We start from the raw sequence: 288,358 nt of genomic DNA, 5'->3' as shown, positions 1-288,358 counted from the left end.
GGAAATTTGGTGTTGTATACATGTTACCAGAAAAAAAAAATTAGAAAAATAAACACACAGGACTGCACAACATAGTGATCCCTAATGTGAACCATGGACTATAGATAATAGTACAATTAAAAAATATTCTTTCAACAATTGTAACACATGGATCACTGATGCAAGGTATTAATGATAGGGTGGTATATGGGAACTCTAGCTTATGCAGGATTTTTCTGTAAACCTACAAATTTTATAATAATAGAAAAATAAATTAAATTTATGAACAACAGAATGTTGATAGAAACAAATAATCAGAGAACAATAGAGATCTTACAAATTAAATATATATGATAGATTAAATTTAAAATACAGTGAAAGGACTGAAAGTTATGCTTGGAACAGAAATTAGAAAAGAAATTGGAGCAAAAATTATAGGACATGGGGAATAGGAAATAAAAAGGTAAGAAAATAAGAGGATTGTTCTGGTAAATCAAATGTCCTAAAAATAGGAGTTCCAGAAATGAAAACAGAGTAAAGGAAGGGAAGAAATTATTAAAGAAATAATACAAGAAAATAATTCACAATGAAAAGCCTTTAGTGTATTATTGAGTGACTCTGGTAGACTGAATAGTGCCCCATCCACTCCTAACAACAACAAAAAAAGATAAAACTTATCTATGGAACCTATGAACGCTATCTAATATGGCAAAAAAAAAAGAAGGTCTTTGGAAATACTATTAAGTATTTTGAGATGGGGAGATTATTGCGGATTGCCTGGGTGGACCCTAAATGCAATCACATGTTATCTCTATAAAGGAAGGCAGAGGGAGATGTGACACCCAGCAGAGGAGGAGGTGATGTGGACATGGAGGCAGAGATTACAGCTGTGCAGCCACAAGCCAAGGAATGCTGGCAGCCTCCAGAAGCTGGAAGGGGCAAGGACTTGCTTTTCCCCTGGAGCCTCCAGTGGGAGCGTGGAGCTGCTAACTCTGATTTCATCCCAGTAAAACTGATTTCAGACTCTGGTCTCAGAACCATGAGGCTATACATTTCTGCTGTTTTAAGCCTCCCAGTTTGTAATTTTTTTGCAGCCAATGGAAACTAACAGAGTAACTTACCTGTGTTGATTTAGATGTATTATGTCCCCCAAAATGACATGCTCTTTGATGCAATTTTATGTGGGCAGACATTGATTAGGTTGGAATCTTTGGATTAAGTTGTTTCCATGGAGATGTGACCCACCTAACTGTAGGTGATAACTCAGATTGAATTACTTCCATGGAGGTGTGGCCCCACCCATTCTGTGTGGGTCTTGATTTAATCACTGGAGTCTTTTAAAAATGCTGGCACAGACCCAGACACTGGCTGGATTAGCTCAGAGATGCTTGGAGTTGTGGATCCCTGATGTTGGCTGCAGCCAAGAGAGATATTTTGAAGATGGCCATTGGAAGTAGACTTTTGCTAGTCCGGAGTTTGCCTGGGAGAAACTAAGAGAACACCCCCAGACGCCTAGAGAGAAACATCCTGGGAGAAAGCCATTTTGAAACACAATGTGGAAGCAAAGGAAGAAGATGCCAGCCACGTGCCTTCCCAGGCAACAGAGGTGTTCCAGACTCCATTGGCCATTCTTCTGTGAAAGTACCCTGTTGTTGATGCCTTAGCTTGGACACTTTATGGCCTTAAGACTGTAAATTTGTATCCAAAAAACCCCCTTTATAAAAGCGAATCCATTTCTGGTATTTTGCATAACTGCAGCATTAGCCAACTGGAACACTACCCAATAAATGAAAAAAGAAAAAGAAAAATTACCACAACAAGAGACATTATGGCTCAGAATATCAAGCATAAAAACAAGAGACCAAAAGCTTTCAGAGAGAAGACACAAATAACCTCAAAGGAAGATGACTGGGACAGGCTTCAAACCTAGCAAATACAACGATTACCCCAACACAGTGCAGTGATAATTTCAACATTCTGAGACTGAAATAACTTCCAATCTAGAATTCTATCAAAACCAATATTATCCCCAAATGATTATATTTTTGGTCATGTAATGTCTTTCTCAATTTACCTCCTATGCACATTTTCTCAGGAAGATACTGGAAGAAATGCTCCAACAAATTAAGGAGGAAACCCCAAACAAAAACAAAAAGGAAGACATGCAATCTAGAAAGAAGGGAGGACAAAATATGGGTGGCGTGATTTTAGTTTCCAGAATAATGGTGAAGGAAAGATCCAAGATGAGATTGACTCAACAATAACAAAAGAAAATTGATAGATTTCTTTTTCATTTGATGTTAATGAGTGAGATTATAAATTTTTTCAAAAAGAATTATTGATATATTTGTAGAAAATATGAAAATATATATGCATGAGTATGTATGTGTGTGTGGTGAGACCTCTATATCTTCATCTTCCATAATAAAATTTAATAGAGAATGTCTTAAATTAAAATATCATTAGAATAGTCACATTGTTTAGAAATCTAAGGTTTTATATTGGAAAAAATATCTAAAAGAGTTTAAGTTGACTCGGGGACATAGGGAGGAGTCTGACAGGAGTCTGTAGTGTTTTTCTAAGGCTTTTATTACTCTTTGGTATTTTTAAAACTTGCACACTTATTACTAAGATTAAAAAAAGTCATGGGTCCCATCGTTACAAATGCCTTTATATGATTCTTGGTCAGTCTTATATGCAGGTATTTTAGTTTGCTAAAGTTGCCAAAATACAATACACAAGTAATGAGTTGGCTTTAAACAATGGGGATTTATAAGCTCACAGTTCTGAGGCCATGAAAATGTCCACATCAAGGCATCATCAGGATGATACCTGGACTCAGAAAAAAGGCTGCTGGCGATCCTCAGCTCCTCTGCCACACAGCAAAGCACGTGGTGGGTCTGCTCCTCTCCCTTCTCTTTAGTTTCCGTTGCTTTCAGCTTCTGGCTTCTCCATCTGGGCTTTCTTTCTCAGCTTCTGTGCGTGTCCTTCTTTCTCAGCTTCTGTTTATTTCTCTCTGTGCTTCATCCTCTTGTAAAGGACTCCAGTAAGAAGATTAAGACCCTCCTGGAGCACATCTCAACTGAAATAACCTAATCAAAAGGTCCCACTCACACAGATCTACACTCACAGGGACGGATTAGCTTTAAGAATTTATGATCTTTTCCGGGATCCATAAAACCTCCCAGCCATCACAGTGGGAAATTATGCTAAGTGTTTTCACATATATCCTTGTTAACTTTTCTCAACACTTGAAACATGTAGTCTAATCATGCCAATGAAAGATGGAAACACCAAGGTTTAGAAAAATTAAGATGCACATCCATGGTCTAGAAGAAGGTCAACCATGAACCATGACTTTCCTAATATGATATATTTATCTTACCAGTCCAGGTTTCTTCAACTTTTGCCCCACTGAGCCAAGAGATAACCTTGTTCTATTGTTCTAATTCACATGATCTCTTTGAAATAGCTATCCCCTTCCCAGCTGGACAGCATTAAAATAAAATAAAAAAAAATAAAGGACTTAGGATTCTTGCAAATACTAACGCCATCTGGGCAGTGAGCAACCTTGAGGATTCTTTTGGGGCAATAAGCTCAGTCCCCACCTTCTATCTGCCCAGATTTGGTCTACAGCTTGCCAAGCCCTGCGACTGAATGGAGGCCAAATTTACCCAGATTCTTAGCATGGACCTGAGTTACCTTTCCATGTGTTTCTTCAGACAACGAAGAACATTTACTCTATGACTGCCCTGTCAAGTATCCAAAATAGAGATACAAGATGAGTCACAACACGTCCTTGCCCCCAAGAAGTCTAGGGACAGAAATTAGGCACCCATTAAGCACTATTGAAAAATAGTTGTTTACACCAAAATGTTGGAGCCCTGAAAAAGCAAAATATCACTGGTGGCAAATACTTCAGAAAAGACTTATTGGGAGAGTGGCATTTACTCTGAGCAATAGTGGTTCAACAATTTCAATCATATTCCTACATTCCCACTGCTTGAAATGCTGGAGTTCTTTCCTGACATCCGTCTCCATTGGCAAGCCTGACAAATTCCTCTTTTTCATCTCAAATATTCTCTCCAAATATTTGTCTTAGCACTCACAACCCCATCGACTCTAAGTCCTTCCAGGGTTTAAAATTTGTCTTAATCTTCTTTGATTTAACCAATAACCAAAATAGTGTGTTTGGCATTTACTAGTATCTATTAAAAAATAAAAAAAAAAAACTTGCTGAGGGAAGGATTAAATGAATAAATGCATGCTCTGTCTCCTGAGCTCATCTGCTAGTAGAACACCTGTGCCATTTCAATGAGGCATTAGAATTACAGAGTTGGGTACAGTCGATTTTTAGCAAATAAAGGTTTCAACAAGAGTTCACAGGTGACTTCTATGTGCTAGAGCCAAATGTAGGAGTCAAGGTGAATGTGCCCCAACTCGTGATCCATTTCCAGTGCCCCGACCAATTTGGTCAAATAAAACAGAACAATTAATGACCGATTTCCTTGGTTTTTGCAAGGGCATCTCAACAAATGTTTCTGAAATTAAAATCCAAAGTCAATGGAAATGAAGGTATTTTTCTCCTTCGTTCAGAACCAGTCCTTTCTCCTGGGACTCCCAAATCCCTGTGAGGCTGGAAACTTGAATGCCAAATTTAAGCCCCATATATCCTAGTGGATTCAGTATGCTCCCAAATGGAAAGACGGTTCTTCTAAAGGAAATCCCCAAGCCCGAGGGGCTCAGCTCATCAGCTCAAGAACTGCAGTGCAGAATGGAAGAGTGGAGGTGTGTGTGTTTGTCTTTGGGAGCATTTCTCCTTGATGTTAGGGAAGAGAAGAGTCTGTTTTTCCACTCCTGTTCACACCAGCTGCCATGAAGCAGCAATAAAGCCCCCCGGGCACTGTGTTCTGACCATAGATCACAGAGCCTGCCCCAGCTGCAGACGGACACAGCAGCTGGTCTAGAGTGGTGCTGGGTAGCTCCCGCCCACCCCCGAGTCCCCCACAAACACAGGCTGGGGACGCCAGGAAGCAGCTCCCTTCCTCAGATTTATGAAGCAGGAAACAGCCAGCCAAAAAAGCAAAACAGAAAAAGGCCCAACTGCTCTCCTATTTTTTTTTTTCTTAAAGCCAACACACTCCTAGCAACATTCCTCAGCTATTAAACTAGTACAAGTCCATCCATCACCTACAGCTCTGTTGGAAAGCAGACTGTGCTGAAACATTTTCATCGTGGACGCCAAGGGCAGTATTGTGTGCAGATGTCACTAGGAATGCCAGGTCACTGTGGTCTGTGAGAAAGAAGACTTAGAAGACAGTAGTTCATATTTATTGCGCACCTATTATGAGCTGGACTGTTGATATAGATTTTTCTGTTTAAACCCCAAGGTTAGGGGGGTTGAGTAACTCGCTCAGATTGGCAAAGTCGAAGATGCTCATTATCAGGGGAAAGAGGGCTTTATTTGAGAGATGACTATGCCCCTCTTGATTTTCTTCTAGATAAACTATTTAATTCACAGTGTTTGAACACTACTATTCACTTGAGACGCATGGAGGTATTTCTTTTGTGATCTCATATTGTATTTTTGTATTGAGCTCAAAAACTCAAATTAGAGCTGGGAATGAACCCCACCCTCCTCATTTTACATGAATTAATAAAGGAAGGCCTTAAGAGTCCAAATAGCTTGCCCAGGCTTACACAATATCTGAGTGGGAGCAGAAAGTAGAATTCAATCTCCCAATAAATATACTTACTCTCTATGCAATTTTTTCTTTTGAAAGTAGCCCCCCCAAAAAGTAATTTAATGACGTGTCAAATATTTAGCATGAGTGCTAAACTACTCTAATATGTAACCATGGGCCAGAAGTCATGATCTAAAAGACCTAACTAGGTTAGCTATTCAGTGGATGGAATGGCAAAGGATTGGAGATAAACTGAACTGACCATGAAAACTAAATAGACTTAAAATTTTCTTTGAATGCTTTTATCACAAAGGGGTTTCACTAAATCTGAGGCTTGAAAATTATTGCATAAATATCTAGATTTGGGGAGTCAAAGTGGAGTTAGGAGGAAACAATGTTATGGATATATTTCAGTGGGGGAAAATACTCAATGGCTACCAGTATGTCAATTACCTAGAGCTGGAGCCCAACTGGATGTGGAAAAGTCTCCACCCCATAGACCTGGATTAGAGCCCTCAGGTACTGCTTCTGCATCCCAATTTCCCTTGTGTGGCACATTCCAATAACACTCTATAGGGGACCTAGATTTGAATTGGTGCCTGGTATGAATCCTTATTTTGTTTCACAAAAGCAAGAAGGATGTTGGTGTGGGGTGTAGCTGGTGGAGTTTTACAGTGACAGAGATGGAAGAGGACGTCTCTTACCCAAAACTAATTAATAAACCAACATTTTCTCATCAGCACAATGAATGCCTACCACGTCGAATTGTGGACTTTTGCAGGAATGCAAAAGTGGACAGCATTGGGTCAGGTGCATAAATTTTCACACAGTGGGGCTGGAAACATGTCTCAAAACTGGAGTGCAGAGCAAGTTATCTAACATACAAGTAGAAAGAGTAGAAAGTTCAGAAGCCATCAGATGAGTGGTTTGAGCCATTGCATTCTCTAAGGCTGGGGTTCCGTATACATTTGACAGGGATGAGTTGAATGCAATGATCTCCACTGAGGACATTGCTATAGAATGGGTTTCCCTTCTACTGGATTGGAGTCAACTGATGACTTTTTTCTCTCCTTCACAGAGTAGGACTTCCTTAAGGAGAGGTCAGTAGTATCATCATGAACCCCCACCCCAGCACAAAGTAAGCCCTTGACTATAATTATGGAATAAATGGTAAATGAATGAATGCACGAAAGCACACACTGCTGGGTGTTCTGAATCTCTCATGTTCAAGAATTTTTAAAATTTTTATAGCCAAACTGAGTTATTGAAAAATAACTTGTTTGCTTCAGAATGAATAAAATTGGTTTCTTAATATGACACACCTGTTGTTTTCTCCAAGCACTGGTGCCCTGGTTTTTCAATCATGGCTGCGTGTTGATATTATCAAGAGCTAGGAAGAAAATATCACTGCCTACCTCTCAGCGTATTCTGATAACTCTCTGGGATATGGCCTTATCATTGGTAGGTTTAAAATCTCCCCTGGTTAAATCAAGAACTACTGAACAAGAGGGTTACATTGTCCATGTTTTAATAGTAGACTTTCACGTTCCGTGCATTTGCTCCTGGATGCATTGAGGGAAGCAGATTGAATAGGTTGTTGTGGCAGAAAGGACACTGCTTGGAGATCAAGCAGATATGAATTGAATTTTTGATTAGGTGCTCAAAAATATTCTTTAGGCCTGTCAAAAATAGGGATTACTTCTCAGCCATCACTGCATATACCTCAGCACACTCTGCACATAGTAGGAAATCATTAAACATTTGTCGAAATGAAGCAAATCGAGATCAAGGAATCAGGACTCCCTATATTTTTGTCCAGCTCTCTGACATTCACCACTACCCGGCATAGCCAAAAAGCTACTATCACAGCCAACAGCTGGAGCATTGCTAGGACAACGTTGCAGAAATTGCATGGCTCATTAAAAAATAATCACATTCTGTAGTCTGATTGTTTTTTTGGTGGTGGTTGTGGTGGTTGCAGTGGTTGCAATTTAGCTACAAGGCTTCTCCCAGTGGATGGCTCAAGTAAAGTCAGGGTATACTGCTACTGGAGACTGACATGCAGCTGTCAAAGTTCACCATTTTTCTCAGTAACCAAGGGCAGGCAGCCAATGCTATGGGTATAAGGCAAATCAGAGCAGTTCTGTGCATGCACTGCACTAACTGCAGGGTTCACATGCTTTTATATATCCAAGTGGGAAATTCCATAATGAAGGAAGCAAGCCTCCTCCCTACATCCCCCACTGACATCCACTCAAAGAAATAATAATAATGATCCTGAGTAGACAGGACTAGTATTAAAATAGGGCAAGTCAAGGGGGTCTCGGCTGGATGGTCTGCTGCCTTAGTGTTTTGGGGCTTCTTTTGGGGATGCCCACACTTTGTATACAGACACCATTGTTCTCCCATTAGAACAAGACACCAGACCCTTTAAGTGCAGGGAGGAGCACCTGTTTTTAATGGCAAATAACTTTGTGATCATTAACCATATCTAATAAAGTGAAACCTCTAAACAGGCTGAAGAGAAACAGATGTTTCCAGGGCTTAATGAAAAAAAATTATGCACCATCATTCAACAGAACCTGACCCTGCTCAGTCACATGCATTATAAAAGAGTCACACGTCTTCGCTGGGTGTTTGAATAAGCATGGTGGGAACGGGCTTAAGTCTAATCAAGTGCACGCGCAAGCAAACATCGCACACTCACCAACACACATCTGCTGCTGTGTGTGTGCCTGTGCCCACACCATACGGCACTGGAGGCTGCTGGTAGGTAACACCTTAATAAACACAACTGCCAAAAAAAGGCCTTCAAAAAGGAGTACCCAGTTGCTGACCTGTGAAAAACTGGATAAATCTAGGACATTTTGGCCAAGAGACATAGAGAAAAAAAAAAGGACCAATTTTGGAACCAGTCAGATCTAGTTTCCACTTAGGAGTGGCATAAACATGGGCAAATTATTTATCTTCAGAGTCTGTCTCCACCTCTGTAAAATCTAAACTGGGTGGTTCTGATGATCAAACATTATCATGTGATGGTTGTGATGATCAAACATTATAATGTCTTGAAAAGAAATTTTTAGATTGCTGTGCTGTAAAAATGCTTTTTTTTTTTAAAGCAGGTGAGCCTAGGAAACTATTTTTAAATGAACATTTTAAATGAACTTCTCCTGTATCCATCACCACTGCTTTGTTTGATCCCAATTTATCTGCTCTCATTTAACAGAGGATCCCTCAGGAGCCAGCACTCTCTTCCTGTATCAATTACCCAGAGACACACTTCCCTAATCCCTGAGCATTTACTCTGAGTGCTTCCTGCCCCGTGACAAAGGGTACTTAAGTTGTCTGAGCCACATCGGAGCCAGTTGGTCCATTTGTACTTGGCACATTGGACACGCCAGGTGCCCCAACAAATCAAGACTCTCCAGGAGTTTCCTTCCCCAGCCACACAGAGGGAAAATGACTCTCCAGGGAGGCTGAGCTATTTTCCCCGCTCTGGCTCTGTGTGGTCTCCTGGCCTCTGTGGAACTGGATTACGAGGTAGCAACCTCCCACCCTAGGCACAGTGCTTGGGCTCCTGAAAAAATCTAGCTTAGCAATATACGCCTGAGCTCAGAGAATTCCTCTGAGCTGTTTCTCCTACCTGCCACTTCATGCTTTCCACTTCCTTCAGGTCACCTTGATTTCCAAGCCACTGGATCCTAATCCTCCCAACTGCTGACAATTTAGAACAATCTACCGGCATCTACACTGGCTTCTCTGAAATCTGCTGCCTTAGATCACTTTCCTTGCCTAGACTCATCATAGCAGGTGAGCAAGGATTACCCTGATTGGACCCTAGCTTCAGATAATGCCTGTGTGCTCCGGTCCAGCTGTCCAGATGAGCCCTATGTCTGTCTGTGAGAGAGCACAGGATGCCTCATGTCTGAGCCAACTTCTGCTATGCAAATTGCTCATAGATTAGATTTAATAGTATAAGGGTTGCATGTGTGTGTTTGTGCATGTGCACACATATGAGCATTTATACACAAATTAAAGCTGCCCCACTCTCTCTCCTAAATTCTCCTCCAAAATTCTAGTGTTCTGGTTGGTTGTCTCCAGCACCATGAACATCATCTTCTCTTCTTATTCTCATGCCTGTGCTGTGTCCCTCATGCTGGATCATCTACGAAAAAGTGGTAACATTTCTAAAGCATCCGCGATGTGCCTCAAAATTGGTAGCCTATTCTGGGACAAAAGAGAAACCAGCAATCCGTAATCTCTGGTGGATCTCAGCTGGAATCTAAATGGTCTACTGATCCTGAAAAAATTAAATGAATGAAAGTAGCATCTCCTGCCTTGGAGGCTTTGCAGAGCTTCCACAAGCTCCACCTCATGTGAGCCTCATGCCAACTCTGAGAGGGAACTTTGGAAGTCGCTATATTCCCACCTGGCAGATGAGGAACCTGATGCTCATAAAGGGTAACTGAGTTACTCTTGGAAATGTCACAAATCTGGGAATCAGGCCTTGACCTTAAGGCTTCCCATCCTAGATTCTCTTTCTACGAAAGTGCTCATTAATGACTGTCATTCACTAACCATGTTAGCAATAGTAAAATCGATACAGCAATAATCGTGAGAGAAGCAGTAGTATTAGAAGATGTTAATAGTGGAAAAAGTAGCAAAAGTAGAAATAGGGAAGCACTGGCCATGGCAGTAGCAGATGGAATAACAGTAGTAATAGTGGCTGAAAAACTAACTCATCCAAGGGCAACCTCTTCCTAGCTCAGAGAGCCAGGTTTTGAATTTAAGCCAGACCAAACCTAAGATTTATGTTCCAAATACCTTGTAATCCACATTCATAAAGCAAAAGCTAAAGGCAATGCATGCAAAGTAGAAACACATCAGTGGCAGAATAGTAATTCAACTCTCTTGTTTCATAAGAAATAAAAGTAGATAAAAATGCATCACAATACAGAAGAACTAAATAACATAATTTGTAAGGTAAATTTAATTAGCAGATATCTAATGCAATGTCATGGAAACAGAAAATATGCATAAATTTCTATTTAAAAATTTTTGTCCATGTAGCAATCCTTAAAAACCCACCTTTTATAAGGCCACAAGTAAAACCTCACTAAATACCAAAGGAATAGAAATAATACAACCAATTATTCAAAAAATTAGAAATCTAAAAAAAAAAAGTTAGAAAAAAATTTTAAAAGCCAAAATAATGAAGTTTAAGAAACTTCCATTTAACAATTCTTGAGTCAAAGAGCCAATCAAAACCTCAAGACTGACATTGTGAAATATCTAGATAGAATTATAAAGAAACATGAAATATCAGAATCTGCACAATATGACTATAAAAGCATTGAGGGGACATTTCTCCACCGTAAATACATATATAGCAACTATAAATGGAAATACTTTAAGTATTCTACTCAAGAAACTAGAAGTAACAAAAAATTAAGGAAAGCAGAACTAAATTAATGAGTAAATGCAGAAATTATTGACTTAGAAAATAGTAGAACTAATTAGTAAATTTGAGTTGGTTCATTTTGAGCATTAGAAAAAATTTTGAGCATTAGAGAACAACAATAACAATAAAAAGGATAAAAAATTTTCTAATGTGAAATAATAATGAAGAAATAAACACAGACGTTACGGGAAAACAAAAGAAAGAGAAGGGCATACTTTATTCAACTCTGTGCAAATAAATTTAAAGATCCAGAGGAAAATTTACATTACCCAAACTGACTCCAGCAAAGAGGAGAAATCTAATAGACCAAAGAATATGGGACAAATAAAGTCCACAGAAAACTAACACCCTTCTTAGAAAAGAGTACCACATCCGATAATTTTAACAGGAAATTTCTGACAAGTCTTTGAGGAACAGATTACTTCAAAAATATTTAATGCTTCAGCTCAGAAGAAGTAGGAGGAAGTAGAGGAGAAAGAATGAGGGGAAAAAGGAGGAAGAGAGAAGAGGAGCAAAGAGGAGCAGGGAGTAGGAAACAGAAAGAAAAGGAGGGAAAAGGGAAAGAAAAAACTCCAAATCATTTTATAAAGCTAGCAAAATATGAAACTCAAACCCAACAGAGGCAAAAATCAAAAAAGAAAATTGTGAATCAACTACACTTAAAATTAATTTTTAATTATATTAAATTAATTATGCTAAATTATACTAAATTATTCATACTAATTTTTTAAACAGTTATTTCCAAATGTAACCCAGTGATCCATTCAAAGACTACCACCATCAACAAATGGAGCTCATTCTAGAAATGAAAGGCTGGTCCAATATTAGAAAATCTACTAGTACAATACACCATTTTTACCTGTCAAAAGGAAACATATATATTTATAATCATTTCCAGAAGTGCTGGAAAGTCATTTGATAAAATCAAAAATCAATTCTTGGTTTAAAACTCTTAACAAAGTAGGAATGGACAAGAATATAACATTTTTCTGTTTACAAAATTTTAACTTAAGACCTTTCATAGGCTGCATGAAAGTTGTCTTCTGGAGCAAAATCCCGTCAACTTTGCCTGGGAATGCAGGTGGCAAAACTGGGTAATGCACTATCATTTGAGTTTGGGCAGCCCTCAGGCTGCACAACTGAGGTGTGTGTGTGTGGTGCTTAGGTCTGAAGTGTTTTACAAATACATTAACATATTCTGTCTCATAAATGCAAGAGTAGCAAATGTTTTGAAACTAGTAATAGGATGAGTATCATCATCCTGGAGATAAAAGAAAAGGTAACTTTTAAAATGAAATTGTGAGAAAATTGGCACAATGTTGCATGAAAATAGGATGAATCTTTAAAGGCTGGGAACAATTCCTAAGGATAAAGAATGGATAATGCATATGTAAAAAATGTCTGTGCAATGGATAATAATCATTAAGAGAGGATGAAAGAAAAGCTAATTGCACCATTTTAAATTTACTACCCTGCTGTGATTTCAGAAGAAAGCTAGGAATTTTTTCCCAGAGTTTAAGGGCCATGGGTGATTTTATGGGTTCACTGCTCTTCCAAATCAATACAATATTGCAGGATAAAGTGGGAAGGCAAGTCTAACAAGTCGGTCGCTCGTAAGAGGTTCATGGCAACACGGATTGAGGAAGCAGATTTTCAGTGTAAATAGAGCAGGCCTGGTTGAAGAAATGATACCTGGGTGAATCTATTTCATCAGCACATTCTTTTTAAAGGTTTAAAATGAAATCACTCTCCTATTTGATGGAAATATATCTGGGAAATACAACCTTAATTCCTTTATAGTCACTTTTGTTTTTATAGATAAACGGACTTAAAATTTGACAAGTTGTATAGTTTCATTGGTGGGCCTATATCCTACTGGGTACCAGGTATACAGACGGTTCTGCAAAGTGCTGAGAATAATTAAATGACCCACAATTAACAGCTGTTTCTGTAGAGGACTTTATGTTTTTTGGTTTTTTTTTTAAATTTTTATTGAGATTGTTCAGATACCATACAATTATCCAAAGATCCAAAGTGTACAATCACTTGCCCCTGGGTACCCTCATACAGCTGTGCGTCCATCACCACACTTAATTTTTGTTCAATTTTTAGAAACTTTTCATTACTCCAGACAAGAAATAAAGTGAAAGATGAAAAAAGAAAAAAAGAAACAGAAACTCTAATCCTCCCCATCCCTAACCAACCCCCCTCAATTGTTGACTCGTAGTAATGGTAGAGTACATTTGTTACTGTTTATGAAAAATGTTGAAATACTACTAACTGTAGTATATAGTTTGCAATAGGTATATATTTCTTCCCTATATGCCCCTTTATTATCAACTTCTAATTGTATTGTCATACATTTGTTCTGGTTCATGGAAGTGATTTCTAGTATTTGTACAGTTTATCATGGACATTGCCCACCATAGGATTCAGTTTTATACATTCCCATCTTTTGACCTCCAACTTTCCTTCTGGTGACATATATGACTCTGAGCTTCCCCTTTCCACCTCATTCACACACCATTCAGTGCTGTTAGTTATTCTCACATCTTGCTACCAACACCCCTGTTCATTTCCAAACATTTAAGTTCATCCTAATTGAACATTCTGCTCATACTAAGCAACCACTCCCCATTCTTAAGCCTCATCCTGTATCTTGGTACCTTATATTTCATGTCTATGAGTTTACATATTATAATTAGTTCTTATCAGTGAGACCCTGCAATAATTGTCCTTATGTGTCTGGCTTATTTCACTCAGTATATTGCCCTCAAGGTTTTGTCATCAACCCGTTTTTTTTTTTTTTTAATATGGTTTTGTTCACTCACCATACATTCCAGAGGACTTTATGTTTTAAGAAGAATTTTCACATCCGCCATCTCCATTTGATCTTCCCAAAAAAAGCAGGTGAGAGTCCTGCTTCAAAGATAAGAAACTGCGGTCCAAGACCTAAAGTGAGTTGCCCAAGACCACCCAGTTGGAAGATGGCAAAGAACTAGAAGTAGAACCTGGGTGTCCTGGTTCTCCCCTTCCAATCTGAGTTGGCAACAAGCCAATAAATTGCCTTCAGGTCCCAACCCAGAAGCCGTGCTAAGCCACTTAGTATAAGTAAGAATGATCTGGAATCACTTTTCTTACTCTGCAAAGACGTTCTTAAGTGTGATAACAACTTGCTTTGTAGCCTAAATATCTCACCCTTAAGAAACAAATGTTTCTGCCTCCTTAGACTGAATGGAATCTGGCAATCATAAGCATAAAATAGGAAGTCCCTTCATCAAAACTTAAAATAGGTCTCCTTGTCATTCATGCAAGGGGTTAGTAATCAAGTTAGATTTTAAGATATTACAATAATCCCTATAATTACTAAGCCCAACTTGATACACACCTTCTCAATTAATGCAACCCTTAATGGATTTGTATTATTGTCTATATCTTTTTGCATATAGAACAGATATGGAGCCTGTGGTTCAGAGAGCTGAAGTGACTCACCCAAGGCATTAAATGGCTGAGCAAAATGGAAAGCATAATACCCAGCTCAAAGAATTCTCCAAAGGATCAGAGGGTATAAATGATTTAAAGCACTTGGCAAAGAGAGCTAGCATTGCTGGTTTTATTTTTCTCTTCTTCTCGCAGCCATGGGGGATAGAGCACAGTAGGTGAAACATTTTCCAGATAACATCACTGAAGGTCAGTGAGGTTGAGGGGCATGCCGGATGTTACACAGGGACCAAGCTCGAGTTAGGGTGCATGTGCCTTTGGTGGCTCTTTTCCTTCCTATGACTAAGAAAGGAGTCAATGGGGAAAAATGATTGTTGAGAAAAAGGCAAATATGTCCGTAAGAACAAAATCACATTATTCAAGGATTTCTAAGGTGAAATTTAGTTCCATATGCCATTTTTAAAGGGGGAATGCTTTTTAAATGGGGTTGCATCTGGAATGCAGGAAGAAAAGGACCACGGAGCATGGTGAATGGTAAATCTCCACCTCCTGTTTCCGAATCCCGGGCTTCCCCAGGCTAAATTTCCAAATTCTGCAGTCAGTGATGACTCCTGGGCACAAGGCTGGGCAAGTGGCCACAGATGTCCTGTCTCCAGGTCACAGGACATGGCGGTGCATGCAGCTTGCAATGCAGGGCCCACTTGGCTGGCCCCAGAAATCACATTATTCTTTTATAAACTGAGAGCTAAGCTTTCTTTGCTGCCTTGCTTATTCTGGTGACTCTCAGGGGAAAATAGGAAAGTATTCTGAAAGTGGGAAGGGGTGGAGGGCGGGTACAGAATGGAAGGGCAAGGAGCAGACACAAAACTCCACCATCAATGCCAAACACAAAAAAAGACCCAAATAAAATAAAACAAAGCAAAACAAACAATGAAAGAGAGAACAAACCGCACCACGAAAAATGGATAAGTGAAGTACTAGAGTGCCACCTGCTGGCTGTCTGTTGGAGCTGCATGCTCTCTGGCAGTGTGTGCTGCCAACTCTTTTTGTTGTTGCTCCCCCATGTTACAATCACTAAATTCAGCTCCCCCTAGCAAACAGTGTAAATCAAAGGCTTCTCTCCCTCCAATCCAGTTGCCAGAGAGTCTTTTTGAAGCATCTTGATCAACTGTCACTTTCCAGTTTAAAACCCTTCAGTGGGTCCCATTTCATATGGGAGCAAATTCAATTTACTTAACATGGGACACGAGGCCATCAGAAAGGAGCCTTAATCTATGCTTTCAGCCTGGCCCCCCTCAGGCTCTTTTAGTTAAAACACTAGGCTTTTTCTAGGCTCAATTCAAAGGCCTCTACCTCTATATTGGAAGTGCGTTCTGCCTGGTCTGAATTTTCCAGCACTGTTTCCCCTTTATTTATCACACTGCATGGTCACTTTCCTGCATCATCACCCTGTAATTTATGAGATCTCAGCAGAAAGTATCTGTCTGATGTCCCCAGAACAAGGAGCACAGGGCCTGAAACATCAGAGGCTTCCAATACATGTCTATTTTTTAAATATTTTATTGAGGAGTATCATAAAAATAGACTGAGTGCAGAGATCCTCAATGTAGAGTTAGGTGAATTTTTACCCACATATACACCGTAGTCACAACCCAAATCAAGATATAGAGCATTTCTAGAACCCCAGAAGTCACCCATGTACTCCTCTCACAGCCAATCTCCCAACAGGTAATCACTATTCTTCCTCTTCTCACCATAGCTTAGTTTTACCAGTTGTTGTATTGTACTTCAAATACATGAATTCATAGAGTATGTAATCAGGCTTTCCCCTCAATATAATTAATGTCTGTGAGACTCATTATGTCATGTGTGTATTCCAAGACTATTCTTTTTTATTGCTGAGTGGTATTGCATTGTATGGATATACCATGATGTATTTGTCCATTTTACTTTTGATGAGATTTGAGTTGCTTCCAGTTTGGGGCAATCATGAGCATTGCTTATTTGGTTTTTAATTTTTTATTGTAGCAACACATATATAGAACTCAAAATGTCTCATTTTAACCGTGTTCAGTTGTACAATTGAGTGGAATTAATTATATTCACAATATAATGCTACCATCACCAATACTCATTGCCCCAAATTTTTCATCATCTCCCAACAAACTATGCACTAATTAAGCAGTAACTGCCTCTTACTCTTCCCTTGCTTACTCCCCACCCCCAGCCCAGGATAACCGGTAATCTACCATCTGTCTCTATGAAGTTTGCTTATAAGTGAGCCCATACCGTATCTGTCTTTTTGTGTCTGGCTTATTTCACTCAACAAGATGTCTTCAAGGTCTACCCATGCTGTAGCATGTATCAGAACTTCATCCCTTTTAACAGCTGAATTCTATCGCATTGTGTGAATATACCACATTTGTTCATTATTCATTTTGGTGGACACTTGACTGCTTCCACCTTTTGGCTATTGTGAATAATGCTGCTATAACCATTAGTGTACAAATATCTGTTCAAGTCTCTGCTTTCAGTGCTTTTGGGTATTTACCAAGGAATTGGATCAATGGGTCATTTGGTGATTCTGTATTCAGCTTTCTGCGGAACTGCCAAACTGATATCCACAGTGGCTGCACCATTTTACAGTGCCACCAACAATGTATAATTTTATAATGTATAATGTATAATTCTAATTTCTCCACAACCTAGTCAACATTTACCTTCTGTTTTATTAATAATAGCCATTCTAGTGGGTGTGAAGTTGTATCTCATTCTGGTTTTTATTTGAATTTCCTTGATTGCCAATGATGTTAAGCATCTCTTCATGTGCTTCTTGAACATCTGTATATCTTCTTTGGAAAAATGTCTATTCAAGTCCTTTGCCCATTTTAAAAATTAGATTATTTTATTTATTGTTGTTGAGTTGCAGTAGTTCTTTATGTATTCTGGATATTAAACCTTTATCAGATATGTGCTTTCTAAATATTTTCCCTAAATTGTGTAGTCTGTATTTTCTCTTTCTCAATAGTGTACTTTGATTTACAAAAATTTTAATTGTAATGAACTCCATTTTATTTATTCTTTTTCTTTTGTTGCTCATGTTTTTGGTGCCATATCTAAGAAATCACTACCAAATCCAAAGTTATGAGGGTCCTCTCCTCCATGTTTATTTCCAAGAGTTTTATGGATTTAGTTCTTATATTTAAATCCTTGATACATTTAGAGTTAACTTTTGAATATGGTATGAGATAGAAGTCTAACTTCATTCCTTTGCAAGTGGATGCCCAGTTTTCCCAGCATCACTTATTGAAGAGACCATTCTTTCCCTGATCATTGAACTAGGTAACCTTGTCAATAACCAGTTGGTCACAGATGTATTGATTTATCTCTGAACTCTCAATTCTATTCCATTGGTCCATGGGTCTACCTGTGTGCCAGTACCACACTGTTTTGATTACTGTGTCTTTGTAGTGAGTTTTGAAACTGGGAAATGTGAGACCTCCAAATTCATTCTTCCTTTGCAATATTGACTCGGCTATTTGACGCCTGTTGGAATTCCATATGAATTTGAGGATTGGTTTTTCCATTTCTACAAAATAGGCCGCTGGGATTTTAATAGCTATTGCATTGAATCTGTAGGTTGCATCTATTAATATTTATATCTTAATGCTATTACTTCTTCATATCCCTGAAGATACAATGTCCTGACATTTATTTAGGCCATCATTAATTTATTTCATCAGTGTTTTGCAGGTTACAGTGTTCAACTCCTTCACCTCCTTGGTTAAATTTATGCCTAGATATTTTATTCTTTTAAAGACTGTTATAAATGGAATTTTTTGTCATTTCCATTTCAGAATATGCTTTGCTGGTGTATAGAAACACAACTGATTTTTGTGTTTCTTGTAGCTGATAACTTTGCTGGATATTTTTATCTGTTCCAATAGTTTTCTTGTGTAATCTTTGGGATTTCCTGTATTAAGGATCATGTCACCTGTGAATAGAGATCATTTTACTTCTTCCTTTCCTATTTGGGGGTCTTTTATTTCTCTTTTTTGCCTAATTGCTGTGATAAGGACTTCCAATACAATGTGTGATGGCAGAGTTGGAAGCAGGAACCCTTGTCTTGTTCCTGACCTCAGGGAGACGGCTATCAGTGTTTCACCAATGAGGATAACATTAGCTGTGGGTTTTTCATACATGCCCTTTATCATGTTGAAAAGTTACCTTCTATTCCTAGTTTTCTGAGTGCTTTTGTCATGCAGGCATGTTGGATTTTGTCAAATGCCTTTTTTGCATCAATTGAAATGATTGTGTGATTTTTTTTTAGTGTAGTAGTATAATACATTGATTTTCTTAGGTTGGACCACAGTTGCATTCCTTTGATAAATCCCAGTTGGACATGGTACATAACTATTTTAATATACTGTTGGATTCAATTTGCGAGTGTTCTGTTGAGGATTTTTGTATCTGTGTTCACAAGGAAAATTAGTCTGTACTTTTCCTTTAAAGTGATGTCCTTATCGGGCTTTGGTAAATGGGAAGTTTTGGCCTCATTAAATCAGTTAGGAAGAACATCCTCCTCTTCAATTTTTTTGAAAAGTTTGAGAAATATTGGTGTGAATTTTTCTTTGAATATTTGGTAGAATTTACCACTGAAGCCATCTAGTACCAGACTTTTCTTTGTTGGGAGGTTTTTGATCACTGTTCAATCATTTTATTTGCCATAGGTCTGTTGTGATCTTCCATTTCTATTTGAGTCAGATTAGGTAAGTTGTGTGTTTCTAGGAAGTCCGTTTCCTCTAGATTATCTAGTTTATTGGTATATAATTGTTCATGATAGTCTCTTACAATCCTTTTAATTTCTGCAAGATCAGTGTAATGCCACCACCCTCACTTCATTTTTGATTTAAATTATTTGTTTCTCTCTTTTTTTTCCTTTGTCATTGTAGCTAAAAGTTTGCCAATTTATTGATCTTTCAAAAGATCAAAAAGAATTTTTGTTTTAATTCTCTCAATTATTTTTCTGTTCTCTATTTCATTTATCTCCACTCTAATCTTTCTTATTTCTTTCCATCTACTAATTTTAGGTTTGATTTGCTCTTCTTTTGCTAGTTCTTCCTGATGTGAAGTCAGGTTGTTGATTTGATATCTTTCTCTTTTTAATATAGGCATTCATAACTATAAATCCTCCTTTGAGCACTGATATTAATGCATCCCTAATTTACCTTGTGATCTCTTCTTTGTCCTTCTGATTGCTTAAGAGTCTGTTGATTAATAGACACATATTTGCGAACTTTTCAATATTCCTCTGTTACTTATTTCTAGCTCCACTCCATTATGATCAAAGAAGATACTTTGTAGAATTTAAATCTTTTTAAATATTTTGAGACTTGTTTTGTGGCCTATCATATGGTCTTTCCTGGAGTATGATCCATGTGCACTTGAGAAGAACATGTACTCTTCGGTTGTTGGGTAGAGTGTTATGCATATGTCTATTACATCTAGTTCATTTATAGTATTATTCAAATTCTCTCTTTCCTTCTTGGTCTTCTGTCTAGATGTTCTATCCACTATTGATAGTGGTGTATTGAAATATCCATCTATTGTTGTAGAGCTGTCTATTTCTCCCTTCAGTTTTGTCATTGTTTGTTTCATTCATTTTTGGGGCTCCATGATTAGGTGCATATATGTTTATAATTGTTACATCTTGTTGGTGGGTTGTCCCTTTTACTAATATATATTATTCTTCTTTGTCTCTTGTAACAGCTCTTGACTTAAAGTACATTTTGTCAGATATTAGTATAACCACTGCAGCTCTCCTTTGGTTGCTACTTGCATGGAGTATTATTTTTTTATCCTTTCGCTTTTAACCTATTGTGTCTTTGGATCTAAGGTGAATCTCTTGTAAACAGCACATAGTTGGATGATGCTTTTTTATCCATTTTGCTAATCATGTCTTTTGATTGGAGAGTTTAATCCATTTACATTCAAAGTGATTATTGATAAGGCAAGACTTACTTCTGCCATTTTGTCTTTTGTTTCTTTTAAATCTTACGCCTTTTTTCTCCCTCATTTCCTCCATTGAAGCCTTCTTTTGTGTATCGTTGATCTTTTTTAGTGAAACAGATCAATCCCCTTCCTATTTCCTTTCCTGTATACATTTTAGATACATTTTTAGGGTTACCTTGGAGTTTATATTTAGTATTCTAAATCACTAACAAATTGTTTTGAAATAATACCAACTTTACTTCAATAGCATACACAATCTCTGCTCCTCTGCTCCTATATCCTTCCATCCCCCTTTCTATGCTGTTGTGGGAATTTTTGCCACATTCCCTCTGTATATTCTGTGTGCTCATAACATAGAAATATGATTATTTCTTACTCGATTGTATCCTAAATCTTGTAAGAAATAAGAAGTTGAGTTGCAGACTGAGAATACACTAATACCAGTATTTGTATTTACCCATGTAGTTACCTTTATCAGAAATCATTAATTCTTCATAGAATTCCCTGCTACTGTCTATTGTCCTTCCGTTTCAGCCTGAAGAACTCACTTTACCAGATCCTGTGGTGATGAACTTGCTTAGCTTTTGTAGACTGGCTCTGTGTTAAAGCTCTTCTTCAGTGCTTAGCCAGTTTATACTGAGCTCATAGAATTGCCCATGGTCAAGAATTAGGTTCTTCTCAGGTCTCTCTGTGCCTGCATCTTGCCCAGGGTGTGTGCAATAACTTCCAAAATTTCCCTAGTATGAGTGACTGCTTCCCCCATAAGAAAGGAGCTCCTCTTCCCAGATTCTTCTCTTAGGGTCCTAGGCTACGATGTGTGTTCTAAATTACAGTTTTTCTTCCCTGGCAGCTGCAGTTAGTTCAGCTCTGCTCCCCATCCATTGGTCTGCTTTCTCACTCCAGCTTTCAGGACTGGGTCTAATTCATAGCTTCCCAACTCAACTTCCCCTTTTTGCACTGCTTTTCTGTCCCCAGTAACTTCCAGATTAGGGGATCCAGACCTGCATCTGAGTCAGTATTTCATGGAGCCAGTTGAGGTCATTGTACAAAGACACTTAATATTTTCATTTAGGTGCACCAGTTATCTGGCCCTAGGAAACAAGGCTGTTAATGCATGTGGGCTGCCAAGTCACTTCTGTGGATTGATCAGGCCTTAGAGACCTGCACTTGAGTGCACACAGGCTACCAAGCTGTCACCATGAGTCAATCACGTCCCACACTTGAGTGTGCCCAGCCACCAAGCCACCTCCATGAGTTGCACAAACTGTACAGCAGATCTGAATGTGGGGGAGGAACTGGACTGCTAAATGTGTCCCATTGCTCTTCTATAGTTTTTAGGTATTTTTTGTTTTCCAATTCAGTGTTCTTTGAGTTGTTCTCAAATCTATAGTCTTCTTGCAGAGTTTTGAGAAAACTGATTATACCTGTTTTTTGTTGTTTCTAACGGAGGGAGGTTCACCAGTGCCTAGCACCACCATCTTGCTGACATCACATCTCCAGTAAATGTCTATTGAATTAATATCTGTCTGCTCTATATTTAAAAGCATCCAATTATATTCATTTTAAGCTAAAACTTCAAAGAATTTTAAGCACTGACTATTTTCCACAATGAAAAAGGGATGACAAAGAGCCCTCTTCCCACACACCAGGCTTTACTCCTGCTTTAAGATTTGGTGATCTACCTATCACCTTGAATCTTGGAGTCTGAGGTGAGAAGCTGCACTGAGGGGAATCACAAAGGGTGATCTGCTGACAGGCACAGAACAGGAGCAGATCAGGCACTGCCTATGCCCCCCAAAACTTCTGCAGAACAAGCCCCTTGATAGCACTTCCCTGATTTATTGCTTCCCTTTGTCACTTCCTTTCCCTTGAGCTGAGTCCGCTCTCCCTTATTCCAGGATTTATTTGCTTACCAATCTTTCTCCCTTTGCCCCACCCAATACACTTATTTAGGAAACAAGTCTAGCCTTGACAATAAATCTCTTTTACATGGGAAAGATTCACATATGTTTCAAAGTATAAATCTATATCGCCAACCCAAGAATCTCTCCTGCAGTTTAGAACCTAATATTCAGCCGATCACCTTTCCACTTGGATGTACCTCATATTACATGTGACAAACCTAAATGCACTACCTTCCTGTTCCTTTCAAACATGCTCCATCTCCTGAGTTCCCCACACCAAGCAGGACACAGACTGTTTACCAGTGTCCAGAACAGAAACTAAGGGACCCGTCATTCACACCTACTCTACCTTGCTCCCTTCATCCTTTATTCACTCTGTGTATTGAGCCAACCTTCCTAAATATAACCTTGCAGAGTTCACTTCTTCCCATCACCACTGTCCTTTCAATCGGGTCTCTTGCATGTCTGAACTAGACTATTACTATGTCCTCCTCCATTAGGAGGCATAGGTGCAATAATCAGAAACCAGTTCAGGCCATTGTCTCCAGTCTCTCAGAAACCCAGAAAAATGTGACTCAAACCCCAACTCTACTCACTGTGACAGCTCCAAGTCCTCCCCAAATTTTTCACTTGCAAACTTCTCTCTGCTTGGCATGATCCTTTCTCTTCAGACTGATGTTTAGTTTCCCTCCTTACCAACACAAACCCTTCTCCAGGCTATACCTGCACAGGTGCACACACACATGCATGCATTTATCTCACTTCAATGCTTTATGAGATTAATTAATGACCAAGGGATGAGCTCTTGAAAGAACATGGTGCTTTCCCATCTCCTGGATCCCTCCCCTTCTCCTCTTCCTTCTGCTCCCACGTTTCCAGCACAAACCAGCAATTCTTCTCCTTGCTTTAGAGATGCAGACCTCATAGAGTTTGGGGGGGATTCTTAGCTTCTATCTTAAGAGCATTTATCAAGGAAACTTTTCCAAAAAGAAAATAACAATGCTCCACAGAGAGGGAATTCTCATCAAAACATTTTATTCATGCTTATTGCACTTACCTAAAAAGGGGGAACACCACCACACCTAGAAGAGATGAGATCCTAGAACTAGAAAGCCACTAGGAACTTAGGCATTGTCCTCTCTCAGCCTCTCCCTGCCCTTTTCCTTTTATTCAATTCTCCTCTCACTGTCAGTCTGTAGGGTAGATTTCTTTCTGCTCCTCAGACTACATGGTGAAACATGGTGATCCACTGATCCCAAATTGTATCCAGCCACAAGAAAACACTGAGCACTAATTCAAACCTTGAGAAGAGACTGAATTACCCACCATGGTTTTCTATCAAATGTCCAAATAATTGTGGGTAGATGGGAGTGTGTATAATATTTTACATGAGGACATCTACAGGGGCCCTTTTGACTTGGTAATTGTTTGAAAAGGTCTATGATGCCTCCTAGAAAGGATTCCTGCAAGCCATCCTGCTCACCTCCAGTCCGAAATCAGGGGCTTTCAGAATGAGTGACTGCGTGAACAAATGAATGAATACAAAGAATTGTTACTATATTCTCCACAATTCTTACACTGTCTGGAATCCATTTCAGGATCCAAGATTCTCACCTAGTCCTACTCTCTCTTTTAAAACTGTGTGAGCCAGAATTAAAAAAAAAAATCGGTATAATTATAAACACAATAAAGCAAACAGCATGCCCACACTTGGGGCTAAGACCATAATGTGAAAATAGATTTGGTAACTTAGACTTAATTTTTTTTCTTAAAAAGCCTGACCCATGACTGTTTATAAATTTTCTGAAAGCCATGGGGTGCATCTATAGGTTTCGGAGACAAAGCCCCATTTCTGGTTGCCAAGAAGCAGCCCTCCAAGAATTTTTATTTGCCATATTTCTGAATACGCTTGTTTGATTTTTTTAGGTGTTGCATCATTGACTAAACTAACTCTAATTATGAAGGAAATGGTCTTTCTAATGGGAGAAAGATGGCCATGAAATTTAGCATTGCTTCATTCTGGGGATCAGTTACCATTCAGATCTACAGTTATTGTGGAGTTAGAGTGATACTATTGCAGCAGAATGGGGGAGGCTTGTAAGGAAGAAACCTACACCCTCCTGCTTACAGGCTTTTTCACCTATAGGGTGGGAATAATAATAGAATTTTTTTCCTGGGATTTTCCCAAGAATTGACATTAAATAAGTCTTAACCATCATCATCATCATTGTCGTCATCATCATCATCATCATCATCATCATGATTATTGTGCACCATAACAAAATCAGAGTGGAGGAATTAAACAGTGAGACAGGCCAGCAGAGTGTCCAGAGGGAGCCCAGGAGGAAGTCTCACCAACAAGACTGGCCCCACTGGGTCCTGGCACACATCTGAATGGAGGTCATCATCAAGCAAGCTTCCAGGGCACTCAACCCCATATGACATCAGCCAGCAGTGTGAAATAATGCTATCTTTTCTCTGGGGGCTGCAGATGCAAAAACAGACAGACCCCCTCTCTGTTAAGGGACCCTCCTGAATGCTCTGCTCCTCCTCTCTCCCTGGAGGTGTTGAACATGAAGAGGTCCTTGGATCCTGTCGGGCCATGTCTTCCAGCCCTGCTCAGAGGACTGCTCTACCTTCCTTCTACTCAGGGGCCCTTTTGACCTTCCCCTGCCCCCTCCAGACTGGATAAGGACTGCCAGTGGCCTCTGTCATCATTAAACCTGCAAACATCAATCCCAAACACCCAGACCCAGTTATTCTGAGAGCAAAGTCAGAGGTCACCTCTTTTTGGGATGGAGAGATGTGGGTGCCAGGGAGCCCCAAAGATGGGCCGTTCCTCATGTGCATCACCTCATTTATGCTAAGATCATAGACAGGGTGTTTAACCTTCCAGGGCCTTTGCCTTTGTCTCCACATTTACAAAATGGGAATAATGGTAATAACCATGTAGCAGGATAATTGCAAGAGTAAAATGAAAAATGTGCCCAAAGCACAATGCCTAATCCCTGGCATAGAGATGCTCACTTTCCCTGTATCTTCTTCAGCCTGCAAGAGCACGATTCAGAGGAGGAAATATTTGGCTCTGAGGAAATGATGAGATGCTTCCTTATACAAAACACAGGGAAGAGCTTGGCGGGTTGGTGCCACTGAAGTCCTGAGACTCAGGGGCCAGAGAACAGAATATCTCAAGTTCCTTCTTCTTTACATGATCTCAGAGCAGTAGGGAACGTGCGGTACAGAAAGCAGGAGGCAGAGCTCTTGCCTCTTCCCAATCCAAATCCTAAAATCACCAAGGCTCACTTACTAGAACAGGGAATAGGCTTTTCATTAGTGCTAAAATGAAGAGGACGTTTTGATTCTGCCAATTTTGGTTTTCAAATGCTAAATTTATTTAGTACTTCTAGTAGTTTTTGGGTAGATCACTTGGTGTTTTCTACATAAGCAGTCATGCTGACTACAAATAAAGATGGTTTTACTTCCTACTGTCCAAGTCTTTATCCCTTTTATTTCACTTTCTTTCTCATCACATTAATTAGGAACTTAGCACATCATGCAATAGAAATGGTAAGAGTCCATAACCTTAACTTGTTCCCAATGTTATGGGAAAAGCATTCATAATTTCAAGATTAGTTGTAGGCTTTTTATAGATGTCCCTTAACAAAGTATAGCAATCCTTGTATTCCTAATTTTCTGAGAGTTCTTATCAGAAATGAAATTTAATTTCTGCCAAGTGTTTTCTCACTATCTACCAAGATGATTATATTATTTTAATTTTTATTCTGTTAATATGGTAAGTAATTGGGATATTTTTGGATTTGATTTGCTAATATTTAATGGTTTTTGAATCTATATTCATATCACTTTCTTTTATTGTACTCTTTGTATAGTTTTGATATCAGGCTTCTGCTGGCTTTATAAGGTAAAGTGAGTAGTATTTACTCTTCATCAATTTTTTGAATGAGTTTGTGTAAGTTTTTGTTTTTTTAAAAATTTCATCTTGAAATATTTGACAGAGTTTACCAGTGAAACTATCTGGGATTTGTTTTGTTTTGTTTGTTCGCTTTGAAGGTTTTTGCTCATGAATTCATTTTTATCCATAGCTATAGGTCTCTTTAGGTTTTCTATTTGTTCTTTGTTACCTGTTGTGATGGAAGAAAGAAAAGAAAGAAAGAAAGAAAGAGAAAGAAAGAAAGAAAGAAAGAAAGAAAGAAAGAAAGAAAGAAAGAAAGAAAAAAAGAAAAAGGATAAAGGTGACACTTATTTGAGGATAATTTTAGTCTGTATTGTTTTATCTTTAGTGTCAAATTTTCAGGGTCTTTCCAACTTAAAAGCAAAGCTATAAAGAGACAACAGTTTCTGAGGGATGCTCAGTTAAAAGTTTCTCTGAGAGTGATGAGAATGACTTCTTAACAAAATACCCAAATCTTCTTTCCTAATACCTGACATGAACAGAATCAAACATATGGCAAAGCCAACTGAGATGTTTGAGCAATGTCTTGCCAAGGAAGTTTGCTTTCTTTGCCTAATGTCTGGCATATATGGGGAGATTGGATTACTTCCAGCTCTCTGCTAGTACAAGTAAAAACCTTGTCAGCCTTCAGGGTTGTGCTGGTTTGGAGCTGTTATGTACCCCAGAAATCACCATGATCTTTTAATCCATCCATGTGGGTGCAGATTTATTGTGGATGGTACATTTTGATTAGGTTGTTTCCATGGAGATGTGACCCACCCAATTCAAGGTGGGTCTTAATCCTTTACTGGAGTCCTTTGTAAGAGAATAAAGGGAGAGACATTTGGAGAGAGTAGAGAGAGAGAAAAAACACCCCAGTGATGCTGGGAAAGAACCCACAGATGCTCAGAGAGAAAGCCACTGGAATCAGAAGCTGAAAGCAATGAAACCTGGGAGCAAAGGATCAGCAGACCCCAGCCATGTGCCTTGCTACCTGTCAGAGGAATCCTGGATGCCAGCAGCCTTTCCTCAGAGAAGGTATCTTCCTCTTGATGCCTTAATTTGGACATTTTCATGGCCTTAGAACTGTAAAATTATAACTTAATAAATCCCCATTGTAAAAGCCAATCCATTTTATATATATATTCTTTTGGTGTATTGCATTCCAGTAGCTTTAGCAAACTGAAACAAGGGTTGACCACCGTGCCTGCACAGCATGATGGCTACTCTCTTACCTACATTGGCAATAACAGTAATCCCTTTAACCTTTCATCTTCTGAATCTCTTCTTGGAAAATCAATGCTAAGCCAGGAAAGATATCAGCCTGGCAGATAGGCTAAAGTCAGGCTGGGTTCTAGGGTCACAATGATTTAGACTAAATTGGAAACTTGCAGCATAGAGCAGGGGGAAGAGACCTAGGCCCCACACTGTCCCTGTTCTGGGAACCAGTGTCCAAGACAGAAAAACAGAGTTTGTTATAAAGTATAAGGAGAAAAGAAGAGCCCCTAAGTAAGACTCTAGAGCTTCTACAGAAACTAGGGGATATTAAGCTGAGATCCTTCCAGCCACCAGGGCCAAGGAGCAGGGAAGAAGGCAAATGTGGGGAAGTCTGAGATAGTCTCCATCTAGCTACAGAGCTGGCATGAGTTATCTTGATCACTGTCACATGCATCAAGTCCTGAGAGTTGAGACTTTGGGCCTGGGTTCAAATGGGTTTGAAAGCCTGCCACTTTCCAACAATGTCATCTCCTGTAATTTTTCTTACAGTTTCTGACTCAGTTTCTCATCTGTAAAATGGTAATGCCAAAACCCACCCCACAGGGTTGGACAAAAGATTAGAAATATTAAGGAGAAATTACTGAACCCAATAGGTGCCGCATAGAAGGCCTTGGATAGATGGTGGCTTCCAGCACGTACTATGAGGGCTGTCGCATCATTCGCTTGTGTGTGGAGAGAGCAGCTGGGACCTCCTGCCAGCCTGTTACAGCAGAGCACTTTTTTTTTTCCTTTCATGGGATAGTCATCGGAAAACAGGGTTGCAAGAGGGAGAAAATTCCAAGTATGTGTCATCGCTCCACTGCTCTGTGCAGCTGTTTCCGTAGGCGCACAATGGTGTTGTGTTGTTAGGGAAGCTCACTGCTGAGCAGCAGCACAAATAAAGCATTTAGTTTTATTGGGTTATAGTACAATAATTATGGAGAATAACGGGCCCCAAATGTTGTTCACTCACTGGGGAAGGACAATCTCCTCATTGTCCCATGGCCCGTGGGGCCGGGAAGATGGAACCATGACATCTCTGGCCCAGCTCCTCCATGCTGGCTACCTGCGTGATTCTGAAGCTGCCCTGCACGTGTCTATGGAGAAAGGGCTTTCTGTATTGACTAAGGAAGTCAGGAAAAACTGATGCCAAGACCTGTATTAGGGAGGCTCATGATATCATGTTTTGCAATTTAGGTTAAATAAGTTTTAGAATTGAAATCTCGGAGGACAGGACTGCTTGTCTACTTTTTTCCCCAAACTTAGAATCTGGGCATCAATAACCAACATGTGATAGATCCCATCAAGAAGTCTCTCTAAAGAAAGTGCTTTTTGAAGCAGAACTTTGGAAAAATAAATATTGTAGAGAATTAATGATTCCACATTCCAGAATGAGAAATCTATTACTTTCACCAAATTGGTACTTAATCATACTTTTATGTAAGTATAAGCTCCCAGCACTGGGTTTCTAATCTAACTTTCTACTCCCCCTCTACTAAGCAATAGGTGAGAATCTCCTCGTAAGTATCAGGCTATTTCCCAATTAATGCAGAAAGTATCTTTGTCAATTAATTTTCCCAGACTGGAAGCATCTGCATTCTTTTGTCTGTCTGGTAAATTCCTCATCTTTCAAGACTTAAACATTAGCTCCTCTGACAAAATTCCCCCACCTTCTCACCTGAGGAGGGTTATTCTGTTATAATTATAGGTTGGTAAACCAGGAAACATCAGTTTGTAGGTACCACATCAGTTTTTATGTACCTCTATAATAAGTCTCCCATCGCTTTATAATTATTTGTTTAATATCTTATCTCTGTCTTATAGATTAAGGTCTGACACATAATATGTGCTCAGTAAATGTTTGCTAAAACAAATGAACTGGTACCTTGAACAGGACACTGTTAAATTTTGCAAGATTCTACAGTGCTGGGGAGAAAGTGGCTACTTCAAAGCCAAATGGTAATACTATAAGACAATGCTCCTGTCATAAACTAAAACTGCCACTGACTACAATGATCCCTGCAGAGGAAGGGATCTTGGCTAAGCCCCTACAAGTATACCTCAAGATAGGAGGCCCCACAATCAGCCACCTGGGAGCTACCAGCCTCCCTGCAACCCTGTATCTAGGTGTGGTTACACTCACCACTGCATGTGAGAGTCCAAAGCTGGGCTACATGCTAATTAGGAATTATTCTGCTGGTGACTGTTTAAGTTGCTCCACTTTAAATCTTCTCTAATTATATTCAGAAAGAAAAATATATCCATGCTGATGGGCTTTGGAGTTAGCTTAGTCCCCAGATCCTGGTCAAAATATAGCATCCTATAGATTGACAATATGAACCAGGCACCTTTAGGATAGTTTTCATCTCCTCTGAACTATTTATTCCTCTTCCAGGAAACCCTTAAGGAAATAATCAGGCTAATAAGGATTTCTGTGTTATTTCAGGATCATTTATAACACAAAATGGGTAAGACAAGTTATATTTGCCAAGAATTTCTAGTAAATCAAGAAATCACAGTGTCATTTTTAATCCAAAATGGTAAGCAATTATATTAATAAAGAACTTGTTATAAAGTAAGTTTCTTGATACAAAAATTTCCAAACACAAAATAAGAAAAAAAGAGAGCATTCCCTCCACACTGTCATTCTTTGATCACTCAATCTCATTTCATGCTAAGAAATTCTAAAGATATAGTAATTCCTTCCTTCCCTCCAGAAATATTTATGTTCACCTCCTTGTTTTAGGCACTTTACGAAATACTGGGTTTTCTAGTTTGCTAATGCTGCTGGAATGCAAAACACCAGAAATGAATTGGTTTTTATAACAGGGGGTTTATTTGGTTACACAGTTACATTTTTTTTTAATCATCATTTTATTGAGATATATTCACATACTACGCAGTCATACAAAACAAATTGTACTTTCGATTGTTTACAGTACCATTACATAGTTGTACATTCATCACCTAAATCAATCCCTGACACCTTCATTAGCACACACATAAAAATAACAAGAATAATAATTAGAGTGAAAAAGAGCAATTGAAGTAAAAAAGAACACTAGGTACCTTTGTCTGTTTGTTTGCTTCCCCTACTTTTCTACACATCCATCCATAAACTAGACAAAGTGGAGTTTGGTCCTTATGGCATTCCCAATCCCACTGTCACCCCTCATAAGCTACATTTTTATACAACTGTCTTCGAGATTCATGGGTTCTGGGTTGTAGTTTAATAGTTTCAGGTATCCACCACCAGCTACCCCAATTCTTTAGAACCTAAAAAAGGTTGTCTAAAGTGTGCGTAAGAGTGCCCACCAGAGTGATCTCTCGGCTCGTTTTGGAATCTCTCTGCCACTGAAGCTTATTTCATTTCCTTTCACATCCCCCTTTTGGTCAAGAAGATGTTCTCCATCCCACGATGCCGGGTCTACATTCCTCCCCGGGAGTCATATTCCACGTTGCCAGGGAGATTCACTTCCCTGGGTGTCTGATCCCACGTAGGGGGGAGGGCAGTGATTTCACCTTTCAAGTTGGCTTAGCCAGAGAGAGAGGGCCACATCTGAGCAACAAAGAGGCATTCAGGAGGAGACTCTTAGGCACAAATACAGGGAGGCCTAGCCTCTCCTTTGCAGCAACCGTCTTCCCAAGGGTAAAACTTATGGTAGAGGGCTCAACCCATCAAACCACCAGTCCCCTATGTCTGTGGTCATGTTAGCAACCATGGAGGTGGGGTAGGCGAATACCCCTGCATTCTCCACAGGCTCCTCAAGGGGGCACTACATCTTTTTTTTTTTTTTTCCTTGTTTGTCTTTTTTTTTTTTTTTTTTAACTTTCCCTTCTTTTTTTCAAATCAACTGTATGAAAAAAAAAGTTAAAAAGAAAACAAACATACAATAAAAGAACATTTCAAAGAGACCATAACAAGGGAGTAAGAAAAAGACAACTAACCTAAGATAACTGCTTAACTTCCAACATGTTCCTACTTTACCCCAAGAAAGTTACATAATATAGCAACATTTCAGTGAACTTGTTCCTACTACATCCATCAGAAATTAACAGACCATAGTCATTTCTGGGCATCCCCAGAACGTTAAATAGCTTATCTGTTCTTCTTGGATTATTGTTCCCCCTTCCTTAATTGCTCTCTACTGCTAGTTCCCCTACATTCTACATTATAAACCATTTGTTTTACATTTTTCAAAGTTCACATTAGTGGTAGCATATAATATTTCTCTTTTTGTGCCTGGCTTATTTCGCTCAGCATTATGTCTTCAAGGTTCATCCATGTTGTCATATGTTTCACCAGATCGTTCCTTCTTACTGCCGCGTAGTATTCCATCGTGTGTATATACCACATTTTATTTATCCACTCATCTGTTGAAGGACATTTGGGTTGTTTCCATCTCTTGGCAATTGTGAATAGTGCTGCTATGAACATTGGCGTGCAGATATCTGTTCGTGTCACTGCTTTCCGATCTTCCGGGTATATACCGAGAAGTGCAATCGCTGGATCGAATGGTAGCTCTATATCTAGTTTTCTAAGGAACTGCCAGACTGACTTCCAGAGTGGCTGAACCATTATACAGTCCCACCAACAATGAATAAGAGTTCCAATTTCTCCATATCCCCTCCAGCATTTGTAGTTTCCTGTTTGTTTAATGGCAGCCATTCTAACCGGTGTTAGATGGTATCTCATTGTGGTCTTAATTTGCATCTCTCTAATAGCTAGTGAAGCTGAACATTTTTTCATGTGTTTCTTGGCCATTTGTATTTCCTCTTCAGAGAATTGTCTTTTCATATCTTTTGCCCATTTTATAATTGGGCTGTCTGTACTATTGTCATTGAGTTGTAGGATTTCTTTGTATATGCAAGATATCAGTCTTTTGTCAGATACATGGTTTCCAAAAATTTTTTCCCATTGAGTTGGCTGCCTCTTTACCTTTTTGAGAAGTTCCTTTGAGGTGCAGAAACTTCTAAGCTTGAGGAGTTCCCATTTATCTATTTTCTCTTTTGTTGCTTGTGCTTTGGGTGTAAAGTCTAGGAAGTGGCCTCCTAATACAAGGTCTTGAAGATGTTTTCCTACATTATCTTCTAGGAGTTTTATGGTACTTTCTTTTATATTGAGATCTTTGGTCCATTTGGAGTTAATTTTTGTGTAGGGGGTGAGGTAGGGGTCCTCTTTCATTCTTTTGGATATGGATATCCAACTCTCCCAGCCCCATTTGTTGAAAAGACCATTATGGCTCAGTTCGGTGACTTTGGGGGCCTTATCAAAGATCAGTCGGCCATAGATCTGAGGGTCTATCTCTGAATTCTCAATTCGATTCCATTGATCTATATGTCTATCTTTGTGCCAGTACCATGCTGTTTTGGCAACTGTGGCTTTATAATAAGCTTCAAAGTCAGGGAGTGTAAGTCCTCCCACTTCGTTTTTCTTTTTTAAAGTGTCTTTAGCAATTCGAGGCATCTTCCCTTTCCAAATAAATTTGATAACTAGCTTTTCCAAGTCTGCAAAGTAGGTTGTTGGAATTTTGATTGGGATTGCATTGAATCTGTAGATGAGTTTGGGTAGAATTGACATCTTAATGACATTTAGCCTTCCTATCCATGAACATGGAATATTTTTCCATCTTTTAAGGTCCCCTTCTATTTCTTTTAGTAGAGTTATGTAGTTTTCTTTGTATAGGTCTTTTACATCTTTGGTTAAGTTTATTCCTAGGTACTTGATTTTTTTAGTTGCTATTGAAAATGGTATCTTTTTCTTGAGTGTCTCTTCAGTTTGTTCATTTCTAGCATATAGAAACATTACTGACTTATGTGCATTAATCTTGTATCCCGCTACTTTGCTAAATTTGTTTATTAGCTCTAGTAGGTGTATCGTTGATTTCTCAGGGTTTTCTAGATATAAGATCATATCATCTGCAAACAATGACAGTTTTACTTCTTCTTTTCCAATTTGGATGCCTTTTATTTCTTTGTCTTGCCGGATTGCCCTGGCTAGCACTTCCAGCACAATGTTGAATAACAGTGGTGACAGCGGGCATCCTTGTCTTGTACCTGATCTTAGAGGGAAGGCTTTCAGTCTCTCACCATTGAGTACTATGCTGGCTGTGGGTTTTTCGTATATGCTCTTTATCATGTTGAGGAAGTTTCCTTCAATTCCTACCTTTTGAAGTGTTTTTATCAAAAAGGGATGTTGGATTTTGTCAAATGCTTTTTCAGCATCTATTGAGATGATCAATTGATTTTTCCCTTTCGAGTTTTTAATGTGTTGTAATACATTGATTGTTTTTCTTATGTTGAACCATCCTTGCATGCCTGGAATGAACCCCACTTGGTCATGGTGTATGATTTTTTTAATGTGTCTTTGGATTCGATTTGCAAGTATTTTGTTGAGGATTTTTGCATCTATATTCATTAGGGAGATTGGCCGGTAGTTTTCCTTTTTTGTAGCATCTTTGCCTGGTTTTGGTATTAGATTGATGTTAGCTTCATAAAATGAGTTAGGTAGTGTTCCATTTTCTTCAATGTTTTGAAAGAGTTTGAGTAAGATTGGTGTCAGTTCTTTCTGGAAAGTTTGGTAGAATTCCCCTGTGAAGCCATCTGGCCCTGGGCATTTATTTGTGGGAAGATTTTTGATGACTGATTGGATCTCTTTGCTTGTGATGGGTTGGTTGAGGTCTTCTATTTCTTCTCTGGTCAGTCTAGGTTGTTCATATGTTTCCAGGAAATTGTCCATTTCCTCTACATTATCCAGTTTGTTGTCATACAGTTGTTCATAGTATCCTCTTATAATTTTTTTAATTTCTTCAGGATCTGCAGTTATGTCACCTTTTTCATTCATTATTTTGTTTATATGGGTCTTCTCTCTTTTTGATTTTGTCAGTCTAGCTAGGGGCTTGTCAATCTTGTTGATCTTCTCAAAGAACCAACTTTTGGTGATATTTATCCTTTCTATTGTTTTTTTGTTCTCTATGTCATTTATTTCTGCTTTAATCCTTGTTATTTCTTTTCTTGTACTTGGTTTAGGATTGGTTTGCTGTTCATTTTCTAGCTTCTTCAGTTGATCCATTAGTTCTTTGATTTTGGCTCTTTCTTCCTTTTTAATATATGCGTTTAGTGCTATAAATTTCCCCCTTAGCACTGCTTTTGCTGCATCCCATAGGTTTTGGTATGTTGTGTTCTCATTTTCATTCATCTCTATATATTTAGCAATTTCTCTTGCTATTTCTTCTTTAACCCACTGATTGTTTAGGAGTGTGTTGTTTAACCTCCAGGTATTTGTGAATTTTCTAAGTCTCTGATGGTTATTGACTTCTAATTGTATTCCATTGTGGTCAGAGAATGTGCTTTGAATAATTTCAATCTTTTAAATTTATTGAGGTTTGTTTTATGTCCCAGCATATGATCTATTCTGGAGAAAGTTCCGTGAGCACTAGAAAAGTATGTGTATCCTGGTGATTTGGGATGTAATGTCCTGTAGATGTCTGTTAATTCATTTATCAGATTGTTTAGGTTTTCAATTTCCTTATTGGTCTTCTGTCTGGTTGATCTATCTATAGGAGAGAGTGATGTGTTGAAGTCTCCCACAATTATTGTGGAAACATCAATTGCTTCCTTTAGTTTTGCCAATGTTTCTCTCATGTATTTTGTGGCACCTTGATTGGGTGCATAGACATTTACGATTGTTATTTCTTCTTGCTGAATTGCCCCTTTTATTAGTATGTAGTGGCCTTCTTTGTCTCTCAAAACATCCCTGCATTTGAAGTCTATTTTATCTGAGATTAATATTGCTACACCTGCTTTCTTTTGGCTGTAGCTTGCATGAAATATTTTTTTCCATCCTTTCACTTTCAGTTTCTTTGTGTCCCTGTGTCTAAGATGAGTCTCTTGTATGCAACATATTGATGGTTCATTTTTTTTGATCCATTCTGCGAATCTATATCTTTTAATTGGGGAGTTTAATCCATTTACATTCAACGTTAAAACCGTGAAGGCATTTCTTGAATCGGCCATCTTATCCTTTGGATTATGTTTGCCATATTTTTCCCTCTCTCTATTAATATCCTTTATTGTACCCATACCGAATCTCTTTAGTACTGAACCTTTCTCCAAGTCTCTCTGTCCTGTCTTTGTTTCTCTGTCTGTAGGGCTCCCTTTAGTATCTCCAGTAGGGCAGGTCTCTTGTTAGCAAATTCTCTCAGCATTTCTTTGTCTGTGAAAAATTTAAGCTCTCCCTCAAATTTGAAGGAGAGCTTTGCTGGATAAAGTATTCTTGGCTGGAAATTCCTCTCACTCAGAATTTTAAATATATCGTGCCACTGCCTTCTCGCCTCCATGGTGGCTGCTGAGTAGTCACTACTTAGTCTTATGCTGTTTCCTTTGTATGTGGTGAATTGCTTTTCTCTTGCTGCTTTCAGAACTTGCTCCTTCTCTTCTATGTTTGACAGTGTGATCAGTATATGTCTCGGAGTGGGTTTTTTTGGATTTATTCTATTTGGAGTTCGCTGAGCATTTATGATTTGTGTACTTATGTTGTTTAGAAGATTTGGGAAGTTTTCCCCAACAATTTCTTTGAATACTCTTCCTAGACCTTTACCCTTTTCTTCCCCTTCTGGGACACCAATGAGTCTTATATTCGGACGTTTCATATTATCTATCATATCCCTGAGGTCCATTTCGAGTTTTTCAATTTTTTTCCCCATTCTTTCTTTTATGCTTTCATTTTCCATTCTGTCATCTTCCAGGTCACTGATTCGTTGTTCAACTTCCTCTAGTCTTGTACTATGAGTGTCCAGAATCTTTTTAATTTGGTCAACAGTTTCTTTAATTTCCATAAGATCATCCATTTTTTTATTTAGTCTTGCAATGTCTTCTTTATGCTCTTCTAGGGTCTTCTTGATTTCCTTCATATCCCGTACTATGGTCTCATTGTTCATCTTTAGTTCTTTGAGTAGCTGCTCTAGGTGTGTCTCTTCTGGTCTTTTGATTTGGGTGCTTGGGCTTGGGTTATCCATATCGTCTGGTTTTTTCATATGCTTTATAATTTTCTGTTGTTTTTGGCCTCGTGGCATTTGCTGAACTTGATAGGGTTCTTTTAGGGTTTGTAGACCAGTTGAAGTCCTTATCTCTAATTTATCAGATCTACAGCTTCGTGGAGTACACTTTCTCTAACTAACCAGCAGGTGGCGTCCACGAGCCACCTGTTCTCCACAAGCCAGATCTCCCCTGCTTAGCCTTTTTGGTGAGTGGGGGAGTGAGTCTTGTGGGGCCCAATTGGTGTACCAAGCTTGCGTGTGTAGTTGGTGTTGCCTGCCCTGTATGTGGGGCGTGTTTCTGGGCAGTCGGGGAGGGGGGTGGCCCTAACAATCAAATCTCCCTGATGATCCTAGAGTTTTAAAGCTACTGCAATAGTCTAATCCTTCAGTTCAGTCCTGCCACAGTTTGTCTCTGCCACTGACCCACAAGTCTTTGGTATTGGCGTATGGCTCCTGAGACTTGCAAGTGGGCCCCTCTTCCAGGCTGTGCACCCCGGGTCCTCTGTTGAGGGATGACTGTGCTATGTCACAGGTGAGTGCCGTCCCCCCAGGGCAGTTCTGGGCTGCTGGGCTGTGTTGGGAGGCTCCCAGTCTGCTCAAATGATGGCTGAATGAGGCTCTGTTAATTCACACTGCTCCCTCTTCCCAGCTCTGGGACATTCAGCTGAGGTTGCAGGGAAGGCTAATGTCCACGCCCAGTTTTGTGGTGTGTGCCTGTTATTTGAAGCACTTCCGTCACACTGGGTTGTCTGGGGCAGCTCTGGGCTATGGGGCTGGCGATGGGCAGGAGTGTTTCCTGTCCACCAGGATGGTGGCTGTGAGCGGACACCCCCCTTTTCTTGGGAAGTTGTGTTGTTTAGTGAATTTTCTCAGCCACTGGAATATTGCCTTTTGTCTCAGAGCTCTCTTAGTTCTGCTCTTGATTTGACGTGCCCAAATTTCAATTCTTTGAAGCTTTCTGTATTGAGCTTCTTAGAGTAATTGTTTTAGAAAAAGCAAAAAGGATTTAAAAAAATAAAAAATAAAAAATAAAAACGGCCCTCCTCAGAGATCTAATGGGTTATTGAAATGCTAATAGACAAAGCAACCAGGGCCATTAAGGAAAGGTGCACAGGGCAGAGAGATCAGCCTTGCTTCGGGATTTGCATATGCACCTCAAGGCCTGATCTCCGCCCTTCCCCTTTCTGTGTTCACCAGAACTCCAAAAATCCTCTGCTTTTATTTTGGAGTTTTTCGTGTTGTTTTTTTTCTATGCCTGTCTCCTCTCTGCTGGGCTGGCTGCTCTCAGAGTCTCTGGTGTCTTGTCTCAGTCTATCTATGGTTGGAGTTTGAATCAGTAGAATGAGTTTCCGATAAGAGCAGCCACTGCAATTCTCCCTTCTCCTTCCTGGAGCTGACAGCCCCTCCTCCCCCGGGACTGAGCCTGGCAGGGAGGGGCGCGGGTCCCCTGGCCGCAAAAACTTACAGATTTCGCTGATCTCAGCAGTTCCACGTTTTCATGAGTGTTGTATGAAGTATGCCCAAAGACAGATTGCTCTGTGGTGTCCAGTCCACGCAGTTCCTGGCTTTTTACCTACTTTCCTGGAGGAGTAACTAAAACATACAGCTCACCAGTCTGCCATCTTGCCCCGCCACCACACAGTTACATTTTTAAGGCCATAAAGTGTCCAAAGTAAGTCATCAACAATTGTGTACATTCACTGGAGGATGGCCAGTGGTGACCAGAAAACCTCTGTTAGCTGGGAAGGCATGTGGCTGGCATCTGCTCTGGAGTTCTGCTTTCAAAATGGCTTTCTCCCAGGATGTTCTTCTCTAAGCTTCAGCTCCTCAAAAATGTCATTCTTAGTTGCTTTTGGGGCATTTGTCCTCTCTTAGCTTCTCCGGAGCAAAAGTCTGCTTTCAAAGACCATCTCCAAAATGTCTCTGTAAGCTGAAGCTCCTCTCAGTTCCAGTGTGTTCTTCAAAGTGTCCCTATTGGCTGTAGCAAGCTTGCTTCTTCTGTCTGACCTTATGTAGTGCTCCAGTAATTTAATTCAGACCCACCCTGAATGATTGGGGCAAAAACTCCATGGAAATTATCCAATCAAAGGTCTTGTCCACAGTAGATTGAATCACATCTCCATGGAAATACCCAAAGGATTCCAAAATCTAATCAACACTAATATGTCTGCCCACACAAGATTGCATCAAAGATAATGCTGTTTGGGGGGACATAATACATTGAACCAGCACACTGGGGCTCCAGAGGTGAAAAAGACACAGATGCCCCTGCTCCACAGAGCTTATTATCTAGAGGGGAGGCCAGATATAGAACAAGTTTTAACGAGTTCAATACTTCAGACATTAAAGAGGAGTATATGGAGCATATAGTTTTCTAAGGAGCTAGAAAAACAAATTTTATAAGCAACAACAAATTATTGGCTACGAAGTTTAAAACAAACTATGAAATTTAATTTAATGTGTTTTTAAATGTCTGCAAAAATCACATTATGTCAACTAGTAGCTGCAACTCAACTCATATAATTACACATTAAGATTTTAATTTCATATCTTGGGGAAAATGAAAATGAAAACACAGCATACCAAAACTTATGGGATACAGCAAAGGAAGTCCTGAGAGGGAAATCTGTAGCTTTAAATGCTTACATTAAAAAAGTAAGATCTAAAATCAGAGACCTAAACTCACAACTGGAGGATCTAGGAAAAGATGAGCAAACTAAATCCAAAGTAAGAAGGAAGGAAAGAAATAACAAAGCTTAGAGCAAAGATAACTAAAATAGAAAACTAAAAACAAAAAACAAAAAAGAAAAAACAAACATGCACACACACATACAAAATACACAGAATCAATGAAACCAAAAGTTGGTTCATTGAGAAGATCGATAGAATTGACAAAACTTTATGTACAATGACAAAAAAGAGGACATATATAACTAAAAACAGAACAAATCTATGATCCTAATCCAAGATGTTGATAATAAAGTGGTATGTGGGAACTATTTTATGCATGATTTTTCTGTAAAACCACAAGTTCTCTAAAAATAAAATAAATAAATGAAGGGGGGGGGCATTACTACTGACCCCACAGGAATAGAAAGGACTATAAGAGGATACTAAGAAACTGTTCACCAATAAATTAGATATATCACAAATTCCTGGAAACACAAAACTACCTACACTGACTCAAAAGAAATAGCAGATCTCAGCAGACTTCCAACAAGTAAAGGATCAGTCGTCAAAACCCTCCCAACAAAGGAAAGCCCAGGACCAGTAACACTGACTGGAGGGTTACTTCTTAACACATGCTATGAGCCCAAAATCACCCTGATAGCAAAAACAGATAAAGTTACCACAAGAAAAGAAAATTACAGACCAATATCCCTTATAAATATAGAAACAAAAATCTTAAAAAAAGTACTAGCAAACTGAGTTTAACAGCACATTAAAAGAATTATACACCATGAACAACTGGGATTAATCCCAGGTATTAAGGGTGACTTTGTACTCTGGGTAGGCTTAGAACTCCTGATTCCTTTTTGACTAACAGCCCTTCTATCAATTTATATCTTTACTCTTAGATTTTACAATAAGCAGCAAGAAGAAACCAGACCACGCCTCCAACACTTTGGTTGGAAATCTCCTCAGCTAAATATCCAAGTGTGTTGCTTACAAGTTCTGCTTTCCATACTCAGCAGTAAGACATAATTCATCTGGGCTGCCTGACATGATATAACAAGGATCATTTTTCCTCCTGTTTGCCCCCACCAGAAGCACCTTTAACATCCAAATTTCTGCTGACACTAATTCAAGGCAACTTTGGTTTTTTCCATCAGGCTTCTTCAAGTTTTTCTAGCCTCTGCTCGTTTTTCCAATTCCAGATGCATTTCCACATTTTTAGGCATTCATTACAGTGGGGCCCCAGTTTTCTTTTTTTTTTTTATTCATTTTATTGAGATATATTGACATACCATGCAGTCATACAAAACAAATCATACACTTGATTGTTTGCAGTACCATTACATAGTTGTACATTCATTACCAAAATCAACCCCCGACACCCTCATTATGACACACACAAAAATAACCAAAATAATAATTAAAGTGAAAAAGAGCAACTAAAGTAAAAAAGAACACTGGGCACCCTTGTCTGTTTGTTTGTTTGTTTGTTTTCTTCTCCCACCTTTCCCCTCATCCATCCACAAACTAGACAAACAGGAGTGTGATCCCTATGGCCCCCCCAATCCCACTGTCCCCCCTCATAAGCCACATTTTTATACAGTTGTCTTCAAGATTCATGGGTTCTGGGTTGTAGTTTGATAGTTTCAGGTATCCACCACCAGCTACCCCAATTCATTAGAACCTAAAAAGGGTTGTCTATATTGTGCATAAGAGTACCCACCAGAGTGACTTCTTGGCTCCTTTTGCAATCTCTCTGCCACTGAAGCTTATTTCATTTCCTTTCACATCCCCCTTTTGGTCAAGAAGATGTTCTCCGTCCCACGATGCCGGGTCTACATTCCTCCCCGGGAGTCATATTCCACGTTGCCAGGGAGATTCACTTCCCTGGGTGTCTGATCCCACGTAGGGGGGAGGGCAGTGATTTCACCTTTCAAGTTGGCTTAGCCAGAGAGAGAGGGCCACATCTGAGCAACAAAGAGGCATTCGGGAGGAGGCTCTTAGGCACAATTATAAGGAGGCCTAGCCTCTCCTTTGCAGCAACCGTCTTCCCAAGGGTAAATCCCATGGTAGAGGTTGAATCCATCAAACCACCAGTCCCCTATATCTGTGGGCATGTTAGCAACCATCGAGGTAGGGCAGGCCAATACCCCTGCATTCTCCACAGGCTCCTCAAGGGGGCTCTGCATATTTTTCTCCTTGTTTTTTTTTTTTTTAAACCTTTTTTCTTATAAATCAACTGTATGAAAAATCAAAAAAATTTAAAAAACACACACACAAAAAAACATACAATAAAAGAACATTTCAAAGAGACCATAAAAAGGGAGTAAGAAAAAGACAACTAACCTAACTACTGTACTTCCAACATGTTCTTACTCTACCCCAAGAAAGTAACCTAATATAGCAACATTTCTGTGAACTTGTTCCTACTATACCCATCAGAAATTAACAGACCATAGTCATTCCTGGGCATTCCCAGAACATTAAATTTACCCACGATAGCTTATCTGTTCTTGGATTATCGTTCCCCCTTCCTTAATTGCTCTCTATCGCTAGTTCCCCTACATTCTACATTATAAACCATTTGTTTTACATTTTTCAAAGTTCACATTAGTGGTAGCATATAATATTTCTCTTTTTGTGCCTGGCTTATTTCCCTCAGCATTATGTCTTCAAGGTTCATCCATGTTGTCATATGTTTCACAACATCGTTCCTTCTTACTGCCGTGTAGTATTCCATCTTGTGTATATACGACATTTTATTTATCCATGCATCTGTTGAAGGACATTTGGGTTGTTTCCATCTCTTGGCAATTGTGAATAATGCTGCTTTGAACACTGGTGTGCAGATATCTGTTCATGTCACTGCTCTCCGATCTTCCGGGAATATACCGAGAAGTGCAATCACTGGATCGAATGGTAACTCTATATCTAGTTTTCTAAGGAACTGCCAGACTGACTTCCAGAGTGGCTGAACCATTATACAGTCCCACCAACAATGAATAAGAGTTCCAATTTCTCCATATCTCCTCCAGCATTTGTAGTTTCCTGTTTGTTTAATGGCAGCCATTCTAATTGGTGTGAGATGATATCTCATTGTGGTCTTAATTTGCATCTCTCTAATAGCTAGTGAAGCTGAACATTTTTTCATGTGTTTCTTGGCCATTTGTATTTCCTCTTCAGAGAACTGTCTTTTCTTATCTTTTGCCCATTTTATAATTGGCCTGTCTGTACTATCATCATTGAGTTGTAGGATTTCTTTATATATGCAAGATATCAGTCTTCTGTCAGACACATGGTTTCCAAAAATTTTTTCCCATTGAGTTGGCTGCCTCTTTAACTTTTTGAGAAATTCCTTTGAGGTACAGAAACTTCTAAGCTTGAGGAGTTCCCATTTATCTATTTTTTCTTTTGTTGCTTGTGCTTTGGGTATAAAGTCTAGGAAGTGGCCACCTAATACAAGGTCTTGAAGATGTTTTCCTACATTATCTTCTAGGAGGTTTAAGGTGCTTCCTTTTATATTGAGATGTTTGGTCCATTTTGAGTTAATTTTTGTGTAGGGTTTAAGGTAGGGGTCCTCTTTCATTCTTTTGGATATGGATATCCAACTCTCCCAGCCCCATTTGTTGAAAAGACCTTTATGAGCCAGTTCAGTGACTTTGGGGGCCTTATCAAAGATCAGTTGGCCATAGATCTGTGGGTCTATCTCCGAATTCTCAATTCGATTCCATTGATCTATATGTCTATCTTTGTGCCAGTACCATGCTGTTTTGACAACTGTGGCTTTATAATAAGCTTCAAAGTCAGGGAGTGTAAGTCCTCCCACTTCGTTTTTTTTTTTTTTTTTTTTAGATTGTCTTTAGTAATTCGAGGCATCTTGCCTTTCCAAATAAATTTGATAACTAGCTTTTCCAAGTCTGCAAATTAGGTTGATGGAATTTTGATTGGGATTGCATTGAATCTGTAGAGGAGTTTGGGTAGAATTGACATCTTAATGACATTTAGCCTTCCTATCCATGAACATGGAATATTTTTCCATCTTTTAAGGTCCCCTTCTATTTCTTTCAGTAGCGTTATGTTGTTTTTTTTGTATAGGTCTTTTACATCTTTGGTTAAGTTTATTCCTAGGTACTTGATTTTTTAGTTGCTATTGAAAACGGTATCTTTTTCTTGCGTGTCTCTTCAGTTTGTTCATTTCTAGCATATAGAAACATTACTGACCTATGTGCATTAATCTTGTATCCTGCTACTTTGCTAAATTTGTTTATTAGCTCTAGTAGCTGTATCATCGATTTCTCAGGGTTTTCCAGATATAAGATCATATCATCTGCAAACAATGACAGTGTTACTTCTTCCTTTCCAATTTGGATGCCTTTTATTTCTTTGTCTTGCCGGATTGCCCTGGCTAGCACTTCTAGCACAATGTTCAATAACAGTGGTGATAGCGGGCATCCTTGTCTTGTTCCTGATCTTAGGGGGGAGGCTTTCAGTCTCTCACCAGTGAGTACTGTGCTGGCTGTGGGTTTTTCATATATGCTCTTTATGATATTGAGGAAGTTTCCTTCAATTCCTACCTTTTGAAGTGTTTTTAAAATATTAGATTGATGTTAGCTTCATAAAATAAGTTAGGTAGTGTTCCACTTTCTTCAATGTTTTGAAAGATTTTAAGTAAGATTGGTGTCAATTCTTTTCGGAAAGTTTGGTAGAATTCTCCTGTGAAGCCATCTGGCCCTGGGCATTTATTTGTGGGAAGATTTTTGATGACTGATTGGATGTCTTTGCTTGTGATGGGTTGGTTGAGGTCTTCTATTTCTTCTCTGGTCAGTCTAGGTTGTTCATATGTTTCCAGGAAATTGTCCATTTCCTCTACATTATCCAGTTTGTTGCCATACAGTTGTTCATAGTATCCTCTTATAATTTTTTTAATTTCCTCGGGATCTGCAGTAATGTCACCTTTCTCATTCATTATGTTGTTTATATGGGTCTTCTCTCTTTTTGATTTTGTCAGTCTAGCTAGGGGCTTGTCAATCTTGCTGATCTTCTCAAAGAACCAACTTTTGGTGTTATTTATCCTCTCTATTGTTTTTTTGTTCTCTATGTCATTTATTTCAGCTTTAATCCTTGTTATTTCTCTTCTTCTACTTGGTTTAGGATTGGTTTGCTGTTCATTTTCTAGCTTTTTCAGTTGATCCATTAGTTCTTTGATTTTGGCTCTTTCTTCCTTTTTAATACATGCGTTTAGTGCTATAAATTTCCCCCTCAGTACCGCTTTTGCTGCATCCCATAAGTTTTGGTATGTTGTGTTCTCGTTTTCATTCGTCTCTATATATTTAGCAATTCCTCTTGCTATTTCTTCTTTAACACACTGATTGTTTAGGAGTGTGTTGTTTAACCTCCAGGTATTTGTGAATTTTCTAAGTCTCTTAGGGTTATTGACTTCTAATTGTATTCCATTGTGGTCAGAAAATGTGCTTTGAATAATTTCAATCTTTTTAAATTTACTGAGCCTTGTTTTATGTCCCAGCATATGATCTATTCTGGAGAAAGTCCCGTGAGCACTAGAGAAGTATGTGTATCCTGGTGATTTGGGATTTAATGTTCTATATATGTCTGTTAAATCCAATTCATTTATCAGATTGTTTAGGTTTTCAATTTCCTTATTAGTCTTCTGTCTGGTTGATCTATCTATAGGAGAGAGTGATGTGTTGAAGTTGTGGAAACATCAATTGCTTCCTTTAGTTTTGCCAGTGTTTCTCTCGTGTATTTTGTGTCACCTTGATTGGGTGCATAAACATTTATGATTGTTATTTCTTCTTGTTGAATTGCCCCTTTTATTAGTATGTAGTGATCTTCTTTGTCTCTCAAAACATCCCTGCATTTAAATTCTATTTTATCTGGGATTAATATTGCTACACCTGCTTTCTTTTGGCTGTAGCTTGCATGAAATATTTTTTTCCATCCTTTCACTTTCAATTTCTTTGTGTCCCTGTGTCTAAGATGAGTCTCGTGTATGCAGCATATTGATGGTTCATTTTTTTTTTATCCATTCTGCAAATCTATACCTTTTAATTGGTGAGTTTAATCCATTTACATTCAATGTTATAACCGTGAAGGCATTTCTTGAATCAGCCGTCTTATCCTTTGGGTTATGTTTGTCGTATATATTTTTTCCTCTCTCTATTAATATCCTTTAATGTATCCATACCAAATCTCTTTAGTACTGAACCTTTCTCCATGTCTCTCTCTCCTTTCTTTGTTCCTCTGTCTGTAGGGCTCCCTTTAGTATCTCCAGTAGGGCAGGTCTCTTGTTAGCAAATTCTCTCAGCATTTGTTCATCTGTGAAAAATTTAAGCTCTCCCTCAAATTTGAAGGAGAGCTTTGCTGGATAAAGTATTCTTGGTTGGAAATTTTTCTCACTCAGAATTTTAAATATGCCATGCCACTGCCTTCTCGCCTCCATGGTGGCTGCTGAGTAGTCACTACTTAGTCTTATGCTGTTTCCTTTGCATGTGGTGAATTGCTTTTCTCTTGCTGCTTTCAGAACTTGCTCCTTCTCTTCCGTATTTGACAGTGTGATCAGAATATGTCTCGGAGTGGGTTTATTTGGATTTATTCTATTTGGAGTTGGCTGGGCATTTATGATTTACGTATTTATGGTGTTTAGAAGATTTGGGAAGTTTTCCCCAACAATTTCTTTGAATACCCTTCCTAGAACTTTACCCTTTTCTTCTCTTTCTGGAACACCAATGAGTCTTATATTTGGATGTTTTATATTATCTATCACACCCCTGAGGTCCATTTTGATGTTTTCAATTTTTTTCCCCATTCTTTCTTTTGTGCTTTCATTTTCTGTTCTGTCATCTTCCAGGTCACTGAATCCTTGTTCAAGTTCCTCTAGTCTTGTACTATGAGTATCCAGAATCTTTTTAATTTGGTCAACAGTTTCTTTAATTTCCATAAGATCAACTATTTTTTTATTTAGTCTTGCAATGTCTTCTTTATGCTCTTCTAGAGTCTTCTTGATGTCCTTTATATCCTGTGCCATGCTCTTCTTGAAGTCCTTTATATCCTGTGCCAAGGTCTCATCATTTATCTTTAGTTCTTTAATTAGTTGCTCTAAGCACTGTATTTCTTCTGATCTTTTGATTTGGGGGCTTGGGCTTGGGTTATTCAAATCATCTGATTTTTTCCTATGCTTTAAAATTTTCTGTTGTTTTTGGCCTCTTGGCATTTGCTTAACTTGGTAGGGTTCTTTTAGGATTTGTAGACTAATTGAAATCCTTATCTCTCATTTATCAGGTCTACAGCTTCGTGGACTACACTTTCTCTAACTAACCAGCAGGTGGTGTCCGCGAGCCACCTGTTCCCCTCAAGCCAATTCTCCCCCACTTTGCCTCTGTGGTGAGTGGGGGAGTAAGTCTTGTGGGGTCCAGTTGGTGTACCAAGCTTGCGTGTGTAGTTCGTGTTGCCCACCCTGTATAAGGGACGTGTGTCTGGACGGTCAGGAGGGGGACTGCTCTAAAAACCAAATCTCCCTGGTGTTCCTGGAGTTTTAAAGCTGCTGCAATAGTCTAATCCTTCAGTTCAGTCCTACCACAGTTTGTCTGTGCCACTGACCCACAAGTCCTTGGTATTGGCGTGTGGCCCCTGAGACTTGTGATTGGGTCCCTCTTCCAGGCCTTGCACCCCTTGGTCCTCTGTTGAGGGATGACTGTGCTATGTCACAGGTGAGTGCCGTCCCCCCAGGGTGGTTCTGGGCTGTCAGTCTGTGTAGGGAGGCTCCCAGTCTGCTGAAATGATGTCTAAATGGGGCTTGTTAATTCCCACTGTTCCACCTTCCCAAGTCTGGGACAACCAGCTAAGGGTGCAGGGAAGGCTAATGTCCACGCCCAATTTTGTGTTGTATGCGTGTTATTGTAAGCACTTCTGTCACATTCGGTTGTCTCAGGCAGCTCTGAGCTGTGGGGCCGGTGACAGGCAGGAGTGTTTCCTGTCCACCAGGATGATGGCTGTGAGAGGATGCCCCCCTTTTCTTGGGAAGTTGTGGTGTTTAGTGAATTTTCTCAGTCACTGGATTATTGCCTTTTGTCTCAGAGCTCTCTTAGTTCTGCTCTTGTCTTGACCTGCCCAAATTGCAAGTCTTTGAGGCTTTCTGTATTGGGCTTCTTAGAGTAATTGTTTTAGAAAATGAAATAAAGAGGGAAAAAAAAGGGCCCTCCCGGCAGATCTAATGCGTTATTGAAATGCTAAGAAACAAAGCAATTAAGGCTATTAAGGAAAGATCCAGGGGGCAGAGAGATCAGTTTTTCTTTGGGTTTTGCAAATGAGCCTGCGGGCCTGAGCTCTGCCCTTCCCCTTTCTATGTTCAGCAGAACTCCAAAAGGCATCCGCTTTTATTTTTGAGTTTGTCTTGCTGTTTTTTTGCTATGCCTATCTCCTCTCTGCTGGGCTGGCTGCTCTCAGATTCTCTGGTGTCTGGTCTCATTCTATCTATGGTTGGAGTTTGGATCAGTAGAATGAGTTTCCGATAAGAGCTGCCACCGCAGTTCTCCCTTCTCCTTCCCAGCGCTGACAGCCCCGCCTCTCACGGGACTGAGCCTGGCAGGGAGGGGCGCGGGTCCCCTGGCCGCAAAAACTTACAGATTTCACTGATCTCAGCAGTTCCAAGTTTTCATGAGTGTTGTATGAAGTATGCCCAAAGTCAGATTGCTCTGCGGTGTCCAGTCCACACAGTTCCTGGCTTTCTACCTACTTCCCCGGAGGAATAACTAAAACATACACCTCACCAATCCACCATCTTGCCCCGCCCGGTGCCCCAGTTTTTGATACCAAAACCTATATCAGTCAGAGACAGAATCAGCAGTGTATAAGAACTGGCTCACACAATTTAGGGTCTGGCTAGGTAAGGCCAAAATCTGTAGGGAAAGCCATTAAGAAGGGGAGCCTGGAAACTCTCAGGCAGGAGCTGAAGTTGAAGTCCAAAGATACAATTTCTTCTTCTGCAGGGAAACCTCAGTTCTGTCTTTAAAGTCTTTCAATGGACTCAATCAGGCCCACTCATATTACCAAAGATCATCTCCTTCATTTAAAGTCAACTGATTTTGAAGTTTAATAACATCTTCAATATTAGTTGAATTAGTATTTGATTGAATAACTGGGGACTGTACCCCAGCCCCTAGTTGACATATAAAACTGACCATCACAAAAAAGATAATCCAATTGGCATTGCAAATCCCCTAGGAAAACAGTGCTGGGAATGAATTTATTTTATATTTAGTAAATACCAGGCACAGTGCTTCATTTTATACACACATTAACATTTATCCATCCCAGTAATATCATCATACAGGTACTGTGATCAAATTGAAATATGTTTTCACCCCAAGATCTTGTCCAAAAAAAAGATGGTTCACTGCCCCACACTGTGTCTCTGATTTTCCGGTATAAGAGGAGCCCGCAGGTCCCTCCCATTCTATGCAAATCCCAAACACTGCACATCACATCTTCTCCTGACAAGCACTGAATATGCAGAAGACTCAGCCAGCAGTAAGAAACTTTTTGCAAAGCACCCACCATTTTGTCCCTTGACTTCATGTTGTCCCTTGTACAAAAAACTCCTTTGACTCTCTCTCTGTGCTGAAAGTGGTCTTTAGATAAAGCTCCATTTTTCAAGACGCCTCCTAGAGTTGCAAAACTCAGCCTGGTTAAGCCTGCATTAGCCCTGTTACTTGGAAAGCACTATGGACCTTCTCATCCATATGGTACATTTCAACTGAGACACATTGTGTCATTATTTTAGCACTCCCCCATGCACACAAAAAAGACAACTCATAACCTTGAAAAGTTCAAGCAAGAGAACTGTTGACAACATATTGAAAAATAAGCTGTTTCTTGTCATTAAAAGCAAAATTTTAAAATATTTCAGGGAGTTAATCTCTGGAATGTTAAGAAACTTCCATAAAACTACTTGTTGGAACTGCGTATCTTCATCGTATTAAGTGCTGAGTTCTCTTCTATCTGAACTCAAATTCCCTGGGCTAATCCCTCCAAAACTTGGGGGAGAGGGGAGAGTAAAGAGGGGGGCAGCAAACTCAGTGAGTAGGTTTATTTACAAAAGGCTAGAGATTCCCATAAGAACATTCTATTCCAAGCCACAAGAATAAGAGCAAGAATATCAGGAAGAGAGAGAATGAGAGAGAGAAAAAGAGAGAGAATAGCATATAGACCAAGAGACAGGTAGCAAGTGGTACAGTGAGAAATGGAAAAATAGAGGTACACATAGGAAAAAGAGAAGGCAGGGGAGAGAGAGAAAATATAAAAGAAATGAAGGTACTCAAGCAGGTAAATAGATAATAATGTTGAACAATGCTAAGGCAAAACAAAATTTGGTGAAAACCTTTTTATCGAACAGTCTTCTTGGTGCCCAAGCTTGTACTCAAAATAGGATGGATTCATTTCTAAAAGGACGATAGAGACCTGTTACATACGGACCCTAGAGCCAGTCCCTCCAGCCTCCCTGGAGAGTGTGGCAGACAAGCCAAGCTGGCTTGTGTAGAAGGCAGCACTGGCAACTGGGAAGGCTGCTCCAGGTGTGTTTATCTTTAGGTGTGCTGAGCCAGCATCCTGTGCAGCTACCCACAGCTCAACACCTACTAGAGGCATCTGACACATCCCACATGAAAATAATGGGCTTTTGAGGCAAACTGAGCTGGATTTGTTTCCTTGCTGTGCTACTATGGAACTAGGGTAAATTAATAAATGCCTCAATGTGAAATGGAAACAATAAGTGCCATGAAGATCTAAATGCACCTAGCTCAGTGGTGGGAACACGGTAAGTGCTGGTTAACCTCCACCTTCACATCTGTTTTGACTTCATCCTTGTCAAAGATGCTCAGGTCTTTGCAAGTTCTTCAGGTCCCCAAGTCTCCATTTCCAGTGGGACGTCTGTTAAAATGTCATCACTTCCGGAGAGTTCCCTCCAGAACTTGATAGCTAAAATCCCCCTCCCTGACTGCAGCCTCTTGTTTTTCGACTTCTTCTAGTCCTTCATTCACACCCAACTGGTCCTTATGCCTAAGACAAACTCTAGTCCTTAGACTCCTGCTGTTACTTTCAATTGGCTTCTCTCATCCGAAGTCGAAGACTCTGTCTAATCAGCCATTTTTAAATGCCACTCCACTACTCTTGATCACCTCAGAAGACACTAACATATACTAACTTGAAATTGGAATTATCTCTCTGTATGCCCGACGTTTCTGTTCTCTGTTTCTGTTAGTAATACCATCCTCCAGTGCCAAGGGATCCAAAGCTCAACTCATCCTTGATTCTCTTTTCTTCCACTATACCTGAAAGCCCATCATCAGATTCCACTATTATTCTTACTGTAACATTTCTCTTTGCCACTACCCATATTACTTAACTTCCCTGCTTTAGTTTTCTCATCTTTAAAATAGGACATAAATTACCACCCTTATGGTGATGGCACAAGAATGAAGCATTATGAAGAGTGTACATTAATGTATATCTCTAAGAGTTTCATCACCTCATCCCACTTTTCAGGGTCCTGCCCCTCCAACTCTCCCAATTTGGCATGGTCAAAATGGGAATAACCATCTCATACAACAGGTCCAAGCCCCCTGACTTCAGTTGATGGGAGGTGCCTGTTCCAGTTTGGTCTAATATGAGTTCTTCTCCAGGAATTTGGATTTTGCATTAACCTAAATCTTCTCTTGAACAGAGGAAATAAATAAAAAAAGCTGCGATTGAGAAGCCAAAGACAGAGAAACTTACGTACAGGAATCTTACGAAGTCGGTCTTCAGTAACTGAGCAAATTTTACATGCAAGGGAAGCGCAAGAACTTTATGAATTCACTAGAAAGCCCACATCTTTTTCCAGTCCCATGCTAAGGACCCAACTGCAAACCAGCCTGAATCGCTGTGAATCCAGCTCCCTCCCTTTTGTTTACTTAGGTTAGCTTGATTTGGTACTTGCAATCCAGAGTCTGAACTAATACATCATGTAAAGGGATCATCATGTACTGGTTAGAGGGGCTGCCTCTGAAGTCAGAGAATCTGAAATCCAAGTCCGCAGCACCACTTAGCTATTTGACCTCAGGGCAATTACTTAACATTTCTAAGTCTCACATGCTCAGTTATAAAGTGGAAATGAGTGCATGGACCTTATGGTGTTGAAAGAATTAAATAAGAGAATGCTTCTAAAACACTAGGCACCACACTGAGGACATGTTAAACACTCAATAAATGTTAGCTTTACCATTAGCATTGGTACAACCAAGCAAAATTCCTGACACATAATAAGCACTTTAAAAACGAGAGCTACGTTTACTGTTATTACCAACTGGTGTTCCTGACTCCATTCTCTCTTCAAATCCATTCTTCCTATTGCTGCTAAATTAATCTTCCTAAAATATAGCTCTGATCAAGTGACTTGATTGCCTAGGAAATGAAGTAAAATCTCAATGCAAATGCTACCTCTTCCATGAAACTCATCTTGATTCCCTATCCACAATGCTCATTCACTCTCGGCCATGTGTGATAAGGAAAGGGCACTGAGTGTGAGCAGAACTCCCACATGGAAGTTCAAGACCCAGCCTCACCACTTATTAGCTGTACGACCCAAGATGAATTAATTAATATCTCTATGTTTTGGTTTCCTCAGATGTTAACTGGGGATACTAATGGTACCTACCTCATTAGATTGTTAAATAATGTTAAATACATGCAAAACAATTAGGGTGGTCCCTGGCCCATAGTAGGCACTCAGTAGACATTAGCCATCCTGTCAGAGAGAAGCCATTTGGATGTGCTCCCAGAGAGTAGAGACCATGTTTCAATTATCTGTTATGGCCAGAGTAGAACTACTACTGCTCTGTGTTCTCAGTGCTTATAGATTTAATCCAACACAAAGCAACCAGAGGTGGTTCTGTTCACTCTGCTACCTCCATATCTGTCTTCAGGGACTCTGGTTGCTGCTGGGATCCTCATGAATATTCCTGTCAACCTCAATGGTTATTTGTGGAAAAGATAAATCTGTTTATTCACCTTTTAAGGGCAAGGTCAAATGTCATCTTTTATTCTTCCCCATCTCCTGATAGTCATAATCTCTCCTTTCCCCATCCTCCTGAGCTTTTATCGAAGTAGTTATTAGTAGCTCCCTTTAAATCTACTGCCCAAGTTTGCATTTGCTCATCATCCTGTTTCCCTCTGGAACTAAAACCTTGTTTTTCCATTCCCCTTTGCTCCAACCAGGAAGGAGACACTTTAACTTTCTTTCAGCACCACCTACAAATGTACCTGCCCCCCATACAGGCTAGCATCCCCTCCCTCCTGTCACAGTAGGAGAGTGTTCCTCTTCCTAAAGTCCCCTCTCTTTCTAGGATCTCCAGTCTCCCCTTGTTCCTGTCCACTTATCAGCATTTAAATGTGTATAAATCTCTTCCACTTTAAATAAAAATTTTAAAAAGCAGTTTTCCTCTCTGGTACCATTCTGTTTCTTTCTCTACTTCTTCATTCAAATATCTTCAAAGCATGGTCTGCGCTTGCTGCTGCTCATTCTCGGGTTTCCATCCTTTTCTTCCATGAAGCTGCATTTGACAGGATCACCGATGATCTCTTTATCGCCATGGGCAATGGATAGTTTCAAAAAGTACAACTTGAAATCTCTGCAGCATTTGACATTGGACTATTTTTTTTCCGTTTCGAAATGCTATATTCTCCCGGGCTTCATGACACAGCACGCTTTGATTCTTCCCTTTAACTTCTCAGACCAATTCCTCTGAATCTCCCCTTCCATAGGTTGTGCTTCCTCTACCCATCCGTTAAATGTTGGTCTTCTACCTTGAGCCCTCTTCTCCTTTTGTAAACTTGCTGGAACTCCTCCTGAATCTCACATCCTTAGTGTCCATCTATGTCGTAATGGTTCCAGAATTAAACCTCTGCCCTGATTACTTCCCTAAGCTTCATTCTCTAACAGCCAACTGCCCATTGAATGTTTCTGCTTGGATACCACATGTGCACATCAAGCTTAACTTTTCCATGACTAAACCAATCATTTCTTCCTGTCTCCATCCCGCCACTCTTGTGTTCACTACCCCAGGGCATGCAGCACATTCATCCAGGGCCTCAAGCCAAACACCAGGTAGTTGCTCGTTTCTCCTTCTTACCTCCACATCTCCACACCTAAGCAACTGCCAACTTCTACTGATAAAAATCTTTCAAATCCATTTCTCTTTTCTCCAACCTAACTGCCAATTCTTTGGTTCTGGTCTTTATCATCTGTGCCCTCTAATCTAACATTAGTGCCTTCACCAGCTATGCCCTTTCTATATTGCAAATCTGGCCATGCCTCTCACCTGCTTAACCCTTGAGCCTAAGGATAAATGTCAAACTTTTTAGCTTTTCCATCTTCACTCAGTACTTGGATAACAAATACCACCGAATGAATTTTTGTTGTTTTGGTTGTTCTGTGTTTCATTTTTCGGTCCAAAAAAAAAAGAGTTTCAAGAGAAAGGAGATGATCTGTGGGTAGCCAAGGTCTCATCTGAAACCATTCCTTCCATAACAATGCTTCTCAAGTGGTGCTGAGCAGAATTGCTGGGATTCCTTTATAATATAGTTTAAGGCTCTTTCTGAGATGCTGGAGGTTGCTGGTGACTCAAAAAAAAAAAAAAAAAAAAAAAAAATTAGAAGACCCCAGGGAAACTGTTAGAGGGTCATTGAAACTTTCTTTCAGGGGTGCTGGGGATTAGATTCTTTCTCTATACGTTTGTCTATACAATCAGAGAGAGTTTAAAACCTTGTCTTCCTGAAGGGGTTGACCAGGTAACCAGGGTCAAGTCATAAGTCAACTGTGGCTTTGTCCGGTAATTCAGGCCTTGGCCAGAGCATCTCTTGAGCTCTCACACCCTGGCAGGTTGGCTCTTTTAGCAGAAGCAGTGTATCTGGGACATCTTCCCCAAAGTGGCTTCTCCTCTCCTATGGAGATTCTCTGAGGCTGGAGCCCCAGGGCCTCAGCCAGTTCCCCCATTTGGAGCCAGAAGATAAAGATAAAAGCAACCCCTATGCCCAGGTAAACCCAGAACAGTGGATCTAGAAAGAACCTCAGTAATGAATCCAGCCCAATCCCTTACTGTACAGATAAAGGCAAGATGCTGCTACAGTTTAACTTCACCTCAGAATTAAGGTGCTGACAATAACAATTAAAAAATGAAGATAGTATTGGGGGAATTATTGTGTTCCAGACACAGGGATAAGCACTTATCCATTTTATCATTTCATGGTAACAGGTGGCAGAGCCTAGATTAAACCCAGACTCTCTGACTGTAGACACCACACTTTAACCCTCATACTGTACTGATAGTCACTTGTCATTCTTCTTGAAAAATGGATCATAGCTGTGTATGGAATATCCACTTCTTTCCTGGAGTACCCAGAGTTTGGGACACCAAGCTTTACAACCTGGTATGGCCCCAGGAGCTCATGGCAGGGGCGGGGGGCAGCTTTGTTTGAAAGGAAAGGCTCAAATGGCTGTTCCCTATCCATTTAGAAGTTCTTACTTCTGTGGTTCATGGGAGGAATACATTGGAATAACTAAATGCTGTGTGGTCCATAGGATTTCTCTTCTGCCCAACTTCCTTCTACTAATTCATGCCCCATGTGCTGGTTTGGATATATTTTATCCGTCAAGAAAAACCCATGATCTTTTATTCCCATCTTATGGGATATTTGGATTAGGTTATTTCCATGGAGATGTGAACCACCCAACTGTAGGTGATCATTTTGATTAAATTATTTCCAGGGAGGTGTGGCCCCACTCATTCAGCCCGGATCTTGATTAGTTTACTGGAGTTCTTTAAAAAGAGCCACACAGGCCCAGATGCTTGCTGACACTGATGCTTAGACATTTTGGAGAACACCATTTGGTGTTCATTTTGAAACACAACCTGAGAGCAAAAGATGCCAGCCATGTACCTTCCCATCTGACAGAGGTGCTCCAGACACCAACACCCTTTCTTCAGTGAAGGTATTCTCTTGTTGATGTCTTGGTATGGATATTTTTATGGCCTTAGAACTGTAAATTTGCAACCTAATAAATCCTCTTTATAAAACCCAATCCATGTCTGGTGTGTTGCATAGTGACAGCATTAGCAAAGTGGAACACCCCCATTTCCCTCTGCTTCCCATCCCTATTTCCATGGAAAAGGGAAGAGAGAAAGAAAGAAAGAAGAGCTAGAGGGCTAAGATGGGGAGCTGGAATCCTCAAATTTTTTTCCACTTTTAGTCTTGTACATTTGTGAATCCTTCATTTTAGAATGTTAGAGCTTGAAGAAATATAGAAGGAATGCCATCTAATCCTTTTAGTTCTCCAGAGAATAAACTGATGTAGAGGGAAGACTGCCAGGCCTTTCCCTGATGTGGTACAGTGAAAGCAGTTCCTTCAAAGGCTCTTCATGCTTCTCCACCGGAGAACACTCAGCCACCCCTCCTCCTTCCAGCTCTTCCAGCTCAAGTCAGCCTGTACGGATTCTCAGTCTTTATCATGACTTCCGGAACCCTGAAACTCTTGAAGTATTTCTCATTATTGTGAGTTGGGAAATTTGCAAAGCAATGGTAGTCTCATCAGAATTAAATGAGAGAGATAATTCCAGGCCACAACATTTGGCCTAAATCATGAACTCTAAGGAACGAATGTGCCAGCAACCAGAAAATTCTGACAGCAGGAGACTTTTGCCTGAATCATGTTCTTCAGTTGGCTATTTGGCAATGGAAAATCATGTTAGCCCATGGAAATATGGCAGATTGGTACAGGAGATAAGTAATTCTTAAGAAATGTCTTGGCTGGTGGGCATTATTTTGCTCGTTTTGGAAGAAAAACCTATCACAAATCTTCACCATGTGGCTTGGCTCCCCCATTTTTCCTCAGAATGTGATGAATTGCTCTCAAAATAATAAATCTCTTCCAGGAACAATAGAAGGCACCTACTACAGAATATTCATAAATATTGAAAACTCCCCTTCAGGGCTCCTTGCTTACATTGGAAATCAGACCCCAATCCGGAGACATAAAACTGTGCAGAAAAATATTTATATAAACGCGCTTGGTATGAGTTGTTAGAGTGCCATGCTCTGCTTTTACCTGGACATTTGGAATTAATTTGAACCCTGTAATGAAGCTAATATCTGAAATGACAGCAGCATCTTTGTATTTCTGACCAACTCACTTGAATGCTGAGGGCTGATTAGTGTGGGAAACTGTCATGGTAGACCCCAGATAATCAAAATATTGCTTTAGTTCCCTTCTGATTCCACAGTTTCTACCTATCCTTTTAGAAATCATTTAATGCCCATTTAGCTAACACTAGAAAACACAATGGATTGGACTGAGGCCCTGGTGGCTGTCAAGGAAACTACATTCCAAAAAAGGAATATAGATACATAAATGGGTAATTGCAGTTCAACAGAAGTGCCGACACAGAGATTTGACCAAACACTAAGGAGCACAAGAGGGAGGAGGAGCTAACAAAACCTGGTCAGGGTTGGTGGGTGGAGCGGTGGCTGGATTAACAGGGAAGGCTTTAAATAGGATGGGAGACCTGAATATGGCCTTGGAGGGTGTGAAAGAAGGGGAGCACACTCCATCCTCAGTGCTCATGCAAAAGAAAGTTTTATTCTACTCATTTCTACAGGTCTTTATAGCATACAAGGTAGTCTCCTACATGATTGTTTTCAGGTATCTCCGGGAGGGTACATTTTTTCTAAAGCCATGAGGTGTATTTACATATCTTTAGTCTTAAGGGACAATTTCTTTGGGGGCTAGACGGGAAACAGTGGGGGTGGGAGACAGGAGCATGGAAGGAGCCCAGCAGGAGCTCAGAGACTATTCCCTCATCTAAATTGCAGTCCGCTTTCAGACATGCAAAGCTTTTGGCCTTTTCCTAGCCCAGTGTCCACCTTCAGACACCTGGAGCTTTGGGAAGGCCCTGCTGTATAGTTTATTAAGCCAGGAGGCCTTCTGTGTCTGTACAGGAGGGTGTTAAGAGTTCTTTCAGGTGAGGAGTGAGAGAGAAAAAATCTATGCAGTCTCTGGTATGGTCGTGGAAACACTGAAGGGCCATGTGGCTGGGTTAAGGGAGAAAATGCAGAGATAAATCTAGAACAGTAGCTTGGGACCCCAGAAAAATGCAGTGACTTTTCTCTCCATTTCCTTTTTGGTTTATTCTGGCTGAAGTTTTGGCAAGAGGGAAAGACGGGCATTGGGATATTAGTCTGAGTGACTCCTTTGGAATTTGTGGAAACAAAGGAACGTATACAGCTCTGCAGGTCATCATGTGCTTGGAGAAAATGATGAATGGCCTCTCAGACACACATAGACTTGGAAGAGCAACATGTTTTCTTTGTCATGATCATTTCAGCTGTAGACATCTTTCTGAGAAAGCAGAATGCCAATATAATCAAACTGGAAACCTTAGCATTTGGGGAAAAAAAGTAGAATTATGTCTTAGATTTTCAAAACTTTTGAAGAAAGAACAAAGAGAAGGGGTGGAAAAAAGAAGAGGAAAATGAGAAGGAGAAGGGAAGGAGAGTGTGAGCGACAAAGAGAAGTCACAAACATGGTGATGGAAGCAGATTTAACTGTTAGCTTAGATTCAGATTGGAAGACTTGTTTTAAACCTTCTTCTGATGGACCTCACCCCCCAGAAAATGAATACTGGTCTAGGACATTGATTTGATGAGCAAAAAGAATTCAAAAGTGGCATTTCCAAAGAATTCAAAAATGCCAATCTTTCTACAGATTCACAACAATATACTTTTATTTTTCTACCTCCAGCCCATCTTCTGCTCAAAAATAGAAAATTCATTTCTAAGAAATTCATGTTAAACAATTAATTCAGGGCTGGTCCCACCCAACCCTGGTCAGTTTAGGGTTTATACCCCACCCTTTCTCCCTGTGATTTAGTCAAGGTTCCCCCATGCCAAAGCATTGGGTAGAAAGGTATTGGGTTCTCATTTGTCAGCTTCCCTTCTCTTTAGAATTTATTGAGATATCCAATTCACTGCTGACCTCTGGTTACTGACATCTAGAAATTCTGGCATTATTGGGGTATCTGCCTCCATCTGGTCCCCAGGCCTCTGTCTACACTAGTCACTCTGTATCTTCATCAAAAGTCTCTTTTGCAACTCAAAAGTTGACGTTGACTCTTGATTCCATCTGCCTTTTTGATGTAATAATCCTACCCAGAAAACTTGAGTCTAGGGTGTTCTCACAACTGCCTGATTTGTAAAGTGTTGACTTGAGGATTGGCTGGAGTGAGGGCAGGAGGGGAGGGTAATGGGGCATGATACAAAGATCAGTAAACACTGAAAATTGAAAACTAAAACCTGTGGCTAATACTTTACAATATAATCCTAGTACAGTAACAAAGTTCTTAAACATCCCTCTTCTCATCTATCCTCCCACTTTAAATTTTTTAAATGTATCTCTATATCTAACTACCAATATACAGGTAATGCAGGGGGATAGGAAACATGTTCAAAGAATACCACAGGAATGCAATCAACAATGTGCAGATTGTGGGATATTCTATTGGGCAAACTACTCTACGTCTGCAGTAAAAACACTGCAAGGAACAATTAGAGGGAGAAGAACCCATGTGTCAAAGAGGCTTAGGAGATATGTCCACCAATTGCAATGCATGAACTTTCCTTGTATCCTAATTAGAACCAACTAATACAAAATCTGTGGAATAATGGGGGAAATTTAAATATGAACTAAAGATTTGTTGATTATCAATAAATTATTGAATTTTTTAGATCTGATAATGGTATATATTTAATAAAAGTGCACTTTTATCTTTTGGAAACACAGACTGGAATATTTACAGATGGATCATAAAATATCTGGTATTTGCTTCAGAGTATGAATGTTGGGGGAAATGAATAGGATATAGGTGAACCAAGCATCAATGGCCATGATTTGATGATAGTTGATGATGTCTGTTGAATTCGTAGGGGTCCCATATTCTCTAAACTTTTATATATCCTTGAAATTCATCATATTAAAAAGTTTAAAAACTTCTCCATCTGATCCCTAGCCCTACGTCTTTCTTTTTACTATTTTCCCCACATACATTCTTTTGTTTCATAATTGGGAGCCATAGCTCATCTTATTCCCTCTGATTGGAGCAACCTTTTCTTGATTACAACTCTCTTTTCCTTTCCTCCATTTCTGGCCTAATTCTTACTTTTTCTTCAATTCTCAGCTCCTGCAGCTGTCTCAAAGTCCCCAGAAGAGCTATGCTCCAACAGAAGCCATATCAAGTACAATATTGATCTACCTTTGTACCTTAAATACCTGGCACACTGTCAGTTCTTATAGTAAAAAGAAGATAGCTATTTTTGCACTTTTTTAGTGTCCTGAGGATTAAATAACATTTGGAAAAACCTAGAACGTGTTAGAAGCTCAATATGTTAATGTTTTCATTTGCCTTCTTCGATTTAAACATGCATAACTTTTCAGCACCCACTTTTAGTAGCTCTTCCCCCAGGAAGTCTTTTCAAATTACTGGAGCCCTCACCGATCCCTCTGTTCCCTGAGTACCTTGTGTCCACTGATGAAGATCTGCTTAATGTTTGATTCCCCTATTAGACTGCAGTGAGAAAATGTACTATGATTATTTTCTCTTCCTAGCTGTCCACACCAAGTGCTCAGTTCGGTGCTGGTGGGACTATCTAAAATATATGCAACTTGACTGAGAGCAACTAGAATGTGCAAAGCCTGAGATTGCTAGGAATTATAAGATCTTTATTACTATATCCACAGAACAGATGAAACCCCTCTCATATTTGCACCTAAGAGAAAAAATAGTTGCTTCCCCATCCACTATAATTATACTACCCAAAAGAGTAGTCAGGATAGGGGTTATTAGCACTACTTGGTAAAACAGAAACTTTAAAGTCAGAGAAAACACCAGCTAGTGAGTGTACTGTGGACTTCATTCAGGGTCTTCTGTTGCCCAACACCTCCTGCCTCTGTAACACTCCTTCCTCTATAACATCCTGCCAAGGAGCCACCCAATTTCTGCTCCTCCAGATTAGAAACTCCTTCCTCGTTAAGCTCTCTCTACATCTTGCTTCTGGAATGAACCACAGAGCACTCGTTTAATATATACTTACTGAGCCGGCAGTATGCATCAGGTGCTATGCTAGAGCTGGGTGGGGCTAGATAGACAAAGAGCAAACCATGCCTGCCATTAAATAACCCACAGTCTGTTGTAAATAGACATAATACAATTTTCTGTGGCATTCTATCCAAGAAAGGATATAGAAAGTGCTGTGTGGCACAAAGAAAGAGCAGGATAGTTTTAAACCTCTATTTTGTATGACTAAAGCTGTAGCTTTACTTTTCATAAGCATCTCTCTCACCTCCAGTTGGTGTATGAGCAGTTTCTCTGATAAACACCAGATTGGCGGGAGCTCCCAGGGGTCAGATTCAGCAGTCCCAGACAGGGAATGTCAGGGTTCTCGGCAGATGGAGGCTCCACGGAATGAAGAGCTCCAAGGTGAGGTTGTCGAAGTGCTGTGCCAGGCAAACAGATTGTTAGGGAGTTTTTGGTGTACAAGTTTAATATGCGCCTGAATGCAGTGTGCCTCTAATTGCAATGGATGTAGATACATGAGATCTGCAAACAACGAAGGCATAATAAGATGTCCACAAAAGTAGGTATTGAGGCAAAGAAAAAGAGGGCCACAATGAGGTGGGAAACCATAGAATTTGAATTAAGTGCTAGCTTCATGGATGGAAAACACAACATGTAATGGGAATTCCCTAACAGGAGAGATCAGCTTGAGGGGTGCAGCAGGAAGTGTTGCCAAGAGAATGTTGAAAATAGAAAAGTGAAATTAGGTCAGAGCTACAGGATTCAGAAATGGAATGACCTATAAGAGATTTGAGAGGCCAGATAGCCTAAGACGGAGAATGGTGGATTGGATTGAGAATGGACAGTTGACATGTGGCTGAAGTTTGGAATGAGAGGTGAATCTGGCACTGTGTATTGAGCTGGGCAATGCAGAGATGTCTTGAGATATTGAGAAAAGTGCAAAGTTGCCTAAGAAGTAAATGAAGGGATGGGAAGATGAGAAAGAAATAGGAAGGTAGTAAGGAAGGCATATGGGAAACAGAGTCATGAAATGTATGTGGGAGTGGGGCAATATAAAGAAAACTCATTCTGGGATGGAGATGCTCCAAAGGAATATCAACAGTGAGCATGTCTAAGGAGGTATAATGAGACTAGGGCAGCTATCATGTGACTGCTCCTTTACCTGGTAAGTGAATTTTATAGGTTCCCAATTTCTAAGAGAACAAGGACCACAAAGAAATAAAGTAACTAACCCTGTTGCCACAATCAGCTTATGAGCTATAGATTACCAGAGAACCACTGGACTGGGGATATGGGAAGGAAATACAGCCTCCAATCATCTCTTCAACATCCTCCAGACCTTTTAGTCCCAGAGTTCTTCATTCAGTCTCTTGACTAGTTACTGGGACCAAGTAGAAACTCAGTAAAAAAAAACACTCACTACACTTCATTCAGTGGCAGAAAAGGACAGGACAACACAATTCTGATGGTTAGATGGTTTTAGTGAACTCCATTTCACTGATGAGAAGGGACCCTGGATTCTGAGTTCAATTCCTGAGAACCAACCTAAAATTACAGCACTAAGAAGTGAATAGAAGTGGGAACTTGTAATTTTCAGTACGGTAAAATAAAGAATCAATAAATGGCACATTGTGTGGTATCAGAATCACACGTGCAGCAGTCCTGACAAGAGTGGGCATCAGCTTTGGTTAGACTTATGGCTATGTGGATGGTAATATATAGGATGTTTGGAAGGTATTTAAGGAGTAGAGTTGAAAGAAACTGGTGAAAGACCAGATGCATGAGAGAGGGTTGCATCAAAGATGATTTTGAGAGGGAAAAACAGACTAGATGTTGTCATGTACTGAGTTATGGAACCATGGAGAGAGAATAGGTTAAAGATGGAGTGATGACTTCAAAACTGATTTGAAGCCATGTTGAATTTGAAGAGCCTTTGAGGTTGCATCCAGATGAAGATGCTGAATGTAAACAGTGTTCTGTACAACACTTCTAGCTTATGAAATGGGATCTGGGCTGAGGTGGTATGGGGGGGTGTACTTAAGAGAGTAGGTTGAGTGAGAAGAGATACAAGGCTGAATCGTGAACTGGAAAGAGAAGGAAAATAATGAAAAGGAAGCTGATAAAAAGTTGCCAGAGATATAAGAAGGAAATGAGAGATATAGGAAACCAAAGTGGGAAATACAAGAAACCAATGGAAGAGAGAAGGTGTCAAGGAGGAGGAAATGCAAACCTTAACAAATGCTGATGAAAGGCCCTATAAGAACAGTACAAAAGAGCATTCGTTGGATTTGGTGACAGGAAAGTCGTTGGTAATGTTAGCAAGAGATGGTGGGAGAGTAGCCTGGGTGTGGAAGCTGGGTGAGAGTGATAAAGAAAAGCAAATGAGAGAAGGAAGAAATCCAATTGTGTCACTTCGGATAAGTGTTTCAGATATGAAGCATTAGATTCTAGTACCTGTGAGGGATGTGGTTAAAAAAAAAAAGTAGATTTGATTGCTCCTCCTCAAACTTTAATTTGTAAAGTAGATGGGCCCTAGGGCAATTCCATGTTTATACCCTGTCTGACTCCCTCCCCTTGAGAGTGGGCAAGACCCACTTGCTTTTAACCAAAGCAAAGATGATGAGATGTCGCTTCTATGATGATTAACACACTAATACACACATATGAACACATATGCAAATAAAGGCTCCACCTTGCTAGAAAAGACTAAAGAGAAATTCTCTTTGCTGGCCTGATGAAATAAGCACCCATGTTGTAGAGGCCTATATGTTGAGGAATCGTGTCTGGTCTCCAGGACCTGAGGGTGGCCTCCAGCTGATAGCCAACAAAAAGTTGGAGTCCTTAGGCATCAAGCCATAAGGAAATGGATTCTGCCAATGATCTGAGTGAGCTCAGAAATGGTTTTTTCCCCAGTGGAGCCTCCAGATGAAAATGCAGCCCAGCTGACACCTTTGCAGCCTTGTGAGATCCTCACTAGAAGACCCAGTAGAGCCACCAAGACTCTTGACCCATGGAAATTTGAGTTAACAATGTGTTGTAAGCCACAGGGTTTTTGCTAATTTGTTAGGAGCAATAGAAAACAAAAAAACAACATGCACACAAATCATCTGAGGGTTTTGCTAAAGATTATGACTCAGTAGGTCTGAGGTGAGGAATGAAATTCTACCTTTCTAAATATTTTCCGAGATGCTTCTGCTTCTGGTCCAAACCCACATTTTCAGTAGAAAGGGGATAGACGTCTATCGAGAAACCTTCCAGTTGTAAGATTATAGACCAACTGAAGAAGAATATTGAAGGAAATAGTTTATTGTTGTTTGCAAAGATCCAAGACTGATTTTAACAATTTCACTAAAAAATAAAAAATTATGTTGGGCAAGTTTAAATGCATATGGAAGTATTTCACAGAAATAATTTTCAAGAGATATTTAATGCTGTGTAGGACAAATGAAAAGACTAATGATGAACTAAATGCTGGAAAGAGAAATATAGCAAACTTCCAGCTTAACTAAATATTACATATGCAAATGGTATTTCATACACAGGCTGAGCATAAAGGAACAGGCGGGCCTTCAGTAAATGAGTGACACCTTCCATATCACAACAGAAGCTTAAAACATACCTCCTAAAAATTATGATTTACCCCCCAGAAGAGGAACCTCAGCACGGAGATCACAACCTAGGAGCTTCTCTTTCTAAAATTGCAGGATAGGGACTAGTGTGCAGAAATCACTGGAAAACAGGGGCTTGTACATCAGTTTTGCTCCTGCCCAGTAATGTGTATCTAGAATCTAGCCTCTCTGAGCCATGATGTGCTCACTGAGCCATACCATCTCTCACTTCACAAGAAGCACTGGGTAAAGAAATGATTCCATGGAAAGAACCATCTTTTGAGTCAATGGGACTTATGTTTCAACCTGACTTTGTGAATTACTAGCTTTTGACCATGGACCAGTTAACATCACTGAGACTTAGTTCCCTGTTCTATTACACATGGGTACAAAATAATACACGCTTTTAGCATTTTTGTGAGGATTTGAAAATGCTTTGCACATTGGCTTCCCGTGTTAGCCATGCTTCTCAGGCACGAAGCTGTCTTTTGGACTGAAACATGATGGAAAACAAAAAGATTGGTCACCGACTTGATCATTTCACATGCTTTCCTTGGCCAAGATAATCAGGGATTTGTTTTTCCTTGCTTCAGCATCAAGGTGACATCACCTGCTTTTTGACAGCATGAACCATCACTTGTGATTCTCCCTCTTCTAGGACCCAGCTGCTGAGGCAACAGGAAATGTTTGCTGTGTTTGCATTATTTTAAATTAAGCAATAAAAGCTGGATTAAGTGGGGGGAGAGGAGCATATGAGTAAGGACTGGGCATACTCAGATGAACATATCATTGGGTCCTTCCCAATACTGTACTCTGCATTTTCACAATTCTCTTACAGGTGGGCTCTTAGCTCAGAAAGACCCTGTGGTGTTGAAAGCAGCCAGACAGGTTGAGTCAGGTCAGGAGTTCTTCACCTGGCAGCTCTTAGTCCTAGGAGCAAATTGTCACAACAAACCACAGGAACCAAAGGGCCCAAGTGCCCAGCATCTTTCCAGCACCTCTGGCAAAGAGGGTACACACAGGTCTTGGCTGGCCAAATTGCTTAGCCAACAAAAGAGCAAACTCCTGCAATTTAACCTTTGTTGATCTTATTGATGTGCTATCCTTTCTATTGCCAGTCCACAACCTGGGTACACATTCCCATCTGCTCTAATCGGCACTATTTCAAGGGCTACCTACCTCATCTCCAGGTCTTCATTCTCTTCCCCTCCAAGCTCCCCTACATACAGCTACCATGTCTCTGCAAAGCACACATCTTATCATGTCAACACCCAACCTTACCCCCAGATCCTCCAACCTGGCTTAAACCTAGCTGCCCACTTTCATCTCGTACCATTTGCATTCATTTCCTAGGGCTGCCCTAACAAAGTATCACAACCTGGGTGGCTTCAAACAACAGAAATTTATCCTCTCAGTTCTGGAGGCCAGAACTCTGAAATCAAGGTGTTGGCAGGGCCATGCTCTCTTGGAATGCTCTAGGAGAGGATGCTTCCTTGCCTCTACCCTAGCTTCTGTTGGCTCCCGGTAATCCTTGCAGTGCTTGGCTTGTAGCAGCATCACTGCAATCTTTTCCTTCATCTTCTCATGGGCTTCTCCCCTGCATTTGTGACTGTGTCTGTCCTCTTCTAATATGGACACTGGTGACTGGCTTTAGAGCCCACCCTAACCCAGTATGACCTCATCTCAATTAATTACATCTGCAAAGTCCCTGTTTCTAAATAAGGTCATATTCTGAAGTCCCCGGGGGATAGGAATTTGAGGAGGGGAGCACTATCCAACTCACTACATAATTCCTCAAATTCACCTCCTGTCCTGCCCGCCCCGCCAAAACAAGCTCTGCTCCTTAGGTAAGCCAAGTTCCCATGGAGCTTCTGTGCCTTTGCCTGCACAGGTGTGTGTGCATCGAAATATTTCCTTCCCCATCTGTGTTTGGAGAAGTGCTGCTCTCTTCATCACACTGAATGCAAATTCCACCTCCTCTAGAGTTTGCTCTGACTTCTCTTGCAGAAGTTACTGCTTCTTCTCTGTGCGCCTCACTGTACTTCCCCAGACTTGCAATGTCCATCTGTCTGTCTCCCTCACTGAACTGTGATGTTTTTGAGGGCAGAGACTTGATGTATTTGTGTTGGTCTGCACAGTGCAGTGTCATGGACACTGATGAAGGAAAGAGATGGCCAAAGTTTTAGTCCTTAGCTCTGCCACAAATTAGCTGTGGGACTGTGGGTGAGGCATTCTGCCTCTGAATTTCAGACTCCTCCGCTATAAAATGTGGAAGTTGGACTAGGTGATCTCTGAGGGCTCCTATCAGTACTGTGCTTCGAGTAATTTCTCCCTTGGTAGCTTCATTACAAATAAGTGCTCCCCTGAAATGTAGGTCTACAAGGTCCAAAGACTTTCCAAAGAAAGACCCAACTAGAGAACCAAGAATCTCCGTAACCTTCAAGGTAGAGGTCTTCTGTATTCTCTTAAAGGAATGTCAGAGAATTCAGACTATGGGCATATTTTAATGTGTCAGGATTTGTAAATGCATAAATAAGGAGTGTTGTGGGGTTCAACATTTAATTTTTGAGAAATTAAGGATCCAAAAAAGTAAAAATGACAACATAACTAACATCCATGCACTTTCAACCTGAATTTGAAAATTTTAACTTAATCCTATATAGCTCAGATATACTTTTGGTATATGAAATTAAACATTCCAGACAGCTGAGAAGACTCCTCTAGGCCTCCCATTGCCAGTCTTTGCTTTCCTTCCCTTGTCCTCTCCCCCACTTTTTCCTTTGTGGGAAGTAACTATCATCATGAATCTGTCGGGTGTCTGTCCGTGTTTGCAATATTTCTATCAAACATTTTACAATAGACCATATACAATAGTTTCTATACACATAAATTGTATTTTGCTATACACACCATCCTGCGCCTTGCTTTTCCACCCAGTATTATGGTTTTCAAAGCTAACTGTGTTGATCCACATATAGGTCTAGTTCACTCACCTTAACTGTTGCCTTGTATTCCATCCTAACATTGCCACAGGCCACTTATCCATTCTAATAATGGTCACGTGTTGGGGTCTGTTCTAGTTTGCTAATGCTGCCGGGATGCAAAACACCAGAAATGGATCAGCTTTTATAAAGGGGATTTATTTGGTTACAAAGTTACACTCTTAAGGACTTAAAGTGTCCAAGGTAAGTCATCAACAATTGGGTACCTTCACTGGAGGATGGCCAATGGTGTCTGGAAAACCTCTGTTAGCTGGGAAAGCACACGGCTGGTGTCTGCTCCAAAGTTCTGGTTTCAAAATGGCTTTCTCCCAGGACATTCCTCTCTAGGCTGAAGTTCTTCAAAAATGTCACTCTCAGTTGCTTTTGGGGTGTTTGTCCTCTCTTAGCTTCTCTGGAGCAAGAGTCTGCTTTCAACAGCTGTCTTCAAACTGTCTCTCATCTGCAGCTACTCTCTCAGCTTCTGTGCATTCTTCAAAGTGTCCCTCTTGGCTGTAGCAAGCTCGCTCCTTCTGTCTGAGTTTATATAGTGCTCTAATAAACTAATCAAGGCCCATACTGAGTGGGCGGGGCCACACCTCCATGGAAATTATCCAGTTAGAGTCATCACTCACCGTTGGGTGGGGCACATCTCCATGGAAACACTCAAAGAATTACAACCTAATCAACACTAATACATCTGCCCACACAAGATTACATCAAAGATAATGGCATTTTGGGGGCATAATACATTCAAACCGGCACAGGGTCCTATTCCTTGTCACAATGCACACTGTGATTTCATCTGTGTAAGTATGCCCTGGATTACATATTTATGCAAACATGTTTGGACCAAATACACAAAACAACAATAAACAACAACGAAGAGACTCATTTCAGAGACATGTTCCCAGTTGCAATAGTAGCTAGAAAAGGGTCCTGGGACACATGTGACTAGATAGACGTTATCTTTTTTCCCCTCAATCTTTGCTTAGAAATAACAATCAAATCCCAGAGGATTTATCCCCCCTGCTGTAGCTGGAGTTTTGTTAGTTTGCAAAATAGGGCTGAAGATAGTAATGAGGGCCTTGTCTTGGGACAAGCTACCTCATTCATTCATTCATTCATTCAAACTATAATGAGAATATGCACTGCATCAAAGGTGCAGTATAGTTTCAAACAAGTTATATACCCAAATAGCCTGGAACCTAAAGGGGGAGACAAATCACAATGGCAAAAACAAAAAAAGGGACCAAATGAGAGGGACCAAGCATAAAAGGTGGAAAAATTTGCTTCAACTGAGAATTCAGGGAGGGCTTTGTAGAGGATCTTACATTTGAGCTGGGTCTTGAAGATTTCTAAGAAGGGGAAAAGGATGAAGGGAATTCTCTATTTGTGAATATTGGGGACAGTAGCATAGAGGCATGGAAGCACGTGGAGGGTGTTCTTGTGGCTTTCCAGGTCTATACCCCACCTCTTAGTCCCTTCCAGACAATCATGTCCAAGTCCTATATCATATGACCCAGCATCATCATCCTTGGGAGACCCAAGTCACTCATACCAGAGAAAGATGAGGTGGTATCTGCGCCTGGTTGGAGTGGGGTGATGGGGGGGGGGGGAATCGAGAAAAGCAGGTTGAATTAAGGTGATGAAGGCTCTCATAGTCCAGGAGGAAGGATTTTAATTCATTGCACAGGTAATGGGTGGTTTCAATGGTTTTTAACAGAAGCTTCATGAGATGGAAGGAGGTGACCTTCTAGTGACAGTATGGTGGGAGGAGAAGAGACTGGAAATGGGAAGTCAGGTTAGAAGGCCCCATGAGAGTTCATGAGAGAAAAGAAGAGGACCTGAACCAGGGCTGGGAATGTCAAGGGCATAGACAGGGATCGAGAGTCTGACTCACCAGTGAATCCACATTCCCAACAGAAAGCAAAACTATCCTTATTTCAAAATAATGTCTAGCTTCCCAAGTGAAACCAAATGAGACAACCTAGTAGTGAATGGATTTTCAACTGGGAAAGCCAGGACAATTTTGCTTTCCCCACAACCCTTTTTCATCACACTGCCCCCATCCCTGGCAATTTCCAAAATCTATTTGCATTGGAAGTGCTTTCCCTTCTAGACTGTTTCAGCTTTGCCTGTGGGTTTCCCCCACAGTGTGCATTTTTTTGCAGGTGCATTTGCTTGTATTTTGCAAAGCAGAAGCTTGCTTTGTTGTAACTTTCCCTCTTTTTTGTCCCTCTTCATTGTCTGCATTTCCTAATTGGCGTTTGTAATAAGTCCCAGTTTAGGATCATTTGCAAGTTTCATTAACATACTGATTGCTCCTTTGTCATTAATAAAAACATTAAATTGTTATTTAACATTCATTGTGCATGAACAATGTATTAGGGGTTGAACAGAATATAGAAATAGATTCAGCTCTAACTATAACCTCATTTTTCTTTTCCCTGAAAACTTCTCCCCAAGTAGCCGAGTGCAGTTGAGTTTCTGTCCTTTATATCCCTTGTGGACCTCAAGGGAGTCACTTCTCAGCATCTTGTGTACCAGTTGGAATCAGCAGACAAGATCTCCAGAGTTCTCTCTCCTGAGAGTGAAATTATGTTATTTAATCAGGCACTTCTCAACTCTTGTCCCTGTCATTGATCAAGAATGTGTATCCTGCCAATTACCCCACCTCTCCTAGACTTCAAACACATAAACTATTTATTTGATCATCCCAGCAAGAGATGTTACCTGAGCATGGAATGCTCAGAAGCCACGTGCAGTTTGCTTGGAACACTACATCTTTGCACCTCATTTCTTTATCCTCCTCTGCCTAGAATGCGGGCCCCCACCCCCGCACCCCACATCCTTTAACAGTCAACCCACATGGTATAATCTCAAATGGGAAGCCTTCCCCTTCAGTTCAGTTTGTGCCTCTGGCTCTGTGATCTCACAGGGCCTTACACAATACTCATATAGGGCTGTGATGGGTTTATACTCTGTGACCCACTAGACTTCAAGCCCCTTGAGGACAGGGACCTGGAAACTTTGTATCTCTTTGCTATTTTTGCTCATCACAGGTCTCTCTACAGTAGGCACACAGTGAAGACTCACTAGCATCCAAGGGAACTGTGTTTTAGCTATCAACTGTGTATTTATCCTTGACATTAGGCTACATGGAAACTCTTTTCTGGAATGGGCTGAGTGGACTTTGCCAATATTTAGTTCCATGGTTTTTAATTTCCTTCTGGCTCTTCTTTCTATCCTTTTTCAGTTTGTGGGGAATGGCAATTTCCAAGGTGATCCTTTACTATGAAATACTTCAATGCCTGGGAAACCCGGAATGGAAAGTTCTTCATGGAGTTATTAATCTCCTTAATTCCAAGCAAGGCTGCCCAATTCCAGCCTTTGTGAAAACCCTCTTGGATGCTCTTTGGGGAACCTTTAGCCAGCACTCACCTTTGATGTGTCTTTTGGGTGTCTTGCTTAAGTCCTATGTTCTGTATCTACAAGATGTAGGTTTGGGCTTTGGTTTCACAGCCTACTACTCATGTGTTATTAGGAAAGACTGAGCCTAAATTTCATCACCTAAAAAGTGAAGAACTGTGACATTAATAACATCTTTCCTCACAGGATTGTGGTGCGAATCAAAGATTCTTATCTAAATGGAATATTGTCCCAGGAAGTATATTTCTCCGGCCATGGGGACCTTCTTCAGCCAGATGGGTGTCCAGACAGCCCTGAAAGGTCACTGTGTGATAATTTGGGGGAGGGAAGTGTTGGGTCCACAGTAGACCAAAGCGCGTCATTCCTTGATGAAACGATTTCCTCCTCAGTACTCCCTGGGGCCATTTTTCTCAGGTAGCTGGCTTGAAAATAGTTAGCACTGAGTTCTTTTGCATTCCAATGGGACATTATCTTCACTTACAGAATCTAAACTCTTCCCCAAAAACAGAAAGCACAGTACCACAAGGTGTTGAGGAATGTCTCAGAGTGTGCATGAGGGTGAAAAAGGGAAGGACAGCAATCAAGGTATATTGGAAAAACATTGGTTCAGTAGGGCAGCCATTCTGCCACTTTTCTGTTTATGTACTTATCTGTAATATGGAGATGACTAATACTTTGTAGGTTTGTGAGAATTAAAAATAACCCATGTAAGCAGTTAGTAAAGCAGGAGAGTGCCTGGCTGACAATAGGTTCTCTATTCATGGTAGTGATTTTTAACAACCCAAGGTGAGATTTGAGCTGTTTGTTGTTTTGCTTTGTTGTACCAAATGACCCCAAGCAACTGACCCTTGCACCACACCAAACACACACAGTCACAAACACCTGAAGACAGGAATTCAACTCTTTCATTTAACAAGCATTTAGCAAATCCTCCCATGTGTCAGACAATGAGAGCAGCTGGTGATACAAATATGGAAAAAAAAAAAAACACCCTCATATTTATTCCCTAAACCCCCGGATAAAGCGAACAATCTAGTCCATCTGTCAGAAATATTTGAAATTTATTACCCCCCCACCCCCACCCTCTGCCTTTAACTGTTTGGCTTTTCATAAAATTTATGATGAGCTGAGAGATTCGGAACAGTGAGAACGATGAGTCCTGCTAGATCCTTCTTGTGACGTGAAAAATGCATTCCATTTAGGTGCTTTTTGAATGAATTTTCTAAGTCAAGCATTTTGGCCCTATAGCCACGCATGACTCTCATCCAGGAAGAAAACTAACAAGTAAACAAACAAAGAAATAAATAACATTAAACATAATAATTACTCAGAGGAACAAGTGAATGATTTATGATACCATGGATTATTATTTTTTTTCTTTCACGGAGAATTTTATTTCATTTCCCTTTGCGTTAACAACAGGGTCAGGGTCATGAGTTTTGTTGTAGGAAGGAAAGAGGGACCATAAGCTGTAAGCTTCAGGGGTGTCCTAGAATGAGAGTAGCAGGGAGGAGGGGCCACCAGCGTTTTGGAGATGGAGTTGGTACATCCCCTTGATAGGACTGTCATATGCATCATAGCTGAAATTTATTAATGACTTAGCATATTGTCAAACACTAGACGATACACCTTACTTGCATTTCCTCATCTATTCTTAGAACAATCCTGTGAGGTAGGTGCTATATTTTGTCCTCATCTTCAAAGGCAGGAACTTGGCTCCCTAAGTAACAGGCACGGGGATCACCCACCTGTCACTTGAATCCCAGCCACCCTGACCTTGGGGGCTATACTCTTTTTAAGGTGCTCTTCTGCCTCCCATTCGATGCTGGTTCCATTCATACAATGCACACCCTGAGTAATTTTTAGAAACAGAAGTTGTGAAAAAACAAGCAATGAGCAAAGACTGCTCTTTTTAAATGGCTGAATCACTCAGTGGCTTAGACAGAGCCTACTTAAAATGAGTGTTTGGACCTGTCTGGCAGCCTGGCTACCTCACCCACTCCATTCTCCTTTGCGTAACGCCTGCCAACAAGGACAACTTTTAGAATAACTTTCCACACACTCAAATTCTACCAAAGGCAGTAGTGTCCCCACCCTTCAGTGCCCTGTAATTTGGATTCCTTTATGTCTTCAATAACTTTGCATTCTTGGAAACAAACACAGGAGCCTCTAGATGCCTGCATATATAGATTCATTTTGCTTAAAAGTAATGGCTTTCCCTGCAGAGTGTCCTCTGGGGTTCTTCCTAATTCCAGGTTAGGTCAAAGAATTGAGGTGCAATCCAGTGTGGGAGAGAAGTGTTTCCAGTTTGTCTGAGAGGCTTCAGCAGCAGAAGCTCCTAGATCACTTCTCTGGGCAACCGCCGACAGGCAACTGAGCTCCCACCACCTTTTGTTTTTATCTGCCTTCTCTGATTGGCCTTATTTTGGCAGAATTGCCTACCCATGAACCTTGCTCTCCACAGCCTGTAGAATGAAGGTGAAATTCCTTAGCTTAGCACTATGTGTCTCCCCTGGTTCCAACACACGAGTGACTTTCCATCCCCAACATGCACTCAGACCAAACTACCTGCACTTCTTGGATTGGGCTATTCCCTTGAACACCCTCCCCCGTTTTACTTGCCAGCTTCCCACCTGCAAGACCCAGGTGCAGTATCACATCCTTTGGACAGCCTTCCCTGACCTCCGAATCTGGCTGAAGCGCTTGTGCCTTCTTTCTGCGTCACGGTCACACACCTGTCTTTGCACTTATTGCACCAATTGTGATTTTTTGATTGACTTATCTGTCTCCCCCTTTTATATCAAGAGCTCCTTGAATGCAGCGATACTGAACCCTCGGAGCAGACAATCTACAGACAAGTGAACGATGGAATAACCAGCTAACAAAACAAACCTCCCTGTGGTGGTCTGAAGCTGTATGCACCCCAGGAAAACAAGTTCTTAAATCCAATCCATTCCTGTGGGTGTGAACACATTGTAAGTAGGACCTTTTGATGAGGTTACTTCAGTTAAGGTGTGTCCTATCTCAATCAGAATAGGTCTTAATCTTACTGGTGTCCTTTATAAATGGAATGAAATTCAGACGGAGAGAGCCAAGAAGCTCAAATTCAGTGGAGCCCAGAAGAGAAGAGAGGCCGCCATGTACATTGCCATGTGACAGTGGGGCTAAGGAAGGACCAAGGACTCTGTAGCCAGCCCCAGAAGGCCAGTCTTCAGGAAGAAAGCATCGCTAGGTGATGCCTTGATTTAGACCCTTTTCCTAATCTCAAAACCATGAGCGGATAAATTCCCATTGCTTAACCCAATGCATTTCATGGTATTTCCATGAGCAGCCAAAGGAAACTAAAACACTTGCTCAATCTTTTGCTTAAGATACTAAGGATGGTTTTTAAATTTAAACACAGGGCCAGTAACAGTTGTTTCTTCTTAGCCTTTAGTTTTGTGTTAATGAATTAAGTAGACATTCTTCTATGAAGTTTAGGGGAGGTAAATAATGATGAAGGTGAAATACTCTAATCTTAGGGCTACTACTATTTCACCTATTAAGCAAGAAGTATCCATAGTTACCCTACTTTTTCCCCAGAAGAAAAAAGGATGACTATTGATTTTTTTTAGAACTCCCTGGCAAACCACTACGTAAAAGATGAAAATTTTGCCACGTACTTGTCTTTGTGGATGGAGGCAAAGGATCCAATGTGAGGATGCAGCCTGACACTGCTTTACTGGTTTGGCACCTCCAGAAGGTTGCAGAGAATGGATAAGTAGATTTACTTACCCAGCGACTCAGATAATTTTGGATCTGAGACTTGAGTCCACTCCTAAGAGAGAAAACTTCAGAATACAAATGCTGTTTTCCCAGTGATATAAAATCCCTCTTTCCTCACCCTTCCCCCCTCCACCTCCAAACACCCTGATATTTTCAATCTTTAGGCCAGCAGTCAACTAAGTATCTACAAAAAACGGAGCCAAACAGGATTTACAAAAGTAACCTGTATTCCAGCCAAAATATCTTTAAAAAGACATCCCTTCTAAAGGGGGGACAAACTACATAAGACACAATACATTTAAAATATGTATTGGAATTACAAATCAAACGTCTCCATATGATTCCAAAGTACAAAACACAACATTAAAAGGCATTCAAACAATTCCTTTATACATCACAGTGTTAGTGGCACAAAATGTACTGACATTTCAAAAACACAAACCGAATTTGTTTTGTTTTGTTTTGTTTTACCACCACTTGTCAAATACATAATGTATACATGTACGTGACTCATTCATGCATATTTTTATGCAAGATTAAAAGACACCCATGATAAAATGAGCAAAGGACAAAAGAAAGCTTCAGGTATGTGATGTGTACCTACCCCTAACTGAAGGCTCCTGGAATCTTGGAAGACAGGATTACACTAGTCAAAGGAACGATGGAGATCATGGGGTTTTAAATACCCAAACAACATGCTCTCCTAGTTGTAATGCATTAGCAGTTATATTTTAATGCGGGCCCCTGCATTCCATTTGGCATTTTTGGCAACGCCAGTCATAATCCCTTCAATTTGTTTATTTTCATAAGGGCATGGGTTCATTACAAGAAATAAACAGGCTTTGGTATTTTTTGAAGAGACCTTCATGAAGCTTTATACATGCAAAATGTTTTCCCTTGATAATTTCATTGTGATTTTTATATTTATATACAGACATTTATTAATAAATGGGAATCTGAGAAATATACAAAAAGCCCACCCTGGTTCTTTCAAATTTTTAAAGACTATCAAGGGAAATTTTTTCTCCGATTTGTTATATAGCTCATATTTTTGTAATAGAAGTGAAAAAGATAAACTCATCTTTAAGTAATGTTGGTCTAGCTGATCATCTCTTTCCCCATGAGGCCTGGGTTCTAATCAGGAATTGGCCTGGGTCATAAATAGGGTTTACAGATAATAATTGTAAAGCAATTTGTTCCCCTTCTTAAGATACCAGATCTGACAGATGTTGGTTTCTCAGTCCACAGCTAACCCTGGAGTTGTGGAAGGAGAACTGGTTTTGACAGCAATTCATGCCATCCAAGGTTTTATTTAAATATGTCCAGATATTAAGTCAATCTCTGGTGTGTAAACTTCTACATGGACTTCTTCTCTGGAGGCAGTGGCCTAGTGTGAGGATTGCAAAACTTGGCTGGCTGGGCTACAGGAGGATACAACAGAGCCAAATTTAGAGAAGAGCCAAGCCCAGTATAACCTTGTAACATGGCCAGTGACCAAGGGGACTCAGAAAATTTTCACGTCAACCATGTCCCCCACCACCTGCCCCTGCAACACAGTAAGCCACGGCCATTCCTAACAGTCTTCTACCCCCTCCCCAGGATTTAAGGGCCTTCAAATGACTAAACATACATGTGCTTCCAGAATATCAACATGAAACCCATCTGCATAAATGAATGCCATTTTTAAAGTAAGACAAATTATGCTAAATAACAGGAACAAGTCCATCTACTTAATGCAGAACTCCCCAAGTTGTACTTGGGAGACACAGCAAGGTCAAATTTCAAAAATAGGACCATCATTCATGTTCTATCAATCAATCATGATTAATACATCACCATGAAAAATGAGTATGGCATTCCTTACTAAAAAAAAAAAAAATAAAGAAAAAAATGGAGTCTGCTAAGGAGAAAATGCAAGTTTATGTAAGTCTATCAATGTGAGCTTGCTGATATCTATCTAGGAAACGGACAATTTTAGATTTGTTATTACTAAACCATCGTATACTAAACCATCGTATGCTCGATGCAAAATCTCTGAGCAAACAGGTGATACTTTGATTGCCTTGGTCTAGTAAACTCTCTGGCCCCTATATAAATCAAACCAAGTGCTTATGAAATACACCGATGCTGAAGGCACAATGATGGTTGGGGCTACAGATATGCATAATGGGGCTAGGGACTCCTCTATTCTAGAAGGAAAGCCCATTGCTCTGGGAATCCAGGGATGTGGGCCCTAGCTCAGAAAATGCACCCCTTCCAAAGGCTCTGATTCCCACCCCAAAGGACAGGGGTATATTATATGGGCATACCTCGTTTTATTGTGCATTGCTCTATTGTGCTTTGGAGATATTGTGTTTTCTACAAATTGAAGGTTTTGGCAACTTTGTGTTGACCAAGTCTATTGGTGCCATTTTCCCAACCGCTTGTGCTCACTCCATGTCTCTGTGTCACATTGTGGTAATTCTCATGATATTTCAAATTATTTCATTATTATTATCTCCATTATGGTGATCTGTGATCAGGGACCTGTTATGTTAGTACTGTAATTGTTTGGGGGCACCATAAACTGAACCCATAAAAGATGGCAAACTTAATCAATAAATGTTGTATACAATAAATGCTTCAATATACAATATTGAAATTAGGCCAATTAATAACTCTACAATGTCCTCTACATGTTCAAGTGAAAGGAAGAGTCATACATCTCTCACTTTAAATCAAAAGCTAGAAATGATTAAGTTTAGTGAGGAAGGCATGCCAAAAACTGAGATAGGCTGGAAGTGAGGACTCTTGCACCAGTTAGCCAAGTTATGAATGGAAAGGAAAAGTTACTGAAGGAAATTAAAGGTGCTAATCTGGTGAATGCATAAATGATAAAAAAAAAAAAAAAAAACAGCCAAACAGTCTTCTTGCTGATACGGGGAAAGTTTTAGTGGTCTGGATAGAAGATCAAACCAGCCTCAACATTCCCTTAAGCCAAAGCCTAATCCAGAGCAGGGTCCTAATTCTTTTCAGTTCTAGGAAGGATGAGAGAGGTGAAGAAGGCTGCAGAAAGAGGTGAAGAAAAGTTGGAAGCTAGCAGAGGTTGGTTCATGAGGTTTAAGGAAAGAAGCCACCTCCATAACATAAAAGTCAAGGTGAAGCAGCAAGCGCTGATGGAGAAGCCACAGCAAATTATCAAGAAGATCTAGCTAAGATAATTGGTGAATGTGGCTACACTAAACAACAGATTTTCAATGTAGATGAAACAGCCTTCTATTGGGAAAAGATGCCATCTAGGACTTTCATTGCTAGAGAGGAGAAGTCAATGCCTGGCTTTAAAGTTTCAAAAGACAAGCTGACTCTCTTGTTAGGGGCTAATGCAGCTGGTGACTTCAAGTGGAAGCCACTGCTCATTTGCCATTCCAAAAACCTTAGGACCCTTAAGAATGATGCTAAATCTACTCTGCCTGTGCTCTGTAAGTGGAACAACAAAGGCTGGATGACAGCACATCTGTTTACAACATGGTTTACTGATTATTTTAAGCCACTCTTGAGACCTACTGCTCAGAGAAAAAGATTCCTTTCAAAATATCACTGGTCATTAACAATGCACCTGGTCACCTAAGAGCTTGGATAGAGATGTACAAGATTAATGTTGCTTTCATACCTGCTAACACAACATCCATTCTGGAGTCCGTGGATCAAGGAGTAATTTTGACTTTCAAGTCTTATTATTTAAGAAACACATTTCATAGGCTATAGCTGTGATAGAAAGTGACTCCTCTGATTGATCTGGGAAAATAAATAAAAAACCTTCTGGAAAGGATTGGCCAGTCTAGATGCCATTCAGAACATTCGTGATTCATGGGAGAAGTTCAAAAATATCAACAGTACAGGAGTTTGGAAGAAGTTGGTTCCTACCCTCATGGATAACCTTGAGGGGTTTGAGACTTCAGTGGAGGAAGTAACTGCAGATGTGGTGGAAAAACTGAGAGAACCAGAATTAGAAGTGAAGCCTGAAGATATGACCAAATTGCTGCAAACTCATGACAAATCTTTAATGGATGTGGAGTTTTTTCTTATGGTCGAGCAAACAAAGTGGTTTCTTGAGACGGAGTCTACTCCTTTGAAGATGCTGTGAACATTGTTGAAATGACAACAAAGGATTCAGAATATTACCTAAGTTTAGTTGATAAAGCAGCAGCAGGGTTTGAGAGGATCGACCCCAATTCTGAAAGTTCTGAAGTGGGTAAAATGCTATTAAGCAGCATTGCATACTATAGAGAAATATTTCATGAAGAGTCAATGGATGCGGCAAACTTCAGTGTTGTCTTATTTTAAGAAATTGCCAAAGCCACTCCAACCTCAGCAACCACCACTTTGCTCAGTCAGCAGCTATCAACATTGAGGCAAGACCTTCCGCCAGCAAAAAGAACAAGACTCGCTGAAGGGTTGGATGCTGATTAGCACTTTTTAGCAATAAATTATTTTTAAATTAAGGTATGTGCATTTTTTAAGACATAATGCTATTGCATACTTAATAGACTACAGTATAGGGCAAACACAACTTTTTATATGCACTGGGAAACCAAAAAATTCTTGTGTCCCACTTTATTGCAATATTTGCATTTTTGTGGTGGTTTGGAACTGAACCCACAATATTTCCGAGGTATGCCTACATAGATTTGTGCAATGGGAAGCAGGAAGCCTGTCCTCTTTACCACTGAAAACAGGGCCGCAGGCAATCATCTTTAATAGGCAATTTAGAGGATCCTGGAGACATGGCTGAATCCATAAATCACAGGCTGAGTATCCAGGCCAGGCCGCTTCCTTCATCTTCAGAACTCATGAAGTTGTCAACCCTCTCCAGAAAAGTCCCCCTGTCACTAGACCTGATCACAATATCTCAAACTACAGAAACTCATTGCCCAGATTTCATCTGGAAAGATGGTCTCCGGTAAGTTTTCATTTAGTTACTGAAATTTTAAATTGCAATTATATGGAGTATTTTTTTTAAAGTAACGTGAATTGGACACAGACTGGCTTTGTAAATGGCTTCAGTTTCATAAAGAAAATAAATACAAGAGGTGAAGAGTGAAGTGATACTGTTTCTTCTAAACTATTAAAGTCTAAGAAATAAAGAAGAAATTTCTATCCAGGGAAGGGAAACTGGGACCTGAGATTGATACACAAATGTAGAAGTCAAACATACAAAAAGATTTGAAAAACGTGCTTGCAAAGAGCAAACAACTGTGATAAAAGTTAGATTCCGTGTTTTTTCTGTGGAACTATTAATACGTGTGAAAGAAATCCATTATAAAAAATCTAGAACTTTTGCCTTTCTGTTATTTTTAAAAGTCCCAAGCTCAATGCAATCGGTTTACTTTTAGAAAGCATATGTGGCTTTAAAAGCCATTTTAAAGTCAACTCTCTTTAAAGAATATGCTTTCTCTGCTTTTCAAAGTCAGATGGAGTAATTTGTGTCTTCTTATTGATTAGGGCATTCTGTTGCCATGGTAACACTTATACACGGTCCTGCAAAAGACAAAGTGGTAAAATCCCCAAATGAAAATGACTAAATGGGATGGAAGGCTTTTTAAGTACGGGGGAAACCGTTAGCAACAGGATTCAAAACTTGAATTCTCCAAAGCAACTAAATTATTTAAAGAAAAAAAAAGGAGAGAAAAAGAGAAAATACAGGAAGTTCTACGTTAGCCATCAAAAGTCTTCCAGCCCCTGCACACTGAGAATCAATAATGCTATTTTCTTCTTACTGTCTGCTTAAAGAGACTGAGGCAAGTGGCCAAACCATAATGATTCCAAACAGAACGATTTCCAAGTACAAGATTTGTTTTTAAGACATTAAAACAATAACAACAAAACCTGCTGACACCTGGGAGAGAAGTTATGAGAGCTGTGAGCTGAGCTGAATCACCACAAAAAGAAAAAACAAAAGGCAATTCCAGACCAGTGATGCAGATGCTCCCTTAAACATGTCAGTGACTTCCAAAGAAATGCAACAATATGAGAATCACGTTTATAACAATACACAACTTGCAGCTTTCAAAAAGTCATTGCAACAAATTGCAAGAGAAAGCAAAGAGGGCATAAGGCTTTCTAAATCTCCTGAAAAGTGGCCAAGTCAGAAAAGTCATTTAACCATAACTTCTCAAAATGCAAATTTCAAGAAAGGCATAGGATGGTTTATATGCACCTTGTTGATTTTCACTACTCATCTGGAAAAAAGAAAAACAACACCTTCTACAAAGGATTTTACTAAATGCTATTAGTAATAAAAACAGTTGTCATAAACAGAGTGCTTTTCTTAAGTCGGAATAATCAGATTCTGTCTGAAGTGAGTTGTAATCCTTAAAAGACATCTTCTCTCAACAACACGACACCATCTTGAAGCCACTGAGGAGATGGAACAAGGTTTTGTACGAGAAGGTCTCTTAGGCCACTACCAGACATTTCTAGCGTTTCACCACCGGGAGAAAACTGCCCAGTGTCTGACTTACAGCACCTCCCTTGTCAAGTCCGCAAATACTGATTCTGTGGGGTGTGCCCTACCCACACCTGCCTTGCCTTCCACATGCCTGGTTGACTGCAGCTGGGGCCTCGGCAAACGTTCTGGCGTCAGTCCCTGAAATCACGGCATCCAGCGTGACACTGTGAAGCTCAATGGGGCACATAAGGCAAGAAAGATGTTTAGTGAGAGGGGGACAACAGGGTGGGGTGGGGGAGAGCCGCGCTTCTTGGCAGCAGGGATCTTGTTCCAGCATCTCGCCTTCCTCTAGGTGGGTAAGGGGTCGTCGTCTCCTTTACTGCACTTGCACTTACAGCAAAGCACAAACGGAGTAGCCAGTAGCAAGAAAGGTGAGGCCACCAGGAGCAGGAGCCCAAATCCGGCAAAAATGCCCACGACCTTGAAGAAGAAAACAAAGGAGCAGAGGATTAGTTGTGTCGGTCTATAGGTTCCACGGCTGAACTGCAAACCGTACAGCCAACCATCCATCCACAGCCACCCAGCCACATATCCATCCACTCCTATTCCTTCCTTTACCTCCCTCTCGTCCATCCATGCACCCAAACATCCATCCATCCACAAATCCAATTAACTGATACAGTTCCCCGAGCCAGACACTGCACTAGGTGTTGCAAATACAGAGGAGCCCCCAGCCTGGTGGAAAGAGACCAAGACATAATCAGCTGATAAAACCTTTAACAGGGCTCAAGAGGCAAAGCTCAGCTATGGGACAAAACTCCTCAATTCATTAGGGGGAAGGAGGGTTTCTAATGAGAGATGGCTGAGCTTAGAAAGCCACGTAGGTGGTTATTATACAAGTACGACTGGGACAAGGCATTCCAGACAGAGGAATGGAAAAAAGACACAAAGCACAGTACATCAGGGAATGACCAAACCTAGGTCATTCTTGGAGCTTAATGCACAAAACTGAATTACCAGGTATTTTGTTTTTAGCTTTAAAACAAAATTTTGCCCCTAGGTATGAAGAAATACCAAAGGGAAGAGGTCTCAAATGTGTATGCTTGCTGTCATCTAAATCCTTTGCGGCTGGTCAAAAGAATATGGAATTTGCTCTTTCAACTAGTCACATCCTCAGCTGCATCCCCCACAGGCAGTAGAGAGCCTGGAATTGAAATTGGAGGATGGAGCTCGCCTACCACCTAGTGTTCACAGCATTAAATACACGAAAGAGCTCGGCAAGTGGTTCTAATTCTGTTTCCACTGATCTTAGTGAATTCACTTCTCCCTGGGCTTTTGTTTTCTCAACTATAATATAAGCAAATGTGGTGAAGATCTCCAGGGGCCATTATGCTAAAGCAGTTCAGACATGTGAAGGAGAGGATAATTTGACCTCAGTTTCAGCCTCAACACACACACACTCTCTCTCATTCTCTCATGCACTCTCGCATGCACACGTGATGCATTTATAAGTTAGACTAATTTATAATGTTTAGACTCCATCTTTGCTCTCCATATGGCTAAGTTTATGGAATGTCAGTGGTGGAACCAGACAGCATGGAAGCACAGGGGTACCTTGAATTTGGGTTTTGTGTGAATTTTTGTTAAAATCATGTGCACAAAGGAGAGGCTAGGCCTCCCTATAATTGTGCCTAAGAGCCTCCTCCCGAATGCCTCTTTGTTGCTCAGATGTGGCCCTGTCTCTCTAGTTAAGCCAACTTGAAAGGTGAAATCACTGCCCTCCCCCCTACGTGGGCTCAGACACCCAGGGGAGTGAATCTCCCTGGCAACATGGAATACGACTCCCGGGGAGGAATGTAGACCTGGCATCGTGGGACGGAGAACATCTTCTTGACCAAAAGGGGGATGTGAAAGGAAATGAAATAAGCTTCAGTGGCAGAGAGATTCCAAAAGGAGCCGAGAGGTCACTCTGGTGGGCACTCTTATGCACACTTTAGACAACCCTTTTTAGGTTCTAAAGAATTGGGGTAGCTGGTGGTGGATACCTGAAACTATCAAACTACAACCCAGAACCCATGAATCTCGAAGACAGTTGTATAAAAATGTAGCTTATGAGGGGTGACAAGGGGATTGGGAAAGCCATAAGGACCACACTCCACTTTGTCTAGTTTATGGATGGATGAGTAGAAAAATAGGGGAAGGAAACAAACAGACAAAGGTACCCAGTGTTCTTTTTTACTTCAATTGCTCTTTTTCACTCTAATTATTATTCTTGTTATTTTTGTGTGTGTGCTAATGAAGGTGTCAGGGATTGATTTAGGTGATGAATGTACAACTATGTAATGATACTGTGAACAATCGAAAGTTTGATTTGTTTTGTAAAAAAAAAAAAAAAAAAAAAATCATGTGCACACTGATATTCCAGAATATGTAAAAGAAAAAGAGTAAGGCGTTACTTATCTAGAAGGTACTCACTGGGAACCTCAACTACCAGGAACACAACTGTCAGTCCAGAAGGAATCAGGCAGCCAAGATGATGCTAAAATCCTTGACTGAATGCTCATATTCTTGGCCCTTCAGTGAACATCTTAACTTTTCATTCAGTGTATCTTGTTTCTTAATGTGCATGTTATTTTATATTAGGTTACCCAATCTATTGCAAATTAGTGGTAGGAGGATGCAGATCTTGCTAGGAGAAAGGCAGCCAACAATAAAAGAATGAGCCAGAGAGCAAATATCACAAAACAAAAATGATCACTTAGTGAACATGTTATAAATATGCATTAGGCACTGGATACGATATACGGGTAAAATAATCTCAAGTGCCTGAGGGAGTCACACTGCACCATTTATATCAGCAAACCCTGAGATTTACAGAAATGGCTAACCACTCAGTCGGTGTTCCTTAAACCCGTAGGCTACTTCAGAGAAAAACACATTTTTTTTTTCACTATTGTAAGGCTCAGTGTACCATCTCCTGCCTGTCTTTAAATATATGCTAGTATGTTTATGGAATAAACAAGTTGAACAGAAACTGATATGTCCCAACTCATCTCCCTCTGACAGGTCTTCTAAAATTGCATTCAAGGGCTTGGAAAAACTCAGCTGAAATCAAAGATCTGGTAAAGTGAACTGAATTCCTTTCATTCACTGAAACTTTGCCTTAAAGCATGCCACATATATTTGTGAGTACGTTTGAATGTGGCAGGAACTGGGGATCAGAGTTTCCACAGAGGGTTGTGTAGTGGTGAGCTGAAATCGGCTGGCATTGGAGTCCATTGTGTGATTTTTCTTCCAAATTTGCATTCAGTGACATCACACTGGTAGTGTGAAATGGCCATGATGGTAGTATTTACACCGCAGAAATCGGCAAATGCTGGAAAAATTAGACCCTCCCCAGCACCGAGGCTGGTTGTAAACATTTACTATTTTGTGTGTGTGTGTTTGGGGAGGGGGGAATTAAATGAGATAATAGGGCTAACGGTGTGTCTAGTATGCACTAAGTGTTTAGTAATGGCTTGTTCCCATCTCACTTCTCTTCACCCTTTCTAAATAGTTCAGTCCCTCTTCTCTCTGCTTAAATTTGTTGTTCTGAATTGCATAGTACAAAGAGAATTTTAAAATAAATTTTTGATTCTTTAAATGAATGGGTTCTCTTGTCAGAAGGAGGAGACAGTCACAAATAATTACAAAGGGGTGAAAACGTCTGCGCAAGTCCAGATATGAGACACCTAAAAGAGAAATCAGGAAGTTAAGGGAGCTTTCCTTGAGGAGGTAACAGTTCAAGTAGGAGTCAGCCAGGTGGAGATAGGTATAAAGAATTAAGGCAGAAAGACTTCAGATATAAGAGGGACGAGGTACCAATTTGTACACAGGGAACAAAAAATAGCTAGACAGGAGGAGGCAGGGAAAAAGGCTCAAGTCAGGCAGGACTCTGGATGCTTTCGTTAGGAAGCATCACATTCATCTTGCTGAGAAACCAATGCAGAGTTTTAGATAGAGAAAGACCGTGGTCCGCTTTGTGATTTTTCTGTGTGTGTTTAAGATTGTTCTAGTGACTTTATGGAAGATGGATCCCCAGGGAAAAAAGCTGGAGCAGAAAGAGCACTGAGGCAGCTGTGACACTCATGGGGAGACCTGGGAGATGGAGGGGGACTGTGGGAATAGGAAGACGGGAAGAAGAGGCACAAACTGGAATGTTATTTAGGAAGCGAAAGCAGCAAGACATGCTGATGAATGAATAGATGTGGGAGGTCAAGAAGGGATTCAAGAAGCACTCACCAGTTTTTGGCTTGGGTGAAAGGATCTACAGTCTTGCTAATACCAGAGGAGAATGGTGAATTTCCTTTGGGCTACATGGAATTTGAGAAACCTGTGGGGTTTCCAGGAGATGATATCTACAAAGAAGTTGATACATGAACCGAAAGCTCGGTGGAGAAGTCAGGTACAGGTTTCAGGGTCATCAGCACATAGATGCTGTTTAAAATAACGGAAGTGACTATGTCATCCAGAGAAGGGATATCAATTGAGGAAAAAAAAAAACCTTAAACCATTAAAAGCATGGGTAAGAGAGTCTAGAAAGAAGAAGAAATGTTTGAGGATATAGGAGAAGAATCAGGAAAAACACGGAATCAGGGAAGCCTGGTGAAGAGAATTAAAGGGAAGGAGGGATGACGCAGGGCCCATCAGTACTGATGGATTCCTGATTCCTCTCCTAGGAGGCAGGCTGCAGAGCAGACTGGAAAGAGTACAAATCGGAATTCAGATCCCAGGCCATCTGCTTTGGAGTAATCACAAACAAGCTGCCTCCGATTTGTACACTGACACATCCTCTTCCACCTGCTCATTCATGGGCCTGACAATGTTTGTTGAGAACCTGCACTCTGCTTCAGCCACTGGAGAGACAGACCACCCAGAGAAGCAAGGTCTCTGCCATAATGGACAGTATATTCCAGGTGGGAGGGGAGAAAGGAAACACACAAGCGAATCAATAAATTTTACAGTGATGGTTCTGAAGAGAGAGAATTGCTTTGAAGGAAACAAAATAGAGGGATGAAAAGGAGAGTGGCAGGGAAAGGGTTACTTACACAGCTGATCAAGAAAGTTGTCTTTGGGGATGCAGCACTTAAGCCGATTTCTAAATGATAAGAAGGATCTAGAAAAATTCCCCCAGGGAGCTTATGAATCTAGACTGGTGAGATGTAGTAAACAATGGTACAATATATGCCATAGGGTAATGCATTTGGCCTATTCATGGGATGTTAAATCAATTTAATGGATGAAGTGTATCATTTTAGTAAATAGAATAGAATATATTACATTATATATAAATGGGTATATGGAGGTATATGTTCTGTTTGCAATGTAATATGTATATCTACCTGTGGGTTGGACTGAAATAAAATTCAAAAGCCACTGCTTAAAACGTGCTGTGGCCTGGGCTGGTTAGAGATGGCTGATCAGAGGGTTGAGTCTTAAAAATGGAAAGGATCTGAAAAGAGAGGGAGAAGGAAAAAATAAAGCAGTAAGAGAGGCAGGAGTGGAGAAAGACTGCAGGCTCCCATGGCTAGGGCTTTTCTGGGCAGGGAGGGGGCATGCCATGTTGCCAATTTCTGTTTTGTAGACAGATGGCAGATGAGGATAAATGAGGGATAAATGTCAGATTCTGGAGGACCAGGAATGTCAAGATGAGAAGTCTTCAGGTTACATCCTGTCTGTTCATCTCACTCTACTGCTCTAAAACCTTCTATGGCTCCCCAGTGCCATAAAGACTTCAAGTCTACAGCAGGACAATCCAGAAGCTCCATCATCTGCTCTGCCTTTCCACTTTCGATTATTACTCTACTCCCTGACTTCCCATCAGTTGCACTAGATGCTCCCCAGCCTGCCCCATGTGGTCACACTTCTGAGTCTCTGCTTATATGCGTCCCCTCCACTAAAGAATGTCCTGTCTCCCAACCTCTGATCTTTGGAATTTTTATGGTCTGGCTCAGTTGCCACTCTTTTCACATAGTTTTTCTCTAATCTTCCAGCCTATGAACAAGAAATACTTCTGTGTTTCTAATACTACACTTTGGTTTCTAATCTTAGAAGTTCTATTGCCTAAACATAAAAGTTCTCAATCAATATTTGTTAATTTACAGGGTTGCATTCTGCGGGGAGAATGTAACAACCTACTGAATCTGTGGAGCCTAGTAGGTCAGTACTATGGCAGCACAGATGATGAAAGGGTGGCAGAGGAAACACAAGACGCTGGAAAACCAGTTGGGAGACCATAAAAGAGGGAACTTTAGATGGACCATTTCTAAGAGGCAGACAAAGATGAGTCCAAATAAAGCCAAAGATTTCTAAGCAGAGCGAGCATCCAGTCAAACTACTGCATGTTTGCCACCTGCTCCTGATATTGCTGCACTGCTTGTCCAAACACAACTGCAGCTGCTTCAGATTCCAACTTTTATTAATTTTGTTCCTTCTAGGGTGGGGAACATGAATTATCACCTCTTTACTCCAACTTTTCTTTTTCTCTTTGAATAGTATCAAACGATCAAAATCCTTGTCATCCACTTCTAATGTGGCACCACCAGAAGGACAACCAGGAAATGAAGCAGCTCTCGCAGAATCCCAAGAGAACATGGTTAAGTGAACGGGGGTCATGGAAACCCTTTTCTTCCTGTCCCACCCCTGTGCAATTTTTCCCATGTGCAGAAAGTAACTGAAGGAACGAGGACATTGGTCCCCTCCAGGGACCATGGGCTTCGCAAAGGAAGGCTGCAAATAAATAATAGGGAAGGCGAAATTGATCTTTCACTATTGCATTCGAGTATAATTTCCTAAGCATCTTTTTGTCTCAGGCACAGGACCAGGGCCAAGGAGGTTACAGAAATGAACTAAACAAGTCCCGGATCTCAAGAGTACTTTTGTCTATTATAAGAGAGAAGATACAAATGCAAAAGAAAAAAAATAAGGTATAAATAGGTATAAATAGCAATAAGATGTGGGTCACAGTCCTATGGGTTCTTGGAGGGAGGGCTCATTTCTCAGCTAGAATCATGAAAGATGCCATGTGGAATGTTGCACTTGAACTCAGCTTTAGAATCAGAAGTACAGAGCTGGGTCTGAACAGGAAAAGGCAGAGAAGCAGAGAGAGTGGTGAAGAGCGAGGCAACACCATAGGCCAAGCAGGGAGGCAGGAAAGAGCGAATACATCACAGCTGATTCTTAGCAGAAAAGGCTGGTGAGTAAAGGCAAGAAATGAAAAACGTGGCTGCAGAGATACCTGCTCAAGCTAAAACAGGTCCCCGCATGTCATTCTGGAGCACGTGCACTTTAGCACCTTATGTGCTTATTTTGTAAACACTTAAAAATTGGATGAATAAGTTGATGGACGATAATAACGTCCATGTTTCTGCTTAAAAGGCTTTGCAATACATATAATGAATCGATGCACAAGATAATTAATGTGTTTGCTGATTAGCATACCCCAAGCAAGAAGTCTGTTTGGGGAAATGGGATGGAGAAAACAGATTTGATCTAAAACTGGAAGAATACGATGGGTGTCTTAAACCTTAAGCCTTCATGTCTATACTTCACTTTGAAAAACAAATTTACAAGATAAAAAGAGCCCTTAGGCAATGGAAATATTCTATACCTTGTTTGGGGTGGCGGTTATAATGGATAAAACTAAAGACTTAACAACAGGGCATTTGATAATTTGTAAATGAATGTTTACTCTGGGGAGGCAGCAGGGTTCTGCCACTGCATACAAGTTGCCCCAATAAGTTTCAAGCAACTGGATTTCACCTCCAACAGTCCTTGCAGCTCACATAATTTAGCTAATTTTGTGACAACCTTCCCTTTCCTTTCAACGTTGGTTTGCTCGTACTTTATTGTTTACCCCAAATCCAAGATTTATTCTATGGGATGTCTTCTTTTCTGCTCTATCCACAACCTTAATGTCATCATGAACTTCTAATGCCATAAATAGAGGTGAATGCCTTTAGGAAAACCTTCCACCCTGATAAATTCCACAAAGACTGAGAGCTCCTGGAGACAGGAAGAGTGTTTTCTTTCTCCATGCGTTCCCAGGGCCTAGCTTGGAGTCTGGCACCTCGCAAGTACTCCTAAACAGCCTGCTGATTGAAAGGAGCAGAGAGGAGCTGGGCTGTATTCCTTAGACAACAATGTGAGGGGATGGGCTGATTTCTTCAGAATTCAGAATTTCTCAGATGCCTTGTTCTATTAATAAATGTTATCAGGGCCTGTTTTGAACTCATTGCTGCTCAGAATCCCCAGGACATATAACTGCTAATGAATAAACTGTGGCACAAGTGATACTGGGCAACCTCCCAGGTTGGTTTAGAAAGGGTGATCGGTTCCACCTCGCTCTCCCGCTCTTTTGGGATGCTTGCCCCGGAAACATCCACCCCCTGTGCATAGAAAGCTCAGGCCACATAGAGAGGCCACGGGTAGACATTCAGGCTGATGGTGCCAGTTGAGTTCCTCGCTAACCTCCAGGATCAATTACCAAATATTGGAGGGAGTGAGACTTTGGCTAATTCTAGTGAGCCTTTGGCTGCTTTCAGTTCCAGCCTTCGAGCTGGCCCAGCTAATGTCAAGTAGGTCAGAAATAAGTTGTCTCTGCTGAGACTTGTTCACACTGCAGATTCATGAGCAAAATAAATGTTAGTGGGGTAGGCCAGTAAGTTTGGGGAGGTTTGTTAGGCAGTCATAGATGACAGAAATGCCTTGGGCAGCTCACTTGCTCTCAGCTGGTACTCAGTTTCTCTATACATAAAATGCCAGAATCGGACAATGCGATTTCCAAGGTCTTGCCTTGCTCTGCTTTCAAAGTTTGTGCAGAGGTGCACAGAACAGCTTCCACTCACTCACACAGTGGCCATGAAACTGCAGGATGGCCTTGAGTCAGTACAAATTCATCCCCACTGGACAGTCAAGGAGAAAACAAGCATAGATGAAGAATGTGGTCAGCTGAAGGTACCTCAAGAGAACAGGGACGGCCTTGTTACAGGTTTCTACACTATTCATGTGCAGATGGGACTGTGTGGGTGGAAAGGCTCACACTGAGCTGTACATGCTAGCCAGGGGTAAGAAATGTGATTAAATGTGGCTAAAATCAACGTGTCAGCAAAACTATAGCCCTTGGACCAACTCTGGCCCACATCCTATTTTATTTTGTCTTTAAAACTGCTTTATTGAGATAGTCACATACTGTAGCATTCACCCATCTAGAGCGTATGATTCAATGGTTTTAGTATGTTCAGAGTTGTGCAACTGTGACCACAATCAATTTTACTACCTGTTTTCATAAACAAAGTTTTATCGGAACACAATCATGTCCATTTGTTTATATATTGTCTACAGCTGCTTCTGTGCTGCAAGGTGGAGTTGATAGTTGCAACAGAGATACCTTATGGCCCACAAAGCCAAAACTCTTTACCATCTGGTCCTTTCCAGACAAGGTTTGTGAACCCATGGACCCCTGCCGGGGACACCCTAAGCAGCTTTGTCATGGGTTCAGTACTAGGGATTATTGATGAAGCACAATTACAGGTGGCTGTTTTCCTACTCTGAGGTGAATGCCTTGAACTTCAGTTTATGCTCAACATGCGGAGAGCAGTACCTAACTCAGAGGGCCGTTGTGAGAAATATTATAAATGAGGATAACGGATGTGATGCAATCCTCTTCAAGCCACTCTCTACAAAGCCATCAGTATCTGAATCTCTTCTAGCGTAATATCTTTAGTGGCTTCTCATTTCACCCAGAACAAAATGCAAATGTGTTACTACAAAGCCTATGGGATCTGGCCTCTGACATCATCTCAGACCACTTCCCTCCTCACTCATTCAACTCTGTCCATATGGATCTTTATTCTGTGGTCCAAACCCACAACCTATCCCCGTCTCCTCTGCCTGGAATTTTCAACTTCTGCTCTATTCCACATATTCACACAGCCAGTTCCTTGTCACTCAGAGCTCGGCCAAAGTGTCACCGCCAAGGGGCCTTCCCAACCACATCTTCTAAAGCACCCCTTTCCCCACGATATCACCTCTACAGATGAATTTAAATTATCTGTGTGCTTACTGGTTTATTGTCTCTCTCCCTAACTAGAATGTTGGCTCCAAAGAGAACGACCTATCTGTCTTATTTGCTTGTGTGTCTCCAACTCCAGAACAGTGTTTGGCACGCAGTAGGTAACAAATATGTGCCAAAAGTAGAAATAAATATTAAAGTGAAAGCCTTTTGTAAACTCCAAAGGTGGCACATACATTCCTTCATGGAGATTTTTTTCCATTCTCTTCCTGTTATCCCTTCCTATTACCAATTTGCTTACCTTGAGTCCACTATAAAAAGTTCTACATTAAGGGCTGTGCAAAGATTAACTAAACATACGCATTAGATTGTTACCAAAGCCATGAGAAAAGTAAGCAATGCAAGTCATTTAAAATCAGATGTTAAAAATTCATTGCATGCTATAGGTAATACAGATCTACTCTAACTTTAGCCAGGGCCCCCATAATTGTCTTCTTAGAACAGTAAACAGTAAACATTCTGGCAGGAACCATACTTACTAGTTCTATTTTGTTATACAACAGTTCTTCCATCAATGGCCAAGTCTTCCGGAAATCACAGACACACACATGCGCGCGCACACACACACACACACTCTCTCACACACTTGCCAAGTTCCAGGTGAGTCATGCCTTACCTGTGTCCGATGCCAGATCACAGATGCCCTGGAGTGGCCCAGCTTGTTTCGGCACGGTCCTTTATCATAATGTATCAAGAGGAAATCATCCTGCAAAGGCAGAGGGAGAACAAGAGTTTAAGGATTGTTTCTGCTGAGTTTGGCGAATGATTCCTGAGTGAGCTTTCTCTTTTTGTCTCTCTCTTTCCTCAAAATAAATAGAGATATGAGAGTGTAATGACAAGACAAAAAGGCCATTCACCCACAGACACCTCAGTGCCCTGGCTACAGCGCCGGAGGTCACCAGTGGTTTCTGGGAGCCCACATTCTCAGGGAGCAGCCAAGGCGAAGGCTGAGTGAGAAGCTTCTTCACACCTTGCTGAGGGGAAGGTGTAAATGCGGGCGCTAGAGGGAGTCCTGGACCAGATTTCAATCTTCAACCTAAAGAAGTGCCGCCCTCAGCACAGCGGCCGCCTCTCGGTTTTGGAGTAAAGAATCTCCTGCTGATACAAGACTTCTGAACAAGTGGGTCAGAGGCTCTCGCTGCTCCACAACACGCTCACCGGCTACTGCATGTGTTTCAATGTGTACCGTTTTCTTTTGCATCTTCTTATCCACCTCAATAGTATTGCTTCCTAGGATTCCATGATTTTCATTTGTGTCTGGCCCATCCTCCTCAACTTGTGCTAGACTTCTCCCCGGAAAGTGCTTCCTCTCCACTCAGACTATTAATTTTTTTTTTTTTTTCATTATTCAAGATCTAGCCCAAGCACCATCTTCTAGCCACAATTTCTCTGACTGTCTAGAAGTCGTTAGTAGCTGCCTTCAGGGAAACATCTTGTCTACCCTCACTCACAGCGTTCTCACACTGTGCCTTGACTTCTGATCACCTGTACATGACTAGATGTCACTAGATTTATGTCACACTTAAGTCAATCTCAGCCCACTGCTTTGCACCCACAACCTCCACAAATGCCTACCAACCATGCAGTGAATGGGTTTTTCTATACAAAATCCTCTGCTCCTCCACGAACAGGAAACACCATTTTTTCCCCATCCAGTTGTCAATAAAAGGAAATGGTCAAGATAAATCATACAAATGAAAGGCTGATGACTGCTTATCCATTTCACTCAGGCTGTAAACACACAGCCTCCTTTTGAGAAGGGAATGAATAAACACAGAGTCCAAGGTGTCTGAGAGAACAGGAAGTCACTCATTTGATGGGAATACTTGGACATGCATCACTGCCTTCTTGCCCTTAAAATCAACTCTGCTAGAAATGCACTAGGTGGGTATAGCCAGCTATGCTTCCTCTTATCTTGAGAATGGGCACCAGTGGATCCCTATTTTAAGGGACCTCATAACCTTTGAGTTTGTTGATTCTATAGATTGAATTTCTTGGTGCCTGAATGCACAGTGGTGTTATCAGTAAATCCTGGCATCTTCAAGGCATAGTAAGGACAAGCCTTCAGTGGGGGTTGGAAACCCCAGCCCCTCACTCTGCCTCACCTCCTTTACATAGACTCTTTATCTGTAAAAGGAAGAGTAGGAGTAGATGAATTCAAAGGCTTTTCTAATATTAGTGTTTGTTTTCTATGAAGCTATTTCTACTTTAATCCACTGTGCATTCTTGCTTCCTTGAACCTTAATTATACTTTCTTTACACTGACACTAATTTACCCACACTGCTGCTATTAGTTAATTTGTCATGCTTATGCCTTATTTTCCCAGATTGCCGATCACTGTATCTTGCACAGTAGATTTTTGAACAGTAGGTTCTTGGATAGTATGTGAATTTGTTGGCTGAAACACAGGCCAAATCATATCACACTACCCAGTTTAAATGTCTTCAATGATCTCCACTGGCAGATGTTGACAAACCTGACTACATATGAGGATCACCTGGATGGTTAATAAAAAATGCAGATTCCTGGGATTCATCCCACAGATTTTGACTCGGTAGGGTCTAGGACCAAGTTAAACTCTCTAAGTGACTTTCAACCAACATATTCTTGCACCAGTGCTTGGGAAGCACTGGCCCCTGTGCTCAAGTCCAAACGCCTTAGCTTGACATACAAACACTTTCATCACTGGCCCCAACTTATCTCTCCAGCATTTCCAGCCATACTCAGGCCACAAACAACTTGTTGTCATTCTTTACCATGTCCAGTTCTTTTCTGGTTGCCTGCCTAGGGATATTCTGTTCTCCTTGCCTGGTGAACTCGCAATCAGCCTTCGACTACTCAACTGTCACTGTCCTACCAACTCCCCCAGACCCTGTCAGTTCCTACATCCCCTGAGCTGCCAGCAGTCTCTGCACCCATTATCATTACTGCACTCTTCACAACTCAGTGCTATTGTGTATTATCAGGTTCTTGCCAGGGAGCAATCACAAGCTGCTCCAAAGCCCATCTCTGCAGCCTCCACATCTGGCCCACTGCAAACTGCAGTTACCTGGTGAATGCTTTTTGAAGAAAATAAGAGCTTATTTAAAAGTCACCCTTCTTATACCCTGACGAAAGCATTCTGATATGGTTTTCTAATACACAAATAATTTCACTGTGATTGCTTATTAATGAAGTACTTGGGCTTAACAATCCCAGGGTCTGCCCAGAGTCTAGATGTATTTTTGTAACAGGAAACCTTTCCTTACTATTGTTCAAAGAAGTTTCATTAAATCCTTTGGTGGAAACTGAAAACAATAGAGTGTGCTAGAGAAAGCTCCCATCGGTGAGATGTTCAAAGATAAAAATGCATTCCTTAGAGTAACTCCAGCACTTAAGGTTTAAAATCCTTGGTCAAACTCAGGCTGAAAGCAGCATGGTCTAGTAACAAAGATGATGACATTTAGGGTTTGAAAGATTAGAGACTGGATGCTGGTTCTATTCTTCATTAGTTCATTGAAAAGACCTAGTTAGAAAAGACCCATAACCTCCTCTTTTACAAAAAGGAAATAATTCCAATTCTCACAGATATATTGTAGATATTAAATGAAATGGGTATCTGGAGCCAGATATACAAAACTGGCACATGATAATTACTTTGATAAATATTAACTATCTATTCCCCTTCTCCCAAAAAGAAAGGAATTGCATGTGACCCTTTCTACCGTAAGTAGTCAATGTTGGAGCAGCATTTACAGATAAGAAGCAGGAGAGAGAGTCACGGTCTACACCAGAGGGGCTCAAGGAGGAGAAGGGGCTGGAGCTGGGTCCCTGGTGGAGAGGTTTGGCCAGGTGGAGAGGTGGAGAAGAGAGTGGGAACAACCACCAGGATCAGAAGGAAGCAGTCTAAAATAATCTACAATTCCTGGATGCCCACATGTGCAAGAAATTGTGCCTCAGGTGGAAAAATTCCTGAGAGGAGAGAAAGGCTGGGTGAAAACCCCTCTTTCTTCTTCAGAGCACTACTGGCTTCAGGCCTTACATTTATGTGCTCGTCTTAAATCATTGTTACAGTCCTTGATAAATCTCCTGGAGAGCAGACTCCCTTTCCTCTAGGATCTGTTTTCTATGGCAACAGAGTCATTTTCAGCAGCTCTTCAACTACAAAGAAAAACAGGAAATTCTTGGCCATGAAAATGGTGACTTTCAATGACGAAAAACTGCAGCGCTGCTTCTTCTGTCAGGCAGAAGCCCCTTCCAACAGACTTTGCCTTTTTGCCCAGGCTTGAACCACACTTCAGAGCTTGAGCCAGACAGATCGGGTATCTCTTCAGAGACTAGAGGAAAGAGTAAACAGCCTTGTGTTCTAAAGAAAAAAGACACTTGGACTTCCCTCCCGTTCCCTGGAACCTTATCAAAGCAGTAAGCGGAGGGAGCAGCAGAAATCAAACTTTATGTCAGTCCATTTCAAATCCATCCCTTAAAAAATCTGCAGAGATCTGATAACTGGAAGTCAAATTGGCATTTCACTTCTTTTCCCCTTGGAGAAAAGTTACAAGGAGTGGTAAATTGCACACCAAATATTAGACACTGTTTAATAATTCAATGATCTGTCTTCAAAAAATGAAACACAACAACATATAACGAGGTTTTGATGGTGCTCAAGGTCCTGGGATGCCTCAGAGATATTCCAAACACCCCCTTCCCAACACACAAGGTTAGGGAATCATCTAGTTGTTTGGCCTTAAGCTAAAGAAAACTAATCCTGCCAAACTGCTTTATTAAACTCACTTAGAAAGTGACAATTAAGGCTCCAGAATTGAAAAAAGAGTAATATTTTCCCCAGATTTGTTCAGCTAAACCAGATTCTCCTGCAAATTTACTAAATAATTTAAAGTTAATAACTCTATTTTCAAAGGAACACCCCACAGGAAGCAATGTATTCAATTTTGTAGGTGGCCATCAAATTACAGACATGTGCCAGTTTGGATATATTATGTCCTCCACAAAATACATATTCTTTTAATCCCATCTTATGGGATATTTGGATAAGGCGGTTTCCATGGAGATGTGACCCACTCAACCGTGGGTGAGAACTCTGACTGAATTATTTCCATGGAGGTGTGGCTCTACCCATTCATGGTTGTGTTTTGATTAGTTCTGGAGTACTCAAGAGCTCAAGAACTGACACAGATGCTAAAGCTGGAGATGATTGGAGATACAGACAGAAGGATGTTTGGAGATGCTAAGCTAAGAGATGAAGCCCAGAGTTAGCCCTGGAGAAGCTAAGGGATGACCCCCAGATGCTTAGAGAGAAACACCCTGGGAGAGAGAAGCAAGGATGCACATGAGCTGAGAGAGAGGAGCTAAGGCAGAAGCCCAGAGACATTTTGGAAGAAGCCATTTGAAACACAACCCATGAGCAAAAGACCAGCAGATGCCAGCTATGTGCCTTCCCAGCTGACAGAGAGTTCCAGACACCATCAGCCTTCCTTCAGTGAAGGTATCCTCTTGTTGATGTCTTAGTTTGGACACTTCTATGGTCTTAGAACTTCAAATTTGTAACCGAATAAATCCCCTTTATAAAAGCTGATCCATTTCTGGTATTTTGCATAAGGCAGTATTGGCAAACTGGAACATTACCTTACATAAAATTCCATCTCAAACACACACTCATTTTCTTCTTGACAATCTATAAGCCTGTCCTTCTCAGGCCAACATTTTATGCAGGGAACAGGCAAACTAGCAAGGCTATTCTGCTCGACCCACAGTTACAAACAGTGCCTCTGTCACTTTAATGGCCTGAGTTGACACTTCTCAGCCATTCTGTGTTAAGCTGAATAACTCTGATACAGCCCCTTCCCACTGACATTTATTCAGAAATCGTGCTTTGACATTAGAGTGAGAGTCAACATAAGAAGGAGCAGTTCTTTTGACAGATCCAAAAGGAACTAACAATGTAAAACACGAATTAGTTCTGACCCCACTTTATATTTTAATTATATCTTAATGGCATAATGCTATTACCGGATGAGCTGAATACATTTTTCCCTGCTGTAGAGAACAGACACAAATATATCCCTTTTGTGACATATGACTTGATTCGTTTTCATTATCACTAATTACAATGGTCTTAGATGATTAGCACTGCTATTTAATTATAGTTTTTTTTAAGAAGTTATAAAATTGAACTCTTCTAAAACTAAAGTTTTAAAATCATTATTTTGGCAAGATGCACTCCCCTACCCTGACTTGAGTTAGGAGGGAGAACAGAATGTTGAAAAGAAGTGCCATTTGCACTACCCACAAAGCTCCAGAAAAAGTTTGGTACTTTGGGTGAGAGAGAAAGGTATACTCGCAGGCACTGAGCAAGGGCAGAGACACACAAGAACTGGTGTGTTTCAGAAACACTCAACAAAGTCTCAGCATAGGGTACACCCGGGAGGCTACTGGCATAAGAAGCCAGAAACTTCTGTTGAGATAGGAAAGGACTTTGTGGGGTTTTTTTTTTTTTTTTGCCCTGTAGATGATGTGAGTGTCCCTGAAGTATTGAAACTGCCCCATGACCAACATGCTTTGCAGTTTCCTGCCTCTATTTATCCTGCTATTCTACAAACAGCCCCCTTAGACAAAACCCATGATCCTATACATCCCTTTAAAACCCAGGCCAAATCCCAAGCCTCACTTTATCTTTTCCTCCCCAGAATCCCTGAACTTACTGTCTTCTGATACCACTGCTCTAATTGAATCGATATTTTAATAAACACAGAGAAAAGGTCTAACAGTGTTACTTCTCTGTTTCATGGAAATAGCCTGTCAGGTGTTTATCTCATTCTAAATCAGAGCCCCAAAATTAAAGACACAGATATAAAGCCTAAGGCTATACTCACATCAAGAGACTCGAGGCAGTACCAGCAGAACGCATGTTTGCAGTTCTTGCACATCATCTGGGCGCAGCCTTCATCACGTTCAATGTACACTTTGCACTTGGGGCAGCGTTTGATCGGGGCATCGTCCTCTTCCATTTTGAAAGCAGAACTATGGGGAGAAATTCATTAGGGCTTCAGCCCAGTAGGATCCCGAGAGAGATCTGTCAGCATCAGCTAAGCAGGAAGCATTAGATTAACTCGAGGCAGTGAGGTTATTTTTTTCATTACATGAAACAAAACAAAACCAGACCACCTTAAGATCTAGAAAACACTAACCAGGAATCTGTGGATCCGTCAGTTAGGGTGACAGTGGAGAAAAAAGGAGAAATAGAGGCACATATCTAAATTTGGAAATGTATGGACAGACAAAAGAAAATTTGGCAAAAGGCTCATGAGAAAAAGTAACGGATTTATGGTCAAATTTTATGTTATTATCCATATATTCGCACACTTTCCAAAGTTTCGATGTTTTTACGAATTTTGTTTTATTATCAGAGAAAATGAATGTTACAAATGCATACACACACTAATTGCTTTGTTAGATATACCTAGTTTGTATTTACAAACTTGGTTTCAATGAGAAATCTGGTTAGGTTTGCAGTGGTTAGCAGAGAGGCTTTAAGTGCTGGTTCTTTGAAAGACTAGCTGTAAACTAGTGTCTCTGAGCCTCGGTTTTCCCATCATTGTGAGCATAACACAAGAATATGTTTGAAAAGAGCACAGTGCGGTATTATCAAGCATGGGGGAAGTACCTGATAAATAGCAGCAATAATACTATCTTGCTAATTAAAAAAATAAGATGGATATTTATATATGACTACAGAAAGATGCCATTCCCATGACATTAATGTTTTAAAGAAGGCTAAAAACATGCCTGCAAACACCTGGAAGATCAAACAGCAAACTGTTAAGAGGAGTTATCATTGATTATAGGGAAACATTTGCTATATTGGTTGAACTCATTGCACCAATCAAATATTGCCAGGAGAAAAAATGATTTCCCTTTGGAGAGAACAGCCTTTTAAGAACTTAACACACTTATGAACATAAATGCACCCAAGTTGAGTGAATTCTGGCATTCGGGAGTGCAATATGCCTGAAGGATCTTCCCAAGCACCACAGTCAATATAAGTATTAAATATAGTTTCACTCTAGTATTATCTGATTATTTGTACCGAATTTTCTATCTGGCTGCATCCGGAGGATTTTCATAAGTACACAGCTCCTCCACCGTGAGGTAAACCTGAAGTATACTCCGGCTGAATATGATTCTGTTTTGTCCATTAGTAGAGAGTTTCAGGTTAAGAAGTACTGAGAAGGTAGTAGTACAACCTAGGCATTAGGAGCATGGAATCTTGAGACAGATGGACACATCCTAGCTACCCTACTTTGTAGACTATCAGTCTGATTCTCCTCATCTGCATAAACGAGGATAATACCATGAACCTCAGAGGGGTGTTGTCAGGATTAAAAGAGTTTACAGTTGTTAACCACATCAACCCAGAATAGACAAGAGATAGTGAGCATTTAGTAAATGAGAGCTGTAATTAATACTGTGGCTGGAAGATAATAAAACTGCCCATAGGAGGAATCTAGACCCGGCATCATGGGATGGAGAACATCTTCCTGACCAAGGAAAGATGTTTCATTTTCCTTTCACTCATTTAAAAGGGGAATTTCTCTTTTATATGAATAACTTGATTGCTTCACATGGGCAAATACCTCCAATCTGCCCTCTACTTAACTTCTACATTCTGGAAATCAAGACCTCCTAATTATTTTGAATCCGACTATATGAGAAGTTTATTTCTTCTTGGAAAGTTCTGAAGTGTCTAAAACCCTAAGTATAAGTCAAGTGATTCATTTGAGAGCCTGGTATGCCAAGATTTGGGATGACAAAGATCAAATAAACAAATGATGTCAGGAGCTCAGCCAAACAGAAGAATAAGCCACATCAACAGACGAATTAAAACACATTATGACTAGTAATGTATTCTCTAGAGACAATCTGCAATGGGAACACAGAAATGAAAGTCACTAACCCTGCCCTAGGGAACTGGGAAAGCGTCACAAAAAAGGGGATGTGAGCCATCTTGAAGGATGGCAAAGAGCATTCCAGGAACAGGAGGGCAGTGAAAGGGCAATCCAGGCATAAGGAATAAATGTGCAAGCCACAGAGCAGTGAATGGGTGTGTTCCAGGGATAAGCGTCACTGTAGCTGGAGAGCAAGTCAAGTCGTGGGGAATGGGGTGGGAAGAGGGAAACCGGGGAGGAAACAGGGAGCAGCTAGGTGATAACACCTCTGGCCAACCCACAGGTGGTGGGAGATGGACAGTGATGGGGATTCCTTTATCAAGGACATGGGCTGCATAAGGATGGGGCAGCTTGATATCTAGTTGAACAACATGAAACTGTAGACTCTGTAGGTCAAAAGGAGTTGGATGTTATCAACTTGTTAAGGTTCAACCTAATAATTTACATAGGTGCATATATACAATAATGTACATAGGTACATACATATAACAATGCTGGAGTTTGAACCTCGGCATAAAGCCTGACAATCTGGCTATGGGGAAAGAGGACAGAAATGGAGTAATGTCTCACCATCTCCTTCTTCACAGACTCACCATTTTAGGAAGATGTGGACACCTTTGCCCCCGGTACTCGGCAATCTGATTTTGGTGAGCTCTCTGTTATTTATAAACACTGTCTACTTACTGGGTTCCCATACCCTAATCCCCCATTTTGGATTCCCTGCATCACCATAGAGTCTTGGAAAACTTCTGATATCACAAGACTTAAAATACTTAATAGTAATGCACTATTCATACATTTGTCTTTTCAAGTAGGCAGCACATTACTTGTTTTTTATACATTGTTATAATCCCTGGACTCTGCATAGGGCCTGGCAGTCAGTCAGTTATGAAAAATGAACAAACAGACAAATAAATACATAAAGGCTTGAATGAGACTCAAGAGGATGAGTGTACGATGCAGTCATGTCCTCCCTGGTGGCCTTCAGGAAGGAAGCATGCTTCCTTCTCCCAGCCCTCCCATGTTTTTTATGGCAGCTTGTGCTCAGAATTACCTGGTTTCCCCTGGAAGGAAGGTGATCGGCATGGTTTCTTGGCAGCTTTGGCCCGGGTGCCAGCTGGCTTTGCAGACGGAGCAGAATTCCATGTCACAAGCCTTGCATTGCACCAGCTGAGGGGTCTGCAGGCCGATGTCCTGGAGCTGGCAGACGGCCTGGCAGGTGGACGCAGGGCACCAAGTCCGGCAGGGATCTAGGAGCACTTCTAACATGGGAAAACACAACAGACAAATCAAATTCTGGAGACAGAAGGACGGTGCTGTGTTCCAGGATTGAGGACTCGTGTCGATCCATTGCTTAACATTTTTAGCTGCCAGGATAATGCCCGGATAATTTAGTTAGAGGTGCCTGGCCCTTGACGATTTGGTGCCTGCCTGGTTCTTCAGCCTCCCCGCCAGTCACTCCCACCGTCTCCCCGAACACTCATGTGGGAGAATGACAGATCTTCAAATACCCCAGGGCACTGCCTCTACTGGAAGCGCTCCTGGCTCCCCGGGGTAGCCCCACTTGTCCCTGAGGGCTCAGCCAAGATCCCTCTGGAAACCTTTACCTGACTGCCCAGTCGGGGATTTTTCTGGGTGCCAATGTACCGTGGGCTTTACTGCACTGTATTGTGAGAATCTGCTTTCCTGTGTGCCTCCCTTTGGAGACACCTTTCTCAAGTCAGACATGTGTTTTTAATCTTATATCCTTGCAACCCGGTTGAGTATATAGCACATAATAGGCCCTCAGAAAAATGTGTGTTAAAGGATAGAAAGAAAGGAGGGAAGTAAGATGGCTGCAACAGTTTTCCAATCAAATGGTTCATCTACTTAATACCATCTGACCTCCCAAATTGAAATCTAAGCCACAGGCTAACCACGGCATAGATTTATCACTTTGATGGCCAGGTTTTCCCTCCAAAGTGGAGCACGAGTTACTAAGAAATCCAATCTGAATGAAATTAGAATTAAGAAGTTTATTTTTTAAAAACAGAATACCTTGACACTCATTCCTTCACATCCTGGTTCAAAAATTGCATTTATTTATAAATGATTGGTCCTGAGGTGTCCTTACTTATGAACCTGGTAATTAATTTTATTTACCCTCATGTACAGTGTGACACTGAATTCTTAATGAAAGGAGAGTGGGAGGGAAAACCCACACGGAATGCTAATTCTTTGCCAAAAAGCTATCTGAGGCCAAAGGATTATGGTACTATTTCAAAGGGCTTCAAGTAAGCTGCTGATTTCTAAGCTTTTCAGCAAGATTGTTCTTGGGAAGTAATTGGAGATAATTGAATTTTGCTAGAGGAACTCGGAAGACAAACGGAAAGGTCTTTGCAAATACCTCGGCCGGACTGGCAGCCAGGGCAGGTTCAGTTCACCTGTGGGTTGAAAGCATTATTTATTCTTACTGGGAATCTATTAACATGTCGGGGGCTTTAGGTGGGCCAAGACCTCATCAAAACACATTGCCACAGAATAAACAGCAATTTGGTTACTAAATCATTAGGTGGGGTCGTTTTGACAATATGCGTACATACATACATACACACACACATGCACATCCTTTGTATGTTTTTCCATATTCCTCAATTAAATGGGGAAGCCAGTGCAGCCACCTGCGACAAGCTCGAGTCAGGTATAATCTTAACAGTGGCTTAATCATCTAATACAGGGATGACTAAATGTAATCTAATGGCCCTGTAAAGGAACAGAAAGTCACTTCTTTGTCCTTGTGGGCCACACGGTCTCAGGTAAAACTCAACTCTGTGTTACAACACAAAAGCAGCCGTAGACAATAGGTAAAGGAATGCAAGTGGCTACGTTCCAAAAAAACTTTGTTTACAAAACACACCACGGCAAGACGTGACCCACTGGACATAGTTTGCCCACTTCTGATCTAACGTAAGTCCCCCCGACCCTCTTTTTAAATAAAAGGATGAATTAATCAATGGTTTGAAATTACCAAATTGGAAGGTCTGGCCGAAGATTTCGAGGAACTTGGGAATATAAAGGAACTCTGGAGGGGTGTTAGGGAAAATGTGCTATTCTTTTATTGATGTTCATTATAATAATGAGAAAGCAGCTCATGACATTCCTGATAGTACATAAAAATGAATACAATTAGCTGTGGTCCTCTTAGCTGATATTTACAATATTTGCTCTTTTAAGAATGTTCTTGGCTGTCAGAGCCAATGAACTGGGTTTGTCAAATGTAGTCACTGCCTCTGGGGACACACATGCTGGGCTTGGGTTCTGAGACCCTCCACATGGCACCTATCACACAACTCTGTAAGATGCAGGGGCTCCCTGGGCTACACAGCATAAAACACATTAAGAACCATCTTCAAACTGTTCTTTCCCATCCGACACTGTGTGTAGTGCTGGTCTACCTGAGATCCTAAATGGATAACATGGCATAGCTATCTACGGGACAATTCGTCCGATCCAGAAACTTCCCGTTAAAACTGCTGCCCCTGCCCCTTCTCTGGCACTGAGGAGCCCCTGACAGTCAGGAAGGGGCAGAGTTTCCAAAGCTGTGTCCAGGTCTCTCCATGCTTTTTACTGACATGTGCTATCTCCATTCATCCTCCTTGCATGATGAAACGAAGACGCTCGATGCCACCTCATAATGAAAGTACTGATTATATGACGGATTGGATGAGACCTAAAGTTCCATGGCAACAGTTTACAATTTTTGGCATTTGTACTCACAGAGTTGTGGCCTGGCACTGCCTTTCCCCCCAGGGACAGATTCCCTATTAGAAAGGTAAAGGGCAAATAATCTGTCCAATATGCCTAGAACAAAAACCCTGCCTGTGCTGTCTGGCATTTATTAAACCCCGTGAATACAGCCGAGGCTTAGGGGCTCAGACTTCTATTAATATTCTAAATCACTTTTACCACTGCTGAATTCTGTTAGCTGTGAGTACAGGACATGAATAAATAAATAAGAAAATCCACACCAGGCAACACCAGAAAGTTTTTCTTTTGAGAATACATACACATACCCACATATACTATCCATGTCTACCTAATCTACAATATACATTAGATATGCTATATCTAATATAAAATATATTGCATATAATTTGTTTTCTGAAAAGGAAAACCATGTTTTCTGCAAACTAGAATACATTGATCATTGCTCCAATCTCCCAAAGATATGTCCATAATAGATTAATGAAGCAGGGCCCTATGCCTCACTTATGAAAATGTCCAAGACTTTTTTTAAAGGTGCTTTTATTTATAACAATAGTTTTGTTTTGTTTTTTAAATTTCAGAAGCACACAGTAAAATAAAATGCATCCAATCTACTTTCATGTATTAGCTCTTATCCTACTTCCTGGTTGGTGTATCCACTATAGGACTGAGGTGGATGTTTTGATCCCCTGGTGAGAAAAGTATAATTTTCAGAAATCCTCAGTTTTGGTTACGCCCCTGTTACTGGTGGGTAATGTGGGCAAATTATTTCATCAACTCTTTGAGATTTATTTTCCTTAGAAAACAAAGAACAAAAACAAGAAGACTTGACCATTCAACATCTATTTGACGGGTAGTATACTAGCAATGGGATAAAGAAATGAGTAAGCCATAATTCCTGCCTCTAAGATGGGATGAGTGAAGGAGTGATCAATGTGTCAATCAACACATGCAGCTTAGCATAGCTAGTGCTCAAATAGGTACATGTATACCTTATAATGGGACAAGCCAGTCAACTCTACCTCTCTCGAAAGCCTGCCCCACTTCACAGATTTTGGAGTTATCAAGTTGGGGAAGTAGGTACTCAGAAGGAGAAAACAAAAACATTCCATACCCCCCTTCCTGGTTTCCTGCTTACCAAAGGCCCCAGCTAGTAGAGGAGAGAAGTTTAAATTAAAACCAAAGGTGTTTTATGGAACACTGTATATGGTGTTACATGGGGCATTCTAAAACTAAATGGAGAGAATGCCTGTGACTTAAATTGACCACAAGATGTTTTGTTAACTAAATGTTATCAGAAAATCATGGAAGAGTCTGAGTTTTCTTCTGGGGACACTCTCAACTTACTATATTTTAAAGGGATAGAACAAGTCAAAATTTGCTTTCTGATCACATCTCAAAACTTGTAAATGTACTGGCTATATTTTAGCTCTAACTTTTCCAACATTTTAACATTTCATCCAGACAGATCTTTTGTCTTATTAAGAATCCAATTTTTTTTAGATTTTAGCAAAATGTTAATAAAATGTTTTAAATGATAGATTTGAAAGATTGTTTTAAACCTTTCAAGTTGGCCTGTTCTATGCAAAAGAAAAAAAAATCATCTCTGACTAAGCCAAAGTACTGAAGGAATAACAAAAGTTAGGTAGGAAAATTTACCCAGCTGCATTTTTAAATTAAATTCAGTGTCAGAGAAAGTTCATTTCTTGTAATCCAAACAATTGCCAGTTTCTGTCAAAATTCTCTCTGGAAAATGCTTTTAAAGACACTGAAAATTGCAGAAATACAAATTAATCAATTTTAGATCTCTACATACTTACTTTTATACCACATGGTCTTACATTTAAGCTATAAACTATTGCAAACCAAAATGGCATTTGCCATTTAAAGAAACAAGGTCTTGAAAACAAATTTCAATGTCATCAAAAATCCTATTTTCTACTTTTTAAGTTGGCCATACTTTATTTTTTTTTTTTTTAAAGTAAGCCTTGAGAGGAAACATAGCTATCTTTAGCATTTCTTTTTTTAAAAAGATCTCTGCATTCAACTAAACTAGGAGACTCTTGATATTTTCCTATAGTCTATTTTGCATTCCATTTCCATCTTGACTTTGTTTTTCATTTAAACATGAAACCCAGGGTTGTGTCTCAATAGTGAATGCCTGACAAAGTCAAGAATCTGAAACTAGATCTGAGAAAGTAGCACCTAGATTTAAGGAAGAGGGAGGGTAGATTTCAGCTATTACAAACTATTCTGGTTTACTAAAAGCTGCCATTATGCAAAATACCAGAATGGATTGGCTTTTATGAATGGGGATTTATTAGGTTACAAATGTAAAGTTCTACGGCCATAAAAGTGTCCAAACTAAGGCATCAACAAGAGGATACCTTCACTGAAGAAAGGCTGATGGCATCTGGGGTTCTCTGTCACATGGGAGGGCACATGGCTGGCTCTGCTGAATCTTCTTTCCTGGATTTAGCTTCTGGTTTCAGTAGCTTTCTTCAAAATGTCTCCGGGCTTCTGCCTCAGCTTCTCACTTAGCTTCTCCCGTGGGCAAAATCTGGATTACGTATCTTAGCTTCTCTCCAAAATGTCTCTCTCAGCTTCTCCTTAAGCATCTGGGGGTCCTCTCTTAGCTTCTTTGGGGCAAACTCTGGGCTTCATCTCTTAGCTTAGCATCTCCATACATCTTTCTGTCTGCATCTCCAACTGCCTGGATCTGTGTCAGCCCCTGAACTCTCTTAAGGACTCCAGTAAACTAATCAAAGCCCAGCTTGAATGAGCAGGGTCACACCTCCCTGGAAATAATCTAATCCAAAGGTCCCACTCACAGTTGGGTGGGTCACAAGTCCATGGAAACAACCTAATCAAAAGATCCCACCCATAATAAGTCTGCACCCACAAGACTGGATTAAAAGAACATGGCTTTTCCCAGCTCGGCAAATAAATTCATTAACCTTCCCTCTAGGTGGGACATGACTCGCAGGGGAGTGAAAATCTCCCTGGCCACATGGGACACGACTCCCAGGAATGAGCCTGGCCCTGGCATCCAGGGTTTGAAAATGCCTTCTAGCCCAAAAGGGGGGAAAGAAAGGTAACAAAATAAGGTCACAGTGGCTAAGAGATTTCAAAGAGTCCGGAGACTATCCTGGGGGTTACTCTTACGCAAGCTGCAGCTAGATATCCCAAATGGCCACATTATGCCATGCCCTTACCAACAGAAGTCCTGAAATACCTAGGTCTGTATCTGAGAGTCTATAAAAGTTCTACTCACTAAGTTTATCTCTCAGAAACTTAAATCTACTGGAGAGAGTGTTCCTATACCAGACAAGTCCTAAAACCCAGAGGCAATAGCCTCTTTAAGAACAACCACCAGTTGCAGCCACCTTCCCCACAATGTCAACATCCCTTTCCAACATGAACAAATCAGGGTGGCCACTGCCTAGACATCCCTGAAGATCGAGAAAGTGATTAAACAAGAGGAAGGGGTAACATCAGACAAGACAGGATTTAATGAAGGATTACGAATACTGAATCTTCATGTAAATGTGTTTTTTTAGATGCTAGGGTATTAGAAAAGCTAGAAGGAAATAACTGAAATGGTGGAACTATAACCCATAACATTTTGAAATTTGCTCCATAGCTCCTCGTTAAATTGTACTTAGAAACTGATCACCTTTTTGCATAAATGTTATATTTCACAATAAGGAAATAACTGAAATAGTGGAACTGTAACCCATAACATTCTTTGAAATTTGCTCCTTAACTACTTGTTAAATCACACTTTGAAAGTTATCACTGTTATGTATATATATATATGTGTGTGTTAAATTTCACAATAAAAATGGTATAAAAAAAAGAACATGGCTTTTGTGGGGGACATACTAGATTCAAATCACACAAACTATGCTGAAAGTTTTAGAATTCGGATGCATTATCTTCTCAGTAAAGTTAGGCATAAGGAGCTTCACCTCCACACTTTTGTTATTTTGCTGTTTTTCAGATGAGCCTTTGGCTCACCTGAATATATATGAAAAGAGAGGCCAAATGGAGTCAAATCATTTGTTTAAAATATCATTTAAGATTCTGGAGTATTTCAGGGAGCAAAGATACAGACCTTTCCTGGAGATTCAAAGCATTTTAATGAGTTGCACTGCAATCTCAAAAATAATGTTAATACCAATCTGCCCTCACTCACCAGATGATCTGCTTTCCTGAAGTTGCATCATGCCTGGCTTCAGCAACTGTGCAGAACAGGGCATTGTGGGAAGGGTCAGGACCAAGTGTCAGAGGATCTGGTTCACCCCCATCCACCCCACAAGACACACACATACCTAGCAGGGGTTTCAAAATCAGGCCCAGTCAGCTATCCTCTCTGAGTATCAATTTAATGACAAATTAACATTGCAGAGTTGTATCAATTTATTGAGATAAGTGATTCAATTATTAATTGAGCAACTACTAGTTAGCCTGCACAGGTGGTGAGGCATTAATGCAAACTGAAAGTGCTACACATTTGATTCCTGTTAGCAGGGTGATAGGGATGATTACAATTACCACTCTGTTTAGCCCCAGAAGCCCCTTCCATGCCTTGGTTTCTTTTAAATTCAGGCCCAGTCTAAGAGTTTAGACTTCAATCATTAGGTCTTAAACTGGCTGAGGAACAATGCCCCACAAGGATCATATCTCTTGAAACCACCCCCATATGCCCATACCTCTATGAACAGTGTATCATAAAATTCTTCCTGCTACCAGACTACCAGCAAGGCCTTCAAACATTGAGCTGCACACAGAATTCAAAATGCCAGTTGAATTTCAGAAATGCAGTTTACAATCAGCCTTTTCACTCTTACTGTAGCCAAGTGATGTACAAACCTTATCTATCAAAAGAGTTCTCCCAAAGTTATTCAGATAAGGTGACAGGAATTATAAAAGGCGAATATACTGGGACACCTACCTCTTTCAAATTGTAGCTTTTTATATCTTTGCATAATTTCAGCTGCAACCATGCATTCAATCTAAGGGGAAAAATACAAATTGTATAACAAGATGAAGGCTAGAATATAATGCAATGTAAATCTAAACAGAAACCAACACATCCTGATAAGCTAAGGAGCATATATTTGTACACATTAAAAAATAAAAACAAAAAACCAAAACTTGATGTATTTAATTGCACATGCCTCTTTCTCCTGGAGATGGCCCTGTTTAGGGCAGGCAGCATCAGGGCAGCTAATTGCAGTTTCTAGTCCTTCTTTGATCAAGAGCTCAACATATTGTTTCAGGCACTGAAAGAAAAACAGAGAGGGGGTCTGTAAACATCTTTACTTCCTTAAGGCCCAAGAAGCAGTGATGTATTTAAAAAAAAAAGTGATCGATCAAGCAGAATTGTTCCATTACAATTTTCTGTTTTCACTGTGCAGCCTATAACAACCACCAAATTAGAGATTTTATTCATTCAACAAATGTTTACTAGGTACCTAGTGTGGGCCAGGAACTGCGTGCTTGACAACGAAGCTAGAGCTGTGGGTTAGAGCTCTGTGAAAAATCTTAGCCAACATGAAATCCAGTAACTTCTGACAGTAGGAAGACAGGCAGTGAAGGAGGTTAGGAAATGGTAATTCTCAAATATATATTAGGTGTCAGGCACTGTACTAAATTCTTTATATTACATTATTTCATTTAATCCTTAGAACAGTCTTACAAGAATGTATTATTACCATTCCACCTTTTAGAAGTCAAAACTAAGACACCTAAGAAGGAACTTGCCAGTTTACTCAGCTACAGAGGGCAGAGACTGGATTTAAACCTGTGTTTGCTTGACACTAGAAACTTCATGCTTTTCTCAATGAACTACTTGGGAGTGCTGCTTAAAATCTGGAAGCAAGTCAAAAAAGATCAAATGGTAAACACAAAGTAATAGTTACTATAAAAGATTGTGAGATCTTTCTCAGCACCAATTTACTCTTGCTTTACAAAGTCTTAATAGTATTAGGAATCCAGTGTTTCCCTGAAAATCACATCATAAATACCAGTTTAAAACAAAAATACCAGCTGCTTCAGGTGAGCTCACTACCAAAAGTGACTAGAGACACAAACTTTGAAGGGATTATGTAAGAATTCAAAGACCATGGGTATCTGGGTCATTAAATGAGGGGAAAAGGGAAAACAAGGTACAATATCTTAACAGCAACCACAAATCAACTTTTAGTCACAGCCCCAGTACAGTATTTGGGATTCATAATAGCAACAATATTATAATAGCAAAATGATAATATTATGATAACAATTTATCAAGAAAAGCCTCCGAACTGTTTCCTAAACCCAACCCCCCGACTACCCCCCAGAAAAGTATAATTCTTTTCATTACAAGACTGTGTGGTTATTATTGAAGGAAGAATCTAAGGTGACACAGTTTCAACTCCTACAAGTCTACAAGTTCCATGGTCTAGAACAAGTCACTTCATCTCTCTCTCAGCGTCATTTGCCTGACTTATAAATTGTAGTCGTTTGACCTGTCTCACAGGGGAGTTCTAAGAATTTGATGCAAGGGAGAGTCCAGAAAAAGATAAGGAAAGTATTATATGCTCAATAGATAAAGAATAATTTGCTTTAAATTGATAATTCACTCCACTCTAAAAAACCAGAATATCTCATTCATTAAGGACTCTAGATAGCTATCTCTTTAAAAAATAAAAATGGAGGCAATTTTCAAAAAGAGCCATTTCCCCACATTTTTCTCAAGAGCAATAATAAACATAAAGTTATGGTTTCATGCACAAATTGCAATGTGGCCAACTATAAACTCATGTCCCTGAGTGGCAGCCCGCATTTTTATTTTTTGTTTTGATCTGTTCAGTCTCCCGATGATTGCAGAGGCCCCAAACTTAGATTATTCTCAGACACAGCTGGATTTAGGAAGACTTCTCAGAGTACTGAGTATGGATGAGCTGAGACTTGGAACTCCATTCAAGGCACAAGATAGCAGAAGTTCCAGAGACAAACTCATTCAAACACATACAAACACTGTCCCCAGAACGGGAGGGGCAGAGAATAAAACCAGGGAGGGGTGAAAATGTTGGATCTCCATCAATGAAGTCTGAAACAGGGTATGGGCAGCATGAGCCAATCTGTTTTGGGAGATATTGCAGTGGTGGGACTAGAGTGATAAAGCATGGGGACAATGGCCTGTTTACAGCTGGAAGACAATTGGAATGTCCTGTTTATATCTCAGTGCAACATGAGGAGGTAGAAAGACCATCAGCTTTGGGGCTAGACAGTGTAATCCTTTTTCTACCACCTTCTAGTCTAAAGTCACAGACAAGCTACTTAATGTGCTTGGGCCCCAGCTTCCTCAATGCTAAAATAGGAACACCCATCTTGCCCGGGCTTCTGTGACAGAAATAAAGTAGATACAAACACTAGCACAATTTCTGGTTCCCAGTAGTGAACTAAACAGTGACTGTTATTCTCTGTTGTTTGTCTTTCTGTGTGACATGTTTCTTATAGTTACAGATTTGAAAAAATCAACACCTCAGCAAGAAGATCATTATTTTGCATTCTATAATTAGGTTTGCTTAAATTGGGATTCTGGAGGCCACTGGGATGCCTTAAACTGATACAATGCTGAAACTTGCACGTTATTGTGCAGATCCGTATATAATGAGAGAGCTTGATTCTCCCTAAGAAGCAAAATACAACAGAACTATTAAAACTGGTTTGAAATGTACACCCTGGGGATGTCTAGATCTCTAAATGCCATTGTTCAAGAGCTTGCATATGGTAAAGAATAGTGAGTCATGTCTGGCTGAAAGCTACCAAACTGAATATTCTATGCCATTTGAATGCATCTGCACAATTTGCAAAGTGATTATGTTCTGGAAGCATCAATTTGTTTACTATATAAAGATAGATGAGGAGCTCAGTGCCCAGCCTCTCATCCATCAAAAACAAGCTGTCTTTTTCCAGATATAAAATGGGTCATGACTCACATGCTATGTTTTTAAATCTAATAGCAAAAAGATGTCTTCAAATGAGCATAACAAGTAGACAGAGAGAAACGTCCGTACAAATAAGTACAGTCTATGAGCTTATAATGAGGCATTTTCCTATCATATATCATTAATAATAAAAATAGCTACAGTAATCCAATGCCTTATAAGCACTCTATGTTAATCATTTTACCTTTGTTAGCCTACTAAACAAACCTGATAATTTTAGAAGGTATTATTACCCCTGCTTAATAGATGAGAAAACCAAGGCTCAGGGAAGTTAAGCAACTGGTCCAAAGTTGTAGTTTATAAATTAGGGGATCTAGGACTCAAACCTAGGTGTACCTGACTCCAAAGTTGGTGGCGGCTTGAGGTTTTTTATTTTATTTTATTTTGGGGGCCTCTTTCTCCTCAATTACAAACTATTTTATAAGTAATCTTTTATTAAATATTTTTCATTGCCTGGTAAACTTTTTCTTTGAACAAAGAATTGTAGATACTTTAAACTGGCAAAATTTGCATCAATTCAGATATATTTCCTTCACATGATCATGATGCCAGGAATGCAAAGACGCTCTAAGATATTAAGATATTTACAGCCTACTGTGGGCAAAAAAAAAAAGAAAAAAAAAAACAACCGATAATTATAATACATGATGTTATGTGCTCCACTAGAGGAAAAACAGAGAAGCCCCACCCAGGTGGGTTAGGGGAGGCTTCCAGAGATGAAAAGTTAGCCAGAGGGACAGGGGCATTCCAGGAAAATGGGAATCAGCTGAACAAAGGGGGAGGGACAGTGGCATAAACCACAGAAAGTTCCAGAATGTTCCAGTCATTTCATTTTCCATTTTCTCTTCCAACTCTTCATAACCCTGGTCCAAAAGATGTGCAACCACACTGCTAATTCGTGAGATCAACCTCTATTGTGTCAGAATTTTCCTTCTAAGGAACAGGGGCCCAGGGATTCATATCTGCCTTGCTTAAAACTGCAGCAAGACTGAATTTTGTCTGTTGTCTCCCTTTATGGCTGTTTGGCTGCTGAGGATCATCACAGCAGAGGAAAACACCTGAGTGACTCATACTTATCAGGGATCCATGACTTAAAACATTACATGAAGACATGACCAAACAATACCAGAGGAATCCCAATAAACACTGTTTAAAGAGCAAGGACCCTGGAACCACTCCAAACTGAGTTTGACTTCCAGCTCAACCACTTATCAGACTGCTGGGTTATGTGGGCAAAGTACTTCATCTCTTGGAACCTCAGGCTCCTCAAAATGTGGAGTGAGATAAGCCTGGAATGTAGAAAAGTGATCACTCTACAGCTATGGTGAGGGGTTGACAGCAGTTCCCCCAGAATATTGTTGACATTCTCACTATGTGTTTTGCTTGGCCTTTCTTTAACTATCAGTGGTCCATCGTATGTGCTTCTTCTCTAATGGACTGCAAGTTTTTTGAAAACAAGAACTATTTATGATTTACCATTCTCTGTGCCTAACAGAATACTTGCAAATGAAAATGGATTAACAAATGCTATTTGGATAGACGGATGTGGGATAGATGGATAGATGAGTAAAATATGCATAGAATAGCCACACACCTAAAAACACACAATCCTTTGCATCTCAGCAAAGGAGCAGGGGCCTGAGACAAAAGGTACATCACCTTACACCCTGTAACTGCAAGTTGGCTGAACTGGCAGCCCTGGTCCCAACCAAAGGCTGAAAGGCCAAGCCCCTTTTTGCAGAGCTGTTGTCGAGGAGGCTGGAGCCACAACCTCAGCACAGCTTTCTGGGAGCAGCTTCATACGAAGCCCCTAGCAACTCTCCCTGGGTGGTCTGGGAAGCCTGGACCAAACATCCCAGCAAGCTCTGCAGTGTACTTTCTGACAAAGATCATGTTTTCTCAGGGTCTTAGGAATGCGACTTTAATCACAAGCAAATAAGTTCAAAATATGGAGGCTGATTTTGTAAAAACAACAACAAAATAGACTTTCTCCCACAACTTTGCCAAAGATCAAGTGTGGTGCAGAGGAGAGAGACAGGCTTCACAATCAGCTGTGTTTAGATTCAGATCGGTTCTCTGCTTCTCTGTTTGCTTGGGCTTCTTTCTAACGGCTTCTAAGACTCAGTTGCATCCCTCAGCTGCAAACAAGAACACAACTACCTTGCAGTTACTATCCCTGTTGGAACAATTAGACCTGCCCCCAAACAAAGTAGAGCCTCCACAAATATTAATTCCTTTTATCCCATCCCACCCTTCATGGCCACCCACCAGCCTTGTTCTATCCCTGCAGAAGTTCCACCACCAAAAAGCCTTCCAGCCCGCTCGAGCCCAAGCCCAAGTGGCCAGGGTCACTTGATTGGGCACATGCCACACGCTCTATCTGGGCGCCCTAGCACAGCAGCCTTGCACAGTTAATGCTCACTTGGAGTATCAATGCACGTTTTATCTCCCTAACTGCAGATAAGGTCAGAGGTAAGGACTTTCATACTTCTCTTTAACCCTCACAGGGCCTGCTATTGTAAAGATATGCTCAGTAAAGATATGGGCAGATGGATCTGGGCTTCAACTTTCTTTCAAGAACACCAAGTCAGAAGGGGTCAGTTGAGAGCTTGTCACTAAATGTTTGGGATTTTCAGGTCATTTCAACCCATAAGCACCGAGCATCTACTTGTAGCATGAGAGCATGCCAGGAGCCGTGACAGAGGCAAAGAGGCCCTGGGAGGGCCATCACCACATCTCACAGGGCAACGCATGGAAACAGATGCACTGGGCTGAGAGTAAATAAGATGCAGGCTAAACACAGATGCTATTTATTTGATTTTGTTAAACAGGGAAGAAATGATTAATCCCATGCACGGGAAACTGGGGAAAGCTTTATTTAGCTGGGCCCGTCCAGGCCAAAGAAGCATCATGAGAAAGGCATGAAAGCTTGACAATAAATGGTGTGTTCAAGGAACAGAGTATTTGGCTCCAGTGGAATGTAGGAAGGATGTGGTGAGAGATGAGAATGGAAAGTAATCAGTTAGCAATGGAATTTTATTTATGGAGGCAATGGAGAACCATTCAAAGTGTGTAAGGAGGGGAATTACATCATAGAATCATTCATTTACAAGATTCCATTCTCATCAGTATGAGGATGAACCCAATGGTTGGAAGGAACCCAATTAAAATAGTCCAGGCCAATGGTTCTCAATCAGGGCAACATGTCACCTTGGTTTTGGGAAAGCAGTTGTAAGATATCAGCTCACAAATGGGGAATTGGGTATGACCTGTATTCCAGTCTGCAATCACTAAAATGTGAATGTGATGGTTAATTTCATGTGTCAACTTTGGTGTCCAGTTTGGTCAAGTATTGGAGGGTGTCTCTTAGATGGGATTTACATCTACAATCAGTTCATTGAATCTACTAGCAACTAAGGAGATTGCCCTCAGCAGTATGGTAGTCTCCTCATTCAACCAGTTACAGGTTTAAAAGCCAGAAATGAGGATTTCAGAGGGCTGAAGAATTTCTGCCTCAACTTTGGCATTGGCTTTGTTGGAATTTCCAGTCAGCCAGCTTCCCCTGGGGAATTTGGGCTAAGGACTTCAGCACCACCTTTACAGGAGTTTCCAGCTTGCAGCCTGCCCTACAGAGTCTGAACCAATTATCATAGTTGTCTTCATATATCTATATCTATATATATATATATATTCTCTATCCTGTTGGGTTTGTTCTCTGTCTCTCTGGAGAACCCTGACTATTACAGTGGGTATTCCCCGGAAGAACTGTAAAGCAGTGAGAATCGTTTCTTGTTCTCAGAAGTGCTCTGTTCTGAGACCTGGGTCAGTGACCACAGTGATAAAGAGGTAGTCAAGAGTAATAGGGTTCCATCACTGACAGAACCCAGGGTGTTGGGGGCAGGGTGAGGCTGGGAGGGGATGGTCAGGGAGGGTGTGAAGACAAGTCAGAAGTCCACCTCTGGTAACTCGGGAGGCTCCCTGCAGACTCAGGTAGGGCTTTTCATTGCTTCTCTTTGGCCACAAGAGGAAGAAACTGAGCTGAAGCTGTGCTTTCTCTCTGCTCTTTCACAGAGAACTGTAAACCATTTAACCTTCCTATTCTCTCTGAGGCAGTGCTGGGCTGGCTGAGAGGAAGTGAGAGACTCGGGAGATATGTGGCATCCTCTCCACAGAACGGAGCATGCTTGGCTCACCCTCATGCTTACAAACCGAGCTGCAAGAGAAGCCGTGGCTGCTGACAACACATTCACTGTACTGAATTTGAAAAATCACAGTCATACAGAAGAAAAAATACTGTTTAACCCAAACAAGACTTCATCACAAAGACCTAGCGTTTTAGTTAATCAATACCACACATAAAATTTTTAAAAATAATGAGCAGGTTTTTTGCAAGGGACACGTGCATCCAACTCAAGACAAACCTAGTGTTCGTTCCTGAGTGGATCATTTCATCTTTCCGAGTCACAGTTATACTGCCTGTTTCACAGAGTTTTATGAGCAATAAGTTAGACGATAAAGAAAAACATTTGGTACAAAACATAGTCAACAAATATTATGCCCATCCTCTTTTATCAATACGGTAAGGTCTTAGAGGGATCCTAAAAGTCAGAGACAAAAATGAAAAACATTCTGGCTTTAGCCTATGAAGAGTGTCAGAATCTGAAGTGTCTGGCACAATGTCTTAAGACAACACAGACGTGGAAAATGTTCTGTATACAGAGAGCACAGAAGAGAACTTGCAGAGTTCGGTCTCTACTTGGCGGTCGTTCTGACAGCTGGAAACCACAGCTCTTGGGGCCCTCTCCAGCTCTGGAACTTACCCAGGGCACCTCAGGTCACCCCCACCTCCACCTCTGCCTTTTCCCTATCTGCAGAACAAGGACCAGAATGAGGCTTTCTACTCAGCACAGCACTGGACCAACACCACCTTCCTCCACCTCTGAGCTCTCAGACCACAGAGGAGAGCCGGGGGTCCACATCCCTCAGAGGCCCAGGGGCCCCAGAACCCCCCAAGAGCCAGCGTGCCACAGAGAGATAAATAGTCTAGTCTCTTGGCCCCAAAACCCTGCACTGACAGAGCAGGTCTCGTTCCAACCATTATACATTATTTTAGGCTTTCCTAGAGCCTTTCATTTGAGTAAAGGGATCGTGAGTGAAAGAACCCTGAAAACTGCTCCCTAGGATTCAATCTTACCAGGGCAGGCTGATGCAATGTGGGTAAGATAGAGGTCTATTTCCTCTTAAATCTACTGAGCCTATGATTTTATAGACACATCTCATAAAAGAGGTAGACATGGAGTAGCAGCAGGACAAGTAGTAATAGTAAAAACAGGAACAATAAAAGTAGCATCGTGCTCTTAGTTGCATTAAACCATTTGGAATCCAAGTACATAACATTCAAGCCACAAAAAGATTTTTTGAGTGCCTACAATGTGCCAAAGTTTATGGGAAAACAAAACAAAATAAAATCCTTGCCTTTGAAAAGCTCACCTAGTGGAGGGTATAGATGAGTAAAAATAATTTCAACATAGTATGGCAAATGCTGTTACAAGTTTAAGCACTGGATATAAGAAGAGTTGAAAAGGTGCAAGTAGTTTAGAAATGGTTTGAGTATAGGAGACTGAGGAAGTGGGGAGGAGTGTAAGAAATGGAGCTGTGAGGGTGGGGAAAAATTAAAAAGGCAAGGGCAGATTATGCCAAGGAATTTTCATTTAGGGGGATTCTAACTATAAAAGATATTTTCCAGGTTGAGGATGGAGATGCAATTTTACCCCCTTCCAAGCAGTGTCCTGAACTTCCTCCAATCAACTCCCTTACACATTCTTGGCCAGGTGATCTGGGTGAGACTGATCCCTCCCCATTCTCTAGGGGTAGGTTGTGACTGGCTTAAGCCAATCAGTGTACCCCATTTCAGAAGCCACAGAAATAGGATCAGTGATGGTCATACAATCTATTAGGCTAGAAAGGTACAGACTAGAAAAAAGAAATGTCATATTTATTTTACAGGAGTTACTGAAAGAGACCTCCTCTTTCTCTCCTAATGGACAATGTGGGGTGAAGATGTGATGTTTCGAGCTACTACCATCACTTTGCTACCATGATGGGGAGATCCTGGTGCTGCAAACTTCTAGGGGGTTACCATATAGAGTTTGAGGATGAGGCTGAAAGCAAAGCTGCAGAGTAATGAGATTTTCTTCCTTCAAGCTATATGGATTTGGGTTGCCCGGCACTTGTTATATGAAGGATCTTAATGGATACACAAATAAATGTTGTGGCAGTAGCACTGGAAAATGACAAGTTCATGAATTCTCAAAGATCAAAGATGCCTCGGAGACCGAGTAGTCCAACTTTCATTTCCTAGATGAGGAAATGAAGAGATGACAGGAAAGATTAACGAACCTACCCAAGATTGCCTGAGTATTTAATACCAGAGCCAATGCTAGAATTACCCAAGATTCGTGATTTATATAGTCTAGTGCTCTTTCAACCATAACAGACTATTCCCATAGACTGTCTCAAACTATGGCTACTAATGCAAACAATATCATGCAGAAAAGTTTGTCTCTTTGGAAAATGTGTGCCCCTTCTGGATTCTAACCTTCCTGCCCCCTGTGTGGCTCTGGTCCAACATAGGAAGTGTACGACCTGATGAAGGCCTAGAGTTGGCTGCTCCAACAGATGCCAAAGCAAATTGCTCTCTCTCTGTACATCACCATCCACCATTGCTCCACCTCTATAGTTGCCTCTTCCCCTTCTAGTCCCTGCCGATTATGTCACCATCTTAGAAACGAGTCAAAACCCTAGCAAAAGCCTTTGGATCTGGTCCCATCATGCTATGACACCACTTTCCTTTGCTTGCCTCCACTGTGACGGCTCTATCTGCTCATGCCTTCTTCAAGAGGTAGTTCCAAATGACCTGAGGCTTTCTTTGATACTAGAAGCTAGAATTAATTGTTCCCCTCTCTGTGCTGTCACACTGTGTTGTCCATACTGCAAATACAGCACTTTCCACCCCAAATGAGAGTAACCCACATGTGTCTCTCCTCCTGATCATGAGACCAGGGAGGGCAGGGATTGTAATCTTACCTGTGCTTTCGGAGAACCTGGCACAGGGAGGTGCTCAGTAAATGTTGGAAAATTAAAGTGAATAAACGTCCACTATGTACAGAATATATAATGCAGAGCTGCTAGGTAGATAAAGATGTATACATTAAGGTCCATCATCTCAATCCACTTGATTTCTAGGTGAGGAAATGCAACTAAGATAAATAATCAGAAATTTTGGGTCTAAGAAGCATTTCCGCAGCATAATCGTTGAGTGGCCTTGGCGATGGATAAAAAGAAAAGGAAAAGATATTTGCATTACTTGTAACCAAGCCTGCTACTGCTTGATACCTTATATACGTTATCTCATATAATTTGCTCATGAAGTTGATTGTCCTTTAGAAATGAAGAAACTAAGGCTGGGAGAAATTAAGCAGCTTGCTTAAAATCACATAATTAGCAGATAGCAGAGACAGAATGAAGACCTGGGTTTAAATTCCAAAGTCTGTGTTCAATGACAAGACCCAATCAGCAAGTCCATACAAACTTTACTTTTTTTCTTAAACTGTAAAGAATTGCTTTTATAACCATTATGTCTATGATTCTGTGTAGAAAAGATTTTGCCTACAAAAGCTACACTTTAGGCAAACATTTTTCCATCTTTATTTTTTAATTCCTCTCATCTGGGTTCGAATGGCAAGGACTTTTAATCATCAAGAAATAATTAGTATCAGAGACATAATTCCAGCTCACAGCAAAGGAATTACATGCTTTATGTGGCGTATTTAATTTTGGTGTGGTTAAAATATAATTTTCATTAGGCTGCCCCACCACCACCACCAAGGACAAATAAAGTTGACATTTCCCCCTTCTTAGATCTGTAGGAATCTGTAATCTCGAGTTGGGAACTTTAGTACCTAATGTTTACATTTCCCCAACTTCGTAGGGAGAATACTATTTCTAATTCTGGCCGCTGCAGGACTATAAATGACTTTGGCAGCAATAAAACATCAATATTCTAGTTGCAACTATTCAATGTGACACGTATGGGGGGACCAAAAGAGTCTGCAGAATTGTCAATGAGCATCATGGGAGCACGGGATACTGAAAGATCAATGGCACGTGGCTGCTATAGAGAGAGGAACGTATCTCTTGGTGCCCACCTGAAAGCTCACAGCCAAAGGCCTTTCCGTCAGCTCTCTGAACAGCATTGGAATGGAAGTGCCCTCTCTCCTAGACCCGTGCTCTCAGGCCTAGGCAATTCGGCATCCCACTGAAATGTCTGCCAAGGCTGTGGAAGCCACTGGAAGCTCTCGGCTCGGTCAGCCAGGAGCGCACTACTCAAAGGCTTCCATCGTGGTCTTTTCTGCATTTCTGCCCTTCCACCCACGTGAAGAAACATGAAGCCTGTTGGAAGGCTGAGAAGAGAAGTGCAGGGTGTCCCCGAGGGTCAGGCCTGCGGGCCACAGAGGCCTCCTCAGCCACTGCAGCCCACGTGTCCTCACTGGGACACGACCCAAAGTCTGCCCACACGTCTCTGATGCCCTGAAAAGCTTATTTATATAAGTGGACCTAACATTTCTGTGAAAGAACCTATTTCAGAGTTTTAGGGTAGGAAGATACCACTAAGTGCCTACAAAATTCCCTCTTTATTTGATGACTCTTACATATAATTGGATTGTTTCTCCACTCCTTGAATGCTTTCAATGACAGGAAGTTTACTACAGCTGACTCCAGAGCCAAAAGCCCTTGTAACTTCCACCCACCTGCTCATGAGCTGGTCTCCAGAACCACAGAGCTGGTCTTTTCTCATAAGCAGATCCAGGTGCAAACTAAGAGCCAGAAAACAGTTCAAACCAATCCCTCAAGCATCCTGGCAAAATCCCCACGTTCATTGATAGATCCCTGACACTGGCTGATTCTGAAGCATAAAATATTACCTGAGTACCTGCGTGATTGTCCCATGGGACTGACAAGCTCTTCTGAGGGCTTATGCACACCTTACTCAATTGTTAATTTTTTCCTAATCACCAGTCAGTGTTTTTCTCACTCTCATTACACCGAGCACAGAATGATGTTCCATAGGAGTTTGGTAAATAAAATAGCTACAGGCAAGTGGTTTCATGGCCCCTCACCTTCCTACTCTCTACTCTCTGGACATGTGACAGCCTGTCAATTATTTTGTAAAATGTAACTGCCAAGAAATGACCATGATGCTCCAAATGTGGTCTGAGCGGGACGAGAGGATGGAAACCACTGTTGACCCTGCTGGAGGATTGCACTTCTCCATCCCTTTAAATTAAGTGTGGCCAATAAACTAGGGCAAAATTGGGGAGTCACCTCTGGGAGAAGCCTTTAAGAGCCTGAGCATGATTCACAGAGTTCTTTCTGCCCTGCCACAGTGAAGGCCAACACTTTAGACGTGGAACCTTTGCCATTAAACAGCCTCAAATGAGAAGGCAGAGCCTCCTCCAACCCAAGACTGAATATAACCTGGGCAAGAAGTAAACCTTTTAAGTTCTAAACCACTATGGCTTGGGATTCCTACCCCATTCTGGCTGATCCGGACATCACATAGACAAACACACACAAACACACATATACACACACACTGTATCATTTTCCACACAGCCCAGTGCTTCTCAAAATGGTCCACTCCAGAAGTGACAGAGGAGAATCGGGGAGCCACTGCATACCCCCAAGAGTGAGGCCACATGCCCTGCAGCAAGTACAAAATTGTCTTCATAGGCCCTGTTTTAAGCTTGTAATGTCTTACACATTTTAGATTCTGGTCCATCGGGAATCCCCTAGGCCACTGCACACACAGGGCTATATAACTGGTTGGGAAGATGAAGTGAGATTTTGGCTTTTCTGGAAGGATCACAGCTGCCCTATTTTGAAGTGTGGCAACAACCCTTTCTCTCCTTTTAGTTCTTTTGCACAGAAACTGTTGGTTATACGTATACATATATATATTTTTTTTTGCACACACATATTCAAGTTTACATTTGGCCCTTTAAAGTTTCATTTTCACACTCAGCCAAAATGAACCCTGTAGACATATCCAGTGGGTTTCAAATCTTCAAAGTCTGGTATAGTACCTAGAATATGTTCGGTGCTAGGAAAGTTTGTTGAATCACTGTGACTCTTCATCCAATACACTTACCCTCCTGCCCAAGTCATGTCCCACAGACTACCCACTGCCCAGGCCCTCTGTGTCCTCCTCAAAATCACAGATAAGAAGGCTACACTCGCCCATCATAAAGCCCATGCGCCCTCCAAGCAATTAAACTCTGCCAGAACTTTTTTCATGGCAGTGGTATATTAGTAACTGATAGGCAAAAAAATTTTCGTGCTCACATAAATAAAGGAAATGCAGGTTAAATAAACAATTAGTCTCTACTGGTGGATTTCTCAGTGCTTTCTTCCTTCTACTTGGCCTTTGGAATATCTTGGTAGAGGGTACACAGGAAGGGGTATAGTATGCAGTGTTTAGCAAACCCATTACACCAAAACAAAAATCGTTTTTTTAGTCCATCTTTTAGGGCCAATGTTCCTCAGAACACACATTTGGGAAAAACACCCCAAATTGTCCTCTGTGGTCCTAAGCCCAAACTCAGAAGCAAAATGAGAAGGAGCTAGGCTGAAATGAGAAGGAGCTGGGCCTGTTGATTACCTACCACGTGAGAGACACGTCTTCTGTGTCCTTCCCTTTGGATTCCACAACCACCCTGCCAGGGAAGCCGTTTGTATCTCCACCGAGATGGAGTAAATGAGGCTCTCTGAAGTAAGAAGTGAGCTGGCCTTTCAACCCAGGAAAGCCCGACCCCAAACACCAAGCTTTCCTCAGAACTTAACTGTGATTCTTTGGTAACTACTTTTTTAAGAATGCCTCCTTTCAGTCTTACATCATCTCTCCTTACTTACTCTTTTACACCTTCCCAGGTCTGTCCCCCAGGAAAAGGACAGTTAGGACACCTCTGGTCTTGGGGCCCTTCACCATCGTCTGCCCTGGGCCAGGAATGACTTGAAGTCAACACAGAGAGGGGAAGGCGCATGGCCAAGAAATCGAGACACATGGGTCCTGCACCCCACCCTCATTCTCCATCTGTCAACACAAAGGGGCTTCCTTTGATTCATACCACAGTGATTCACAGATGAAAGGTGCAATATTTTCCACCCCAGCAACCCCTCTGTAAGAAAACAGTACAATTTTCCTGCTTTCACATTCATTGACCTGTGTTTGCTCTGAATTGGAGTTGCTTATTTATCTTTAGTACGATTCTGTAGAAATAAAAAACCTAATACAGAAAGAAAAAAAGAAAGCCTTGCCCAAAAGGACAGGAGAAGTGGAAGGTTTCAAGGAAAGGAACACAAACCACAGCTTCGTGAAGCCATTGTCTGGTGACAATGTGCAGGTGACTTAACAGCGAACACGTCCAAAGGCAAATCTATGAAAGGGGAATCTACTGTGGAATGCTGCCCTTCAGGCAAGACGGAATCAATTTTGCATAAAGCTAATTATTTAATACATTTTGACAAGCTTGGTTTAATCCTAGCTCATCCTTTGGAAATGTAAAAGGAGTCCAATTCATTTTGTTAATTGCAGGGAGTTCTGCCTCCACCATCTTCCAATCTGTCTCACCCCCAACCTCCCATCTCAAATGAACGTCAAAAGCAATTTCCTTTCCTCTAGGTTGAAGTTATTTTCCTGGGGATTTAATGAGGCACATTTTAAATGTTAACTACAAATATTGAAATAGATTCACTTCAATTGAATTCAGTGAGCCTGTATTGATTAGTAATTACGAGTCCTGTTCTAAGGTAGATGTTGGGGGTAGAGGATTCAGATGAGCCAGACATTCTTCTGATCTTAAGAAAGTCAGTCAGGCATAAAGAAAAAAATCATAAGACATAGACCCAAATCATTTGTAAAGCTCAGTCTCTATTCATAAAATAGAGATAACAATATTGGCTGTGCCCATATCACAAGGAGACCATGAGACACAAATGAAATAGTCTGTAAAACAAGGGCAAGAAGAAAGAATACACCTAGTGCAAAAGGCTAAGAAAGACTGAGTGAGAGCTATAAATCTGGGCATTTAAAAATACTTAGGCAGGCTCTCTATAAGATCTATTTATAACAGTAGTTACTAAGAAGCAACTTTTATTTTCTTATAGTTTGAAGAAAGTTCCCTTTCCTTTTTTTTTCTTTTTTTTTTCCTCATTCCTTGAGCGGGAAGAAAGCCAAATGAAATGTGATTAACTGAAAATAAACTCTAAAACCTCATTTTTCTTTTCTGATGGATAAAATCTTGAGTTTGTCAGAGCTAATGAAAAGAAAAGAGAAGTCCGTGTATTCACTGAAAGCAGATCATTTGGCCCTGAACACAATGTTGGCTTCATCTGAAGGAAATCTAAATGTGTTTTCAAGATATATGCATTCTAATTTAGCACCAAAACAATGAGAGGTGACACTAATAACTGAATATTCTAGGTACACACAATCATTATATTAGCACTGCTATAATGTCAATCACACAATTATTCAATTACATTTAAAATGAGGTGTGGGAAAGCTTTTTCTTTCTAGAAAGGAGAACTCATGCCACAGTAAGGTTTTCTAAATTACGTTGCCAGGTTCTGAAATTCTGTTTTTTAAGTGATTGCTTTGGCCTCACAAGCAACATTTACAGGAATTTTCTACTTTGGGAGCCTGACTGAATTAGAGAAGAATCTCCTTAATAAAACCATGTCAAAACCTCAGAAAGGAGACTCCATCATTAAGCAAAAATTAGGCCAAAGGTAGGCCTGGTGTCCATAAAATCTAGAGCAAAATGCATATCACGAGAAATTACTTTCAACATCTGAACCATTCAAAAAGACCAACCAGAGTACAGAAGATGCACTGGCACTGGGCTAATGTCGTCATCTGCTCCACTGGATATTCTCCGAGACAGAGCTTGCAGGACACGAGCGGGTCGAGGGCCAGGTCCCACGTAGGCCGGTACCTCGCTGTGGTCATTGCAGAGCAGTCTGAAATGAGAAATGCACGTTACGTCAAACCTCCCCACTCATGCTTTCCATTCAGAACCAAAGGCAGGGATCACATTCTCCTGTGGGGCAAAGGAGGTGGCTGGATTTTTCTTTCGCTAGGGCTTGGGATTTTAGGAAGAACTCACTGGACTGCTTTGAGAAATTTGAGCCAGGGGCTCTGGCTTGAGTCTTGTGGGTGTCTCCTTTAAATTTTAACAGGAATGTTCATATCTTCTCCTGAAAGGGCAAACCCCAGCCCCATACTTTCACTCCATCCTTTGTTCCCCAAACCCATCCTCCCCAAACTCAGAACTGCATAAGATACAGATAAAATTTCACATGCTCCCTGGCCATCTGAACTCTCACTACTTGATCTCTAAAACTCAGCATCCAAATTGATTTAGTGAATGCAGTGTCCTTCAGCTCTAAACCTGTTCTCTGAACTGAGGAGCTGAACAGATTTCGATACCAAGAGATACCTGCATTCCCTACTAGTTACAGAGGACGTAAAAAACAGGGCTTGCCTTGTCTAACTTTGTCCCGTACAGCACAGGGTTGTGTATATAATAACAAAGATACAGAACATGAAGGAAAAGGAGTACAAAACAAAACATCAACCAATGGCCAGCAGTGTAAACAAAACAGCTCTAGGTTCTTGGCAGTGTGGGAAGATGTCTGAGACACAGTTCCCACCTTCAAATCTTCAGATTCAATTCAGGACCAACTTTGACAATTAAAAAGTTAAGTGATAAGAGGGGACACAATGTGATTACGTGTCAAATTAGTGCTAAAGACACATGGAAAAGATGAGGAAAATGAGGGACTAGAATAGTCAGAAAGAACCTTAAGGGGGAGGTGAGTCCTGAGTTTTGAGGGGAGGTTATATTTCGTATCAAAAGAGCAGGAAGAAAAGCCCTAACATCTTTCACCAGATGGCAGGGGTGGTAGAGGCAGAATAAACTCAGTGCTTTGTGATCAAAACTCATTCTGCCCACAACTGGCACAGTATACAGTTACTTAACCATTTTCAGCCTCAGTTTGCTCAGTTGTATGATAGGATTGCTAAACCCTATCTCACTGGATTAAAAGAGATAATACATATCATATATATAAAGAGCCTTGCATGCATAGTAAATGCTCAATAAAAATCAGTTCCATTTCTTCACTTCTTGAGGTATTTCATTTAGCCACAGTTTTATCAACCTGCAAGAAAGAGTCTGATTTCGCCACCCTTCTCTGCAATTAGGTGTTGAATTTCATCATCATTTGTGTAAGGTAATGCCAGGGTCAAACAGTTGTCCTGATAATTTTATTATTATCATTATTATTACCATTCTTCTTCTTATTATTATTCATTTACATCTCTTTCTCAGGTTTTGTTAGGCATAGGTCCATAGGTCGCTGAGTGTCATCAAGCAAATACTTACTTAGGACACACCACTTGCCAAACTCAGTTCCAATTCCTCTGGGAAAGAGAAAATACATGTGATGCAGAAGGAAGAGACTTAATGTATAAACTCTTACAGGGAGAAGATAAAACTCCACGTGAAAAAGTAACATGAGTGAAACAAATGTAAGAGATAAGAGGGAGGAGATCCTGGCCAATAAGAACTCAAGCAAATGAGAGTAATTATTGAAAGCAAAGTGGTAGCTGAGCCAGGCAGAATCTGGGTTGGGAGTAAGGATGGGAAATAAGCATTCACGGTAGGGAAAAGGGCAGAAGCAAGGACAAAGCGGGACCTTCCGAGTGCAGTCAGAGACTGTAAATAACTTACTCTAAAATAAGTGTAATTTCTATTGTTACAAAAGGACTCTGACACAAACTCAGATAATTTTTGGATTGGTTGGGGACATGAAGATAATTTAAACAAACCTCATAATTTAACCTCAAGCCAACAGGCTCAGAACAATTAGATGATTTGTGGGGTCACACAGCTATCCAGTGGTGCATAGGGTAACAGGATCGAGGCTTCTTACCTCCCCAAGCCCATTTTCATTTGGGACATTTCTGTGCAACCTGAATACATATTTCTTATTAGTATTTCAAATGTCAGCAAGAGTTTTCTGGGTCCCTGGGATCATGGGCTATGATGTTTTTCTTTCTATTTCCCTGCATCCTTTAAATTCATACTTGAATGATGTTTTTTCAAGCACCATATCCTAAAGTTGTTTGAACAGTGTCAATTACGCCTTGACTCAGAATGCAAGCTAGCTCTCAAAGGGGTCTGAAAACTACACCAAAAGCATTGCAGGTTTGCGATGGGCTACAGAAATCACTCAAGACTGGAAATATTTCCAAGGAAGCACTGGCTGGCTATAGGCTTGTCAGACATGTAGAGTTCGGGCCTGTTTGCTTTGACATTGTTGTAAAGATACAGAGGATCTGCAGAGCACAAGGCAGCCATTTTAGTTCTAAAGAACTCACACTTTTAAATCATGCAGACTTGGGTTTAAATTCTTGTTCTGCTATTTGGTTGTGTAATTTTGGACAAACTACTTAAACTATAGGAACTTTAGTTTAGTTTTTTTTTTACACCCCTTCAAACACCTACTACACACCACTATAACTGTTGTGTAGAGGGAGTAAGAAGTAACATATTTAAAGTTTCTGGGACATATTAGGTGCTCAGTAACTAGAAGCCATTATTATATGTAAAGTTGAAGAATCTGGACTTTAACTTATATAGAAAAAAGTGAAGGGAAAAGTTTCTCTGTTGGAAAATTATATAATAAAATGAGTCTTTTTATGTGTGTGTGTTTTTTTTTTTTTAGTCTGATGGTTGCAATTTTTGCTTGAAGCAAACACCAAAACTTCCTAATGCTTCATACTTTATTATCATCATCATCTGTGCAGCATGGTACAAATTAGGGCATCACACCCAACTGCATTATAGAATGCCAGAATTCTAGTGCTTAACCCACTCAACTTCCAGACCTTGAACCCTGTCTCCCATTTCCCCACTGCAAGTCCTGGGCACAATAGCATCATGTGAAAAGTTTCCTGTCACCACAACCTATTTATAGTTTCAATCTAAACCTCTTGCCCCATCCTATCTTGTTTTCCATTTCCCAGACTATTCTCTCTTCCCAGCTTCTGAGCTTGGCTCAACTTCCTGCTGACAGCCTGTCTGATGAGACCTTTCATACAGCTTGGAGGGCTTGACCCCTCTGGCTTCCTTTCTTCCTTGACCATGATTTCTACTTGACCCCTAGACAATGCAACTTCCTGCTACACAGGGACATGGCAGCCCAAGGTCCCTCACTTCAGGCAGTACCACCTCAACATTCTACCCCAACCTCATGAGCGAGTCCTGAAGCAGTTCACATTCTGTTTCTTGGCAGCTGAGTCAGGATTCTCTCTCTCTGGGGTGTGCTCAAAGTCATGATTCAAATGGTGGCAGCTACAGGACTATATTTTATATTAAAAAAAAAAGGTATATATTATCTAAACCCTGCATGCACCTTCCCCACAAACATGATGGGATTAATATGCTTTTGCAAACACTGAACAGCTACAAACTTGGAATAGGAATTTGCTAAGAGAATCACAATGCACAATAAAAGAAATAAAAGCAGTCTTTGGTTTCTTAATGTGAATGTCAAGTCATATGCAGAAACAAACTATTTTAAGAGCATCTGGGCGATTATAAGTATTACTCAATTTAAGCAATTCAAAATGTTTACAGGGGGAGTTGCTGATTAAGCACTACTCTGTGCAAGGGGTTATGAACAGTGATGGAAGAGGTGGGTACAAGGAGGAGAAAGAGCTAGAAGGGAAAAGAATCCATTAAGGGAGAAGGGAGATAAACAGCATCATCAACATAAGACCAAATGTGTTATTTGACCAGAAACTCCGTCCCTGGGCCTCAGTGGACCCCTATTCTCTCTACATTCACCCCTCAAAGCAAAGAAGGGGAAGGAAAAGCCGCTCTCAGTCAGTAGGTATCACTTTCACTCTCATGACTCCCTCCCAACATGTCTCTGCTTTACTACAGATGACTCAATCACACCCATGTTTCTTATCCAGCAAACTTTCCCCTTCTCCATGAACTTCTCCAAATCCTACCAATCCTTCAAGCCGAGCATCAGTCCCAGTTGCTCTGTGACATATTCCCTGATTTTCCTGAACCCCTCAGCTCTCTCTCCTTTTTCCGAGTCTACTGGGGTGGTTCTCAAAATGTATTCCCTGGACCAGAAGCATCAGCCTTGCCTGAGAACTTCTTAGAATGCAACTTCTTGGGCCCGGAGAAATTCTACTGAATCAGAAACTATGGGGGTGGAGCACAGCAGTCTGTGTTTTAGCCAGCCTTTTAGGAGATCTTGAATCACATCAAAGTTTGAGAAGCCCTGGTCTAAATCACTGCACTTGATGCCCTTTCCCACCCAGCTCCAACTAATTCTGAAGCCCACGTGGATTTGAGCACACCAAGTGCAGTGCGTCCCATAAGTACCCCCAACTGAGCAGTCTTTTCTTGTCAGTCGTTGTGCCAGATTCTGCATATGAACTTTCATTTACTCTTTACCATGACTCCCTCAGGGTAAGGGTGCCATTCCAATTAGACCATATATATTGATTTGTCTCACCAACTTGATAAGACATTATTCAGAGGCAAGGGCTCTTTTATACTCTTCTGGACAGTATTAGTCACAGGCACATACTCTGGTATATATACACACACTGCTTAAAGTGCATCAGGCATTGTGTTATGTACTTTCATTCATTATTTCATTCGATCCTCACAATGATCCAGAGACTTTAATTGTTGGCTCTTCTTCCAGTTTGACAGGTATGGAGAGGATGAGGGCCACTTGCTCAAGCCCACACAGCTGTTCAGTGGTCATCTGTATGACTCCAAGGCACAGGTATTTGATTATCCTCATGGACCGACTGAGAATGGAGCTTTTCTGGGTTTGTAGATACACAAGGTAGACTCATTTCAATTCTGTCTCTGAGCATCGAAGACCTACCTTGAGTGCTTCCAGGTTGGCAGTGGCTGTAGACAGCAACATCTTTATAATTTGGAGCTGTCAGGGGCAGTAGAATATGAGAATGGTGGTTGGGTTGAAAGTTGGCTATAGAGCTGTTGACTTATCCAAGCGTATGGTTTCAGGATCCTTTAGGAAAATACTCAGCTATCATCCCCTCCAAAGCAGCTGTCCACAACTCCCTGACAAAACCTTACTATATTTCCAGCAATCATGCTCCTAGGTATGTATTTATCCAACTAATGTGAAAACAAATGCTCACATAAAAACCTGCACAGGAGTATTTATAGCAGCTTTATTCCTATTGGCCTAAAAGTTGAGACAACCAAGATGGCCTTCAATAGGTGAATGGATAAACAACCTGGTACCGCCGTAAAAAAGAATACTATTCATTGATACAAAAGAATGAGCTGTCAAGCCACACAAAGAAATGGATGAATCTTAAATGTACATTTCTAAGTGAAGAGGCCAATTTAAATAGGCTACATACTGTTTGATTTATATTACATGACATTCTGGAAAAAGCAAAATAGAAAGTTGGTAAAGATCAGTGGTTGCCAGTGTGTTGGGTAGAGAAGAAAGGGTTGAGTAGGTGAAGCGCAGATATTTTTTAGGTCAGTGGAACTATTCTGTATGATACTATAATGGTAGATACCTGATGCCATGCATTTATCAAAACCCATAAAACTTCACACAACAGGGAGCAAACCTTGACAGAAGCAGATTTAAAAAAAAAAAAATCATTCAGGAAGTCAGGGGATCCCAGAACATAATACAGAATGTGAGGAAAGAATCTAACTGTATTACACATGTATGAAGCAACCTCACTGAAGGGGTAGGGAAAAAATGCTGACCTAAGTAAATTTTTAAATACTCTATATACTGGGATTGAGAAATCAAGTAAAAGGATAGCAGATGATGGGAACCAGGTTTCTTATCACTGGAGTGGGTTACAGATAAGCAGGAGGAGGAAGCTAGAATAATCTACATGGTAATGGAATAGAGTATAGGAGACATTGGTATGAACTCATGGTCATGATGGTTATAAATAGAAAGCATCCATGCATATATTTCCTTGCTAGGTCAGCTAGTAAGTCTAGAAACAATGCACTCCAGTTTGCGATAAGCACATCTAGCATACATGCTCCAATAAAATGCACCGAAGTCTCTTGGAGAAACAGCTGATTCTAGAACTGGGGCAGTAGATGATGATCCCAGAGAATCTTACAGCACCACAAAGCAAGGAAGTGCTCAAAATAAGCAAGCAAATGAACAAACAACCACAACGATGAGGGTATGTCAAAGCGGTACATAGTGGGGCCAACTGGCTAACACTGGGACAATCTGAGCGACAAACTAGTATTGAAGGATAACCCAAATATAAAATAAATATCCATCAGTCCATACTGAAAAAGAAATGACTGAATATATAAATACATGGAGGAGAAAAGACAAATCTCCCACAGAGAAGAATTTCAAAATATTTGTGTAGCTATTCCACCTTCAAGGATGGATGAATCTTAAATGCACATTGCTAAGGGATCTCCCCACTCTCCGAGTAGGGATGATGCATAGTGACCTCCCTCCAAAGAATATAGCATGGACAGGGGATTAAAAAAAAAAAAAAAAAAGAGTAAATTTACAGTGGAGAAAACGGGCAATCACTACCTGAGCCAGGTGATCAAGGTCAACATCAACAGTTGTGTTGTGTGCCCTCAACAGGATCTGATAAAAATGGCACTTTACCTCTGCGGTTTTCTTCCTCAGTCTAATCATGAGAAAAACACCAAATAATTCCCAATTGAGGAACAGTCTACAAAATACCTGGCCAGCATTCTTCAAAACTGTCAAGGACATCTAGAACAAGGAAAGTCTGAGAAACTGTCACAGCCAAGAGAAGTCTAAGGAAACATGACGACTAAATGTAATGCAATATCCTGGATGAGATCCTGGAACAGAGAAAGGACATCAGGTAAAAACTAAGGAAATACGAATAAGGCTGGACTTCACTTAGTAATCATAAGTCAATACTGGTTCATTAATTATAACTAACACACCACACTAACGTAAAATGTTAATAATAGAAGGAAACTAGGTGTAGTGTATATGGGAACTGTTTGTATCATCTTTACATGTTTTCTGTAAATTTAAAACTGTCCTAAAATTAAAAATTTATTATAAATAATAATAAAACCAAACGAAACCAAAAAAAAAAAAAAAACCCTTCACTATCTCCATTTAAACCCACCCCAAGAAACCTACTAAAAAGTAGATTCAAGTGGGAAGAGTAAATATTTTAAGCCAGCATCTTCCTCAAACTTATTGTGTGACAATAAAATTCTGAGAAAGACTGGATTAAATAAAGTTCAGCAGGTTTGTCTGTTTCTTTTTAACCATCAAACTCTTTGCAGTTTTTGATATGCTAATGGACACCATGATAGTCCTGGAAAAGTGGTGAGTAAAGCTCAATTTGTCCACAAAACATTTTCCCAAGCTCTCAAGCACTACCACAGAAGATAAAGGTTCTGTGTTGGGGGGGAGGGGGAGGCAGGAAAAAAAGAAAAGCAAAAGAAAGCACTGTTCTGGGTTGTTCTTCGTCATCTCACACCGAGGCTTTCCTAAATTCAGATTTTGCAGTCAAGTAGGGAAGGGACAAGCAGGCACAATCACCCAGAAGGACCCAGGCACCAGAGCAACGGCATCAACCTATTGTGCAGTCATTTTCCATGGGGACAGTCCTTAACAGATACACTGGAGAAAGAACCCCAGAAATGGAACTATGTGGAGGTTGTGTGTGCTCTGCACCTTTTAAAATACATCTGCATATGTGAGGGGGAACAGGACTTCAGCCAATTGGAACATCTCAGCTTTGGAGCACAGCAACCACAAGTGGACAGTGAACTCGCTAGAGTGGGTTGAGTGGAATGTCCACTTAAACTGAATGGCTTCCTTTCACAGAAAGGCCCACCACCATGCAGAGCTGTGTGTTGTCCCCTTCGTCCAGCCAAAGCCTGCACTTTCCCACACAGAAAAGCCAAGGCTGGTGAGAGAAGCTGCATGAGCAAGCCTTCCCACAGCAAGCTCCAGGAGGCTTGGGGAGGCAGGGGGTGAGGATGTAAGAAGGAAACGCCACATATACAACAGAAAAGCCTGCTGCAAATGACCTTAGAGAAATTTCAACCAGCAGCCGAGGCTCTTGCCTTGAAATACTTCCCCTCTGGCCTTCAGCAGATCTGTAGCCTTGCTTCCAGAAGCAGCCTCTCTTGCAGACTTCTTGTCACGGAGAAAAAAAAATTGGAATTCATGGCAGAGAGCTCATTTTCTTTTTTCCTAAGATCTTAACAGTTGAAGCAATCCTTCCCTAGAGCTCTGAAAAATACTCCACATGCATGCTTAAAATTTCTCGTTAGCTTCAACATTATGGTCTGCTTTCCACAGATGACCCAGACACAGACACACTTTCTGACCCCTGTTCAGGAATTAAATGCAGAGGAGAACACAAAGAGCCTCTGATTCAAACTCCAATTTGTCCACATAAACATTACACATCTACTACCAGAGAGCAGTGCTTTAGAAATCAAACATCTCAGGATCGTTCTTCATTTTAGAAACAATTTCCTCCGTCAGAGTTGTTTAGGGATTTGCTGAAAGCAATCCCTGCCTCCCCCACCCCAGCACCACCTCTTTCTATCTGATAATGAACTCCCCTTAAGGTATCATTGCCAAATCTTGCTGGTGACATAGTAAGTCATTATCTCTCTCTCTCTATAAATAGGAAAAAGCAGTAGAATATACTGACATTTATGATAAAATTTGCATAGCAGTGTGCCACCCCAGTTCTCTGCTTTGAATTGATATTAATCGTACTCATTCAAACAAAGAACAATTTGTGGGGTGAAGGAGACTGGTTTTTGCTGTCACTGCATTTGTGTGTATGTGTGCGTGTGCCTTTAAGTCCCTACTGGCTGGCGGTAGGAGTGGTTTGGGAACAAGCCTTTGGCTTGCTTCGCCCTGGGTGGTAGCCCAGGCACAATTACTTTTTCCTTCAAGGCAGCAAACAGAAACCTTGTTACTGGGACAATGAGCCTGGGAAATTTCTGGATTTGGAGCCTGTCAATACCTTGAGGTACTGGGACAAGACGTTATGGAGGAGGAAACAAGAAGTAGGGTCGAAACTGGACTGTATGAGGATTCAAGGAACCTGGGTTCAAATCTCAGCTCTGCTGCTAACTGACTGTGTGACCCTGAGGCTGTCGCTTTCCATCCATGGACCCGTGTGACCTCATCTGCAAGCCGAGGAAGCTGAGTGGAAGGGATGCCCCAAGGATTCCTCTCAGTAGTTACTTTCCTTAAGACTATGAAACCCCCACTCCTTATGTACACCTAAAAACCTGTAATTTCTGTAATTTAGCTCACTGGTGAGAGGTGTCATGCTTATGTGGCTGGAGCAACAAAAGACCTTCCACATTGGCAGAGGATGAACCTCAGAGTGACAGAGTGATAAAATATGCTTTCAAGATTTAAAACTCTGTAACTATAGATCAGGGAACAGGATAAACCCGCGACTATGAGTCGTGTGCTCTCTATTAAACCATCTAAATGTTCACCATCCTTGCTTTTCTAAGATCTCACACGTAATTCCACCTCCAGAGGTCCCACTCCCATTCTGAGTCTTATATTTCCATTTCTCTAACTTTTCACTTCTTCACTACTAGTTATTTTACAAACTGGCATTAGTTTTTTATAATATTCTAAACACTGGTCTAAACATGAGATTACAAAAGCCACGGACAGAGCAGCCAACCCACATAATAATTGAAGTCTTTTTTGCTGTAGTTAAAACCTGCCCTTGAAGATCTGCTTGCAAAGAAGAAGGAATGAAATAAAAGGTATAAAATAGGCAAGGGACCTGTTCAAAGAAAACTTTGAAATGACTAGAGTATAAAATGCACACTGGATGGCTGTGGAGGGAGCACTGTGGAAAGGTGAGGAAAGGAAGGTTTAGGGTCCATGGGGGGTGGTTTGTGGGGAGCCCACCCTAACCTACCCAGTGCGGGGATCCCTGCTTATGGTTAGCCCCAATCCTGATCCCCTGCCCCTCCCATGTTTCTCGTTGACTCTAAGAAATGAGAACAAAAGAGGAGGACTGTGGAATCACAATTTCGTTAATATTAAGCTGTGGCTTTGACTTATTTCACTTATTCCAGCCAGAAAATCAGGTAAAATTTGGGACTTCCAAATACACAGAACACATTTCCTACTGCACCGATATTTCAAGTTCTAAATTTCTTATAATGAGTTTACTTGGATTCTGTCTTTGCTTTCTAATAGCTGGATGTGGAACAGATGAGAGAAAAGGGATAAATTGATTTAAACTTTGTAGGTGAGATAAGAACTGAATCATGATTCCTATGAGGGAGGTAAAAATATCTGACAGACTGAAGACAAAAACCAACAGGATGAGATAAGGGACTCAATGAAAGGTTCAAAATAAAGAGGGAAAAATGATTCCCAGCTTAGGTTCTACTAGGAGCCTTCCATGCAACAACCAAGATAATTTTCAGAAGACAGAGAATATACTGAGAAACAAATATCTGGCACACTCCTGTTTTTCAAATCCATACCGATGCTATTGGGATGAATAAAACATCATTTCCTCTGAAAGTATTACTGAATTCACACATGCTATAGCAAACGGCAGACATCTTTTTTCAGGCATTAATTAATTAAACATATTTTTGAGCACTTATTGTATTCTAGGCACTCTTGTAGTTACTAGAAATATAATGAACAGAGCAGACAAATATTCTAGTCCTTGGGGGAAATTATATTCTCGTGGGAATACAGAAAATAAATAAATAAATAAATAAATAAATAAATAAATAAATAAATAAAATAAGATAAATAAAATGGGCAGTTAAATATACAGCACATTAGCTGGTAATAGGTGCAAGTGGAAAAACCAAAGCAGAGGAAAAGGAGATGCGCTACTGGGAGAACTGGTGCTGAAGTTGTGTATCAGGTGTCCTACACACAAGAGGGTAGAGGCAGAAGCAGAGCTACCAGTTGGGAGGTGTCTGCCCAGTATGATGCAATGACAAACGGGGATGATGACAAGTGGCCACATTCTAGATCTATTTGGAAAGAAGAGCCTCCAGAATGTGCTGACAGTTTGGTGATGGGCATGAGAGAAATAAAGGGGTCAAGGGTAACCCAAGGTATCTGACCTAAGGAAATGGAAGGACCATTACTGAGAAGTCTAGGGAAGGAACAGGTCGAGGGGTTGGTATGAGAGCTTCACCATTAATTACCCGCAGGACTTTGGGGAGATCAATGAACCCCTCTGAGCCCAGGCTTTCTCCTTTCCTGTAAAGTAGATGTACCATATAATCAGTTATAAGGCAAGGAAGTTCTGGACAAGATATATGTAACTCCTTAAAGTCTTTCTAGCAGGGGTCCATCAACTATGGACCAGGCTTCCTTTTGTACAGCCCTCTAGTTAAAAACACTTTTTACATTTTTAAACGTTATAAAACAAAAAACAAAGACATTTAGGGCACAAAAGCCAGAACTATTTATTATCATATTCTTTACAAATAAGTCTTCCTATCCCAGCATCTAAGATTCTGTGAATGGGGCCAGTAGAATAGGATTCCTGAACAAGGCTCACAAACAATAAAGCAAATCCTGTTAGACATCTCCCATGAGAGTAAGTTAGGGGTCAGTATGAACAGAGGAACTTGATCCACCCGCATCCTTAAAATCTGCGTAGTAATAGGCTGCCTGATGTTAGAAAGAATGAAAGGAAACACACAGAGATTTGGATCCCATCTCTCACTGTCTCCATACAATGTGACAGTGATTTATGATGTTGAATGTAAATTCTGTTCTTTCCTGTTTTTAGCACTCTAGCTCATACAGACTTATAGGCTCCTGAGAATTTGTTCCAGACAGAGGGTCCACAGCACACACATTTGGCCTCTTGGGGACTTCTTATGGGAAAGAAGACAGGAGCCTTTTAATTCTCCCTCTACTATTTGGGGCATGCTAAGTAGCTCACATTGGGAACAAGAAAACGTAAAAACTGAGATCCACCTAGTAATTGGGACCACGTTCAATCTCCGTGTAATTAAATCTGGAAGCGGTGACATCTGACATCTACAAAGCATGGGAGACACAAGCAGAACCAAGAACAGGAGTGATTTTCACTTAATTGGAAAAGGTTAACATTTCTGTGAGAAATATCTTTCCTGCTATCTCCAAATTCTCATTTCTTTCTTTGGATGTAATCACAGCTAACTTTTAATCACTGATAAATTACAGCCTACTGTGCCATGATTTGGGCAGAGTCTATGGAATTCTACTCCACAAAGCCTCAACTATTTCTCCAAAGTAATGATGGTCTAAGAACTATCTGGAGGTTCCCCATTTTAGTGCAATAAGCCTAAAGCATCCCATGTCATTTTAGCAGTATGACAGCTGTGACAAGAATGTCACTCATCTTTCCGGCTTCTGAAGCACAGCGGCCTGCAGCCCCCTAAAACTCCCACTTCCTTTCAATTACCTGATCACCTACATAAAACATCTAGTACCCCCTACGGCCACCACCCCCATCACTCCATATCCCCTGACCCTCTTTACTCCATCACCATTCCCTGGCATACCATGTGTGACCTCATTTATCATTTGTTTGTCTCTCCCAACAAGAATGTAAGTTCTATGAGGGGAAATATTTTTATAAGTATCTCATACAATTTAAAAGACATCGTCAAAGAAAAATATGGGTCTATTCTGGCTCCTTTACTGCCTAATTAATTAGGGAGGAAAAAAAAAAATACTAGGATCAAATGGGCAATGCCTGCTTTCTAGGAGTGAATAGGACCATTCTCTCCTCCAGTGACCAAAGGAGCCAAGCGAATGTGATACCACGTTATCCCCCAAACTGATAAAATATAAGAGGTTCTCCAATCTACTAATCCCTGATCAACTAATGCTGAACAGCATCTTGTAATACACTTATGATCAGCTGTGGTGGTGTCTACCATCCCATAGAGCACTTTATATTTTGCAATTCATCCAATCACTACTATAGAGATATGGAATCACACAATTATCTTCAACAGATTAAGAATGGAGGCTTCAAAAGGATAAATTATTTGTCCAAGGTCTCAAGGGAACAAGTGGTAAATCCGGGATCCTAACCCAAACCTTGGGACTTGCAAAGCCCATATTCTTTCCACACACTCAACGTTCGGACTCTAGACGCCTCCTGGGTGCACACACACACCCATTTCCCCAACTGCACAATGGTGAGTTAGTGGCTTTTGGTGGAACTTAAAAAGTTTGTTGGTTAACAATAGCTACTCTTTCAGCCCCCCAGTACCTACCTGTTCCCTGTATACAAAGGTGCAATTGCTAAATTGGCTGTTCCACATTTAGAAATACTAAGGAGGCCACCCTTTGCCGGGGGAAAAAACAAACAACAACAACAAAAAAGCTACCTTTTTAAAATGAAAAACTTTCTGCTCCTGAGACGAAAACTTTTTTTGTTAAGCCAAATGCCCTCCAGTTAAATAAGGCATTTGGCTTAATGATGGTAATAAGAGACCATTTATCTGGTTAGATGTAGAGATAAATCTTCTGGGCAACTTCTCTGATGAGAGATTGGATCATAACTACATGGAGCATCTTCTCTGCATTCCCCTGCAGGCAATGCCAGAGAATTTATCTCTTAATAACTGAAAAATTAAAAACAGCCATTATCTCATTTAAATCTCCTAAGAACTCTGTGAGGAAGGCTGGGCCATCACCATGTCCTTGTACAGAACAGAAAACCAGAGGTGAAGAGGTTTGGCCAAGATGGTGAGGGCAGGAAGAGTCCGTGCTAGAAGCAGACAAGGCACCATCCATCACTGCTCCATTCCACCCCTTCAGAAGAGATTTACCTTTCCAACTTTCCTTAGCCCCACATCTCAGCAATAGCCAACACGTCATCCATCCCCGCTTTCCATCCTTTACCTAGACAATATCGTGAACAATGGAAGACAAAAAAAATCAACCACAAAACTTACCCAAAATTATTTCTGACATGATGGCGATGATCCCCAGAGGTGCAGAAGCAAAGCTTTAATTTAAAGAAAATATTCACAAAGAGAGGAGGAAAACCCCAAAATGAACAGGGCGTCAGTGCTCAAACTGCAGAACCAATTAATTTGTTTCCTGAACACTGAGCTTTGTTCAAAGCCCAACCTTGAGGGAATTGAACGTAATCAAATAAACTGATGCAACCTTTCCTGAAGGGAAACCAAGATGTGAACTTCAAATTATTCCCAAGAAAACATCAATGGCAACCTGAAAACAGTCTTCCAAGGTGAGAGAAGTCGTCCTTCTGGGAATATCCATCACAACACAAGTCTAGAAAGCACATTTATTTCCAGGACAATGTCACAACTTGTGTTTTTACTCTTAGAACCTCTGTCAGGTATTCCTGTGCTTGGAGGCATTAGTCGTGATGAACACACATGGAACAGCCTTAAACATCTGTTTTAGGGAAGTACATAGTTGTTGACACAATAATGGGTCTAATGGGACTATGTACTCTTAAGGATGTAAAACTCTAGGCCACTTGAGAATTGTTAGCATAGAATTATAGCTCCAAAAAAACCAAAGTAAGCCCACTTTGTCCAACAGGCCTCCAACACATAAAGGGCCATTTACAAACTTCTTGATAGTCCAGAAAGAAGGAGATCCATATTCTACAAGACTGAGTAAAACCTCAGGTTTCCTTGCCTCACAGCTGTCAACATCTCCCCTTCCAAACTGGTCTGCTTATCCCCTGTGTAAAGACAATGAGGGTTAGGAGGCTGGAATGGCTGCATCTCTGGGTACCATAGCCAACTGCGTAACTGCCAATGACACTATTTCATCAGGCTCTCCCCTACACGAAAACTTCCACTGACTCCCCAGTGATGCCATATTAAATTCAAACTCCTCAACCACTCTCAGTCAATGCTTCATATCTGCCATCACTGCTATACATTTCTTTTCAGCACTTATTGCTGTCTATTGTTTAACTTACCTTGTTTATTTTCTGACTCTCCTTCCAGAATATACACAACACTCTGTTCCAGTTTGCTAATGCTGCCGGAATACAAAATACCAGAAATGGATTGGCTTTTATAAAAGGGGTTTTATTTGGTTACACAGTTACAGTCTTAAGGCCATAAAGTGTCCAAGGTAACACATCAGCAATCGGGTACCTTCACTGGAGGATGGCCAATGGCATCCGGAAAACCTGTTAGCTGGGAAGGCATGTGGCTGGCATCTGCTCTGGAGTTCTGGTTTCAGAATGGCTTTCTCCCAGGATGTTCCTCTCTGGGCTGCAGCTTCTCTTCAAAATGTCACTCTCAGTTGCTCTTGGGACATTTGTCCTCTCTTAGCTTCTTCAGAGTAAAAATCTGTTTCAAAGGCCATCTCTAAAATGTCTCTGTAAGTTACAGCTCCTCTGTCAGCTCTTGTGCATTCTTCAAAGTGTCCCTCTTGGCTGTAGCAAGCTTGCTCCTTCTGTCTGAGCGTATATAGTGCTCTGGTAAACTAATCAAGGCCCATGCTGAATGGGTGGACCCACACCTCCATGGAAATTATCTAATCAGAGTTATCACCTACAGTTGGGTGGGGCACATCTCCATGGAAACACTCAAAGAATTACAATCTAATCAACACTAATACATCTGCCCACACAAGACTGCTTCAAAGATAATGGCATTTTGGGGGACATAATACATTCAAACTGGCACACACTCCATGAGGTCAGTTATTTTTATTTGCTTTGTTCACTATACTACATCCCAAGAAGTTGCACAATATCCCTAGCCCAGAGTAGTTTCTCCATGAATAATGGCCAATAAAACTTATTTGACACTCCCAAACTCACCACTTGGAAAAAAAACAAGGGAAACAATGCTATTTAACCTTCTGCGGTTAAAAGGTTTACTTCTTCTACTACACCAAAAGCTTCCTAGTAATGGGAGCATTTTATACCTATATAATATTAACTACCTTGGGCAACGTACTACATGCAGAAAGTAAGTATTTTCTGAGTGGACAACTGAGTAACTACTAGGAAACAGGTGTGATTTTCTCTGCAGTGAAATAAAAATACTAGCTAAATGTTCAGTGTTGATTTCGGTCCAATGAGTTATGCTAAAATTTTCACAAGAATCATGTCCAGTGGTCTGTGCTTTGACATGCTGAACACATGTAGACCCAGATTCTGTTCCTAGTCTTGTCTTTAGCCGGCTCTGTGACATTGACACATCTCCTAAGCTGTCTGAACTCTGATGTACTCGTGAAAAATGATGGGGCTTATTTTCTACTAAAGGTTTTTAAAATTATAATAATTTGGTTACAGTGATGGAGAAACACAAAAATAGCTTATGAAAATATACTATGTGACAGCACTGTTGACAGGCAATATGCAACATGTATCAAGGACCTGAAATTATTTAAATAATTTCATCAAGTAACCCCATTTCTTGGAATTCATCAATATAATAAAAAATCAGTGGCATGAAAGTGCTCATTAGAGCATATCCTACAATATTAAAAGGCTGACAGTTCATTGCTGTAAATTTTAAAAAGGGATGTCAAAACAGTAAAAAGAGATTGGAAAATGTGTGCCATAGAATGACATTTTGCAGTGTGAACCAATCAACTTTACGATATAATTCTGGTGAGTGAAAAATGAGTATAAAGCCATACGCCCGTATGCTCATTATGATAGCCACTATGGTCACACACATAAAATCACTGTTTGATGAGAATAGTGAGAAATTATTTTTCTTCCTTCAATATTTCATTACATATATAAATTTAAAAAATTTCTGCAAGGCCAAGGAAAGTCAAAACAAATAACAAAATGAAAAAGAGATTTGCAAAACATTCCCCAGACAAACAATCTATTGCGTTGAGTTTTAGAAACTGAGAAGTAAAAGAGAAACAGTTTAATAGAAAATGATCAAAGTACAAGAGGAGACAGTTCAAAGGGAAAAAAACAGCCCTCAAATCCACACGCTCATCAGAAGAGAAGTGGATACTATTTCTCAACTATCAAATTGGAAAAACTGAAGTGTTTGGTAACATATGCTGTTGAGGAGACTGTGGGTTAGTAGACACTTTCTTATATTACTGATAGGAATTCAAAATGATACAACCAATGAAGGGGATACATGTCGATGTGTACAAAAATTGTATCTACATTTACCCACTGACCCAACAATCCCACTTAAATGCACCTGACCGGTGTACAAAGTCAGTCACTGTCATCTTGTTTGTATCACCAAAAGACTGAAAGCAACCCAAATGTCATCAGTAGGGAACTGGTCAAATCAACCATGGGACATTTCCCCCAATGGAATACTATCCAACTATAGAAAAGGATGAGGATGCTTTCTATGCATTAACAAGGAAAGATCTGAAAAATGTATTAAGTAAGATACAGCAAAGTAAAGAAGAGTACAAATTATATGCTTAACTGTGTGTAAGCTCCGTGTATAATTGTACTTGCATAAAGAAACTAGATGAACACCCGAGATTATAATGAAAACAGTTACCTCTGAGGGAAAGGAAGGGCTGGATGATGGAGATAATGGACAGTACAAAGGTGAGCAGGACTTCAATATATATATTTAAATAAATTTGTGAGCCACATGGATATTCCTATTAAAAATGTTAAAGATTTTAATAATGTTATTATGATAATTTAGATTAGATAGATGGTCTCTAACTTCTGTTCTAGTCTCAATTCAATCAATGAAGAGTGATTATTCATTCCATACATCTATTTGAATACTTCAGGTTAGGATATTTATTTCAATATTGCATAAATTAAGAAAAAATTTCCAAGTAATATATTAAAGCTATTTTTCTTCTCTGAACTAACTCAGAGTTCCAACAATGTCAGTGTGTATCTATTCAGCTGCATGTCTTCCTAATTTAAAACTTGAAATTTATTTTATTGAACCATTCAGAGTTTCATCGTTCTGATTCATATGCCTGTCAGAACTAAGACGTTAGTCAGACAAGTGCCCACCAGCTCACAGAGTAAGCTTTCACAGGGTCAACCTTTTGAGGAAAGTTTTATTTTTTCCATAAGGACAAATAAACAGCATTAATTCAAATAAGAATGAAGAAATAATAGGAGGCAACATTTCTTGAGAAATTTCTATGTGCTTTTATATGTACAAACTTCTTAGCCAGTTAATCTTAACAACAACTTGGTTAGGTAGTGTGGTTGGTGGAATTATGTACCCCAGGAAAAAAAATCATGTTCTTAATCCATTTCTGTGGGAGTAAATCCATCCTAAACAGGACCTTCTAAAGATGTTATTTTTTGGTAAGGTGTGGCCCAAATGAATGAGAGTGGGTCTTAATCCTGTTACTGGAGTCTTCATGAAGAGAAAGCCACATGGAAGAAAAACTAGCTGAAGTCAATGGAATCCAGAAGAGAGAGGCACAGACACATCACCATGTGCATTTTCATGTGACAGAAAATCCAAGGACCCAAGGATCACCAGCAGCCAGACTCAATAAACCATGGCCTTCGGAAGAAAGCATTGCCTTGATTACGGACATCCCCTAGCCTCAAAACGTGAGCCATTAAATTTCCATTATTTAAGCCAACCCACTGTATGGTATTTGTTTTAGCAGCACAGAAATGAAGACTGTTTTATACTATTATCTCCATTTTATAATGAGAAAACAGAGGCACACAGAGGCTACGCAGCTTTTCCAATGTCACCCATTCATACGAGACAAATACAGGATATTGACCTCGGCAGTGTGGGTTCAAATCCCATTGTCTTAACTTCATCCTAACCACATTTAATGACTTGTTGAGGTGAAATTAGAATGCACGTGCCCATGATGTCATGAAGCAGCCACAAATTTCTTAACAATGTGCAGAATAATGTGACAATTGCTATTCTTTCTTCTTAAGAATTTTATTATTTTCATTGTAATACTCCTGGTGAGCAGGTATACATTACCTTTACCATCCAATTTCACAGCTATGAATTGAGGTGGCACCGGTAAATCACTATTCTAAGATCAATTAATGATCGCTAGCCATGGCCTAAAACCTACAGACTCTGAAATTCTCACCTATCCTTAATCTGTATACCTTTCCTTCCACTGATAAATAACGTGCTTCCCTAATGCCCAGTAATAGTATAGACCAGAGGTCGGCAAACTTCTTCTTAAAGCACCAGATAATAAATATTTTAGGCTTAGTGGGCCATACCGTCTCCATAGCAACTACTCAATTCTGCTATGGTAGCATGGAAGCAGACACAGACAATACACAAACAGGTGTGACTGTGTTCCAATAAAACCTTACAAAAACAGGCAGAGAGCCAGAATGGGATCAGGGGCCACAGACTGCTGACCCCTGGTGAAAATACTGATGATTATCTGGTCATCATGGAAGTCCTTCTCACCAATCTAATTGTTTCCCTTCTCTAAACACTGTCAAATAGTGTGACACTGTTTTTCCTAAAATTTTATTCCCTCTCCAAATGCCTAAGCCAGATGTGCACAACATGCACGACGTTTTGCCTCCCCATCCACCTGGAGGAACTGGGTCCTGCACAGCTGGGCTGGCCGTGTGCAGCCGCCCTGACTCTGAACATCAAGTGCTCTATTTCAGGCCACCTGCTGTACTGCTTATTTCCTAAAGAAGCTCAGGGTCTTCCCATCCCTGGGCTTTGGCTCATGCTTTCCTAATGGAACAAATTCCACCTCTCTCCTTCTTCACTTAGTGAATCCCCATCACTCAGTCAAGATCCAGCTCAATGGCCCCTGGCAGGACCACCTCAGCCCGAGGCATTATCACCCTCCTCTGAGCTGTCAGGGGCGCTTCCGCCTCAACTGGGGTTACTGCTCCATGACACTGCCAGGATTCTCTAGAACACGACCGTGGCATGTCCTCTTCTGTTCTCGGCTCTCTGTAAGCATTTATTCTGTGGGTCTGGACGACAGTCATATGATGGCCATACCATGCATTATACACATGAGAAACTGTACAATAAAACTAGTCCAACTTGGGTGTGGTGAAACAGTTAACAGCAACGCTGGAACAAGAGCCTAAGTCTCTGTCAAAGGAGCCTAAGACATCCAGGGCAGCCTAAAAGAAGGGGTGCAGTATTGGAAAATGTGCAATCTCCAGGACCAGAGACATCTGGGTTTGAATCCCAGTTCTGCCGCCCAGCAATGTAACTGCAGCCAATCACCTAACCTTGAGAATAACATTAACTGAAAAATTACTATGGGGCTATCTTAAACCACATTAGATGCATATTGCCCCATTTCACCCTCTGAGCAAACTACAGAGTAGGCACTATTGTCCCCATTTTACAGATAAGGAAACTGAGGCTTTGACATCCCATAATTCCCCCAATGTCACAAAATAAGCAAACGTCAGAGCCTCAGAGCCTTGTTTCAAACCCAGGGCAGTCTGGATCCAGAATCCTACTCTTCAAACCATAAATTCAACTGCCTCTTGGGCAGTGCTGGCAATGGTGTTTGTGGTTGTTATTACGATTTTATATCCTCACTGGCAGAGAATGTGCATCTTTCTAGCCAGGGTGGGTAGAAAAATTGACCTCATCCACTTCTCCCTTGCCTGGTCCTGTTTTGCCGCCATGAGCATCTGTGAGACATTTTCTTCTGGGACTTGGACTTCAGAGCAGCCCGGAGTTAGAAGCCCTGGACTCTGCCTCATTAGCAAGTTCAGTGGCCCCACCCCGGGCTGGATACCACCCCGAGACCCAGCTGGCTGCCTTGTTAACCTTGGTGGTAAGGAACATGTACAGGGTACAGCAAATCTCTAAGGTAAGATGTTTTACACACTGGGGAAGCCAGGAAAGGAGAGACCTAGAAAAGGAAAAGGTTGTCAAGGGAAATCTTCCAATCCCACATTCTCGCTCCAAGAAATAGCAATTAGCCCACAGAGGAAACCACCTGAGGCTGTTTCTGTTCAGCTCTGCCCACTCGAAAAATTCTAACAAGGAAAAAAGAAGTAAGTTATAAAAATATGAAGACGTGCAGTTTAAGAGGGTGAGTGGGGATGAACCTAGAGAAGTTACACAATATCCCTTTTGTAGGTTAGGGGCAACTTATCTCCCCAAACTTGACACATGAACAAAGAAGCATGGCAGCATTTGAGATTGTTATTCAATCCTGCTATAGAACAGCCCTGCAAATGAGCGTGCGCCCACACAGGCAGGGCTTGAAATGAGGAGGAGGAGAAGGCAGGGGAGAAGAGGTAGACCAGCTAAAATTAGCATCCACGCTGCCTGTTTGCTTTTTCTCAGGCTTCACCGGAAGTGGCTGGATTAGGTGGCTCCAGCTTGATTTTCAGTTACTTGTATGAGGTTGGAGGCATTCGGAATCCTGGAGAAGAGAGCAACTCCTCGCTAGGAGAATGTGGGAGAAAGAAGCAAGTGTCCTCCTCCAGGGCCACGGCTCAGAACCAATGAGCAACCTTTCCTTTTTGCAAACTGGTAAGGAAAGACCAGAGAGAAAATGGCAATGAGTTCAAAAGACCCCAAGCTCCCATCTGCCTACTTCCTGAACCTACGATAGAGAAACATTGAAAGCCCCGTTCAAGGTTGGAGATGCAGGGTTAAATGTTTGGGAGTGGGGAGTTTAATCCAGGCCAAAAGTAAGTAAAGGTCAGAGCTAGAGAGAGCCTTGGGTAGCAAACGGTCCAACCTCTCCTTCTATGATACCACTTAGAGACACATAACTTTCCCAAGGTCACAGAGTTCAGTGGCAAAAACAAGTTAGAAAACAGGATTCTTAATTCACAGATCTACAATCTTTCCACTCCACCACGCTGAGATACCAGGGCTGCTTGCGTGCAGCCTCATTTTAGCAAGCGGTTCAACAAAGCTGATATGATGGGCAGACGGCAAGAAGTCTGCAAGATAATAGGGTTATGGAAAAAATCTCACAGAGATCTTGAAACTGCATGTTGTGCTCAGCTGGACCCCACCTAAGAGATCCATTTGCCTGTGTGTTAACTAGTACATCACAGAGATTGCTCGATATTTTAATTTTGCATATTCATTCTCTTTCTAACACATATGCTGAACATGACTGGAATTAATGTGAGAATGAAATTAAGTTTAGCTTTCACACAGAATAGGTGTGCCTTGCAGGGTGGGGCAGTTAAAAAATTGGCAGAAGGTTAAAAAGACAAACTGTAATCCACAGTCAGTCCCCCTGCTTATCTGCCCACTATCCACAGTCAGTCCCCCTGCTTATCCACCCACTATCCACAGTCAGTCCCCCTGCTTATCTGCCCACTATCCACAGTCAGTCCCCCTGCTTATCCACCCACTATCCACAGTCAGTCCCCCTGCTTATCTGCCCACTATCTACTATCCTTGCAGGGTGGAGCCTCGGAATAGAGGTTCTCAAAATAGCCTCATAACTTGTTACCAAACTAGCCCAGACTGGCTCTAAAGCGGCCTGGGCATACCCATTATAGTTAAGGGTGGAGATTTGTTCCAGCTGTTCCTAATGTTGCAAATTTGCCAGGGAAACCTATTTCAAATGTTTCCAATTTGGGCGGGCTGCATGTTTCAAATTTGGGCGGGCTCGTTAGGCTTGTCAAATAGAATGTAACCTCTGGAGTATCCAGCCAATGGAGAAACAGGGGAGGGACTTGCGGTTAGGTTTAGGGGATAAATACTGCTGAATCTATTGTTCTGCGCGCCAACCCCCACATTTGGTTGGGCGCCCCTTCTTGCAACACCCTGAATAAATTCTTTTCTTCTCCACAATTGGGTGAGCGTTTGTTCCTTTTTAGGAACAGTGCTTGTTTCTCACATTACCATATATACTAGACACACAAATACTTGTGACCCCCCCCCAACACTGCCCCTACAATGGCTCATGATGCTGCAGATATCAGGCAGACACCAGAAATAAGACAACTGAGGGAATATAAAATTAGGCAGTGGTTCACAGATTCTTGGAAATTGAAGGGAACTTAAGAGAACACTGCAGATTTCACACTTCTCCCCCTGTACAATGTCTTGGTTAGACGTGTACCTCAAGAAAGCTAGAGCTTCTGCAACATGGACAATGCAAAAGGACAATGGGAAACCCAGTGAACACAAACCATAACGTCAAATAAAATTGCACTCAAGTATTTCTCTCTGTCCATAGTTGCCAAATATTCCAGAAAGAATAAGCTATACTTTATAATAAATAAAAAATAAAATAAATGTGGCAAAGGAAAAAAAAATATTTAGGAAAGTAAGATGGAGCCACAAGTGAATTTAGCAAAGGTCATGCTTTTGAGGCAATGAATTTGGCTCAAAACTTCTAATGGGGATAGAGCTGTGGGAGGAAGGATGGAGAAGCTACATGAGAAGACACTGTATGGTGATAAAACTCAGCCCTGCAACCTGTGCAGAAGAAGCCACACATGGAAAACCCAGGAGCCCATCTGGACTCTGGAACCAGGAGGCCTGGGATGACATCCCAACTCCACCATGTGCTCTCCAAGTGAACTTGGACAAGTCACTTAACCTTTCTGGGCCTCAGGTTCATCATCTACAAAACGAAGATAACGGATTAAATAAGTTAATACACGGCACACTGCTAATGGGGCCTGGCACTCAATAAATGTTTTCAAGGAATTGCAATTACTATTATCCCTGATGATGGGGTATCACCTGAGGCAGTGGGCGCTGCACTAGAGTGGGAGGCAGGAGACTTGGAACAAAACCTGCATCCAGACGCTCAACTGGTGGGTGATTATGGGCTAATGACCACCACTTCCCCAGCATGTGACTTCACCCAGCAGACAGAGATAATCCACGCTCCACCAGCCTCATGATTCAATGAGATGTTCTGGTAAGAAAGGCCGTGGCTGTTACCACCCATTCCGATGTTTGAGAAGGATTCGTGGGGGTTGTGGGTTATGGCATTCCCCAATTTCAACATGTCTCATTGGTCCTGAAGAAAAGTTAATTTGTTTCTCCAGACAACTGTGGTTCAACTAATGGGCAAAGAACAAATGCACAGGTAATGCTGGGTGCTCTTTGTACACTTGGAGAAAATGAGTGTTTTGTCAGATATACTTGTTTCCTGTAAAGAGAACAGACCAACCTGGAGTCATAGAAGCACATTTCTTCAACACTAAAAGCCTTGCTGAATATTAAGCACAGGTCCCCTTGTTGTTGGTACAGCCACAAAGCACACATTTCAATTACTGGAGTAGTTTCCTACTTTCCCAGAGTAAGTCACTGGTTTGCCCTGGCTGAGGAGGCGAACAGCCTTGGCTAAGATGGAAGTGCCAGCCGGTAGTTTGCTTTTCTGTCACACATTTTCATTGTCTCCCTCCTTCAAAAAAATATTATCAAAATGTAATTTTCCAAGTAATCCTGGAGGATAGTCTCACTCTGTATTTTCTAATGCAAACAAGAAGAGCCGGAAGGTTCCAGAACATCTCTCTCCCAACCTTCTCAATGGTGGCCCAGAGAGGAGAAGGAACTTGACAAAGGAATATACTCGGGGTTGGCAAGAACAGGGATGTCTTCTGACTCCAAGCCTAATGCTTTTTGCCTGTGCCATGCTGCCTTGACCTAACACTGTCTTAGCAAATAGTTTTGTATCTTCATGTAAAATTTAATTTTGTTTCAGGTTAGTTGCAATGCCCTGGAGAGTAGTACCAGTCATGTAAGAGCAGTACAAAATTTAAAAGCAACTAACAACACCCCTGTAAATTAAGAATCCTTTGAAGAGTGAACAATCTCCTCCAACTCCATAGATAGCAATGATTCACTGCATGTAGTGACCCAGTTCTGGAAAAGCATCAGTTCCTTGAAATGTTACTAGAAAGTCCACCAAAAAATACGTTCCAAAATCAAATAGGTTTGTGCCTTGAGTTTAAAAGTACTTTCGTGCCCTTTTATTCATTTGATTCTCCCAGCACGTCTTGGGTTTCTCTCATTTTACTCATAAGAAAACAGGTCTGTGGGTGTCTTAACTTGGCTTCCTCCAGAAGCAGACCCTAAGACAATGATTCGAGTGCAAGTAATTTATTTGGGACATGGGGAAGTGACATGTCAAGGAAAGGCAGCTAATAAATGATTCATTATCAAGCAGTGACCACTGACTGTGATTACCGGAAGCCCATCCCACGGGGGAACTTGAGAAGCTACTGTCAAACACCCACCTCCTAGTTACGCCATCCCAGACACAAGGGAGCTCCGGTAGTTATCCACCAACTTCTGTTAACCATTGGTTAAGGGGTGCTCAAGCGTCGGGCTGGGTGCTAACTCCTGCACTTCCCGCCTGCCACAGGGGCAGGCAAGGGGCACCTCAAGAAAAGCCCTCAGGCACTTGTATTGGGCCAGTGGCTCTGATGTTGCAAGGGTGGTGATATGGGGGAGGCACTGGCACGGTTAGGAGGTTCCAGCAAATCCTGGCGCTGCTGCCAGCACTCTAGAGCTCCTTCTGCTACATTGCTGAGTGCTCCCGCTCTGTGCTCCAGGGAAGGTTTTCTGTAGGAGATAACAAATGAGCTGTGTCTTTCTGTAGAAAAGGAATTACATGTTTAAAATAAGGTTTTCACATTGAGGACTACCAATTTAGTAGGCTGAGCCCTCGATCTGGGGACTTGCCCTTATGAAGCTTGTTACTGCAAAGGAGAGGCTAAGTCTACTTATACTTGTGCCTAAGAGTCACCCCCAGAGATCCTCTTTTGTTGCTCAGATGTGGCCTCTCTCTCTGTAAGGCCACTCAGCAGGTGAACTCACTGCCCTCCCTGCTGTGGGACATGACTCCCAGGGGTGTAAATCTCCCTGGCAACATGGGACATGACTCCTGGGGATGAGCCTGGACCCAGCATCATGGGATTGAGAAAATCTTCTTGACCAAAATGGGGAAGAGAAGTGAAACAAAACAAAGTTTCAGTGGCTGAGAGATTTAAAATGGAGTTGAGAGGTCACTCTGGAGGGTATTCTCATATGTTATAAAGATACGCCTCTTCAGTTTTAGTGTATTGGAATAGCTTAGAGGAAATACCTGAATCTATTGAACTGCAACCCATCAGCCTTGATTCTTGAAGATGACTGTATAACTATGTAGCTTACTTGGTGTGACTGTGTGATTGTGAAAACCTTGTGGCTCACACTCCGTGTATTCAGTACATGAACAGGTGAGTAGAAAAATGGGAACAAAAATTAAATGCATAATAGGGGAGATGAGGGGATGGGATGTTTTGGGTGTTCTTCTTTACTGGTGTTTTTATTTTTATTTTTTTATTTTCTGTAGTAATGAAAATGTTCAAAAATAGATTCTGGTGATAAATGCACAACTATATGATGGTACAACGAACAACTGATTGTACACTGTGGATGATTATACGGGATGTGAATATATCTCAGTAAACTGAATTAAATATATATAATAACATTTTAAAGCTCAATTCGTTGTAATTTGTCAGGTATATTAGATTCTAAATGGAGGGAGATGAACTAAATACATAGAGATGGATCAGAATTTATTACAATACATGTATGAACTGATAAGAACCTTGGTGCAGGGAGTGACAATGGGAAAATGGAGAAGCAAAGGGTTGATGTGACAGCCACGTTAAAGGAAGATGTTACACAGATATGGCGAATGATTGTATCCAGGAAGAAGGAAGAGTCATAGATGTCTCCCAAATTTCTCACTCGGATGACAATAAAATTGCATGACACCATTTCAAAAAGCACAGAATTTGGGAAAGGGTCGAGTTGAGAAAATAAGTCTGTGCAGGGTAGAAACATGGATAGACAGAAGAGGTTCCCTGTGGAGATGCCCAATAAATAACCAGAGATGTGGCAAGAGGGAATCTGGCAACAGAGCCTTCTGCAGTATTAACAGCCGAAGCATTACCTTAAATGCAGAAATCTGAGCCACTGCCATAACCACTGACTTAATAATCATCCTGGTCACGAAACACCATACCCAATTATTATCCTCAACAAAGTTGAGATTCTCCAGACCACCTCAGAATAGCTTCTGAATCACTCATCCTCTCACACTAATATTTACTAGACCTCAGAAATGCAAGGGGAGGAGGAAGAGGTTGTCATGGAAAGGAATTAGCTACTATTAACCTTACCTTAAAATATTCCTTTTTTAACCGACTGTGCAATTTATTCTCTTCCCCAAACAAACCACAGTGCACAGCCTTTTCGGGCTCTCAGAAGACCAAAGCAGGTTATGCACACTAGAGACTGTTGGGGTTGTGTTGTCGTTGCTTTTAGATTTTGTTTCTGCAAGTGAAGAAATCCAAAATTTTGAGAATAACCCCAATTTTAAAATATTCCAGATCATCTCTGGCCAATGTTGTTATTATGATTATACTCACATATTCAATTTAAGTCACCACTTTTCTCTTACTACAAACATGCTGGTTAAGAAACAAGACCAATGCAAGGCCTTTCAAGAACAGGCATCCAACAACTGCTGGTTGAATGAACACCCTCTCAATACTGAAATACTGAATGTGTGATTTGGTGTTTAGTGTAAGTTTTCCTTTTTTTTCTTGTTTTTTTTTTTTTTTTTTTCTGTTTGTTTTGTTATTGATTGTTTTTATATACTTGAAACTGAAATGCACATCCTGTTTAAAAACTGGAAGCTTAAAAAACTGAAAACTCCAATAAATATGTACTAACCAATTTTGTGTATTCACCAAGTACAAACAATATAGCAATCTGGTAGGGACAAGACAGAGATTTCCACTTAATATTGTCATTAATTACAAAACAAGTAAATGCTGTGCTTATTTCACTGCTTACCTGAAAAGGAAATTCTGCACATAAGGAAACAGCTTCGGCTACAAAACCTTAAACTCTTTCCCAAAATCTGTGCCATTGGCCTATCAACTCCATACTTCCAATTAAGTCGCATACACACATATCTGCTATATGTGCTCAAATTTTCCTTGTCCAAGGCTAATAAAACATTCTTCCTTTATAGGACTTGAGTCCCCAAAGCTCCATGAAGGCAGCTGAAAGAAAATGGGCCATTCCCGAGCAGGGATGGGGGGATGCACTGCCAGCCCACTCATTCCAATGCTTCTTTCTGCTTTAGGAAGTATCGTGAGTCGGTGTGGAGCATGAGCTGGGAGCCTTGCACAGATACCACTGAGCACTTTGGCCTCACAAACAGAAAGGGAAAGCCTGACTCCTGTTACCTCCTCCAACCCATCCTCCTTCAGGAACTAAGGACATTTCCTATTTGTCTATAGAGTATTTTTATATATTCTTGTGACACCTGATCCTCACAAAAGCTCTGCAAACTAGAGGGGAAAATTTGACACTTGTTAAACAAAATTGTCTGTATACAGTTTCAAATGAAACACTCAATACACAAGCAGGACTCTTTTTTTATGTAGAAATCCAACTTTTATACCTAATCCCCTGGCTATCTTGCTAATCTCAAAACCATAGCCCTATTTCATTCCAAAGAAAGAAAACACAGAGTGGAAGCCAATGAGTTCTCTTTTAAGAGTTTTGTGTTGGTTTGGTTTTTTTTTTTTAAGTTTTTCCCCCCTTCCATTTATGCTGGTTTGTACATATTTTGTCCCCCAGTAAAAGCCATATTCTTTAATGCAATCTTGTGGGGGTAGATGTATTATGTTGATTAGGTTGGAACCTTCTGATTGAGTGTTTCCATGGAGATGTGACCCACCAACTGTAAGTGACACCTTTGATTAGGGTGTCACCTCTTGATTGAATGTTTCCATGGAAATGTGGCCCCATCCATTCAGGGCACATCTTGATTAGTTCACTGGCGCCCTATAAAAAGAGCAGCTAAGAGTGGAGCAACTAAGAGTGACATTTTGAAGAGGAGCTGCAGCTAAGAGAGGACAAAGTGCCCCAAGACAATATTTTGGAGAATGCCATTTTGAAATGCAACCTGAGAGCAGGCGGACGGCAGCCACGTGCCTTCTGAGCTAACAGAGGTTTTCCGGACACCAACGGCCATCCTTCAGTGAAGGTACCCGATTGTTGAAGCCTTACCTTGGACACTTTATGGTCTTAAGACTGTAACTTTGTAACCAAATAAACCCCCTTTATAAAAGCCAATCCATTTCTGATGTTTTGCAAAAGTTATCTACTTTTGTAATAGTTTCTGTTCAACCTTACTCCTCTTTTCTGGGCCATTTCATTAGTACCTTTCGGGTCTGCCTTGTGCGCTGGTGAATTGGGACAGTAGGTGAAATGAGGAAAATACTAGACCAATTCCCCAAACAGCTGCTAGAGTGATTTCCTCAAATGCAAAACCACCATCCTGGGTACACTCTTGTATATCTTACTTCTCCCTCTAGTTTGGAGCTTCTTGGAAGCAAGGGACTATGTTGTATTTATTTTAATAACCCAGCACATCCTACAATGCCTGGCACAGAACAGAAGCATGAGTCAGAAACCCTTTGTTTTACCCCTAGATCCATCATTGACTGGCTAGACTTGCCTTCGTCAATTAAAAGGAAAGGAGGGAGGGAGGCAAGAAGGAAGCTACAACACATGGCTTATTCAGTCCTCTTTATTTGTAGCAGTCTTTCCTTCTCTGTTTTGGACAGGGAGGCTCAGGTAGATGGTGACTAAGTAGACACTGTGCATGTAATTTTACATGTTCTTTCTGAGAAAGACAATAAAGCAAGGAAAAGTGGTTTAACTTAGGAAAACAACAAACCAAGGAAGAGTTTAATGTGTGACAACTTCTGAGAGCTAATATAGTGACATAGTTCCAAGAAAGAGCATCATCAATTCCTCAAGTAACAGGGTAAATCCAACATAAATCTGTTGCCAAGAATGTGTTGCACATTTACTTTGCAGATCCAACAAAATGAATGGGAACTCTTTTATCTATAAAATAATACAAGTATTTCAACCAAGATAGCCCTTGCTTGGTCAATGGGGGTGCAGGTACTCTCATCCAAAAGTCAGGCTTGCATTTTAAGTACTTAGTGTCTATATTATCTGATATTACCGGTGACCCCTTCTCTCTAAACCCCATTATCTCTTTATAGAAGGTAGAGTTCAGAAAAGAATGCATTCAAATATCTGGAACACAGAAAGTTGGATTTTGCAGATCAATTTGCTACTGCTAGATCATATTAGCCTGATTCAAGTAAAGATTCTTGCTTGTTCTCTGCTTCTCAGTGTTGGAGACAGCCAACATATGTATTCAATTTTTAACATTACCATTATGATCACATCTGCTTCCTTCAACAGATTAACCCTACCAAAGCACCAAAGTTTCCACATTGCTTTCATGATGGCAATAAACCATGGAGACGAGCATGGGGGTTGACCAGTCATTACCACTGACCTATATGTAAGGGTCTGTGCTAGGCATTGGGTACACCACAGCCCCTGCCTCAAGAAGTTTACCGTTTAGTTGATCAAATAAGACAGGTGCATTTTATTCTTCGAATTATATTACATTATTATCCTGTAACCCATAACATTCTTAGAAATTTCCCATATAACTACTTGTTAAATCATACTTGGAAAGTTATCACCTTTTTGCATATATGTTCTGTTTCACAATAAGGAAATAACTGAAACTGTGGAACTGTAACCCATAACATTCTATAACATTTGCTCTATAGCTACTTGTTAAATTGTAATTTGAAAGTGATCACCTTTTTGTATATATGTTATATTTCACAAAAAGGAAATAACTGAAACTGTGGTGCTGTAACTCATGGCATTTTGGGAGGTTTCCTATGTAACCGCTTGTTAAATTGTGCTTTGGGAGTTGTTAACTTTTTGTGCATATGTTGTGTTTCAGAATGAGGAAATGGCTGAAGCTGTCAAACTGTGACCTATGGCATTCTTTGGAGTTTGCTCTCTGACTACTTGTTGGATTGCACTTGGAGGGTTGTCACTTCTGTGTATGCATGTTATGTTCCACAATAAAAAATGTGATTGAAAAAAATAGTGGGGCAGAGAGGGGTATGATAAAAGTATATGTGCATGCTACTGAAGTTAAGTTGGTATCAAACCAAATATGATTGTTACATATTTAGGATAAGTTTTAACCCCATGGTAATCACAAGGAAAACAAATGAAAAATATATCCAGATAGAAATGAGAAGGCACTCAATATGGTACAACACAATAAAGCAAATACATATGAAAGTAAACATTAACAGAAGTGAGGGACAAAAAAGGTATAAGACTTTCAAAGGCTAAATAGCAAAATGGCAGAAGAAAGTTCTGTATTATCAGTAGTGGCTTTAAATGTAAATGGATTAAATTCTCATCAAAAGGAAGAGATTGGCAGAATGCATAAAAAGTGTGACCCTCAGCCTCTCCAAGAACATCAACTAGATGCATCCCCCTTCCTTATGTTGACACCTGTTTTCAATATGAACAAGTTAGGGTGGTCACTGACATCACTAGACATTCCTGAAGATAGAGAAAGTGATTAAAGGAGAGGAAGGGATAGCAACAGACAAGATAGGATTTAACAAAGGATTATGAAGACTGAATCTTTATATGTATATATTAGATGCTAGGGTATTAGAAAAGCTAGAAGGAAATAATTGAAATGGTGGAACTATAACCCATAACATTCTTTGAAAATTGCTCTATTGCTACTCATTAAATTGTACTTTGAAAGTTATCACCTTTCTGTATATATGTTATATTTCACAATAGGGAAATAATTGAAACCGTGTAACTGTAACCCATAACATTCTTTGGAATTACCTATATACCTTCTTGCTAAATCACACTTTGAAAGTTATCACCTTTCTGTATATATGTTGTATTTCACAATAAGGAAATAACTGAAATTGTGGAACTGTAACCCAAAATATTCTTTGAAATTTGCTCTCTACCTACTTGTTAAACCATATTCTGAAAGTTATCACTGTTCTGTATATATGTTACATTTCACAATGAAAAACTTATTAAAAAAAATAAGACAGGTGCATAAATAACTAAACAAAATAGAAAAAGAAAAGAACTAGTGTCTTATTGAGATTACCCAGTACATGTTAGAAGCATTAACTATGTAAGTTAATTTAAACATCACCACAATCCAAAGAGATATCTTTTATTCTGACTTTACAGATGAGGAAAACAATACTCAGTCAGCTGGTTGAATATTTCACACTAAACTGTACATGTGTTTAGTAACTGATGGAGCAGACTTTCAAATTCCAATCAGACTCTGTAGCTAACAGTAGTTCCATGACACCCTATACTGCCTACGAATTCAGAGAAGAGAAATAGCTTTTCCAGATGGTCTCCTCCGGAATGGACATGGAAGAAGTGCTATTTGTGCTGGGCATTAAAGGATAGGTAGGATGTTGCTATGTGAAATGGAACAGAGGGTCAATTCCTGGCAGAACGATCAGAAACTGAGGGAAACTGACAAGCCACGTTCAGGAAATGGCAAGAACCACCCATACTGGGATTTCCATCTCTTAGGGCCATCTGGCTCTTGAAAGAAAATATTAATTATGCTCTTAACATTCATATCTCATCTTTCCAAATGCCCTAAATCTCTCTGAAGACCCAATCCATGTCTAAATACTTTGGATCTCTGAAAGCCCTAATCACAGTGCATTGAGCATAATAGGTGCTCAATAAAGGTCTGTTAAATGAGCAGCTGGCATTCTAAGATGTAAAATGTATTTTCATAGAAACTCAATCTTTAAAAAAAATACCCCCATCCCTAAAAAAAATAATCTGTTTTCTCCTGGTCAGATTTGTGTTGCAAATTATTGTTAAAACATCTAAGTAAAACCAAAGAAAGAAAACACAATCTGAATATAAATCAACTACATCTGTGAAGCAGCAGACCTTATCTTGATGCAATTCAAATCCCATAGACTGATTTGGCATCAGACTTAAAAAAAGAAGTGCGGTCGTTATTTTTCCCAATTGCAAATGTATCACACGATGCTTTAAAGAGAATGTTCAAAAAACTGTATAAAGAAAACAAATCAGAAATCCATGAATCAAGAAGGACGTCAAGGAGAGGTTTAATTGCAAACTCTAAAGCAGGGTTTTTAAAGCTTTCTTCGCAAACACACACACACACACAAGCACACAGACTGAACTTAAATTGGCATAATTCTGACCAATTACTTCACCCAATCACTTCATTGCCAATTTCAAAACAAAATACAGGTCAATTCTTTCTTCAGTTCTTTCACTCTGAAGGAAGTAAACAAACCACTTGTGAGTGTGAAAGCAAGCAGGATGCCTAACCCTGCAAGACCCTCCTCTCCATCTCAGAGAGCAGGGACACACACATACCCTAACACCGGGCATCACACATTCACCATGGACGTTTCAGACGGGGAAAGAGCCCAGAGGTTATGTGGCATGAACTCATGTTTTTATAAACGAGGAACAAGTGGGATCCAATAAATTACATAAGCAGACAGAGAACAGACCGATATCTCTTGTAACTTTAACAGTCTTTTTTCCTGCACACCAATACTTCTGAGTCAAGATTGCTTTCTCTTTAATTTCAAGATTGTGTTAAGTTTATTCTATTGTGTGTTTTGGCTGTCACTTTCCAAGATAAATCTGTGGTCCCTCATGTTGAATTTATAAAAGATAACATCTAGGGGATACAGATGGACTCTCCCTGACTAAAGTTCTCCAACAAAACAAAAATGAAGGCTCACCTCCTGCTATGCTTCCAACTGTAAGAAGCAAAAGTTGCTAGGCTAATTGAAAAAAAAATAAGAAAGTAAGCCAGCTTCTAAGAGTTGATCTGGAAACCACAGAGGGATTGGCTCTTTTTTAAAGATTCCGTTTCCAAAGGCACAAATGTCTACGTTGTACATCTTCCCTAGCTACTGAAGAGGGAAAAAGAAAGAAAAAAAATGTAAGGGCTGCACGGAGCAAAAGAAAAAAGAAAAAATCTACAGTTTACTTTTCCTCCACCCGTGTTTCCATTTAGTTTTCCAATGACCTTACTGCCATAAAATATTCTCCCAGATATGAGAGGAAATCTGTCCATTTCTAAAGAAAAACTCACTCTTGGAATCAGAGAATGAGGGCTGGGATAGTCTTAGGAAACGAAGGGCCCCAGGGAGGAAATGCCAAGGAGCAAAACTGCATGATCTCCACAGAACAGTAAGTGCATGCAGCACCTTGTGGCAAAACAAAACAAACGAAAATCGATTTTCTACTAAACAAGTCCTGGGCAATGCGGTGGGGTCCCTTCTTGATATCCCAGCCACAGCAGCTAGATGTGAACTTTCCAGCTTACACCATGATCTCTGTTTTCTTAATTCATTAACAAGTAATTCTGCAAATGTCTTGCATTTACCTTTCACTTTCCCACCCCACCTCTCATTTCCTCAACTTCCTTTCCACCTTTTCCCCCTACTGGCAACCCCCAGACTTCCCATTGGGAAAGCGAGCAAGTTCCAAAGGTAGTAGGCTTCATGAGATGCCTGAGATACAGATCAGAGGGCTCCTTGGATTATAGACTGGCTGGGATGCTTCTTAAGTACAAAATCACCAGCTTTCCCCCCACAGCTGTTACTTGGTGGGAGCAGTGTCACCTTTCACCTGGGATAAAGACATCCCTGTGTGTGTATTTGGGACAAGTCAGTGGGATATTCTGTGACAGCATCAACTGCCCTCTGCTCCAATGGGGGTAAAGGGATGACCAGAGAAGCAGCAAACATTTGTTGGGCAATTACTTTGAGCTACTCCCTATACTATTAAGAAGATCTAAAGAGTAATTTATGGAAGCTGACCGCTGGAGGAAGTATAACTCTTGGTATACATCTGTGGTCCTTTCAGATGGGTCCCCTTGCTCTAGCGCTTGATCTATTTACAACCCACCCCAGCACCCATTGCACACTGGTCACCACCCCAGTTCATGACCCATATCCTTTTACCGGCCTCTTCCTTACTGGTTTGATAAGGAAAGGAACAGTTTCTCACTAATTTTTGCACTCTCTAGACTTCTAACATTTTCCTTTTGTGAAGCAGAAACTTAAGATATATAAACTGAGTTGAACTGACCTGGGGAGAATGGGCATAAATGTATAAAAATCATCCACTAAAAGGCAACATGCCCTTACTGCTAAACGAGTGGAAAGAGATGAACAACAGAAAGCCATAGGATGTGCAGCCAAACAAACCTAGATTTTAATCATGGATTAACCACTCAACAGCTCTTTAGCACTAAGTCTCTGTTTCTCGGTGAAAAACTGGATCAGAATAGTGCCTTCCTCGTAGGGTTATCATGAGGAACAAAGCACACATGACCTGTAAAATGCCTCGCAGTGCCTGGATAAAGCAGATTCCCCACACTACACATTCTCTAAACAACACAGTTCCTTAGAGAAAATCAGAGTGAAATGCTAATGCTCAGTTGAAGAGGAGAGCAGTTTTTAGACTTATTCTTAAAGCAAATGAAAGCAAATAAATTTAATATTTAATATAACATTGACTATATATTTAAGTCCTAATATTTAATGTAAGTCCATAATTAGAAAGCATTTTTAAGAAGTGGCCAAGGGGGGCTAGTCACCTGTTACTGTCCTATCTGCTCACACAGGCAGCCCCTTTTAGCACATAAGTAAGAGGAGGTTTAAAGATAAGGCTTTAGGTGTGGAAGAGACTGCTGGGGAATCCCAGTCAATTTTGATGAAGCCTAAGCAGAGCACATACAAACGTACAACATATTCTGGAAAGTGAACTGAGGATAAGAAGTGCACAGCGTGTGCATCTTCCTACTTTACATTATAGTTACATATGTCATATGTATCTGGACCAGCCACTGATCTTCTCAGGCCTCAGACCCCACACCTGTGTGAGCAAAGAACCATGGAGGAGGTTTGGGACAGAAGGAAAGAGGTTTCTGGTTCCCCCTTACCAGATCAGATCATACATTCATGTATGATATCTGGTTTGGGATGGGGGTAGGTCTTCTGCCAAAAAAAAAAAAAAAAATACAGTTTGTGAAATCCTGGTCTGCATTAGTGCAAAAGTCCCTCTAGGGTCTGAAATTCTATGACACTAAACTAAATCCTAACCCTGTGAAACAGACTTTGGATCAGCATCCTGTAAATACTGTCACACCACCTGCCCTGATGGCTAAAATTAAATAAGGAAGGCAGAAAAGACACATTTATTCCTCTAAATTCTGCATTTGCACACACGTGTGCCTGAAACGTGGGTAAGTGACATCTGCTTCCACATGCTCTGGCCAAACACCCCTGAGCGCCCTGCTGCCGAGATTCGCAGAAACAACTGCCTTCCTTGGGAAAGAGCCAGTTAGCCGAGGACCCTCTGGGAAATCAGTTATTGTCACATGAACTTTCCCAGAATAGTGGACACTGAAGCTATGGCTTGGCACAGAAAAGCCATACTGAAGGTCCATGAACTCACGGCTATGATTCAGGATCAAGCTGACCACGTAAAAGTGGTCAAGGTGCAAGCCAGAGCCTGATTTTTGTAATTTCCCTGAAGAGCTGGCACTCCACCAACAACTTCATATGTGGATCACGTGGCGATTTTCTCATGGTATATCTATAGATAACTCAGCCATTTTGGTCTGAAGCTTTCTTTCTAATAGGCTGCCTCTCCTAAAATGCAACCTAAAATTCAACTTTTTTTTCTCCTCCCCAACTGGGTGATAACTCAAGAAGTGGAAAGAAAGCAAGGAAGGCTTGTCTTTTTTTTTTTTTTTTTTTTTTTTTTATTAAAATCATTCCATTTTACCTCCTGGCTCTTCCATCAGCCTTTCTATGAGAGCAATAGTAGAGAAGAGTGGGATTGCTGAGGCAAAGTTTAGTGATGATCAAGTTCCAACTTCCTGAAAAAGACAACTTACCAGGCACTACATGACAGCCATTTTGCAAGGCTGCTGCTGGGTTTCCATCTGTCAACTTCCAATGCAATGATGCAGAAACCCTCTAGCGATCCATATGTTTCCCTGGAATTTCATCCCCACTCCCCCACCCAAGTTTATCACTGACTAACTGGGCCCATCCAAGACTCAAAAGGAAAGCCAAAGTCAAGCTGCTGAAAAGAACAAACGGTGTTGAGATTTGGTGGTGGCAAGGGGGAAGAGTTAAGAGTTGGCACACAGTAAGATATTTCCCTTCCACCTGTAAGGGAAATATCTAGTTCAAATGTTGAAAATGGGGTGGCAGGAAATGAGACCATTTCTTTTATTTAAAATAAAAGTATTTAGAGAAAGAAGTCGCTCTCAGAATCTACCCTTAGGCGTTCTTCTCTTGGGGTCTCAGAAGACACACAAAAGCAGACAGCTGTTAAAAGTCTAAGGATTTAGAAGAATCACAGTTTTATTTGATCCTATAAACACTTGCTAAGAGCCAGGTCTTGTATAAGTATATGCTCTGGTGCTGTGGGTGAATACAGGGGTAAATAAAGCAGGGTACCCCACGCCCCCCAGCAAATTCCATAGCAACTGTACCTGGCAATTAGGTACTTTAAAGCCAGGACCACAAATGCCAAAATGGATAATGCTCAGACCAATATACCTCCAAATAGTCATACCTTCAGGGATCTAACTGCACACACCCACATCCTTCCAAATAGCCATGCTTCACACAAGCATAAAAGAGAATTCAAACAGGAATTTTTTAAAATTGCAGTTTATTCATCCAACAAACATTTACTAAGTGTCTCCTAATTTCTAGGTGTTTTCAAAGCCAGATGCCATGTGTGGTCTTATGTGCTGGGCTTATACCCTAGTAATAGCCAAGTAAATCAGTGATTAATAGTACTGAGTGAGTGCATTTGGACACAGAAGAGTCTTCTGAACGAGTATGGCTGTCAGAAAAAACTTCCAGTAAGCACTTAATCATGGGCAGGGAATTACCAGTGAGAAATCACAGAGCTGTGAAGGCTTATGGTTGTCTTGGGGAACGACAATCACTCCCTCCAGTCAAGGGTATGATGGTGGGTCTGAAAGTAGATGAGGGTGAAGCTAAGCCAGGAACTGGCTCAGAGGCTTCAGATAAAGAGTCTGAACTTCGCCCTTGAGGCCATGGAGTAAACAGAGTATCTCAATAGGTTTGTCATTTTAGAATGATGACTCCGGCTGCATTGGGGTAGACAAATCAGTTAGAAATTTGTTGCAGGGAGTAATAATTTGAAAATGGTCCACATATTTTCCACAGTGTATGTATATATTCTGAAAGGCTATCAGATAATATATAAAGGAGTGGACTCCAAACCACCAAGCCATATGTGCGCGGGGTTCATGTTATATTGATGCCCTAGGACACCACTAGATTAAAACAGAGCATCTTTGAGGATATACCTGGAGCCAATAACGAAATGGAAAGAATCCTGGTCTGAGGTTGTGGGGACACATGTTCAATACTGAATTTTGCAAATCAAATTCATGAGCTTTGGACCAATCCACAAACCTGTGGAAGTCTCCGTGTCATCAATTTTAAACCAGGTTAACGATTGTCCTACTTGTCATGGGGCTGTCATGGGGATTGATGAGAGGACATACACAAAAGAAATGTAAAAATATTAGTGAGATACAAAGGAAACATTATGGCAAGGAGCGTAATACTCCTTCCAGCTCTAAGCACCTCTGATTTCCTAGCTCAGTCACTTCACGCCTACTTCAGGTACATTCCACGTGTGGGACATGGTGACAGGTCTGAGGATACAAAGACAATTAAGGAAATGCCTACTTCCTCCTGACTTAAAGACTTACTGCTAGGTGCACTCATTTTTCAAGTTCAGTCTTTTTTAACCCGCCTCTTCTCAAGGAGTATATAGGAATAGAAATGTCTATTACTCAGCATCTTGACCCAGAAAAACAGAAACAAGAAAGGAAATCAACAGTAGGCAGTTAGGGCTCCCTGGTTTCAGACACGATCCTTTATGAATCAGACAACCCGCTTAACATGTAATCTGGGATATTCTGGAATACCCAATAAGCCTTAAAAAGATTATGAGGGATCACCTTATTTTTAAAGTTTAACAGTCATGTGTTATTTTTATAGTTTCTTTCAGAGTCAGGAGCTATACGGATTTCATACTCATTCTGAATTCAACTAGTATTTAAGTGTGCTGATTATAGCTGCAAATACACTTCTTATTTCAGTGTGTGGTCAGAGAGGTGGACAGGCAAGAAGCTTTGGAAAGTTACAGCACAAAAATAGCACGTGGTCTGACTGTTTGAGAAGAGTCACTCCGTCTGTGACCAGTGAGAAGGCTAGAAAAGGGCTACAGCAAACAAAAGACAGAATAAAGGTTACTGGGTTACTTTGTTATCACATCCCCGTCACCAGACACTAAACAGGCTCTTCCACAGTCTAAGACACAGCCAAGGCAGTTGTCGGTAAACCCTGGGCTGGGGACGCAAGGTTGGCTGGAAAATTGGGGATCATCGAAGAAAAATCTCTAAACACAATGCTGAACTTAAAGAAAATAGTTAAAAATGAAAATGTAGTAATCATTTCCCAATTGACTTTGGATGAAGTAGCCAAAAGACATGGTTGTGGAAATGAGCTATAGATAGCAGGGAAGGCCTAGAAGGGGCTAGGGAGAACTGAAATCTGGTCCAGTCACCAGTCAACCCCATAAACCCTCTTGGCTTCCAGTTCCTCCTCTGTTGAAATGGAGGACTTAACTTTAAAATACGTTCTTGTGGCCCATATGGGTTCCGTGGGCACTGTGGCTTTTCTCCAGAGGACACAAATGGGAAGCCTTAGTTGTTATGGGGTAGAAGTTGCCCAAATTTGTTCCAATCTCAATGGATGGGTTGAATTTTATTTTTTACTTTGTGTCAAGATACTGAGCTTCTACGTAAGACTTCTTTGAAGAAAGGGTTACTGTACCACTACCCCCAAAATAATTTTTGCAAACCACTGTACTGCACGATCTCCATAATTTCTTCTAACCTGAGCCTTCTATACAATGCTATTATCTAGATAATCAGTGTTGCCTTACACTAAAATGTTCAGAAGGAAAGGGATTTCTTATCTTGCCCTAATAGGCTCTGGCATAGTGCCACAGATACCGCATAAACACATTTGCTAATGAAATATTTAAGGATCCCAGAATTTCAAGTCACTGAGGAAAAATGGGACAAAGAGATTTCTTTCTACTTTAAAAACTACTTTTACCTTTTCTTTTTGGGGGGGAAGGTTCTCTTTATATACGTCAATATATGCTCACCAAAAAACTTAAGGAAAAAAGTAAAATTCTAGAATTTTAAAATCTAGAATGACATCCTTAATAATAAATTTTTGCATTTTGTTATGTTTTTCTCTATATTTATATAATATACAAAGAAGTCTATGCACAGGTTAGATCAGAACCATATACCATTCATCTAGTCCAAAATGACCAAAAAATATTTTGAGAATTCACTGAATCCACTTCAATGGTAATCTATATAACTGACATGAAGAACTTCCTAGATACTCTTTGATAATCTGAATACCAAAATGGGCTTCAAAAGAAAAAACCATCCATATCTTCAATAACAACAGAAATATAATAACATTTTTTTAAAAAGTGGAGACATCTACTTTCCTCAATATGAATTAGATTATCTAATGGTCCCTCCCACTGTAAAACACTTAAAGCCGATTAAAACAGACTGAACTGAAAAAATAAGTGCAGCTGGCATGTAAGTCTGTAAGGATGTTAAGGTGTTCGAAGGCTTTTGTGTATTTTGTGGACTGAGGAATTAAGATATTTATTTTAGACTTTGAGTACTCATGGTAAAATTTGAGTGGAATCCAGAAAGAGGAGATATAGAGTATATTCTAATGGAATGTGCATTCTAAACTGTATGAAGAAAAGTGGAATAAGAATATAACAAAATAAAAATACACTAAATATCACACTAATGCACAATGTTAACAATAGGGAAAACTGTTGGGGGGGTAGTATATAGGAACTCTATACTTTCTTCATGATTTTTCTGTAAAATTACAAGTGTTCTAATAAACAAGAAAAACATACATGCAAAAAAATACAAGAAAGAAGAAAATTTAAAAATATGTAAAACTAAATCATAATGAGAATACTCTTTAATAAAACCTATGAGATGCAGTTAAAGCAGTACTAAGAGGAGAATTCAGTCTTAAGCACTTATATTAAAAAGAGAAGATGGAAACTATTGAGGTGCCTTAGAAAAGCAACTGTAGAATAAATGCCAAGACATTACAAGGAAATACATCTCACAGATAAAAATTAAATAAATAAAATACAGAATAAAGTTGCAATAAAAAGGAGCAGCAAAGTCAAAGCATTTTTCTTTGAAAGGAATAATAAATATACACTCTCTAGCAGGTTGGTCAAGGATTAAAAGAGAAACATGGCCCAAATAAACTGTTTTGTTATGGAAATAACAGAGATTTAAAACTAGATGAATAATTTCATGCAGATAAACATGAAAACTAGAGAATGAATGTAATCCTAGAAAAAAAAAAGTCTTAAGAAAACTGACTCAAGAAGAAATAAGCAGTTCAAATAATGTTAAAGACTTTGAAGGAATGGGTTAGAAATCTTCCAGGGAAATCGTGAGGCCATATCTGCAGCTGAGTTCTACCAAAATTTCAAGCCTAGTTCATGCAAATCATATCCCAAATCTTCCAAGGAACAGGAAAGAGAAAGGGAAAAAAATCCCTCTCAAATCAGACAAAAGCAGCTAAAGAAAGGAAAAATATAGGCCAAACTAATGAGGAGAGCAAAAATTTAAAACAAAATAATGGCAAATAGAATCCAGATGTGGATCACATGTGAATTAAAAAAAAAAAAAAAGACAAAATCAAACAAGCTAGATTAATTCTAGGAGTGCCAAGTGAGTTTAACACAGAAAACAGCTGTAACTGTAATATAATATATAGTAAGAGAAAAACAGTAGGAAATATGCAATCACCTTAATAGGATGCAGAAAAAGCCTTTGATAAAACTCAACATGTATTTATGATTAAAACATAAAAACACATCTCTGCAAAACAGAAACAGAAGGGACCTGCCTTAACCTAATAAAGAGAATTTGGGAAAAAGTGACAGCAAATATCACTCTAACATAAATTAGGAAATTCCTTTTAAAAATCCAGATCAAGGAAAGGATATCTTCTATTCTATTTCAATTCAACATTGTACCAGAGGTCCTAACTCAAACAGGACAAAAGAAAAAGAAACATAAATATGAAAATTGAAAAGGAATATATAACACTTTCATTATTCATGAATGATTTTTTTATATAGGAAAATAAAATACACAGTCAAGATCTCAGAAATATTAAAGGTTTAACAAAGAGGCTTGGTGTAAGATCAATATGCAAAAGTCAATTATATTTTTATACTCCAATAAAGATACCATTTCCAAAGTCATCACCAAACTAAGGTGGCAAGGAACAAATTCTACAAAAGATGAATGAGACCTATCTAGAGAAACGTATAATAGTTTACCAAAGGGTTTAAGAAGATATACATATATGGAGAGTGACATAGTGTTTATGGAGGGAAAAACCTGATATCATAAAAAATGTCAGGCTTCCTAAAGTGACCTACAAATTTAATGCAATGCAAGAAAATTCCCAATAGGGTTTGTTTCTATTGTCATTGTTTATGTTGAAGTACTTCATATGCTAATTCTAAAATTTCTACAGAAAAGCAAAGGAGTTCAAACAGCCAGACCACTAAATAAGAGGGAAAAGGTGAGAAAAATAAGATGAGGGGATCAAATATCAAGACTTATTAGAGAGCTATAGCAGTAAAGAGAGTGCGGCACTGACAGAGATGCGGGCAAATCAATAGATAAATATAGAAGACGTGGTAGATTTGGAGGCTGTATGTACCCCAGAAAAGATCATGTCCTTTTAATCCATTTCTGTGGGTGTAGACCTGCTGTGGGAGGGACCTTTAGATTAGGCTATTTCAACTGAAATGTGACTCACCTCATTCAAGGACTCTTTACTTGGAATCCTTTATAAGAGAATAAAGGACACGTAGAAAAAGAGATGAAGTTAAGAGAAACTCACAGAATAAGTCCCAGAGAAACTGAGAGGAAGCCACTGAAGCTAGAAGCTGGAAACAACACAACACAGGAGAGAAGGACCAGCTGATGTCACCATGTGCCTGGCTATGTGACAGAGGAGCCCAAGCTCGCCGGTAACAGGTCTTCCGAGAAGGGTCTGTCCTGCTGATGCCTTAATTTGGGCATTTTCACAGCCCAAGAACTGTAAATTGTAAATTAGTAAATCCCCATTGTAAAAGTCAGCCCATTTCTGGTATATTGCATTTCATCAGCTTTGCCAAACCAGACCTACGCATAGATGAAAACTCGATAAATAAAATACATGAGTTTGTATTTTAGATCAAAGGGGAAGAAAAGAACAATTCAATAAAATGGTACTAGGTAAACTATTTATCCTTATGGATAACAATTATATTGGATTCCTACTTCCAACTGTAGACAAAAAGGAATTCCAGATAATTTTAAAACTTTTAAAAGAAAATATAAGGGAATACATATATAACTCCAGAATACAGAAGAAATAACTTAAACAAAAGTCCCTAATTGGATGAGATTGGTACATTCAACACCTTAGAATCAAGAATTTTATTCATCCAAAGATGCCTTACAGAAGGTAGAAATAAATGGCACAAATGGAGGAAATATTTTTAACATATGAAACTAACAATATCCAGTCTTCAGAAAACATAAAAAATGCTTTCAATGAGAATCCCATGGAAAATCAGATGAAAAACATGAATAGCCATTGTCCAACAGATGAATGAGATGGTGATTAAATATGTGAAAAGAAGCCCAACATTTTTAGTACATTAAACCACTTTACTATTAATTTGGCAACAATTACAAAGCCTAATAAAGCCAAGCGTAGGGAGAAGAAAGGGATGAACATTAAAGGAAACTTATTTGCTGCTGACGACAATGTGATTAGTATAATCACATGGGGAAATCACCTTGACATATTCTTGCAAAGTTGTTCATTAGCCTTTCTTCAGGACTAAACAGCTCCTGCTAGGCATATGGACAAGAAAAATCGGGCATGTGTGCCAAGAGATATGTACAAGAATATCAGCAGCAGAATGTTTTGGACAGTGGAATACTGTAAATAACCCAAATGTCCACCAACACAGTGTGTGCATTGCTCTATATTAACGTGATCAAATATCATATAACACAGAATGAATAAACACAGCTACTTGGAACAATGTGATTAGTCTCTGAAACAGAACACTGAGCAAACAAGGCTACTTGTAGCATGACACCATTTCTTTTTTATATTGAGTAAAATTATTTATCGTTTAGTGATACAGACTACCTAAAACAGCAAAGGAAAATTAGTAGGTAGTTCAGGGGGAAAGTGGGGCAGTGGGTCACTAAGCTATAGGAGGAGCACACGCTTAGTTGTAGTATATTGACAGTGTTCTTGCATAGGAGAGAGGTTCATGAATATTCATTAATTAGGCATGATAAATATGTGACATGTTCTATATATTAAATACTATCTAAAGCATCTCTTTAAAAGCACTGTGTAAAACAATATTATGGCACTATCCTGTTAAGATTAAAAAATGGGTAGTTTGTATGCATGTTAAACTTTTCTACATGGATAAGAAAAAACAAATTAATAGTGGTTTTGTCTGAAGAGTAGGATCAGATATGGGGAAGGGGAGAGGCAAGGTTAAAATTGTTATTTCATACCATCTGTAGTCTTATTTTTTTTTTTAATCATGTGTATATGTACTTGTTTAAAAAATAAAGTAACAAGCTTAATTGGCAAACTTTTAGAACTCAAATTCAAAGGTCAAGATAAAGAGCAAATATTACCCCTGAATAGATTCAGAAAATCCAGTGTTGATTTATCATCAATGAATTTAAAGGAAACACGGATGGTCTGGCTGAGTTCCCTGCCAGGTCCCGGAAATGGATTCCTGGAGACAAGATCCACTCGCTCCCCAGCCCCACGTGACCTTGGCTAGGGAAAGAGAGCTCAGGGCTAAAAAGCTGAGCCAGCTCATAAGGTCTGTGGATTTCACAATCTTTCTACCACAGCCAACATCCTTCAAATCCTGTCCTCAAAGAATACGAACCTTCCAAAGACCATTTACTTTCAACGTATTCTCTGTTCTACTGGAAGCTTGTTGATTCTCCAACAGAAAGGACTGTGAAATGACATCCCCAGGACAGCTCCCTCTTCAAGAATTCTAAAATATGATTTTTCCCCCTTCTGGAACAATTTATTCACAAAACATCCTGTTTCTTGTAAATCCTCACATTCAGTTCACTTCTTCATGGAGTAGAGAAAAGTTTCTGAGTATGCTCTTTACTCTGACTTTTCAAAACCCCAAATTACATTTGAATTCCTTTCTGAGGGGTGTTGGTGGCAAGCTTACATTCTCTGGTGTTCGTTTCAGCTTGGGCCACAGTTTTCAACTTACATTGTGCACAGGGGACCCAGAACAGAATTCCAAAGCAATGTTTGGTCATCTCACATAGCCCATTTTTCCAGGATTGGACACTACAGAGTCACTGGCACCTCCTTCTCCCTCCAAACATCTTGCCCATTAATGGCTTTACTGTGGTGTTCCTAAACTACACACAATAATTCATCTCATTTTGATTCATGTCCCCTCCAGTAGATGTGCAGAGACATTGCTGGGGCTCGAGATCTCTTCCGAAGGACATAAAGCATCAGCTGATAACCTTTTAAAGGGACTCCTCCAAAGCCCCAATACCCAGATGCCATCTAAACCCACTCCCACCACCCACATGGCCATCTGGAGCATGCAAGTTGTGGCAATTCTAAATTACTTCCATTCTGAACCAAGAAATTTTCCAAGATTTCCTAATCCTCCCTGCTCTCCTGGTGCTAAAAGTCATCTCCTCAGAGTCCAAACTCTTCTTTATCAAGCAGAGAGGTATTATGAGATTTGGAAATCGGGTATCCTGGATTTGAGTTGCACCTCCACTAATACCAATTGCATTATCTTTAATAATTTTCTTTCAGCCTTTCTTTTCTCAACTGGCAGATGTGAAGAACAATAGCTGCAAACTTAAAAACAACAACAAAAAACACAAACAAAAACTACAGTGCATATGGAAGGTCATTTATAAACTCCAAAGAAAGATACAAATACCAGCTGTTAGCAATTACTTTTGGTTATTTTGTCTCTCCCTAGAGATTTGCACAGGATCCAAATTTGCTTGGCTTCAGGAGCCTGACATTAGAAACAAGCTCCTCTGATACCACCCCTTTCACACTGTGGCGTGATTGATGGAAGACACCCCTTCGCCAGATACAGTCAATTCCTACCTACTTCTGCTGTAATCAGAATATTCCTCCTTCATGGAATAGAACTCATAGAACCTTCTAAAAGCTCAGCCCTCTTCAGTTGTGAGCACAGGGATGTCTGGATACAGTTTTTTTTTTGCATTTTCTGTGGTTCCCGTTCTTAATATGCAACACACTTCTACACAAGGACTTCCTTTTCCCCTGCCTTCAGTTCCTGAGAGAGGGGGGCCTGTGGTCATTACATTTGCTTTCATTTTTAATCAGGAACTGATATTCAAGTAACTAATATTTCAGTGTTGTTTACCCCTTATGAAAAATTTCCCCATCCTTCAGCTCATTTGCTCCTCAAATGACTGGCAGGTAGGAAGGGAAAGCACTGCTGTCAACTGTCTCTTACAAAGAAGAAAGCAAGGTTCTGAGGGTGAAATGACTTTCCCAAGGTCACTTGGGCAGGAAGCGGCAAAGCTGGGTCTGTGAACCCTTCTAGAAGCCAAAACACCGTGCTGTCCCCACTTCCCACAGAGCCTCATATTTGCTCTGTGTGGCCTGAAGCAGAGACTTTAGATTTTTGGGCTTAAGTACAGCTAAAATAATGTTTCAAAGCTACGCATGCCCTTTGCACAGTCTTCTGTTGCCATCTAAAATGTGTATGAGAATTTCAAATAGTTGAAAAAGATCTAATTCCTGGCATATTGGAAATACTGTCTTTTTTTAAAAAAAAATCTCAATAACAGTCGAAAAAGATGACATTTCTGGCAGACTATTTACTTTTTAAAATACGCATAAACTTGTTTTTCTCTGACAGAAATTTTGTATCATTCCTTTATTTCTCTGAAACTATATTACCATTCTTATTCCTCCGGCATAATTTTAATTTGATGCAATATATTCTGCAATTAGATGTCTACATTTTAGTCTTGGAAGTATGTTGTTAAATTTTTTTAAAGTATTAAAAAGTATTTTACTAATTTTTAAACTGCCCTGTTAACATAAGACTCCAAGTATTAAAAATTGCTATGGTTATATATAAAACTATTCAAAGCAGCATAAATATCATAAAATTTATGCATACTTCTTAAATTTAAAAATTAAAAAAAAGGGAGGATCTAGGCATTTTTTCTTGAAATGTGTGTATGAATGGATATTTCTCATATTAATATGACCATTCAAGATCAATTATATTTCAGTTTATCATTTTTATAGATGTATAATTTTATTATCTTTTTCATAGAAATACAGGTATGAGAAATAAATAACCACAGAACACAACTTATAATACTGATTATCAAAATAAGTAGAACCAGCATTAAAATATTGAGATAACTGAATTATGTTATCCATGCTATAATAAATAATGATGTTTTTCTCATTAATATTTAATACAATAATGTTAAATGTAACTAAAATTTTAAGTTATTTTTGAAACTGTAAATATGATAGAAGGAATAATATTTCTTTGGTAAATGCATATACACATGACTATTAAGCTCTGCTGTTGGGCTTTGGGGAGTAATAAAAATATTTTCTTAAATCAGGGAAAAAAATCCATTACTTTTTGTTAGACCACAGGATCAACAACTTCCTTTTGACAATTTTTGCTGCCTCCAATCGTCTTCTCATTCCATTGGAAACAAAGCAATGCCTAAGGGACTTGTCTAAAATTTTTTTTCTTTTAATCCTATCACTTCACAAATTTTAATAATTCTCTACTGCAAGTAAAATAGATTCTAACTCTTAGATTGGCAAATATTCAGGGGACAGCTAATACAATCTGGCACACAAATTCTGCTGTCTTCTCAACTTCTGCTACTCTCTTCTCTCCACAGCAAAACAGGCTCAAAAAATGCTCTGGTTTGTCAGAAGACATCTTCTAACATTCAGTATCAATTTCTCATCTCTTCAGATTTGCTCTGTCTTGTTCTCATGTCTTGGTAACTGGAATTCCACCTCTTCAGCTTGCTAATAATACTCAAAGAAAGCCATATTTTTAAAAACAGAAGCAAATCCTGTTTCTTCTCTTTTATCCCCTAGAACATGATTCTGCATATCACAGATATACATTAAATGCCTGCTGCTTGATCTTTCTATATCGTAATGGGGAATAAAAGGTACTTTCTTTTCTTCTCTCAGTAGTTATCATGACTCCTCAAATTTGATATGTATAAACACCAAGAAGGCTGATAGAAAACTTACCAGACAAACAGAAAAAATAGTCTAGAGGTCAGCACATACATGAAAAAAGCCCCAGGTACTCTCTCTCAGACAAAAAATTTTAAAATTTAACTGAGATAAATGTGGTTCTTATGATTTATTCTGACAATATATTCTGCCCTAGCATCTCGGAACAACATCTTTGTTTCCATTTCTAAAAATATTGCTCATTTCTCCACATGAGTAACTCTGAAACCATGAAGAACTAAAGCAGTATATTGATATTTTAGTTTCTAGTTAGTGTTTTAAAATGACCTTTGCTTCAAAGGCCTACTAGCCAAAAGCAGACAAGCAATGAGTTCAGCAAACACTGTTGTAATTTTCCAAACGCCGGATCTTCCCAAGGCTGACTGTGTGCCAAGGCTGAGTTAAAGTTTCTCAACCAAAGATTTTTCTTTCTTTTTTATTTTTTTTACCAATAACATTCTCAAGTTGGAAAAAAAAATCTTTCAGATTTAGCTGCTTCAATCACAGACGTGTGAATTGGGGGAGGTTTGTATTCCATTAAAACTGTTTCTCTTTATAAATCCTCAACTTTTAAAAATATCTTTGCATTGTGTCATTTTCTGAGATTGTAGCCTCTTCGACATGGATCTTTTATGATTATGAAACCATTTCACAGTTCCTGGAATTTGTTTGGGACAGACTCCCAAACAGAATGTCCTGGGCGGTGGCAGTGGGCAGGTGGGAAAGAATGCAAAAAAGCCCGCTGGGGCCATACAGTGCATTTCTTCTGCAGTGTTTCAATTTTTTCCCTCACACTTGAGGAGATTCTGTATATCTCTGGAGGACTATATACATTAAAGAGAAAGATGCAGTAGTCCTAAAATGTTAAAGCTAAGATTAAGAAAAAAATTGTACTGTACTTAATTTCCAGGGCGTGGAAGAAGAAGGGAAGGGGCAGTTTCAAACTTCAACTTTCACAGTGCCTCGTTGTTTACCACAGAAAATGATAAGAGGGGCTCTGGATTTCCCTTTGCTTCAGCAAAGAAATATGTCAGCAATATATTAGCAACATAATCCCAGTGTCACCAAAGGGACATATTGGTAATATTGGTAGATGGTATTCAGTAACATAAATGAATACAATGTACTTTACAAAAAGTGCGTACAATGAAAACACAAGGCCGGGTAATTGAGGAGCCGAGGTTTGTAAGAATGAGCTCTGCAGTTCGGAAGAGGTTTCGGTTCCAGCCAATGTTCCAGCATCCCAGTCCCGTGCACACAGTCAGACCACCATCTCCGGCCTCTGCAGCTCTCTTCCAGTGACCGGAACCCAACAATGCTGCCCGTCCTCCAGCATCTCCAATCCATGGATCACAGGACTCCTTCCCTGCCCCTCCCTCCTTGGTGTCCTCTCTCCTCACTTACTGTCTTAAGCTCCACTGCCAATTATTAGACTCTCTTTCTTGCACACAGTCAACTCTCTCCCATCTTTGACATTGTCCCTCTCTGCTTAGCATATGATAAATCCCATTAAATGCAATTCCTGACCTACTGTGTGCCCTCAACGGCCCAGCAGAAACTGTCTAGAGAAAAGCACAATCATACACTGATTGGGTTCTCTAAATGTGTGACCCCAAACTCGGGGCCTCTAATGCTACCAGGCTACCTGACTTCTCCGGATCATTCGCTTTCCCTCTCTTCAAGCAAACTCTTTTACTCCTTTCCTTGTCTCCTCTCATTTATAATCCCTCCTCCACCATTCCATGGTCAGCCAGTGACTTTGTTTCTTACTCACAGGGAAGATGTATGCAATTATAAGGGAACTGCCAGAGCCTCCAACCACTGCCTCCAGCTCTGCACCCCTATCATCTGTCCTTTAGTCTATTTTCACAGATAAACTATCTGTGCTCTGACTGAAGCCAATAACCACGTTGTGCACAAACCTCACTCCACTCAAGAAACTGTTTCAACAACTCTCCTACATTATCAATATTGCATTCTCTGCTGAATCATTGCTATCAGCCTATAAAATATAATATAGACTATTAAAGTTTGCAACTAAAACATAATTCTCTTGACCTATTTATTATCCCATCAGATACCACCATATTTTGCTTCCTTTTGCAGCAAAACTGCTCAAAAGTAGTCACCACTGATCTCTGTTTCAACCCAGCATCACTAACCCCACATTCTCTTTTCAATCCATTCCAGTCAGGCTTGTGTTGCCATAGCCACCAGACCTAAACTATTTTTATCAAGGACACTGTGCTGGTTTGAAACTGTCATGGACACCAGATGAGCCATGATCTTTTAATCCAATCTTGTGGGATGGAACCTTTTGATTGAGTGTTTCCATGGAGATGTGACCCACTCAACTGTGGGTGAGGACTGTGATTGAATTATTTCCATGGAGGTGTGGCCCCATCCATTCAGGGTGGGTCTTGATTAGTTCACTGGAGTACTAAAGAGAGCTCAGGGGCCAACACAGACGCTGAAGCTTGGAGACACTTTGGAGATGCACACAGAAGGATGTTTGGAGATGCTAAGCTAAGAGATGAAGCCCAGAGTTTGCCCCAGAGAAGCTAAGAGAGGACCCCTAGATGCTCAGAGAGAGAAGTGAAGACAGAATCCCTGAGACATTTTGGACAAGGCCATTTTAAAATAAAACCCAGGAGCAAAGGACCAGCAGATGCCAGCCACACACCTTCCCAGCTGACAGAGGTGTTCCAAATGTCATTGGCTGTTCTTCAGTGAAGCTCTAGCAAATGTGGTACTGGATCCAAGCGTCTATTCTCAGTTCTCATTCCACCTGGCCTGTCAACTGCATTGGATACAGCTGATCACTCCTTCTTCTTGAAATAATTTCACATGGCTTCCAAGATGCCACTCTCTTGGTTTCCTTCCTCCCTCTCTTAGCCTCCTCCTTTTTTGCTGGCTCTTCCTCTCTCTTGTTTTCCATAATGCTGAAATGTGACAGGGCCCAGGCCTTCAAACTCTTGTCTTCTCTATCTACACTCCCTCACTTGGAATCTCATTTAATGTTATTTCTTTAAATAATAACAATTTGCCAAGAGCTCAATGCTATCACCCTCTTAAATGAGCAATGTTGGATGTAACTATCCATTCAGCACCTCCACTTGGATTGTCTGTTCTTTCAAACATCTAATCCCCCTACACCCCAAACCTTCTCTACCTACAGCCTTCCCCATTTCTGCTGGTGACAATGATATCTAGTTACTTAGCTAAAACCCTTGAACATCATTAAACATTTTTCCTTTTACCATTACCCCACTGTTACGATATCCTGTGAGCTCAACCTTCAAAATAGATCCAGAATCTGACTTCTTTCACGAATTCCACTGCTACCAGTGTAGCAAGCCACGATTGTCTGTTGTCTGGATTACTCTAAAGGTCTCTGAAATGGTCTCCCACACATTATACCTTCATCCTCAACTTCCTACAGTGTATTCTCAACACAGAGGCCAGAATGAGCCTATTAAATTAAATGCAGTTCATGTCCATCATCTGCTTAAAATGCTGCACTGACTTCCCAACGTAAAAGCCAGAGTTCTCCCAGTAGCTTAAGGAGTCAGATGTGGTCTGGGTTCCTGCTACCTGGTGACACCGCCTGCCCCCCTTACTCACTGCTCTTTTTCTGGTTTCTTTCTAGCTACCTTTGCCCCCTTGGTGTTCCTCAAATAGCTGAGCATGCTTTGGCCTCAGGGCCTTTACACTCACTGATCCTTCTGACCTCTATGCTTTTGCCCCATATATCAAGGAGGTTGCTCGCTCAAAGTCTTAAAGTCTACATTCAATGTCACCTTGAAGTCTATTCCTTAAAGTCTATGTTCAAATGTCACCTTTTTTATAAGACCTCACTGGCTACTCTATTTAAAATTGCAACCTGTTCCCATCTGTCTTACTCTACTTTTTTCTTTTCTCCACAACATTTACTCCTCTAACATAACATAAAATTTACTTCCTTATACCATCTATTATATATTATCTGTCTCTGTGCTTGCTTCTGCCTCCATTTTCTACTCGTACCCTCAGTAAAATGTAATCTCCATGAGAGCAGTGATTTTGTCTGTTTTGTTCACTGTGTGTTCTGAGTACTTAGAAAAGTGCCTGGCACAAAGCTGGAACTTAATCCATATATTCTGAATGAATTAATGAGTCAATCAACAAGGCCCTAGATATATCACTTTGCCCCTCTAAACCTGTTTCCCAACTAGAAAATGAGATTAGGATATGGTTGTTATAAGCAATAAATGAGGAATCAAATGGAAATCTTCATAAAGTATAAACTACTATAATAGTATAACGTCATGTGTTCAGGGCCATCCTTAAAGTTGATTCAGGGGAAGCTTACTAGGTAACTGCCCACACAGTATGGTTTAAAAGGTACAGAAAAATTACTCAGGCCTAGAATCTTTCCCAACAATGGCCTGAGATTCCACCAAGAGGTGATAAGTGAGGGTTTTCAAGCCCTCATTTTCCAAACTCAAAGTTACCTCTGAAAGGTCCTGAGTGGAGAAGAACAATCTTCCAGCAAACACTGGTGGCTTACGTGCATTCAGCCGGCTCTTCCCTCATCACTGGCTGCCACTGGAAGAAGTGGGAAATGTTCTCCGGGCACAAGGAGTCCCTCCGGAGCTAGGAATACTGGGAGTGTGTGAGACACATCTGGGTGCTAGGTACCTGGAAACGAGAGGATGTGGAGGTTAAATAACAGGGAGAAGAGGAGAAGGATGACGAACTCAATCACACTTACTTAGAATCATCCCCAGGATTGGCCTTTCGTAACGCCGAGCCTGCGAGAGAAGGCCATTGCTATAATTATTAGAAATTTTATCAGATTAAATACTTGGAAAGTATCACAGTTCATTGGAAAGAGAAATGAAGTTTACTCTGTAAACAACCAAATTCCACCAGGAAGTTAACAGATAAATCCATCAACACAGGCACCTTTCAGATAATAGACTGTGCCTAGATCTCCCATTGTGTTCCCTCCTTTCCCATCCACAGCCATTCAGCTTTGCCCCCGGGGAATTCCTGCAGGGAGAAGCTTAGGTCTGCAGAAAAACTTAAGAATAAGGGAAGATAATGTTAATTATAATCCCCAGGGCAACCACTAAAAAAAAAAATAATAACTTAAAACATTTTAAACAACAATGTAATTAAAATTGTACACCAGAAAATATACTTAGCACAAGAGAAGGAAGAATGGTGGAATAAAGAAACACAAAGGCACAGACATATTGGAAACAAATAGTAAAATAGCAAAGCCATAAATCCTACCTAATCAGTAATTACATTAAATGTAAATGGTCTAAACTAAATATATCTATCAAAAGGCAGAGACCTTAGAATGGATTAAATAAATAACAACAACAAAAACATGACCAGCTTCTTCCAGTCTACAGGAAACACTATTTAGATTTTAAAAAGCAACAGGTTAAAAGTAAAAAGATGGAAAAAGATTTACCATACAAACCATAACCAAAGAGAATTAAAGGGACTATACTAATAACAGGCACGAAAAAAAAAACAAAACTTGAGGACAAAAATTGTTGTTAGAGACAAAGAAGGACAGTTTCTAGTAATAAAAGAGTCAGTTAATCAGGAAGATAAAATAATTATAAACATACATGCATGTAACAACACAGCCCCAAAATACAGGAAGCTAAAGTTGACAGAAGTTTAGAGAAAAATAGGCAAGTTAACAATAGAAATTGAAGACTTCAATTACTTACTTTCAATAAAGGATAGAACAAGTGGGCAGAAGAACAACAAGGAAACAGAATACTTTAGCAACACTGTAAACCAACTAGAGTTAACAGACATCTTTAGAATGCTCACCCAACAAAACAAAATACACATCCTTCTCAAGTACACATGGAAAATTCTCCAGAACAGACATTATTATAGGTCACAAAACAAGACCCAGTAAATTTAAAAGGAGTGAAATTATACAAAGAATAGAGATAGTTTTACTGTCTGTATTTACTACAATGTAATTAATTTGGAAATAACTAACAAAAAGAAATTTTGGAATTAACAAATATATGGAAATTAAATGAAATTAAAATAACCAATGGGTCAAGGAAGAAATCATAGAGGATATTAGAAAATATTTTGAGATTAATGAAAACAAAAACACAATATGCCAAATTTTAGAACAGGTAGCTAAAGCAGTTCTTAGAGGGAAATTTATAGCTATATTAAAAAAAAGAAAAGAAAAATTTCAAATCAATAAACTAAACTTTCATTTGAAGAATTCAAAAAAGAAGAGGAAACTAAAACCAAAGCAAGTAGAAGGAAGAAAATAATGAAGACTAGATGCAAATAAATCAATAGAGAACAGAAAAAAAATAGAGAATAATCAATGAAATTGAAAGTTGGTTCTACGGAAAGAATATCAAAAATGACAAACCTTTAGCTAGAATGACTCAAGAAAGAAGTTTCAAAATATTGAAATCAAGAATTAAAGAAAGGACATTACTACCAACCTTACAGATATAAGAAGAATTATAGGGAACGTTATGAAATTGTGCACCAACAAATCAGATGAAATAGACAAATGCAAAGAAAGACACAAACTATAGAATCTAACTCAAGAAAAATATTATCCCAAGTAAAAAGACTGATTTAGTAATCAAAAACCTCCCATAAAGAAAATCCCAGGTCCAGATGGTTTCAGAGGTGAATTCTAACAAAAGTTTAAAGAATTAACAACAATCCTTCACAAAATCTTCCAAAAAATTTAAGTGGGAACACTTCTCAATAATTCTGTGAGGCCTATATTGCTTTGATATAAAAACCAAATAGATCACAGGAAACTGCATACTATTATCCCTCATGAAGACAGATGCAAAAATCTTTGACAAAATACTAGAAAATCAAATTCAGCAACACATAAAAGGGATGATACACCATCAGCGAGTATCTCAGGAATGCAAGGTTGGTTTACCATATGAAAATCAAGTGCTGCAATACACCATATCAATAGAAAAAAGGGCAACCACCACAATGATGATTTCAATAGATGTGGATAAAAATGCTCAAAAAACTAGGAACAGAATCAAAATTCCTTAACCAGATTAAGCCAACAGGGAAAAAGTCACAACTAACATTATTCTTAGTAGTATAATGGGTATTTTCCTTCTAAGATCAGGAACAAGACAAAGATGTACAATCTTGCCACTTCTATTCAACATTGTACTGGAGGCTCCAGTGAGGGCAATTAGACAAGAAAAAGAAATAAATGGTATCCAAATTGCAAAAAAACAAATAAAATCATCTCTATTCACAGAAGACATGGTCTTATATATAGTAAATCCTAAGGACTCCACACCAAAAAAAACAAAACAGCAACGATAAAAAAACTTTTTAGAACTAATAAACAATTTCAGCAGTCACAGGTTAAAGCTCAATATACAAAAACTAAATGCATTTCTATAAGATAACATTAAACAATATGAAAATAAAATTAAGAAAACAATTCCATTTATAATTGAATCAAAAAATACAACATTCTGGAATAACTTTGACAAAAATGTTCAAGACCTGTATATGGAAAGCTATCAAACATCATTAAAAGAAATTAAAGATGATCTAAATAAACAGAAAGCTATCCCACATTCATGAATTGCAAGACTTTATATTAAGACGGCAATACCACCACCTGCCCCCAATTTTTCTACAGATTCAGCACAATTCCTATAAAAATCTCAGCTGCTTTTTTTCTTTTGTAGAAATTGGCAAGCTGATCTGAAAATTCCTGTGAAAGTACAAGAGATTCTGTATTACTCAGAGTTCTCTAGGGAAATAGAACTGACAGGAGATTACATATATATATATATATAAAAATATATAAAATATGCATATTATAATATGTATAATATATAATATATATGATATTTATACAGGAATTGACTCACAAGACTGTGGGGATTGGCAAGTCTGAATACTGTAGGGCAGGCCACAAGTTAGGAATTCTGATGAAGTTTTCAATGAATTCTTCAGTAGAAGCTGGCTGGATGAAGACAAGATAGAAATTCTTTCTGACTGCTGAAATCATTAGATCTCCCTTTAAGGCCTTCAACTGATTGGACGATATTTCTGTCCTTGCTGAAGGCAATCTTCTTTGTTGATTGTAGATGTAATCAGCCACAGACGCAATCAACTGATGAATTATTTAAATCCATGAAATAGCTTCACAAAAACAATCAAGCCAGTGTTTGGTTGACCAAGCAAATGGACAACACAAACTAGCTAAGTTGATACATGAACTTAACCATCACAGTCCACTCACCCCTTGTCAACCTGGTATCCAAACAAAATAACGTTCCAGTGGCTGAGAGATGTCAAATGAAGTCGAGAGGTCACTCTGGAGGATATCCTTATGCACTATACAGATATCACTTTCTAGTTTTCGGTGTGTTGGAACAGCTAGAGGGAAATACCTGAAGCTGTTGAACTGCAACCCAGTGACCTTGATTCTGCAAGACGACTGTATAACTATGCAGCTTGCACAGTGTGACTATGTGATTGTGAAAACCTAGTGGCTCGCACTCCCTTTATCCAGTGTATGGACAGATAAGTGGAAAAATGGGGACAAAAATTAGATAAAGAATAGGGTGGGATGGAGGGAATGGAAAGTTTGGGGTGTTATTTTTTGCTTTTGTTTTTATTTTAGAGTAAGGAAAATTCAAAAATTTATTCTGGTGATGAACACACAAATGTATGATGGTGCTGTGAATGACTGTACACTGCGGATGACTGTAAGATGTGTGAATATATCTCAATAAAACTGTATTAAAAAATAAAAATAAATAAAAATATAAAAATAAAGGGATGTCTTAAGGGATTTCCTGTATTCCTGCCAAACTCTTCTTTATCTCCATTGTGCAGCTGCACTCCTATTTCCTCTTGCAAATCAGGATCAGTCACCCCAACCACTACAAATTCCCTTCTTTGCCTGTTGATTCAGACGCATGACTAGCCCAAAGGGTCTGGCTGGCAGTCTAAACTTCCAGTTCAATGGAATCATTATTTTGTCTCCTGATGGAAGCATTCCTCCTTTCAGAACTAAGACCTGTAAACTGGCAGAGCTTAAAGTCATGGGGACAGGAAGCAAATTTTTTTCTAGTGGATCACTAGGGGTAACAGTGAGTGGTGCCACTTGCATTTCCACCCCTTGATTCTTGAACGTTGAGATTTTTGGCTGTGGAAAAAACAGCACCAAAGAGTAGATGCTGATTTAGGGCATACACAGCCTCCTGGAGAACACTGCCCCAGCCCTGCAAGGTATTGCCACACAATTGCTGCCATAATTGAGACTTCAAAATGCCATTCCACATTCTATAAGTCCAGGCACTTCAGGACGATGAGGAATATGGTAAGCAAGACCAGTTAATTCCATGCTCATGTGCCCATTCTGACATTTTGTCTGCTGTGAAATGGGATCCTTGATCATAAGCAATGCTGTATGGAATACCATGACAGCAGATAAAACATTCTGTAATTCCATGGATGGTCATTTTGGCAGAAGCATTGCGTGCAAGGAGGGCAAACCCACATCTGGAGTATGTGTCTATTCCTGTTAGAATAAATCGTTGCTCCTTCCATGATGGAAGCGGCCCAATATAATCCACCTGCCACCAGGTAGCAGATGAGTCACTTGGGGATTGGTGCCATAATGGGGACTGAGTGTGGGTCTCTGCTGCTGGCAGATTGGACACTCAGCAGTGGCTGTGGCCAGGTCGGCCTTGGTGAGTGGAAGTCCATGTTGCTGAGCCCGTGCATAACCTCCATCTCTACCACCATGGCTACTTTATTCATGAGCCCATTGGGCAATGACAGGAGTGGCTGGAGAAAGAGGCCAACTGGTATCCACAGAACAGGTCATCTTATCCTATTAACTATTAAAATCCTCCTCTGCTGAAGTCACCCTCTGGTGAGCATTCACATGGGACACAAGTATCTTCATGTTTTTCACCCATTCATAAAGGTCTATCCACATACCTCTCCCCCAGATCTCTCTGTCACCAATTTTACAATCACATTCCTTCCAAGTCCCTGACTATCCATCAAACAACTGGCCAAAGCCCATGAATCGGTATGCAAATGCATGTCTTGCCATTTATCCTTTCAGTAAAATGAACAACTAGGTGCACTGCTCAAAGTTCTGTCCTCCTGGGAGGATTCCCCTTCACCACTGTCCTTCAGGGATATCCCAGAAAAGGGCTGCAGTGCTACAGCTGTCCACTTTAAGGTGGTTCCTGTATATTGTACAGAACCGTCTGTAAACCTGGCCGAGTTTTCTCTTCCTCAGTCAAGTGATCATAGAAACTCCCCAGAAGGTCATAGCTGTGGGAAGGGAAAGAGAAGGCAATGCGGCAGGAGTGGGGGCCATAGGCTTGTGGACCACTTCCTCATGTAACTTACTTGTGCCTTAGGGCTGGCTTGAGCCTGATCTCATACATTCCACTTCCATTTGATGATGGAGTGCTGCTGCCCAAGCCCAACTTTATGGCTTTTTGGGTCAGACAACACCCAGCTCATGATAGGCAACTCAGGTTTTACGGTGACTTGACGAACTATGGTTAACTCTTCAGTCTCTACTAATGCCCATTAGCAGGTCAAAAGCTGTTTCTCAAAAAGAGAATAGTTAACTGCAGAGGATGGCAGGCTTGCTGCAGAATCCTAAGTGTCTATGCTATAATTCTCTTATAGAAGCCTGTCAAAAGCTCCAGACAGAAGCTTTATTTGCCACTGTAACTTCCAGCACCATAGGATCTGCTGAATTATATGGCCCAAGTGACAGAGCCACTCGCATGGCAGCCCAGATCTATTGCAAAGCCCCTCTTATTCTAGTACCCACTCAAAACTGGAAGCTTTCTGGATTGCTAGGTAAATGCTGGAGTAGCGCACCCAAATGAGGAATATGTTGCCTCCAAAATCCAAAGAGGCCAACTAGGCATTGTGCCTCTTTTTTGGTTGTAGGAAGGGAGAGATGGAACAACCTCACCATAGGAGGGGTCTCTCAACCTGCCCCTAATATACATTCTCACACATATTCCTCTATTTCTGTCTATATAAATAAGAAAAATCATGTATTTCTTTTGGGGTGTAGCACCCGTCTTCATGGATCACACTTTGTACCTCATCTTTCAGGGCTTGTTGGGACTTCAGTCTGGTTATAGGTCTGGAAGTAAAGAGGGATGGTGGGGGTGGGTCATGAAAAGAATTAGCAGTGTCTTGAAAGCCAGCTACTCCAGATACTCCATTACCCTTTTGTCTCGTAAATCAGGATTAATCTCTTCCGGCAAAAATGTGATGGCTGTTTCTCAGGAGAAGCAGTTTCAAGTTTATCAGCACAGCAGGTTTAAATTCTTCAGGTAGAGGCTGGAAGGCTGATTCCTCATGGCAGACTGGAGGTGGACTGGCTGATTCCTCAAGGCAGACTATTACAGGTTTATCTGGCAAAGAAGACTTAGCAGAATCAAGGGTTTTGATGTCCCCAGCATCATTATCAGGCCATATGTCCCCATTCCAATTTTCAGGAGCCCATTCCTTCCCAATCAATGCCTTCCTTCATTTTAGCAGCAGACACCCTGCAATGTTGGGAATTCAATTTATGTGTGATTCAGACACTTACACAATGAGACTCTGGGTCTGGTTTTCATAAATTTCAAGTCTGTGGCTACAAGAAATAAGAGTTTCTTTCAGAAACTTCCATGTCTTTCATACAATGCTTGAGCTTGGAATTTGAAGCCTAGGGCTCATCCTTTCTTTAACAACTCTGTCCAGCATATTTAGGAATAACCAGCCAACACCATTATTCTTTTTAAATCCAGAGTACTCTGTTAAGGTATCAAATATACTGTCACCCAGAGCCTTGCCTCTTACGAGCACTCAAGTAGCAGTATCTGGTGCTGATATTTTGCATATCTCTATAACCAGTTTAAGTCAGATATCAGCACCATCTTCATTGTTAGAAATAGTGGCTTTTAATATAATCAGATTAGAGAACCAATTCCAAAAACCCCAGAACCAAATCGGAAATTGCATCCTTAATATTTAATATTTTGTTTCTCAAGAACCACTCCAATACCGAAATCTGCATTAGTTAAGGTTCTCCAGGGAAACAATTGATAGGAGATGTATAATATTATATATAACATTATGAGATTTATTATAGGATTTGGTTCATGCTACTGTGGGGAATGGCAAGTATGAATGCTGTAGGGCAGGCCACAAGTTGGGAACTCCTATGAAGGTTTTGATGAGTTATGCAGGAGAAGCTGGCTGGCTGAAGTAGAGATGGAAATTCTTCTGGCTGACTTCTGAAATCATCAGTTTTCCCTTTAAGGCCTCCAACTGATTAGATGAGACTTCTCTCATTGCTGAGGGGAAGTCCCATTGTTGATTATAGATACAGTCAGCCATAGACACATTCAACTCACTATTTACTTAAATCCATGATACACCCTCATAGTGACAATCAGGCCAGTGCTTGCTTGACCAAACAACTGTACACCATAACCTAGCCAAGTTGATATATCAACTTAACCATCACAGACCACAAAGAACCAAGACAATCTTGAAAAAGGAAAACAACATTGAGGGTTCCCACTTTCTGATGTCAACATTACTACTAAGCTACATAACAATCAAGATAGTGGGAGTGATACTGGCATAAGGATAGATACATAGATCAATGGAATAGAATTGAGAATCCAAAAAAAAAATCTTTGCATTATGGTCAACTGTTGTTCAGCAAGGATGCCAAGACAATTCAAGGGGGAAAGGATAGTGTTTTCAACAAATGGTGCTGGGAAAAGTGGGTTTTCACATGCAAAAGAATGAATTTAGACCCACAGTTCATATCATGAACAAAAAATAACTCAAAATGGGTCACAGACCCAAATGGTAATAGTTGAAACCATAAAACTCTTAGAAGAAAGCATAGGAGTAAATCTCTCTGAGCACAGATTAGGCAATGGCTTCTTAGATATGACACCAAAAGCAAAAGTAATGAAAAAATTGATAAAACAAATTCATCAAAATTAAAACTTTTGTGTATCAAAGGACATACCAAAAGAGTGAAAAGACAACCCACTGAATATAAGTATTGTAAGTCACGTATCCAATAAGAGTCTAGAACGCAGAATACATAATGAACTCATACAACTCAAAACACAGACAACTCAATTAAAAATAGGTGTAGGACTTGACTAGACATTTCTCCAAAGCAGACAGACAAATTGCCAATAAACAAATGAAAAGATGCCCAAAGTCTTTACTAACTAGGAAAATGAAAACGAAAATGAAAATGAAAATGAAAACCACAATGGGATACCACTTCATACGCACTTCACACCACACACTCAAAAATACAGAAACGAACAAGTGTTGCCAAGGATGTGGAGAAATTGGAAACTTCATACATTGCTGGTGAGAATGTAAAATGGTGTCACTGCTTTGGAAAACTGTGTGGCAATCTCTTAAAGAGTTAAATATAGAGTTACCATATTACCCAGCAATTACACTCACAGGTATATACCCAAGAGAATTGAAAACATATGTCTACACACAAACAATGTACATAAATGTTCATAGCAGCATTATTCATAATATCACTAAAGTGGAAATAACCCAAATATCCATCAACTGCCAATAGAGTAAACAAAATGTAGCATATTCATGCAATGGAATATTATTTAGCCATAAAAAGTAATGAAGTACTGATGCATGCTACAACATGGATGAATCTTGAAATCATTATGCTATGTGAAAGAAGCCAGTTACAAAAAGCTACATATTGTATGAAACCATTTATACGAAATGTGCAGAGCATGAAAGTCCATCGAGACACAAAGTAGATTAGTATTTGCCATGACTGGGGTAGAAGGTATGAGGAGTGATGATGATGGGTACAGGGCTTCTCTTTAGAGGGCTGAAAATTTTATGGAATTAGATAGTGGTGATGGTTGCACAAGTTTAAATATACTAAAAACCACTGAATGCGCTTTGAAAGGATGATTTTATACTGTTTGAATTATAGCTCAATGAAATTATTATTGAAAGAGAAACAGAAAGAAAGAAAGAAAGGAAAACGAAGGAAGGAAGGGAGGGAGGAAGGAAGAGAGAATGTCAATCAAAAAAAAAAAAGAGACTAAGATAAGGTGTTCTGGTTTGCTAATGCTGCCGTTATGCAAAACACCAGAAATGGATTGGCTTTTATAAAGGGGGTTTATTTGGTTACAAAGTTACAGTCTTAAGGCCATAAAGTGTCCAAGATGAGGCATCAACAACAGGGTATCTTCACTGAAGGATGGTGATGGCATCCAGAAAACCTCTGTTAGATGGGAAGGCACGTGGCTGGCATCTGCTTGCTTTGCTCCCAGGGTGTGTTTCAAAATGGCATTCTCCAAAATGTCTCTCTTAGCTGCGGCTGTTCTGAGGCCCTTCTGTTTGTGAGCTTTTATAGGGCTCCAGTAAACTAATCAAGACCCACGCTGAATGGGTGGGGCCACACCACCATGGAAATAATCCAATCAAGGGTATTGCCCACAGTTGGGTGGGTCACATCTCCATTAGGCTTTGGAAACAGCCTAATCCAAAGATTCCAACCTAATCAACACTAAGTCAGCCCCCACAAGATTGCATTAAAGGACATGGCATTTTGGGGGACATCATACATCCAAACAGGCACACAAAGTAACATAAGAATTTCCCAAACTCTCTTTTCTGAAGTACAAATCCTACTCTTTGGGAATGCAACACCAGTATCGGAACTCTGCTTAATTTTAGTCATTTCTGGTCAGTAAGAAAACAAAAAAAAACAAAACAAAATAAATTCCATCTTTCCAATTCCCCCTTCTGCTCCTATTAGACTACCCTGGTCTCTTCAAAACAGGACATCTGAGAGCAGCAAATGTTTAATCTATATAGACATAAGATATATCCTGGTGAATAAACTTGCATATTTCTTTGGTAGATATTCCTTCCTCACTATTGTTTTACTAAAATAGCCAGCTTTTACCATACTCAACCTGAAAGAGTTATTCATCTTGCAGTACTCACATCCAGACTGGTCAAGGCTAAAGCCTTCAAAGCCAAGGCCCATCACACTGATAGCCATGGCACTGCCCCTGCACAGATCAAGCCTCTCTTTGCCTGAACAAGCTGCTCCTCCAAGGTCCTGGAGAGCATGAAGGTTCCCATTCGAGGGGTTTGCAAATCTATTCCCTGCCTGTACTTGGCAATGAACTCTGACCCTTCAAACAAAAGACAATACAGTCTCTTTTATTATATGTTTCTGCCCTTTCTTCCCAGGTTAAGGAGAGTCAGTAAATAGAATAAAAGCCTTTGAATTATGAACTCCAACAGGAAAGAAAAAACTCTCTGTTCAGCAGGTGCACTGGCAACAGGAGATTTTTCTAGCTGAACTATATATTTAAAAAAAAATCTATACAAGGGAGCCTGCACCCAGAGCTCTCTCCCCAGGGAGGTGCTCTGTATGCCTGTGTGGCTCTCAGGCTCGTGGCCGGCCACAGTGTCCCTGTCCCCACGTTTGCATTAGCCCCTTTGTCACAGGGACCCACCTTCATCTGCATTGCTTGAGCACCATAAAATGGGTTCAAATCAAAATGCTGCAGCATTTCAATAGGTAATTTGTAAATTTTCTTTTTTAATGTACGTGTGGCAGCCTCCAGCCATGTTGTATGCCTACCAGGGTATCAATTATTACTTTTAATATTGCTATGGTTACAAAGTGGCGTAGAGTTTTAGTGGTCAGTCCTTATCCCCACCACCAAAAAACACACCCTGCTATTTTTAATGATTTTGCAGAGCACCAGGAATGCATGCATCTTGTTTTAGCAGAAGCACCTGTAGTAAATATTCATCCATTCATCCTGTCTTGACTGCACTCCTACTATCTGCTGAGATCCTGGGTAGGAGTGAACACAAAGATGAATAAGACACAGTCCTGTTCTCAAACAGTTCAGACTACGTAGAAGCCTTTGTACCTACACATTATCCTTGGAGTGTTAAAAAAAACACTACTGTCACGATGCAAATCCGATGTACTAAAGTAGAGGATTAGTCCTCACTTTCCAAAACAGTATGCTCTTCTGGTAATCACAATTTCCTGTTAATATTATTTAATTAATTCACTCCTTTATAGGTACACAGATTCTATGTTAAATCAAGAACCAAACATGCAATCCTTTGGAATAACCTCAGTAAGCCAAGCTAGTTGTTCTGGTTTGCTAATGCCGTTATGCAAAATACCAGAAATGGATAGACTTTTATAAAGGAGGTTTATTTGGCTACAAATTTACAGTTCTAAATGTCCAAACTAAGGTACCAACAAGATGATACCTTCACTGCAGAATGGCTGATGGCATCCAGAACACCTCTGTCAGCCGGGAAGGCACATGGCTGGCATCTGCTGGTCATTTGCTCCCAGGCTGTGTTTCAAAATGGCTTTCTATAAAATGTCTCTGGGCTTCTTTCTTCACTTAGCATCCCCAAACATCCTTCAGTCTGCATCTCCAAGCATCTCCAAGCCTCAGCAAGCATCTGGGTCTTGGCTTAGCATGTCCTGGGGCATTTTTCATCACTCTGCTCTCTGTGTGAGCTCCCTTTAAAGGACTCCAGTAAACTAATCAAGACCTACCCTGAATCGGCAGGGTCAAATATGCATGGAAGCATTCAATCAAGAGGTCACACCCTAATCAAAAAGATTAATAACTGCCCTCATAAGATTGCATTAAAGAATATGGTTTTGGGGGGGATATAATACATCCAAACCAGCACACTGGTGCAAAAATATTTGTTTCGGTTTGCTAAAGCTACTGGAATGCAACATACCAGAAATGGATTGGCTTCTTCAATGGGGTTTTATTAGGTTACAAATTTACAGTTCTAAGGCCATGAAAATTCTAAATTAAGGCATCAAGAGGAAGACACTTTCTCAGAGGAAAGGCTGTTGGCATCTGGGGTTCCCCTGTCACATGGAAAGGCACATGGTGATGTCTGTTGGTCCTTCTATCCTGGTTCTGGTTTCAATGGCTGTCTCCAAATGTCTCTGGATGTTTCCCTCTCTTAGCTTCTCTGGCGCAAACTCTGGATTTCATCTCTTAGCTTCTCTGAGCTCTCTGAGTTTCATCTCTCTTTTATCCTCTCACAAAGGACTCCAGCAAGGGGATTAAGACCACCTTGAATGGGCGGGTCACATCTCCACAGAAACAACCTAACCAAAAGTTCCCACCTACAACAGGTCTGCCCCCACAAGACTGGATTAAAAGAACATAGTCTTTTCTCGGGTACATAACAGATTCAAACCCGCACAATGTGCATGAAAGAAATTATGCTACTTATTTATTTCTTTCACCAATTCAGTTGTAGGGATATCAGTATACATGGATCCTCTTAGTGAGTTATGTATAAGATATACTCCTTGTTAAATTAGATCACCAAACTAAGGAAGCTGAGACTAAGAACACCTGTAATCACTAAAATAATGAGGCTTATGAGAAAAAAAATTAGAGTGAGAGACAACCAATGAAAGCCTTTATAACTTTGTAATATATGTATATGTATATGCACGTATGCATAAATATAACACATATCATCAGTGACAAGATCTATAAAAAATAAAAGAAGGTAAAGGAAGGTGTGCTATTTTCATAGAGTAGTGTGCCAGGGTGATATTTTAAGTGAGGCCTGAATGCAATGATGAAGCAGGACAGGAAACTATGTGAAGAAAGACCATGCCCAACAGAGAGTGATGGTGGCTCGGCTTAACAGAATACGCCAGAAGCAGTGAGAAGACGTTAGAACTCAAGATATAATCTGAAGGTAAGCTCCAAAAGTATCTGTTGTAAAGAGAGAGAGAGAAATGAAGGAAGGCAGTCTCAGTCAAAGACGCTTCTAGGTTTTTGTCTTGATCAATTGTATGAATGGGGCTATCACTGGGGTGCCCCTCAGTCACCCAAGTATAAATGTAACTGGATCTATGCAGATGAAAAGTGTGGGGTTCACGGGTGGTTATCTGGTGATAAAAACTGGGGAGTCATGCTGTGCACAGTCATGAGACTAAATGAGCTCACCTGGGCATGGGTGTCAAAGGGAAAGGAAAAAAAAGAGGTCTGAGGACTGGGCTGTCGGACCCTCCAATATTTAGACATAAAGACTCAGCAAAGGAACACAATGAGCACCAGTTAGGTAGGAATAAACTCTGAGAGCGTGGTGTCTCAGAAGCCAAGTGAACATTGCAGAACTTCTAGACCGTCCTTGCAGGCTCACTTGAGGCTGTGGTCATAAACAAGATGAGACCAGTCAGCAAGGGGTAGTGCTTTTCTCCAACGACATTGAGCTGTTCAGGTGCAGGTGAAGAGTAGTAGAAAACTGAATTTATCCATAGCTAGATCTTTGCCAAGTGATTATGGAAAAGGTAAAAGAGACTTCATTCCAGAAAGAAGAGGAAGACATAAAGGTGGCAACGAACACTGAAAAGGAAGTAGGGTTGGAGGTCCCAGTAGAGTTGAAGTATTTTTAAAGACAAGGTACAAGGGAAGGCTAGTTACAATGGTAGAGGATGGTGATTCAGAGAGGGATGATAGATACTCAGATTTCAGAATAAGTGAGTATTATTTCAGGAATGGATGGTTGATATACGATGAAAGATAGGGTTACTGGAAGACCTGTCTTGACCTGTCTTACCCCTGGTCAAGAAGACATTGAATGACCACAGTTTTGGAATGATCTTCTATATAGAAATGACTAGAATAGTGACAGAAAGGAAGGCAGAGAATTCAATGAATGTGGAGAAGGGTTTGGGAGGTCTTTATAAGACTAAAACCAGTAGGAATAGTGGATGATAAAGTCTGATGGAATATGTTTCAAGAGAATGGAGGATTTTTAGAGGGGAAGAAAAAACAATCGTCTAGAAGTAGCAATGAGAACCAAGAATATCTACCTCACCTCCACAAATGTTTTTTGAGTAATGGTGTTGTGGTTTGGAGCTAGGTACCCCCAAAAAACATGTTCTTAAACTTAATCCATTACTGTAGGTGTGAATTTATTGTAAGTAGGATCTTTTGACAAGGTTACTTCAGATAAGGTGTGGCTCAACCCAGTAGGATGGGTCTTAATTCTATTACTGGAGTCCTTTATAAGCAGAATGAAATTCAGATGGACAGAAAGAAAGCCATGGGAAGCAAGAAGCTGAAAGTCAATGGAACCCAGAAGAGAAGAGAGAGGCCAGGAGAGGCCACAATATACTACTATGTGACAGAGGAGCCCAGGACCAAGGATCACCAGCAGTCAGCCTCAGATCACAAGTCTTGGGAAGAAAGCATTTCCCTGAGGAGGCCTTGATTTGGATTTCCCCTGGCCTCAAAACCGTGGGCCATTAAATTTCCATTGTCTAAGCAAATCCATTGCATGGTATCTGCTTGAGCAACCAAGGAAACTAAGACAAATTGCTATGTGACAGTCACTGATCTTGGCCCAATGGTAAGTGGAATGTTAACAAAAATATAGCTAGTCTTTGAGAGCTACATTTTACAGATGAGGAAACAGATTAACATACTTGCCCAGATTAGATATTGGGTAGGAAACAACCCAGTAAGTCTAACTGGAAAGTTCCTGCTCTTACTCTCTCTTCTACAGCATATTCTATGGAGATATCTGAAGATCCTTCTACATAGCATCTGTTCCAGAAATCTGTTCCAGTTTTGCCACAGCTGCCGCTATGCAAAATACCAAAAATTGACTGGCTTTTATAAAGGGGATTTATTCAAGTACAAATTTACAGTTCAAAGGCCGTAAAAGTATCCAAACTATGGCATCAACAAGAGGACACCTTCACTGTGAAATGACTGATGCTGTCTGGAACACCTCTGTCAGCTGGGAAGGCACGTGGCTGGCATCTGCTGGTCCTTTGCTCCCGGGTTGTATTTCAAAATGGCTTTCTCCAAAATGTCTCTGGGCTTCTGTGTTTGCTCGTACCTGAGCTTCTGTGTGTCCTTGCTTCTTTCTCCCAGGGCATTTCTCTCTAAGCATCAGGGGGTCCTCTCTTAGCTTCTCTGGGGCAAACTGTGGGCTTCGTCTTCTAGCTTAGCATCTCCAAACATCCTTCTGTCTGCATCTCCAGTGTCTCTAAGTGTCAGCATCTATCTCGGCCCCTGAGCTCTCTTAAGTAGTCCAGTGAACTAAACAATACCCACCCTGAATGGATGGGGCCACACCTTCATGGAAATAATTCAACTGGTTATCACCCACAGTTGGGTGAATCACATCTCCATGGAAACACTCAATCAAAATCTTCCACCCAACAAGATTGGGTCAAAAGATCATGGCTCTCCATGGTCCATAACAGTTTCAAACCAGCACAGAACCTTAAAACAATTGGAAAAAAAATGAATCATTCAATAAATTGTGTTGAAACAATTGGCTATACGCATGAGAAAATAATTAAGTTGATTTCCGAACAACAGCTAAAAGTAAAACTACAACATTACTAGAAAAAAAAAATGTCTAAATTATCTATAAGCCAGGGAGGAAAACCTTTTGAAGGAGAACTCAAAAATAAAGAAGTGATAAAGAAAAAGATCTAACTATATAAAAATTGTATTTCTTTAAGAAAAAAATATAAACCATGTAAAAAATAAATGAAAAATTGGAAAAAAGCACTTTTACCACAAATAATAAAGAATTAATATCCCTAACCCACAGGAAAAAATCAATAGTAAACACCCTTATAGAAAAATAGGCAAACAATGTGAGCAGAAAGAGAAACGCTAACGGTTGATGCTGAAAAGATGCTGAATCACACACATAATCAAAGAAAGGAAGAAACAATACATGAACTTTCACCTTTTAGACCAGAAACAATTAAAAATTTTAATAGTCAATATGGTTGAGTCTGGTGAAAGAGGAATTTACATTTGTTTTTCAGTAGTATCATAGTGGATGCTATTTTAGAAAATGATCTTGAAATAGATCAAAATATAACACATACTCACTTTTGACACACATATGCCACTGCTGAATATAGATATGCTGGTAAAATAATTTCACACATGTATAAAAAATGCTTTTGATGGCAATCTCCATAAGAGCAAAAACCAGAAATGTCCATCATAGGGTACAAGTTAATAAATTATATGATATAGTCATATACATGAAGAAAGAGGTGGACCTGCATGAATTGTTATAGAAAAATACCTAACATATCTAAGTAAATAAAAAGGCATAGAACAAAACAATTTAGATAATATGATCTCATTTTGTGAACCCAACTGTAAGTTATACATTCACATGCACAATTTTTCTAGAAAGAAAAAAATACTATTGAGACACATTAGGCTAATGAAAATTTTATTCTATATTTTCTCCCTGTCTCTGCATTCTTTTTTTGCTCTCTGCATTTATCATTTTAAATTTTAAAGGATAAAAATTTTTGATGTAGTACACTTTGCAAGTGATACTACACAGTGAAAGAAAATAATTATTCTTCTCTTGCCTCCAAAAGGAACACAAATCCTAAGTATGACGTCTTGCAAATTCTGAATTAAAATTCCACAAGAAGGCTCCATTCCATGGCATCCCAGACTCTCAGAAGCAAATTCTGAGAGTGGAGGCTGCTCTGAAAACCTACACAGGGATTTAGAGTTAGTGGAGTCTCTTTCTTCCAGTTCTTGTCCTTTGCCTCCAATCCAGGAGGAGGCATTTTAGACACTGTGCCAACTAGTTATGACTGCAAACTAGTGCTCAGGAAGAGAGAAGCTCCTACGTGCACATGCATGTACACAGAAGACACCTAAAGGCAATCTCTCTACCTTTCCCCAGATTTTACCATTTCTACATCTGCGATTGCTTTTCAGCTGCTGGTGAATTTGCAAGTTAATATCTGAAAAAGCCTTATAGCTCTGTGTATTTAAGCTTATGCAGCCAACCAAATGGGAGGTTTTCACATGTGTGATTTTTTGAATTTAATGTGAATAGAGGTCTTGTCTAGCTTCAATAAAGCACATCTCTGTTCCCGTGCATTGTATACTAATTGTCTTGCACGCTGGAAAGCACAGGGCCCCTCAGTCTTCCTCTCAGAGTTGCCCTGCAGTGATTATTTCACATTTGTCTGCTCTGGAGTTGGGGGGAAGGGGTGTTTGCAGATGGACATCGCTCCAGCAATGACCATAGCTTTCAAACTATATCTACAGAAAACACTCATCTGCTCACTGGTTATCAATTAATTACTTGGTTTAAAAACAAATTTATCTTGTGATAAAAGGCATTTAGTTAATTCTACCATTCCCAATTCTAAAAAATCACTTAGGAAGGCGAAGCTGGATCTTGGGTTTAAATCTCCTTACAAAGAACCAATTGATTCACTCAACTGGATACTGAATTAGGCGCAAAATAAGAATCTTTGTTATAGTAAAGACAAAATCATCACCACAGAGAAAAAAAGTTTATTTATAATGCTAAGATAAAACACATACCAACTTTAAAGAACTTAGACAGCAATTCCTTTGACTATGTTATTTTGAAAAAGAATAACATAGACATAGGTGCTGGTGAGGAAATACCTTCAAATTAAGTGGAAAATAGCAACATACCGTACTTTGCATTTAAAAGGGGTGGGCAACAGGCGGGGAGAGGATTTGTAAGAAACTGGTAGTAGTAAATGCCTCCAGTTCTGAAGACTGAGTTTCTGGGGCTGGAGAAATAACTTCTTGGCATTGGAGAAGTTTTTTTGCTGTTATGATACTACAAGATTTTTGAATTTTTAATGTACTGCACTTTAAACAACTAAGTTTTAAATGATATACTTACTTTCCGGGAAAAATTCCATCAAAGTTATTCACTGCAGCATTGCAGTTTTTAAAAAATATCTGAATGCCTAAAATCTGCAAGTCAATTATATCAAGTCCCAAAAGATGATACAATGGTGAAACTATCAGCACAAAGGATATCCAGATAATTACTTTCTGCTCAATAGTGTAAAAATTTATCTGTCAACTGAAAATTCTGAACACTCAAACTATGCAGAATCTCTTACAAAGTGTCATGAGTAATTTAGAAGAAACAGAATGTTAGATTCAAAGCTAGAAGGGAACATGGGGTTCTGGAAGGTTAACTTAAAGGCTAGAAAGTCGAGGCTCAGGATCGTAAAATTGTCCAGCATCACACTGTAAATTCTGAGATTCCTGACTCAAGCAGTATCCTCTCCGTGACTACATTCAGTAGTTTCAAGCAGCTTGCAACCTAACTACAACAAAAAAAAAGAGGCAGATCAGCATATGCAGTTATATAGCTGTGATGGTGAAGACGTCCAGTTTCAGCTTCCACAAGTAAAGGATGTGGAAGTCGTGTCTCCCATCCTTACAAGAAGAAAAAGCCAGACAAATGGAAAATCAACTACTTCTTGGACCCATCAAAGATCTGAAGTCACAGAGCAAATCACCACTCTGAAATGTGGAGAGAGAGACTACAAACCCAGAGTCACAGCTGAGCTCAGTTTACCTAGAGAAGAAGCTGCTAGGGCCATCAACCGGCAGGAACACTTAAATGGTAATTCTGATGAATGGCTGGAGGCTCAGTGTAGCCCAGCATGAGTGAGAAACTACTAACATTTACAGCATTAGGGGAGGCCTCATAATTTCACGAGTGTTACCTCCAGGAACCCCACCAAATTTTCACGTAGAAAACCGAACAAAATTTCCCTGATGCTCTAGCAGAGAAAAGGGAAGGGCTACCATTTTGAAATATGCCTAGGGCATTCTACATAAAGAAGCTTACACTGCAGGGAAAAAGATTTTTTCCAGAGCCTTATGGGATATGAGAGAACGGCATTTACACAACTGTACCCTCTAGCCTTCCTTTCTCACCTAAAGGTGTGGGGGCACAGGAGGGACAGATACTAATAAACACTAATAAACACAGCCCAGGGGGGTATGCCCACTAAAAGTCTGGGATTTATTATAAGATTACAGAACGCTTTACTTACCTACACCTTGTACCAAACTAACAGAGCTCCAGTATAATAGTGGATTACAGGTGAAAGAGCTGCAAGACACAGATACCACCTGACAAGGAGTTCTTAACAGAAGCCCAAAGATAACTGGGAAGACAAAAACAAAAACACTAAAGGAATTTGAAGCCTCTGGCATCTGTAGCAATGGCAAACATCAAACACAGGCTAATTCCTAGCCAGATTAACATAAAACCCCACAGTAAAGGCCCAGCTATCAACAACAATAACAACAAAAATACAAGGCATGCTAGAAGGTAAGGAAAGCACAACCGGGAGAGATGGAGCAGGTGTCAAAACTAGACTCAGATATAGCACAGATTTTATCATCATCAGCTGTGGAATTTAAAATAACTGTGATTAATATGCTAAGGGGATTAAGGAATAAAATGGACAGCATGCAAGAACAGAAGGAAAATGTAAGCAGAGAGATGGAAACGCTAAGAAAGGGTGAAAAGAAAATGCTAGAAATAAAAAACACCCCAACAGAAATAAGGGATTCCTTTGATGGTCTCATCAATGGATTGAAAATATTCAGTGAGTATGAAGCTATATTGAAACAAATTTCCCAAAATGAAATGCAAACAGAAAAAAGAATGGAAAAATCAGAACAGGAAATCCAAGATCTATGGGGCAATTTCAAATTGGGTAATATATGCCTAACCAGAATATCATATTAGGGAAGGGAAACAGAACAGAGCAGAAATATCTTTCAAGAATTAATGACTGAGAATTTTCCAAAATTAACGACAGAACACCAAGCACAATACATGTAACAAAAAATTGTACATCTAGGCATATCATATTCAAACTAAAGAAAATTGAAGACAAGAAGGTGTAGTGAGGAGGGAAATCTTATCTATAAGGGAATAAGGATAAAAATTACAGTGGACTTCTTATCAGAAACCGTGCAAGAAAGAAGAGAGTGAAATGAAATATGTAAAGTGTTGAGATAAAAAAAATAAATAAAAACACCAACCTAGAATTACATTTCTAGCAAATTATGGAGAAATAAAAATTTTCTCATAACAAGCAAAACTGAAGGAATTCCTCACCAGCAGACCTGCCTCAAAAGAAATGTTAAAAGAAGTTCTTCAGGGAGAAGGAAAATCATATAGGTAAAAAACTTGTATTTACATTACATAAAGAAAGGAAGAGTTAAGGAATAAATTAAGGTAAAATAAAAGTTTATTTTTCTTATTCTTAATTGATCTAAAAGATAACTGTTTAAAGTTATAACACTAACAAGTTATTGTGTGAGTTTAGCATGTAGATAAGTGAAATAAATGCAGTAATGTAATAACGGTCGAGAGGAATTGGGGATACTCTGTTTTAAGGAAACTGTATTACCCATAAAGTGGTGTAGTGTTACTTACGGTAGATTTAGATTGGTATACTGCAAACTCTAGGGCAATCACTAAAAAAAAATTTTAAGGAAATAACACTAATTAAGCTAATGAAGGTGATAAAATGGAATCATGTAAAATACTCAATTAAAACCAAAGAAGGCAGAAAAGGAGAGAGAAAAAAGAAAAAACAAATGCAATGAATGAAAAATGCAATGAATAAAAAGTTACAAGTATGGCAGCTATTGATCCAACTCACCCTAAATGCAAATGGTCTAAATAAACCAGTCAAAAAACAGAGAGTTTCAGAGCAGATAAAAAAGTAAGATTCATTTATAGGTTGTCTACCAGGAACCTACTTTAAATACAAAAATATAAATATAAAAGGCAACAGATAGGTTCAAAGTAAAGGGATGGAGAAAGATATACCATTCTGACACTTATCAAAAGAAAGCTAGAGGAGATATATAATTTCAGACAAAGCAGACTTGAGAATAAGGAAAATTATTAGGGATAAAGATGGGCATTATATAATGACAAAGTGATCAATTCTCCAACAAGACATAACAATCCTAAATGGGCATCTATAGAGCAACAAAATATATCAAGCAAAATCTTAGATCCACAAGGATTAATAGACCAATCCACTATTATTCACCACTCCTCTTTCAGTAATTGATAGATCCAGCAGGAGAAAATCAGAAAGAATATAGTTGGTCTGAACAGCTTTATCAATCAACTGAATCTAATTGACCTTATAGAACTTCCATCCAACCAAAGCATAATACATATTCCTCTCAAGCTCATAAGGAACATTAATCAAGATTGACCACATTTGGGGCCATAAAACACACCTCAGGAAACTAAATAATAATAATAATAGTAAAGAAATTATACAAAGTATATTCTCAGATCACAATGGAATTAAACTAGAAAATAACAAAAAAAATAGCTGAAAATTCCCAAATAATTGGAGATTAAATACCACCATTCTAAACACACGTGAGTTAAAGAAAAAGTCTCAAGAGACTTTTAAAAACCTTTGGAACTAAGTGAAAATAAAAATACAACTTATCAAAATCTGTGGAATGCAACAAAAGCAATGCTTAGAGGGAAACTGACAGCACTGAATGCATGTATTAGAAAAGAGGAAAGACCTAAAATCAGTAATGTAAGCTTTCTCCTTCAGAAACTAGGGAAAGCAGAGCATCTTAAACCTAAAGCAAGCAGAAGAAAAGAAATAATAAAAACTGGAGCAAAAATCCATCAACTTGAAAACTGTAAAAACAATAGAGAAAATAAACGAAATGAAAAGCTGGTTCTGTAAAAGATCAGTAAAACTGATAAATTTATAGTCATGCTAAAATTGTGAAAGCTAATACAGGTACATAAAACATGAGGGATTGTGATCTTTCAATAGCAAAAGGATTTATGACTTCTCTCAGCCTATAGGGAAATGTCTGCTGCATCTAACCACCACAATGCTATGAGTTGCTGGCATTTTTCACTGTAAATTTAAAACAAAATAAACATGGGAACAGACAAATATGGAAGGGAGGAAATATGACATTGTTTTATTTAGGCTGTTCTATTTCTGCCTGAAAAACTAAAGAAAATCATAACAGCTATGATGGGTCTAACAGTTTCCATTTTTATGGACCACAGGGCAGTGTTTTATTTTGCCACTGAAGTGTTTTAAAGACTGAATTTGAAGGCTTTAGGCAGTGTTTGCTCCTCCCAGTTCTATGGCCCTCCCCACTTCTTAACATCACAGCTGGCTGCCTCCTTACCTGTAGAATTCCAAATCCCTATTTGGGGATATGCCTTTTGGAGAGACTTTCGGTATTTAAAAAAAAAAAAAATCAATCGTATTAATGATTTATTTTATCCTCATAAGGGCCCCAAAAAGCGGTAACCCAAGTAGTATTTGCATTCTATAATAACTTTACAGAGAAGTTAAAGGTCTCTGCCACAACCCCAAATTGGATCTGAAGTCTTGAGCAGGATTTTAAGTCCGTCACCCCAGTCTGGCCTCAGTTCAGTTACTGACCATAACTGCTACTCTAGAAGATAATTATGGATTTTTGGGGGCCCACAAAGTCATGTCTATTTAAACTGCCGCTGCCCAGATCACCAGGGCATGATACAAAGCAAAGCCTGAAAGGGTAATCCCTCAGGAAAACTGTTGATGTTTATATTGTTTTGTTTTGCTTATTAATAACTACTAGGAAGGTTTTTCTCCTTGTTTATACTCATTTCTCTTTAAGACCACTGCAGCCAGAACAGCTACTTGAGATACAGGTTTTTATTTGTTGTATATGAAATATATATTTGTTGTGTGTGCAATAAAATGTGTGTTTCATGGGGAACAGAATGTACAATTAAAGTTTTTCTTAAAACTAAAATCATTTATTTCATTAAAAAGGGAATATAACCACAATTTTAAAAATAAAAAATAGAAAGTGTTACAATCCCTCAAAATTATCATTCCTTTTCCTCAGTATATTTTCCATGTTTGTAAATCATACCGTACATACAATTTTGTCTCATAATTTTTTTTACTTAATACGATAAATGTTTTCCCATGTCTACAATCTCAAGAAATCTTATCCAATTAGAGCATGACATTTACTTAACCATATTTAGATGTTTTCCATTTGGGGCTATTATTTAAAAAACACAAAAACACTCAAAGAACCACTTGTGCACAAAGCATTTATTTTTCTCCACATTTGGTATCATTTCCTTGAGCTACATTCTCCAAAGTGCAACTGTCTAAAATAATCATGCGCCGCAAATAAAAATAATTCATTTATCCTTAAGCCATCCCTTCCCCCAGTTTAGGCCTAGAAATTTACTGCTCTTGCTGAGTCAACATGATTTATATTTGTATGCTTCCTGTTCTGGCAGCAATTCAACACTTCATCATGTTAAAGAATTTTCCTCTTAGCTAACTTCTCCTAGAAAATTTTAAAATAATAATTTAAAGTTTACCAAGGTATGCATTATCACATAATGGTAGCTAAATTATAACTAGACAGATTGCTAGATAAACAGCATGGTGTGGATAATGTATATAGAAGTCAAATAAAATTTAAAGTCATACAAACTACCTTCCTAGCTCCAGATCATTATTTTTACTAGCAGGTCAGCTAAGGGCTTTTGCCATTTGGGGTCAATTTGTAGACATGAGTGGTTTTAAAATCCACTATATTGTGGTGCTACAGAAAGAAGGAAAATATAAACCTTCAAGCAGGTTTTTTTGTCTTATTTATTTTTAAAACTATATTGAATTCAGTTAAAGGTTTAGCACAGTGAAGTTTACTGTACCAAGTCCTGTGCTGGGAATTCAAAAATGAGTAAGACACAATCCCCTTTCCTTCAGAAACAACTTGCAGAGCATTCACTCTATAAAGCGTTTACAAATGAACCTCAAACTCTGTGTCTGATCCTAACATCAAGGCCAGTAAGAAAGAGGACAAAAGAAATTATGAGTGCAGTACTTAATTCAGGAATTTTTTACTTTCACAGCCCCCATTCTATATCATACCAAACATTAAAAAGCACCTGCATTTCAGATTATAAATATATTATATATATATATATATATACACATAATTTCTCTATGAGTTGAGTTTTAGCTGACTAAATGGCAGTTATAAAAGTTGACATAAGTTGACATACATATTAATATCAATTCTGAAGCTCAAACGCCCTCATTCCATTCCTGCAGTGTCCAATGAATAAAAGGGCCCCGACTTAATTTCATGTCATCCATAAAGTGCCAGAGGAACTCAGGAAAATTGTTGCAGCCTGAGGAGTCACGCAGAGCTCCTGGAAGCAGCAGGAAAAGGGTATTTGCTGGATGAGCCAGTTTTGGGCAGTCAAAGAAGGCACTGTGCCATGTCAGGAGAGCCTGAAGTGAGGCTGGGATGCAGGAAAAAGCTGATGACGTGGGGGTGAGTGTGTCAAATAATACCAGGAATCACGGCCGGTCATGGAGAACATGCCAGAAAAATGGAACAGGCCAGTGAAAGCCACACATTTCAACGACGCAGAAGAAAATACTCAGGCAGGCTTTAACCAAAAATGCAAACAAGGAAAGCAGGGTTGCCCCAGGTGAGGTTCGGAGCAACCTGCAGGTCACTCTAGAGGAGAGCCATATTTGCACAAGGAAGCTGGCTAATCAGAGGGAGACGTATTTTAATATTCTAAGACTGAGCAGGTGTTGACACAGACTGGGGTGCAGATGGCAGAATTTACAAAGAGACATAGAGGAGAGACTATTCGCAACAAATCTCCAGTGGGAATTTAGTAGGTGCCAGATATGATAGTTGGCATTTGACTTGACCCCTTGGGGAGAATGCCAGTGGTTTAAGGACACACACTGGAAGCTGCAGCAATTAATACAAAATGGAGATGAAAGTAAAGGTAGATTTCAGTGATCAAGTACCTTTGTGAGGAAAATGTTAAGCTCTTCGACCCCCTCCCCCCACCAAAAAAAAAGTTCAAGAACTTGAGGCTAAATGAAAAACACTGCAAAGAAGAGTGCCCATCAGCAAAACCAAACAGGGAATCTGAAACACCCACAACTGAACTCAAGGTGCGAAACTAGAACTGTCTAGTGGTAACGCGAACATGACATACGTCAGGGATAGAGATGCTATTGTATGGATTCTTCTCTGTGGAACATCCCAAGTTCCAGAGTAGGCAACCTCTAAAAGAAGCCAGAAACAGTCAAAGGCCCGTTATCCCCTAAAGAAATACAGTTCTCCAAATCCCTCCAGAACAGCACTAGATCTGGCCAAAGAAATTCAGCGCAAGCCACATTTGTAATTTTAAGCATTTTTTTACATTAAAAAGAGTAAAAAGGAACAGGTGAAATTAATTTTCATAATTTCTTTAACCCAGTACATCTAACATAGAATCCTTTTGATATGCGACCAATAGAAAAATTATTAAGAGAGTTTACATTCTGCTTTTCATGCTAGCTCTTTGAAATCCTGTGTGTTTTCACACTTGCAACTCATCTCAATTGGGACTGGCCACACTGCAAGTGCCTGACAGCCGTGTGTGGCCAGCAGCTGCCACGCTGACCAGCACGGCTCTAGAACCTTCGACTTCCCGTCTGTCTGCTTTTGGTTTGCTCCTGCTGTACAAGGAAGAGGTCATGCCCTCCTCCGACAGAAACAGTCCTTGAGTGATTGGCCTTAAGGACCTGGCCAGAGAAACCCTGCTGGAGGCCTCTGCTTACCTGCCCCTCCAGGAAAAGTGGCATTTCCTCCCCCAGAGCAAAGCTCCACCCGCTGCATGTGGGAGCAGCTAAGCAACAACAAGGTCACTCGCAAGGAAGCAGGGATCTGGGCCAAAGGGGAAAGGTGTCCCAGGAGAGATTAAAGTCTTAACAGATAAGAAGTGCTCCCTTTTGCTCATGTGGGTGACCCATCAGCATTCCTTTAAGGGCAAACTGAACACATTTCCTACTGAGCCTTACTCATGCATTCAGTATATTAAAAATATTGTCCTTGAATTTTTAATTATTTCACAAATAGGAGAGAGAGAGAGACAGGGTGAAATTGCTGGAGGAAAAATGATTCCCATGGGTCTCCACTGGTTCTTTTTACTAGGCTGCAACTGGGATTTATAAAATTTCTCAAGTTTAACAGATGTTGCCCTTTCCATGACAGAATGTCACATCCCATCTTGTTCTGGAATAACGTCTTTCTCTTCCTCTCTGGATTTCCTCATCCTCTCTGTATAGTCCTTAATTTGTCTTTGAATCCCCAGAGCCAAGCAGTTTGTGGTGAATGCACGAATAAATGGACAAAAGATTGAATGGATGCGCTCATTTCCGGACTCGAGCTTCTGTGAAGGAAAAGCGTGTATATTCATGTTCAACAGATATTTATTGAGCACCTACTATGTGTTAGGCACTGTACCAGGTGCTAAAAGCATACAAAAATGAAAACAGGATTGTGACTTCTTGGCCCTCATTGCACCCAAAAGATGCATATTTACAGAAGGCAGAGCACTACATGGGTGGTGTAACAAGAAGATTTAAGCCACATGCACCTGGAACTAGATTTCATCCCATAGGTATTCTTGCCCTTCAAAGAAGAGCAGGTAAGAAAAGGAAAAGCAAATTTTACTGAAGTCTACTGTGGTCAATCACTATACTGGGCATTTTTTTACATGCTTCATCTTGTCTAATCCTCTCAAAAATCTCCCTCCAGGCTCTTGCAGCCTCTCAATTTCCCAGCATCTCTTGCCTCTAGGGGTTGTCAAACATCCCAACTGGAGCCAATGAGACCTGAGCAGAAACTGCTGGAGTGCTTTTGGAAAAGCTTGCTCTTTCCTGACAGAGACAGATGTGGCTGGCACCAACTCCCCCCACGTTTCTGGTCACTTTAAACACAAATGTAAGCCTGCAACCTTGGCAAGCCATCTTGGACCATGGGGCAACCAGCATCATGGCAAAGGATAATATGCTAAGGGTGGTGGAGCAAAAGAAAAGAAGAGCCTGGGTTCTCAGTGACATCACACAGCAGCTGAGCCAACGCAAGCAACAACCTACTTTCATGCCTTCTTACTGAGAAAACAGAAACCTATTTAAGTTCTTTTTAATAAGCATTCTGTCGTTGGCCAAACACAAATCATGGGCTCAAAAAATTTATGTTGGGTTCAAAAAAATTTAAATAATATGCTGAAGATACACGCACAGTCAATTTTCTACCATCTGACTCCAAAACCAGTACTTTTATGTCCCTACAATAGCTTCACTTGTCTATTCACACTTCTTGGCTCAACCCTGTCAACACTTAAGACTAGTATCCCTGCGAAACTGGTACTTTGATTGCCAGTGCCCCCAACAGACTTTTGCATCTATCAGGTTTCTGGACCTTCTTTTCTTCATCTGTGGTTTTCACAAATTATATTCTGAGTTTCCTGCTGCTTTTGTCCTTGAATTAATATGAGATCCTATACAAACATCTGGTCACTTCTGCCCCAATGCATGATGACATGAGGGAAGTACTGAAAATATCAGAGCAAGATTGCAGAAAAGCGATGAGAATATACACCGAAACAGAGGTAGTGTCTTAGGATCCTATAAATTGGTGGAAGAAAGGTACCTTTTTCTTCCCCGATACACTGGCCCTATTCCACCACTCCACTGGCCTTCCATTAGCAAACTGCCCCAGTTCTCAGGGCCCATGGCTAAGGCTTCATTGAGGTCTAAAGAAGAAAGAAGAGCCTGTGATCTGAGAGCACAGAGAGCCAGCTCTGTCTCATCCACACCTCAGATGATGATTTGTCTTTCCACTGCCAAATGATTAAAAGAAATATACACATTTGCAGCCAAAACATTTCAGATCCCAACTCTGAAAGTCTCCTGGCAGCTCTTTTTATTCCATTATCCTGGGATCATTATGCCCCAGCACACACACAACCAAACAGGGCTATGTAGCAATGGAAGACAACAGAAAAAATTAATTTAGGGGACTGCCTGTTTCTTTATATTCTCAATCACATAACAATCAGCTTGCCTTCAGGATCTCTGCAAGCTTTCACACTTCCCAAAGCAAAGGTTCTCTTGGAGTGTATACACCCTACATTACACATTTAAATGTACAATTGGCACCATGGAAAAGAAGAACCTAAGACACTCAAGAAAATAGATTCCTTGGAGACACAGAATACATTTAATGCAATGACTCATCCTTCACACCCTTTATTGTATATTTAGCAGCTTCTGTTCTTCAAATCCTATATCAGAAGAACCAGATGAATCCACAACCCCCGCTGCATTTACCTGGCAAACACTCTGGTCACCTCTTGGCTAAAGCATCCCAATCTTTCAGGAGAAAGATCCAAACCTGTAAGGGTAATGGAGCCCAACCTCTTCTCCTGCTCCTGTGGGTCCTACCATCAGCCCTCTGTCCTCAACATCATCAAGAACATCATCAAGAACCTTCTTAGCCCAAAACCTTCGCTCCCACCCCACTTCTGCATCAGCATAGAGTGCCTCTCCTCTCTTTCCCCTACCTCTTCAAATTTTACCCACATTCATCCCAGTTTCCACCAAGAATATCTCTCATCAGAGTTCCTATAACATGTGTATGGACAAGCACATTCTGGCACTTGTTCATAATTGTCATCTCATTACCCTGTCTCCTTTGGATAGACCATGAATATCACAGAGCAAGGACCAGCTGTCATACCTCTGCATTGCAAAGTGTATACGCCATATGAGTACCTAGGACTCATTTTCTATTGTCTACACAACCAAAGTTCCTAGGATTTTGAAGGATCGCCTCTCTACATCCTAAGCCACCAGAGCTGCATTCTATTATCTTCACCCCTGAACCCACACAAATATTCCATCCAGTTTGTGTTCCACTTTTTACTGTTTTGTGGTGTCTTACTATGTGACCTGATCATTCCAAAGAGAGAATTTCTATCTGCTGATTTGTTCACAACATGCTGAAGTACTGAATATAAACTCTAATTCCATTTCTTCATTGAAGTATGGCCAAGGTTTCCCTCTTGAATCCAGTTTATCTTAACAAAATCCCTTAACAAAAATTCACTTAGAAAAAGCAAGATGTGCACTGAAGGAATGCAAAAATGAGTAAGTTCCTACACTGTTGTGGAGCATATAATTTAGTAGGGGAAATAAGACAGATAGATAAGTCACTAAAATTAAATTACAGTGTGGTAAGTGCAATTACAGTTCAGAGGAATACTTCTGGCCCGAGGATAGGAGAAGGAACACGCATCAGCCTGGGAGCAAGGAGACCTGGTTTAAGCCTGGGGTTGGCAATTTTGCTCCCCTTTCTGCTCTCTGGGCCTCCATTTTCTCATCTCTAAAATTCCAGTATTGACTAGATAAGTTGACCTCCACAGTCCCCCACATTAATGGCTCAATAACTTTAAGCAAAAGGCAGCATTTGAGCTGAACCTTGAAGCATCACTAGGAATCTGGTACATGCAGATGGTAGAAGAACATTCCAGATCAAAGCCTGAAGGCTGTTCAGAGATCACCCTTGGAAAGACAGGTTGGAGCCAGACAATGAAGACTCTCGAATGCTAAACCAAAGGGCGCGTGCTTGAACCCACCAGCCACGGGGAGCTGCTGAAGATATCTGAGTAGGCAAGTGACAGAGACAAGCGGAGAGAGTGATAAGGGACACCAGTGAAATAACACAAGTATCCCAAGATAGTTAAAAAAATATCTGCTTTGAGTCTGGCTTCAGCACATACCTATTTGAGTGTTTTAATTTGAGGAGACAGACAGAGACCTGGAAGTGCTCTGTGAAAGGGAAACACTTTCCAACACTCCAAGCCAATTGGGGATACGTGGGAGAATAGTGATGGCCTCCCTCCCTCCAGGGAATGTCAGTAAACCTCATGGAGGCTGCAGGGAGGCAAGAGACTATGGGCAAGTGGCGTGGGAAACCCAGGGATCAATCCTGTCCAACTACCACATCTCAGAGGAATGTGGTTGAACCTGCAGCCAAGCAGAATAGTTCCAGTGATGGAGAGTGAGTAAAAAGGACTCTTAAAACCAAAGCAGATCCTCGTCAGTGAACAAATGTCCTGAAATCAGGGAAACATAAAATGATGGGTCCTTAGCTCTTTGATTGGCTCACAGGAGTCTAATGGAAATGAGAAATATCCCATTGTTTGCCACACTCTGAACAGTCTTGCCCCCCCTCCAGATAACCTTAATATCCAGACAACCCCCAATGGTGCTTGAAAACCAGTTCTCCGGAAGCCTAAAAAATCTTCCCAGGAAAACCATATTGTATAAAGGTGTGCAGGTTCCCAGGACAGCCACAAAATCCTGTGTAACCAATAAACCAACTTAAAGAGACTCTGTTGATATCCACTTTCTGAATTTGGAATCCTCCTTGTTTGCTCCAATAGATCTTTTTCCTGTTTCCTGCCCTGATAGCTGTGCTGGTATGAGCAGAAGTTACCAAAGATGGCACTGCTATTTTGCTTCAGTTGGGCTTACTTCTAGCTCAGAAGTTCTTAATTATAAACCTAGGGGGAAAAACAAAACAAAACAAAAAACAACCTGCCAGCCTTGCTCAGATGAATAAATGTTCCTGAACTGTGAAAACGGTGGTTGTTACAAGTGGTTCCTCTGAATTTGCCCTGACCCCACCCTCCTCCTGCCCCTTTATCAAGTAGAACTTGAAGGGAGGGAAGGAAAATGGAGAAAATACTCACAGGGAAAGAGGCTCCAAATTGGTACAATGAAAAACCCCTACACTGGTGGACCTTTCAGGAAATACCAGAAAAGACAACTGTGTCACAACCAGGAATCTTGGTTTGAGCAGCTCTCAGAAACAAGCAGTCTGCACTTGAACGTGGCCAACGGCAAAGCAGCCAGGGCTCGGTACATTGTGTGGGTTTATAAGCTCCCTGTTCACATCAGGCTGTTTCTTGCTGATCTTCAGGTTGTGAACATCCATAACCCTCCAATTTGCCAGGCTAACTCCAACTCACCCTACAAGCCCCAGCTCGGCATCCTCTGCTCCTGCAAGGCTACTCCTAACTACCCAAAGTTGAACTGGGTGCCCCCTCCTAAGTGCCCCATCACCCTCTACACACCATGTGGCACGGGTTAAATGCCTAATGAATATAAACTATCATTTCTTCTATCCCCCAGCCAAACACACAGACTATAAAATACTGGTTGACACACTTCTTCATGCTACCCAGGAATTTATTTTTTTCTATAATACTGCACCCAGCTTGTCAACTAGCCCTGCTCCCAGTGTCTATAGGATGCTCAGGAAGCACATTCCAATTCAGGTTTGAGATTCAAGGAATGAAGGAAGATGGAGACACCTCAACTCTCAACATACCCTGTTTAAGAAAAGCCATTCTTCTGAAAGCAAAATTGTTTTTTCATTCCAGAATCCTTGCAAATGTTTGCATATGGTGAGTAGTCCTGAAATAGGGATTCTCCTGGAAAATATTATGAAAGCAGGACATTTTTACTTCTGGATATTGGAACTCATAAGGCCAACACCTTAATTTTAGAGCTGAAGGACCAGTGGTCATCCAGGGAGATTCAGACATTGCCCAAGGTCAGATAGCTGGGTCAGAAATGTGTACAAGCTGTGTCCTTCAGTCCTAACACCCAGCAGGTATGTTAACAGTTGTTCCAATTTAATTTCTCCATCTAATTAAGAAAGGGTATTCATGTGCATCAGTAATACAGAAACAAAGTAGAGAAGAGGCTGGACACTCTACCTTAAATGACTTCTCCAGTCTTAAGGAAAGAAAGCCACCTTCAACTTAGTTCTTAGATCTCAAATGTAGGAAGCTACTTAAAGCGGATATGGAGACAGTCCATCCTCCTTAGAAGCATTCAATTCATTCAGTCTCTTGGCTGCATCATCTCACACCCCAGGAAGCCAAAGGGGATCTTTGCTTGTTCAGAAGCTCTGGAAAAATCTAAAGGCTCAAAATCATCCTGAGTTATCAGAGACCACTAGCCTCCCAGGAGAGCCAGCCTTATCTCCATCATCTCAAGTTCAGTGAAAAAGGTAAAACACCAGAGTTGGAAGAGCTCCATCCTGATCAGACCAGTCACAAATTCCCTGTATGACCTGGGATATGTGACCTCTCCTCTCAAAATCTACAACTTCCTCAGCTGCAGCTTTTGCCACACACCCCCACTTCCCACTCCCCCACCCCCCCACTGCTTGGCCCACCCTTTGTAGCATTTGAGTTTACCTTCATTAGCCCCTCTTCTCAGGGTATTACCCCTAGAATCAGGGCCTCTTAAAAGAATAAACATCAAAACTCAAATTGAACTGGATCTGGAAAATTTGCATCCCACTAAAATTAGGTTATCTGCATGCATTTTCTCATGAGATCCTCAATTTGTGCATGACCCTTTGGTAAGAGATAAAGGTAGAAGCCCAAGTCCAGGTGTGGGTCTGACTGCAAAGTCCATGCTCTACCCATTGCATCATGCATTCCCCCTCCTCCACCAATGGACTAATCACTCAAAGGCAAGGCCCAGATCACTCATTCTGTTACTCTAAAGCCATCAATGGCTCCCAATGCCACTGGATCAAGTCTAAGGTCTTGGTCTGCAAATTAAAGATTTCTTGATTTATTCCCATCTGGCCTCTCTAGGCATATTTCCTTTGCACTCATTAAAAAAAAATAGTAAAAATTAATTTTAAAAGGCTCTATAAAACAAACAAACAAAAAAGCTCCTTTATCTCAGTACTGTGGAAGAAAATACAATCAAACAAGTATTTAGTCATCTTCAAAACCACCAGGCTCCAATCCAATGTGAAAGTTCACCGATGCATGCCTGGTGTTTTCCTTCCTCTTTTCTTTCCTTTGCTCTGGTAGTTCCCTCTTCTGGGGGTTAGGGGGTGGGTTCCTGCCACACGACAGATCTGACCCATCCTCAAGCTTTGACTCAAATACCACCTCCCTCACAATCACAAAGCCTTCCCTGATCCCCTCTTTCTTCCTCTCCCTGACTCTCCCCCTCTGGAACCCCCTTTGCTCTACATTTACACCACTTACTTTCTGCCTTGAATTTTATCTACAAACACATCTGCCTTGCTGAACTCTCACTTTGAGGGCAGACCCTAACTTGATTCACCCATCCATGTCCTCAGTCCAACCCAGACCTGCCCCCATCCCAGGAATCAGCTTTTCCACAACTGTTTAATGCAAGATGTCGGGTTTTTCTAGTACAGGGACCAGCGCCCCTCCTGTGGCAGCAGGGAGCCTAGTGGGGTACCTCCCAGGGGTCTCATCTGTAATCTAGCCTTTGGCTCTGCCAAGACAAGCATGGAATATTTTTTAAATGGACATTTACTGTATTCAATGCATAAAGAGCGAGAGACACATACACAGAGAGAGAAAAAGAGACAGAGGAGAAAACTTTTGGAGTAATTGTCCTGAGATGGGCCTATGGAGATCACTAACGCAAAATAAGTAACATCCCCACCCCACTCCCCAGCCCCATTACCAATAAACTCTCTCGAGGCTTGCATAAGAAACCTAACAACTGGGAACCTAGGATGGTGCAGCCGTCCTGGGGAACAAGTACTGGAGAGCTGGGTGGGGGTAAAATCATTTTCACACCCCTCTCCAAGATGTGCGGGGAACTTCCCCGACCAGCCCACTACCCAGGCGGCGCGGCCGAGGGCGCGGATGAGCGGCGCACCCACCCAGGAGAGGAAAGGGAGGGAGAGAAGCTGGCGGCAGTAGTCATCTTGAGCGCCCGGGGGGAGATGTGCAAACCGAGAGGGCATGCGGCACCCCCAGCCAACTTCGATCAGACCTGACCTTCCCCCGTTTCCTCCTCCCTCCGGGACTGCTTCACCCTTTTGGATGACTTAAGCACCGACCGTGAGCTTAGAGCTCTGGGGCCTGCGGGCGGGGCCCTCCAACAAAGAGAGCGCCCCTGCCCGCGAACTCGCCAGCCGGACCCGAGCGTGGGAGCGCCAAGAGACGCATCGCTGCAAACTGGCACCCGGAGCAAGAGTAGAAGGGCGGTGTCATGGATCCGCGGTTTTGAAAGTGGTCACTGCGCTAGGGGAGGGAATGCAATCCCCAACCGGCCGCCGGAGGGTCAGGGTGCCAGGACTCCGCACGCAGACAGCGGCTCCCCACCCCAAGAACCCTCCCAGCCCGCCGCCAGCACCCGCCACGACCCGAGCGCCCGAGCCAGCGCCTCCCGCCACGCATCGGATTCCCGAGGTGGGGGGACTCGGCAGGACCAGGGCTGGGCGAGCCCAGGAGGCCGGGTCCGTGAAAAAGCCACATCCCACCCTCCGGCTGGGTCGTGCTCCTGTGATGCCGACACAAAGGGGCCGCGCGCGCGTCATCCTACCTGGTCGCCGCGCGGCCGGCGCTCCTCCGGGGCGTGGGGGCGGCTGCTTCCTCTGCTCTGTGCCCGCCTGGGCTCTCGGAAGTGGCCCGGCTGCTGTTCCCCAGCCGCAAGCAGCAGCCCGGAGCTCCGACGGCTCTGGCCCGGGTGCCCGCGGCCCGGCGCAGGAACGCGCGCTGCTGCCGCCGCCGCCGCCTCCACGCGCGCCCCGCGCACTCCGCGCTGGGCCACGCCAGGCAGCTGCTCTTTATTTCATCCCCACCCTCCACCCCTTTTTGGCCAAGCCCGCGAGGGGGGTGGGTGGGGCGGTGGGGGGGGGGGTGAGAATGCGCGGCGCGAGAGGTGGGGGCCGCTAATCGGCGCCCAAAAAAACGCTGGGAACGGTTGGAAGCTTCGCCCCAGCAGCTTCCCTTTGAAGAGGACCGAGCCCCCGCCCCGAGTGGACACAGCGCCCTCTGGTGCCCACAGGGCCTTGGCACGAGCTCGGCTAACTTTTCAGACCTGGCCTGGTGCCCAGGCTGCCCGGTCACTCCAGGCCCCTTTAGAAACACCAATAAATCACCCAAATAATGTTAAGGACAGCCTATGGTTACAGAAATGAAAATATTTTCCTTATTTTAGTGACCTCCAAAAGATGGACCTTTGATTTCAACTGTCTGGGAGAAAAGTATCACCTAGCTAGGAAAGAAATAGATGACAACCAAACACTCAACAAAGCTTTCTACACCAGGTGCTAGAATGAGCCACAGACCAAACAAATAGGAATAAACGCTTCTCAGCGCAGTTTCGAGCTCTGATGAAGATCTTGGTTGCTGCTGAAGGCTGAGATCAGCTTCTATGTTCAACATAACGTGAAATGTCTTCTCATCCCACCACTTACTTTCTTTGACAGATGCAGAAAAAGAGGGGAAATAGACTAGTGCCGTCAGGTTTCTGGGTTTCTGAGATACACTCATAGAGATTTCTTACTCTTAAGGTTTCCAGCTTATTCAGAGTCAAAGCTGGTTGAGGTAGAATTCCTGTAAGATTTATTTTTGCCGCTCCCTCTAGTAGCTAGGAGTTACACAAGTGTTAAATCATATGCCAGTCACACATGTACAATGAAAACTTATTTGTGTGTATGAAATAATACCTCCTTCAATGCAGAGACTCTCTCTTCTCCGGAATTATAGGGAAAACACACTCTAATATCATCCTTCCCGAACATACCAACACACAGCCGGGTCTGAATTCTAGCTCTGCCACTTACTGGCCTGGTACCCATCAACAAATTCTTTTTACTTCTTTGTGCTTCAATTTTTTTTTTATCTGGTAAATGCAAATAGTATGTATATCATGAAGATATTGGGAGGGATTATCTAAATCATAGAGACACATAGGGCACATATCAACGTAACTGGCAAACTGTAAAGACTCCATGGTTGTAAGCTAGTATTTGTCTCACCTCCCCAAATAATTAAACAAGGAAACTCTTAGCTATCTTGAAACTCTGCATACCTTGTCTTCCTCTGCAACGTACACATTTATTTAAAAACAAAAAAGAAAACATGTCCGTCTCATCTGCATTGAAGTTTTTCCGATAAATATTTTCGCTCTTCAAAAACAGGAACAAGCATTTGCCTTCCGATGCCTTGGTTTCAGTCAAATTCTTTGTAAGAAATGTCATTATTCATGAAAAATACACAATAGGAAGAAATTTAACAATGGTCCTTTGTTGTCCGGCTTCTCACTAGAAGATGAAAGTAGTTCTGCATCAAGTCCTGGGCTTCATAGAAAACATATTCGCATCTCCTGTATTGGAGTGGGTACCAGAGAAGTACTAGTATGAGCTAGCACTACTTTATCAATGAATGACTAAATGAATGAATGGATAGGTTACTGCAAACACACATAGGTTGGAAATTACATGGTGGCTCTGTGTTTCATGATAAATTCGTCCATGCTGAGATGCAGACATTTCTATGGAAAACCAGGACATAGAAATCAAGTTGGGGGAACTGGGGAGGAGCGTCCAGCTGGGAGGAAATAGGTTGAGCTGCCAAGCCAACTCCGTACCTAACTGCATGATTGAGACTTGTGTTTATGCAGCGAAGTACGTGATTTATTCCCATGCTTTCTTTCTCTTTGTTTCTGTGACTGCTTTGGGGAGATGGGAGGAGATTACATCTTCACTGAAAGTCCAGTTTGCAGCAGACCATGCAAAGCATTTCGTATGCAGTTTTCTCTATGAAGTCTTAATAAGTCATGATCCCTCCCCAACCCCACCCCAAATATCAATGTTTGTGTCTATGTTGGTGAAAACATTGTGTCTATGTTGGTTTTCACGTCTGTCGCACAACACAATGCTTTGGGTATTTGCTCTTTGATGACTAGATTTTAAGATTCTGTAAAGCAGAGATGAAGTCATTTTTCTATATACCCCAATAGGGTCTTGAGCATAATAAGTTCTCAATAAATAATGAATGGAATCATCTACTCTGGGCTGTGTCTCTGAGCAACTCTCTTGGTTCTCTCCACTGAAAAGCTGCCTGGGTCTCTCAAAGACATGTTCCACTCATCACTGGTAGGTTTTTAGTCCAGAACCCTGTCCTAGTCATGACTGTGCAGAAACACTCTTACCAAGAGGTTTATTATATAAAACTTATTTTAACAGCTATCCATTGTTCCTAAGTGTTTGCACCTGAAGGCAATATGACTCATTGTACACTCATCAAAAAAGAGTCTTTTTGATTACCTGCAAGGAGGAAGATTCTGGGCTGGATGGTAAACAGGCCAGAGAATAGGAGCTATAATAAATGATCTAGAATCTGGAGAAATGGAAATCCATTCTGAAGTGTCCCCATTGAATGCAAAATTGAGAGAAGCACAGACCCACACTCAGGGCTTAACATAAAATATTTTGGACAATGGGGTTTGTAATAATTTGTAATCAAGTTCTGTGAATATAGAAAATTCACATTTCTTTCATTTATAAAATCAATGTAAATCCAAATCCTTATTTCAAGAGAGTGGCAAGAAATTAAACGTCAATTATTGTTGACTCCTGCTCCCTATGGACACAGTGGAATCTGGGAGATTTCTTGGTGAAATGAATATGGAATGGAAATTCCCATCCTCAGCCCATCTCTGTACCTACTGATAGACCCATTGTCCTAGCAACGTGGTGTCTCGAAAGCCAGCTGTACTCGGCTTTTCTTTCAAACTCCAGGCACAAGAATATTTTTATCAAACCCAAGGTCAAAGGTACACAGCTCCACAGGTACACCGGGGGCCTGTGAGGTTTGGAAGAGAGGGAAGGCTCTGGCTATTCTCAGCTTACCTTCTCACACACTTGCCTCCCTCCCTTTCAAGGCCTCCTCACATTTTTTCCCAACCTAGACATCTCAAATAGTCTCTTCAGTGCTACCAGAGAAGAGAGGATAAAGTGAAGCTGTCTTCAAGTGGCTTCTTCTTTCAGCTCTGCAAACAACCCCTGGAGCCAGAAAAAAATGCATGGTTCTAGTTATTTTCCTGTAATATGTGGAGAAAAAGTTCAACACAGCAAACTTGCATTACTAGCATAATGAAATATGTGGTCCAAATAACAAAGACTAATAGCTTAAGGAAGAAAACCAAAACTTAAAGAAAGTAACAAGTGAAGAAGAAAATGCCTCCACTTACAAACAGCGTGTAGAAGGTGTTGATGTGTGACTACAATTCAGAGAATATCTGCCATAATAAAAATACAAATGCCACAAAAGTTGCTGAAATCCCTGATAGTAAATGGGAAGATTAATATATTTATTACTAAAAAAGTAAAAAGATTTTTCCTGGCATCCTCCCAGATAGTAGATATTGTCTGTCTTGCTCACTACCCTATCCAGCACAGGTTGGACGAGTTGTAGGGGCTTAATAAGTATTTGTTAAATGAAATAAATGAATCTTGTCTTCCAGAACTCTCTACTAGTACTTCTGTACGTCTCTTAGAAAAATCCCGTATTCTGAATAGACATTTAGAAATGAAAGGGCCGAGAGAGAGAGAGAGAGAGAGAAAGAGAGAGAGAGAGAGAGAGAGAGAGAGAGTTTAGTCTAATGTTTTCTTCTCACATATGGAAACTCCAAGATTTAAACAGAGCCATTTGTCAGTTCCAAGATCACTGTTACCTAATGGCAGAAATGGTGTACCCACTCAAGGTTTTTGGCGGATTCAGGCTTCTTTACACTTTTTATTACGCTGCTTTTCTATAATAATCAATAAAGTCTGGCCCTTGGGGCTCTACAGAATTTTAAAAGGCTCTCTCAATTCTGAAAGACTGATTAAATTGCACTTAGTGTTGTGTCCATAATTATGGGGAGACATTTAATGCTCACTAAATATCCATGTGCTTCTCCGTATTTCCCAGCCCCCTTGAAGTTAGGTCAAGGCTGGTGACTCATTGTGTTCAATAGACTGTGGGTGAGAGTGTCTGTTCTGGGCTGAGACAGGGAAAGCACCTTCAGAACCCTCTGACTTGCACATCCCTTGCCAGAATGAGCATGGAATCCATATTTTGAAATTCACAAGTCTGGATCTTTGAGTTGCCCCTTAGAAGGACCATTCTCAGGAGAACATACACTTGCAAGTGTTAAGCTACTGAAATTTTAAGAGTGTGTTTGTTACTACAATCTAGTCTAGTTTTGCATAGCAGCAATTCCTATGTAACTGTGTCTTTAAAGAGATTTATTTTTGTGTCTTTAAAGAGATCCAAAGTGCAGTACCGTGTAAGGATAGTAAGTCATCAAGTCTTAATGTGAAAGTGCATTTAGTGCATTTGAGGCAAGTAGCCAAGAGCCAGGAAATTGTGGGAACCAGGGAAGAATTCAGGTGTAAGACAGGCAGAAATGGTACATGGTGGGGAATCCATAACTGTGCCCATGGCAATATTTGGGGTGTCAGAGCTCATTCCTAATGGATGCTTTCTACATGTTGTATTGCCTGCCCTGGAGGTTTAAAATAAAGGACCAGCAGAAAAGCAGGACACGATACTTAATCCACTGTGCAGAGTTTGGGTGAGATTTTGATAGGTGTGGTGGATGCTGTAGTGCCTTGAACAGATCCCCCCTGCAGAACTGAGGAACCCATTATCCCAACTGCTAGGAGTGTTGTCTGCCGAAGGTCAACCTCCCTGGGAAAATTCTCAGCAAAAGGAAGCTGCCTCACCTGGGTTTACACTTCCTTTCCGGGGCTAGCTGGTTTCCGTTAACTGGTCAATGCAAGGGTAAAAAGCTTGTCCCTATTGCCTTAATTTGGGACAAACCAGAGGGCTCTCCCAGCCCTAAAATTGGATCAGTCAAGGCATCTGCTGCAAATGCATTACAGTTCCTCTCCTCCATCCTGCTTCCTTCACTCTTCTACGGGTGCAGTCCTCAAGAGCATCCCTCAGTAAACCTCCTGCAGGCTGAGCTCCATCTCAGAGTCTGTTTCCTAGGGAACCTGACCTAATATGATACGTGAAGATGGGTGAAACAAATTTGAACAAGATCTGAAAAGCGAGCAATCACCTCAACATATTCCTGAAGATGAATCATCTGGTTTGGTTGGAGCAGAGGATTTCTCTTTTAGCTAAGGTTGGCAGGTGGGCTTGGGTCAGGATCTGCAGGGCCTTGGAAACCACCTAGGGACAGAAAATGGGGTGGGGGATAAGCACAGTGGGGAGTAAGAATAGGGTTAGGGGCTATAGAAACTATTTCCGGGCATACATTTATTTAGAAAGCCCTATAGATACTTTTGTTTGGGTTTGAGAACCATTTTATTTGTTTATATTTAACTTTTATTCTGTTGTAATTTGGAATGTTCTTAGACATGGATTATTTGATCTCCTTAAAATAGAGACAGTACCTGCAAACTCTCCTCTCTTCACACACTCACACACACACACCACCAACAACAAAAAACAGGAACAAACACACACACATACACATACACTCTCTATGCCTTGACATCCTGGCAAACTTCCACTGATTCTTCAAACAAGTACCGATACTTTTGTTAATATTTCTATGACTCCTCTAGTTGAATTAAACGTTCCATGTTGTCATCAGTTTTATGACTCTATTATTATATGTGTATGCCTGGTCTTAGAAATGTTTGAATGCAGTGTCACAATGAACCAACGGAATTTTCTCTTCTTCCTCTTCCCATGTCGTGCATGTATGAAGATATATATTTATTCTCCATTTCATGTATCTTTGTGTGAATGTCAGAACTATTGGGCTGTTCTTCTGAGACCTTATTCTCATCAGTGTGTCACAGGGTAAGGGCATATCCTGTATCCCCTAAAGACATTCCCAACATTTGATCCTAGACAGAAGAGGCTCTATAGGTCAAAACTAACTAACTAACCACAAAATACCAAAAAAACTGAAATGTGGAAGCCAGATCTTAGGATGTCAGGAAGGAGGGAGCACCTTTCTCTCACTGAGCTTGTTTCTGACTTTTTGAGGAGTCCAGGCCTGTCCTCCAGGATTACTACAAGATGATCTCTGCTGCAAGGGGGTTGGCAGACCAGCATTCCAAGGGGACCATAAGTCGGGCTGTAAAACTATACTTTATAAGACTGATCATCTAATTGATCTGTAAATTTGCCTTCTTTTATCTGTGGATTTTTAAATAGTCTTCATAAAGTATTCCATTCACAAGGCAAATAATATTGAGTCCAATAATATGAATTCCTATTTGAATAATACGAATGAAAAAATATTCCTAAACTTCAATATAACCACTAAATGCAAGCCAATCGCTTCATTTAGCACCCAGCAAAGAAATAGCCATCTATACCAGACCTATGGAAAAACAAAGTGACCATCCTACACTTATCCAGTTACATTTCCCAAGCAATACAAGCAGTCCATAATGGGGAATTTGAAGGATATATAAGAATAATATCCTTGAGCAATGACATGAGAGTCTAAATATGGCTAAATAGTGCCAGGCACTGTGGTAGGTGTGGCTATACACATAGTGGAGGTGAGAACCTATATATAGCAGGATACGTGAGTAGGAAAGGTGAGCTCTGCAACAGACTGCTGAGATTGTACTGTGTCCTGCTTCCAGTAATTTCTAGACATATGCTGGTGAAGTTAAACTCCCTCTGCCTCAGTTTCCTTAGCTATAAAATGGAAGAGAATTACACTGATTTTATATAGTTTTTGTGTAAATTAAATAATCCATGCACAGTACTTATGTTTTAGTTTCCTGGCTGATAAAAAAAAAATGCTGTACAGTGGATTTAAACAACAGAAATTTATAGACTCAGGGTTTCAAAGCTAGGAGAAGTCCAAATCAAGTTGTCAGGTCAGCAAGATGAGGCTTTCTCCCCAAAGACAGTGGTGATCTGTCACATGGCAATGCACGTAGACCCATTTTCTCCTTTTTCTTCCGGCATTAACTTCCAGCTTTTGCTTTTCCTGTGGATTTGTTTTTCTGTGTCCAATTTCCTTTGTTTATAAGGATGCGTTGGTTTGGATATATCATATCCCCCCAAAAGCCATATTTTTTAATGCAATCTTGTGGGGGCAGATTTATTAATGTTTTTGATTAGGGTGTGACCTCTTGATGGAATGTTTCCATGGAGATTTGACCCTGCTCATTCAGGGTAGGTCTTGATTAGTTTACTGGAGTCCTTTAAAAAGAGCTCATAAACAGAAGGAGCTCAGAGCAGCTGAGAGGGACGTTTTGGAAAGAAGCTAAGACTTGACATTGACGCTGACACTTGGAGATGCTTGGAGATGGTTGAAGATGCTAGCCCAGAGTTTCCTCCAGAGAAGCTAAGAAAGACAAGCTCAGAGACATTTTGGAGAATGCCATTTTGAAAAGCAGCCTGGGAGCAAATGACCAGCAGGCCAGCCACGTGCCTTCCCAGCTGACAAGAGATGTTCTGGATGCCATTCTTCAGTGAAGGCATCATCTTGTTGATGCCTTAGTTTGGACACCTTTATGACCTCAGAACTGTAAATCTGTGACCTAATAAATACCCTTTATAAAAGCCAATCCTTTCCTGGTATTTTGCATAATGGCAGCATTAGCAAATTGGAACAAGGACTTCAACCATATTGGATTAAGGCCTACCTTCATCAAGTTTGGACACAACTTAACTGATAACATTTTCAAAGGTCCTATTTACAAATGGGTTCATATCCACAGGTCCAGGGGTTGGGGCCTGAACATGCCTTTTGTGGGGGACACGATTCAATCCCCTACAATTTAGTACAGGCATACCTCATTTTATTGCACTTCATTTTATTGTGTTTTGCAGATATTGCATTTTTTTACCAATTGAAGGTTGTGACAACCCTGCAGCAACCAAGTCTATTGATGCCATTTTTCCAACCGCTAGTGCTCACTTTGCATCTCTGTGTCATATTTTGGTAATTTTGCACAATGTGTCAAACTTTTTCATTATTATTATCTGTGTTATGGTGATCTGTGATCAATGATCTTTGATGTTGCTATTACAATGGTTTGGGGGTGCCATAAACCATACCCACATAAGATGGTGAACTTAATCGATAAATGTTGAGTATGTTCTGACTGCTCCACCTACTGGCAGTTCCCACCCTTCTCCCTCTCCTCGGGCCTCCCTACTCCCTGGGACACAACAATATTGAAATTAGGCCAATGAATAAGCTTACAATGGTACCTTAAGTGTTTACGTGAAAGGAAGAGTTGCACATCTCTCACTTTAAATCAAAAGCTAGAAATGACTAAGCTTGGTGAGGAAGGTATGTTGAAAGCTGAGACAAGCTAGGCCTCTTGCAACAAACAGTGAGCCAACCTGTGAACACAAAGAAAAAGTACTTGAAGGAAATTAAAAGTGCTACTCTGGTGAACACACAATTGATAAGAAAGTGAAACAGCCCTGTTGCTGATATGGAAAAAGTTTTAGTTGTCTGGATAGATGATCATACCATCCACAACATCCCCTTAAGCCAAAGACTAATCCAAGGTACAACTCTAGATCTCTTCAATTCTATGAAGACTAAGAGAGGTGAAGTAGCCGCAGGAGAAAAGTATAAAGCTAGTAGAAGTTGGTTCAAGAGGTTTAATGATAGAAGCCATCTTCATAACACAAAAGTGTCCAGTAAGGCAGCAAATGCCAATGGAGAAGCTGCAGTAAGTTATCCAGAAGATTCAGTTAAGATATTTGATGAAGGTGAATATGCTAAACAACATATTTTCAATGTAGATGAAATAGGCTTCTATTGGAAGAAGGTGCCATCTAGGACTTTCATATCTAGAGAGAAGAAGTCAATGCCTGACTTCAAAGTTTCAAAGGACAGTCTGATTCTCTTGTTAGGGGCTAATGCAGCTAGTGGCTTGAAGTTGAAGCCAATGCTCACTGACCATTCTGAAAATCCTGGGGCCCTTTAGCATAATGCTAAATCTACTTTGCCTGTGCTCTATCAAAGGAAAAACAAAGCCTGGATGACAGCTCATCTGTTTACTGGTTACATGGTTTACTGGTTATTTTAAGCCACTCTTGAGACCTATTGCTCAGAAAAAAAAGGTTCCTTTCAAGATATTACTGCTCATTGACAATGTACTTGGTCACCCAAGAGCTCTGATGGAGATGTATGACAAGTTGATTGTTGTTTTCATTCCTGTTAACACAACATCCATTCTGCTGCCCATGGATTAAGGAATAATTTCAATTGTCAAGTCTCATTATTTAAGAAATATTTTTAGCAAGGCTATAACTGCCATAGATAGTGATTCCTCTGATGGATCTGGGAAAAGTAAATTGCAAACCTGGACATGATTCGCCATTCTTGAGGCCATTAAAAACATTCGTGATCCATGGACTCGTATATAAAACTATCAATATTAATAGGAGTTTGGAAGAAGTTGGTTCCAATCCTCATGGATGACTTTGAGAGGTTCAAGACTTCGGTGAAGGAAGTAACTGCAGATGTGGTGGAAATAGCAAGATAACTAGAATTGGAAGTGGAGCCTGAACATGTGATGAAATGGCTGCAATCTCATGAAAAAACTTTAACAGATGGGGAGTTTTACCAAAGAAAGTGGTACCTTGAGATGGAATCTACTCCTGGTGAGGATGCTGTGAACACTGATGAAATGACAGAAATGATTTAGTATATTATCAACTTAGTTGATAAAGCAGTGGCAGGGTTTGAGAGGATTGACTCCAATCTTGAAAGAAGTTCTATGGGTAAAATGCTATCAAACAGCATCATATGCTGTGGAGAAATCTTTTGTGAAAGGAAGAGCCAATGTGGAAAACTTCATTGTTGTCATCTTTTAAGAAATTGCCACAGATACCCCAACCTTCAGCAACCACCAACCTGCACAGTCAGCAGCCATCATCATCAACAGAAGACCCTTCACCACCAAAAGGATATTGACTCCCTGAAGTCTCAGATGATAGTTAGTGTTTTTTAGCAGTAAAGTATTTTTTTAACTAAGGTATATACTTTGTTTTTAGACATAATGCTATTGCATAGTTAATAAACTAAAATAGAGTGTAAACAACTTTACATGCACCGTGAAGCCAAAAAGTTCATGCGACTCATTTTAACTGCAAATATTTGTATTTGGTGTGGTCATCTGAAACTAAACCCACAGTATCTCTTAGGCTTGCTGCACAGTGCTTGCCAAATTCTGAAGTGCCCAAAATTTAACTGCTAACATATATTCCCTACCTTTTAGGCTCTTACAGTCCAACTTAAAAACAGAAGTGTCCATCTACTGTTAGGAAGCCCATTCCTTCTGAGATCAGGATTATGGTGGTTTTATTAATTGCTGAGCTGTCACCAAGGGGAAAGTAAACCTTAGTCCATATGATGCAATGGGACTATGAGGGTCCCAAATGCCCTATTGGAAATTATATCTCAGTCACCAACTGTTCTGGTTTGCTAAAGTTGCCAGAATGCAATATACCAGAAATGAATTGGCTTTTTTAAAAGGTTGCAAATTTACAGTTTTAAGGCCATAAAAGTGTCCAAACTAAGGCATCAAAAAGGGGAAACCTTCAATGAGGAAAGGTTGATGGCATCTGGAACACCTCTGTCAGCTGGCGAGGCATGTGGCTGGCATCTGCTGGTCCTTTGCTCCCAGGTTGCATTGCTTCATCTTCGGACTCCAGTGGCTTTCTCTTTAAGTATCTATGGGTTCTCACTTAGCGTCTCTGGGGCAAACTCTGGGCTTCATCTCTTAGCTTAGCATCTCCAAACATCTTTCTGTCTGCTTCTCCAAGCATCTGGGTCTGTGTCTGCTCTCAGCTCTCTCTTAAGGGCAGCATTAAACTAATGAAGATCTACCTTGAATGGGAGGGGGTCACATCTCCATGGAAATAATCTAACTGAAAGGTCCTGCCCACAATTATGTGGGTCACATCTCTATGGAAACAACCTAATCAAAAGATCCCACCCACAATAAGTCTGCACCCTCGAGACTGGATTAAAAGAACACGCCTTTTATGGAGTACATAATAGATTCAAACCAGCACACCAACCTTGGAAAATCTTAGTGTTATTTATTAAGGGAGAATTTTGGTCAGGATAGGCTAATCTGTTCTACAGTAGCAATACCAAAATTTTAGCTCTCTCAGATACACAGTTTTCTATATGCTTGTTGTGACATGATTCCAGATCTCCTCCCCACGAGTATCAGTGATCCAAGTTATCTCTGCTGTTAGGCTCATCCATCTCAACACGAGGCCTCCTCTGCAATCACCATGGCACAAAAAGAGATTACAACACAGTCTAGCACTAGTGTTCAGTGTTGCAGCTGGGAAGTGACATTTTTCTCACTCATAGCTATTGGCCAGGCCTAATAGCCTCACTTACCTAAAGGGGACGAGGAAATACAATTTTCTCATGTGCCCAGAAGAAGAAGAGAACCAGATATGGGTGAACACTGGAAGTCTTTACCACAGGGTCAGTTTCCTTAAAGGGACAATAATTTAGGTATCTATTCCCAGCAAACAGCCAACGTCTGGAACAGTATTGAATAAATGAATCCCAGTAAAGTCATGGTGGCATTAGATGTGAATTTGAAAACAGATATCCCATGGTAAAAATCAGACCTTCAGAGTTATTTTATTGGAAGAGTATAAAGTTTGTAAGACGTGAACACCTAAAGGTGAAGCATACATATATTTTCTGTTTTACCTCCATTACCACTTGTGATGGTTGGGTTCACGTGTCAGCTTGGCCAGGTGATAGTACCCAGCTGCCTGGTCAAGCAAACACTGGCCTAACAATTGCTGTGAGGACGTTTGAGGCTGGTTAATAAACCAACAGGCTGGTTTATTAAATCATCAGTCAATTGACTGCAGCTGTGACTGATGACTCACCAAAGGGCGTGTCTTCCACAATAAGAGAATGCAATTGGCTGGATTTAATCCAATTAATCAGTTGAAGACTTATAAGCAAGACAGATAGAGGACCTTCACTTCTTCGACTGCCCAGTGAAGCGTTTCCAGAGGAGTTTATTGAAGTTGCCAGTTCGTTTCCTGAGGAGTTCATCGGACATCTTCCTTGGAGTTGACAGTTTGCTGACTGCTCTACGGAATTTGGACTCATGCATACCCCCAGTTGTGTGAGTCACTTTTACAATTTGATAGTCAGAGATACCTCTCATTGATTCTGTTTCCCTAGAGAACCGTAACTAATACACCACTCTTCCCTGTTGCCTTATACCCAATTGCTTCATATATTTGTGAATCTGTCTGACCTCCTAGGCCCTTTGACACTACATTGGACAATACTTCATGGAACTTGTCTGTGAGTTTTTAGAAAGGGTCAACTACAAAGCTTGTCACATCCAAGCATTGGGAAAGCACCCATGTCAACCTTCCTTTTAAGATGTAGAGTTAGAGACCAGCATTAAACCATGTTCTTCTGTGTGAAAATTTTGTTCCTACTTGCATCATACAACATTTATTTCACCTGTTTGTTTACAAAACTATCTCCTCCATTAAACTGATAACTAGACAATGTCATATTTATTTTTGCATTTTTCACGCCTACCATAATACCTGGTACACAATACATGCTTAATAAATGAGTAAATTAATGAGTGATTATTAATGAATCAGCCTCTTAAGTCTTATCTTCTTCAGAAGGTTTTTCCTCAGAAGCCTGAAGGTCCCTTCTTATTGCTCCTTACAATTATTGTTAGGACTTTAAGCAGTGACAATAGGTTTTTATATCTCTTTCTAAATTACCTCAGGTTATGAGGAATGGCTCTCAAACAATCTTAACTCACCAGTAACTGTTATCAGTCTATCATGTACTTCCTCAGACTTTTTGTGTAATTGATTCAACTCTTTAAAAAAATCTGAGTATTAGATCCTCATTTTGCTGATAAGGAAATGGGGGATCTGGGAGCCTCAGTATCTTGTCCCTAATTACACTTCTAGAAATTGACATTGTCTTCAACTAAAATCAGTCTGTCTCCAAAACTTGCACCATTTTTTAGGGTGCCACTTACCTGCCCTATATCTTAACTGTCTTGTGCACCCAAATCTTGCCCTCAAAATTGTTGAATTTCTTGAAGGTGAAGACCTTTACTTCTTCCTTAGTATTTCCCATAACATCTAGCACAGGTATCACAGGTATGGGTACATAACAGATGGCAACAAACAGTTCCAGAACTAAACCTTTAAATGAAAAGAACCTTGTTGGGCATGACCAAGTTATGGAAGGCACAACTGGGAAGTAGCTTAACTTTGTCTTCAATTTTCTTCTTTTCCCTTAGCTGGTTTGTACCCAGGAAAAAGCACTGGCAAGTAACCATGACCGTTTGCTAAGAATAAGATTGATGTTTGATATTTCTCAAACTATTTGTGTTTTAGAAGAATACAGGAAAGAAACCAAAAAATGAAATTCTAATGAAGACATTATAGGAACAGTCACAGTTGATGAGAGCAATATTTAAAGCCCTGGAACCTTCCTGGGGTCACTAAGTCATATTACGCATAGTATCACCTATTTCAATAAAACTGGTCTTATTTTAGATGACATCATATAAAGTCAAGATCAAGTCAATTAGATATATTATACCTTTCCACATTCAATGATGGGTCGGTTCAGTTTGATAAGTGTTAAATGCCTACTCTCTGTTAAGCTTCCTGGAAAAGGTAGCATCTGAGTTGTGATTTAAAGAGCAATAAAGTATTCTTCATGAAAATACACAGAACTAACTTCACATACACATTTGGTTTTCTGACCACTCTATAAAATCTTACTTGTGTGGAGGAGTTCTCTGAAAGTTGATTATGTCCTAAACTTGAGGAGAGAACCAAGGAAGGTCAATGTATTCAGATTGAGAGCTGAGGGGATCTGAGGGACCAGTTGAGATGACCCTTGAGTGAAAAAAATAAATAACTTTTGGACCATTTCCCAGGTCTTCCAGGAATGGGTTTGTACAGAGAGGCTTTGTTTTCATTGTTAGACATGTATTTCCTAGAATATGGGATACACTTACATTCAAAGCAAATACATAAACATCTCAAAATCCAAAGCCAATGCTTTTTCAAAATTAACTTTTGTTTTGTGAACATCATAAAATCTTTTCTCAACCATTAGTCTGAATATATAGCGAAGAAGGACTGTCCTCATTAAAATATAAAAATGTTAATTGTCTTTTGAAGCCACCAGAAGATATTACAGGAAAAATAAATATTGAGTAAGAACTCAGTTTTGTCAAAAATTATGTATGACTGGAAAGATGAACTAAATTAGCAATTACCTCTAAGTTATGCACAATTTTTATTTTCTTCATTTTTCATTTCCTTACTTTCAAGTATTCTCCAAATATTTACTATTTTTAGAATAATAAAAATAAATGTTATTAATTTTTCTGATCTTTTGAGCCAATCTTTTTTAATAGACTTTTTATTTTGCAGAGCAGTTCTAAGTTTACAAGAAAAATTATGCCAATGGTAGAGTGCCCATATACCACCTCTCCCATAGACAGCTCCAGTTTTCCCTATTATTAGCATTTGGCATTATTGTTGTTCTTTTGTTACACATAATGAACTGATATTATTAGAATTATACTATTAACTAAAATCCATAGTTTACATTAGGGCTTACTCTATGTGCTGTACGGTTCTGTTTTCTTAACATTTATTGTGATAACATACATAAAATATAAAATTTCCCATTGTAACCACTTTCAAACACACAATTCAGTAGCATAATTACATTCACAATGTTGGGCTACTATCACCACCATCTATTATCAAAACTTTTCTACCACCCCAAACAGAAACTCTGTACCCATTAAGCATTAACTCCTCATTCCCTACCCCCACCCTAGCCCCTGGTAACCTGTATTCTAGCTTCTGAGTCTGTGAATTTGCTTATTCTAATCATTTCATACCAGTAATATCATACATGTTTGTCCTTTTGCTGCTGGCTTATTTCCCTCAAAATACTGTCATCAAGATCCATCCATGTTGTAGTGAGTGTCAGAGCATCATTCTTTTTTATGACTGAATAATTCTTCACTGCATGTATATACCACCTTTTGTTTACCCATTCCTCTGTTATGGACTCGGGTTGTTTCCACCTTTTGGCTACTATGAATAAGCTGCTATGAATATTGGTTACAAAAATTTGAGTCCCTGCTTCCAAATCTCCTGTATATATACCTAGAAGTGGAATGGCAGGGTCATATGATAATTCCATACTTAACATTCTGAGGAACTGCCAAACTGATTTCCACAGTGGCCGCACCATTTTAAATTCCCACCAACAGTGTACCAGGGTTCCTATTTTTCCATATTCTTATCAACACTTGTTATTTTCCGTTTTTAAAATAATAACCATTCTAGTGGGTGTCCGGTGGTATCTCATTGTAGTTTTGATTTGCATTATCCTAATGGCTAATGATGTTGAGCATCTTTCCCTGTGCTTATTGGCCATTTGAATCTCTAAATGTCTATTCAAGCCCTTTGTCCATGTTTTAATTGGGTTATTTTTCTGTTGTTGTAAGAGTTCTTTATAATCTGGATATTAAAACCTTAACAGATATATGGGTTTCTGAATATTTTCTCCCATTGAGTAGGTTTTCTTTCCACTTTCTTGATAATTCCCGTTGATGCACAAAAGTTTTAAAATTTGACAAAGTCCAATTTATTTATTTTTCCTTTTGTTTGCTCACGCTTTTTGTGTAAAGTCTAAGAATTCATTGCCTAGTGCAAGGTCCTGAGGATATTTCCCTACATTGTCTTCCAAGAGTTTTATGATTTTAGCTCTTATGTGTAGACTGTTGGTCCATTTTGAGTTACTTTTGAATATAATGTGAGTTAGTTGTCTGCTTTCATTCTCTTGCATATGGATAGCCAGTTTTCCCAGCACCGTTTGTTGAAGAGACTATTTTTTTCTCCATAATATATACATATCAACTTTATCAAAAATCAAATCATGGTTTATATCTGAACTCTAAATTCTATTCCTTTGGCAAGATGTCTGCCTTGTGCCAAAACTGTTTTAATTACTGTAGCTTTGTAATAAGTTTGAAACTGGGAAGTGTGAGCCTTCTAACTTTTTTCTTCCTTTCCAAGATGGATTTGCTAATCGGGGTCCCTTGCGCTTCTGTATGAATTTGATGATTGCTTTTCCATTTCTGTGAAGAAGGCTGTTGGAATATTGATTGGGATTGTGTTGAATTGTAAATCATTTTGTGTAGTATTGACAGCTTCATGATATTTAGTCTTCCAATGCATGAACACAGAATGTCTTTCCATTTACTTAGGTCTTCTTTAATTTCTTTCAATAATATTTTGGTAATTTTCTATGTATAAGTCTTTTACATCCTCGGTTAAATATATCCCTAGATATTTTATTCCTTTAGCTGCTATTGTAAACAGAGTTGTTTTCTTGATTTACTTTTCAGATTGCTCACTGCTGCTGTTTAGAAACAAAACCAATTTTTATGTGTTGATCTTGTACCCTGCCACTTTGCTGAATTCGTTTATTAGCTCTAATAGCTTTTTCATAATTTCTTTGGGATTTTCTATATACAGTATCATGTCATCTATGATTAGGGAAATTTTGACTTCTTAAGCCAATGTTAACAGCATCTGAGTTGGTCATATTATATTTATCTTAAGAACACACGAGAGTTTTCTGTGTAATTTCCCCTTCCTTTTTTTCCCGACCCAGACAGGATCCATATGAGCAGAGGGCTTGAGCTGTGTATACCAAATATGGCTGTCAGTTGCTTAGCCACAATTCCTGAGGACTCATGCTGTCCCTCAAATGTCATTCACTATCTGCAAAGCCTTGCATCTGATCCTTTTCCCCTGGAGAGGGAGCCTAGTATTTAGATGCACCCAGGATGGGGACAGCAGTCTGATCAAATCCTTCATGAAGAAGTGAGTGTTTATAACTAGAGATGAAGTGGAGACTCATCCCTAAGAGAATCTGCATGTCTGAGGACCAGGACCTGCCATCCACATCAGGAGGGTGTGAAGTGGACATTGGGTCCTGAAATGTAGCCCCCATGGCTCAGAGAACCAGGAAAAAGGGATCTGGTAATAGCAGACAGGAAAGGGTAGAGACTAGCTATTTATACATTCTTGGCAGCAGATTTCAGAGGCAGTCTGGTTCATTTAACCAGCCAGGGTTTAAATGGACAGCTAGAAACCAGCTTGCTAAAGACGAGCCCTGCACTTCTTTGGAACTCTCTGTGCAACCAGACACCTGGTCTTCTGGTGTTGGACAAATTCGTAACTCCAGGATCCTTCCCTGACTGCTCTTTGGCACCTGCTTTGTTTCCCTACCACCATGGAGTCTTCTAAAGTCCTCAGGCCATGTCTTTGGCTAGGAGCTTGCCACACTTTAGTGTGGACCGTTCACCTACACAGATAGATACGTACTTGGGGTTAGCCCGACTGGCTTCTGGGTTGGTATGTGAACCTCTTGGTGCCCTGCCCCTCTATTGCCAAAGGTAGTTCTTGTGACTACTGTTGGGACAGCCCCAGAATCCGGATACTGCAGCTTCCCGGGAATGGTGCCTGAAACAGCTGGTGTCCTTTACCCTAACCCTCTTCTTGTCACGGTTTGGACTGTTGACCACGTCAGACTCGGCCTGGCGGCATCTTAGTGACACCAAAAGTCCTGCCATTATGGCCCATCTGCCTCTGGGAGCCAGTAATTAACTTCTGAGATGATCAGGTTTTGGATGTTCGGACTCCAAGACATCAGTTTTCATTTTAAATTATAAAGAGTATTTTCCCCAATGGCTCATTCTCTCACATGCCTGTTGCCAAGTGGATTGTCTGAAGTGCACTTATTAATTATTGATACATTGCTGATTTCAAAGTGTACTTGCCTTTAGCGATGGCATTTTGCAAAAGGACACAATTACTTTAAACACACACCAAGGAAAGACTTCATTACATTATGCCACTTAGAGACAAGGCAGTGTTCAAAACATATTTTAATATATCACAATATGTACAAAATATAGGACCAATACCCAAGAGTATCACACATGGAAAAAAATATGTATATATATTTCTCTAAAAATCAAGAACTCTTTACACTTAAGACACAGCTTTAAAATCTTACAGCGTAATTAGTCTGTCAGTCACAGGTGATTTAAAAGTAGCCTTTCAAGAAGACGGTAGCATACTCAGTGCTTCTTTGCCTAATAGGGCCTTATTGCTATTTTTTTCTATTGTTTTAGCATCTTGATTCTCTATTTACCCAACAATTACGCTGAACTCCAGATAGAGATCAAACATGAGCCCACATTTCAGATGATTTAGCCAAAGTGGCCTCACTCATCTTTGAACTTGTGAGTAAAGAAGCAATTGTCATATCATTTTTATCTAAGAATACAGAAGATTAGTACTTTTTAAATCAATATGTTGTCACTAACATCTTATTTTTTAGGCTTCTTGAGATAAAATGTCTTAAGACAAAATGTTATAATGTATACTGAATAAATAATTATAAACACCACAAAACACTGACTTGGAGTTACGTACCCCAAAAGCCATGTTCTTAATCTCAGTCCATTTCTGTGGGTATGAACCCATTGTAACTAGGACATTTTGATGAGGTTATTTTGGTCAAGGTGTGGCCCAATTAAATTGGAATGGGTCTTAATCAACTATTACTGGAGGCTTTACAGAGAAGTCCATAGAGAAAGAAATGACAGGGAGCAGTCAGAAATCAGAAGTGGGAAAAACCTGGAGGAGAAAGAAGAAGATACCACCATGTGCATTGCCATGTGATGGAAAAGCCCAGAAACCCAAAGATAGCTGGCCCGCTAGAAGATACAAAACCAGGGAAGAAGCAAGCCTTCTAGCCTCTGAAACTCTGAACCAATAAATTACTGTTGTTAAACCAACCGATCATGTGATATTTGTTCTAGCTTCTAGGAAACGAATACATTTACACTTAACACATAAATTGAAATATCTCAGCTAAGATTATTGTTTTCCCAATACAAAGAACATTTCACAGACTTAACACTCATTTTTAAAACTGAAATCATAAAGCAAAATGCTATATAAGCCAAATTTGTATAGTACTCTTTTGTTAAAAGTCCCTATTCCCCACCCCCTTAAGTTAAAAATTGAATATCTTCAACATTAAAGCCAAATCTTGATAGTGCATAAGGAAGAGGATGGTAGCAGTTCAAACAGCTGGAAAGTATATTATTTCTTAAGTACATTTGCGTTTTGTTTTATATTATATTATATTTCTCTTGGGGGAAAGTAAATACAGTTTTCCTTAGCTAGAGAAAAATTCATTCCAACTCAGAGGATTTGGGTTTCAGATCCAGATTTGGTATTCAGTGCTTTCATATACATGACCTTTCTTTGTTGAGTTTGATTTCTTGTTGAACAAATAATAGGGAAATCAGCAAAGAGCACTTGTGTAAAGAAGACACTAATTAAAATTTTTGTTTTGTGTATATGTTGATTATATGAAGGTTATCATGGTTTAACAATATCAAAATCCACTGGAGAAAATTCTTCTAATGCATTTTTCTCTTTTCTTAAAAAACAAACAAACAAAAAACACAAAAAGGAAAATCCCTGACAGCATATGGTAACAACATATCCTATTTTAGATGAGACACAAACTCATATCAGTTGAATTATAATGACTTAAAAATTAAAGTAGGCATATATACTATATGAGAAAAAAATCATAAAAAATAATCCTTTCAAAACCATGAAGTCTTGAAAATATTACTTGTGGTAGAGGATTATGAAGCAAAATTTTCTGCTTGACTGCTTAATGAAACAGGTAACATTCAAATGCCACCTAGTAACTGATGATGGAATTGCAAGTGAATTAAAATTGCTTGCTCTTTGCTTGGCAAAAAAAGAAAAAAAGGAAAAAAAACAAAAAGAAAAAAAATTAATTCCATGATTTTGCTCTTTAAAAACAATAACAGGAAATAATTATTTTCAAGGCAATGAGATACTATCTAAGTTACATAAACAAACTTCATGGGATCTTTCCACAAGAATAGGATATTTTTTCCCTAACCCAGTTTAAGTGACATTCTCCCCTGAGCTCTTTTTCTTAGTGCAAGAAAAGGAAAGCACTGATTCTTGTTACACTGGCCTAGAATATATCTATTTCAATTCATTCGGAGTTAATTGAGAAACATGATAATGTGCCACGGCTTCATTTACATAAAGCCAGGTACTTTCCAGACACTTCACTACATTTTTTCCTATGTATTTCTTCCAGTGCTTTTTTAGAACAGCACATGCCAATCCAGCAGGCTCCACTTGTCAAAATTACTGTGATGAGCATCTATTCAAATAAACTCATATGTTTGGCGATCTGAGGACTGAACTCATGTCAACTTCATCATGAAATTTGTTTCTTGGTTTTACTACACATCTTTGAAGAGAGAGGGAAAAAGCAAGAATAACAAACATTCAAGCAGCTATGGGCCAAGGAGTATGCCAGTGCATCTTTGCTTGCATTACCTCCTTCTATGTGTCTCATTAAAAATTGATATGATTATCTTCTATTGTTCTTACAAACATCTGTTGATTATTCCTAAATGTGTGGGTAAAAAGCCAATACTGCAATGGTATAAAGGCAAAAAAAGAAAGAGCATTACAACAAGGAGATATTTGGGGGAGATATTTTATAATCTTTCCAGATGTGAAAACTGGCATCTCAATACACCAGAAAATACCTGACTCTGTCAACTGAATAAACTGGGAAAAAGAGCTTCAAAACTGAACTGTGAGAGTCACAATGAACATTGCTGAAAAAATCAAATCCAAATGAAATATTGGCCTCACGATATTATTGAAGCTTATTTCTTACAAACTCCCTGTTGAACTGGATTATAAATCCTGCATACAGGTGGTTTATCTAGGATTTTATTTGTCCTTTTTTTTTTTTTTTAGCTAAATCAAGACTCAGAAATGGGGTACATTTTCAATAGCAATAAGATAATAAACTAATTAACTAAAGTTATGTTTTTGAATTATCCAGGGATTTCAATTATCTAAGTTATTTATGTGTTCAGTTGCCACAGATAATCAGATACCAGGTGAAACAAAAAATCAGATTTTCAGTCATTGAGTAATGCCAACACAATAGCCTTGCTGATGATGACAGCAACGCTTTGAGTGCAGGTAACACTTCCCGTAGGTAGTCAGAGATGTTTTCCCCTTCCAGCTTTACCAGTCCAGCTTCAGATCCCCCTTGCTCCAAACATACTTCCCTCCACGCTTTAGAAACATCTTCTCATCAAATCCACTGAATTTTATAGCTTCTTCTATTCCAACATCCAGGATGGACTTAGAAGGGTCTTTTCGTCCATTTCTACAGTTCAGAAAGCGCATCTAGGAAAATTCATGACAGAAATTAGGGTATTTCCATATAACTGGTCCTGTAAAAGTCAATTTATAGGCTTATTTCAAAATATTTTTGACATGGAGAACTGTGGTCCAGATACTATACAACTGAAATTCTGGTACACCATGTCTCTACTCACCAACTCACATGCTAATGCAAAGGGAAGACATAGACACACTACATCAAATAAGGGTGTGATAAACAGAATTATATACATGCCACACGAGATACATGCCTCTCCATGGGAGGGGAGTCGTGATCAGGGAAGACTTCCCCCAAAAGTTGTCATCTGAATTATGCTTTGAATTTTTACATTGGGGGGAAGTTCGTTTTAAAAGTGCGGAAGCATGAAACAGTGTGGTGTGTTTGGGAAATTGTAGGTAGATGTTATGGCTGGAATGAAAATTGCATGTGCAAGAATTTGTGTAAATATTAATAAATGAGAAAGGGAGAGTGATAATTGAGGAGCCTCAGAGGCAAGCAGGTGGCAGATAATAAAGAGTCTTACATGCCTTGCTAAGGCTCTTGGCTTTTACCCTGAAAATAATCACTTTATAGCCAGGAGTGAGGTCTTTATACTTCTTATGACCTCCCATGATACTAAGCACTTTGTGGAACCTCAAGCAATATTCATAGAACCAAGATGTTATTAAATTGGCAAAAGCAAATTTTTGCTCATCTATGTTTGTTTCAGTTTTGTGGAGACTAAAGAGTTTCTTGGGGGAACATTGGTTAGGATAATAAAAGCCAATCATGTTAACATGGACTCCAAAAATAAATTCTGTGAATTTTCTCATCTAGCTTGAACTCCTAAACTGAACATTTGTATCGTCTTTTATGCTCCATAAGAAAGCTCATATTGACAAGCAATCAGATGGCTGTAATGCATTACTGATAACTTGAAAATAAAGAGATACCAAAAGTCACAATAAAAAATTCTTGAAAATTCAAATCCAGTTCAAATATTTAAGTCATGGTTATTTTGGAGCATATTTCTTAACAGGTCTTCGAATGAAATTATTTTTTCTCTGCTGAATATGCTGGCAAATATTTATGCATCTAGATCAAAAAAAAAGTCCAGGAGAAAATGGAGAGCGATTTGTTTTTTCAATTTTGAGATTTTCTTTTCTCTTTCCTTTGGAAGGCAGCAGATGTAGGGATAATATCATTGGTATTTGGAAAGGAACCAAGGTTTATCAGCCAGAGAATGAGCTGGCAGTGCCTGGATTATTAAAAATAGTTAGCTGGCTGGGGGGAAGACACCCAAGCTTCTCACCAGCAAAAAGCTAATAGAGTGCTAAGCTTTAATCAAGCTGGAAAAGAGAAGTTAGAGGCCTCTCTGCTCCACCTCAGTAGCTCGCAATGACCTGGAATGCTATTTCCAATTTTGGGATTTTGCAGAACTCCAGGTTTTCATCTGTAATTGGGAGCATGGCAATGCAGAGCTTCAGCTGAGTCCCGTAAAAGAAAGGAACTTAAATTTTCCAGGCTCTTCTAAGAGCCTAGAATGCATATCACCTAGAGTAGGCTAGAAAGAAGAGTCTCTAACAGTTCCTCTTAGTTCTGTCAAGAAAGGCTCATGGGAGAAGATGCACAGTTTATTTAAGGTGCTCAGGGCCTTCTGGGACCCCAACCATTTGTCTCCGAGATGTGGAATTCTGGAAATGCACTAATGTGTAACAGTAACTCCAGCCAAGGTCCAGGAACCACCAAGACTGAGGACAACCAAGTCCTGGGGGAGTCAGGGCTGAGAACCAGAGCACAATATAAGGAGCCCACGTTTTGTGAAGAAGCACTGTGTGAAGGGGCCCAGAGCTTGTGGGGGAGTCTGGAAATCTCGCTGGCAAGAATGGCTGGGGATAAGAGCTTGAATCAAGAGCTGTAACTACAGAGCTCATGGCTGAACCCCACAGAGGCTCTGCATCTGCCAGGACCCACCATCATCCAGAGTGGACAGTAAACTCTGGGATATTTTAATATCCATACCTCTACAGATGTCACAATGAGAAGAAATAGCCACAGTGGACTAAACAATTCTATTTCCATCTAAAATGTACAATGTTATTTCCTGAAAAGTAAATGTCATTGTATGAGCTTGCAAGTGGAAACCCAGAGCTGTCTAGTAGCAGCTGAATGGAAATGTCAAATTAATGTGACATATGATATGCCCTCCCTCCAAAAGTAAGCCTGGCACACTGCAGCAGAACCTCCAGCCCAGAATTACATAACAGAGGACTCCTCTATTTGTAATATTTGGTTCCACGTGCCTAGCTCACATGGGGGTTAGTGCACAGCATCTGCAAGGGACTCAGGTGCAAGATAGTGGCTGTTGAAGTGCTTAGCTCAGAATGTGACACACTGAAGTAAGGGCTCTATAATGTTAGTAATAATCACTGACAATAAAAACATGAGAAGCTAGTTAAGAAGGACAAATACAATCTAAATGGTTATGCTCATGATAATTCAGCTTTGACATTGCTGCTTAATTAAATTGTAAGTGATCATTTTATAACTCATTAGATCTACTCACATATTCATCCAGAATAAGGTAGGAATCTTTCATCTGTAAAGGAGAAATTACATGCAAGTTTAGTTTCAAGTGTATTTTTCAGTATGTATGCTCGACTATATTACGATGTTCATGTGTTTGCATTCATTACTTCCAGATTCAACATGTATCATCGGAAGTCTTCTAGTATATCCTTTACAAGGTGAGCCATCTGCCCATGTCCCCAACCCTACCTAACACAGGTATCCAGGGATTTCTGTTTGTGTTAGTCAGATTCCAAAAGATGAGAACAGCCCTGGATTTCTCTCCTTCATGCCGACAGGGTCAGATAAAAGAAGCTTCATTTGACGTCTCTGACTATGAAATTCCCAGCTCAATTTCTTCATTCTGCTAAGTTATGAGAAAGCTCTTTTCTTTTTCACTTAATATTTCCAGTCACTATGCCTACCATACATATAACGTACCCTCTTTTTGGATTAATAAAGTAGAACTCCTTTAACGCTCTCACCTGGAAGCTACAGGGGGGCTTTATCTGAGGATGTTGGTGTTACTCTAGCATTGCCAAGTAGTTTGCCTTCTCTAGGTACGTAGCAGCTATCAGCAAACTTTTTCTGTAAAGGATCAGATAGTAAATCTCTCCGGCTTCACAGGCCATTTGGTCTCTGCCACAACTACGCACTTCTGCAGGTTTAGTCTGACAGCTGCCATAGATAACACTTAAAAGAATGGCCATGGCTGTGTTCCAATGAAACTTTACTTATGGACCCCGAGAATTGAATTGCATATAGTTTTCACTGGGCATGAAACATTATTCTTCCTTTGATTTTTCTCCCCCCAGTCCTTTGCAGGCAGGCTATACAAATCCAGGCAGTAGGCTGGGTTTGTCTTTTGGGCCATAGTTTGCTGACCCCTGCACAAAGCTCATTTAAAAGTGTGGTGGGTGGTCCCACGGTATCAGCATCACCTGTGGGAGGAGGTGGAAAAGGCAGAGTCTTGGTTCTCACCCCAGATGTGCTGAATCAGAACCTGCATTTCAAAAAGAGGCCCCTGCCCTACCCCACCCATGGTTTCTATGCACATCAAAATTTGAAATGTATACTGGCTAGTAGGAAGAAGGGCTGTGGGGTCAGCAAAATCCTGGTTCTGCCTCTTAATATTTTCTGCCTCTGATACAAGCCAAGTCAATTAACTCCTAAGACTCAGCATTGTTATTTGTTTAAGAGGATAATACAACTCGTAAAGCACTTGTGCAAATTATTTGAGACACGTAAAATGCTTAACAATGCTTAGTACAAAGGAGGTACTCAACAAATACTATGAATTAGTAGAACATATTTTCTTTGATCTCACATTAACAACATAATTAAGACAAGGTTAAAAGAAATCAAAACAAATGGTGCATATGATTTTTTAGTTAGGTCTGAGAGTTTTCTTCTCTACTCCCTTTCTCTTCTTTTTGAAGGCCGTCTGTTCCTTCATTCTGGAATTCTCATATTCATGCACTGGTAAACATTAATTTATAAATTCTAACCATTTATCAAGACACTTAGAAGGTTAAAGCATTAGGAATGAATTTTTGAATTCCTGACATTATGTAAGTTTATGGGGGGGATTTTTTATTGTGGCTGTATTTTTTTGGTGGCAGATGAAAAGAGCTTTTTTAAAATATATATTTTTTCAAATAATAAAGCTAATGCTTATTTTAGAAAAATAGAAAAGTTCAAAATGTTGTGATGGTAAATAAAAATTAGTAATCATTTTAATAACTCAGAGATGACCATGTAGATACTTACATATATGCTTTTTACATATTAGGATTTAACTTTAAATTAATTTTGCATACTGCTCCTTAATTTGTGCCTAGTTTTATAGTGTAAGAATTTACCCTTGTTACTTAACATTCTTTAAAATATAGCTTTTAGTTGGTATAGTCCATTTTGTGAACATACCGTAATTTACCTGTTCCCCCAAATGCTGAATATTAAGCTACATTTGATTTTTTTTATTATTATCTGCAACACAGTAGTAATAAACCTTTGCAAAAATATTTCTCTGCATCTCTGAATACTTCCTATGTTTTAAGGTAGAATTTCTGATTCAAAATACATAAACGTTTTTAAGGCTATTATATGTTACAAATTTGTTTTGCAGGAAGTTTGCAGTGATTTATCTGCTCACTAACAATATAGACTCTTACTGCATCTTCATGCTTTCTGTTTTGATTTCTATTTATTAGAATACTGATAATATAGAACACATTAAAAATGTTTTTTGACTCTAGGTTCTTCTGTAAATTGTCTAGTTATGCCCATTTCCTATTTTTCTTTTTTGGGTGATACTAATTTGTATTGCTATTTTAGGAGCCTTTAATATATAATCTTTTATTTTATATAATTAAATGTGGTATGTCTTATTAGCATATTCCTCATTAATTTTTTATGATGCATTGTGACATACGTTTTAAATAGCTATGTATTCAAATATGCCACTGATACATTTTTTTAAATTTCTTTATTAATTTAACTTATAAAGAGGTTTCTCCAGTATGGCAGGGAGAACAAGGGATTTTTTTCTTTACCGCCTGTTGATGCACTAATTAGCTCCTCAAATCTACCTGTATAAACATATTTAAACTCCATAGAGCAGTCATACTTTGGCCAACATTGTTTAATCTATGTAATGTGTGAAGCTTGTATTAATAGGGTGTACCCAACGATAATCATGTTAGATAACCAAGGAACTGCTGAAACATTTCTTCTACATTTTATCCAACTTTAATGATTATCCAGAGATAATTTCAGTAAAAAAGCATGATGATGTTGACATCAACATAATACCATTAGCTCGCACATGTTCCGGACACCATGCTCTTCTAGGCATTATTTTACCTATTTTGCAGATAGGCAAACTGAAGCTCATTAAACAACCAGACAACCAGAAGGTGGCAGAGCTGACGGTGGACCCGAACTCTGGCTCCAGGACTGCTCTCCTTCCGTTTCCCCATGCTATACTCTCTAAAATAAAAATGTGGGGACCATCTCAGGCAAGATAAAATCTTTTCTCTCTTTGGGAACAATCTAAATTTTTGATGATTAAAAAGCAATAATAAAACAAAACAGAAAAACTTTGGCTTTATACAACCTTTTGATTAGATTCAGGAACCAAACAGGAAATCTCTTTGTGGCGGTCCAAGAATCCTTCAAATTCTTCATCACTAATAAGAAATTTTTCTGCTTCTCTCAGCGCATCTTCACCAGAATTCTCACCCTCAATTATTAGGCATTGGAAGACCTGAAATACAAGTGTAGTGTTTGTTTTTTAAAGATATTTTCATCATTCCTTTCCCCCAGCCAAATTCCTTCTGATCCAAGCTTTATCTTTCTTCTAAGTCAAGGAGACTCTTAGAATTAAGGAATACTCTATAAAGGCATTACTTTGGGGAAAATGAAAACTAACCCAGAAATTTATTTATATGGTGCTAAAAGCAAAAGCATAAAAAAAACAATAATAACTTTTAAAAACTGATTTAGATTGGGCTTGATCTAGCCTTGTCATCCAATTTGCTTCATACTACTAAATAACAGTTGTTCATTGAATGAAATTTGAACTATTAAAAAAATCATCAAGAAACAAACAAATCACTTTTAACTCCCAATTCTGAGTGATAAGTATTTTCAAAATGTTGCTGCTGCTTCTGAATTTTAATATATCCTTACTGAGGCCTCTAGAATCTGTTGTTCACTTAATACATAAGGACAGTTTTCCAAGACCATTAAATATTCCTTTCCAGTGTCATTTTAAGTAATTATGCATATATTTATATTTTTATTATATTATTCCATTAGACATAATGCCATCATTTCTAAAGGGAAAACTCAATTCTAGATCCCAGAGAAATCAAGTGTCTCGTCCAGGGTGACCAAACCAGACAGCTAATCGGAAACAGAGCCAGAACAGAGCCCAAGCCTCCAGGGCTTTTATAGAAGGGGGTATCATACAGAACATTAAATTAATGGAGTCTTTAGAACTACTTGAAAAATATTTTAGTCAGCCAAGAATTAATTTTTAAAATGTCCTAAAAACCGCCTTCTTTGCTAACTCTCTTCGTTTCTCTCCTTTGCCGCTCCTGTGCTCCCACAGTTCTTCGACGTAAGCCTCTTCTGACCCTTGGTTTGCACAGCATTTCTGTTATTGCTTTTATGGCTGTCGTCTTCATCTTGAGATGCTTACACCTCATTCATCTTTGCATCCACAGCACCCTTCTCCATTCCAGGCACGGAGGGAAGGAGGAAGCACGGCAGACGGGAGAGGTTCAAACACAGGTTTGAATCCTAAGCTGACTTGAGTTTCGGAGGGGTAAAGACACACGTTATGGGCACTTTTCCTGAGTAGAATAGAAGGGGTTCAATGGGGAAAAAAAAAAAATCACAGGATGTTGGGAGACAGAAATGGTGATGGATGGTGGAACTGCGTGGACAGAGTTAGGGGGTTCCTCAGTGTGTTGCCTGAAGGGGCTGCTGGAGAAGGCCTACAGGTGACAGTAAACCCTCCTGTTGAAGTATCCCGCATGATGAGTCAACTGCCAAATACATTCGGTCCCATTGGACCGGACGTGTGATTTTGGATGCCTGGCTGCCCACAGCCCTGTGGAGGAGGTTCTGAGCCACATGTTTCCACCAGCACAAGAAGCACTGGACTGAGTTTGGATACCTGATTGACATCCAAGAAGCTGTTTTTTTAAAGAAAGTCCTCTGATTGATTATGAAGAACAGCCAAGAGTATAAAACTTTAATTTACAGTGTCTGCACCCTGTAGGACTATGAATATACGTTACTTTGATTTGCATGTCTTTGAACTTTAGAGTTTTTAATAGCTGGTGGCAGGGTCAGCCCTAAAGCATGAATCTTGGAGTAAATAATGCATTTTGCCACAACTTGGGGGTGGCTTTGGCCCCAATATCTTCTAATAATTCAACCACTCGGTAGCATCTGAATTTGTGAAGAATAGATATCCATTTATAAATACGCCAAGAGTTTGAAGAAGAAATCTGGTCACAGTAAATTATAAAATAGAGACAACTGAGACTTCATATGGAAACATCTCCAAGCACTGAGCTTGTCTTTTGACCATTATCTTCACAATGTTCCAGAAGGGGATCAGTTCTAGTTTTCAGAAGGGAAAACTGAAAAAGAGAGTGTAAGTCATTGAAAGTTGAACAGAGCTGAAAGACGGACAAACAATCCTGTTCCTGCATGGCCCAGAGTTCCCTGTATCAGTGTTGCTTTCCATTTCATGAAAGTCTCTTTTAAATGTTCTCTTAATTAAAATCAGCAAAGGTAACTTTGTGTACTTACTTTCCAGCGAACAGGATTTAGTGCTTTAATCTGTTCGTTCATATCCTCTTGCACGTTGAAACGATTAATGACAGAATTTATCTTGAAAGCCACTCTGTAGTCTCTGCACCATGTCCTCAGTTTTTGAAGATTTTCCACGTGGTTCTTCTTTCCTTGACCACGACCAATAAGGACATTAACTTGCTCATCAAAGCTATCACAGGAGATAGCGAGAATGTCTAAATATTCACCTGCGGGAAATAAAAAGATCCATAAACTTTTCTATGCAAGAACCAAGCCTTTTAGGTAGTATGCTTCACTTTATGATAAAACATATCTTGCTTGCACCCAGATTTTCAGAGCTAAAAAGACACTTTTTCTTCATAGCCACAAAAATCACTGAGTTGTGTATTATACCAGGGGCTTGTGTAAAAAAATTTTTAAAAAAAAAAAAAAAAAATATATATATATATATATATATATACATATATATATACATGCAATATAATGATGGAGATAATTACATTGGACCACTCGAAACCTTTGGCATGCATGTGTGTATGTATATGTGTATGTGCATGTGTAACCGAGAAATTAAGATTTAACAGATGATTCTGATTACTGAATCATTCTATAGATATTTTCTTTTTAAATTTTAGTATAAAAGAATAGCCAGGGGGAAATACCTGAAATTTCTGAACTGTAGTCCAGCTGCCTTGATCTCTAATAATGATTGTAGATAGTATTTACATTGTGACTGTAAAAAAACCTTGTGACTGACTCTCACTTGTACCCCCCTTATCCTGTTTTTCAACTTTGGAGTCTTATGATCACTAAAGACAGACCCTAATGTTTATTAATGAAGGGCCCTGAGTAAGCCCAGAGCTAGCGCACCCCAATTCCAAAACTATTTTGCTAGATGGAGCTGGATCTAACCAAAATTGGCCCACCTGACGTGTAGTACCTTAAACTTTAACCTATAAGTTATCTGTATCTCATTATAATACTAAAAATCACATCCATCATCATAGTAATGCCACCATTTTCTCACATACATTCTGTGACTAAGCATGTAATTAATAATTCGATCATCTGTAATCCCATCATCCTGAGCCATTGTGTGTATTATCCTAACACCTGTCCATCTTTTAGTATTATAAAACTATCAGAGTTACAACAGTTTGGAGAAATAGATTTTTAGGCCAATATGCCATCTGATCTCCTGCTTTGTGCTTAGCAATAAACTCTTCCTTTCTTCGAAACCCCAGTGTCTCAGGAATTGGTCATTTGAGCTCATCCGGCAGAGAACTCACCACTTTTGATTGGTATCATGTGAGCATTTATCAAAATATTTAAATGAGATTTTTCATGTATTCATGCATTGACTTCATATAACTTCTAAAGCAGGTGGATAGTTTGAAGTTGTCTGGATGGATATGGGCAATTATAGATTTACTTCTCTTTTTCCCACCACACAAATAAAATTGCTCTGTAGAAGATCCCTAATATCTTTGCCAAGTCCATTGGCCTCTCCTTCACATATCTTGTATATTTGATTCATCATCCAGCTATTCATAGAAACCCTGTTATATGTCAGGTACTACTGTATTAGATGCAGAGAAGACCAAGTTAAGGGAAGTCTTGTGGAGGAGCCAGAGTATACAGTCCCCTCCTTGCACTGCACCATATTAAGAGTTGTGATAGTGGGTTGTTAATGGAGGGCAATTATCCTTGTTTTAGTCCCTCTGCTAAAGAGACTTCTTTAGCATTAGCTTCTCCTCTACCTTTCTTGTTAATGCTTTAATCTTCTTTGCCGGGGCATCCTATCTACCTATCCTGTAAGCATAGGTACTCTCTACACCCAGTCATTTGTTGGCCACCTCTTTGCCATTGATTAAATTTGATCTTTCCTACTTAATGTGGCATTCCAGAATTGACTCCTTTTTTTCTCAAAACTACTCTCAACTTACAGAATCTTGGAGATTCCCAAAACTCTTTATGTCATTATTCCCAAATTTTATAATCAGATCATTTTAATTTCAGTTTGGGAGCTAATTTTATGCTACCCACTTGTACAGCTTCCAATTCTCAATAAAATTGGAGAAAGACGGAGGTGACATTCCTGACCTCTGAGCTGTTGTGCTCACAGTATGGCTTGTTGTCTATCACCTAATCACACATCCTTAGTGGTCTTATCTTCCTAAGTAGACTCTAATCTCTCCAAAGGGGCAAGCACGTGTCTTTTACTTCTTCTATAGCCCCCAAAAGCACCTAACGCAACCTGGTGATGTTATAAGACAATCGATCATTATTGAAAACAACTCAAAATGTTCTCAATGTTGATTGCAAATTCCTCATGGCATACTGGGAACAGGCAACTAACTGAGCAAGTGGTCTCCAATTCTTGAAGTCCCCAAAACGTAAAACAGAGATCTTCTAGTCAATAATAAAGACCTTCCTAGTTGACTTACAAGTAAACTGGGCATCTCAGAGTTGAGTGTTTTATTCAGCCACCTCTCCAACTTTTGCCATATGACTATAGTGTCCCTTCCCCCTGTGTTTGGATTTTCTTATCAAAGTCCTTGTAAGTAAAGAGCTAACAAAGCAGATCTGTTTGTTCAGTTCTAGGATGCCTCAAAGGGAGCTTGGAATATCACTGAATCTTGGCCGACCCCTAGTATGTGGACCTGAGAATGTTCTTTATGTCACTAATTGATAATGCTGTATATACCTGGGAGAGATGGGGCATATTGAACTAAATGCCAAGACTTGTCAGGATAGTTTATGGAGATTCATGAAGCACCTGGCTTCAATGTTGGGTGTCCTGAGTTTTAGGACCTCTGTCTGGACATGTAGGAGAATGTGCCTACGTGACCGGTCCTGCATAAAGCCTCAGATCCTAAGACTCAAATGAGCATCTTTGGACAGAGATATTCCAGACATGCTAGAGAGAAGGCTCATTGAGTGTAGCCTAGAACAGGATAGGACTCCAAAGTCTACCCTGGATTCTGGATTCCAGGGTTGAAAATCTTTTCCCTGCTCTTTTTGCTTTGCATCTTGTCCTCTAATAAATCTTAGCCATGCTTATAACTGGTGATTGAGTCTTGGGACCTGCAAAAAACTCTCTTCATCCACTTAGATACACAAGACCATTCCTGGCCATTTAAACTAGAGATGGAAAATTGGGGACTGATGAACCAGATATTCACACATACACATTTTGCTTATTCTTCAGTATTTTAAAACATTTCATGTCACTTGCAAACATTTTTACTGAGAGATTAAACTATTTCTGATGTATCTTTAAAAATTAGAAGAACTGGCAGCATTAACTCTCAATACCCATGTAGTTCAAAAATCAATTAAAGTTCATAATTAGCTGTTCACTGTGAATAGGGCAGCCTTCCCAATTTTGTATTGTCTACTTTCCATTGAAATTGGTCTTCCTTGCACACTTACAAATTTACAAATTCATACTACCTCTCCCAAAAGCATCTGAGCTTTTGACCCTGAAGTACAGCCACACCCCTGGCTCCCACCCTTTGCCCCACACTAACAAGCAGGGAGAGCCAATTTTGCAGAGCATTGCCTGTCCCAGGTACACATGCAGAAAACCATGTCAATTATTCAAGACCCTTTTCTTGTCTCGGGTTTTGGTTCCAAAAGCCTACTTTTGAAATCTGCTTTAGACCCTCTGGTTTGATAAGTGACTCTTCGTTGCCTTTCTGGTTTTAACAAACTGCCTTAGGGTCTTCCCTGATGCACTTTCACCTGAAACTTTTGGTTGGATTCTTCCTTTCTTGATTAACCTTTATCAGATTAGCTATACTACCCACATGAACAATCAAGTCACCAAGCCCCACCCCCAAATCCATTTCCTCATCACCTTGGAAGGGTATTTTCTGTCAACAAACTCAATAGATCATAAACACAATTCCCCTTTGAATGACTTCAAAGCTCAGACAGATAGCTCATGCAAAGCAAACTCAGAGAATTGTACTGCAAGTATTAGGTTGTAAGTCCATGGTTTACGTTAGGGTTCACTGTTTGTGTTGTACAGTCCTATTTTTTATTTTATTCTAATAACACACATATATTTATATATATATGTGGTGTGGTTCTTAATACTAGCCAAACATTGTAATCACTTGGAGCCCCCCAAATTGGCCAGTCCACATATTGTGACATTCCGAATTTCAGTTCCAAAAGATGGTTTTTAAAGCAACTCAGCAGTCAAACGTGCAGCAAAGCTAAGAATTACTTTGTCAGTCCAATCCCTTAACATTTAGATGAAACCATTAAAGGAAATTTCTTTGTGTAAATATTTTAAAAATTAAACATCTATAGCCAACAGAAAGGCCAGGGCTTGAAAAACTGTAAATCGTTTTAATTTTCCCCACTAGTGGCTACATTTAGACTTAGGCCGTAACACTTGTTAAATTGAAACGTTACAGATTAGTTATCTTACTAATATTTTCTTTTATCTCTCTTTCCACACTTGTTTACCTAGAGCCCTTCCAAACTGAAACTGCCACAGCTCCCAGCTTGGAAAGAAATAGGAGTTTATTTATCTTCCCATCCAGTCCTCAGCAGGTCTGGCCCAAGGCCCAGAATGGGAGACTACACAGAAACCAACAAAATAGTAGCAATAACTACGGGGTCATCCAATGGCACTTACCATAATTCTTAAACCATCTCTCTCTGATCAGGCTTCCATTACTCACAATGCTGACGCTTGGGAGACCTAGTTCCTTTTTGCAGAATTTCACCAGCTTGCCTAGATATTCTCCTCGCTCATGAAGAAATGGCTCTCCTCCTGAAAAGTTTATCTTCTCCATACCTGTAAGAAGTGAAATAGGACATTTTCCTTCTGATTATTTTTCCACTTTACAAATATCAATTAATATTTTTAGCAGCCAAGGTAATTTTTTCTCAATGTAAAAAAAAAAAAGAAATAAAATTTTCCCATTGTGCTACATGCCCCACCCCCATTCCAACTCCAGTGCCACAGCATCAACCCCACTCTATGGGCATAACTAGCCATATGATTTAGGGACTGGCTAGGAATAAAAATCACTTGAAATGCTTTCTCCCTATTTGCAATAGACGTACTTTAATGTAGGGACTTAGTTACACAGGTGATGGAAGATCCAAGAAGCCAAGGAGTACAATGAGGCAACTCCAAGACTAGTAATTAAGCAGGAAGCCACTTCCATCCCAATCTGGAATGGCTGTTTTTGGGACAGCTCCCACCCTGGGAATATCATTTAACATCATTTTGGGATTTCCCTTCACCTCTCACTTGTACCCAGTGCTTATCGTGCTGGTTTCCTTGTCTTCCTCTCTCTTGGTTTACTCCTTGTTCTAGCAAACAATTTTAAGAGCTTCCTGAAAAATGTAAAATACAAATTAAAGTGGGTGGCCTGGTAGAATATTCTGGGAGAAATCATGTTTCACTCATAATTTTAAGAGTCCTGCTTATTGCCTCCTGTCTTTAAATACTATTATTCAGAAGTCTGATGCACTCTGACTTACAATCCTTTGGAAGTATATAGTATTTCCCTTCCCCCTCTGCAGAAGCTTTCTCTCTAATGTCCTAAAATTTCAAGATGATATGTCTTAGTGAACTCATCTTTATTCATTGTTCTAGCCACTTGTAAGGCCCTTAACCTAAAAACTTAGCTCTTTCTGTTCTGGTTACTTTTCTTATATTATTTGTTTGATAATTCCCACCTCTTGTCAATCTTTTACTTTTCTCTCTTTCTGGAAATTGTATTACTGGTATGTTGAAATTTCTGGATTTTTTCTATTTTCTCATTATTTTCCTTCCTATTGCCCAACTCTTCATCATTAGTCCAATTTTCTTAAGACTTGAACTTTTAATTTTCTCATAAAATTTTAATTTAAAAAAAAATCCCATTTTAGGGATGGAATTTAGTAAAGGATTTTAAAAATTAAAAACTTAAAAAAATCCCATTTTAATTCCCCAAACTCTCCTATAGTCTCTATTTCTTTTTTGGCATTTTATTTTGATTTCATAAAATCATAATTCTTTACCTCTGTGCAATTGTTCATTACAGATGTTTTGAAGTTTCCTACTTCCTGAGTTTCTCCTTTTATATGTTTTGGTGGCTGACTTTTATTTTGGTGTCTTTATTTGTTTATTCATATTTGAATGAGACACAACATAGCTGATTGGAATTTCATTGGTTAAAGGAGGGGATGGTCAAGCAGAGACTTTACCACAAAGCTGTAGGGAGGTCATCTGGATTGCCCATTGGGTAATCCCCACGTATCAGTCTCAGTGATATATTCTCTCATTGTGTTTCCCTAGAGAAGAATCTTCAATTCCCTGCCTATGCCTTTTGCCTGGCTGCCTCCTGGGAGCAGGGGTTCCCACCGTTCACTAGGAAGATTTTCACTTCACCCCCTTCTTTTCTTTTTATTCTTTTTATTGTAATAATTTTTCTTTATTAGAGAAGTTGTGGATTTACAGAACAATCATGCATAAAATAAAGAATTCTCATATACCACCATATCATTAATACCTTGCATTGGTGAAGAACATTTATTACAGTTGATGATTATAATTGTACTATTTTCATAACTGTACATTTTTATAATTGTACTGTTAACTATAGAGCATGGTTTAACTTAGGGTTCACTTAATGGATGGTGGTGATGGTAGCACAACATTGTGTATGTAATTAATAGCATTGAAATATATGTGTGTGTGTGTATGTGCATGTGTGTGCGTGATTAAAAGGGGAAATGTTAGATTGTATATATGGTAACAGAACAAATTTTTAAAAAAAAATCTATGGAATCTCCTTATTTCCTGGTGGTGCTTTTCTCTTCCTCCCCACTGTATCTGGTGTCCCTGACTGCACAGTCCTCGTGGTGTGGATCCTACAGAAGACAGACCTGCTGTCACCTGCAGGAATTGAGGAGGGGCACTCACTGGAGGGGAAAGCAGTAGATGTGTCTTAGCCTCATCTCTGCCTTCTCCATGATGTGATGGTTCTGACTTCTAAAACTTCTGTGTCCTATGGGGTAAATTGGCAAGTTTCTCCTAGTCATTCTCCTCTGCAGAGCTTCCTAACAGTGAAGCTTCCCATGCCTCATAAATCCATTGTAAATCCATATGTGTTGATTTCTTTGTGGGTTTATTCCTATTATTTCTGTTATGTTACTGTAATTTCAGTAGAGGAGAGATGAGAGAGAAAGGAAATGGATATGTCATGATTAACTAGAAGCCCCAGAATGTCTTGAAGACCAGACTTTTATACAGTTGCATTATAATGGTGGAATTCATTTCCAATTCATAGGCTTACTTCCAATTCTATTCAATTCAACTCAGTCCCCTGAATCTTTATAAGATGCTCTGTGCTGGAACCCACATCTTAAGGACCCATTCCCAGTATGAACCCTTAACTAGTAAGCAACTTGATCCACCAAATGAGGTTTTAAATGCTGACTTCATAGATTCTGACGGTGCTGAAAGCACAGGCAAAAGAGAGCATGCTCCAACTAGAGACAAAAGAGGCTGCTGGTTTACAACCTGGAGAGAAGAGGGAAGAGGGCAACAAACCACAGAAATGGAAGGAGACATTAGAATCAGAAATCAAAGAGAAGGACATGATACCTGGTGAGAATGGTAAACAGATTTGTTCAGAAACAAAACGCTAAGAAACAGCAATTAGAATAACAGGGAGGTCCTGGGAACTTATTATGTGGAAAGACAGCACTATATACCAAAAATCTCCCTGGAAATATTCAGGAATCTGGTCATTCAATGAACTTTGTACCTACTATGTACCAAATGTTATGCTTCACAAGTTCATTCATGCAATCTCACTTATTCCTTAAAATAATCCAGCAAGGAAGGAATTGTTTTCCTGATTTCCAGATGCAGGGACTGAGGCCCAGTAAGACTGAGTAACTTAATTAAGATCATAAAGCTGGAGAATAATGGAGCTGGGATTCACGCCCAGGTCTGTCTGGCTCCAAAGCCTTTGATCTTTATAATTAGGGTCACCATCCATCCTGTTTTGCCCAGAAGTCCCGGTTTATGGTGGACCAAGCAATATCTCTTAGTTATTTTTAGCCCTCTCTTTCACTCTCAGATATATCAATGGTTGGACAATGATAAATTACATCATTCCACTATTTATTAGCTACCATGCTAGGAGATTTTTGCTGGAATGGTCATTATAATCCAATGAAAAGTTATTACCTAAGAAGTATAGTCAAAGAAGGGTAGATAAACTGGAGGTAGTGAGATGTATTGACTAGCAAGATAGCATTCCTGATGGGCTTGAAAAGCATGTGTGAGGGAATGAAAGAAGGAGAAAATTGAAAGAATAGAATTTAGAGGTATTGTTACAAGTTAAGACAAAGAGCAATTAATTCACAAGGGAGTTAACATGTAAAGAGTGATCACATTGCTGCACGGATCAATAAGTGATGCTCACAATGTTTACATCCTGTTCAATCGTTCCTGTTTAAAAGTCGAGGAAGTAAACAACATATTTTAGAAGCAGCTTCAACCAGTAAATTTTAAGTTTAAATATAATGTAAACTTTAATTTTAATTTTAAATCATCAAAATGGATTTTCCTCTATTAGCCATAAATCTATATCTTAAATATATTAATTAACTTTGGTTATATTCATTGACTTACAATTGAGAGGTCAATGTATAAAATATTAATTATAACTATTTAAAAATAGATTATCATTTATAACAAATATTCAGGAACATTCACTTATTTGTACCTTATAAAACATTTTGAGGTAGGTATATTCATTACTATTATTATCTACATTTTAAAGATTATGAAATGGATATTCAGAAGAGTTCAGTGTTTTGACAAATTGACAAATCTAGCAAATGCTATAATAGAAACTCAAATCCTGGTCTTCTGAATCAAGAGTTTAAGTTCTTTCCACTTCTCTAGATCTCTTCCTCATTTATCCAAGCATTCATTCCTTCATTCATTTATCCAACTCTTACTTTAAGTCTGTATTATATTCCAGATATTTTGCTAAGTCCCAGAGATACAAAGATGGTTAAGAACCATCCTTGGCACTCAAATCCTTTGCCAACCCAGATATTAAAAGCAAAATGAAACAAAACACAAAGTGCAATTTTTAAAATGCTATAATATATATTTGTAAAAAGTGCCATGGGACCACAAATGAAGGGGGTAGGGTATCAATTCCACCTGAAGCAGATTAAGCATAATTCTAAGGATTTTAGAAGTTCACCAACAGAGATTTCAGTGACAGGCATTCCAGGAAGAAAAAAATAGCATGATTCCAATTTTGATGGTAGAAGTGTTTTGGGAGAATGAGTGCAACATGATGTACACAGAGCACAAAGGGTGAAAGGTCACTGGGGAAGAGACAGCCTGTAAAGGTTCTTGAAGACTATGCCCAACAAGTCTGGTCTTGTAAGTTATGTGAGAGAGTTAGGTGGGGAATTTAATCACCAAAAATATATTTTTAAAACAAATAATGTACAGAGAGCAGAAACCATGAGAAGATTTGCAGTAGAGCTGGTGAGAAACAACTAGAGCCTGAACTACAGAAGATAAGGAATGGAGAGGCAGGTCTTACTTGAAAGATCAAATGTGGATGATGAAGTAAACATCATGTTGAGCAAAATAAGTCAGTTCCAATAAAGGCCAGACTGTAGGATTTCATTTACATAAAGTTGAATAAAATAAAATAAAATAAAACAAGGCAAAATTAATCAGTGTGTTTGAAGACAAGCTAGTGATTGCCCTGGGGCATTGGTGAGGTTTTATTCCTTGATCTGAGTGCAGGCTCTTTGGGTATGCTCATGTTGGGAAAATTCTTTGAGTTGTACCATGAAAGTATACATAGTTTTGTGTCTGTAAGTTATACTTCAATAATGCTAAACCAGAAGGGAGAGAAGTTGATGATACTACTGATGTTGCTGACTTAGGTGGTGCTAAGTCAGGGAAGCACAGAATGAAGGAAGGGCGGATTTGGACTGGAAGATGTTGTATTCAGATTGGACATGCTATCTGCTGTCTGCTATCTCTGAGATGACTTCAAGATGTTAATGTGGTGATGTTTAGTAAGCAAGTTTTAAGAGCAAAGTGATTGCCAAACTTGAATTACAGTTTTTATAAATTTCCTACTTAAGAGCACATAAATGATCCAAAAATTAAAAGAGTCACGCATTGCTGTTCCCAAGTCGAAGTTTGTTTTTGTTTTCAACTTCCCTCATCATTTATTTCATTAATTAGATCCTAAGAATAGGCACTGACTCATGTCCAGAATTTGAACAAACTTCTAAAGTTACACATCTTTTCCTAACCTGCGCTTTTTCAAATACTGAACTGAACAAGGACCAATTTTCCACATAGACTTCTGCTCACTGAAAAGCACAAAAGGGAAGAATTTGCTCTCCTTATCTAACCACATCGGGTTAATGGTGAGATTTAGGAACACGTAGGTACCCGCTGCAAAACTCACCTCAACATTTTCTCACAGGAAGACAGCCTCACTGTGTGATGGGACACAAGTTCTCTAGCTGTGCCGACCCCAAGTCTCTTATTTCCCCACCACCCCGTGGTTCCACCTTGTGACTTATGTCTGAGATGACGAACTTACCTGCCTCTTTAAGCAAAGCCAGTCCTCTCATAGCCTCCTCGAGGGGCAACACAAAGGATGTTTTGGCAGTGTGGAAGCAGAAACCACATTTGTAGTTGCACTGACGGGTGAAATGATAGTTGACGCTGGTGGGGGTAGTGGGGACATCATCCTCTTCCTCTCCCTCTTTGTTCTTGTCTTTCTCTTCCCTCTGCTGCGGCTGCCGTCTCCTCTCAGTACCCGCCAACCAAAATATTACCCCGAGCCAGAAGAACCAGGGGGCCAGGATTCTCCATAAAGAGCTCAGCGGCTGCCTGAGAACACTCAGCAGCTTTCCAGCAAAGGCGCTGGGCATGAGCAGCCACATCTTGGTCATTCACCCTAAAGCTGCCCCTGCCTGCTGGAGAGACTCATTTTAAACCTGTGTGGAAATCAGCAGCATCTCTGAGGAACCTGTCAGAGAGGAGAGGGACCCTCCTCCTGACTGTCAGCTGAGTTTTAAGTTTCAATTTTTCTGTTCATGAAAACGAAACTTGGAACTGGGCCAGGACTGGAGGTTTTGGGACTAGGTACACTTTTTGCATCTCTCTGCTTCACTGCTTGTTTAGATCTGCTTGTGTAAATGACAGCCCTTTCTAACTTGATATCACACGCACACAAACATGCACACACACATATTTGTAGATATACCTCCCTTGTTAGTTGCTGTATACTCACTCATGGCATAACCACATAAAATCTTCTGCCCTATCATTTTTTTGCCTAGTGGCTTAACTCAGTGAAAGTTTATTTGTATAAAGCCAAGTAATAAAAAGAGTGATTGAGCCTTAGAGGATAATTGCAGAATCCATTAGCCTCCAGGTGCCTTTCAGACCATAGTAAAATGCATAGGCACCTAATGAAATTTCTATGTTAATCTTTCTTCAGTTATTCAATAGAACATATGTGTTTTCATCACTTTAAAAATTATTTGTATTTTTCCTCATTTCTTAGCCATTTAAATAGACATTTCACCTAGGAACATCTGATGCTTTTCTAAAATACCGTTTAACTGGCAGGGATTACTATGGGTTATTATTTGCTTATTTTTATAGTTTTCTTAGAAAGCATTTTTGAATTTTGTACTGAAATATTCTTTCTTTAGGGGCTCTTTAACCAGAATTGAGTTTGACTGTGTGGTCTGATGATTGAATGATACTAATAGGAAGATGGACTCGCCCTACTGGTTAAGAACACAGCTGCTGTAACCACAGACCTAGTGACACACTTACTAGCTGTGTGACTTTGGGAAAGTCACTTATTTTTCTGGACCTCTATTTCCTCATTGCAAAATAGGATTTCCCAAAGGATGTTTCTGAAGCCTGAAAATCTTTAATATATGTGAATCTTTTAGAACAGTGCCTGGCACATTTTAAGTGCTCGGTTTGATTTAGTCATTGTTACTCTAGTAGTACCAGAATCCAAATGGAAATGAAACAAAGATGACTTTCATTTTCCATGCAATGGAAACTGAATTTGAAAAAGTAGCAAATGTGCATTTAATGAATACCAATAAGTAATGTTGGATACGACCCAAGTCCTTGAAATCTTTTCAGACAAAAGTGTATTTAATTTTCACCATGATCTGGCTCACTTAGGACTACCTCTTGCTGGGTCACATGTGTATGAAGAAACGGAAACCAAATCAGTTCACATTTGAAATCAAAAGTTAGGTCTTGCACAGAGGATAAGGTAACAACACAGGTTTTTTGAAGCCCAACTTTTTAAGGTTTGAGTCCTAGTTCAGCCCATATTGTATAATTTTGGATGAATTTCTTTACCTGCTTGACCTTGTTAACACATCTGGGAAATATGGATTCTAATGTCTAACTCACAGGACATCTTAAGGATTAAATGACAGGGTCTATCAAGCACTGAATGTAATGCTTGATATAATACAGTCAATTCTTGTTATTCTCAATAATTATGTTCTGCAAAGTTGCTGCAAACACTGAATTAGTGAAGACCGAACGACTGATCCTAAGAGAAATACGAGTCTCTGCTCACATTTTCATCACCCGAGCAATACATAGCCTTGTTTTACATGTGTTTCTGTTTAAAAGCACCTGATTTAATATATATTGTTTGTTTATTAACATTGAACTCACAGTCAGCAGCCCCGTAACTCATGTCTGAACAAAGCTTATCTATCGCACATGTTTTTTCCTTTAAGGCACGTCACAGGCCTTTTTTGCACTTGGGAATACCAGACAGCACTTCAGCACTACGCTTGGGGGCTGCTTTAATCAGCAAAATCACACAAAATGCAAAAAAAAAAACAAAGTGGTACTAAATGTACAGCCAAAAGAACACACTCATTTACCCCATGAGCACTGAAGCAACAAGGTAGAATGTTACCTAGCTCAACCTCAACTGGGAACGTGTGTGTCAGGCGACTCAAAGCCACACTGCCTATCTCCATGAATGGCCACAAAAGCACTGTTGGCACTTATTTTGGGGTGGCAATAAATTTTAGAGAGTTGGTGAATTTGCAAATACAGAATTAGGAATCATGAGGTTTTTTTGTTGTGTTTTTTTTTTTTTTTTTAGTTTCCTAGGGCTGCTGTGAAACTGGGTGGCTTAAAACAACTGAAATTTATTTCAGTCCAGTTCCTCTTCTTGTAAGGAGGCCAAGCATATTGGATTAAGGCCCACTCTAGTCCAGTTTGGCCTCAACTTAATGAATAACATCTTCAAGGATACCATTTCCAAATAGTGGCCCATTCATGGGACTGCGGGTTAGGACATGAGCACATCTGTTTGAAAGGCACAATAATCCATAACAAGAAACAACCAGATATTAGAAATATCTAGCATACCTATATCTTAGGCAGGTATTGTATTATGCTTTCCATATTACTGATTTATCCATCATTTGTTAGCTCCCCCCGCCTCCTTATTTAAACTAATTTTACATCTGACGAAACTAGGTCACACAGGGATAAGAGCTTGAACTGGGATTTAAACCCCTTCAATAATGCTCAAAAATTGATAGCTATTATCACATTATTTAATTATTGCTTCCTAAGTCTACTCTATTTAGGCCAGTTTCTTTTATCCAATAATTCATTCATTCACTCACTCATTCATTCATTCATTCAGGCCTTCTGCCTTTCCGTCCTTCCTTTCTTCCTTATTTCCTTCAAGTGTTTATTGAAAGCCTTCTACATATCAGATAAACATATTAATAAATATGAGTAAATTATAAATAATACAAATAAGTCCAAGTCATTGCTGTCAATGAGCTCTTGAAAGTCAACAGCTACTTTTGCAGTCTTTGAAGATATGCTTATTCCCTCCTAACTTTTCCTTTCCCACTCACTCAAGAATAGGGCTCAAGAGGGGTAGGATTTCTTTGGAACTTATTGAATTAAATTAGGCCAATGCCTCGACACCACAGGTACAGACTTTATAGCCTTAAATGCTAGCCAAGGGCTTTTTCATAGTTGACTGAAACTTGTGGAATTGAACTCTTGGCAAATCTGCTAGCTTGCTGTTCACCCTGACTTCCAGGCAGGCCTGAGAAGAATGACTTGCTCTCTAGCTCTGCCTGATGATCACAAGACCCTTTGCACCATTCCCTGCTTGTGTAATAAGATAAAGGCTACTCATTACCAGACTTCTTCTCTTCCCTGTTGCCTGAAGCTGTCAGAGGGTCAGGGAGAAGACAGCAATCTTCCAGGTGAAAGAGCCATAGAAAGGCACAGCTTGCAAAGCCCTGAGAGGGATGTCTTCTTCCAACTGCTCCTGATGAGGGTGGAGAAGAGTGGAGGCAAGACAGCCCCTTTCTTGCTCTCTCTTTTTGGGAGTCTGTCATCTCTAAAGGCATCCAAGAGCAACTGGGTAATGACCAAATATAGACACTATTTGTCTTTAGCCGAGGACTTTCTCCCCAAACACTTGTATATCCCCAGTATATCCATGTACCTCAATGTGGAGCACCCCCTGCAGTTATGTCAAACTGTGTCTGTGATCTGTGAATGGACTGTGAAATAAATTTAATTGATGGCAAACATCACATTATTTGCTTAGCAATCTTTTTTTTTCAATTGAAGCATAATATGCCTAAAGAAAACTGCACAAATCATGACTGTACATGTAGCACAATGAATTTTCACAGAATGAACACTTGTATGCAACCATCATCCTGATGAAGAAACAGAACTTTACTAGTAACTTCAAGCCTCTACATACCTCCTCCCAGTTACTAAAACCTCCTTCCTACTTTCTAAAACCATGCTTTAGGTTTGCCTGCTTTTTAAGTTTATATGAATGGAATCACACAATATGTACTCTTTAGTGTCTTGTTTCTTTGACTCAATGTTATATTTGTAGAACCATCCACTTTGTTGCATTTAGCCGAAATTCATTCATTTTCACAGATACCAAGGATTCCGTTGTTTGAATAAGTCACAATTCATTTAATCATTCTATTATGATGAGCATTTGGCATGTTTTGCTATTACACTATGAATTTTCTTGTACATGTCATTTGGTCCACATATGTATGCATTTATTTTGGATATATACCCCAGGGTGGAATCACTAGCTTACAAGGTATACATACTTTTTGCTTTAATAGATATACCCAAATGGTTTTCCAAAGTGATTGAACAAATTTGAACCCCTACCAGAATAATACGAGGGCTGTAGCTGCTCCACATCTTCCTTCTCATTTGGGTCAAAATAAGTTTTCCTTGCTTGTTTGTCTGTTTGTTAATTTTAGCCAACCTGGCCCTTTTCTGTGATGACTAATGATGCTGAGCCATTTGGATTTCCTTTTTTGCAAAGTGCCCATTCAAATAACTTGCCCATTTTTGTCTTGAGTTTTCTGTATTTTTACTACTGATCGTAAGAACATTTCATTTATTTTGCACTTTGTTGGTTTTATAGATTGCAAATATCTTCTTTCACTCTTTGGCTTGCCTTGTCACTCATTTACTGGTTCAAAGATTTACTTGTGCAGATGTGTGTGTAGGTTTGTGTTTAAAGAAATGAAAGGGAATATCAAAGTGTTTCAAGATAAGAATGAGTACTCTTTCTTGAAACCTTCCTTCCTTCCTTCCTTCCTTCCTTCCTTTCCCCCTTCCTTCCTTCCTTCCTTCCTTCCTTCCTTCCTTCCTTCCTTCTCTCCATGTTTATTTAGTATGTGTGCATTGGATTGTGTTTCTGGAGTCCCAAGACCACCCTCAAGTTTTCTGATTCACTAAAAGGATTCAGTAGCAGATTATACTCACAGTTAAGGTTTATTACAATAAAGGATGCAGATAAAGAGCAACAGGAAACAGTATGCAGCAAGTGGAGTTCAGAGGTGTCAGGTGTGTGTTTTTGAATTTTTCACCACCTGGGGTTGGCCAGGATAGCTAATTTCACTCTCAGGGTCTAGAATTTTATGGCTAGCTGGACATGTAAGCACATTCTTGTACACGACCAGCAATAGTAAACAAATCCTAGAACCACAACAATGAAACCAGGTGCACATGATCAAACTTGATATTTGTGTAAAGCAATCCTAACAAGCTGGTAAGGTATGGCTCATTGTTCCAGGTATACAAAACAGAATCATCAATCATTAACATAAAAACCTTCCAAGGGCCATACGTCCAGGGGCAAGCCAAGAATCTATCATTGTTTTGGATCCCTTGGAAATATTCAAGGAGCGATCAACTGGATCTGCTGTTTTAACCATTTCCTCACAGGTTGCCCTGTAGGCTGTATTTATTAATGAGAAAATCAACTACTCCAACATAGAATATAATACCCTTCAATGGAAAAACTGTCAATATGCCCTAAAGAACTTTTATTGTAAAGAAACAGAAGGCTAATGTAGTAGAGGGATTATCTGTTCATTGGTAATTATAAAACTTGTCCAGTGATTTTTAGCCCCTCCATCAACTTCTTATTTGTGATCTGGGTAATAGAATCATCATACTTTCTTTGATCAACTTTGTTAATTCTTCTCTTCCAGGCTTGTTATTTATTTCATGATCTTCAGATCTATTAATGCAGCATTGTATGTAATATCCTATCTTTTTTGGGGTCCTTTTTTAATCTGTGTTTTAGTCCTCTTATTCCTAATATTCTGATTTGTATTTTACTGATTTTTTTCCCACTTGAATAGGCTACCTAGAAGCATACATATTTAAACAGATTTTCAAAAACCAAGCTCTTTTTCAAAATAAATGTCCTTTCCCCCACTTTCCTATTTATTAATTACTACATTTATATTTGTTAATTCTCCCTCTCTGGAATAGAATGGCTTGAACAATTTCTCTTTTTTTTTCTTGTTTTATACTGTGAGTATTGAATACTACATCATTTCTTATGAATAAAGCTTTGTTTACCTCTCTGAAGTATCTTCTCTCCTCCCTGTCTATGAGAGTAGGTTAGTACAAGCAGGTTTATTCAGTGTAAACAGCCACCTAAATGAGAACCATCAGATTCTCTGCCCTAGGAATCTGGATTGGGGGCTCAAAAATACAACAGATTTTTTTCTTTTTTGGTTGAAGATATTACATGTTCAATACATGTTAAAGTGGCTAATCACAGATACTGCACTGTCAAGAATTTTATATTCTCCTTAAAGGGAAGAGGTTGGTGATAATGGAGAGGGAAACAGATGAAAAAATATATGGTGGTTCGTTTAGCAAACTATGTGTCTGATTAGCTTTCTGTTGGAGGCTCAGGAAAAAGTTAAAAATAAGCTAGACTTCCTGCTTACTTTGGTGACAATACAGTGTAAAATGTCCTAAGATAAAATAATCTTGTTTTAGCACAGAGGAGAGGATATTAAGCAAGATATTCATGGGGGAGGCATATGAAAAGGGTCAAGAAAGGCTTATGGGTGTGTTTATGCAGAACTGTCTTAAAGAACAAAAAGGAGTTACTGAAAGACTCATTTCATGTGTGTTAAAAAGTTTCATTTTTCTTTCAGACTTAAACATAATCACAAACTTAAGTTAATTTGATTAAGTTATAAAGGTTCACTGCTTTTGACCCTAGGAAAGTGACATTAGCAAGATGGCAAAGTAAGACATTCCTGGTGAATGCCACCATCAGACAGTGTAAAACAAGTAGAATCTGTCAGAGCCAGCTTACTTAGAACTCTGGCAAAGGACCAAAGGTAGACAATAATCAAGGGAATGCTGAATCAGGAAAACAATACCTAAATATGGTTAGAAACCTGTGGAATATTTTCACTTGCACTGGCATCTCTTTCTTCCCCAGCTCAGCACAGTAGCATGTATAACTGATGGTAGCTCGTCAGCCTGTGTTCCTAGTGTAGTACTTTGTATTCCCAGAGCGGGTCCCTGGTGTCTGGTTATTAGCACATCTAATGTGCAAATTTGTTGTGTTTGTATGTCCATCGCAGTCTACTCCTTGCAAGACTGACTCAAGGTGCTTATGCGGGTCACCTAACCCAGAATTTACCTGGGGTGGAGAAGTGGTATGAAGAAGTACAGAGCTGGGCAGACTGCAGCTGCCTGGGGTGAAAGAATCAGGTTGAGATACAGAGCCCAAGGCCTGGCACCGGAGAAGAAGCCGAGGAAAGAATCTCATTTTAGAAGGAGAAATTGGGATATCCAGGGACTTTTGCACATATTGGGGAGCTTTAGAAGCTACCACATATGCCCAGGGAAAGAAGCATGCTCAGAACACCTGAAAGGAACAAACTGCTCATCATGTATTGTTTTATAGATTCAGTATAAACTGGGTTAAGCCTGGAAGGAGAACCTCAACACGTAACCAAACTACACTAAAAAACCAAGGGGAAGGGGGAGAATCTGAATCAGAATGAACATTGCAAATGGTCAGAGGTCCAGACTTTAACAAAAAATCACAAGACATGCAAAGAAACAGGAAGAGGTGACCCATTCAAAGGAATAAAATAAAGTGACAGAAACTATCCTTGAGGAAACACAGGCTTTGGAATAACTATTCAAATATGTTAAGTCAAATATCCTAAATAAACTCAATGATCTAAAGGAAAACATAGAAAAAGAACTAAAAGAAATCAGGAAAATGATGCATACATTTTATAAAGAAGCCAAGAGAATTCTGGAGATGAGAATAGTGCAATAACAGAAATAAAAATACACTAGAGGGGTTCAACAGTGTATCCGAGTACACAAGAAAACTGGTAGAGCTAATAAACAAATTCAGCAAATTTGCAGGCTACAAGATTAACAAGCAAAAATCAAGTGTTTCTATACATCAGCAATGAACAACCTGAAATGTAAATTAAGAAACTAATTCTAACTACAATAGTATCTAACAGAATAAAATATCTAGGCATACATTTAACCAAGGAGGCAAAAGACTTGAACACTGAGAGCTATAAAACACTGCTGAACGAAATTAAAGAAAAACCTAATAAATGGCAAGATGTTCCATGTTCATGGATAGAAAGACTTAACATTGTTTTCCACCTGTGGCTCAATTCCATGCAATATCATCCATGTTTTAAATCTGCTTGACAATCATTTTTAAAAAGTTATCAGTTAATGAGTTAAAACACAATCACATATCAAAATAACTATGCAGACCCTGCTATAACATGGCAGCAATATAGCTGGTGCTGGACTTTTGGCTGGCAAAGTGTATTACCATGCTGTATATGCTGTATGTCTTATTGTACCTTAATGTAGGAAACTTTAATTAGATTTATGAAATGAATTATAGAGGTGTCAAACTGGGTGACACAACCTGATTTGAAACTCAGCAAAAGGGGGAAGGTAATTCCACAAAGAGGGAAAATCATGTGCAAAGGTTAGTAAAAGCAGCTGAATAGAACTGGAGTCTGAGAAGTGAGAGCAGGGATAGGGGTAAGTGTTGAGAGTTGAGGATAGGGATATGACCAACTTCTCTGCAGGGCCTTATAAGTCATGCCAAGGGGCAAGGAATTGCAATGAATGCAGGTGATAAAGGTTTCACAGGAACCCTCTGTAACTGAGAAGTTAGGATTTAACAAATGGTTATGATTACTGAATCAATACATAGAATATTTCTTTTTACTTTCTAGTGCATTAGAATACCCAGAGGGAAATACTTAAAATTGCTGAAATGTAATCCAGTTGCCTTGATCTTTGATAATGATTGTATAACTAGGTAGCTCTTATATTGTGATTGCAAAAAATCCTTGTGACTGGTCCTCGCTCATGCCCCCTTATCCTGTTTTTCAACTTTAGAGTCTTATGATCACTGAAAACAGACCCTAATGTTTATTAATGTAGGGCATTCAGTCAGCCGAGAACTAATCTACCCCAATTCCAAAACTATCTTGCTAGACAGAGCTGGACCTAAACAAAATTGGCCTGCCTGACATGCACAATAGCTTAAACTTTTAACGTCAGTATGATTTAGAATCAGGAAACTTGAAAATGGTTCTATAGAAAGACACTGTATTACAGTTAGAGTTGTTCTGCAAAAGAAAGCAGAAATGGGATGAGATGATGATATTCAATAACTTATTTGTCCCTGTCAAAAGTACATTTTTGTGTTTCTGTTTTTGCATGTGACTTATTTTCTATTTGTGTCTGTCTGCTTGTTCAGTGTATATTTCCATACCTCTGGATGGTAATACCAAATTAACAAAAAAAAATCTTAAAGAGCTCTATTCTAATTGCTTTAAGATGTCTACACACATACACACACACACACACACACACATACACACACACACTCCTGGAGTATTAGAGAAAAAAGAAAAAGAAACCCTTTAGGCTCCAGGGTTCAAGGCATTCACATTTGTAATTACTGTAAACAAACCTGGACATCGTAAAGAAACTGCCCCCTTGAATTTCCCAAAGGCAGTAGAGGGCTGCCTCAGGAAACAGCAAATACTTATCCAATTGTCTGGGTCATCTGTAAGTGAAACAGATCTAGCAATTGGAAATAATTAAAAGAAAGGTATAGGAACTTTCATCAACACTAAGGCCACCTTAGGGGTCTTAAATCCCACTGCTCTCATTTAAAACTTTTAAAACAAGGTTTAACAGACCAGGCCACATTCTTTCTGCCTCAGTATCCCTGCCCTCAGGGCATAACCAGCTAAGGCAGCTATGGGAGAAAGGTTGCATGTAGAAAGATGGGGGAGGTGACAGCTTGGTTTAGGATTTTTTCTATCGGGCCTGGAGATCAGGAATGTTGAACACAGAAGAAATGTTGTGGAATAGGCCATGGATGTTCTGAGACAATTCCCCAATTTAAATTAGTTTTTCTAATGATACCTTTCAAATGGTGACTGCAACAAATCATTATTAAAATAAATAACCTTGGGATAGGAGTTATTGAATATGATCAAATTGCTGAATTTCAATCAGTAAAATAAAGTATCCTTGAGAGCTATGGACAAGTTTTCCTGGATTTACCCTTGGGACAAATTAAACCATTGTAGTATATTTTCCAGAGCTTGATAGTCAATATAATTTTGAGGCTGTTCATAATTTTAGGAATTATGAAAACAGATTTTTTTTTAACTTTCTATAGAAGGAATCAAAAAAAGCAAATACAGCCAAAAAAAAAATGCAGTGACAAAGTCTAGTCCTATTCCTATTTTAATGATGAGTTTCTGAATCAAGCAAATGCAACTTTATTTTGGTTAGGTATGTTCTTCCTAAATTTATACAATTACTGATAAAATAAACTATATAAAAATCTTTATAAAGATATTAGATCTTTAATAGGCTAAAATGTAAGCTTGTGTTTAATGAAATTAAGTTATTATTTTGACAAACTTTATTTTAAAAATAATTATGTTTTATAAGATGTTTAAAGAAAGTATAAAAGATCTTTTTGGTAACTTAAAGTATGCATATATGTAAAATACACAAGATGTGCTTTGCTAAAAAAAAAGCGAGAATGTGTAGGACAAAGCCTGAGTGAATACGGAAAGTTGTAGAAGGGTTGTGAAAATGAATGTTGTTTGTTTTAGTCACTGCTGACTACAAGCCCTGAATGGATATAGGAAGTTGTAGAAGGTTTGTGAAAGTAAATTTTGTTTATACTCCATATACCAACTGTTAAAGAAGCTGATCAGACTTTGAAGAGAGATGTGAATGAAGCTGATCTGGTTAAGACTAAGTTAAATCAGAATACAGGGTAAAGTAGTCAATGCTGGATAAAATTTGATAGGCTTGTTTACAGTTTTTTAAAGAGCTTTTGTGTCATGCTGTGTATTTATACAAATCTGGAGTTTAGTTTTTTCTTCTGTTAAAATAATGTGATTTTTGATCGGCTCTTAATGAAAGGCTATAAAAAGTTTTTCTTAAACATCTGAGTATTATGTGTAGAGACAAAGATTTAATAATATATCAGAACAATATCCTTGCTGATGTTTGTGTTGATCTTATCATCCTTTATTTCAGAAGACAAGTCTCACTTTTAAAGGAAAGCCATTGCAAAGTATTTGTTCTTTCACCTTTTAAAAGTGAGATATGAAAACAGTTTAACATATAACATAGGAAGTGTCTGGGAAGTATTGCAATAATTAAAAGAGATTTTATATCCCTCTTTCAGCTAACTTTATATGGGTGAAATGTTATTCATATATTTAGAGATAGTATAAAATTCCTAAAGACTTGACAATATTCTCACTGTCCACGTTATATCCTGATACTGATCTGTATGATGTTATACAACAGCATGATGTTGTTAGCCCTGGTGTTAGTTTTTCCTAGAAAAAGTTTACAGGTCATGAAAAAAACAAATTTATGTGTCATTTCCACTACTTTGCTCTGAGGCTTCTCTAAAAGTCCATGTGGTCGGCTATAAATCAGAACTTCATCTTTAACAAAAAGGGACTTTAAAAGAGAAACAAGGCATGTGTATAAATTATGTTCTACCTGTTAATTAATGCAACTTTTGGAAATGTATAAAGGTGGGATGGGACAAAACTGCTATGGTTTATGTTTGATAACCCCAATATAAGTCAACTGTCAAATGTTTTTATTTCTGAAAATAGCTTCATTTAGGAAATGCTTATAAGAAAGTTATGGCATGGATTGTAAGCTCTTACAAAAGTTATATTTACTCCTGAGGTTTAACTATTATTTCTAAATTCTAAGATGCTTTGCTCTTTGTGTATAACCTGGTAATTCCCTGGAACTGTGGGTATCAATGTGACACCTGATACTCAGAGTTAGGGTTCTCCAGCTCTGAAAGTCAGCATTACTCCATATACCAACTGTTAAAGAAGCTGATCAGACTTTGAAGAGAGATGTGAATGAAGCTGATCTGGTTAAGACTAAGTTAAATCAGAATACAGGGTAAAGTATGATATTGTCTGTATTTTAAGTCTTTAACTCTTGTGTGAGACCAAAGGAAGACATTTTTATTTTGTCCAAAATTTAAATTTTCTGTAGCACATTAATTTAACCTGTCGGTCAGTTTATTTAAACAACATAATTCAGCTTTATTTGACATGGAACTTAGAATAGGGAATAAAATCTTGATATTCTGTACAGGTTAATATAATACCCCAATGCACTTCAGAGTATTTCAGGCAGAAAATGAAAGGTTTTTGTAAAGTCCCTTAAGGGACTGGAAAGAAATGTGCAATTATTAAACTTCCCCACCTGAGGAGTTCCTGCTACTCTCCTAAGCAATAGGAGCTTCCAATTTAATAAGCCAAGCCCTCAATCTTGAGGCTTGTCCTTATGAGAATTATTTCTTTAATGACAAAGCTAAGCCTACTTATAAGTAATGCCTAAGAGTCATCCCCAGAGGACCTCTTTTGTTGCTCAGATGTGGCCTCTCTCTCTCTCAGCCAGACTCGGAAAATAAACTCACTACCTTCCCTCCTACGTGGGACATGACTTCCAGGGATGAGCCCAGCCCTGACATCATAGGATTGATTGACCAAAGGGGATAAAAAAACAAAACAAAATAAAGTTCCAGTGGCTAAGAGATTTCAAATGGAGGTCATTCTGGAGGTTAAAATGCAAGTTTTATCCACATGTAGCAAACTGCCACAGTTTGCCACACCCTGACCAACAGTTTTCCTGAAAACCCTGAAGAATACCCAGGGCTCTAAGACTCTATAAAAGTTTTGCTTATTAAGTTTATTTTTCAGAGACTTAAAGTCTCTGGATTGCTCCTATGCCAGATAAGCCCTGAAACCCAGAGGCATTGATCTCTCTGCAAACAACAACCAGTTTCATTCCTCTGCCCTATAGTGTGAACATCTCTTTTCAGCATGAAGAAATTAGAAAGGTCATTGCTCAGATATCCCTCAAGTTTGAGAGAATGATCAAATGAAAGGGAGGAGTTGTAACCAAGAAGTTAGGATTTAACAAATCATTACAATTACTGAATCATTATATAGATACTTCTTTTTATTTTCTACTGTATTAGAATAGCCACAAGGAAATAACTGAAATTTCTGAACTGTAATCCAGTTGCCTTGACCTTTGATAATGATTGTATAACTATATAGCATTTATCTTGTGACCTTGTGATTGTAAAAACCTTGTGACTGACCCACACTTGTACCCCTTTATCTGGTTTTTCAACTTTAGAGTTTTATGATCACTAAAGATGGCCCCTAATGTTTATTAATGAAGGGCCTTGAGTCAGCCCAGAACTAATCCACCCCAATTCCAAAACTATTTTGCTAGACAGATCTAGAGCTAGCCAAAACTCACCCATCTGACAGGCACAGTAGCTTAAACTTTAACCTATAAGTGATCTATACCTCATGACAATAATAAAAGTTACACCCATCATCATATTAATGCCACCATTTTCTTACATATGTTCTGTGACTAAGCCTGTAATCAATCTGCACATTCTCAATAATTAGATCATCCCTAACCTCCTCATTTCAGCCATTGTGCTCATTATCCTAAAAACTGCCCATCTTTTGATACTATAAAATTATCAGAGATGCAGTTCCAGGAGACAGATTTTTGAGCTGATAGGCCATCTGATTCCCTGCTTCCTGCCTAGCAATAAACTCTTTCTCCTTTGAAACCCCAGCATCTCAGGAATTGGTCATTTGAGCACATCTGGCAGAGAACCCACTGCTTTCAATTGGTATCACCCTTAATCTAAAAGGCAGAGAAGTCTGTTTCTTTCTTTCTCCACCCCATCCTCCCCCTCCCCCCACACACACACCATATATCGTGCATGGGTAAGACAGGAGGAATTGAAACCAAGTTCTGGGGGGTACTATCCACCTCTTAGCAGGACTCAGACCTCTATTAAAGTCTGGCTAAAGCAGGACTCCCCAGTCAGGGGTCAGCCCCCGTGGGACAATCGCTGCAGGCAGATTCCAACGTTTCCCTTTCCCAACTCCTATGTCCCTGGGGACCCACAGTTTCCTCCCCAGCCGCAGGCTGTTTACAGCGCAGATCATTTCACTGGGAGGTGGAGAAGGCCGGCGGAGGGCACCCCAAATCCCGTGAACCCCGGTCATCCGCCAACTGGACTATTCTCGCTTTCGTTTCTTGACAGCACCTCCCACCCCACCCACCGCCGGTTTTGTTTGGAGGCGCGGCCACATAAAGGGAACTCGAAGAGGCGTCCCCATGGCCTTCGCTCGCCGCCCGCTGCCCGCCCGGCTCCTGCTCCGGCGCCTCTCGGGGCAATTGCGCCAGCGGCGCGGGGCCTGCGCGGGGGCCATGGCTGCGGACCGCTGCTTCGCCCTGGAGCTCCCCGACTGCAGTTTGACTTACTTCACTCTTTGCGTTGACCCCCCTGGCAACGCCGATCCGCCCGGAGGAACGTGCCGGGACCCCGGCCTGGCCGCGCTGCTGGGTCCCCCCGGGCGCAGCTACTCCGTGTGTGTGCCGGTGGCGCCCGAGGCCGGCTGCGGGGCCCGGGTCCGCTCTGCCAAGCTGCACCAGCGTCTGCTGCGCCAGCTGCGCCGCGGCCCTTTGCAGCAATGCCAGCTGACCAGGCTGCTCTCCTACCGCCCGGGCGGCCAGCCCGGGAGCGCGCAGCACGGCTTTCTGCTCCGGGACCCCGAGGACCGCCCGGACACCGGGCGCGCTCTGGATGAGCTGCTGGAAGCGTGCAAAGAGGCCCCTCGTCCTCATCTGGGCGAGTTCGAGACCGACCCGCACGGCCGGCTGTGGCAGCGGCTGTGGGCGCTGCAGGACGGCCGGCGGCTGCAGGTGGGCTGCGCGCGGGTGATGCCGGTGCAAGAACCCGCGCTGCATCCGGTCCTGCCCGACCTGCCCAGCTCCGTGGTCTTCCCCGACCGGGAAGCAGCCCGCGAGGTTTTGGAGGCGGTAAGAGTTCTGTCCTTTTCCCGCTCCCAGCGTGGCATTCGAACCCTCCAGACCAGAGAATTGGATAAGAAACATGCTCTCCCTGGGGCTGCCCTGTAAAGACCTTTCTTACCATTTATTTATTTATTTATTTATTTATTTATTTATTTATTTATTTATTTATTTATTTTATTTCAATTCAAAAACCAGTTAGTGTGCGCCTACTACATACCAGGCTCCGTTTTAGACACTCAAGATTCTTGCCTGCAAGGAGCTTCCAACCCGATGTGGGAAACTGACATCCAAAATCAAAGTGAGCCATGCCTGCTATAAATTCATGTTGAAAGCTTTATGGAAATAGTAAAGAGGGCAACTGGTAGGGGAGTGGGGGTGGGTGGGAGATAACATCTAAGAAGTCATTTTATTTGCTGATGATCATCATTAAAGGATCTGGTGGTGAAGAGGAAAAGGCATGAGTTTGGGGATATAAGAAACATATAGAGCCTACCTACCTACTGGCTGCAGACCTTATGCAAGTTACTCAACTGTTCTATTTTTTTTCTTCTTTCATATGTAAAGTAACTATCTTGCACTATTGTTATGATGATTGCAGTTAATGAAACATCTGACCCACAACAGGTGCTCAATGAATGAACTTAAATGAATTTAAGATTGTTTTTGATAAATCTTAGGTAAATTTTACAGGTGTTCCAGGGACTGTGTTGCATGGTTGTCAAGCCCAACTGCCTGGGTTTGAATCCAAATTCTGGCACGTATAAACTGGGTCATTTTCAGCAAGTTCCTTAAACATTCTTTGCCTCAGTTTCCTTAATCTGGAAAATGGGGACAATAATAGTACCACTCTCATAGAGGTATCAGGATAATTGGTCAAGTTACTAATTGCAGCGCACTTAGAATATTGTTTGGCTCAGAGTTAAGCACATAAATGTGTATGGAAATGTCTGGGCCTTGCAACTCCCAAGATGCTGTGAGTATACAATGATGTAATGCACGGTTAAGAACTTTGAATTCCCAGGAAGATATTGCTAGGCTAGCTTTGTGAATGCAGTGCTTGGCACTCCTCTCAGACCCCTGGGGTTGGTGAGTTAGGAAAGGATGAGACACACAGTACTTTCTTAGGGAACCTACAGTATAGCTGATTTCCCACATTTGTGAACCACTAAGCCAGACCAGGGCGATGTAGTTTCATTGCCTGTGTTGTATTGTTCCTCAGTTACCTGGCCCTTTTCCTATATTGGAAGCTAGTCAGTGAGGGTTGTGGGCTGAGTGATCCAGCCAGAATTGCATTTTTGGACTTCACTTAACAATATAATATAGCACTTCCTAGATTCAAAATACTGGGGAATCTACATGCCTGGGATGGCACTAAATATAACTTTCACCTCATCAGCTGGGATTATAATGGAGGCACACAGCTGGAAGAAGCTGTTACTTTTTAGATAGTCTTTTCCTTGGCAATCACTTTAGATATGGCTTTTAAATTGATTGTTGCACTGTTGATGGGTAATCGTCATTGTTTTACAGTGTATATCCTTCATTCCTGAAGCCCGAGCGGTGCTTGATCTGATTGACCAGTGCCCGAAGCAGGTCCAGAAAGGAAAGTTCCCAGTTATTGTCATAGAAGGACTGGATGCCACTGGTAAGAGAATGCTTTTTTTTTTTTAATTATTATAGGCAATGATATTGGCTGATCAGTTGCAGAAATAGACAGATCTTGCAAAACGACTTTATAAAGAGTTCAATCCAAAAAGCTTTGTGCAAGACTCTACCATGTGCCAGGCACTGTGCTAGGCAGGCTCTGAAAATGCAAAAATGAACAAGATACAGACCTTGCTCTTGAACAAATAACTTCAGCATAAGGTGATGTGAGGTGTGGGAAAGGGGGTCTTGGGTGCTATGGCAGAACATAGGAAGGGTGCTTCATCTAACCTTGGTGGGGGAGATGTGGCACATGGAACACATGGTCTGGGATAGCTTTCTGGAAGAGTTGATACCTGGATTGCATTTCACTATGAATAGGAGTGGGTGAGGTGGTGAAAGGAGGAAGAGGTCCTCCAGAAAGAGGAAATAACCCTGGCAAAAAGGCAGAATCTTGAACCAGCGAGGTGTGTCTGTGGTTACAAGCTGCTAGTCCAGAGGTCCTTTTTGAGCAAAACTTGGAAGAACTAGGAAGTGAGAGGAAAAAGGCCCTTTGAGCTGCCAGATAGATACAAAACTGTGGCTCTGAGACAGCATGAGGGACCCAAGGAGAAGGCTGATCTTGGAGGACAATAGCATCCTCGTGGTACAGCACGAGGAGTTTCTCCTTGTTTCAACTTGAGAGGCCCAGTCTTTTAATTGCAATAATGGGAATTTCCATATGAGGCCCTTTATGTACATCAGATAGATAGATTATGGCCCAGACAGCTCAATTCTACTGTCCTGGGTCCTTCAAAATGATTAAGGAGTAGAGGCAGTGTCTTTGGACTTCATGAAGACCAGCTATTATCGTTTTATTGGACAAAATGACTGCCATGCTCAGTCATGTCATCCGTCTATCTATTTAGTCATTTTCAGCTACAGAGGGATTTTTTAATGGTGTTAATCCTTCAACCTATGTGTTTTGTTAATCATTTATTTTTGTACTAAGGAAGAATTTAGATTCTTTGGGATTACAAAAGAAATTTTAAAAATTAGCCTCAACACATACATACTCATTTACAAAATTTACAAAGAAATAACGTGAAGCAGTGAAAGTAACTTGAACTATGAATTCCATCTGTCGTATGTTTGAGTCCTGGTTCCAGTTCTTTTTAGTAGAGTGAGTTTTGTAAATTTGTTACTTCTCCAATGCTCAGCTTCTTCATCTGTAAAATGATGAAATAATAAGCATTTTTCAGGGTCCTTGTGAGGGTTAAAGCATAACATATGGAATGACTGGCTCAAAGTAGACGCAGAAATGGTGGCTACTGTTGTGATCTATTTTGAGAACCCGAGGAAAAAATATAATGGAAATAAACAGTGGATAATAGCGTCTTAAAAAAAATTAAGTATAAACAGTAGGAGCTCAGAGAAGAAGGAAAACAGTGTCTTGGAGTTATCTCATCTCCTCATCTCCTATGGTCCGGGAGGCAGCCAAAAAGAATGCAATAGTACCTAGGAGCTGGCTAGAGCAAATCCACCACCTGAGGCTGTGTGAAGTGGGGTCAGAAAACGAGGCAAAACTGAAGCATACCTTTCAGGGAGAACCTGGTGCCTAAAGCCAGATACAGAAGCTCCAAAGGTCAAGTCCAAAGGAGCGCCGGCTGGATAGAGTGATAGAACCAGGTTTGGAAATTGAAAGGGCATTGACTAGACGTGGAACAGGAGTGAAGCAAATAGGAGGGGAGGAGGGATAGTGAGAGTCACTGCTTAACTGGGGATGTCATGCTTGGGTCATACCTTAAAGACAGATCACAAACATGGAATAAGAGGAGAGAATGTCTAAAGGGTGGGTGGAGGTAGTAAGAGTTTAGACAAAAGCTTGTGGCTGGGACTAAAAGTCCCAGGAAGAAGCTAAGAGAGGGATGAAAGAGAATAAAGAATTTATTGCAAGGGGACCAGAGTCCCAGATATCAAAGTTTATGCTTAATTTGAAAACAGGAGGACTGTATTGTTTCTCTCCAAAGTATTCTAATAGCAAATAGAAGAATCCTAGGTTCCAATGTGTCTGCAACATTTTATAAATACATTATTTAAGCAACTCATTCAGTTTACAGGTTGAAAGAGCTTCTTGGCTCTTTCTAAGTTGATACTAACTTTTGGGAGTAATAAGATGGCTATGGTGAAGCTGTTTTACATCTTGTGTATGACCTGCAGGTAAAACCACAATGACCTGGTCAGTTTCAGATTCGCTGAATGCTGTCCTCTTAAAGTCACCACCCTCTTGCATTGGCCAATGGAGGAAAATCTTTGATGATGAACCAAGTATCATCAGAAGAGCTTTTTACTCTTTGGGAAACTATATTGTGGCCTCCGAAATAGCTAAAGAATCTACCCACTCTCCTGTGATTGTAGACAGGTATGTATAAGGATGCCTTGAATTAGATATTTTTTTTCCTTGCACCTAGCACATAATTGTGTGTATGAAAATACACAACTGTATTTAATAAGTAATACTGCATTATGCTAATAACAGGAATAATATGTGTGATTTACTAATTACCTATAGCATTGCCTGGCATATTACTTAGAACATTACGTACATTATATTAATCTCCAGAATAACAACTTTGCTAGGTGGATAATAAATAGTATCCCAAATTAGCTGATGAGAAACATAGGTCTTAGAAAGGTTAAGTAAGTTGCCAAGGTGACTGAGCTAGAAATAGCATACTAGGGATATTAAATGAAGTCTCTCAGCTTCACAAATGTGTGCTTTTGGTGGTTCTTTTGTTCATTGATCTATATAACAAAAATTTATCAAACATGCACCGTTCTCAATTCAGGGGATTTCAGTGGTAAGTGAGATAGGCAAAGTCCTGCTTTCGTGGAACAAAACATAATAATTAAGGAGAAGATAATAAACAAGTAAATAAAAAACATAATTTCAGAGAATGATAAATCCTTTGGAGAGAATAAATCAAGGTGATGTAATAGAGAATGGCTGAAATGCAACTAGATATGGTTTAGGAAGGGCCTCTCACAGAAGTTGCCTTTGATATGCTCTCTGAATGACCAGAAAGAGCCAGCCAGGTGAAAATTATGGGAGAAAGGCAAGTATTACGGATAGAAGGACTAGCAAGGACAAAGGCCTAGAGATAGAGACGTTTAGTATATTCAAGGAGTAGAAAAAAGCCAGTGTGCAGGAAGCAAAGTGAGTGAGGGGATGCTTTCTGGAAGAATGAGAAGAGAATGGTAGGGGACTGTCAATCACGTAAAGCCCAACTGGCTGTGGTGGAGAGTGTGGAGTTTATTCGGAGTGCAATGAGAATCCATTGGAGGATTTCAAATAATGGGGTGACATAAACTGATTTGTATTTTTAAATCAGGTATATAATAAATAGTTTAAAAACAGTAAAGATGGACAAAAGTTATGACAGAAAACTGATACTAAGTTTAAAATCTGTAATAATCAGGGACATGAAGACTATAACCACAAGGAAATTCCAGTTGGCTTTCATCACGTTTTTGAAGACTAAATAAAAATTTCATAATACTCAGGAGTTGGAGATGATAGGGAGTGAGGGAAACCTGTAGTGCTGGTGGGAAATAGAAACTGGCTCAACCACTTGGAGAGCAATTTGGGAATCTGTAGTAAAGTGGAAGATTACTTCCGCATACTGGAAAACACATGCAAGAGTTTATTTCAGCCTTGCCTATACTATTGAGAACTTTGCCCATCAAGAGGAGAAAGGATAAATAAATACTGGCATATTTATTAAATGTAGCACCAGATAGCAGTATAAACAGGTAAAAGGTATCAATGAGCATAAAAAAACATAACATTGAATGAAAAAATAAAGTAGCAGAAAGAGGTTCAGTAGAATACATGCAAGATGATGCAAAATACTCAGAGCTAAGAAAGGATGTTGAACAGCAAGTTTAAGAGAAATGGGAAGTAGAGAGAAATGCAATGACTAACTGGATTGCATTTGGGCTATTTCTTAATGCTACCCTAGTCTTCGCTTTGTTATTCTCTGTTGCAATTTTACTTATTTTTGGAAACATAAGCAATTATATTGAAGTATCATAAATGTACAGAAAAGAGAATTAATCATGCATGTATATCTCAAGGAGTTTCAAGAAGTGAACACATCAAAGTAACCTGCACCCAGACCAAAAATTAGAACCCCATATATCCATCCCCTCCTTCTCCCATCACTTCTCATCCTCCCTGCAATAGTAATTACAACTGAGCTCCATCACCATAGATTAGTCTTACCTGTTCTTGAACTGCTTAAATGCAATTACACATTAGATTCTACTTGCATCTAGCATCATATATACCATATTATATTTTTGAGTTTTGTTCTTATTTCTATGGTCATTCTTTTACATATCTTTTGGTGCACATATGTATGCAGTTTTGTTACATAAATTCCCAGGACTGGAATTTTGGGGTTATGGGGTTCACATGTGTTCAGTTTTAGTAGGTGTTTTACTTTCCTAGGATGCTGAAAGCAGACACCACAAATGGGTTGGTGTTTCATTTTACTAATGCAGCCATTATGCAAAATATGAGAAATGGATTGACTTTTATAAAGGGGGTTTATTTGGTTACAAAGTTATAGTCCTAAGCCATAGAAGTGCCCAAATCAAGGCATAAACATGAATATATTTCACTGAAGAAAGGCCATTGCATCTGGAAAACCTCTGTTAGCTGGGAAGACACATAGATGGTGTCTGCTTGCTCCCAGGTTGCATTTCAAAATGGCATTCTCCAAAATGTCTCTATATCAGCTTCTCAGAGCAAACTCTGGGCTAGTATCTCTAAAGCATCAGGAAAAGTCTGCTTTCAACAGCTGTCTCCAAAATGTCTCTCTAAGCTGCAGCACTGAGTTCCTTCAGTCTGAGTTCTTATTAGGGCTCCAGTAAACTAATCAAGACTGTTGCTGAATGGGTGGGGTCACACCTCCACAGAAATAAACTAATCAAAATTATTACCTGCAGTTGGGTGGGTCACATCTCCATGGAAAGAACTTAATCCAGAGATTGCAACCTAATCAACACTAATATGTCTGCCCCCACAAGATTGGATTAAAAGATCATGGCTGTTTCTTGGGGGACATAATATATCCAAACTAGCACAGCTGGCTTAAACAATGAGGATTTATTGCTGTGCTGCTTTGAAACTGTTACGTACCCCAGAAAACACCATGTTCTTTAAATCCATTCTTGTGGGTGCCAGATCTATTGTTGGGTGGAACATTTTGATTAGGTTGTTTCCATGGAGATGTGACCCAGCCCATTCAGGGTGGGTCTTAATCCTTTACTGGAGTCCTTTATGAGAGCTCATAGAGAGCTTAGAAAGAAAATGCCTGAAAGAAGCAATGAGAACCAGAGAATCTAACAGATGAAGTCAGAGGAAAGCTTCCAGAGGAGAGAGAGCCCTTGAAACCTACACAGGAGAGAATGACCAGCAGACGTCACTATGTGCCTTTCCCTATGACAGAGGAACCCTGCATACCAGCAGCCTTTCTTCCAAGAAGGTGTCATCTTTTTGATTGGTGTCTTAATTTGGACATTTTCATGGACTTAGAACTGTAAATTTGTAAACCTAGAAAATCTCCATTGTTGAAAGTCAACCCATTCCTGGTATTTTGCATCCTGGCAGCTTTAGCAAACTGAAACAATTAGCTTACAGCTTGAGGCTGAGAAAATGTCCAAATCAAGGCAATGCTTTCCTCCTGAAGACTGGCTGCCGGAGATCCTGGGCTCTTCCGTCACATGGCAAGGCACATGATGGCATCTGCTGGTCTGTCCCTTCTCTTCTGGGTTTTTTGATTTCAGCTTCTTGTTTCTGTGGCTTTCTCTCTCTCATTCCCTTTATAAAGGATTCCCTTAAGAGAGTTAGGAACCATCCTGAATGAGGTGGGTCACACCTTAACTGAAATCGCCTCATTAGAAGATCCTATTTACAATGGGTTCACACCCACAGAAATGGATTAGCTTTAAGAACATGATTTTCTGGGGTACAAATGTCACCAAACCACCACAATAAAAGTGTTCTAAACTGGCTGAAACAATGTACAGTCCTGCCACTGCCCCCCGAAGCAGCATTTGGGAGTACTATTTGACTCAAATCCTTGTCTACGTTTTGTGTTATTGGTCTTTAGTTTTAATTCTTCTAACTTTTCTACTTGTTCCTAGTGGGTAGGTTGATCAGCTAAAAAATAATTTGCCATAAGTGCAAATAGAGCATCTATATATCTCTTGAAATAATATGTTTCTCTGTAAATGTTTCTACATATCTGAAATATTCCATAAAGAGATCCCTCTGATCTCTTTATGGAATATACAGAAAATAAAATGTGTGGAGGGAGTAAGAGTGAAAACAATAAAATTAGTTAGATGACCCTTGTTATAGTCTAAGCTATAGGTGGTCAGTCAAGGGGATGATAAATGTAGTTATTCCAAAGTTGGCAAGTTATAAAGAATTTTATAGGGAACTTCTGAGAAGGGTAAAGAATTGCCTTCCCTTGTGGGATGTCTTTGCTTGGATAATGTTTTTGCCCTATTCTCAAAGTGCCCCATGCTACTATATTTGATATCTTTCATGATACAGTCCCCTTTATTTCAAGGAGAAAGACTAAAATGCTCCTATTAGAATGACTTTACGAGGCACATCATTTTCGAACAGGTCCAGAAATACTGATGCAGGCTGGTTGCTTACCCTTTCCATGTCACGGTTTCCTAAACTCTTAAATGGGACTATTCGTAATCCTTTCCCTGACTCCTTTCAAGAATCTTGGTGAACAGCAAACGAGCTGATGTATGTGAAAGTTCTTTGAAAATAGCAAATCACTAGTTAAGTATAAAGTATTATTATATAAGCTAGGTATAATGTGTAGGCAAATTGCGTTCGATTTGAATTAATGTGGCTTCCCTGATGGCAAAATTGGAGAATACTAAATAGTGAGAAGAGTCTGAAATTGATGGCCAAAGGGTATGATTATTTAAAATGAGCAGCCTAGTGTTGTCAATGAGCGAATTCTAACTGAAGAAAACAGTACCCTAATTCTTCCCCTGATTTTTCTTCTTTGTGTCTGTGAATTGTCTGCAATTTAGTTCTTTAAAGAGATACAATATCACCTTGTCAGATGAAAAGAAAAAGAGGAGTTATTTGTTGTCTGGGTGGTTTTTGTTCATGTTTAAAGATTTTAATGAAATCCATTTTAGACAACACCATCATCTAGCTGAAAAATAAGGGAGACAGAATAATCTTTCATGGTGACTGCGGTTAAGGTTGGCAACTTAATCACCCCCAATTGCCTTTAAAAATCTATTCTTACTGATGGTTTTTCTAAAATAAAAGAAAGACTTTTAAAATTAAGATCATATCAGCCTCTGTTCTCGCAGCTGGGGATTTAATTCAGTGACTTCTGAGCATGTGTATAGTATAGTGCAAATTGTTGTTTTGGTGCCCAAAAAAAAGAAAGCCTAGACCCTGCATGTATTTGTTGAGCTTGGGAGACAAGAGCTATCTGATGGAGAAAGTGAAAGTACAATTTTTAAGTGATAGGAGTCAGAGAGATGATACAGAGGATCATGTCCAGGTGGAATTCAAAGGAGCTGGCAGTTACCATGACAAAGCTCTCAGAGCAGACTTTTTAGAGGTAGCCAAAGGCTTGAAAGGGTAGAAAGTATTAGGATGGATCAACTCTCAAATTAATTTAATTTTTACGTTGGTCTTTTTCAGGACTCTGTATTATGCTATCACAATTGGATATGATGCAGCTTTGGTTATAACCTATGTCCAATAGGAATTACATACTGTTGTGTAATGACGCTGTACAGTTCTTTTGAGCACTTGTCTGTTCTTGCAAACACTAGTAAGGAAAATAAGGCTTGAATGATTTCCATTTTGAGACTTTATTGGCTCAAAGGACTTACCCATGTCAACAAAGCAAATAGGTTACAGAAGTGGAATCCAGCTCCCTGCTCTTTCTCTACCATCCCGTAGGGCCTAATAAGAGAATGATGTGAAATGTCACTCTGGCAAAACAATACAGAGTTCGGATCATGCAGTGTATTTGTTATGTGGATAACAGTATGTCCTTTTCACTGTGAAAAGTGGTTTAAGCCTAAAAAAGATTAAGAATTTAGGATTTCAAAAAATTGAAGGCTGGTAAATTTGAAAATAAAGAGAAAGGGGGACCATGGATACCTTTCTACGATGGGACATATACAACTATATCATACATATTTGTTGTAAGTGATGGTCCTTTGATTTTGGATCTGCAGTTTTGCATTTAGTCATTTAAAATTGGAATATGATGTGAACAAGGCAAGAGTATAACAAGCCATGTGAAAAATAAAATAGCTCCAATTGGATAATTTGTTCATTCATTCATTCATGCATGTTTGCATGTATCCAAAGAACATTTATTGCATACTTATTAGATGCCAGACATTGTTTTTGGGTTTTGGGATACAAAGATGACTAAAAAAAATATATATTCTATTCAAGGAATTAATTATCCAATAGAGGAGACAGAAAATGTCATACTTGTAAACAATTACCTCTAATACTTCTAAAAGTCCTTCAATAGAATCACATATAAAGAGATTTCACAGTGTAGAGGGGTGACATTTTTGCTTGGGAGCTTCAAGTGAGTTGGACTCTGAAGGATGAACAGGAATTTTTCTGGCTGAAAATATTACTCTAGCTACAGAAAAATGTAAAGAATTACATGGGTGATTGAGTGTATCTGGGTACAGCTTGTCAAGTGTACTCGGTATCTTACTAAGGAGAGTCAACCTTTTCTAATAGGCAGTGGGGAGCCATTGGGCATTTTAAAACAGAGGGTTGATTTGATTTTCTTTTATGGTTATGACTTTCTTTTTCTCCCCCAAAAGCATTTCTAAAAAATAGATAACCAAATGAATGACTGACTTTGTGTGGAGAGGACAATGATGTTGCTTCTCAAGATATATCCATCTCCCAACCTGATATGAATGCACAACAAAATGACTGGAGATTTGGAAAGGACAAAGGGTTCCCAGAATTTGGATTTCATTGGCAAGTTCAATTTCAAAACAGTGCAGGAACTGGCATGGACTTGACATTTTTATTTAGCCAATGCAGAATATTAAAAGCAAATGAACTACCAAATCAATCTCTCCCCTCCTATCATCTTCCTTTTAGAGGAAAGCATTTTGCAAGGCCAAAGAAGAACAATGCTAAGTCTCACAATAAATCATAGGTTTAATTGAATAAATGTGTTATTTGTTGCTGTTTTTAATTGATCTGCACACCAGGAACGCCTCAGCAGAGCCGGCCCTGGTTTCGATGCCTTCTGCAACTGGTTGTCAGGTCTTGCGTGACTTCTTCTAGAGAAGGAAAACTCATGTTTCCTGTCTTTCTCATGTCAGGTACTGGCACAGTACAGCTGCCTATGCCATCGCCACCGAGATAAGTGGTGGTCTCCAGCACCTGCCCCCGGCCCATCACGATATATTCCAGTGGCCAAAGGACCTGCTCAAACCTGACTTTGTCCTGCTGCTCACTGTGAGTCCTGTGGAGAGAATGAAGAGAATTGAGGGCCGGGGGATGGAGAAATCTGAAGAGGAGGCTGAACTGGAGGCAAACAATGTATTTCGTCAAAAGTATGTGTCCATGATGTGATGTGGCTGGCAGGGTGTCCCTGGTTTGCAGTGCTGAGGAAATGACATGGTCCTCATTTTTCAAATGCTAGATGCATCCTCAAAAGTATTTCAGTTCCTTCAAATGTGATTGTTACATAGTGTTGCTTTTAAGTGATGGGGTGTTTGGTGATCAGGCCTTGTTTCTAGTTCTGGCTGTGCTAGGAACAGCATTTAGACCTAAATGTCTTCAAACATCAATTTCCCTGATAGTAAAATAAAGTGCATGAGTAATAGATATAGTATGAACTCAAAATTTAGAGTAGGATATTGTAAGGATAACTTGTCAGGTGTTTTACTTATGATGTTAAATCTTTGAAGTATCCCTGCAAGGAAAACATCACTCATATTTTACAGTTTACAGAACTGAGGCTTAAAGGATTAAGTAGTTTGTCCAATTTCACACAGCTATCAAACAGTAAAACTGGGATTAATATAAAGATCTTTCTGATTTTGAAGACCATACTTTTGTTTTCATTAGTAATCAAGGCAACACAATAGCAGAAAACAGCCTGGACAGTCTTACTGCTTCATGGCTGAGTAAAAGTCAGTTCTGTGGTACTGTTTTTAAAAACTAAGACAGAAATAGTTTGTATAAATAAATAATTGGCAGAAAGCATATGTAATGAAAAAAATAACTTTGCTGTGCATAGATGTACTTTAAGCACTTTACTTATATTAATTCAATGAAACTTCATTACAAACTTACATCATAGGTACTAGTTCAATCCTCCTTTTACAGATAAGTAAACTGAGGCATAGACAGATTAAAAAATTTGTCAAGTTCACATAGCTAGTAAGTAGTAAAGCAGAGTTTTGTCCCCAGAGGCTCTAACTCTAGAGTCCCTGTTTCAAAATGATGATGCTCTATTGCTACCATAATGGAATAAGACAACAGTCGTTTCACATGACATCAAGGCTAGCTAACCCCAAAAAGAGATGTAGAACTCTGGCAAGCTTTTAAGATAATCGTAAGTGTAAAGAACAGATATGCTAATGACCTCCAGCTTGTTTGAAAATCATTCAGTGCACAGACTGTTGGATAAAAATCAGGCTGGATTCTCCCATTGGCCAAATTTATTTAATCTCTCTGAGTCTTAGCTGCTTCTTCTGCAAAATGGGAATGACTCTTTTGAGTTTCAAATGAGAAGATTCATGTAGAGTGCTAATGTTTGGCAGAGAATAGGTGTTCAATAAAGGCTAGCTGTCAAGCATTATCATTAATTTACACATTTATTAAAATGTGTCAAATGTTTTCTGGGGGCAAAGCTAGTTGCTGAGGGGAGCATTGAGGTGTCAGCTGGGAACTTTTCCCCAAACTGTTTATATTGTGGTAGGAAAATAACATTAGCATAAATATCTGTTTTAAAAAGTTGCCAACTCTTTTCTCTTCCACCTGTTCTGCAGGGTAGAAGTGTCCTACCAGCGGATGGAGAACCCTAGATGCCACGTGGTTGATGCCAGCCCCTCCAGGGAAAACGTCCTCCAGACTGTTTTAAACCTAATCAGAAATAATTGTAATTAATTGTGGTTATTCCTGGCAGGTGACCCATTTTACTACATTAGATGCTGTTTGACACATATAAGCCTGAAAATTATTATGCCATTTTCCCACATTTTGTTATATAAGCAGATTGTGTAGCAAAAAATTGGAAACTGGACGCTTTAGTTTCACTTAAATCATTGTCCTGTCTTCTGACTACTGGATTCATTGATGTGAAGCTGGTCTTTTTCTGGTGAGAGACCAGTGATTGCTTTCCTGCCTGGTATAAAAAACATGATCTTAGAACGTATTTTTAACTGCATCACTATCAGATCTCCTCAAAGGTTTGTCTTATCCAGAAAACCCTAGGTATACAGAAGCAACTGGAAAGATTTTCCAAATCAACAGAAAGTGACTCCACCTTTTGCATTGCTGCATCCTGACAAGCTGATGATATTTTGATGTGGCCAGAGTTGACTTCATCCAAATATGGTTGACATTCATCATCTTGGACTAGCTGCTTCGTCTGTAGCCCCAGATCCTATAGCCAAATGTTCCCTATAGCCAAGTGTTCCCATGGAAGATGTTTCCATGTTCTGTTTGTTCCAGGACACCTGCTCTGGGGCCATTTTTGTCTAGGAGGCATGAACACCAGGCATGTCTGTCTTGTGTCGGAAGCTTAGAACCCCTTAGACCACAGTTAGCACTTAAGAGTCAAATGCAGATGCATAAATTCCACAATGCTCTAAATTCAAATATACCAACCTTCTTTGAATTCTATTTTGCTTATTTATATTCCTTTCCATTCCTTTGAAAAAAATTGCTCTAAATATGATGAGTATTCCACTCTGAGCTGGATGCATTCATTTATGTTGATGTTTATATGGATTTCTTCACTTAGGAAGTAGTTTCACTAATTGAAATCAATGCCAAGAAGCTAAATGCAAGGTCTGTTGTGTATTTTTATGATATCAATTTAATTTATCTTGCTAAGGCTCAATGGATTCTGGGATGTGATTTATCAGTATATCTTCTTGCACTTGAATATCTTTTTATATACGGAATCAACTTTGAGATTTGTGTGGCTAGATAAAAAATAAGAAAAGGGAACAATAGCTATGTGGCCTTGGGTGAGTCATTTAGCATCAGTTTGTCATGTCACTTTATCTAAAAAAGTGATAATTCTTTGTCTTAAGGAGTTGGCTGAGCCAGGTGGTTACCTAAAAGTCCTTCCAGTTCTACGTTTTATGAGTGCATAAATAATTTTATCTTGTCTATCATTTCTTGAGAAGACATTTCCTTAAAATAATTAAATTTAAGGCCTTATCAGGTTTACCATACAGAATTTTAAATTATAATGTTTAGTATTAATGTCATCATACTATTTCTGCAAAAAGAACCATAATATATATAATACATCTATGCATCTACACATTTAATTTGTTCCTGTTTTAAATAGGTTTTAAAGCTGGTAAGTAGTGTCAAGTTTCTTTAAAATGTATTGGCATTACTCAATTTAAACATTTAGAAAAGCTTATGCTGACACCCTAGAAAAACCAACACTTAATGCTTTCTTTAATGTTCCTCACAAATGAATAAAACTCACTGTCATTGCAATTGTGTGTGGTTTTTACTGAAGTGTGCTCCTCCAGTTCACTTTTCAATATTGAAATTTCTAGGAGGGAATTTTTGGGTCAAGGAAGTTGAAAGGTTTGAGCTCCTGGACTAAGTGGAATTTGTGATCAAAGCACTTTTTAGAAGGTGAAGGTGTTTTCATTTTATCTGAAACATCATTTCAGGAAAGTGTAATGCCTTCTCATTACAAATACTAAAATATTTTTTTCTATCCCAGTAAGAAATAATTTTTTGTATTCTTGGGCTTTTTTTACACTGATATGTGTATGATTTGTGAGTATTAGATAAGGTAGTGCCTCCTATCAGAAAATAATAGTTGTTTCACTCTATTTTATTACAAGGCAAGCTCCATTTCTGTACCTGTGGTAGGCTATTAGATGTCCCCAAGATATTTTTCTCACTTTCTTCCATAGTAATAGAATTTTCAGCAGGGCACATGGCTGTTGAGAATTAATACTACATTTCAAAGGCTCCGTTACAGCTAGATATGGCTAACTGACTCCATTCTTGCCAATGATTTGTAGCAGAAGGAACATATGAAATGTCAGGGGGATATTGTCTCTTTTCCCTTTTAACTCTTCACATTGGCTGGTATTCAGACAGCCACCTAGGATCCAGACGATGAGGGTAGCACCTCAGAGACTGAGAAGCAACAAGATTAAGGGACATTGGTACCTGAATGTGGAATGCCATATCAGTCCTGAACCATCTTTCGGTCTTTTTCCTGTGATAAATACACTTCTATCTGGTTTAAGGAACACGTGATTTAAGTTTCTGCTCCATGCGCTTGATGTATTTTCTTTTATCTTTTGCACCAAGTTGTAGAACATTACCATTAACATATGGGGCTGAAACTGTGGTTAAACAGAACCCATGAGATATCAAATACTATATTACAGCGTAAGAAAAATAATGCAATTATTTATGCAATATTGCATAGAAGAAATATGCAATTATTTATTGGTCCCCTGCTTGCGATATAGCATACTTCATTCAATGGACTTTCCTTTCCATCTGCTACACTCGGAGCACCTCAAGGGAAGGAACCATGTCATCTATTGGAGTAAAAAGCCATAGTAAAGTGTCACAATGCCTGGCATAAAGTTCATCATCATAAATCATGTTTCTTGTTTAATTCTCAAAGTTATGGCTTAAACATAAGTCATCCTAAAGTTTTAGAACATATAATGAAGTACTAATTATGGAACATGAATAATAAAGAGAACAACCAGTTTAAAAACTCTTTTGAAGTAAGGAGACACATCCTATACTGTGGAAAACTGAGTCTTCCATGTTGCCTGAGGCACATCTGGGGTGGTGGCTTAGAACGCTGAGCCGCAGGCCTGCACAGATGCCATGCAGGCCCGCCCTGTAAAGACGTGTGTCTTGTGACTACCATTGTCTTAAACCCAGATTGTATTCACCTGATGTAAATACACCTGATGTAAACATAAGTATCTGGTGGGCTCTCCCCCACCTGAGGACCTTTAGCATATACACCTGATCTTCTGAAATAAACAGCTGGAGCAAGGCTGCATTGTCATCCACTTAGCACGAGATGCAAGTGGGCCCCCTGCTCCCGTAATTCTTAGCTTTGTGTCCGTGTCTCATTCCTGCGCCGCCCTGCCAGCAGTACTATACTTCTTTGTGTTGCCCACAGCCACCATGTAGTTCTGATGCTCTAGGTCAGTGGTTCTCAACTTATATGTTGACTAATACTTAATGTACTCATTTACTGTATAATATGATTATATAACTGATTTCTCAGTTCCTTTCTAACTTTAATTTTCTCAACTATAAAAGTAAATATATAATAAAGGGGTATTTGCTGTGGCATGACTGTGAAAAGGGTTAATGTTCATATAAACACAAGTTAACGAAGGAGACTGCATGGGGGAGAGAACTTGAGCTGGACTTTGAGAGTTAGACAGCCTCCAAATTTATTTTTGTCCTATTCAGTCTTGCAAATGATAGTTTACAATATTGTAGAAAATAGATCTGGTCTTAAGAAGGCTCCAAAATATATACCATTACTTTCCTGATGTTATCGTAAAGACAGTCTCTTAATTTCTGCTACCATTAAATTAATATTGATTCTACCACCTAATTATTAAATATTCAATGTATCAATTACTTTTCTAGAAGCAGGAAAGACAAAATGCAAACACATCTATTCTGAGTTAAAAAGCTTTGTTAAATTTACCTCATGATAATTTGTTCTTAAGTTATATTCTTTTCCCTCTTCTTTTGGATTCTTATATGTTAACGTATTTTTCAAACACTTAGATTTTAGTCTACAGCTAAACTGTTTTCTACTCAAACAATGCCACATTGGCTGTGTTTCTAGTATCTTTGAACTTTCTGTAAATAACAACTATAAACTCTGGAGGGGAAAAAAGATGGACTGCAGACAGGAGAGAGTGAAAAAAAGAGAAAGGAGATGATGCGTCACTTGGAAGTAGAGAATGGCATGAAGTATGTCCTAGCAGTTACGGTGTTTATGCTGATGCTGGGCCAGAGTCGGCAACACCTTGGTGGTTAAAATTCAGTATAAAATCTTCAGTCTCTTTTTCGTGAAATGAGGCCACTGGAAAGTGAAAGGGAATCTTGCAAAACAGATCAAGAAAGGGGATGCCCCAAGCCTTCTATATATACTCTGCCCCAATCTCTAGCTGATCCCTGAACCACACATGTACAGGACCAACTGCAGCTAAGGATAAAATAATTACCGAGATTTGAGCAGCCACCCAATAGACAAAGTTTGCAATTTGAGACCCATTTAGTTAATTGCCTGGTAAAACGAAACAAAACCAACAAATCAAGTCTCTCTAGAGAAGTATAACAGAATCCAGAGTTTCCACAACATAACATTCACAATATCCAGATAAAATGTAAAATTTTACAACATGCAAAGAACTAGGAAATTGTGATGCATTCTCAAGAGAAAAGACAATCAATAGAGACCAGTTCTGTTATGGCACGGGTGTTTGATTTAGACCACAAGTATTTTAAAACATCTATTACAATTATTCTCAGGGATGTAAAGGAAATATGTTCACAATAAACAATGATAGGAAATTTTAGCAGAGAAATAGAAACTCTAAAAAATTATTGAGTGAAAACGGCATAACTTTTTTTAAGTAAAAAATAATTTAAAAAACAGTAAAAATGTACAGCCCTAAAAATTACAATATCTTAAATAAAAAAATTACTGCACAAGTTTAACAGCAGAGTGGAGTTTACAAATGAGAGACAGTACACATGAAGGTAGATCAATACAAATGATCCAATCTGAAGATCCTCCCACAACATGAACAGAGACTTTGAGTCCTATGGTGCAGTATCAAAAGATCTAACATATATATTTGGAGTCAAACATTTCTCAAGCATGGTTAAACATAGAAATATAAAGATTCCAAAAGACCAGTACTCTCAGCAGCATAAATGCAAAGAAAATCATGCTTAGGCACATCATAGCCAAAATACTTAAAATGAAAGGTAAAGAGAAAATCTTGAAACCAGCTGAAGAAAAATGACATATATGTGTGTGTGTGTGTGTGTGTGTGTGTGTGTGTGTGTGTGTGTGTGTGTGTGTTTGGACACTGACATCAATTCTTGCTGACTTTTCATTGAAACCAGAGGAGAATGCAGTTGGACAGATCTTTAAAGTGCTGAAAGAAAAATCTATCAACCTAGAATTGTATAAACACCATCAGCATCTAATATTTCTCAATCTTTAAAGACCCACCTGACTTCTCTCCAAGTTGGCATGTGAGAGCCTGGGGATAAGAGTGTCATTTAGGTAACCGTGGGTAAGGGAGAAGGTGAGGCTATTGATCACAATCTCTTTTCTCCAATGGGTGCTGATTGTTCTGTTGGCACAGTTTCCAAATTTCAGAATGATCTGAATTTCCCAGTGATGTTCTTTGATGTGGATCTATTTTCATTCATTTTTGCTGGGCACTTAGTGGGTCCTTTCAGTCTAGAAACTCATTTCCTTGAGTTCTAGAAAATTTACTTGAATTGCTTCATTAATGATTTCTGCTTCTTTTTTCTCTTCTCTTTTTCAATGTATTCTATCATTCAGATGTTGGATGCCCCAGACTGGTTTTCTAATTTTCTTATTTTTCCTCTTCCATATTACTACACACACACACATATACACACATATTTACTACATTTTGGAATATTTCTTCAACTTTGTGTTTAACATTTTGTATTAAGCTTTTCATTTCTGCTATCAAGTTTCTAAATTCCAAGAGTTTTCTTTTTTCTGTTTTCTTTCTTCTTCCTCCCTTTTCCCTTCCTTCCTTCCTTGTTCTCTAGATGAGTGTTTTGTTTTGTTTTTTTAAAATAATGTCTCTTTTTCCAAAGGTGCAATATATTATCTTCTGGACAGTAATTATTGCCTGCTTAAAGTTCTACCAGCAAGGTCTTGGTTTCTTCCAAGTTGGACTTTTGTTAATTTGTTTTAGTTTGTATCTTCCAGGTAACATGCTTTTCGCAGCTGTCTGGAAGTCCTTGGTGATGGCTCATAATTAGGATGATAGAGTAAATACCTGGTGGGTAGCATTCAGCCCGCACTCAGTGAGGCTCTTATCATCTGGGGTATTGCAATAGTCACCTAACTGATCCCCCATATGACTTCTATTCATGCTGTCCATCCTATGAAGCACAAATATTTTTATAACTCTTCCTTTGTTAAAGTCTTTTATTCTCCAAAAGCCAAGCAGGTTTGTCATCTGAGTGGTTGGCGGGTTGAATTCAACCAGCACAAGACCATTTCGCTTCAAAAAAAAAAAATGATTTAGCATAGTGATTTTTGGACAATTGCATCTGAATGCCTTTGAAGTCATAATCTATCCAATCATGCCACAGTCTCCATCACTCTTTATTGCTCTACAACTGTAAGGAAGAGAAAAACAAGAAAAGACACTCCCATCAGTCTAGACAGAGGTGAAGACATACCCACAAATAGTTATCATTCATAATGGTTCTTCCCATGGCTGGGGTAGATACAAAAGACAAACCAGGGTGTGATTTACTTTGCTGGGGTTGTCAAGAAAAGTTTCAGAGAGATGTTATCACAAGAACCTCGCATCAAATACATGTAAGAAATAATAAACTTAACTAAAATGAACATTTCTGCTAAAACACTCTTTTCGTCTCACTGGAGCATTACTGTTTAGAGCTGTTTTCCTTGTCCTATTCAATCAAATGCATTGAATAGCAATTTTCACAAAAGAGCTGATTTTAAGATGCTTGTGGTCACAAATTGAATACAAAACATCTCATTTAGATGTGTGTATTTCATCTGGAGATTGTGCCTTGATTTATATGTAGTTTGCATCTTTTCATTGTTAATCTTGGGATTTTAAAAAGAAATAAAACACTTAAGACGTGTGTGGAAAACTTGTAACAAATTGCATTTGGCCCAATCCCTGGTTTTGATTTAGTTACACTAGCTCATTTTTTTTTTCTCTCTCTCTTTGATTTTTATGAATCCTTAAAACAATTCAGTTTACAGCAAATACATTACATTTCCACTAGAGGGAGGAAAAGTGCTAATTTAAAAATTTACGGGAGAGTTGTTCTTTTGCTGAGATAATCACGTCTCTCATCACAAACCTCTCGGAAAAAACAACAGTAGTTCCTTTCATATTTATTTAAATGTCTGCTTTAATGGGAAAGCAAAGGACAAAACACGAAACCTTTCTAGGTCAAAGTAGCAAATCTTTAAAAGTGGCTAATTTCTTGCTCCAAGAATTCTAAATACAGCCCTGGGGTCAAAAAAATAGTCAAAGAAAGACCTTACTGATCATAGAACTCAATCTCTTTCTTTAATAGCTGTGGAAAATGGGGCCCATAGAAAAATCTGACCTT

General features: G+C 39.8%; 3 protein-coding genes across 5 annotated transcripts; 1 reads left to right on the top strand and 2 right to left on the bottom strand.

The window, feature by feature from the left end:
- Window positions 1-74,569: 74,569 nt before the first annotated feature.
- Window positions 74,570-212,704, bottom strand: RNF144A (ring finger protein 144A). 2 transcript variants are annotated; one of them, XM_037813070.1, is made up of 9 exons: window positions 212,454-212,704; window positions 177,676-177,862; window positions 124,523-124,668; window positions 108,772-108,876; window positions 108,546-108,606; window positions 100,899-101,106; window positions 97,772-97,919; window positions 91,518-91,607; window positions 74,570-81,270 (listed from the first exon to the last, which is right to left on the bottom strand). In XM_037813070.1, exons 3-9 carry the CDS (start codon window positions 124,655-124,657, stop codon window positions 81,139-81,141), a joined length of 879 nt encoding a protein of 292 aa, XP_037668998.1. In that variant the 5' UTR covers window positions 124,658-124,668; window positions 177,676-177,862; window positions 212,454-212,704; the 3' UTR covers window positions 74,570-81,138. The 2 variants fall into 2 exon arrangements, with proteins under 2 accessions (XP_037668998.1, XP_037668999.1); XM_037813071.1 differs by lacking the exons at window positions 177,676-177,862; window positions 212,454-212,704 and adding an exon at window positions 171,026-171,162.
- An 18,161-nt stretch (window positions 212,705-230,865) lies between these two features.
- Window positions 230,866-253,275, bottom strand: RSAD2 (radical S-adenosyl methionine domain containing 2). Its single transcript, XM_037813172.1, has 6 exons — window positions 252,782-253,275; window positions 246,814-246,975; window positions 242,157-242,386; window positions 239,944-240,093; window positions 236,824-236,856; window positions 230,866-234,280 (listed from the first exon to the last, which is right to left on the bottom strand). Exons 1-6 carry the CDS (start codon window positions 253,134-253,136, stop codon window positions 234,116-234,118), a joined length of 1,095 nt encoding a protein of 364 aa, XP_037669100.1. The 5' UTR covers window positions 253,137-253,275; the 3' UTR covers window positions 230,866-234,115.
- A 13,870-nt stretch (window positions 253,276-267,145) lies between these two features.
- On the top strand, window positions 267,146-282,457 carry CMPK2 (cytidine/uridine monophosphate kinase 2). 2 transcript variants are annotated; one of them, XM_037813171.1, is made up of 5 exons: window positions 267,146-268,032; window positions 269,557-269,671; window positions 271,894-272,071; window positions 279,088-279,321; window positions 280,765-282,457. In XM_037813171.1, exons 1-5 carry the CDS (start codon window positions 267,328-267,330, stop codon window positions 280,880-280,882), a joined length of 1,350 nt encoding a protein of 449 aa, XP_037669099.1. In that variant the 5' UTR covers window positions 267,146-267,327; the 3' UTR covers window positions 280,883-282,457. The 2 variants fall into 2 exon arrangements, with proteins under 2 accessions (XP_037669099.1, XP_037669098.1); XM_037813170.1 differs by having other exon boundaries at window positions 267,147-268,032; window positions 271,870-272,071.
- The last annotated feature ends 5,901 nt before the right edge of the window (window positions 282,458-288,358 follow it).

This window comes from Choloepus didactylus, chromosome 20 (genome assembly GCF_015220235.1).
Source record: "Choloepus didactylus isolate mChoDid1 chromosome 20, mChoDid1.pri, whole genome shotgun sequence".
In the NCBI taxonomy this organism is placed as follows: Eukaryota; Metazoa; Chordata; class Mammalia; order Pilosa; family Megalonychidae; genus Choloepus; species Choloepus didactylus.
Note: the sequence above shows the minus strand (reverse complement) of the source record. Positions and strands in the feature narration are given on the sequence as shown.

Coding starts and splice junctions, on each gene's coding strand:
- RSAD2 (XM_037813172.1), bottom strand. CDS start 253,136: ATGACCAAGATGTGGCTGCTCATGCCCAGCGCCTTTGCTGGAAAGCTG. Junction 242,387..246,813: donor GAGATGGTTTAAGAATTATG/GTAAGTGCCATT, acceptor TATTTCCCGCAG/GTGAATATTTAGACATTCTC. Junction 234,281..236,823: donor ACCTTATTCTGGATGAATAT/GTGAGTAGATCT, acceptor GAATTTTCCTAG/ATGCGCTTTCTGAACTGTAG.
- RNF144A (XM_037813070.1), bottom strand. CDS start 124,657: ATGACCACAGCGAGGTACCGGCCTACGTGGGACCTGGCCCTCGACCCG. Junction 108,607..108,771: donor GCCATCTCCAGGAGAAAGAG/GCATGTGCAATT, acceptor TTTTCCCCTTAG/ATTGAATGCATGGTTGCAGC. Junction 91,608..97,771: donor ACTGCCTCGAGTCTCTTGAT/GTGAGTATAGCC, acceptor CTGCCTTTGCAG/GATGATTTCCTCTTGATACA.
- CMPK2 (XM_037813170.1), top strand. CDS start 267,328: ATGGCCTTCGCTCGCCGCCCGCTGCCCGCCCGGCTCCTGCTCCGGCGC. Junction 268,033..269,556: donor CCCGCGAGGTTTTGGAGGCG/GTAAGAGTTCTG, acceptor ATTGTTTTACAG/TGTATATCCTTCATTCCTGA. Junction 272,072..279,087: donor TCTCCTGTGATTGTAGACAG/GTATGTATAAGG, acceptor TTCTCATGTCAG/GTACTGGCACAGTACAGCTG.